Source organism: Salvelinus alpinus, chromosome 20 (genome assembly GCF_045679555.1).
Source record: "Salvelinus alpinus chromosome 20, SLU_Salpinus.1, whole genome shotgun sequence".
NCBI classification, from domain to species: Eukaryota; Metazoa; Chordata; class Actinopteri; order Salmoniformes; family Salmonidae; genus Salvelinus; species Salvelinus alpinus.
Window position 1 is genome coordinate 44,567,420 of NC_092105.1, and position 288,358 is coordinate 44,855,777.

Consider the following 288,358-nt stretch of genomic DNA (forward strand, 5'->3'; position numbering starts at 1 on the left):
ACACTTGCCTAATGTGTAACCTTCTTGAGACCTGAATACTTGCTGGTTTGTAGGAGACCCAGGTTTAAACCCCACTCTGTCACATTGGTGCTGTGACCTGGATGGGTCTCTGCATGAAATAGGTGGTTGAGTGGTTCACTTGTGTGATGGGTCACCTTCCTGAGACCTGAGGACTTGCATTAACTCCCCGAGTCGCATTAGCACAGGTCTTAGCTCCTTTGAATTAGTGTCTGATCAATGAAGTGCAAAGTTGACACTTTGGCCCCTGAGAACTGGAGCTGACGCCCCTGTTTTAAACCATCTCATGTGCCACTTAGGAATTAGACAATGGTCAGTCAAGATTTCCCATACATAGTCACTAGATAAATAGATAGGGCTTGAGCACACAGAGGATCAAATCCACACCAGTTACCAAAGAGCCAGAACAAAGTGTTTGTCCCTCTAATATGGCTGCCCAAAAGTCTCCTTCACACCTGAAATAGTAGTGATTAGCAATTGACGACAACTCAGCCATTAGACATTCCCCAATCAGAGAACACATGCGAAGACACGCAACACGTAAAGGTTTTGTCAAGTGCGACAGCTTCATCCTCCCTATCAACCTATGTACCTTCCAAGGGTGTCCTTCCGTCCCACAGAGGTGCCTGCCAGAGTGTTCCACAGATGTTTATTTTAGCAGATTCCGTATGTCTTGCATGTCTGCCGAAGGCTCCAGATGTTGGATTGTTCGTGGCCCTCTGCCCATCTGGGACTGGTAGGAGGTGGACCAGACGAAGGGGAATCCTGAGCTGTCTCCCTAGCCACCTTTGGTGTTCCCCCCACCTCCCTTCCTTCCACTTTTCTCACTGTCACTTCCTCACCTGTCAAGCACGGAATGTTGTTGACAGCATCACTTCTCTGTAAAAACTAGCAGTGACAGATGTAGGAATGATTAGTCAAAACTTTTCACGGCTGCTGTTCACCCCTGTTTGACACCGCTAATAATCACTAAAATGAAAGCTAGACAATCAGGGAGCATTAAAAAATCCTAAAACGATGGATAGAGAAAAAAAAACATTCTGATAGCGAGGAAATAAAAATGTTAAAATTAGTACGGCCCGCCGGACCTCGTTGAAGACCGAATGCAGCCCCCAGAGCAAAATGAGTTTGACACCCCTGATTAAGCAGCAGACCAGGAAAACAATCCAACACGTGCAGTATTATTGCTACCGCGACAGAGCAGTTGTGTAAAGTACTTGTAACGCCTGTCGTCGGAAGGAGTGGACCAAAGCGCAGCGTGAAAAGTGTTCATGATTATATTTATTATCAAAAAACACTCGAACAAAGTAACAAAACGAAAGCGACCAGTTCTGTCAGGTAACAGAGACTAAACAGAAAATAACTACCCACAAAAACCAGGTGGGGAAAAGGCTGCCTAAGTATGATTCCCAATCAGAGACAACGATAGACAGCTGCCTCTGATTGGGAACCACACTCGGCCAAAAACAAAGAAATAGAAAACATAGAAATAAAGAAACTAGAATGCCCACCCTAGTCACACCCTGGCCTAACCAAAATAGAGAATAAAAGCCTCTCTATGGCCAGGGCGTGACAGTACTTGGGAGTACTTAAGTAAAAATACTTTTAAAGTACTACTTAAGTTGTTTCTTGGGGTATGTGTACGTTACTTTTTATATTTTTGACAACTTTTACTTTTACTTCATGTACTTTTTCCTGAAACCCAAAAGTGTTACATTTCAATGTTTTTTTATTTTTTTTATTTAACTAGGTCAGTTAAGAACAAATTCCTATTTACGACGGCCTTACCCGGCCAAACACGGACGACGCTGGGACAATTGTGCGCCACCCTATGGGACTCCCAATCACGGCCGGTTCTGATACAGCCTGGAATCGAACCAGGGTCTGTAGTGAAGCCTCTAGCACTGAGATGCAATGCCTTAGACCGCTGCACCACTCGGGAGCCCCAAATGCTTAGCAGGATAGAAAAATGGTCCAATTCACACACATATCAAGAGAACATCCCTGGTCATCCCTATTGCCCGTGATCTGGCAACTCAAAAAACACAAATGCTTCGTTTGTAAATTGTGTCTGAGTGTTAGAGTGTGACCCTGGTTATCCGTAAATTTAAAAAAATAGAAAATCGTGGCGTCTGGTTTGCTTAATATAAGGAATGTGAAATGATTCAGACTTTTACTCAAGTAGTATTTTACTGGGTGACTTTTCACTTTTACTGGAGTCATTTTCTATTAAGTTATCTTTACTTTTACTCAAGTATGACAATTGAGTACTTTTTCCACCACTGCGACAGAGCAAAGCGTTTTTGGAGATTCTATAGAAGGGCGCTGTTTTGGACCTAAGCACGCCTACCTGATGATTACATTTATAATCCTAAAAACGTATAGAAGAGGTGTTCAATAAGTCCTCAAATATATCAATTTAATTAAGTAAAAATGCCATGGTTAATTGTATAAAGCATGAATAGTGCACACTTTACAATAGGACCCACAAAGTTTCTTAAGTAAGTAATGCATTATAGACTCTAAAAGGTGTGTGGGAGGGGGGGGGTCTAGTAAGCTAACATATGTAATTGTTTTAAGATGGTCATCCCATGGATCAATGAGCTATTTGATTTAGAATTTTAGCTGTAGAACTTTTTGAGGATCTGAGGTCCCATGCCAAATCTTTTCAGCCTTGTTGAGGGTCAGCGTGGTGGACGTGTTGTTGCCTACCCTCACCATCTGGGGGGCGGCCCATCAGGAAGTCCAGGATCCAGTTACAGGAGGTGGTGCTCAGTCCCAGGGTCCTTAGCTTAGTGAATGAACAACATTCTCACATAGGTGTTCCTTTTGTCCAGGTGGGAAAGGGCAGTGTGGAGTGCAATAGAGTTTGCGTCATCTGTGGATCTGTTGGGGCGGTATGCTAATTGGAGTGGGTCCAGGGTGTCTGGGATGGCGGTTTGATGTGAGCCATGACCAGCCTTTCAAAGCTACAGTTGTGAGTGCTACAGGGCGTTAGTCATTTAGGCAGTTACTCTTGGACACAGAGACTATGGTGGTCTGCTTGAAACATGTAGGTATTACAGACTCGGTCAGGGAGAGGTTGAAGATGTCAGTGAAGACACTTGCCAGCTGGTCAGCGCATGCTCAGAGTGGGCGTCCTGGTAATCCGTCTAGCCCTGCGGCCTCGTGAATGTTAACCTGTTTTAAGGTCTTACATCGGCTACGGAGAGCGTGATCACACAGTTATCCGGAACATGCATGGTTCAGTGTTGCTTGCCTCGAAGCTGCGGTGTAAAGTACTTAAGTAAAAATACTTTAAAGTACTACTTAAGTCGTTTTTGGGGTATCTGTACTTTAGTTTACTATTTATATTTTAGATCATGTTTACTTTTACTCCACTACATTCCTCAAAAAAATACTGTACTTTTTACTCCATACATTTTCCCTGACACCCAAAAGTACTTTTTTCAATTTGAATGCTTAGCAGTGCAGGAAAATTGACCAATTCACACAGAAAAAAAGTGTTTTTTTTTGTTGTAAAAAAACAAGAAAATCGTGCCATCTGGTTTGCTTAATATAAGGAATTTTAAATGATTTTTACTTTTGGTACTTAAGTATATTTTAGCAAATACATTTACTTTCAATACTTAAGTATATTTAAAACCAAATACTTATAGACTTTTACTCAAATGGGATTTTACTGGGTGACTCACTTTTACATTTTTCATTTGCTATGAAGAGTCTTTGTTTTTACTCAAGTATGGCAATTGGATACTTTTTACACTGCTGCCTCGAAGCGAGTATAGAAGGCATTTAGCTTGTCTGGGAGGCTCGCGTCACTGGGCAGCTCACGTCTGGGTTTCCCTTTGTATATCCGTAATAGTTTGCAAGCCCTGCCAATCCATCAGAGCCGGTGTAATTGGATTCGATCTTAGTCCTGTATTGATGCTTTGCCTGTTTGATGGAGGGCGTAGCGGGATTTCTTATAAGCAGCAGCTCTAGCCTTTAGCCTGTAATCCATGGCTTCTGGTTGGGATATGTACGTACGGTCACTGCGGGATGACGTCTTCGATGCACTTTTTAATGAATTCCCGGAACATATTCCAGTCTGTGCTAGCGAAACAGTCCTGTAGCTTAGCATCCGCTTCATCGGACCACTTCCGTATTGACTGTCAATGGTACTTCCGTTTGAGTTTTTGCTTGTAAGCAGGGATCAGGAAGATATAATTATTTGCCAAATGAAGGGCGAGCTTTGTACATGTCTCTGTGTGTGGAGTAAAGGTGATCTAGAGTTTTTATCCCTCTAGTTGCACATGTGACATGCTAGTAGATATTAGGTAAAACGGTTTCAGTTTTCCTGCATTAAAGTCCCCGGCCACTGGGAGCACCGCCCCTGGAACCAACATTGGTTTGTGGTGATAAATAGACAGCTCCGAAGAATCTAGATGAAAAATCTCTTGATAAATAGTGTGGTCTACAGCTTATCATGAGGTACTCTAACTCAGGCTAGCAAAATCTCAAGACTTCCTTAATAATAGAGATGTGCACCAGCTGTTGTTGACAAAGATACACACATCCCCCCCTGATCTTACCGGAGGCTGCGGTTCTGTCTTGCCGATGAATGTAAAACCAAGTAAACTTAATATTATCCATGTCCTTGTTCAGCCACGCTATTACAGTTTTTAATGTCCTGTTGACAGGATAGTCTCGAACAGAGCTCATCTAGTTAATTCTCCAGTGATTGACACGTTCGCCAGTAGATTGGAGAGTAGAGGCAGATTTTCCACTCAGATTATCATTTTTTTTGTTATTATGTTACGTAGAATTACGCACGGGGCCGTCAATAGACTCTTAGGGAATAAACAATAATAAGCCGTAAGTAAAGGGAGAAAAGTTACAAGTTTAGTATAGGGCCCGCAAAATGAGGCTACGTTTTGCGATTAGGTATTAGATCAACATTGAACTAGATTTCTTTTTTTAACCTTTATTTAACCAGGTAAACCCATTGAGGTTTACCTCTTTTGCGAGGGCGACCTGGCAAGAATGCAAAACAGGGAAATAGCAGCGTATCCATAAAATATTACAGAAAAATACAAAATACACACAAAAGACAAAGTGTCACAAGTTAGACACAATTGAAGATTAGAAACAACTGCAGTGATCACAAACAGTGTTGTCAATCCGAGTTTTAAAAAAACAGAAGGACACTAACTCCCCTGACTTTAAAACCTTTTGAAGCATGTCCAGGATGAAGGGGCATTATGCGACTGTGAACGAAGACTGTATTGAAGACTGTTCTTTACTGTATCTGGTCAGTAAAGAACAGAGATACAAAGGGAGTTGTACCATCAATGCTTTGTACACAAAAGTGTACCAGTGCTTTAACCTCCTGGTGGAGAGAGAGGTCCAATGCACCATGGCATACAAATCACAGTGATGGGTCAGTGATCTAGCATTTGTAATGAATCTTAAAGCACCATGATACATTGTGTCCAGAGTTTTCAAGTTACTTGCCGAGACCTGCATATAAACATATATCACCATAATCCAGCACTGATAAAAAAGTGCTTTGAACAAGATCTTTTCTGACTAACATTGAAAAGCAAGATTTGTTCCTGTAATAGAAACCCAATTTCAACTTCAAATTCTTGGTCAATGTGCTGTTTAAAATTCAGCTTTTCATCTAACCAAATCCCAAGATACTTATAGGAGGTGACCCTGTCAATTTGCTGGCCTTTTATAGTTAAAATCTGCACGTGACTCCATCGGTTTACTTTCAGGGCAGAGAAAACCATAAACTTTGTTTTCCTTGCAATAAGCACAAGTTTCAATTGGAAAAGCTGCTTCTGAATAACATCAAAAACCAACTGTAAGTCCTGAAAAGCCTTCTCAATATTAGATGCACTAGAATAAATAATTGTGTCATCAGCATACAGATGGAGATTTGCAGAATCAACAATCTTCCCAATATCATTTATATAGAGTGTAAAAAGGATCGGACCTAAAATTGAGCCCTGGGGAACTCCTTTTGAAAGCCTTTGAAACTCAGATTTCATACCCTCCTGAGCTACACACTGTGTTCTGTCAGAAAGGTAGTTTTGAAACCAATCCAATGCATCTACACTTAAACCAACCTTTTTTAGTCTATACAACAGCAGGGCATGGTCAACATTGTCGAAGGCCTTCGATAAGTCAATAAAAAGTGAAACGGTGATTTTTCTCGTCCTGAGTATCTAGAATATCACCTACAACCTTACTTACAGCAGTAACTGTACTATGCTTGGCTCTAAAACTGAGATAACGCTGAGTTATTATAAAGAAAGTATTTAAACTGTGAGTTCACCAGGTTTTCCAAAACGTTTGCCAGTGCAGACAGTTTAGATAAGGGACAGTAGTTATCCATCTGGGACGGATCTCCACCCTTATGTAAAGGTGTGACATAGGCTGTTTTCCAGACTTTTGGAATGGTATTACTCGCCAATGAAAGATTTAATATATGAGTGAGAGGGGCAGCAATGATCGCTGCACCAATTTTTATTTTAAATAAGGCTTTAATTAATCCGGGCCAGCCGCTTTCTTAATATCAATAGATTTGAGTTCCTTTACAAATTCTGAAAGCTCAATCTCGGTAAAATGAAATAGATGAACCTGGTGGAAAATATGTGATGTTGGCATAAAGAATACTCAATGCTTTGTAACATAATTACTAATGTATTTGTGCTAACTACTGCATTCATTAGTGTTCATGAATCTGTTAGTCTATATTGTAAAGTGTTACATCAGGTATTACATTGAACTACAGATGTCATTTTTCAACATTCGTAAACATTTAGGAAAATTGCCATATGTAATGTCGACATTTTATTCATAACGTTCAATGTGGTGTTATTTGTGTGAATGTCATTTTATTACATGTTTTAATTGAATTGATCACATCTACCTCTGAGAATGATTTGGATGTGGCATGATTTCTTAAATATTCTACCTTCCTACTACTATTTGTGGTCTTTTCTAGAACTTCCTTCCATTGCTATGTAGCCTATATGCACACTATTACAGTATAGGGCCCATGTAATGTGTAGAACTTGCTTCTTTAGATCTTTCCTTCCTGAAAATGCACCTGTTACGTGTCCGTTGCGGTGGGCAAGGGAAAGCTTTTGAAAAACAGGTTGACTCTCAAGGAAAGCTGTTCTCTGAATCCACTGCACCCTTCTGTTAGAGTCCCACCTGACTGTCGTGGCAGGCCTCCAACTCACAGCAGGAAAGGAAGTCACTCTGGGCCATTGCTCAGTTCGCCCTCTGCTGGGCGGAAGTGAAGCCTCCATGAAGCCATCAGTCCAATAAGTCATGCTGACAGAATGCAAGAGTTCACATCCTCTCATTAGACCGCAATGCCTTCTGACCACAAACTCAAGAACACACAAACTCACACACCTCCTGTTGCTTATCCATCAATAGAAGACATCTGTTGAAAGAATAAGGGTGGATAAACTCAAGTGAATGAGACATCCAGTGGGGTCTGAAATGATTGACACGCTTGATAGAATTAACAAACATTTCTGTATAAAATAAATTATTCAAATACTGAGCTATATTTTATGCTAAACATTGGAGAAATTATATTTTATTCTAATACAATTGTTCAGAAAAATTGTAAAAATATCAAGTAATAATTCTTCTTCAAAATTATTGACACCGTTTTCAATACCTCACCTTGCGAGAATAACGGTTTCAAATGTTTTATGAGATTGGAGAACACGTTGGGAGGGATCTTAGACCATTCCTCCAAACAGAATACTTCCAGATCCTTGATATCCTTTGTCTTCGCTTCTGGACTTCCCCCTTCAATTCAAACCACGTTTTCAATGTGTTTCAAATCCAGAGACTGAGATGGCCATCACAAAATGTTGATTTTGTGGTCAATTAAGCATTTATTTGTGGATTTTGGTGTGTGCTTGTGGTTATTGTGCTGGAAGATCCACCTGAGACCAAGTTTCTAGTATTAAATTGTACTAGTATAAAATATTTTTGGGGAGCCTACAATATAGCTCAATCTTTTAACTACTTATTTTATATGGTAATTTTTGCTCATCTTTATCAAGGCTGTCAATAATTTCGGATCCCACTGTACGTTATCCAGACTACTCAGGTTATTTTATGTTGTTTTGATGATGAAACGAAATGGTAACACCAGGTGTGGCTGGGTCTGTGTGATCGGTCAGCTGAAAGGCACCATGTTGTTCCAATCATTTGAAAGGGTATGGTAAGAGCCATGCTGTTCCTTAGCCTGGGCACACTCATTGGGACCATGGATGGGATGGTTTTGGGGCTTGTGCTCTTTGACTAAATTGTCTGTGTAGTGGATGAGAAACTTGCCGGTAGCATGTTGGCCAGAGCGTATCGGTGATGTCTCCATCCATGAGATCTAAAGCCAATTGTCACTCCTGGAATGACAGACCTGTCTCTTGTTCTGATGGCTAAGACAGTTGGCTATAAGTTGTGCTGTGCAGAACATTGTAAGTTCGAGCCCTATTTGGGGCAGAAAATAATGAACTATGTTGCCGTCTATAATGTACCATGTTTATTGTATGTGAATTGGAAGCGTATGGATAAATTAGTCTTCATGTATTTATCACGAGAACCTTCATCTTATGATTAGATTTACTTGACTGAGGCTTGTGACCAAATGCACATGAACAGGAATGTTATAAATGACCTCTATATGATTCCACATGTCACTTGTGTCAGTCAGAACACATTGCTGAAAGACACCATTGTTTAGAATGCATTCACACCCCTAGTATTCCTTGTGCATTGAAACACCATTACCAAGCTATTGTATGAAATAACTGAACTTAACATATAAGCAAGCACCTTTATTTGTTTAACAGGTATACAGTCGCTATTGTAAAGTTTTCTTGCTAGTTTGGGGTCTTATACATTTACTAACAGTGGTTTAGAAAGGCAACTGCTAATGGAAACAATGGCATATACAATACAAATTAGCAAACGTATCAAAATCAGTTTTTACAACTTTTGTAGCAACCAATTCTTTCTATTGGTTTGCCATAGTGCAAACTGTGTTATTTGTAAGACAGAGTTTAAACGTGGTTTTAACATTCAAAATATATTTCTCTGTCTTAAACACATCTCAATGTGTAGACTGCATTCATTGTGCTTCCGGTTCAAGTCCTCCTGTCCAGTATTGTTGATTTACAATAAGAATAATTCAAGTGAGTAGGGCAGTACAGGCAGTTGAATGGTGGTAAAGCTATGATTAAAAGTTGAATAAGAATGCACTGTTGCTGTGTGTGTACATGGTGTTTATGGCATTATGCATGAAGGCCAGTTCAGACTGAGTCCTCAGCTATAGTTTTCCAAGCCCTTTCAAAAGTCCTTGAGGATTCCCGGTTTCACTCTCAAACATTGCTTATATGATTATCACACCGATAGTTAAGCGTACGCTGTAAAAACTTGGGGGGGGGGGGTTAATCTATGTGTGTCAGACCTGGGTTTAAAAATGATTTGTTTTATTTCCAATACATAAGCTGCACTTGATTGAGCTTGCCTGGTTCAATGGAACCAATGGATTATTCCCCAAAGTGCAAACCCCACCCTTCTCCATTAAACGTTAAAGTATTTGAAGAAAAAAAACAAATACTATTTGAACCTAGGTCTGGTGTGTGTCCATGTCAAGTCCAACAGGCATTCTGTTCCTACATCCTTGTGACTTTAGGCCATTGTGGCGCGAACATGTGATTGGAGGAGAAGAAAATTAAAATGAAAACTAACGAGACATGTCCGTGGTTGAAGCCTGCTCAGCGAATGGACAGGCTTTTCTTTAGCCGCTATTGTGGCTCTATTGCACTGTGTTCTGCAGAAAGCACTGGTAGTGACGGATGGATCTGTCCCAAAGTCCAGGGTGGAGACCCTGGCTAAGCCCCTCCCCTTCCCCAGCAGAACTCTCGCTCACGAGCAGCCGCAGCGGTCCACCACCATGGAGGGGATCTTGCCGTAGATTATCTGCTCTTTGCGGTTGAAGTAGAGCATGTTGATGGGGGACATCTTGGTGGGGGTGCAGCAGGGCCCGGCGGTGCCCCGGGGGTTAGCCTTGTTCACCAGGTGGGTGTGGGGGTACTTCTGCAGGTGCATGTACTCGCACTCACCAGAGCAGTAGTTGGCCTTGTAGCGCTTGGGGGCAATAATCCAGTCCCAGCCAAAGTCTTCAAAGTCCACCGTGAGGGGGTACCGGCAGCAGCGGGACTCGGGGGAGTTCTCATCACAGTCCGGGCCCGAATCTCTCCTGGAGCGCTTCGGGCCCTCCGAAATCTTCACCTCCATGAAGGGTTGCTGTGAGGGCACAATACAGAAACATGACACATTGGGAAACATATTGGAGTTTGTTACTCCAATCTAATATTGCTGATCCTTTACATCAAGGTTTCAAACTTGGGTGTTGTGATACTTTGTGCCACTGAAATGATTGCGTTTTTAAACACTACTTAAATGCTTGGTTTGGAAAAAAGTATTCTAATTGCACCAGAAGAGAGAGAGAGAGTGTGTGTGTGTGTGTGTGTGTGTGTGTGTGTGTGTGTGTGTGTGTGTGTGTGTGTGTGTGTGTGTGTGTGTGTGTGTGTGTGTGTGTGTGTGTGTGTGTGTGTGTGTGTGTGTGTGTGTGTGTGTGTTATACATGTGTGCATGTGTTTAACTATACTTGTGGGGTCCAGAAGTCCCCACAAGAATAGTAAATAAACAAATATTTGACCAACTGGGGACATTTTGTTGGTTCCCACAAGGTCAAATGCTATTTGTAGGGGGTTTAGGGTTAACATTAGAATTAATGTTAGGGTTAGAATTAGGGTTAGGGGCTAGGGTTAGTTTTAGGGTTAGGAGCTAGGTTTAGGGTTATGCTTAAGGTTTGGTTTTCAGGTTAAGGTCAGGGTTAGGCTTAAGGTTAGGGTTAGGTTTAAGGTTAGGGAAAATAGGATTTTTAATGGGACTGAATTGTGTCCCCACACGGTTAGTTGTAGAAGACTGTGTGTGTGTGTGTGTGTGTGTGTGTGATAACAGAGGCTGTAGGCAATTACTCTGATTAGCACAGTCACACAGAAGACTTCTGGAAGTTCTGGCCATGTGACCAATGTGAATTTTTATGTAATCAGGTGATAGGACATGAGATTATTGGTGGCAAGGGCAAATATTCTGTCACAGATGAACTCCTTAAATTAGGTATGTGTGTTTATATTAAAGCTTCTAAGATATTTTTAAATATGACCACATGAGAGCAAATCCACAGAGTGCCAAAACCCCTCTGATCAGCAGGTATCGATAAACAACTGGTATTTGAAGATCCGGTTCTAAATTAGTCTGTTTACACAATTTGACACAAACATGAATTTACCCTCTCTTTCCAATGGTGTTAAATGTTGATATCGCATTATTATGCATTAATAAATTGGTTATGGATTACTTCCCATAGATCCCACGAGGATAAACTACAAACATATTTGTAAATTGCTTCGATGGGAGATAAATCTAAACTCACCAATCCTTCTCCGGCTTCAGTTGAGGTAACGGCCAGATCATTTCCCTTTGCGTCCAACGCATTAATCTCGATCCCCCAATTCGTGTCCGGTTGCCGCAGCCACACCGACAACACTTGTTTCACGTCGATACTCTGCCAAGAGCTGACTCCTGCATTCACGTCGATCTTTAGAGACCGGATCTGTATGTTCCTGCCCCCGTCCGTGACAGGGATCAGGCGGGAGATTTGCAGGAACACGGTGGTGACTTCGTCAGCTGGCTGAAGGTGCACCCATAGCTGTGCCCGAACTATGCGGTTCGCCTGAATCTTCGAATTGAAGGAGAAAAAGCAACACTTGGGTTTCCCATCGATTTGGACGATGGATTCGGCTGAAGGAGAGAAGTTAGAACTTGAATTATAATATGCAAATGTCTGATCTATTTTCTCAATTAAACTACATTTCTAAAAGAAATTAAATGACACTCAGCAATGTGTCATCTCCAGGGTATCCTCCAATATAGCCTATATAGTTTTAGAACCGCCGCACTCAACACCAGAGCCACTAGCACCTTGTAAGATGGAACTCGGCTCGTACGTAAAGTAATATATTTGTTTCAAGTCAACATGAAAGGACAGATAAACGAATCATTAATAATTCCTACAAAGTGTCAACCTATTTCCAACATAGTGGTGCAAGTAGCCTAATACGGGATCAGACATGAAGGTGCGCTCTGTGCCCCATGCGTAAAAAACGGCCGAGCTCTGGTGCCTTTTCAAAGTTATTATATTGAGACATATAGTGTTGCATTGAATAATAGCATATACAACTTACGTTCAGTGGCCATTGTCATGATCGTTTCTGTGGTGGCATGTTCATCATCTTCTTCCATAACTCCATCCTTATTGTCATCTCCAAGTACATCATACTGGTCAAGAAGTTTCTGCAAAGGTGGTGCCTTAGGCAAGAGCTGCTTGACAACATCTCGGCTAATATTGGGCGCGTGCTTGAGTCGCAGTTTGCTAAGAATTTGTGACTTGATGGCGTGTAATCTCATGTTTTTGATCTGCTGTCGGATCTCGCATGTTGAGCACTGCTCACCGTCATCCGTGGCCGGGGATTGGTGGTGCGCCGTTTGATCACCAAGACCCAATGGACCGAAAGCAACCATAAAACTCAGATAAATTAGAACCTGCATCAGATGCATTATCTAAGGTGCGGAGTTTGCTATAAAAAAATAAATCCCAAAGTGAATATGTATTTGCGTGAAGGCGGACTACAGAGTTGCCTGTGTTTAAAAGCAGGCTCTACACTGATAGGTGGCATACTTTAATTCGTCAGCCCTTTTTATACTGCAACTTTGGCCTCTCTTTTGTGTCGTCAAAATCGATGATTGGTTGGGCTGGCAACAATGAATTCAACGGACAGACATGGACTGTATTTTTCTGTCAAACCTTAAAAGAGGTATGGCAAGGTTCGGAATAGTTTTGAGACAACTACACTATCAATCAAAGTCAAGACGGTTCTGCAAATGGTCAAATAAAATGACCGATGCGGTTATATTGATTAATTGCATTAAATCCGCAGCCTGTCACCATAGGAACGCCACTGAGAAAAAGCGTTTATTCCGCTCTTCCCATCAACGCGACAGGGTTCAAATGAATCGGTGTTATGACTTCCCTTCATTACCATCAGTTAGTTATATGACCAGTTTGCCTAACTCTCTAAATCTGTTTCTCTCGAAAATGTAAGGTCTATTAATTTACAACTATGACCGGAACCACTCTTTAGCCTATATTGATATAGGCTACATGGAGTAGACCTACTTCTTTCTAAACTTGTTTCCAAATGCTAAATTATTTTATCAATAGGCTATAGGATAGATACTATTGCATTGAACATTTATGGCGAAATGGGCTCTTCTGTAGGCCTACGATAGTGTATTAAACTATAGGCTACTGGATATTGTTGTAGTGAGGTGTTTGCGCTTACTATTTACGAGAGCTTTTTAGTCCAGACATTTAGTGCCATCGTGCGGTTTATCAACAACAGTTGCAAAATTCCGCACAAGTTATGAGATATTACTTTCCTTCACAAATAAACAGTAACATATGGATTCTAATTTAGATCAACGCAACCGACATTTAGAAGATGTGTATGGCTCACAAGAGTCAATCAAATTGCCCACGTTATGCACATTTTACGCAGCAATATGAATGGCATGGCACTATGTTAGGTCAATGAATGGTTTAATTATAGCCTATTATCGTTATCGAATTTGAGACTGGAACCCTTATGTGAAAGAAAATATACCATACTGTATTTACAAAAACATAAACGAATTTAACTAATGTACATTATACCGTTTTACGCACACTCGTCCAATGAGTTTTACAGTTTTACGAATTCGTCATATATATATATTTTTAAATGACACCAATTGGTTTTGAACATATCCGATAATTCATAACTGAAAATCTGAAAGTGCGACTGCAGTGGCTATTGGGAAAGCTCGCTAATATACCTCGTGCCATAATGATCCAGACCTCTCGGCAGACGCATTAGTAGCCTTAGAAAACTTTGATACAAGGAAGCTAAACGTGGGTACACTTCCGTCAAAGGCAAGAGACAGGAATATAATCTATAGATAGATAGCATTATAGAAACAACCGACTATATTCCTTACTTTAAACATTTCAATAGTCACTGAGGAGTGACGCATGGAGCCACCATGCGCCACAAGAGGGTGATGTTCTACAAGTAACAGTAGCCTGTGTGAACGCGCACAATTTATCTCCACAACCCGTTCTGCAGTTTACTAACTGCTGTTAAATACATATAAAAAAAATATGTCCTACAACTGCCTTCAGAACGTTGAGTCAAACAGGCAACACTTTCAACGATGATTTATGTAAAATCTCCAGTAGAACAATGGCAAGAAGAAGGTATAGTCCTCCATGTCCGACTATTCCAGGATTTGAGAGTTTAATTAAATCGATGTTTGTATTTAGTGGGATTACTGCACAATGTGGTATGGTGGAACATTGAATGCCCAGTTTGGTAACTTCGTGGACATTTCGTGCTGAGAGAGATACCTGACCAATGTGTTCGCTGCCTTCCAAGTTTCATGTTCAAACCTTGGACGCATATTCGGCGGTTTGAGAAGGAGACGGAGTAGACTCAGTCCGAGAGGCGGCACGTTTGGTGATTTCGGTTCACAAATCGTGTGGATGTATGAGACTTCTTTATTGAAACGTGTCGTTCAAGAGAAAACTATGTGTTTTCCTACTGGATGAATTTGATATTCATGGACGGAAACACATCCAGTCCTACTTTTCCAAGAGTCTTCTTGAAGGTAGGCTACCTATCCCACGCTTCAGCAATATTCTATTTACCTATTTTTCCGGTAACTGTGTATGAAATGGACTAGACGCTACCTCTAAACATATGGTATATTGAACAGAAATACGCTCATGTAGGAATTCTCAGAAGCCTATTTCCAACGCTTGACAACCATTTCGCCCTTCCTCCACCCGGGCTAGTATTTCTCCTGGACCTTTTATGTTCACATTTGAATAGTGACATTCTTCCATATATGCCTTTATTAATTCAACAAAGGTGGGTTATAGTTAAAGGTGGGTGGGGGGGTTTCAAGGGTCGCTTCCCATGATATCAGGGCTAGAGTGACATGCTTGAGATATATGTAACCGACAATATCCTATTTTCCCACAATGTGAAATGATGTGTATATGTAACAAAAATCTGGTTGACGTTTGATGGCTCAGCACTGTAGTTATATCTAACAGTAGCCTCTGTCAAAAAGCACAAGCTACAATGGCATCATTTTGCAGCTTCAGTAACAAGCTCCTATGTGAGAGATGAACAGGATGATATAATAGTGTGCTGCTCTGTCTAGTATAAATAATCACACGCCCGCCGCTGTGAGTCTGGATCAGGCAGGGACTGAGGCAACACACACCAGGACAGATGGAGACTACACCAAATAACATCAGTGCTTTGTGCTGTTCAACCTAGAGTCACATGGTCTATTTATGAAGACTGAAAAGACTGAGGATACAAACAACAAGGTCATGGGTAATACATACAAATGATGTTCAAAATAACTACTGTAAGCCCAAATAGCAGCTGTCATAGACTCACCTTTTCCCCAAAGGTCACTACAACTGCTTAGTCTAGGCTTTGTGTGCTAGTAGATACAGGTGACTGCCATGGAAACACTTAAGTCAATTAGGGATACAAAGTGCATTGAAAGCAAGTGCTGCCACACAGGTGTGGTTCCTGAGTTAATTAAGACATTCACATCCCATAATGCTTAGGGTCATGTATACCAATTCTAGGCAGGCCATTATTTTGGCTACTGTGGTTATGCCCCCATAGGATGACAATGTCCCCATCCACAGGGCACGAGTGGTCACTGAATGGTTTGATGAGCATAAAATCTATGTTAGCCAAGGTGCATTAAAGCCACCACGAGTCAGAGCAACTTTATGTTAGTGTTTTCCTTTATTTTGGCAGTTACCTGTAGCTACTGCTGCTGTGTGGTAACAGGGGTAATGATGCTAAGTCACGGTCTAAATAGTAGGCCTCTCAATTCTTTCCTCTGCCATTTGGTCATTTTAGGCAGATTCTGATGGAAAATAAATCACTGAAATCCTTTCCCTCTTCTCTCTCCCTACAGCACAGGGGAAGATATAAGTAGGGCAGCATAAGAGCATGGCTGACTGTCTGGACTATTTCAGCGCAGCTCAGTTCAGACAAGAATCGGCTTCCTAGCCGTCGCTTCTTAACCAGGGGCCAAGCCCCCCTCCGACACATTCCTCCTTCACCACCTTCTCTCTCCCCTCCTCTCTGAGATCAATGCTCCATTATTTATATAATGGGATGCGTCAAATCCAAGAAGAGCGATCCGATCCAGTACGCCAACTCGGGGAAGACGGACGGCAATCCTGGGAAGTGGCAGGGCGAGAACGCGCTGTTGGTACACTATGAGACGGGGTCCGCGGACGACTCTGCCCGGGTGGACCCCATTCTGCTGGAGTATGCACAGAGGCTGTCGGAGGAGATAGTGGCCCGGGCCGTGCAGCAGTGGTTGGAGGTGGACAGCCGCTACATTGACATCCCCTACATTGAGTGTGATGTGCCATGAGGGGGAGAGGGGGGGCGGCATCGGCCAACTGGAGAGGCATTGCCAGAGAGTGCTATTTCTGTTATGTGATTCACCTTGAACCTCTGGGGGAAAAAGGACTACTGGATGCCCAACAGACAGACAGACAAGACAGACATCACTCTCATTCAGGTTGAAACACTACACTACGAAGATCTACTAGCTGATGCAAGATGTTGATGCCATTCTATGGTCCAACGCCATTTTTCTGTTTATTTCATACTTGGACAAAGACCTTGGTTAATCCTCTCATTTTCAATCCAGACCATGTGCTTGTCTCCATCGTTAGCTAGATGATGAGAGTTCCGAGCTGGTGTGTGTGATATCTTTGTGTTGGGAGCGGATAAAGCAGAAGAGTATCATTGAATCCTGCTTTGAAAATGACCGGTTCTGCCTTTCGGTGAATATCTATCGTTTCCGCTTGACGCATGCCATCCTGCGGCCAAATAGCAGGTCCGATGTAGGAAGTTATTCATTAGCATCTCAAATGGCCAATGTTTTTCACTTGAGATTTTTTGCTGGAGTCAGCAGGTACATGCCTCCCTCTCCATCTGTCTGCCCAGACATAAGCTCCCAGTTCAGGGTTCTTGGATAATGGCATCCCAGGGGGCCTGTGGTCGACCAACAAAGGAGAGCTCATTATTCATCCTGCCCACCTACCCATTAAGCATGTCCGATGTTCGACGACGAGCTGCAGCAACCAAGGAGCTGACAACGGTCACTTTGACGAAATGATGCTCTACGAACATGGCCGTGGGAAGATGTTTTGGGTTGGAGGTGCTGATGAGTATTTTTCTCCACTCATACAGGAGTAATAAAGGCAAAGTTCAAAGTTCTCGATTTATCAGGGGGTGCTGCAGCACCCTTAGCACCCCTACTTCCTGCGGCTATGTTTAGGAATGTTTTACAGAGGTTCAGCATCCTCCCATTCTATGAATTTGAATGCCATTGACAATAGGACATCCCTGAGGGCTGGCTAAGTCCCCCATGCCTTGAGGAAATCAGGACACTAGGATGGATTGACACACTTTTACTGGGACTTGGCTTTTGTACACAAAACGAGTTCTGGGTTCACAAATACATTTTGCTTTTGCCAAAATGTCTTGGGCCAAGCACCCTGGTTTTAAACATACTGTATTCTACATAATGAGGAACTACTGCCATCCGCCCCATAGAATTTACAGCACAAATATGCAACTCTCAAAGGCCATGGTGTTTTTATTGAGAGCAAATGGCTTCTTAAAATAGTATGATGCTATTTTAACAGGCCATAGACACACATACGCATAATGGAGAGTTGAGTTGTTTGGAAAAGGAGAACAACTGTGAAAGTCCTTAATGAATGGTAATACAAGCACAATACGTTTTATGGCCTTTCTTATGGCGTTTATAAGATAGGTCATATCAGTGGGTTTTAGTCAGTCATGGCAGGTCAGTTCCTACCATACCACAACTGATGTTCAAGAAGCTGGCGGATTAGTCAAGGCTGGGCAACATGTACATTTCACAGAGCATTAAATCAGGGTGCTATTGTGTATACACCACAAAGAACAAGTAGACATTATTTCACTGGAAAAGGAGGTTTGACGTGTGTATCTCGAGTAAGATTCGGCTGCTAAGCCATTAGGTATGCTCAGTAAAGAAAATGGTAGTGGTGTGCTTCAAATGCTACACCCGAAAATCCGTTACAGTTAAAAGCAACAAATGTATTACGACATTTGCACTAATCTGGTTTGAAAGATGAATCTCTTGAACCCATTCAATTATGTAAACAAATTGAAAAGCTTAGCGGTGACAATTTTCTTTCCCATACTGTATTCCTAAATCTAAGAACTGGACGGTGGAGAGTTTAGACCTGGGGTGTCAAACTCATTCCATGGAGGGCCGAGTGTCTGCTGGTTGTAGTTTTTTTCCCTTTCAGTTAAGACCCAGACAACCAGGTGACGGGAGTTCTTTACTAATTAGTGAAATGAATTCATCAATCAAGTACAAGGGAGGAGCGAAAACCTGCAGGGAATGAGTTTGACACGTGGCTTAGAAACAGAACACTGTTATCACTGCTTCAGCTAATGTTTTACACAATTTACAGGTAACGCTGCAAAAAACATCATGAATTTAAAAGAAATCCTTTAAGCTTGATTTTCACTCGGATCAATTGGTTGATACAAGTTATGTTCTACTATGCAGGAGACAGCTAGCAATGCATGCCATATATCAAGCCCTCATCATCGTAATAAAACTGTGATAGCCTTCTATGGTAGAGGCGTTATCTCTGCCTTTGAAGCTATGTCGAACACAGATTTCAAATGCTTTGTACAATACGGTCAATGTTGCAGTTCACAATGCTTACAGCTTGAAAGAAACACAAGGTATACCAACGCATGTACAAACTAGTTGGACCTGGATTCCTTCCTTCTAAATATTTCAATATCGGGAACAGTAACATCTTGTAACATCAGTCTTCCAGTCAAGCCTTTAGTTTGACTGGGGAAAAAGTATGTTGGGAGATCCTAATGCTTCTTTTTCCCCAGCATCTAAGGTCTCATCTATATTTATATCATATACATTTAACCTGCAGCACTGTACAGGTCTGTAAATAAATCAATGACAAATGTGACGACAATAAAGCTGAAATCTATGCCTTCTACCATTATTAAAGTGACTTCATCTCTTTTTTGAGAAAGGGCATTGGCGAAGGGGGGGGGGGGTCATTTCTGGGTAACAATTTAAGCACCTTACTGTAATAGATTTCCATAAAAATGACATTTCTCAAGCACCATGCATCCCACTGTTGGCTTGCCTCTGAAGCTAAGCAAAGTCTGTCCTTGGATGGGAGACCAGATGCTGCTGGAAATGGCGTAGGAGGGCCAGTAGGAGGTACTCTTTCCTCTGGTGTAAGGAGATCCCAATGCCCCAGGGCAGTGATAGGGGACATTGCCCTGTGTAGGGTGCCGTCTTTTGGATGAGAGTTATCGTAAGAGTAGGTGTGTTAACCCCGGTGTCCTTGCTGAATTTCCAATCTGGCCCTCATACCATCATCGCCTACTAATCATCCCCAGCTTCCTATTGGCTCATTCTTTCCCAATCATCCCCCGTGTAACAATTCTCCAGGTCGTTGCTGTAAATGAGCATGTGTTCAGTCAACTTACCTGATAAAATAAAAGCGAGAATGTTACTAGGACTGTCTGGGAGTGGTCTGAGTGGGGAGGGGAAACTGATAACTAGCTGTTATGGGCAGAGAGGTTTGGACCAATTTATTAACCAATTTACCGCATGGTGATGTCACCATGGAAAGCCGAAACTCCCACCCATGCAAATCTGCTGATTTAGAAGGTCCTGTGTAGATTATATTTTCAACTAGCAACTATCAGGAAATAACACTGATGAAAAAAGAATCACACTTTTACAACATTAGCTTCATTAGCTGTTGTACAATATGATATAAAACACAGGAAAACCTCATTTTGATTGCACTGTGCCTTTAATATATTATACAGTGCCTTCAGAAAGTATTCACCACACCCCTTGACTTTTTCAACATTTTTGTGTTACAGCTTGAATTTAAAATTGATTAAATTGAGATTTTGTGTTACTGGCCTACACACAGTACCCCATAATATCAAAGTGGAATCATGTTTAGCTAAATTAACGAAAATGTCTTGTCAATAAGTATTCAACCCCTTTGTTATGGCAAACCTAAATACGTTTAGGAGTAAAAATGTGCTGAACAAGTTCCATAATAAGTTGCGTATACTCACTGTGTGCAATAATAGTGTTTAACATGATTTTTGAATGACTACCTCATCTCTGTACCCCACACATACAGATAATTGTAAGGTCTCTCAGTCGAGCAGTGAATTTCAAACACAGATTCAACCACAAAGACCAGGGAGGTTTAAAAAAAAAAAAAACTGACTTTAAATATCCCTTTGAGCAAGTTATTAATTACACTTTGGATGGTGTATCAATACACCCAGTCACTACAAAGATCCAGACGTCCTTAATTGAGTTGCCGGAGAGGAAGAAAACCACTCAGGGATTTCACCATGAGGCCAATGGTGACTGATACACCCAGTCACTACAAAGATACAGACGTCCTTAATTCAGTTGCCGGAGAGGAAGGAAACCACTCAGGGATTTCACAATGAGGCCAATGGTGACTTTAAAACAGTTAGAGTTTAATGGCTGTGATAGGAAAAAACTGAGGAAGGATCAACAACACTATAGTTACTGCACAATACAAACCTAATTGACAGAGTGAAAAGAAGGAAGCGTGTACAGAATACAAATATTCCATAACATGCATCATGTTTGCAACAAGGCACTATAGTAAAACTGCAAAAAATGTGGCAAAGCAATTAACTTTTTTGTCCTGAATACAAAGTGTTATGTTTGGGGCAAATCCAATACAACACATTACTGAGTACCACTCTCCATATATTCAAGCATAGTGGTAGCTGCATCATGTTATGGTTATGCTTGTAATCAATAAGGACTGGGGAGGTTTTCAGGATAAAACAGAAACGGAATGGATCTAAGCACAGGCAAAATCCTAGAGGAAAACCTGGTTCAGTCTGTGTTCCGCCAGACAGTGGGAGATGAATTCACCTTTCAGCAGGACAATAACCTAAAACCTGGAGTTGCTTACCAAGAAGACAGTTAATGAGGGGCTAAGTTACAGTTTTGACTTAAATCTGCTAAAAAATATATGGCAAGACTTGAAAATTTGACAGAGTTAGAATTTTTTTGAAAATAATGGGCAAATATTGTACAATACATGTGTGCAAAGCTCTTAGAGACTTACCCAGAAAGACTCACAGCTGTAATCGCCGCCAATGCTAATTCTAACATGTATTGACTCAGGGTTGAGAATACTTATGCAAATTAGATATTTCTGTATTTCATTTTCCAAAAAAAATCAAAAATGTCTAAACACAATTTCACTGTCATTATGGGGTATTATGTGTAGATGGGTGAGAGAAACAATTATATTTAATCCAATCAATTCATCCCGACTACTTCCGAAATGGTCGGGAAGTTCTGATCACAATCAGTTATTTTAATCGTCTACACCTTTTTAAAGATGTGGGCACAATCAGAATGTGGACAAGATCAGGACACAGGATGCCAGCTAGCACCCTGTATAAATGGGGCCATTGATCCTGAGCATCAGGATATATCCAATAATGATCCTAACCCTTACCCTAGTCTCGTTTTATCAGATCTCTACACTGAGGAGGCAGTGGGAGGAGCTATAGGAGGATGGGCTCATTCCATTACAAATGAGCTCGTCCTCTTTTAGCTTCTCCCACCAGCCTACTCTGCAACACTGTATTCGCATTTGAGAATGGCTTGACACACTTAGGACGGCTGGAATCAAGGCTACCTTTACACCAACTTCAATTTCCATATAGCTATTGGCTAACCTTAACCTTTGGATCTGCTGTCTGAATATCCACTACTTACGGTTTAAACTGAGATTTCATCATGTGGTCAACCCTTGCCTATCCAGATCCAACAGCTCCCTCTGTACCTGTATTATGTCCCTGTAACATTTATTTAATCATTAGATTAGCTGATAGACGGTCAGGTCCAGGAGATGTCTAAATTACTTAATGGAATTAATGGATCACGCCAACTAGCTTTGATATTGTGGCTCAGAAGCTTTAGGACAGGGTTCGTCAACTAGGTTTGGCCTCGGGACAAATTTTTCCTGAGCTAATAGTCGGCAAGCCAGAACATAATTAACATATAATATTAGCACAATTAATAGGCTTACACTACCAATTGAAAAGAACAACATTAACACGTTGGATTAGTACATAATTAATTCAGTGACAATAACAATAATTTAGATCTGATTAAGCTCATAAAATCACCAATGTCTCTATTAAATTATTATTTTTAGTCCATTTCTCTGTGCGTTGATTGGTGGGGAAAAACAGGTCTACTGTACATAGCCTAATGTAGTCCACTACTTTTTTTTATGTCAACATTTTTAACCTCATTGAGCATTCTGCGCTGGACAGCCACTCTAGCAACAGTGCTGAACTTTATCCATTTACTATTTGTTTTACCATGGACTGATGAACATCAAGGCTTTTAGAGATACTTTTGTAACCTTTTCCAGCTTTATGCAAGTCAACAATTCTTAATATTAGGTATTCTGAGATCACATCAGGCAATGCTTCTTGTGAATAGCAAACTCACATTTCGTGAGTGTTTTTTTATAGGGCAAGGCATCTCTAACCAACATCTCCAATCTCGTCACAATGATTGTACTCCAGGTTAGCTGACTCCTGACCCCAATTAGCATTTGGAGAAGTCACTAGCCTAGAGGTTCACAAACTTTTTCCAACCTACACTGTGAATGTTTAAATTATGTATTCAATATAGACAAGAAAAATACAATGTGTTATTAGTTTAAGCACACGGTCTATTGTTGTGACTTAAATGAAGACCAGATCAAATTTGATGACCCATTTACACATAAATCCAGGTAATTCCAAAGGGTTCACATACTTTTTCTTGCCACTGTATGTCTGTTATTTTCTTGGAAATAACTTCAAAGAAGAGCTACTGGCACTGATTCCCCTCGACGGACACACCACCAGGGACATCCCATTCACAAAGCTGGAAGAATTGTTTACGCAGCATGGCCTGTCATTTCGAAAAACAGTCAACTTTGTGTTCACTGATGGGGCTCCTGCTATGGTGGTCAGACACAGGGGCCTGGTCAGCAGGTTGAAGGAAATCGCCCCAAAAATGAATGGCTTGCATTGTCTCATCCATCAGAGTGTGCTGTGTGCCAGACTAAATGCTGAGCTAAAATATGTGATGGATAAAGTCATACGCATAATCAACTTTATCAGGGGGACATCAAGCACCTAACACTGTCTTTTCCACAAGCTTGTGACAGAATCTAACTTTATTTGCCACATGCGCCTAATACAAGTGGAGACTTTACCGTGAAATGCTTACTTACAAGCCTTTAACCAACAGTGCAGTTCAAGAAGAAGAAAATATTTACCAAGTAGACTAAAATAAAAAGTAATTATAAAAAGTAACACAATAAGAATAACGAGGCTATATACAGAGGGCATCGGTACCGAGTCAGTGTGCGGGGTACAGGCTAGTTGAGGTAATCTGTACATGTAGGTGGGGGCGAAGTGACTATGCATCTCCTGCTTTACAACGACGTGTGCTGGCTGAGTAAAGGAAAATCTCTAGAACAATTCTGTGAGCTGCATGACCAGGTTGTGGATTTTCTCAGAAAAAGCTAAATGAGGGCCGTGACCACCTTCGTATTCTGGAAATTAAAGGAATCCCTCTCTAATGTTGCTTTTTTTTGGCTGACATATTCTGTCACTTAAACGGGTTAAATCTGCAATTACAAGGAAGAGGGACAACAGCCGTGGACATGGTGGAAAAACTTGAGGCCTTTACTAGGAAGCTCGACAACTTCTCCACCAGATGAATTACAACAGCATGCTCAAAGATATCATTGCGTTTGTATGTATGTGTATCCTTTCACAGTTCGCCCAGGTGGAGTATTCTCCTCCCTTGCTAAGAAAACGATACCCTCGCTGGATGAGGCCGCAATCCAAACTGAGTTGATTGAATTCCAGACGTCGAGACAAATCGGATGCGCTCGGAGTGCCGAGTCCTTGTGTGTGTTTTGGGTAGCATGCTCAGAAGAAAACAGTAAGTAACTTAGTACTTAATAGTCATATAGGCTACTAACATTATTGTGATTATTATTATTGTTAGTGCTTATCCATGGCTATTTTAGGTCTCATGCTGACAGTATTTTCTAGGCCCACCCATTGGGGAGCCAGGCCCAGCCAATCAGAAAGTGTTTTTCCCCACAAACGGGCTTAATTACAGACAGAAATACTCATCATCCAGCTCTCCCCCCTTTGATGATCCCACGGGTGAAGTAGCCGGATGTGGAGGTCCTGGGCTGGATTGGTTACAAGTGGTCGGTGGGTGAGGCCGGTTGGATGCATTGCCAAATTCTCTAAAACGATTAAATTCTCTGGAAACAGCTCCGGTGAACATTCCTGTTAATACTTTTTTTGGGTACTTTTTACACCTTTTTCGTGATATCCAAATTGGTAGTTACAGTCTTCTCCCATCGCTTCAACTCCCATACGGACTCGGGAGAGGCGAAGGTCGAGAGCCATGCGTTCTCCGAAAAAACGTATAGCTGGTGACCGAAGTCAGTGTGCATGCGCCCGGCCCGCCACAAGGAGTCACTAGAGCACGATGGGACAAGGACATCTTGGCCGGCCAAACCCTCCCCTAACCCGGATGACGCTGGGCCAATTGTGCGCCGCCTCATGGGTCTCCCGGTCGTGGCCGGCTGCGACACAGCCTGGGATCGAACACTGGTCTGTAGTGACGCCTCTAGCACCTCGATGCAGTGCCTTAGACCGCTGCGCCACTTGGGAGGCCCTTCCGTTGGACATTCCTGCAGTCAGCATGCCAATTGCATGTTCCCTCAAAACTTGAGACACCTGTGGCATTGTGTTGCATGACAAAAGCGCACATTTTAGAGTGGCCTTTTATTGTCCACGGCACAAGGTGCATCTGTGTAATGATCAGCTTCTTGATATGCCACACCTGTCAGGTAGATGGATTATCTTGACAAAGGACACAATGCTCACTAACATGGATGTAAACAAATTTGTACACAACATTTTAGAGAAATAAGCTTTTTGTGCACATGGAACATTTGTGATCTTTTATTTCAGCTCACGAAACATAGGACCAGCATTTTACGTTTATATTTTTGTTCAGTGTAGTTACATAGGCAGGCACAACGTAATTATGCTTTTATTAACGATGACTTAAAACAATTAAATCAAATGACAATTTTTACAATCAGGTTTTCATACACATCTTTATAGACATATTTCGTATACAAGAGATTTTTACAGCTATTAGTTGGGAAATTGTATCCATTGAATTGGACACTGAAGAGCGCACAATGAATTGAGAACTTCTGGCCTTTGCCATATAGTAATGCAATGAAAAATGCAACGCCGAGTGATCACTCCAGCTACATGACAAAGCTAAAAGGCATTAAGAATGACACCTGGCTGGTGACTTTTGAAGGGCAAATCCTAAACCATAAAAGCTTATCTCTGAAGCCAAGATAATTACTGAGCCTGTGTTCTCCAGGAGAGTGTTCATTGTTTACTTAGCAAACTTTGTGGTGGGTCTTTTAGCTACTGACCTAATTTCGCTCTGGGAGCCTGTAAGAGATCTTAACTGTGTGCTGAGGGTTTGAGAGCTGCAAATGGGATTTCATATAATCAATGATTTGAGCTGGGTAGAGAAACGCAAAAGGCCAGATTCAGTCGAAGACACTGCAGAAAAATGACTAAGCACTGCAAAATCCCCCCTTTCATAAAAATCCAAATTAGGTAGAAATTAGTCTGTACATTTTAACATGGTGATTTCCCAGTCCAGGCTTCCAGCAATGTGTATTTGATTGAATCCCTAGGAAATGTATTGGAGAGACAGACTGACTGAAAGACAGTCATAAACAGGACATTATGACACTCAACAAGGGCCATAACAACCACCTGACAGTACTCTCCCAAGTTATATGACACTTCAAACAGGACAGAACCTCTTCCTTACCCAGCTACTCACCGAAACAAACATTTGTTTCTTGGCACCAACTGTACCGAGGAATATTGGTCTTTGCAAATAATACTGCACATCAGCACAGCGGAGATACTGTACATATTGTCTGACTCAATGTCTATATAACTGGTCTGGTATCCATCCAACTTTAGCCTTTTAGCCTGATGCTAGCTTTTGAGAAATCATACTTGAAGAGTCCATTCAATTTGTATAAAAATGCATTGCAAAATGGGCGCAGCACTGGGGTGTGATCTTGCCAAAGTCCTGCTGTTGTGATAGGCCACAGTGACTGGCGTACCATGTCTGATGGCTGTGACCGACTACTCTAGAGTAGCTTCCTTTCTTTGTCTCCTCTCCAACTGTATGACCACTGATGGGTGAAAGTGGTGGCTTATTTCAACGATAAAGCTCTCAGTGAGAACATGGATTCTGATGAGTGGCCATGAAGGAAAGGATACAAGGGAAGGAAACAAATTTAGGCAACTAGGAAGCTTCCTATGAGAAGGCCTCACGAGCGGGAAGTGGTGTCCCTTGGCCCCTTGTTCTATTCTATGGAGGTGTCCTTACAGCTTGAGGTCATGGTCCCCCAGAGACGAGAAGCAGTCCTCCACACTCTGTTCGGAGACCTCCTTCAGTGTGGATGGACTCCACTTGGGGCTGTGGTCCTTGTCAACCAGCACTAGGCACACAAAGCAAAAAAACGAATTGCATACTGACAGAAACGTCCTAATAACACAGAAATTCAAAAGGGACGTGGAGCAGTTTTTGCCAATTAGTACTCAATATCATTGTACAGAAATAAGAGGTCAATCTGTAAAATCTCAAAAGGGATTTATTTATGTGTTTTGCAAGAGTCAAACACCTTACCTGCCCTCACACCCTCGTAGAAGTCACTGCCCTTCTGCAAAACAACAAGAATCAAAAATCCTGACACACATACATGCTTTAAACTAATAATACCAGGAGACGGGTACATAGCTGTTGAGGGTCTATCCTATTCAAAATCCAGTAAATTAGTCAATTGCATTACCTTCAGATGGAAAAACGTTTAAGCTGTAAGATAAAGTAAATCAAATGTGACGGGGAAGAGGAGGTAGTATTAAAGGCCTGGGGCCTTTCGGTACGTACCACCATACAGGCCTGACTGAGTCTGTACTCCATCACCAGAACCTCCTGCAAACTCATGGTGCGTCCCGCCTGAAGCTGCTTGAAGGTTATCTTCAGCGATGTGGGAGACATCTTGGCGAGGGTCTGTGAAATTCACAAATACAAAAAAAAAAAAAATCTTAGCTGTAGCCCAGGTGATTATTAGCCAGCAGAACCTAATGTTCAATACACTAGCAATTCTTTCATGTGATATTGTGAGTAGCCTATATCATCACCCACAATTACTGCCATTGCATTGATTAGTGTAACTCTCGTACCATAATTGGCAGTGACGAAATAAGGGCATTTCAGGTTTTCCCTCCAAAGCCTGCATAGATACTTGAACAATTTCTCTCTTATTAGTGCCCTTGAACCAACAGGGAAACATTTGTGCTTATGGACAGGACTACACCAATTGCTGCACTTTCCACTCAGCAGTTACAACATCCAGCTTCATAAGAAGAGTTGCTTCATTATCATCGCTCTCTTTCAAGAAGAGCGGGCCCATTTCCTGTTTTACATAACCAGTGTCTTCCTCCCAACTCATACACCAGCTGGATTCAGGCATGTTTACGATCAAGCACATCCCATCTCATTAACGACACCATCTGTGATAAAAACGTGTGTAGACACTCTGCGCATTATGAGGCAATCGTATCAGTTTTCTCCACACTGAATCTGCACTTATGATCACACGGCAACAGGGATGGCAACACCGCACAACGTCATTCCAGGCAACATGGAAATGCGTCGCAATCCTTGTGCACATCTCTCTCACATGGCATCCAGGTTTACAGAGCATTAGCTTCCAATCAAACAAGGACAGCTTGGCTTTTGGCACTATTAAAAGGAGGTATTTATCATTCAGGATAAGGTTGTGCCACGGCAAGTGTTTGCCCAACACGGGACTTTGGACAGTTGGGAGAGATCGGGCATTTCTGACCCAATGTCACACTGCCGATGGGACTGTTCGGTTAAGTGATCATCCTTATTAAGGGTGTTTTTTTTTAGAGCCTTTCATTGAGCCACTGTGATAAGCTTAACCATATTAAGGGCTTACAGAGTGGCAATTACTACTGTTAGCAGAGCCCTGAATGCTGAACTAACGGCCTTATGTTCTCATACTCTCAGATGACGTCAGACTGGCTGGGTTTCATTCACATTGAGAAGATGAGAGGAAGTCATTTAGGAAAGGGAGATCCCTAGTCAGTCGTACAACTCAATGCCTTTAACTGAAATGCGTCTTCCGCATTTAACCCAACCCCTCTGAATCAGAGAGGTGTGGGGGGCTGCCTTAAATCGACATCCACGTCTTCGGCGCACAGGGAACAGGGGGTTAACTGCCTTGCTCAGGGACACAACGACAGATCGGGGATTCGATCCAGCAACCTTTCGGTTACTGGCCCAACGCTCTAAATTTAGAACCTAGTCCAAAGACATTTCTACATAGCGACAGATTTAGTTCCTCTATAGCCCCTCTCTCTGCTAGCCAAAGCTCCTACCTTACCTCCAGTTAGCGTATGTGTGGGAGATGGGGATGGAGGTCGCGGTGAGTCTAACTAGCTTGAGGCTGGACCCACCTCAGCTTGTTTCTGGGCGAATGGAGAGCCGTCTGTCTTTAGGTTGTGTACAATCCCCTCCACGCTGTTGGACTGGAATAACCTAAGGGCCGCAGGAATACAGGGATGAGACATGGTCAGTTGAAGTACATATGGCTGAATACACACATGCACACCCAGATAGACGCACACACAAGCACACACAATGCAGCACTCACTCATTTGGTGTTGTGAGGGGCTGCACATGGAATTCACAGCCCTACCCCTCTATCTACAGCTCCCAAATGCCCTTTCCCTAACTTCACTCACTCCACCATCTGAACTCATCACCTAGTGCCGTGTTTGTGACTCCAGTCCTCGAGTATCCCCAACCATCATATAAGATGGCGCTGCAGTGGATAGCAGCAGTCTTACAGGCTCCTGACCAATTCTGCTATTTTGTGTGTTCTTTTACGCTGATCTAAACTTTTTTGTACATAATGTCTCCGCCATAATTTCCTATAACCGAAAACAGATTATCAACACGGGGGCCCGTCGGAGGTGGTGTGTGTAGTCCCCTCCTGTACACGACGGTGGTAGGACTGACGACGATGAGGCAGCCTATAAGGAGGTCAGAGACCTTGCAGTGTGGTGCCAGGACAACAACCTCTCCCTCAACGTCAGCAAGACAAAGGAGCTGATCGTGGACTACAGGAAACGGAGGGATGAGCACGCCCCCATCCACGTCGATGGTGCTGTAGTGCAGTGAGTCGAAAGCTTCAAGTTCCTGGGTGTCCGCATCACTAAGGAACTAACATGGTCCACACACAGCCACACAGGTTGTGTAGAGGGAATGACAGCATCCCTCAGGAGGCTGAACAGATTTGGCATGGGCCCTCAGATCCTCAAAACGTTGTATTTATTATATTTGTTTTTTTTTTACCTTTATTTAACTAGGCAAGTCAGTTAACACATTCTTATTCGCAATGACGGCCTACACCGGCCGAACCCGGACGACGCTGGGCCAATTGTGCACCGCCCTATGGGACTCCCAATCACGGCCGGTTGTGATACAGCCTGGATTCTAACCAGGGTGTCTGTAGTGACACTTCAAGCACTGAGATGCAGTGCCTTAGACCGCTGCGCCACTCGGGAGCCCAAGTCGAGTTCTACAGCTGCACCATTGAGAGCATCTTGACTGTCTGCATCCAGGATCTCTATACCAGGTGGTGTCAGAAGAAGTCCCCCAAAATTGTCAAAGACTCCAGCAAACCAAGCTGGACTGTACTCTATGCTACCACACAGCAAGCAGTACCAGTGAACCTGGAACCAACAGGACCCTGGCCTGAACAGCTTCTATCCACAAGCCATAAGACTGCTAAACAAGACTGCTAAATAGCTAATCAAATGGCTACACGGATTACCTGCATTGACCCTTTTCTGCTCTAACACTTGCACACATACTGGACTGTACCCAAACACACACACACACACACACACACACACACACACACACACACACACACACACACACTGCTGCTACTGTCGATTATCTATCCTGTTACCTAGTCACTTTACCCCTACCTACACTATATATACAAAAGTATATGGACACCCCTTGAAATTAGTGGATTCGGCCATTTCAGCAACACCCGTTGCTGACAGGTGTATAAAATCAAGCACACAGCCATGCAATCTCCATCGACAAACATTGGCAGTATAACGGCTTTACTGAAGAGCTCAGTGACTTTCAACGTGGCACTGTCATAGGATGCCACCTTTCCAACAAGTCAGTTTGTCAATTGTCTGCCCCGCTAGAGCTTCCCCGGTCAACTGTTAGTGCTGAAATTGTGAAGTGGAAAAGTCTAGGAGCAAGAACGGCTCAGCCAGGAAGTAAAAATCGTCTGTCCTCGGTTGCAACACTCATTACCGGGTTCCAAACGGCCTCTGGAAGCAACGTCGTTACAAACCCTTTTTGTCGGGAGCTTGATGAAATGGGTTTCCATGGCTGAGCACCCGCACACAAGCCTAAGATCACCATGCGCAATGCCAAGCATCGGCTGGAGTGGTGTAAAGCTCTCCGCCATTGAACTCTGGAGCAACAGTTCTCTGGAGTGATGAATCACGTTTCACCATCTGGCAGTCCGACAGACGAATATGGGTTTGGCGGATGCCAGGAGAACGCTACCTGCCTCAATGCATAGCGCCAACTGTAAAGTTTGGTGGAACAGGAATAAGGGTCTGGGGCTGTTTTTCATGGTTTGTGCTAGGCCCCTTCGTTCCAGTGAAGGGAAATCTTAACGCTACAGCATACAATGATATTCTAGACGATTCTGTGCTTCCAACTTTGTGGAAACAGTTTGGGGAAGGCCCTTTTCTGTTTCAGCATGACAATGCCCCCATGCACAAAGCAAGGTCCATACAGAAATGTGACTGACTGGATCAAACCGGTCTTATGTAGCAACATTTGAAATTGTGTTTTTTTTAAATGTTTTACATTGGATAAAAGTAGAGACTCAGAGCTACAAAAGGCATATCATACACTACAGTTGAGGAACAATGGGAAAGTAATTTTGCTTTGAAATTTGATAAACTTGTAAACCTACTTTTGAGAAAATGGCCTTTGAATGTTTTGGTACCACTACTGGAGAGCCCTCCTGCACCCATTCAGCATCGTTCACACCCTCTTAAGCTTTAGCCCCACCCATCTCTTTAAGGGTTGATCTGAGCGTTCTGTACTAACAGCAGCAGTCAAGCACCCAAGCTAACATGCTAGCTACTTCCAGACACAAATGAGAGAATAGCTCACTGAACATTACTTGCCCTAGCAGAGCTGGTTAGGCTGTTTTCATGTTTTCCAGAGCGTTAGGGACTGCAACTGTACTGTCAGATTGTCCATTCGTAAATTCAGAGCGTTTCGCTCTCGGAGCGTGCAGAGCGCTCTGGCCGATGAGTAGGGTTGATCCGAACGGTCTGACCTCACAACGGCAGTCAAGCACCCAAGCTAACTGGCTAACATTGGCTAGCTTGCTAGCTACTTCCAGACACAATGAGAGAACACCCCACTCTGACCATTTGACTCACCCTACCAGAGCTGGTTAGGCTGTTTTCATGTTATCCAGATCATTGGTGACTAACTGTACTGCTGGCAACAATTTAATTACACTTTTTTTGATGACGTTTACTGACACCGATTATATTTAACGGGTGTTGAGCGTTCGTAAATGTATCAGTTATTCTGTGGTCTGGTACACTCAGACGAGAGTGCTCTGAAATTTGAGTAGATTGCCAGACTGAAATTACGAACGCACCCAAAATGGTTACTTGCATAGTGGAGTCTTTTGTTAAGACATGTAGCTAGCTAGCTAGGTAAATAATGAACCAGAATCCCAACTCATTACGTTACTATCCTGCATGAATCTGCAGTTAGCTAACCAACCAGGTTCAATGTTAGCTAGCTAACATTAGGCTTTAGCTAGCCAAGCAAATGGCTCCGAGATATGAATAATAAGATCATACACGTAACATTAGCTATCTAGCTAGGTAAACAATGAATCATAATCCCAACTCATTACGTTACTACCCTGCATGAATCTGCAGGCAGCTAACCAACCAGGTTCTATGTTAGCTAGCTAACATTAGGCTATAGCTAGCCAAGTAAATGGCTCTGAGATACATATAAAAAGATCATACACGTAACGTTAGCTAGCGAGCCAGCCAGCTAAAGTTAGCTAGCTAGCTAACAGTACACTAACTTGAAATGAAACCACTTTGTCAAAATTAGAAATGTGTAATATCTGAAAATGTACCCGTATACATTATTCATGGATGGACGCGTCTCCTGTCGGATGCCATGTTTGCCTCCCATCTACTTAGCGATCATACTCGAATTCCACTGATTTCAAAATTCGGTCCTCCAGAAAGTGGAGAGAAACACTTCTGCAGTTTTACTACAGAATAAAAAATAATAATGTAAACCCGCATTAGACAGGATTACCTACACATACTGACCAGCTCAAATGGACAGAAGCTTGTTATACGGCAGACGAATCCAAACTCATCTCTCGGCATGTCCAGCCCACTCATTATCGCAGCTAATCATGGCTAGTGGGAAGGTTGCAGACTTTTTCTGTGGCTAAACCAACTAGGCTTGTAATTTAACAATTGTATTCGTATTTACAGATGGCATACAAGTTTGTTATTAAGGCACATGAAAGTTCACATGTTTGAGAAGGCACTTCTGCAAAAAAAATCATTTTGATAAAAAATAAAAAAGTTCACCTGCAAACGGCTCTCCTGTGAGGTAGTGACCCGCGACATACGCCTAGTTTCCTGAAACGGGTCACAAATGGTTTATCGAGATTGGTGCGGAAGAACTTGACTGGACAGCACAGAGCCCTGACCTCAACCCTATCAAACACCTTTGGGATGAATTATAACGCTGACTGCGAGCCAAGCCTAAATCGGCCAACATCAGTACCCGACATCACTAATAATCGTGGCTGAATGGAAGCAAGTCCCCGCAGCAATGTTCCAGCATCTAGTTTAATGCCAATGATTTTGTAATGAGACGTTCGACGAGCAGGTGTCCACATACTTTTGGTCATGTAGTGTACATGTACATGGCTACCTCAATTACCTCGTATCCCTGCACATAGACTCAGTACTGGTACTACTTGTATATAGCCATGTTATTTTACTTGTTTTTGTTATTCACTGTGTATTTATTCCTCGTGTCACTACTTATATTTTATCTTCAACTCTGCATTGTTGGAAAAGGACCTGTATGTAATAATTTCACTGTTAGTCCACGCCTGTTGTTTACAAAGCTTGTGACAAATACAATTTGATAGATTTTTGTTGTTGCCCTTGACAAACTCACCTGATTAGATGACAAGTTTGTAATAATATTTGGAAGATAAATACACAACGCAGGGGATGAGAGGACTAGGATAAACGATCAATGGGATACTTGTTATTTGACCATTGGCCAAGTTGTCCTGCAAGGACTTCTGATTTGTTAAACCCAGGCTATGGTGGGGGGGGGGTTATAAGTGACATCCTGTCCTTTGTTCTGTGGAGAAAAAACTGAAGGACAGGGAAGACCGAACGTCTAATTTTCAGCATAGCACCTATGATTTGTCCTGCTCAAATAAATCTATTTTCTCCCCCTGATTTGCTTTGGGGTCTGTGTTATTAAAGAATAACCTCAATTGCTAACAAGTTAAATCAGGTGTGTGTTGTCCAGGGCTATAACTAAAAGGTTTGCTGTTGGGGGTACTCGAGGACTAAAGTTGGGAAAACACTAACCTAGCGTATGTCGGGCACCTGAATGTGTTGGGGTCACTCTTTAATTTCATTATGTGCAAAATGTTTAAAGCAATGCAACTACTCACTGAAAAAACTCTTTTAATGAAATATGCACTTTCTTGGCACGAGACCAATGTTATAATACCTAGTGTGCAGGTGGGATTGACATCCACCAGGGCCTTAATTGTCTACAGTTACACATCACATCAATCATCCTCTGAGAGACAGAAGGAGTATGTGTGTCAGTAAAACAGCAAACAGCCAAGGACAAGTGTCAAAAATAGCCTACATTACACAACAGCGTTTCATAACAAACACATACGGTAGACAGGGCCAGTGATGATGATAAGTGAAAATGAAGGGTGTACTCGATAAGAGGGCATATAAATAGCGACTAGGGGCGATCTCTTTCTCAGCTCAAAAGGAAGCACTCTCTCTCTCTCTGTGCTGCAGGCGCCCAACTGTTAGCAGTGCACCAATCAATGATGTTATAAACCCTGGATTGCTGATGCTATGTATTGGCCAATATGTATTGAGAGGCTTTGAAGCCACCGGTCAGCTATACTGGCACTCCTCAGATGAAACAGTCCTCCATAGGAATGAATGGAATTCTACAGTATTTAAGCATTTGTTGATGATGTGGGGAAAGTAACATTAGTACTTAAAAAAAATATATGCTTTAAGAAAATGTTATATTGTTTCATTTTATATTTTGACGTTTAGCTCACAATTTAAAAGCATGCATTAAGGGGTCTGTAATAGAATACATTTGGTTTTTAAAAAATTACATCTATAAATGCATTTCTCTAGCTTCCGAAATATATATATTTTTTTACAACGGTGGAGGAGTGCCAAGATGGAGGTGCTGTGGCTTCAAAACAGCCCCCCCCCCCATCAGTCATCTAGTGTATATATAAATCATTGGCACCAATGCTCAATGTAACAGAACAGTTTGTTTTGCAGTGTGCTTCAATGCTGTTCCTGGAAACACACATGGTGTGCTGGTTTTTGTTCTAGCCCAGTACTAAAACATCTGACACCAGTAATTATCGAGCCCTTGATTAGATGAATCATGTGTGACATCATTTAGAGCTGGGCTGGAACAAAAGCCTGCACACCCTGCGGGTACCTAGAACCAGGATTAAAGAACACTGGCGTCAAGCTACCACAGGACAACTAACAGAGAGAAGCGTTTAATGCTAATAACAGTTGGCCTACTATGACTCAGGCTTATGTACTGCTCCAAGGGCTGTGGTTACACCACGGCCCAACGTCCTCTAGGCCAGAGTGTGCCTCTGTCACACATGGACACATATCGCAAACCACAGAGAAAAGTAATTCGTGCGAAGGAAATGTTCTGTATCTGTTTGGTATGGGAGGGAACGCAACCTGGCTTGCCAGTGTGTTATTATAATAAATATGGCTACGCTCTGTAACGGAGCCATGCTTTCGAAGAGCTGGGTTTCATCTCGGGGTGTATGTGTGTGTGTGTGAGCACACAAGCAGAGGTGCATAAGCCAGCGGTAAAACAAGGACAGCGTTGGCAGGAATCATTAATCAGCGTGAAGACACTAGAGACACCGCACTCGTTTTTTAATACAATCTGTTCCTGGAGTCTGCTCACAAAGGTTTACAAAGGGACTTTGTTCTCCAATATACTGTATTATAGCTAGCAAGTTAAAAGCTGTATACACTTCTCTGACCCTCACCCAACTAGTTTCTAAATTGTGTGGCTCATGGCTTCATCAGTTAGACCACCTAGGGAAAAATAAATGGAGGCTGTGGTATTCAGAGGACTTACTTATCAATCAAGTCTATGTGCTGCTCAAGGACAAATGGCTTCTCTGCATCCAGACTGCTCTGTGGACAGAATTCACGGATACTAGTTAAAACACATACATACACTTTCTCGTTTCCACATTCTTCCTCTTGGGAGTGTACTACAATGTTAAGGACTGGCAATGCAGATATTGTTGGCGTTTGCAATTAATTCCATTTACACTTTGGGAAATCTCAGGCCAGTTGGCACAACACTACGCCACACATATTGTTGTGTTCAACTCCACCAGCTTAATGCAGGTCCAAGTTTATAATACACACACACACACACACAGTAGATCCTACATAGATATGACTAACAACCCAATTAGTATGAAGCAGAACATTTACACAAAAACGGAAAAAAGCAATCAAATCAAATGTAATGGTCGCAAAATGCTTGTGTGCTTGGCTCCAACAGTGCAGTAATATCTAACAATAAACACGAATCGAAAGAAGTAAAAGGACAAGCAATGTCAGAGTGAGTGCGTATGTATGTATTCAGTATATATGGAATGTATAGAAATTATGGACGGTATACAGATGTAGAATATGTAGTATATCTGAAGAATACGTAGGATAGAATAGTATATGTACAGCATTAGTTAAGTAGGATAGGCTATGACTAGAATACATATGAAGTGGGTAAAACAGTATGTAAACATTATTAAAGTGACCAGTGTTCCAGTGGAGTGCGGTGCGATTGCTGACGGTGCAGTTGCCGTACCAGGCGGTGATACAGCCCGACAGGATGCTCTCAATGGTGCATCTGTAAAAATTTGTGAGGGTCACATTTTCTTTAGCCGCCTGAGGTTGAAGAGGTGCTGTTGCGCCTTCTTCACCACACGGTCTGTGTGGGTGGACCATTTCAGATTGTCAGTGATGGGTACGCAGAGGAACTTGAAGCTTTTCATCTTGTCCACTGTGGCACCATTAATGTGGATGGGTGCGTGCTCCCTCTAATGTCTCCCGAAGACCACAATCAGCTCCTTCGTTTTGTTGATGTTGAGGGAGAGGTTATTTTCCTGGCACCACTCCGACATTGCCCTCATCTCCTCCCTGTAAGCTGTCTCATTGTTGGTAATCAGGCTTACCACTGTTGCGTCGTCTTGATGATTGAGTTGGAGACGTGCATGGCCACGCAGTCATGGGTGAACAGGGAGTACAGGAGGGGGCTGATCACGAACCTTTGTGGGGCCCCTGTGTTGAGGATCAGCGATGTGGAGGTGTTGTTGCCTGACGGGGCCCTGGGGTCGGCCCGTCAGGAAGTCCAGGACCCAGTTGCACAGGGCGGGTTTCAGACCCAGGACCCTGAGCTTAATGATGAGCTTGGAGGTTACTATACATTTACATTTACATTTAAGTCATTTAGCAGACGCTCTTATCCAGAGCGACTTACAAATTGGTGCATTCACCTTATGATATCCAGTGGAACAACCACTTTACAATAGTGCATCTAACTCTTTTAAGGGGGGGGGGTTAGAAGGATTACTTTATCCTATCCTAGGTATTCCTTAAAGAGGTGGGGTTTCAGGTGTCTCCGGAAGGTGGTGATTGACTCCGCTGACCTGGCGTCGTGAGGGAGTTTGTTCCACCATTGGGGTGCCAGAGCAGCGAACAGTTTTGACTGGGCTGAGCGGGAACTGTACTTCCTCAGAGGTAGGGAGGCGAGCAGGCCAGAGGTGGATGAACGCAGTGCCCTTGTTTGGGTGTAGGGCCTGATCAGAGCCTGAAGGTACGGAGGTGCCGTTCCCCTCACAGCTCCGTAGGCAAGCACCATGGTCTTGTAGCGGATGCGAGCTTCAACTGGAAGCCAGTGGAGAGAGCGGAGGAGCGGGGTGACGTGAGAGAACTTGGGAAAGTTGAACACCAGACGGGCTGCGGCGTTCTGGATGAGTTGTAGGGGTTTAATGGCACAGGCAGGGAGCCCAGCCAACAGCGAGTTGCAGTAATCCAGACGGGAGATGACAAGTGCCTGGATTAGGACCTGCGCCGCTTCCTGCGTGAGGCAGGGTCGTACTCTGCGAATGTTGTAGAGCATGAACCTACAGGAACGGGTCACCGCCTTGATGTTAGTTGAGAACGACAGGGTGTTGTCCAGGATCACGCCAAGGTTCTTAGCACTCTGGGAGGAGGACACAATGGAGTTGTCTATGTTGTCTATTCAACTATGGTGTTGAAGTCTGAGCTGTGGTCTATGAACAGCATTCTTGCATAGGTATTCCTCTTGTTCAGATGGGATAGGGCAGTGTGCAGTGTGATAGTGATTGCGTCATCCATGGCTCTATAGGGGTGGTATGCAAATTGCAGTGGGTATAGGGTGGAGGTGATATGATCCTTAACTAGCCTCTCAAAGCACTTCATGATGACAGACATGAGTGCTACGGCGCAATAGTCATTTACCTTCGCTTTCTTGGGTACAGGAACAATGGTGTACATCTTGAAACAAGTGGGGACAGCAGACTGGGATAGGGAGAGATTGAATATGTCCGTAAACACTCCAGCCAGCTGGTCTGCGCATGCTCCGTCGACCCTGCCACATACGTCTCGTGTCTGAGCCGTTGAATTGCGACTCCACTTTGTCTCTGTACTAACGTTTTGTTTAATGTTACGGATGAAATAACTGGACTGTTTGTACTAAACCGTATTCCCAGTCACCGTGGGACCAGTTGCCGTGGTTAAATGCAGTGGTTTACACTTTCAGTTTGTGCGAATGCTGCAATCTATCCACGGTTTTTGGTTTGGATAGGTTTTAAATCGTCAAGGTGGAAACAACATCTCCTATACACTTCCTGATGAACTCCGTCACCGTGTCAGTGTATACGTCAATGTTATTCTCAGAGGCAACTCGGAACATATCCCAGTCTACGTAGTCAAAAAATCTTGAAGCATGGATTCCGATTGGTCAGACCAGCGTTGAACAGACCTTACCACGGGTACTTCCTGTTTGAGTTTCTGCCTTTAGGAAGGGAGGAGCAGAATGGAGATGTGATCTGATTTGCTGAAGGGAGGGCCTTGTAGTTGTCCCGGAAAGGAGAGTAGAAATGTTTGAGAGTTTTTGATGCAGGCAATGTGTTGGTAAACTTTGGTAGTGTTTTCCTTAGATTTGCTCTATTATAGTCCCCAGCTAAAATAAATGCAGCCTCAGGATAAACAATATACTACAAAGTTGGTTAGGAGCCAGGAACCAGGCAACCTACCCATTTCTGATAGGAGTCCAACACTCTGGAGACATCTTCAATGGAGGGAGTTTTCAGGTCCACCAGCTCCTTCTCAAGGGCTGCAATCTGGGGAAAAAGAGGGAAGAGAATGATCCATCTTGATCTTGACCACACCACAAGACTTTACTTTGACTCATGATTCAAGACTTTCACCTCTCCAAAATGGAACCCTCTCAGGTCAAGATGATTTTCCCAGTGTGGGCTACAGCTATTTGTATTACACACAGGTAAAATGTTGTTTTTATATTCAGGAAATCTGACCCCTGCTGCTCTCCTGCATCCGTTCAAGGTTGTAGTCCTACATGAACTCTAGTCCCTACTGATAATAGCCTCACACCAACAGTGTCATGGCAGCTATAAAAAGGAGCAGCCATTTTGTGCCAGGAGTTTGTTGGCACCTGCAGACGTTGGCCACGGACCCACTGACTCAGCACCCGGTTCCCCACTAAAGCCCTGACCTCCCGCCCTCCTCCCAGCCCCAGCCCTTAGCCCAGCAGTACCTTTTGAGACTCCACAAAGTGACTGGCAACTCCTGCTCTCTGGACATCGCGTCCTTTGAGGCGGAATCCCGTCAGGGCCAGGAAGAGGCCCAGCTGGCCCTGTAGCCTTGGCAGGAAGTAGCCGCCGCCCACATCAGGGAACAGTCCTGGCAAATCAAGACAAATCAAGTCACGGTGCTGTAAATTAGATTTTAAAAAAACAACAAAGCAGTGAAACATATCTAGTTGGGAGAGTGGTTGGAAACATGTTTCAGTCAATTATTGATTAACCCAGTACAAATAGCAGGTGCAAATATGTTGCAATAAAAATTAAATGTCATTGGTACACAACATTGGAAGCTCTGTCCCAATTTCTGGTAAATACAATAAGTTGAAAGGGCAGTGTGGAACCTGTCAATCTAGTCACAGATCCTACACCCACAAGTGACAAAAGGGCCAGAGATTCTTCTCAGCGAGGTCCTGGGTCGTTGCTGTGAGGCCCAGAAAGACAACCGCCCAGTAATGAAAACGCTAGCAGACAAACCTCCCTTGATACAGATGGTGTCTACAATAGCGTCTCTCAGTTGAGCCACTTCAATACATGGACAGGCACCTGAAATCAAGCTGGTGCTAGTTAGCCACCAGAACAAGAGACTCAAACAGGCCCTTTATTAGACTGCTTTCCAGAAACCTCTAATGGAGGCTCAATTGTGGTGAGGGGTAAAGCGGGTGATGGGGAACCGTCACTGTTCAGATCCTTGCCGTAATCTGCATGTTATTTAGGAAACATTTCAAGGACGTCTCAAATTGTAAAGGATTTGAGTATTCCCGTCTTAAATTATGCAACGCGGCAATCGTGTTCGACAGCAGAGCAGATATAAAGCGAGCTTGATTTCTCCATGGCATGATGACACTAGTGGGAGAGGAAGAGAGCGAGAGAAAGAGAGTAGGGTCAGGGATTAGAATCTCTGACCTGATTCTGGACTGAACATGTAATATCATAAATGCCAGATTATAAATCCTGTTGAAGCCTAAGGCAGGGAGGGTTAAAGACAAACACAATCTCTTAATCCTATAGCGGAGGGGGTTAAGGTACTGGCGGTGGATGATGGGAGAGGGGACGTCCAAATGAAATCCCAGATCGACGGCACAAAGTGATGAGATTTTAATTGAGCTGGGCAAGTGTAGACCCGTGTTAAAAATTGGCTTCCGTTTCGCTCTTAGTTCTGGTCAAAATGGATTAAGACTGTTCCATTATAAATGTTTCTCACAGGTTAAAACAAAATCACTGATTCATTTGTGCTTCTCAATTTCTGGTCAACGTGCAGAAAGACTAGTGAGACTACTTGCTCTATAGCACCCACTCTGCATGACGCATTCAGAGAAGCACTAGTGGACATTGGATCTGAACTTTTCTACTGAACGTCTCAGATGGAGGATAAATTAAGTTTGAAATGCTTCAAGATGCGCCATTTCGTCAAGTCCCGATCACACTTAAACCATGTTTGAAAGACACTTTCTTTGTGGGTGCAAGCATTGTGTGAGGGGGTGTTGGAGGGTGTCTGAGATAAATCGTTAGTCTTTCCTTGTCACTGCTTTCGGGATAATTGGACAAGTGATTACGAAGACACCAGCCAAGTGGACTGCAATGGTGGGATAAGGGCCTGGGCGTGGTTGCCTAAAACATCTTAAGTGACACTTTCCCCCTCATCCGTTCGCTTAAAGTCTCCTTAACTTTTAGCTAAGTAGCTAGATAGCTATAGATCTAGCTACCTGGTTGATGTTTACCTTTTGCAACCAGGGCAGAGTGATTACGAAGACACCAGCCACCCTTTCAATCAATGACTCAGTTGAGATGATTGGCCTAGTAATATCCTCTTCTCTCACCACCACCACCACCACCCCCTGCCCCTTATCCCACCATTGCAGTCCAAAAGTTTCCTTAAAGTTTCCTTAACTTTAGGTCAGTTGCACAAAAAATGAAGGTGATTTTACCCCCTTAAATTAAGCTAAAAAGTTAAGGGTGCCCATGAGGTCCCTTATTAAGTGCTTCATTCAGTATTGATATGAATGTAAACAGCATTTTAGGAGGTGAATGTTGCTTTCCTCTGCCCTGGTTGCAAAAGGAAAACATCAACCAGCTAGCTAGATCTATAGCTGTCTAGCTAATTCGCTAAATGATGGAAGGTGCACAATCCATGGCTACCAAGCTAGCTGGCTAATTACGCTGTAAGTTAGCTTGACGTGCTCGAAAGCAGTGTTGTAGTACTCCAGTCCCGCACTCAAACTAGAGTCCCGATTTTCATGACTTGGACTCGACCATTGGTGACCGGGACTCACCTTTCTGTGACTTGTATTTGCATTTGGACTGAATAGGCTACTATGATAAGTCGAATATTAGCAGCATTGGGTGCACAGAGCGGCGAGGGTTCTGTTCTACAGCAGTGAGAAGGACGCGCTCCACCGGCACACAGCCTACATTAGCTGGTGAGCTGCGGCGAAGCAAGTGATGAGTGTGGAAAGACAGGCTCCACGCCGAACACATACAGTGGCAAGAAAAAGTATGTGAACCCTTTGGAATTACCTGGACTTCTGCATAAATTGGTCATCATCACAACAATAGACAAACACAGTCTGCTTAAACTAGTAACACACAAACAATTATACGTTTTCATGTCTTTATTGAACACACCATGTAAACATTCACAGTGCAGGGTGGGAAAAGTATGTGAACCCTTGGATTTAGTAACTGGTTGACCCTCCTTTGGCAGCATTAATCTCAACCAAACGTTTTCTGTAGTTGCGGATCAGACCTGCACAACGGTCAGGAGGAATTTTGGACCATTCCTCTTTACAAAACTGTTTCAATTCAGCAATATTTTTGGGATGTCTGGTGTGAACCGCTCGAGGTCATGCCACAGCATCTCAATCAGGTTGAGGTCAGGACTCTGACTGGGCCACTCCAGAAGGCGTATTTTCTTCTGTTGAAGCCATTCTGTTGTTAATTTACTTCTGTGTTTTTGGGTCGTTGTTCTGTTGCATCACCCAACTTCTGTTGAGCTTCAATTGGTGGACAGATAGCCTTACATTCTCCTGCAAAATGTCTTGATAAACTTGGGAATTCAAGCTGTCTATCTTGCTGAGGCAGCAAAGCAGCTCCAAACCATGAGGCTACACATTGCACAAGCAACTCTCTTCCTTCCCCGTAATCACTAGTCACCAGCCAACTATTTTTGCTTTGCCCGGTAAAGAAACAAACTGCTTTTCAAAATTTAAAACAATAGTATTGAGTTAAAAAGTAAAATAACAGTCTAGCTATTGGTCTCTCTCTCCCATTTAGTGTAGAAAAGTAGCATGTCTGAATTTGTCATCTCGCTCCAGCCTCCCATTTCCCCCCTCCATCCCATTCCCAGGTTCTGACAAGTGTCCATTTAGTTTTCAATCTGCAATAAAAAACCTACACAAATAGGGCCTCCCAAGTGGCGCAGCGGTCTAAGGCAGACCCGGGTACAATCCCGGGCTGTGTCGCAGCCGACCGCAACCAGGAGAACCATGAGGCGGCACACAATTGGCCAAGCATCGTCCGGGTTAGGCAAGGGTTTGGCCGGCCGAGATGTCCTTGTCCCATCGCGCTCTAGCGAGCCGGGCGCATGCACGCTGACTTCGGTTGGCAGTTGTACAGTCTTTCCTCCGACACATTGGTGCGGCTGCCTTCCGGATTAAGCGAGCAGTTTGTCAAGAAGCAGTGCGGCTTGGCAGGGTCGTGTTTTGGGGGATGCATGGTTCTCGACCTTCACCTCTCCCGAGTCAATAGTTGGAGCGATGCGAGTTGCAGCGATGGGACAAGAATGTAACTACCAATTGGGGAGAAAAAGGGGTTAAAACTACACAAATATCAGTGGGTGATCACAAAAAGTAATTGAGAGCCTGTTACAATTATGCAAGCAATCATCTGGTCAATCCGACCATTGGGCAACAGGAAGTTACTTCAATGCTCACATGAAAATCTTCCTGCAAGCCCGCCACTAGTTGTTGCTAGGCAGATTTCTTAGACAAAATCCGGACAAAAAAATGCGCCGATGTAGCAACAGACGAGCCTCAAACAAGCAGTACGAACAAGCAAAAAAACAGCAGAAACCAAAATACCAACACCCCAAATCATTTGTTTTGCGTTCCAACGTTTTTCAGCAGATGCTGCAGAGTGTGGCACAAAATAGGAAACACCGGAACGTTCCAAGAAGTCTCACAACGTTGCGTCTCTGGGTTTAGAAACTCTGTGCCTTTACCTAAGGAAAACGTTTGAGGGGCTCTATGCAACGCCCTTAGGTAAGGGGAAATTATTCCTTCAGGGAAATCCCTGAAGGCCCTGTTCTTAAAGTTCCTTTCACTATAACATCAAAGAAAAACTTTCCATGCGGATGGCAGCAGTGTTGGCCTACCATTGGCTTTAGCATTCAAATGAAAGAGAAAGTGTCCAAAAAAACTGAATTCAGTTCTGAGAATTTAAACTTGAGCTGTAGCTTTAAACTTTGGCCCTTCCACTGTAGAGGTAGAGGCTGAAGTGAAGAGAAATGCATTGCAGCTTGTGGATCTGAACCAGAGAAGTGTGACCAAGCAGCAGGGTAGAAAGCCAGGCAGCCCAAAAGAGGATTAGTCCCTCGGTTCTAGATAAAGTCTAACGCCGCCCGAGAAGCTGTCTCTGCTAATAGCTGGTCTGTACTGTCCAGTCACGCACGCACAGGTCTCAGTCTGTGCAATTTAATGATTATCCTGATTGTAATTTTTCCTCTGCGGCCTTGCCAGTCCCAGGGCACATGCCATGTGTTCAAAAACGACAAAATATGTAGTGTTTTTCGTCTATGAAAAACTTAAGGCTTTACTTCAGGGGTAGCCTATCCAGAAAACAATGAGACCCTTGGAAACACTCCATTACTTTGAGAGTCGTAACTGACAATGACTGCTCCATCTCTCAGAAAAAGATAGACGAACTGATCGACCTTGATGCACACACAGCGAGAGATCAGAGAACTTCCAGAGACAGTCCCATCTCCAGTGGGAGACAGCCTCTCTGCAGTGAAGGACACCACACCGCTCAGGTGGAGCAGTCAGGAAAGTAATCATTGAGACAGCTCAACCAGCACACGGACGTGTCCTTTTGTGTGTGTTCGCAAGAGAGAGACCGTTAACTGTGTGAGAGTGCGAGTGTGAGAGAGAGAGACTATATGTGCATCTCAGGATGTGTATTTGTATGCAAGTGTCCTTGAAAAAGAGGATGTGTTTGGGTGTAGTAGGGTTGGGCAATGTCAACCTTTGTCCTCCGCTAAAACGACAGTTGGGCTATAAAACTAAATTGAATGCAACTGAATGAATCATGACAAAAGATAATGTTGTTGAAAGCCTGGGCAGAGGCTAAGTGCAGGCAATGGCAAATCTTTTCTAATATTCCTTTCTGGAGCAGTGACTGATGAGTAACGGGCTGTGTTACCATAGTGAGCTAGATGATAGGCCTGCATTATGGGTTGGACAGTCTTCTAATCTCTCGTGGACTGATTCTCATGGACAGATGAAACGTTGAGAATCTGTCAAGGCTCAAGTAGAATTATGTGATTACGAATCACTGAGCTATAATAGGTTACGAGCAGCAGTAGTTCCTGGTTTTGGGTTTTCGTCGTTGATTATTTGGAGGAATCGGGATTGGGTGAAGGCAATGCTTAAAATGGTGCAGTGATTTTGAAGCTTGTATGTGAAGGATAAGCAGTTTCCACTACATTCCACAGCCACAAAACAGTCTAAACAGTCTGTATCTAAAATTCCAGATTTTTTTGTTGTTGCTTTTTGGCCATGATAAACATAGGTGAAGGAGGAGACCTCGCTTCCTTCCTTTGCACAAAAAGTAATCACAAAGGTTATTGGCCATTTGGTTTCAACCTTGCATGGAGGGATTTTCCCGGCGCGCATGGATCATTTGTTGATTAAAAACGTGTCATTTGATTTTTCTATAGGCTATTGACATCGTCTGTTCTTTCTCATTAATTAGTCCTCTGGCTACCTTACGTTTCTAGGCTACTCAAATAAAAAATGACATTCATTGTTTGATCTGGAGAAAGCCATCAATAAAGTGTATCCTTAAGTCATATTCATACTGTAGCCTATCGCATGGAGAGAAGGGAATAAGTGCAGTCAAAAACACGATTTCCCGATGTTTTATATATTTTTATACACTATGAGGTTGGAATAATACTATGACAATTTGAAAATGATAATGACCCTTTAGGGCACAGGTGTCAAACTCATTCCACGGGGGGCCGAGTGTCTGCGGGTTTTCGCTCCTCCCTTGTACTTGATTGATGAATTAACATCACTAATTAGTTAGGAACTCCCCACACCTGGTTGTCTAGGGCTTTATTGAAAGGAAAAACCAAAAACCTGCAGACACTAGGCCCTCCGTGGAATGAGTTTGACACCCCTGCTTTAGGGTAACAGCGGTTTGAAAATAATTAATAGAACAATAAGAAAGTAAACCTCTGGCAATAAACGACACATTGACATCACGTATAGATGCATGCGACTCTTGGCGGCAGTAAGAAATCCATTGCCATCTGAAGCCCATTCAACATGTACGTTTTTATTACATTAAACTAAATCACTTTTTTTGGGGTCCTCATACACTTACAATGATGTTCTGATTCTTGCTTCAACAGTCGCTGAGATATATTGGTTGTGATCTTAGCAAAAAAAATTTTTTTTGCTTCAGGCAAAAGCTAGCCAAAGAGCCATTTTACTGGTGTAAGGGGCTCTAAGTATAACACAGTTGATTTTAGATAATGACACAAACATTATATGATCCAAAAGTAATGTGATATGCACTCCTAAGCAAAATGTAAATCAAGGCATTTTTTGCTGCCGTTCTTTAAAGAACTCCACCTTGTTCTGCAACCAACTTGCACGCATCGTCGGTTGTAAACACAAAAAGGGGTCTATAATAGCTAATTTTCCATTTTCCCCTCCCCACTCAGACAGTCCAAGCAAAGTTCTTGCTTGAGAAATTGCTCTTTTAGACAATTTTAATTGAAAACAATCACATTAAGGTACTTAACTGTTACCCAGAAATGATTTGATATTGAGATAAAAACGGCTGCATTGGTGTCCATTATATATATATATAAATTTAGACTATAGCCAAATGCCCATGCACTGACAGAAAGAGAAAAACAATATTTTCTGACTGGACATTTTGCGCTGCTTTGGTAGAATTCTCCACTCGGTCTGGCCTACATTCCCCTCTTGCGCTCTGTAGGCTATATGACATATTTATTGAAATAGGCTCTAGTAAATAGGAATAGGCAAATTACTCGGAATGTCACTTGTGTGCTGTTCTGCCGTGCGCTGCGAGACTCGAGTTCAAATAGGCTAAGCCATCGTCTTGCAACATCAAGATGTTGTCACCATCGACGATGGCTGTCAATCATCGTCAACAGACAATGCTATTGTAATATCGCCCGACCTTTGAGGTGATTGATAAAGACCTAGCACACACCATCCTTCAGAATAATTGACAATATACAAAACGGTCACAGTCCAAAACAAAGACATTTCAATTTGATTCAGGAACATGCGCTGGGTTCAATATATGGCCCTCAAAAAGTTTGAGAAGATTATTTAGAGATTTTGGGACAAATGCCCTATAGCATGTGTACAGACGGTGAGGGTTACAAAAAGAAACAAATTCCAACTTGCTTGCATGGAGTGGACAACCACCAGAACTGAAACCCTGAGATAAGACGAGCAAACGTAAGAGGGGAGGCTCATTAACCATAGAAGAAGAGTACCATTTCAGACATTAAGCATCTCTATGGCCCATTACTACTGCGTCGATATACAAGATGACCCCTTTCACGGCAAACCACACCGATAATTACAGGCTAGTACAAAACCTGCCACACAGCAAAGCATCTGGATCGATTCAGAACGTCCTCCGTCGATGACTGTGCTATTCATCTTTGTACAGTATAAGAGAGCCACTATGGCATCAGTATGGTGCGATAAAATCATCAAAACATAACAGAGAAGAAATTAAACTCCCGAAATGATCTGGGACACATTATCACGTGGTGCCATGAAAGCTTTCTATTGTGCATTTACAATCGATCGTCTCAGGAAAAGTGGCCCATCTTCGACAATCGAGACGGTAAGGTAGAGTGTAAGGTGTCCATTATGCCTAGTGGAACAGTTTCTGGGCAACCTCACACCTGGCAACATGGCACAAAGTGCAAGCGGGTATGAGTGACTGTCCGAGACCAATGATCGACACTGAGGCTCTGTGTGAGACTGGCCTCAAGCATTTTAACGACCGTTTGATTTGCGGTTGGCCACGTGGCGAGCATTCCTTCCTTCCATCGCAAGTAGTACCCACTAGGTGATAATCTGCATACACTCTATCACACGGCATAACTTTATATTGTCAGTTTCCACATAAAACAGTATTTTCCTATAGTTCCCAAGATCCCCATAAACACTTAAAATAATAAGACTGATATAGCCAAATCAATTTGTGCACTTAGATTTATATTCAGACTTTAGATACGGATACTTACTGTAGTTTGAGAAAATAAGACAGATTTTGACCTCAGAGTTAAACAGGTAAGAAGCTATTGCATAATTTGCTAGGTGTTAAGATTTTTTTGCTACCAATTACTTTGTCACTTGAAAAAGAAAAGCCGCACACACTAGGAGCTCAGATGCAATAATTGTATAACTTAATAACCAACTAATTACTTTGTCACCTGAAGTGTGACCATATAACTGAGGAAATATGCTGCTTGGTGGTATGAGATGGTCAAATCATTTTCTCATGTTTACATAACTGCAGAGAAACAGCTACAGAACAGCCTGTTGGCCTGTTCATATCTGGCTGATGATGATGATGATGATGATGATGCTCAAGTCCGCACGGCCCATTTATTATTAATGCACTGGAGCGACCGTGCAAAGCAAGGCAACACACTCGCAACAACATGAGCCAAACACGGACCTCGGGGGAAGAACGGGGCGGATGCCAGTGCATCGTCTTACCGATTGCCGTCTCTGGCATGGCGAACATCGTCTTCTCAGTGGCCACCCGAAACCGCCCATGGACCGAGAGGCCCACACCCTGAAAAGCAGAGAGAGTGTTAGAGTGTGAGAAAGAGAGGGGAAGATAATGAGAGAGGGCAAATGAATTAGAGGACTAGAGTGAGGCAAGAAAGAGGGAAAGCGAATAGATGAGAGACAAAGAGAGAAGATGAGAGCAAGAGAAAGAAAGGTTAAGTGAGGGACATCCAACAATCCATCAATGGATATGAGTGATGTGATTGATGGAGAGGTAGGTAACAGATTGGAAATGTAGAATGAGGTAGAGGCCAGGCTATGCCCTTTGACCTTCTGTGTGTGTGTAATGAGCCTCCTAGGGCACCAATGAATAGAATGGCGCTGGAGGGGATGGCTACAGTTTAACGGGCTCCAAACCAACTGTGCTATTTTTTGTGTTTGTAACTTATTTTGTACATATTGTTGCTCGAACTGGACAACGATGTTTTTCTTTAATGAGTTTGACGCGAAGGATATACTGCTTCTCTGAGACCAGGCCCAAATCCCCGTCATTCGCGTTAAGAAGAAAATACAGGGGGGGCGGAGATTGGGATGCCTTGTGAGAACTCGTTGGCGAATGGGTAACCCGCCCCTACCATCAGTTCTATTGGCCAATGTGCAATCACTGGAGAATAAACTGGATGATCTCCATTCGAGACTATCCTACCAACGGAACATTAAACTGTAATATCTTATGTTTCACCGAGTCATGGCTGAACGACGACACGGAAAATATACAGTTGGCTGGGTTTTCCGTGCATCGGCAGAACAGAACAGCTACGTCTGGTAAGACGAGGGGTGGGGGCGTGTGTCTATTTGTCAATAAGAGCTGGTGCGCAAGCTCTAATATTAAGGAAGTCTCAAGGTATTGCTCATCTGAGGTAGAGTAACTCATGATACGCTGTAGACCACACTATCTATATTTTTAGTAAGCCGCCTATTTACCTCCACAAACGATGCTGGCACTAAGACCGCACTCAACGAGCAGTATTAGGCCATAAGCAAACAAGAAAATGATCATCCAGAAGTGGTGCTCCTAGTGGCCGGGGAATTTAATGCAGGCAAAATGTAGGCAAACTTTGGCGGATGCTATGCCAAAGGACTGTTTTGCTAGCACAGACTGGAATATGTTCCGGGATTCATCCAATGGCATTGAGGAGTATACCATCTCAGTCATCGACTTCATCAATAAGTGCATCGACGACGTCGTCCCCACAGTGACCGTACGTTCATATCCCAACCAGAAGCCATGGATTACAGGCATAGCTAAAGGCTAGAGCTGCCGCTTTCAAGGAGCAGGACACTAACAGAAAAGCTTATAAGAAATCCTGCTATGTCCTCAGACGAACCATCAAACAGGCAAAAAAAAACAGGACTAATATTGAATTCTACTACACCGGCTCTGATGCTTGTCAGATGTGGCAGGGCTTGCAAACTATTACAGATTACAAAGGGAAACCATGACGCGAGCTGCCCAGTGAGCCTACCAGTCGAGCTAAATGCCTTTAATGCTCGCTTCGAGGCAAGCAACACTGAAGCATGTATGAGAGCACCAGCTGTTCCGGACGACTGTGTGATCACGCTCTCCATAGCCGATGTGAGCAAGACCTTTAACCAGGTCAACAATTACAAGGCCGCAGGGCCAGACGGATTACCAGGACGTGTACTCAGAGCATGCACGGACCAAATGGCAAGAGTCTTCACTGACATTTCCAACCTCTCCCTGACCGAGTCTGTAATACACACATTTCAAGTAGACCATCCTAGTCCCTGTGCCCAAGAAAGGTAACCTGCCTAAATGACTACCGCCCCGTAGCACTCACGTCGGTAGCCATAAAGTTGTTTGAAAGGCTGGTCATGGCTCAGATCAACACCTTCATCCTGGAAACCCTAGACCCACTCCAATTCGCATACTGCCCCAACAAATCCACAGATGACGCAATCTCAATCGCACTCCACACTGCCCTTTCCCACCTGGACAAAAGGAACACCTCATCACTAAGCTAAGGACCCTGGGACCAAACACCTCCCTCTGCAACTGGATCCTGGACTTCCTGACGGGCCGCCCCCAGGTGGTAAGGTTAGACAACAACACATCTGCCACATTGATCCTCAACACGGGGGCTCATCAGGGGTGCCTGCTTAGTCCCCTCCTGTACTCCCTGTTCACCCATGACTGCGTGGCCAAGCACAACTCCAACACCATCATTAAGTTTGCTGATGACGCAACAGTGGTAGGCATGATCACCGACAACGATGAGACAGCCTTTTGGGAGGAGGTCAGAGAACTGGCAGTGTGGTGCCAGGACAACAACCTCTCCCTCAACGTGAGCAAGACAAAGGAGATGATCGTGGACTACAGGAAAAGGAGGGCTGAACACGCACCCCATTCACATCGACGTGGTGGCAGTGGAGCGGGCGGAGAGTTTCAAGTTCCTTGGTGTCCACATCACCAACAAACTATCATGGTCCAAACACACCAAGACAGTCATGAAGAGGGCACAACACCTTTTCCCCCTCAGGAGACTGAAAAGATTTGGCATGGGTCCTCAAAAAGTTCTACAGCTGCACAATCGAGAGCATCACCGCCTGGTATGACAACTGCTCGGCGCTACTTATGGTAGTGCGTACGGCCCAGTACATCACTGGGGCCAAGCTTCCAGCCATCCAGGACTTATAAGAATAATAGCGAAGACATCAAAACTATGAAATAATACATATGGACTCATTTAGGAACTAAAAAAAAAAAGTGTTAAACTGCGTTTGAGCCAATCAGTTGTGTCATGACAAGGTAGGGGTGGTATACAGAAGATAAGCCTATTTGGTAAAAGACCAAGTCTTGGCAAATGGCAAAACAGCTCAAATAAGCAAAGAGAAATGACAGTTTATCATTACTTCAAGACATGAAGGTCAGTCAATCCGAAACATTTCAATTACTTTGAAAGTTTCTTCAAGTGCAGTCACAAAATCCAAACGCTATGATGAAACTGGCTCTCATGAGGACCGCCACAGGAAAGGAAGACCTCTGCTGCAGAGGATAAGTTCATTAGAGCTACCAGCCTCAGAAATTGCAGCCCAAATAAATGCTTCACAGAGTTCAAGTAACAGACACATCTCAACATCAACAGTTCAGAGGAGACTAAATGAATCAGGGTTTCATGGTCTTATTGCTGCAAAGAAACCACTACTAAAAGGACACCAATAAGAAAAGACTTGCTTGGATCAAGAAACACGAGCAATGGGCATTAGACCGGGTTAAATGCCAAAATGTGAAATTTTTGGCTCTAACCGCTGTGTCTTTGTGAGACGCAGAGTAGGTGAACGGATGATCTCTGCATGTGTGGTTCCCACCATGAAGCATAGAGGTGGTGGTGTGATGGTGCTTGGTTGGTGACACTGTCTGTGATATATTTAGAATTCAAGGCACACTTAACCAGCATGGCTACTGTTACGCACGCCTCTAGGAAGAGGGAACGCAACACCCTGCTACAACTCAACTCCCCGTGCTGTGAAAGAGGTATGGGACTGTAGGTGTGAGAAAGGACGACAAAAGGCAGAATAGACCGTTTACTAGGATTTTATTCCTACACGGTAATATGGGGAAAAGGGGCTGGACGGAACCAAAGCAAAGAAAGTAAATGTCAAAGTCCCCCCCCTCTCCTATCTAACCTGCCTACCCACTACTTACCTAACTTAGCACCACCTGGTGCCCTAACCAAAATACAGGGGGTGGTCCGCCCAGGTCTTACCTAGTGTGCCTAGACAGTGAATATACTACGGGTATATGTATGCCCGCGGGCCTCTTGCCTAAGCACTCCCTAGGTGCCTTCCCCTTCGGGAACAAATGAAACAGAATATCGAACAATCTCTCAAACAAACTAAGAAACAAAGGACATCAAATAAGCTCTAACTGAGCAACAATCTCACACAGAACATACCAACTGCTCCCAGCAACAACTAATACAGTACATACCAACGACCAACATGCTATAACCCTCAGCCATCAACCTCCTCTCTCAGCAATGATCTATATCACATTCAATCTTTCTGCAATCTCTCAGCAAAAATCTCTCTCTTCTGAACAACAGAACACTGGATTTTATAGCTTCAGAAGGCATTGGTAATTAGAGACAGCTGTGTCTTGACGAGGGGGCGGGGTCAGCTCTCCAATCATCAATTGGGGCCGACCAATCAGCTGCTTGGGGAGAATTTCAGGAAGCCATCATCCTGAAACACACACTCAAATACAAACTAAAACAGAAACTGGGGAACGTAACAGCTACCACAGCATTCTACAGCGATACACCATCCCATCTGGTTTGCGCTTAGTGGGGCTAATTGTTTTTAAGCAGGACAATGACCCAACACACCTCCAGGCTGTGTAAAAGGCTATTTGACCAAGAAGGAGAGTGATATAGTGCCACATTAGATGACTTGGCCTTTACAATCACCTGACCTCAACCCAATTGAGATGGTTTGGGATGAGTTGGAATGCAAAGTGAAGGAAAAGCAGCCAACAAGTGCTCAGCATATGTGGGAACTCCAAGACTGTTAGAAAAGCATTCCAGGTGAAGCTGGTTGAGAAAATGCTAAGAGTGTGCAAAGCTGTCATCAAGGCAAAGGGTGGATACTTTGAAGAATCTAATATATTTAGATTTGTTTAACACTTTTTTGGTTCCTACATGATTCCATGTGTTATTTTATAGTTTGATGTCTTCTCTATTATTCTACAATGTAGAAAATAGTAAAAATAAATAAAAACCTTTGAATGAGTAGGTGTGTCCAAACTTTTGACTGGTACTATATGGTAAGAGAGACTGCCGTCAGCCCAAGCTCATTTTATATAAGGTTCCTCTCAGTAAAAGATCAGTGTAAAAGAGCAGCACATTGTTCACAATACATGGCCATTGGTTAAGACCAGCTGCACAGCTCCCTTAATCTTAACATGATGTGGATAGCCTTATCTAATCTTTAGTTGTTCTATTTGGCGATATAGGTGATTTAAAACTTTGGTACATGTGCACAGAGCACATCAGCACCTGCTCTGCATTGAATGTGAAGGAGCACGTAGCGTCTAGTCTGCAGTGAGTCCGTGACTACAGACAGGCAGGCAGCTGGCTAACAGTAACAATAAACAGTGAGCCAAAACAAACACATAGATGACCCCGACCACTCCGGGTAAATCTAGGGGTTGTGTGACAAATGGCCGTGCAGATTAAACAACATCTTATGAACAGAAACTGAACAGACGCCTCTCTGGTGTTGACCGGGAGATATGTAGCTCTGACGTGACGTGAGAGCCCCCAATTGACAGGCATGACCTACAACAGACAACGACCCTTGAGCTGAGTCAACTCTGCTTGGGGGACACGAGTGGGCAGCAGTATAGGAGACCTTAAAAGGAAATAAAAGCATAGAATGGCATTGAGGAAATGACGAGATGATGGGAGGAGACCTTGGTAAGGAAAACAAAACTTTACTAGTTGATTGAACTGCCCTGACAGAGTCAATGGTCCCCGGAGGATGGACATCTTTTACCGTAGGTCTGTAGAGCAGTCAGTGGTGATAAGTGTCCCGGTTAGTGCATCAATACCTCCGTTTGCAGCAATTCAAATCAATCACATTTTGCTGAAGGCCTAAAGCGTCAAGTGATTTCTGTCGCACTGAAGGATGATTTATATGCAAGGCCCAAATTAGCTTGTAGTTAGGGACTTCTACAACATATTTGACCTCTCTAACTAGCATGAAATTGTGTATGAATCTATATTTCATGAAATGCTGATTACATTTGTTATAGAATGTGCAGGGTAAGGCTTGTTCATGAAGTGTTGTGCGTGTAAATGGCCGTTGAAGGACATTCTCTTCTTGTTTGGTTCTCTGAGTCATTCCCATCGAATCAGGACACCAGAGATAGAGAAGCCAGTAACAAATGGATGGAATATGAGTTGTCTGTCTAGCCAGCTCTAACCAGGCTTTCCTCCGAAGTGGAAAATACCACCCATTGACATGGCTGTGCAGACTCTGGAGACGGGAGTGGAAAAGCAGATTTCCCCCCACCAAGGTTCAAGGAGAATCCTTAACAGGATGGAATCTGAGGCTGTATATCTCTCGCCTTTTTATAACGATGGGAACTGCTGGTCGGAATGAAGAAGCATGAAAGGGAAGCGCCTCATTTAACATTCCATAAAATGAAAATCATACCCATAAAAGTAAAAGGAACAACATGATCTATAAAAGGAACAACACTATCAAATTACACGTCCAGGGTACTCGGATTCCTGGGAACATAGGACTTGTCAAGTATACAGTGTAGCCCAGGCCTAGCACATTTCGTTCTTCACATTCTATGTCTTCATCAGGAGTCACTTGGGTATTCTCATCTACAGTATATAGCTATTAATACTCTGCAGAAGATTTTTTTTCCACAAAAAACTTCTCCATAAAACAATGAAATATCCATGTGGGTAATAGTGATTTTGGGGGGGGGCTTCTGACTCTTTATTCCACTTTCACTCAACTTTGCATCTTTACTTTAGTAGTTAAGTTGTAGTAGGCTACTGCTCACTAGAATGGCATCAGAGGCAAAGACAATGGCTAAGTATTCCTTTTGAAGTCAACAAAGAGCTGCAGGATTTGACAATAGTTCATTACAATCCTCCGGTCTTTGTGTGGAATAACATCCCCATTATCTGATGAATGCAGGAGAGAGGGGCAGGCTAATCTAACTATGACTGAAACAAGGTTAAGGGATTTCCTTGTCTTTTCAACAGGAGTCTAAATGAAAATGAAAGGATATACACTGAGGAGAAACTAAGGGTCTCTGTTAGAGCCGACTCTCATTAATTGAAACACACAGATAGTATTACAGAGACATTAACGAACAAGAAGGCTTTTCTCCGGGAGGTAGGTAAAGATTGCATACACACAACTAACCAGGGCCAAATCTCAATCAATGAGCAGCCATTACTCCCAAGCCTTTGCCACAGAACAGTCCTCTCTGGTCTTCCCACAATATTAGAGCCTTTCAATAAATATGGAAATGTACCGCACTCTTGAGAAGGAGCTGAGTGCACTCTACCAGCCATTATTGTGGTGTAAGCACTTCTCACACAACCACTGTCTTGCTGTTTCAATGTAAGGCATAGATTTAATAGTGGCTTTCATAGTGTGACCGGTTTTGGATTCAGAGTTTGTGTGTGGGGTGTGAGCGTGTTCTCGTCTGACCTATCAGGATGATTCAATCCCCCATTTCACCCTTCAGACTATAAAGTCATGCTTGGCAGAGGTTTGTTGATAAGATTATCAAAAGATCAGCGCCTGATTGTGCAGAGCATTTCAAATCGTTAGTGAAGCATCGTATTGCATCAGTATTTACCTGTAATATTCTATTCAAGGTAGGCATTTGAGTACCGTTACGTGATGCGTCATCATGACATCAGCTTTTTTCTTACTAGCTCAGACTTTGCTGATATCTACTTTGAGGAAAATGTACTTACTATGACGTGATTTTCCCACCTAGCCGTCTTAAGATGAACGCACTAAGTCGCTCTGGATAAGAGTGTCTGCTAAATGACTAAAATGTCAACCTGACGTCGTCTTTCCTGTAGCTGTACATCCTGTTTACATAATAGATAGGAGACACAGGATAAGGAACTGGGATGATCTAGCTAGAACATCAGTTAGCATGGATCAGGGGGTCAGTTAGCATGGAGCTTTATTTAGTCCCAATGGAAGGGCTGAGGTGTAGTCCTCATTCTGCAGCCTCACCCTAATCAGACACAGACATGTCACTACAAGTGGGTGGCATTCATTATGAAACACGGAGGGACTACATGGACTTGTCCAATAAGAACTTCTCATTTACAGTTGAAGTCGGAAGTTTACATACACCTTAGCCAAATACATTTAAACTCAGTTTTTCACAATTCTTGACATTTAATCCCAGTAAAAATTCCCTGTTTAAGGTCAGTTAGGATCACCACTTTATTTTAAGAATGTGAAATGACAGAATAAGAGAGAATGATTTATTTCAGCTTTTATTTCTTTCATCACATTCCCAGTGGGTCAGAAGTTTACATACAGTCAATTAGTATTTGGTAGCATTGCCTTTAAATTGTTTAACTTGGGTCAAACGTTTCGGGTAGCCTTCCACAAGCCTCCCACAATAAGTTGGGTGAATTTTGGCCCATTCCTCCAGACAGAGCTGGTGTAACTGTGTCAAGTTTGTAGGCCTCCATGCTCACACACGCTTTTTCAGTTCTGCCCACACATTTTCTATAGGATTGAGGTCAGGGCTTGTGATGGCCACTCCCAATACCTTGACTTTGTTGTCCTTAAGCCATTTTGCCACAACTTTGGAAGTACGCTTGGGGACATTGTCCATTTGGAAGACCCATTTGGAACCAAGCTTTAACTTCCTGACTGATGTCTTGAGATGTTGCTTCAATATATCCACATCATTTTCCTCCCTCATGATGCCATCTATTTTGTGAAGTGCACCAGTCCCTCCTGCAGCAAAGCACCCCCACAACATGATGCTGCCACCCCCGTGCTTCACGGTTGGGATGGTGTTCTTCGGCTTGCAAGCCTCCCCCCCTTTGTCCTCCAAACATAACGATGGTCAGTATGGCCAAACAGTTCTATTTTTGTTCCATCAGACCAGAGGACATTTCTCCAAAAAGTACGATCTTTGTCCCCATGTGCAGTTGCAAACCGTAGTCTGGCTTTTTTATGGCGGGTTTGGAGCAGTGGCTTCTTCGTAGCTGAGCGGCCTTTCAGGTTATGTCAATATAGGACTCGTTTTACTGTGGATATAGATACTTTTGTACCGGTTTCCTCCACCATCTTCACAAGGTTCTTTGCTGTTGTTCTGGGATTGATTTGCACTTTTCGCACCAAAGTACGTTCATCTCTAGGAGACAGAATGCGTCTCCTTCCTGAGCGGTATGACGGCTGCGTGGTCCCATGGTGTTTATACTTGCATACTATTGTTTGTACAGATGAACGTGGTACCTTCAGGCATTTGGAAATTGCTCACAAGGATGAACCAGACTTGTGGAGGTCCACTATTTTTTCCCCCTGAGGTCTTGGCTGATTTTCCCATGATGTCAAGCAAAGAGACACGGAGTTTGAAGGTAGGCCTTGAAATACAGGTAAACCGCCAATTGACTCAAATGACATCAATTAGCCTATCAGAAGCTTCTAAAGCCATGACATCAGTTTCTGGAATTTTTCAAGCTGTTTAAAGGCACAGTCAACTTAGTGTATGTACATTTTTGACCCACTGGAATTGTGATAGTGAATTATAAGTGAAATAATCTGTCTGTAAACAATTGTTAGAAAAATGACTTGTGTCATGCACAAAGTAGATGTCCTAACCGACTTGCCAAAACTATAGTTTGTTAAACAAGACATTTGGGTAGTGGTTGAAAAACGAGTTTTAATGACTCCAACATAAGTGTATGTAAACTTCCGACTTCAACTGTACATTTTCAGTTGCGTGCCCTAATGACTATGACCCAGTATTGGGAACTGTTTTTGACCTCACTAACAGATTAATCAAACATCCGGATGCGAACCTTTCCAGAAAAAGCATCTGGAGGTTTGGGAAGAACACCGTCTATGATGCCTGATTTGAAAGACTACAACGTCTGGCAGCCACCAGCAGCCCCTCCACATCCTAATAAAAATTTGAACGAACAAATGTCCAGAGAACTACTGAAAAATCATGCAGACTTAGTAAAACAAGCAGTTCAAAGCCAAAAATATCACGCTTTATCGATCCAATACAGAGCGTCAGCTAAGATCAGTTGTCACATGCAGTAGAGAATCAACCTGACACTACATCAGTACATTATCATCATCAACAGAAGACAATGCATGTTGCTGCAACAAAGGCTCAATCCCATTTAAATATTTTGATTCCTCTACTGTTTTGCCTATATGGCCTTTTCATTTGGGCAAAAGTCTGTCCTCCAGCCCCTCTCTCCTCTGTGACCCGGAAACAGATAGGTGGTTGAGGAGATGTAAATGCAAATGGAAGTGCGTCCTCCTCTCCTTGACAGCCACCTTTTGTCAAGGGTAGTAATGTGTATCCTTACCGGAGTCCTTTGCAGAAGAGTTTTGAAATCTGCCACACACCCCCTTTGAATCAGATTTTGTTTTGTCGGAGAAGAAAACCATGCACGTTTTTTTTTTTTTTTTTTAATGCTACTTATCATTTTATCTATAAAGTGTCTTGAACAACAAACTCAATTTATTTTTGGGATACGCCCCTGTAAATGTAATTTGCCTGATGACAAGCGAGTGGAGAAGGAGAATCTAATTTCATACTCATTTCAAGCGCATTTTTCCCATCCACGTCCCTCTCTGCCTCTTCTCGATAACCTTTGAAAAGTAGGCGAGAGAGGCCACAGGAGTTGAACAAATCCAAATGAGAAAAAAACCTATGTAGATATTGCTGGGTGAACATTGAAGGCAAGCACATCAAACAAGGGGTAAAAGCAAGGGTTAAGGGCATGAAATGTAACAATAAGAATACACCTACAGAGTGATTCCTCACAAAACCAGGACAGAAGACGACCATGATTTTGGAGATGGATTGTTGACATGTATTTGACATTTGTATGTAAAAGCATCATTGAGAAATAATTGATCAAAGTTGGCATTCAGTGCCTTCAGAAAGTATTAAAGTATTCATACCCCTTGACTTATTCCCCTCAAAATTGTAACAGCCTGAATTCAAAATGGATTCACACCATTTTTTCCCTCACCCATGTATATACAATACCCCATCATGACTGTGAAAACATGTTTTTAGAAGTTCTTGCAAATGTATTGAAAATACATTAATAATTTGAATATTCATTAATATTCAAACCCACCAGTCAATACGTTAGAATCACCTTTGTCAGCTGAGTCTTTCTGGGTAAGTCTAAGAGCTTTGCACACCTGGATTGTACAATATTTGCACATTATTCTATTTTAAATTCTTCAAGCTCTGTCAAGTTGGTTGTTGATCATTGCTAGACAGCCATTTTCAAGCCTTGCTATAGATTTTCAAGCCAATTTAAGTCAAAACTATAACTAGGCCACTCAGGAACATTCAATGTTGTCTTGGTAAACAACTTGAGTGTATATTTGGGCGTGTGTTTCGGGTTATTGTCCTACAGAAAGGTGAATTCATCTCACAGTGTCTGGTGGAAAGCAGAACAAACCAGGTTTTCCTCTACGATTTTACCTGTGCTTAGCTCCATTCCGTTTCTTTTCATCCTGAAAAACTCCCCAGGCCTTAACGATCGCAAGCATGCATACCCTTAACATGATGCAGCCACCAAAATGCTTGAAAATATGCAGAGTGGTACTCTGTGTTATTGGATTTACCCCAAACATAACTTTTTGTCCTGAATACAAAGAGTTAATTACTTTGCAACATTTTTTGCAGTATTACTTTAGTGCCCTGTTGCAAACAGGATACATGTTTTGGAATACTTTTATTATGTACAGGCGTCCTTTTTTCCACTCTGTCAATTAGGTTAGTATTGTGGAGTAGGCCTACAATGTTGTTTATGCATCCTCAGTTTTTCCCCCCCATCACAGCCATTAAACTTACTTTCTGGCTTCATGGTGAAATCCCTGAGCGGTTTTCTTCCTCTCCAGCAACTGAGTTAGGAAGGACCCCTGTAAATTTGTAGTGACTGGGTGTATTGATACACCACCCAAAGTGTACTTAATAACTTCACCATGCTCAATGGGATCTTAATGTCTGCTTTAAAAAACAATTGTCTGCCAATAGGTGCCCTTCTTTGCGAGGCATTGGAAAACCTCCTGGTCTTTGTGGTTGAATCCATGCTTGAAATTCACTGCTCAACTGAGGGACCTTTCATATAATTGTTTGTGTGGGGGTACAGAGATGAGGTAGTGACTCAAAAATCATGTTAAACACTATTATTGCACACAGAGTGCAACTTGCACATTTGTACTCCTGAACTTATTTAGGCTTGCCATAACAAAGGGGTTGAATATTTATTGACTCAAGACATTTCAGCTTTGCATTTTTTATTGATTTGTAAACAATTCTAAAAACATAATTCCACTCACATTATGGGGTATTGTGTGTAGGCCAGTGACAAAATACCCTTTTAAATTCAAGCTGTGAAGTTGGTGTTACCCAGGCCTTCTTTAAAAGGTGCAATATGCAGAAATCGCTCCGTCATTTCCCGGTTGCAAAAATTCGAATAGTTCGCCTAATTCCAGTTTAAGTGTCAAAACAAGCAAGTATAGTGTAGAGAATCATTGTACCATCTAAACCACTGAGAAATATTTTCAAAAACATGTATTTTCAGCTGGTGTACAAAATAAGTAAAAGACGCAAAAACCAAACATAAGAACCGGAAGCATAGAAATAGCGCACATAGAACAGATCTACATGTTCTTAAACTTGCTTTCAATGAGAAATCTATAAGTCCATTTATATGTCAATTTGGTCAGCTCACCCAAAAAGTTAAATATTTTTTATGTTTTTATTTAACCAGGCAAGAACAAACTCTTATTTACAATGACGGCCTACCCCGGCCAAACCCTAAACCAGGACGATGTTGGGCCAATTGTGCGCCGCCCAATTGTGCGGACTCCCAATCATGGCCGGTTGTGATACAGCCTGGAATCAAACCAGGGTCTGTAGTGCCGCCTATAGCACTGAGATGCAGTGCCTTGCGCCACTCGGGAGCCCCAAAATAATAGTGCAGCTTTAAGACTCCATAATGTTTCATCTGTTAGTGCTACAAAGCAGACATTGGTGTCACATGAAGCTTATCCGCTTGCTCTGTAATATGAGTAGTGTTTTGATTCCATTACCTTTTTTTTGTATTTTTTATTTTTTTTACATTGATTCATAAACATTGAAAAAAATTACATTTTTGATTTGGCTAATGTTTCAATATATTGTTGAACATAAAATACTGTACGGGCATATCAAAGTTCTAGAGTGGGATTTCTGTTACTTTTACAGTTATGATCCAATTTGTAAGCATTGCCAACAGAGTGAATGTGAAAATGTATTTAAAAAATGGTCACCCTCTGCTGGTGATTTAAAGAATTTGCAATGATACAAGTAAAAAGGAGGGCTGCTTACTATTCCAATTTTTATGTATACAATGGGCCATAACTTTAAAACTAACACTCTGGAACTTTGATACGCCCGTAGAGTATATTATGTTCAATAATATATAGAATAATTTGTCAAAACAGTCTGTTTTTCCAATATTCATGTTTATATTTTTCTATATTCATAAATTAACGTAAAACAAACGGAAAAAAATACTACTCATATTGAAGAGCAAGCAGTTAAGCTTCATACGACACCAATTTCTACTTCATAGCACTTACAGATGAAACATTATGGCGTCTTAAAGGAGGCCTGGGTAAGGCCAAAATGTCACAAATATACTAACTTTTATGAATTATTTTTCAATTATGCTTTTAGATACAAATATATGTCAACAATCCTTTCTCCAAAAAGACCATTCAATGGATTGCATTTTGTGGAAAAGTGAGGAATCACTCTACAATGTAAGACCGATACTGTCTTTCAAATGCAGGGATCGGGTGAAATTGTGAAAACACTATTTGAAAGTGTGTTTTGTGATAGGCAGGCAATGTTTAGTGAAAAGAGGTGTGAGGATGGAGTGTCATCGGATAACAGTGCTAATAAATTGTGTCAGTATAGCCTAGCCCAGTGGCTCTGTTGTGTTTGATTAGGCCAACAGGTAGTCCTTGTTTGCTGCGTTAGACCGGGATGTGGGAACACCGTTAAAAAACTGAAAGGGCAATAAATCAAGCCCTCATTCAGGACAGATGGTTCTGATCGGACAGGGCTAAAAACTTCCATTAAACTACTGCTTTCCACCATCCAACCACTGAATTTATGCCTTTTCCTAGTCGTCTATCGCTAGACATCCACACCTTCACCCCCATGGAAATATGCAGAGAACAAAAGTAAAGCCCTAAAGTATAAACAATAGTGATAAAGATGTTGAGGGTAAAACATACTTTAGAGGACTTCTCAATCCACAGGAGATTCCAAGGAGCGCCCCTTACAGGTGAGTAAGTCAGACTGTTCTCTCTGCTACCGCACGGCAAGCGGTACCGGAGCGCCAAGTCTAGGACCAAAAGACTCAACAGCTTCTACCTCCCAAGCCATAAGACTGCTGAACAATTCATCAAAATGGCCACCGGATTATTTACATTGACCACCCCCCTCCATTTGTTTTTTACACTGCTGCTACTCGCTGTGTATCTATGCATAGTCACTTCACCACTACCTACATGTACAAATGACCTTGACTAACCTTACCCACGACATTGACTCGGGAACCGGTACCCCCCTGTATATAGCCTCATTATTGTCATTTTATTGTGTTACTTTTTATATATTTTTCTACTTTCGTTTATTTGGTAAATATTTTCTAAACTCTTTCTTGAACTGCACTGTTGGTAAGTAAGCATTTCACAGTAAGGTCTACACATGTTGTATTCGGCGCATGTGACAAATAGTTTGATTTGATTTATGTCTGTCCCTGCACAAGGAGAGTTATCTGAATGTAGCCTGCCTGAGTCCAACCCTTTCATATTCCACAAGAACATTGACATATCCGTGTGTGTGTGTGAGAGAGATTTCTCACAGCTTTCTGTGACTCCACCCTGCCAGAGGGATACCGAGAACAAACACGACGCCATTGAACCCGATGGACACACGCATCTCGTCTGTGCTCAGAGACCTTGGTGGGCAGCCGTGAATATGCAGGACACAGAGGATGGGCAGGGACCAGGGAGGAAGAGGAAGCGACACACAGCTGACAGTCTGACAGCCGGGTGGGACTATTGTCACAGTGTCTCGTCCATCATACATCACTTCTAGTGACAGGCTGGGCAAATTAATGCAGTACTACTGTAGAATTACAGACGTGACTTCACAAGGAGCTGTGTGGATCGAAATGTGTTGTTAACAACAAGGTACGTATAAGTGAGACATTCTACAGTCCTATATTCCAAAACGATCTACTCATATTAAAAAAAAGACGGGGTGGCTTGTACTCTAATATCAGAAAGACCGATAACGGTATGCTTTCATGTCTGTATTGACTGCCTTAGGCATCAACTCAGGATATGACTACCATCTGTGTAATTCTAGCTAGTGTCTCTCCTCCTCTAGCAAACTGCAGGACAACAAGGTATTCATTCCCATTCCAAGCGAGTCTAACAGGAGGATGAAAGAAAAAAAACAAGTGGCAGCAATATGCTCTGGTCTACGCCACTTCTCATCCTAACCAATGAGAGCCCAGCTAGGTATCAATTCACAATAAAAGGAGCTGGTCAGGACTACAGGATGTAAAGCATATGACTGACACCTGCAGGGTGGTCGGTGTATTACCACTCGCAATGAAAGATTAATCTTCGGCCATAGGCCCCTTTTCAGTCCAGACACACTGACCTCAGGCACTGATGCTCTCAATTTTTGGATGCTGAAAGACCCCCATCGCTATCTGTGCCCATTCAACATAGCCTAGATTTACGTAGGTATTACTTCTCATACGCTTACTGCTTGAACAGTCGCTAAGATTATATTTGGTTGTGATCATTGCAAAATACCTATTTTGCATGCAGCAGCAGTTAGCTAGAATGCTGACGCTCATTGACCTAGGCTGTAGCAAAGCTAGCCAAAGAGCCATTTTACTGGTTGAACTTAAAGTATAATGCAGTTCATTTGCGATGATGACACAAAGCTTATATTAAGTACAACATTCATACGAGCCTTAATATTCAATTATAATCCCAAAGTAGTGTGAAATGCACTCATAAGCTACATGTAAAGAGAGGCTTTTTTGTTGCCCGTCTATGAGAACTCCCCCACGTTCTGCAACCAATATGGCTCACGTCGCCCTCGTGCAGCAATGTTTGCAAACACACAAGGGTGATGTAAATTTATAGGGACTTCATTTGGCCTCCCAAGTTTTCTGAGCAAAAAGATTTATACAAAAAAAATGTATACAATGTTATACAGTATACAATATACAAATGTATACAAAGGATACAAAATCTATTATTTTGGGGGGAAATAAAATACTGTACAAACACCAGCAAACCAGCTCAAAGTGAAAATCGGTTCTAAATTATTCCCACGCATAATAGAGAGACGTATGTGATAATATACAAACGTAAGCAAGGTTTGAAATTATTATGTTTTAGTCAAATATTATATTGGTTTGGTCTTCTTGCGGTCAATTTGCAGTCTGATTTGTAATTGTGCGCTAAAAAGAAAATCGTCCCGCGGCTGAATCTAGTTTATGATCCCTGCTCTAGAGGGCTTCATGTAAATGAGCTGTATATGGTTTAGCTATGATCAAACCTGAGAGTACATTTGAAGTGAATGAAATACAAGCACTTGTGAAATACACGAGTAGTCCCTTGACAGATTGAGGACCGCTGAATCAACACAACAAAAATCCATCCCTATTTCTTCCACCTCAGTCCCATAACTTAGCAAATTAAAGCAATTTAATACTGCTGTGGACGGTAGTCTAACGCATGCACAGTACAAGTGTTTTCCACCAAAGGAAAAATCTGTCCTTGTTTGTGGTACATTGTCATTTCAAATAAACCTGAAACTGGGTCACTGGCGATGGCTCAAAGGCTTAGCATTCTCACTTTATTTCTGCACAGATAAAAGGGACATGATATTCACGAAATGACAACATATTCAAATACTCATTCTAGTTTGGGAACCAACCGGTTACCCATTTGCCATTTTGTTGGGTTCTCAACCCAACCACGTTTGGGTTGAGAGGCCCTCCCCTCCTACCCCTATGTTTTTATTTTGTTCCATCATTTTCTCCCTCCAAGAGAGATTACAGAGACAAGCTGCCTTGACAGAATGACCACCAGGACCACAATACATCCCTGCCCCTCTGATCCCAAGAAATCATGTTAATCATGCCCTCATGTCGCCATCTTGTGGTGAAAACGTGCACCACAGTGTCATGACGTTGGCCTGTGGGTAAGTTTTATGACCCCCCCCCCCCCCCCCCCGACCCCCCCCATAAATACCTTTCTCCCTTCCCTCTCTCTCTCTCTCTCTGACTCTACAGAGGGACTCTTGAATAGCCTTTGTTAAACATAGAGAGTCTGGGAACATCAAACAAGTGGAGGGAAAGGAACCATATTTCGGTAATAGAACCAGTTGAAAATATGCGTTGGTACTTAATGAATATGATGTCAGTTCGGTTGTCATCTGAGACATTATGACTGATGACAGGACGACCTAAACTGTATCTGGGAAAGTCTACACATTATAGTTATCAGATTCACATGGAATTGTTGTGCAATACAAATGTATAAAAATTTAATTATTTGTGAAAATAATAAATGTAATTTTAGCTTCCAAATGAGAGATTTGGGTTTTCATAAGGTTAGGGCTCTGCTCAATCAGTGGCCCGCCCCTGTGAAGAGACATGGGTTATAAACTATGAAACACACCCTTCTCCCTCCACTATATAAGCCCTTGACGAAAATGTAACCTCCTGTTCCGGGTACATTAGGACGACGGTCCGATGTCAGAAGGATTCAGATAATAACTACAGAACGAAGCCAACCTCAGCGTGAGCTTTGGTTGCTAATGGTATGAACTTTGAACTCTTATTCACTACAGAAGTGATACCTCCTAGCCGTTGAGTTAGCAGCGGCCGCTGTAAACCTGGGCTAGGAAAGGACGGACAGAGTATCCCGTCTACCACACAACGACAACACTACAACGTTTCCAGTTCACCACCAGAGACACTCTTCAAAGGACAAAGGACTCTGTTGGGCAACACGGCCTTCCATCTACCACCAACCTATTGAAGCGCAGCTCAGAGTAAATATTTATTGCATTTTCCTTTTTCAAATGTGCGGTAATTTAGAATGCATAAGATTCTGTATTTACGATAGAGTAGCTGCCTACGGCCCGATAGAAACATTGCTTCTCCCTTTGTTCTTCAGTCTTCCCGCTCTTTCACTCAAACCCAGCCCCCTTTTCTTTGTGTAACCAGCTGTCATATCTGTTCCGTCCGCTAGGGACATTTTCCTTTATGACATAATTTATAATCAAGGTATGATTCATTCTGTGTATATGTATAGGTCCCGTGTGGCTCAGTTGGTAGAGCATGGCGCTTGCAACGCCAGGGTTGTGGGTTCATTCCCCACGGGGGGACCAGGATGAATATGTATGAACTTTCCAAATTGTAAGTCGCTCTGGATAAGAGCGTCAGCTAAATGACTTAAATGTAAAAATGTAAATGTAATTCTGTGTGATTAGTTAGGTATTTAGTAAATAAATAATTAAATCCAATTTTGTATTGCTGATTCAACTTGTTAGCCAGGGTTCGTGAAGATAACCAAGAATTTACAACTGATATACAAATATGAGACTGAAATAAGGTGACGATTAATATTGACTGCTTTTGATGTAAAATATTACTAGGTCTTTAACTTCTTAGCGCTAGGGGTCAGATTTTTTTTATTATTTTTTAAATAACGTGCCTAACGTAAACTGACATTTTCTCTGGCCCAGATCGTAGAATATGCATATAATTTACAGATTAGGATAGAAAACACTCCAAAGTTTCCAAAACTGTCAAAATATTGTCTGTGAGTATAACAATACTTATTCTGCAAGCGAAACCCTGAGAAAATGTAACCCGGAAGGGATATGTTTTTTTAAAACTGTGTTTCCTGGCCCGTCTAACCTCCATTTAAAGGGGTATCAACCAGATTCCTTTTCCAATGGCTTCCTCAGGCTGTGACCAGGCTTTAGACATCGTTTAAGGGTTTTATTTTGAAAAATTAGCAACATTTTTCAAAAGTAGTCAAAGAATATTTCCTGCCCGCGACAGAGGGGCTCACCATTTTCCTTTTGTCTCTTAATGAATAGGTTATGGTCCAGGTGAAATATTATCGATTATGTTTGTTAAAAACAACCTGAGGGTTGATTATAAAAAACATTTGACATGTTTCTATGACCATTACGGATACTTTTTGGAATTTGTCGAACGGAATACGGCTTTGGTTCTCAACATAATGCACAACCCAAATCGCGTTTTTTTGTGATAAAAGTAATATTTATCGAACAGAAATAACATTTGTTGTGTAACTGGGAGTCTCGTGAGTGGAAACATCCGAAGATTATCAAAGGTTAAGCGATTAATTTCATTGCTTTTCTGACTTTCGTGACCATGCTAATTTGGGGCTAGCTGTTGTAGAATTGAAAGCTACACTCACAAAAGCTTGGATTTCTTTCGCTGTAAAATATATTTTCAAAATCTGACACGATAGGTGGATTAACAACAAGCTAAGCTGTGTTTTGGTATATTTCACTTGTGATTGCATGATTATAAATATTTTTTGTAATATTTTTTGCATTTGGCGCCCTGCAATTCTAGCGGTTGTTTAGGAAAGTGATCCCATAAAAGGGATCCGTAGCTGAGAGAAGTTAAGAGTTTATTCGGAAGATAACTGCTCTATAAATATTATTTTGTGGTACCCCGACTTTCTAGTTAATTACATTTACATGATTAGCTCAATCAGGTAATATTAATTACAGAGAAAGGATTATATAGAATAGCATGTCATATCACTTAATCCGGCATAGCCAAAAACACGACAACAGCAATAACATGCAATGTCATCTATCTGTATGCTTGGTGATCTGGGTCAAAAATTTTAACGAATTTTCTTTTTTAAAGATACTCACCCCTCCCATTGTTATCCCATCAATAAGGGCCACATATGGTTTCTGATATGTTCCTTAAAAGATCAAATAAAATATAAGTCAAAACAGAACAGAGAGCCAAAGGAGGGAAACTGGTGCTCCCAAGATACTAAACATAACTGGTCTCATCAGAGAATGGTCTGTCCTTGTAGATTCATAATGAAAATCAAACGTTTTGTAATACACAGGCATATTGTTTGTCCTAAAAATGTTTCCCCTCTAGCAGAATCATGGAAGAGGCCAGATTGGGACACATACCAATAGCATTGTTCAGGATGTATTCTTCACGGAAGAAGTTTTTAGCAAGGGCATCTCCTATCTTCCCTGCTTCAGTCACAGCTAGGAGGAAATGTGATTACAAAATGCACTCAGTAAAGCACAGAGATAAAACGAAGATGATGACATTTTCAGTACAAATCAAGATACTGTGTGAGTATGCGTGTGCGTGTGTACTCTCGACAGTCTTATTTACCTCTGATGTCTCCACCAGCACAGAAGGCTTTCCCACCGGCTCCTTTGACAATAACAATATCAGTCTCCTTGTCCGTCTCCCATTTCTACAATGGAACGTGCAATAGATTCAAAACAGTTTGAGTACATTAGGTGGATCAAGTCAATTCTGACTGCTATCCAAGTTTACACATTACAAGATATTACATTGCCCATTGCAATGCCCATGTAACCCTGATCGCATTCAAGCTATGTATTTGTGTTTAGACATTGAAGCACTTCCAAGTTCCACTTTCCATTGCCATTAGCAACCCGTATACGGGTTAGAATTGGCAGATTTGGGTACTGAAAAACACCTACATTAATTTGGAACGTAGCGGCGGTACAGTAACATGCTATACATGACGTCAAAGCTCTGGGTTTTGACTGACAGCCGATCTGACCTTGAGCACCCATCCCTTCCGGGAATCGGGCAACTTTTGCAATTTTTTTGTTTCCTAAGTGAGGAAAACGCTGTAAATTCAGATGACTATTTAATTTTCAAATATGAAACATTGAGGATTATAATAAATACCATTGCACCTACCCCACATTTTTCAGGAATAGTCTTATCATGTTACTGAATGTATTATCATGTTACTGAATGTATTATCATGTTACTGAATGTATCCAGAGTATTTTCAGATTTCGTTATCAACAAATGCAGCGAAAAGTACAGTAAATGTAAAATGCACATAAAATCAACAGTGTAATGTTTGGATTCAGTCTTGTGAACTGTTGTGTATGCACCGTTGGCCTAATAATTTTCGCATTATCTACAAACTGTTCCCTTTCAATTGCTACCATGGTTATGCATATGCTTTTCATATTTCTTCTGTAAGAAACTCTTCAATGTATCCGTATCCATATAGGCCAATTCCCACAAGTGTAAGGGGTTAAAAACAGGGTTTTGAAACATTTGAATTTGCTGAATGCAACCTTAACTCTCCCATTTACCTTCTGTGGCTAGAGGCCTTAACAGTAAGCCACATTTAACAATTTGCCACATTTAATGAACTACTCCTACAGATTGCTGCTGTTGTTTGCAGCAGGACTGATATGTCTGCCTGTCCTTGCCCCCTGTCCCAGTGACAGGTAGCCTAGTCAGTGTTAACTAACTAAATCGCTCACCTTGAGCTGGGGGTACATGAGTCGTATCATGTTCATGTTGAGGGCGTTCAGGGCTTTGGGGCGGTTCAGGGTGATCACCCCAGCATTTCCCACTTTCTCCACCAGTATCTCGGCTCCCGCCTGGCTCGTCATCTGCCACCAAACACACACAGAGAAAAAAGGCAATGTAACACGAGCAAACACATGTAGGTATAGCAGTAGGACGAGCATGACAGGTTTGACTTAAACTCCTGAACGAAAGGAAGAGGATTTCTATTCTATACAATAAAGTGGTGCTGTTACCTACCGTAGCTATAGCTTAACGTGTGTGTCCATCTCTCTCCCCTTCACTTCTGTGGAGGGAGTATTACCACACATATAGCTGCATTGCTAGCTAACTGTCTTACAGAAGAATTTTAAGTGCTTACCATTTGCCCTCGAATTCGTTGCAATCTGCAGAGGGACCTAAATCTAAAGACAATACAAGAAAGATGTGAAAATGGTGACAAGAGAATAAACGTGATTAAACCCTATGAACACTAAACTTGGACATACTGACCTCTTATTAGGCAGTGCAAACCTGATTTGGTGATTTCTGGTACATCGTCAAAATAAATCAATTGCAACACGTTTTTTGGACTCATTCAGCAGTTTTTACCTGAGTAAGTACAATCCCATTGGAAAGTTATGTTGAAGGTAGAATGCAGCCATCATTACTTGTATTATTATTTTTTTTTTTTAAAGCATCTTATAAAACTGTACAAGCACCAAAAGCCCTATTGTTTTGACAAGTGGCAATGAATCACGAATTGATTAGGTGGAAATCTGGTTGTATATGCTGTTGAAACTAACACAACAAAAAAAAAACATGGAAACAGGAGATGTTTTCTCTTCTCACAGGTGAGAGGACAACCGGCAGAAGACAGTCAGCTATATTTCAGAGTGTTAGATTTTGATACGGCGTCGCCAAAACAGAAAGGGAAACACAGCGCTGTTTTGTCAATTACTCATATCAATTTCACATTGATATCAATAGAGAGAGAAGGCGGAAAATCACGATGGACATCCTGTTAAAACTAGCACAGCTCAAAAACCACACGGAATCTGGGAATTTTATATCACTGGCAGTGGACAACTTGTAGAAGACAACCAGCCACACTTTGAAGTGTTGCATTTTGATTGAGGTGGGTCGCCAACGCGGTAAGAGTAACGCAACACTTGTGTGTTAATCACTCATATCTTTACATATTGAAATCAATAGAACGAGGGCAACATTTGTTGGTTGTATGTTCTGTTTAAACGTACATTATACAAAGGTCACATGGAAATGTGGAATAACCTATATGTTACCCTTCCAATGAGCTTATCATATAAACTACAAAAAAGTACGGTTTACTTCACTTTTAATCATGTCAGCACAGGTAACAGCCATTTAGTCTTTCTTTAGTTTTCATTCTTACTCTTCCCAATTCACTTAAACTATATTTCCCATGGGCTTCACCAGAGTACCCCCTAGTGGCTGGAATACAACTGTATTAAGCCCCTTACATATACATTGGGTTTATCTAACAGGTTTTACAATGACGGCCTACAGACCCATAGTCCACTTGTCAAACTTGTTCCACAGAGGGCTAAGTATTTGCGGGTTTTCGCTCCTCCCTTGTACTTGATGAATTAAGGTCACTAATTAGTAAGGAACTCCCCTCACCTGGTTGTCTAGGTCTTAATTGAAAGGGAAACAGAAAACCCAGCAGACACTAGGCCCTCTATGGAATGAGTTTGACAACCCAGCCATAGAAGATGTTATCGCCCCTAGCAGCCATCCAAAATAAAGATTATTTTTCATTTTTTTTACACACTACAGACGGCAATATTGGTCACTAATACAGGACTAGTAAAGCCCCAATGCAGTACTTGTAAGAAAAAATAAAAAATAAACTTTTTTATTAATAATTTTTCAGAGGGATTTTTCAGAGGGTGCTGCAGCACCCACAGCACCCCTATTTCCCGCGGCTATGCCTATCTGGCTACCTGTGTGTGCAGAAGCACGCAGATGGAGCCAGTGACATAGTCAAAAGAGCCTCGCTGGCTGTGCATCTTGTGATGGGCTGTAAATCATCATGGGCTGCAGAGCAACTCTGCTGTCCTCAGAGCTGGATAATTATAAACTGATTCACATCTTTCCCTCATCCTCCTCTCATATTAGGCCTAGGCTACTATATGCGTTGTAGGTAGGTTGCACATTGCTAAAATAATATGGAAATTGGCCTATCCTAACTATGCATTTCTTTCATAAGCATTCCTCAGCTGTAACCTAAGTTCTTTTGACTCCTCATTTGATTTTTCCATCTTGGCATTGTTTTCTCAATTTCACTTCTTGTGGCCTAAAATATTTGTAATTCAAAATAAATATGTGAATGAGAATAGCATATACTTCGACTAATTATTCCCTTCAAAAGCTTCAACTTTAGGTAATTAAACACTATTAGTATAGTTTGGAAATTCCTCTTCATAACTTTCATTTCTCTTAATGCTTTAATGATATTTCAGTTAGTAGGATTAGGCTTTTGGTCATTTGGTTTGCAATTTTTATTTTTTTATTTTACCGTTATTTTACCAGGTAAGTTGACTGAGAACACGTTCTCATTTGCAGCAACGAGCTGGGGAATAGTTACAGGGGAGAGGAGGGGGATGAATGAGCCAATTGTAAATTGGGACAGATTTATTTTCTGGCCACGCATGCATAATTTTAGTCTTAAGGTTTTCTGAAATTTCTCATTCGATTTTTATATCTTGCTATAGTTTTTTTTGTCTCTCGTTATTACCTTAGGCCTCCCATGTTTTGGGGTTATTAAAAAAGCACTTAAAACTTTGAGATAGAACTAGGACTCTGTTTGATTAATTCATTGTTTGATCATGAAACAGCATGGCAGGAGAAATCTAGCATGCAATTAAACTGAAAGAGTTTCTTAATAGGCTAAGTCATATTCATTTCAAATTGAGAGAATATAGAACATTTGGGCTTTTACAAAAATAAGACACCGGAGTGTCTGCTATAAAAATAGACTTTGGCTATTGGCCCAGATCATCCAACATTCGAGAGGGGGAAGAAAAAAATAACAATTCTCAACCGGATATTTGTATTTATTTTTTTACCCCCTTTTTCTCCCCAATTTCGTGGTATCCAATTGTTAATAATTACTATCTTGTCTCATCGCTACAACTCCCGTACGGGCTCGGGAGAGACGAAGGTCGAAAGCCATGCGTCCTCCGAAACACAACCCAACCAAGCCGCACTGCTTCTTAACAGAGCGCGCCTCCAACCCGGAAGCCAGCCGCACCAATGTGTCGGAGGAAACACCGTGCACCTAGCTACCTTGGTTAGCGCGCACTGCGCCCGGCCCGCCACAGGAGTCGCTGGTGCGTGATGAGACAAGGATATCCCTACCGGACAAACCGTACCTAACCCGGACGATGCTAGGCCAATTGTGCGTCGCCCCACGGACCTCCCGGTCGCGGCCGGCTGCGACAGAGCCTGGGCGCGAACCCAGAGTCTCTGGTGCCCTAGACCACTGCGCCACCCGGGAAGCCACTCACCGGATATTTTGCGCTCTTAGCTCTGTCTTTGTTCTCTTGCTTTGTATAAATATAAAATGTTTATTGAAATGGGTTATAGCAAATAGGAATATAGGCAATTTACTCAGAATGTCAACCATGCACTGCGGCAGCACAGCTGCCTGATCAGAGTAATTGTTTCATATTGTGTTTTTATTTTATTTTATTTTTTTACTTGTCCTTTCGGACAACTGAAATCCACATTCTAGTTGTCCGACTTTTTTGACTTGCTCCGGACCAGCCTTAATGTCGAGCCCTGGCTGGCATCCAAAGTTGGTGCACCGACTGTGCTGGAGTATGAGCCAGAGAGCGACAGCAGCCTCAATGGTAGTGGGCGCAGCATAGTAGGTGTAGCATCTAGTAACCGCAGTCAGCAGATATACATTATTGGTCCAAACAGCAAGTTACTTTTGACCAAATAGGATGTGTGTGTGTGTGTGTGTTCAAACAGCAGTCATTTGCTGGCATGTCTACGCTAGTTGTCATAGTAACAACGAGTGTGCGTGCAGTGGTGTACACTGATTGGTGGTGGTGCTCATCCTATCACTCACAAGTTATGTAGCAAGCCAAGGTGACAACAATGCCTCCCATGAACATTTCCCAGTTGCTTTGAATGTTAAAAATCATAGTGTAAGACCACTTTTAAAGCCTCAAAGGATAAGATTATTGAACTTTCAAAACAAGTCATTTTTTGGCTAGCCACAGCAGTCAATTAGCTAGCTAGGTAGCAGTTTAGCCCATTCACTAATGTGTCTGTAAACAATTAAGCTAGTTAGCTACCACATGTTTTTTTCAAAACTGTCAGAGTAGCTAGCAAGTAACAAGATATGCCAAATAACAGTCTAAAAACCACTTGTGGGCTAAATAAAATCTGATTTTCGCACGGCCAGGAATCAGATTTGTATCGGATTTCAAACCTATGAAGGTGGTTTGAAATGTGGCTTGAAATATGATTCCACGTGCTTTTTGGCTGTTAACACAGCAGGAAAAATAACAGATTCAAATCAGATAAGCAAAAAATGTAATTTGAGTCACTCCAATGTGAACAAGGCTTAATGGGTTGACGAATGCAATGTCAAGATATTAGCTACTCTATTCATGCATGGAGAGTTGAAGCACCATTGGGCAGCAACACAACACAGTCTACTCAAAAAAATAAAAATAATAATAATAGTTTGTCTAAGTACCCCTTTTTCTCCCCAATTTCATGGTATCCAATTGGCATTACAATCTTGTCTCGTCGCTGCAACTCCCGTACGGACTCGGGAGAGGCGAAGGTCGAGAGCCGTGCGTCCTCCGAAACACAACCCAACCACAGTGCTTCTTGACACAATGCCCACTTAACCCGGAAGCCAGCCGCACCAATGGGTCGGAGGAAACACCGTACACCTGGTGACCGTGTCAGCTTGCACTGCGCCCGGCCCGTCACAGGTGTCGCTAGTGTGCGATGGGACAAGGACATCCCTGTCGGCCAAACCCTCCCCTAACCCGGACAACACTGGGCCAATTGTGCGCCGCCCCATGTTATGTTTGTTTACACTGAGCTGCACTGGGGTCGGAACGCAATCATGGTTACATCTCACGCCGGCTCCACGGCAATGATGTATCTAAACCCTGGATTGCGGATGCTATGTATTGGCCATTGAGAGGCGTTGTGGCCACCGGTCGACCATTTTTATTTTTATTTATCCGTTATTTTACCAGGTAAGTTGACTGAGAACACGTTCTCATTTGCAGCAACGACCTGGGGAATAGTTACAGGGGAGAGGAGGGGGATGAATGAGCCAATTGTAAACTGGGGATTATTAGGTGACCGTGATGGTTGAGAGCCAGATTGGGAATTTAGCCAGGACACCGGGATTAACACCCCTACTCATACGATAAGTGCCATGGGATCTTTAATGACCTCAGAGAGTCAGGACACCCGTTTAACGTCCCATCCGAAAGACGGCACCCTACACAGAGCAGTGTCCCCAATCACTGCCCTAGGGCATTGGGATCTTTGTTTAGACCAGAGGAAAGAGTGCCTCCTACTGGCCCTCCAACACCACTTCCAGCAGCATCTGGTCTCCCATCCAGGGACTGACCAGGACCAACCCTGCTTAGCTTCAGAAGCAAGCCAGCAGTGGTATGCAGGGTGGTATGCTGCTGGCATACCATATTGGCACTCCCAAATAGAAACAGTCCTCCATTAGAATAAATGGAATTCTACAGCAATTAAATGTTTCAGGGACAGAAATACATGTATTTGAGTATTTTCTGTTGCAGTGGGGCCATAACATTTGTACTTAAAAAAATAGATACTTTAAGGAAATGTTTTATATATACACTGCTCAAAAAAATAAAGGGAACACTTAAACAACACAATGTAACTCCAAGTCAATCACACTTCTGTGAAATCAAACTGTCCACTTAGGAAGCAACACTGATTGACAAATTTCACATGCTGTTGTGCAAATGGAATAGACAACAGGTGGAAATTATAGGCAATTATCAACACACCCCCAATAAAAGGAGTGGTTCTGCAAGTGGTGACCACAGACCACTTCTCAGTTCCTATGCTTCCTGGCTGATGTTTTGGTCACTTTTGAATGCTGGCGGTGCTTTCACTCTAGTGGTAGCATGAGACGTGCAGGTAGTGCAGCTCATCCAGGATGGCACATCAATGCGAGCTGTGGCAAGAAGGTTTGCTGTGTCTGTCAGCGTAGTGTCCAGAGCATGGAGGCGCTACCAGGAGACAGGCCAGTACATCAGGAGACGTGGAGGAGGCCGTAGGAGGGCAACAACCCAGCAGCAGGACCGCTACCTCCGCCTTTGTGCAAGGAGGAGCACTGCCAGAGCCCTGCAAAATGACCTCCAGCAGGTCACAAATGTGCATGTGTCTGCTCAAACGGTCAGAAACAGACTCCATGAGGGTGGTATGAGGGCCCGACGTCCACAGGTGGGAGTTTTTGTGCCTTGGTTTGTGCTGTGGTGGAGATCTTTGTGGGCTATACTCGGCCTTGTCTCAGGATTGTAAGTTGGTGGTTGAAGATATCCCTCTAGTGGTGTGGGGGCTGTGCTTTGGCAAAGTGGGTGGGGTTATATCCTTCCTGTTTGGCCCTGTCCGGGGGTATCATCGGGGCCACAGTGTCTCCTGACCCCTCCTGTCTCAGCCTCCAGTATTTATGCTGCAGTAGTTTGTGTCGGGGGGCTAGGGCCAGTTGGTTATATCTGGAGTACTTCTCCTGTCTTATCCAGTGTCCTGTGTGAATTTAAGTATGCTCTCTCTAATTCTCTCCTTCTCTCTTTCTTTTTTCTCTCTCGGAGGACCTGAGCCCTAGGACCATACGTCAGGACTACCGGGCATGATGACTCCTTGCTGTCCCCAGTCCACCTGGCCTTGCTGCTGTCCCAGTTTCAACTGTTCTGCCTGCGGTTATGGAACCCCTACCTGTCCCAGACCTGCTGTTTTCAACTCTTAATTATCGGCTATGAAAAGCCAACTGACATTTATTCCTGATTATTATTTGACCATGCTTGTCATTTATGAACATTTTGAACATCTTGGCCATGTTCTGTTATAATCTCCACCCGGCACAGCCAGAAGAGGACTGGCCACCCCTCATAGCCTGGTTCCTCTCTAGGTTTCTTCCTAGGTTTTGGCCTTTCTAGGGAGTTTTTCCTAGCCACCGTGCTTCTACACCTGCATTGCTTGCTGTTTGGGGTTTTAGGCTGGGTTTCTGTACAGCACTTCGAGATATTAGCTGATGTACGAAGGGCTATATAAAATAAACTTGATTGATTGAGTTGTGCTTACAGCCCAACACCGTGCAGGACGTTTGGCATTTGCCAGAGAACACCAAGATTGGCAAATTCGCCACTGGAGCCCTGTGCTCTTCACAGATGAAAGCAGGTTCACACTGAGCACATGAGCACATGTGACAGACGTGACAGAGACTGGAGACGCCGTGGAGAACGTTCTGCTGCCTGCAACATCCTCCAGCATGACCGGTTTGGCGGTGGGTCAGTCATGGTGTGGGGTGGCATTTCTTTGGGGGGCCGCACAGCCCTCCACGTGCTCGCCAGAGGTAGCCTGACTGCCATTAGGTACCGAGATGAGATCCTCAGACCCCTTGTGAGACCATATGCTGGTGCGGTTGGCCCTGGGTTCCTCCTAATGCAAGACAATGCTACACCTCATGTGGCTGGAGTGTGTCAGCAGTTCCTGCAAGAGGAAGGCATTGATGCTATGGACTGGCCCGCCCGTTCCCCAGACCTGAATCCAATTGAGCACATCTGGGACATCATGTCTCGCTCCATCCACCAACGCCACGTTGCAACACAGACTGTCCAGGAGTTGGCGGATGCTTTAGTCCAGGTCTGGGAGGAGATCCCTCAGGAGACCATCCGCCACCTCATCAGGAGCATGCCCAGGCGTTGTAGGGAGGTCATACAGGCACGTGGAGGCCACACACACTACTGAGCCTCATTTTGACTTGTTTTAAGGACATTACATCAAAGTTGGATCAGCCTGTAGTGTGGTTTTCCACTTTAATTTTGAGTGTGACTCCAAATCCAGACCTCCATGGGTTGATACAGTGGGGAGAACAAGTATTTGATACACTGCCGATTTTGCAGGTTTTCCTACTTACAAAGCATGTAGAGGTCTGTCATTTATATCATAGGTACACTTCAACTGTGAGAGACGGAATCTAAAATAAAAATCCAGAAAATCACATTGTATGATTTTTAAGTAATTAATTTGCATTTTATTGCATGACATAAGTATTTGATCACCTACCAACCAGTAAGAATTCCGGCTCTCACAGACCTGTTAGTTTTTCTTTAAGAAGCCCTCCTGTTCTCCACTCATTACCTGTATTAACTGCACCTGTTTGAACTCGTTACCTGTATAAAAGACACCTGTCCACACACTCAATCAAACAGACTCCAACCTCTCCACAATGGCCAAGACCAGAGAGCTGTGTAAGGACATCAGGGATAAATTGTAGACCTGTACAAGGCTGGGATGGGCTACAGGACAATAGGCAAGCAGCTTGGTGAGAAGGCAACAACTGTTGGCACAATTATTAGAAAATGGAAGAAGTTCAAGATGACGGTCAATCACCCTCGGTCTGGGGCTCCATGCAAGATCTCACCTCGTGGGGCATCAATGATCATGAGGAATGTGAGGGATCAGCCCAGAACTACACGGCAGGACCTGGTCAATGACCTGAAGAGAGCTGGGACCACAGTCTCAAAGAAAACCATTAGTAACACACTACGCCGTCATGGATTAAAATCCTGCAGCGCACGCAAGGTCCCCCTGCTCAAGCCAGCGCATGTCCAGGCCCGTCTGAAGTTTGCCAATGACCATCTGGATGATCCAGAGGAGGAATGGGAGAAGGTCATGTGGTCTGATGAGACAAAAATAGAGCTTTTTGCTCTAAACTCCACTCGCCGTGTTTGGAGGAATAGAAGGATGAGTACAACCCCAAGAACACCATCCCAACCGTGAAGCATGGAGGTGGAAACATCATTCTTTGGGGATGCTTTTCTGCAAAGGGGACAGGACGACTGCACCGTATTGAGGGGAGGATGGATGGGGCCATGTATCGCGAGATCTTGACCAACAACCTCCTTCCCTCAGTAAGAGCATTGAAGATGGGTCGTGGCTGGGTCTTCCAGCATGACAACGACCCGAAACACACAGCCAGGGCAACTAAGGAGTGGCTCCGTAAGAAGCATCTCAAGGTCCTGGAGTGGCCTAGCCAGTCTCCAGACCTGAACCCAATAGAAAATCTTTGGAGGGAGCCGAAAGTCCGTATTGCCCAGCGACAGCCCCGAAACCTGAAGGATCTGGAGAAGGTCTGTATGGAGGAGTGGGCCAAAATCCCTGCTGCAGTGTGTGCAAACCTGGTCAAGAACTACAGGAAACGTATGATCTCTGTAATTGCAAACTAAGGTTTCTGTACCAAATATTCAGTTCTGCTTTTCTGATGTATCAAATACTTATGTCATGCAATAAAATGCAAATTAATTACTTAAAAATCATACAATGTGATTTTCTGGATTTTTGTTTTAGATTCCTTCTCTCACAGTTGAAGTGTACCTATGATAAAAATTACAGACCTCTACATGCTTTGTAAGTAGGAAAACCTGCAAAATCGTCAGTGTATCAAATACTTGTTCTCCCCACTGTACATTTGATTTCCATTGATAATTTGTGTGATTTTGTTGTCAGCACATTCAACTATGTAAAGAAAAAAGTATTTAATAAGAATATTTAATTCATTCAGATCTAGGATGTGTTATTTTAGTGTTCCCTTTATTTTTTTGAGCAGTGTATATATAAATATATAAAACAATTATATATAAAAATATAAATTATTATGTAAACCTAACAAAATATATACATATTTTTAAATTATATAATAATTTAATTGTATGCATTAAGGTATATAATAGAAAATGAATGTAGACATTAAATGCATTTCTATGACATCCAAAAATATTTTTTTACAATTGAGGAGGAGTACCAAGATGGCTGTGTGGTAGCTTCAATACAGAGCCCCCTGTCAGTCATCCAGGGTTTATACACATAATTGTTATATGGTGTCTCAATGTAACCATGATTGCGTTCAGACCCCAGTGCAGCTCAGTGTTAACAAGCGTAACGGTATTGTCAGTATCTTCCGAAAACCCCTCACAAAGCTAGCCAGCTAACGTTAATCTCTAGCTACATGCACGGAGTCCTCGTCGACTAAGCATACATTTAAATAAACTTTTGCAGACGTAGGCCTACCTGTGCGTAGAATTCAAAATAGTTATTGACATTGTGTAGTTTTTCCTTCTCTGATTAGCTTGAAAAGCACACAGCTTTCTTCAAGAAATGGGTCAAGTTTACGAACAGTTCTTCCTGGATAGCAGGCAACAGGCTATTCCTGATTGGTTATTTTTGTAAGCGTCATTGGGGGCGTATGCACCATCAAATAAACGCTCGATGCGTTTAACAGTTGAGTTTGACTACACTGCCATCTACTGGGACAATATATACATACAGGCACCAAATTGTATTTTAGGTTACTACAAATCACTGTTTAGGCATGCTTGACTTTGAGGAAACTAGGCAGGGCTCAAATTATAAACCGGCTTGGATAAACAAATACTCATAAACAAATTAGCATTCCCCCAGGCCCACAATAACTGAAATATCAAAAACATAATTGGACAGCTATTTTAATAATTTTGGCATACAACAATAAATGAGATGTTCTCCTATGGGAATCATTTAATTATTATACATAAAACAAACCAGATACAATATTTGAATCAGACAATATTCACTATTCGCTGACATTACTATGATAGAAAAAAAATCATATGAGCAAGGAGGGACATGGTTTTGTAGAGCACATACAATGCCTTCGGGAAGTACTCAGACCCCTTGACTTTTTCCACATTTTGTTACATTTCGTTATTAAAAAATGGATTTAAAAAATCCTCAGCAATCTCCATCGATCATCCTTGAGATGTTTCTACAACTTGATTGGAGTCCACCTGTGGTCAATTCAATTGATTGGACATGATTTGAAAAGGCACACACCGGTTTATATAAGGTCCCAGAGTTGACAGTGCATGTCAGAGCAAAAACCAAGCCATGAGGTCAAAGGGATTGTCCGTAGAGCTCCGAGACAGGATTGTGTTGAGGCACAGATCTGGGGAAGGGTACCAGAACCTTTCTGCAGCATTGAAGGTCCCCAAGAACACAGTGGCCTCCATCATTCTTAAAGGAAGAAGTTTGGAAACACAAAGACTCTTCCTAGAGCTGGCCACCGCGCCAAACTGAGCAATCTGGGGAAAAGGGCCATTGTCAGGGAGGTGACCAAGAACCCGATGGTCACTATGACAGTGCTCTAGAGTTCCTCTGTGGAGATGGTTGTCCTTCTGGAAGGTTCTCCCATCTCTGCAGCACTCCACCAATTAGGCTTTTATGGTTGAGTGGCCAGATGGAAGCCACTCCTCAGTAAAAGGCATATGACAGCCTGTTTGGAGTTTGCCAAAATGCACTTAAAGACTCTTAGACCATGATAAACAATATTCTCTGGTCTGATGAAACCAAGATTAAACTTTTTGGCCTGAATGGCAAGCGTCACGTCTGGAGGAAACCTGGCACCAGAGGATGTTTTTCATCAGAAGGGACTGGGAGACTAGTCCTTTATGAAAACCTGCTCAGGACCTCAGACCGGTGCGAAGGTTCACCTTCCAACAGGACAACGACCCTAAGCACACAGCCAAGACAACGCAGGGGTGGTTTCGTGACAAGTCTCTGAATGTCCTTGAGTGGCGCAGACAGAGCCCTGACATGTACCTGATCGAACATCTCTGGAGAGACCTGAAAATAGCTGTGCAGCATCGCTCCCACATCCAACCTGACAGAGCTTGAGAGGATCTGCAGAGGAAAATGGGAGAAACTCCCCAAATACAGGTGTGCCAAGATTGTAGCGTCCAACCCAAGAAGACTTGATGCTGTATTCGCTGCCAAAGGTGGTTCAACAAAGTACAGAGTAAAGGTCTGAATACTTATGTAAATTTGATATTTTTATGATATTAGCAAACAATTCTAAAAACCTGTTCTTGCTTTGTCATTTATGGGATATTGTGTGTAGATGAGGAAAAAAAACAATTTAATCAATTTTAGAATTAAGACTGTAACAAAATAGTCAAGGGGTCAGAATACTTTCAGAATACATTGTATGAGACAATTTGAACAAACACAATATTTTAAATTCACTCTTTTTGCCTGCGTTTTCCTTGGGCCAATAATACTTTTTTAAAGTCCGGTAACACTTTGTAAACAAAAGTACTCAACGTGATACATGTTAAACTACATAAATCAGGTCTTAACAGATCTCTTTTAAAACATGGTATTTTCAAATTGAAGTTTCAAAATGAGGCATAGCATTTAGAAGTAGCGTAGTTCCAGGAAGCGTTGTCTGCTTGGCTTCCCAGAGGAATCCTTCTAATTTACTGTGCCATCAAAGTATTCATACCCCTTGACCGATCCCATATTTTCTTGTGATACAGCCTGAATTCAAAATGGATTCAATTTTTTTCTCACCCATCTAAACACAATCTATAATGACACGGTGAAAAGGCATGTATCTGGGGAAGGGTATGAAACAATTTCTAGAGTGTTGAAAGTTTCCAAGAGCACGGTGCTCTCCATCATTGGGAAATTGAATATTGAATATTGAATATTGATCTACCCAGACTGTGCCTAGAGCTGGCCGTCCGACCAAACTGAGCAACGGGGCAAGGAGGAACTTGGTCAAAGATGTGACCAAGAAACCAATGGCCACTCTGACAGAACTACACAGAAGGACAACAGTCTCTACAGCACTTCACTAATCTGGGCTTTACAGGAGAGCGGCTAGACAGAAGCCACTCCTGAGAAAAAGGCACATGACAGCACATGGAGTTTGCAACAAGGCATGTGAAAGACAGACCATAAAGCAAAAAAATGATGTGGTCTGATGTGACAAAAATATAACACTTTGGCTTGAATGCAAAGCACCATGTCTGGAGAAAACCAGTCACAGCTCATCATCCGTCTAACACCATCCCTAAATCACATCAAATGTTCAAATCAAATTTGAGTGGTCACAAACACATTTAGCAGACTTTATTGCAGGTCTAGCGAAATAGTTGTGTTCGTATCTCCAACAGTGCAGTAGTATCTAACAATTCACACAAATCTAAAAGAAAGGAATTAAGAAATATATAAATATTAGGAGTGGCATTGACTAAAATACAGTAGAATATAATACAGTATATACATATGAAATGAGTAAAGCAGTATGTAAACATTATTAAAGTAACCAGTAATTCCATGTATATGGGGCAGCAGCCTTTAAGGTGCAGGGTTTAGTAATCGGGTGGTAGCCGGCTAGTGATGGCCTTGAGATGTTTTTCAGTCTTTCGGTCCCAGCTTTGATGCACCTGTACTGATGTAACGATTTCGTAACTACAGACGCTGGGAGAAGGGAAGCAAGTACAGCAAGTAAATTGACATGAAACTTAACAAGAACAGCATCTGGACAAGAGCTACAAAACAACATCAATGCAGACAAGGAAATGAAACTGAGGAAGTGACAGATATAGGGGAGGCAATCAATGACGTGATGGAGTCCAGGTCCGATAAAGCGCTGGTGCGCGTAACGATGGGTACAGGTGTGCGTAATGATGAGCAGTCTGGTGACCTCGAGCGCCAGGACGGGGAGCGGGAGCAGACGTGACAACTGACATAAGTACAGGTGAATGGTGGTGGCAGCATCATGCTATGGAGGATGTTTTTCAGCAGCAGGGACTGGGAGACTGGTAAGGAAAGAGGGAACAATGAATGGAGCCAAATACAGGCAAAGCCTTGATGAGAACCTGCTTCATAGTGCAAACAACATTACACTGGGGTGAAGATTTACGTTCCAACAGGACAAAGACCCCAAGCATACAACCAAAGCAACGCTGAAATTGCTTCAGAACAAGAATGTGAGTGGCAGTCATTTCTATTTTATGCAATTTGATTAACTAATTTAAAAAACGGCCAATATTTATTGATCTTTTATTTGACAAAGAATTAATTTGGAATTAAATAGTTCATATGATCCATTTTGGGGTTTGGTATTTTATTAGGATCCCCATTAGCTGTTGTAAAAGCAGCAGCTACTTTTCCTGGGGTCCACACAAAACATGAAACATGACATAATACAGAACATTAATAGACAAGAACAACCTCAAGGACAAACCTACATACATTATTTTTTAGGCACATGTAGCCTACATATCAATACATACACACAAACTATCTAGGTCAAATAGGGGAGAGGCGTTGTGCCATGAGGTGTTGCTTTTTTTAAACCAGGTTCCCTGTTTATTTGAGAAATATGAGATGGAACAGAGTTCCATGCAATAATGGCTCTATATAATACCGTATGCTTTCTTGAATTTGTTTTGGATTTGGGCACTGTGAAAGACCCATGGTGGCATGTTAAGTGGAGTAAGTGTGCGTGTCAGAGCTGTGTGTAAGTTAATTATGCAAACAATTTGGGATTTTCAACATATTGTTTCTTATAAAAAGAAGAAGTGATGCAGTCGGTCTCTCCTCAACTCATAGCCAAGAGAGACCAGTGCAGAATGCATAGTAATTATATCAGCCCTCTGATTACAATGAAGAGCAAGACATACTGCTCTGTTCTGGCTCAGCTGCAGCTTAACTAGGTCTTTCCTTGCAGCACTCGATCATACGACTGGACAAAAATCAAGATAAGACAAAACTAGAGCCTGCAGAACTTGCTTTTTGGAGTTTTTAGTCAAAAAAGCAGAGCATCTCTTTATTACTGACAGACCTCTCCCCATCTTTACAACCATTGAATCTACATGTTTTGACCATGACAGTTTACAATCTAAGGTCACCCCAAGTAATTTAGTCTCCTCAACTTGTTCAACAGCCACACCATTCATTACCAGATTCAGCTGAGGTCTAGAGCTTAGGGATTGATTTGTAGCAAATACAATGCTCTTAGTTTTAGAGATGTTCAGGACTAGTTTATTACTGGCCACCCATTCCAAAACAGACAGCAACTCTTTGTTAAGGGTTTCAGTGACTTCATTAGCTGTGGTTGCTGATGCGTATATGGTTGAATCATCAGCATACATGGACACACATGCAGTGGCAGGTCATTGGTAAAAATAGAAAAGAGTAGAGGGCCTAGTGAGCTGCCCTGCGATACACCACACTTTACATGTTTGACATTAGAGAAGCTTCCAAGAAAACCCTTTGAGTTCTATTAGATAGATAGCTCTGAATCCAAGTATCCACAGTGTGATTCCATGCAAATTATTATGTGACTTGTTAAGCAAATGTTTATTCTTGAACTTATTTAGGCTTGCCATAACAAAGGGCTTGAATAATAATTGACTCAAGACATTTCAGTTTTTATTCATTTGTAAAAATGTCCACTTTGACATTATGGGGTATTGTGTGTATGCCAGTGACAACACATCTCAATTTAACCCATTTTAAATATAACTCAATTTTATTTATTTTTAAGTTAAGGGGTGTGAATACTTTCTGAAGGCACTATGTACTGTATGTGCAATATATGTAATTCAGCAAATCTGTATATTCTCTTAGGTATTAATAATTTAGAACGCAGTATGTGAAATACAAGCAATAAGTATGATAATTAAAGACAGATGATAGGATATGAGTCATCTAACCAACCATCAAATGACTCACACTACACACCTTTCTAAAAAAAAGTATGAGAAATTGGAAAATTAAGAGCATTGGGAAAGTTATGAGCATTGGGTAATACTGAGCACATTTGAAAGAGTTTCTTCTTATCAGTAGTCATGCTTCAGGAGCAAAATAAATATGATGTCACATGGGGAGGTAAAAACAGAACTATACCTATCAAGTACACCTTTCTTTTGAAGGACTATTGGGCAACACTTCTACTGTGTGTTATCCCCTTACTATTGCTGTGATTGACAGTGCCAGATACCTTTTCGTACAGATACAGCTGGACCCCCACCCCATCACACACACAGTTGGAAGTTGCAAACATTCTCCAAAACAGCACCTTGAATTCCATTAGATACTTTGATTTGGCAACTTCTGTGAGAGATGCGTATGTCAAATCAAATTTCATTTGTCACATGCGCCGAATACAACAGGTGTAGACCTTACCATGAAATGCTTACTTACAAGCCCTAAACCAACAATGCAGTTCAAGAAAGAGTTTACCAAATAATATTTACTAAATAAACTAAAGTAAAAAATAAAATAAAAAGTAACACAAAATAATAACGAGGCTAAAAACAGGAGGTACATGTTAGTCGAGGTCATTTGTGCATGTAGGTAGGGGTAAAGTGACTATGCGTAGAAAATAAACAGCGAGTAGCAGCAGTGTAAAAACAATTAATTGTTCAGCAGTCTTATGGCTTGGGGGTAGAAGCTATTAAGGAGCCTTTTGGACCTAGACTTGGCACTCCGGTACCGCTTGCCGTGCCGTAGCAGAGAAAACAGTCTATGACTTGGGTGACTGGAGTCTTTGGCAATTTTCTGGGCCTTCCTCTGACACCGCCTAGTATATAGGTCCTAGATGGCAGAAAGCTTGGCCCCAGTGATGTAATGGGCTGTATGCACTACCCTTTGTAGCCCCTTACGGTCAGGTGCTGAACAGTTGCCACACCAGGTGGTGCAGCTGTAGAACTTTTGGAGGACCCATGCCAAATCTTTTCAGTCTCCTGAGGAGGAAAAGGCATGTCACATGGGGAGGTGAATTGTGTGTGGGATTGATGTACTTATGAGAGGCAGGACAGGTCAGGGGCTACTGGTTGGTAGGTTTGACTCACATTATTCTCCCACTCAAACATCAGCTGTTGCAAGAAAGAAATAGTGAAACCATACAGAGTTACTTTATTCTGCATTTGAAAATATGATCTAATTACAAACCAATTACATCAATACCAGTGGAGGCTCCTCAGAGGAGGAAGGGGAGGACCATACTCCTCAGTGAATCACCCAATCAAACGATCAGAGAATGAGTCTAGTACTGATAGCATAAGCTACAGATAGCTAGCACTGAATTGTATAAAATGTGGTGAATAGTTGATTCAAAGAGAGAAAGACAATAGTTGAACAGTTTTGAACAAATTAATTTCTTCCAAAATGAAGGAGAAGCGAGAGAGAGAGAGAGAGAGTCATTTTTGTTCAATTTCAGTTTCACTTAGCCAAAACGGGGATAAACATACCTGATTTTGTCCAAAAGAAACTCTTGGACTAATGATTACACCCTACAGTACCAATCAAAAGTTTGGACACACCTACTCATTCAAGGGTTTTTCTTTATTTTGTCTATTTTCTACATTGTAGAACAATGGGAAAATTTGAGTATCATGTAGTAGCCTAAACCTATCGCTGTTACATTGAACTGGGTGAATGGAATATGAATGAGAGTCATCCAATATACTGTAATAGAAATAAGGCCATGTTCATGAAAAACAAATTGTCCTCATCTTAAACGGCACTGGCCGCCACTGATCAATACATTCTCAGAGACTAAGGTTAATATTAATAGGGAACTATTTCAGCACTATTTACAGACTGATTTAAGGGTATCGATTTAATGTCATAATACAGGCGCCAAAATGACACTATTTCTCACAATTCCTCAGCTAAAAGGTTGTTTCAACGAGTTCAGTAAACGTAAGGCAAAAGGAACGTTAAATAGCAGGCGTGGTCAAGTAATCCCAGGGTTGAGGTCATTTCAGGACTCCTGTTTCAGCACCTTCTATTCATTAGCATCCCACTTTTACGACTGTTCTTTATGTAAAGATTTCAGAAATGACACTGAGCACACCCCTGCTGACTCCTGACCTCACAGCTTGACCTTCACAGCCAGAGGGCTGGAGGGGTAAAGGTTGGAGAAGGCGGCACAGCGTCCACACTGTGAATACGTTCCTGTAGGAGGTGTAGCTGATGGCATAGCTCTTATTGAACATCCACGAGATGCTCTCCTGAGGACAAAATAGATTTTTTGGGTCATCTATAAAGCTTCAGGTTATTTATTGCAGTATGTATCTCTACTAGAATTTCTCCCCACAGCGTTCTGGTTTTCAAAAAACAAACACAGAAACCATTTGCCTCAATACAGATGTACGAGACAGACAGAGGGCAATATATTATTCTGAGCAATGTGGCAACTTCATACTAAAGTAAGCATTTCACCGTAAAGTCTACACTTGTTGAATTTGATTTAAAGCTCGGGTGGAGCAAAGCACTGAGCACAGTGTGACAGGACGCGACTCACCTGTGGTTAGTCTCCATTGGGCAGCTGCTTGTCAATCAACAGCTGTATTCCTCACTCAATCACCTTGGAATCTGGATATCTCCCAAAGAACAGGAGAGGTGGTGGGTTTACTCCTGACATGTCTAAATGTTATGGTGTATTTACATAGTTACATAGACGAGTTAGCTGACAACGTCACGAAAACCACGTGCATGCTTCAATGGGGCAGAAGTCTGTGTGTTGTTGTGATTCTTGATGACAAGAAGCTGCCATTTGGGGAATCGTAGGTGGGTCTTTTCAGCTATTTGCATCTTGTTCTTGATACCATGTCTTGTTTTGAGGTGTTTTGACTGATATGCTAATATGGCAAAAATTCGTTAGCTATCTAACCTACAAAATGTAACGATGTAGTTGAGACAAGTGCTCATTGTACACATTTATTTATGTTCTCAATAAACATTGGAAACAACATTTAGTATACATGTTGTTCACAATCTAAGCCAACCCTGTCTCTTTTGCCCCATAGTTGAGCCAGCGTTAGTTTTGTTGCTAAACAACCAACCCGTCTATAGGAGGTTTAGAGGGAGTCACATAGGTAGTTACAAGGTGGTTACAATGCAGTCACATAGGTCGTTACAAGGCAGTTACATAGGCTGTTACCTGGCAGCCATGAGGCCAAGCAGGTGTTGAGGATCTGGGAGTTAGCGCTCTGGACGTAACGACGTTGCTCACAGGACTCGGAGTCCTCACCCCCAGCCCCCTGTCCTTCATCTGGAGGGCCACTAGGCCCTCTGTACCTCCCCACACACCACCCTGAGCCGCAAGAGAGAGAGTCAGAAAGGGTGCAGGGGATTATATACACTAGATGATTGATAGGGGGCACTGTGTTGAAGCCACTGTGCCTCCATCTTGGCACTCCCCCCACCATTGTAGAGAATTCATTTATTAATGTCTACATTTGTTTTTGCCACATTTATTCTATTACAGACACCTTAATGCATACTTTTAAATTAGATTATGTGAACTAAACATTTAAAAAAATGAAAGTATATTTAAAAACATTTTCCTTAAAGTCTAATTTTTTGGAGCTTACTAATGTTATTGTCACAATACTATGGAGGTATGCTCCTACTGGGGAGTGCCAATATTGCCAACCGGTGGCTTCAAAGCCTCTCAATGGCCCAATCTTAGGTCATCAATTTTATTTTCCAATGATTGCATGTTAGCAACGAGAACGGATGGCAGTGGGAGTTTACTCATTCGCCTACGGATTCTCAGAAGGTAGCCCTATAGCGCCCTCTTTTCCTCCGTCTTTTCTTCACGCAAATCTTTTTATTTATTTATTATTTAACCTTTTATTTAACTAGGCAAGTCAGTTAAGAACAAATTCTTATTTACAATGACGGCCTAGGAAAAGTGGGTTAACTGCCTTGTTCAGGGGCAGAATGACAGATTCTTACCTTGTCAGCTCGGGGATTCGATCTAGTAACCTTTCAGTTACTGGTCCAACGCTCTAACCACTAGGCTACTTGCCGCCCCCGCAAATGATGGGGATTTGGGCCTGTTCCCGGGAAGGCAGTATATCCTTCTCGTTGGACTCGTTAAAGGAAAAAGCTTCTTCCAGTGCGTGGTGAGTAATCGCTGTTCTGATGTCCAGAAGTTATTTTCGGTCATAAGAGACGGTAGCAGCCACATTATGTACAAACAACGCAAAAAAAACTAACAAAATAGCACAGTTGGTTAGGTGAATGTAAAACGTCAGCCATCCCCTTTGACGCCATCTTAACATTGTACCTGTGCAGCAGCAGTACCGATGGGGGCCATGCAGTTAGTCATGGAGAGTTAGCCACTTCTAGCCAGCGCTGCAGCTGCTCCTCACACCCCTGGCTGTGGGCCCTCTCATCCTGGAGACTGTGGAGGACCTTCTGGGGAAGCAGGTCTCGGGGCGGGGGGGGTGTGTGATGTCCAAGGTGAGGCAGGGTGAGGGAGAGCTGCAAGTCTTTCTGAACTGGCTCTGACGTGGGGAGAGGGGAGGGAGGAACAGGGGAGGGGGAGGAAATTATCTATTTTTGTTGATCAATTCACAGAAGGGTGTATGATCCAACAGAAACAGGAGTAGATTTTAGAGTGAGAGATACAGAGAGAAATACAGAGAGACAGAGAGCGAGGGATAGAGATGTGAGATACAGAGAAAGAGGAAAGAGCAGTCAACCAGTTTCCTCCTTACCTCTGCGTCTCCGTCCACTCTGCAGGGGGCTGGAAGTTGTTCAGTCCCTCCGTGGGGAAGTAGACCAGGACCTCTCCATCCTCCGTAATGGCATCTGGTACAGCAGCACTGGAGGCTTGGGATTAGGTTTAGCTCTTTACAAATTCCAAAGCAATAAAGGATTTTTAACTCATGTCCTTGCTTTCCTCATACAATAGTTTCTTCTCTCAAATCCAGCTGAAAGCTCAGTTTATTCTGTCTAGCATAAGGAGCTGAATTTGTCTGTGGTGTGGAAAATGTCAACCAAAAAGCTAGTGTAGACATACCGTAGACAGAGTAGATAAACAAATGGTCATCTCATTGTCACAAACTGGGATATACGGAGGCTGCCAGTCCTTCAGCTTGTGGTTTATGCAGATGGCCACTACCTCATCCCAGGGGACCTGCTGGAGGGACGGGCCCTCTTTCTCTTCCCAGTGGTTCTGGGCTGCAGCTGTGGAGCAGCGCACCCTCTCTAGGAGGTTCTCCAGGCGGGACATGAGATGGGGTTGGCTGTGGCACGACGTTGGGATCTGGTCGGATTACTGGAAGATGGAGGAGCAGCGGCCAGGAGGCTGGGGGTGGTGGTGAGGGGACGATGTAAACAGATGTCATTTTAGCAGTTTTAGTGCATAAAAATCACAAGTCAACAGAATCACACACGCACAACCACATGCGCGCACAACCTTTGTCACACATCCAAAGCAAACAACCTGTGTCAGTGGGCAGGGGCCCCAGCTGGGTATCTGCAGGCTGACGACTGTCTTCCGGAACCAGGCCAGGTGAGGCACTGTGTTCCGGGTCTCTGGAAGGGCGAACTCCCGGAGTCCGGGAGAAGCTGGAGAGCTCCTGGGAGGACACCAGGTCGGCCAGGAAGGCCAGCGCGGCGTTGTAGAGTGTGAGGACAGGCGCCGAGTGTTGGCACGCCAGCCCTGCCCCCGCTCGGTCCTGCCGGTGGCGGTAGAGGCAGGCGCTGATCTCGCGGCACAGGCCGGCCTCCACGAAGTGCACCAGGGTCTGAGAGGAGAGGAGGGAGGGTGCCGGGGTATGTGCAAAGAGCCAGCGCACTGCCCCTCTCACCTCAGAAGCAATTTAAAGTGTTTTCTTTTGATTCAAGAGAGTTCTCCCCACCTGCTCCGAGCACTCTATGTCCACTGGTGGTCTCTGTGATGTGGAAGAACGTGTGTGCTGATATCAGAGCGTCTTCAACCAACATCTTGAGCATCAGGTCTAACCAGAAGAGAAGAAAAGACAGGCAGAGTGTAGAGAGTTACAGATTTGATCATTAGACTTAATTCACAATATGCCATTGTGTCAGCGATCCCTGTAAGAGAATGCTGGTGATGTCCAGCCATGTGTGTGTGTGTGTGGTTGGGGTACCCCTAACCTTCCTCCAGTTTCTGTGTGTCGTGCGAGCCGGGCACCAATATGGCGAGGGGCAGCGGGCAGTCCCAGATATTTGCCTGCTGGAGTTGTTTGAGCTGGAGCAGAGCAGAGAGCAGGGGCACATCCTGGTCCTCGCTCCCTGGGCTGGGGGCAGGCAGCAGCAGCATCAGCAGGGCCCCCGTGCCCTGGAGCTCCTGGGTCTTCTCCATATTGGACAGGCTATCTTCACTCTAAAATGGGCTTACATGGGATTGGTGTATGCATCAGGATATAATCCGTCAGTGTAGAAATTAGTTATTCAACTAGTCACTAGTCATTGGGGGAAATGTTTTGGCAATGCTGTTTTTGCTCCCAACTTAATGCTGACGTGTACTTTGAGTCTTGTTTCCTGCATCCCTGAATCCATTAGTGATGCAGAGAATCCTTAGTGTCCCCTTCTGCTCCTTCTCTTTTTCTGTGACTATGAACTTTCACCTCCGCCAAGCTCTCTCCAGCCAGTCTGTCAAGATCCTGCAATAAGAACATAGAGAACACACATCATCAACACGCAAATCAAAGAGGTAAGAAGCTCTGGAAAGCATGAGAAACCAGCTGGTGAAAAATATGCAAAAGGCTTCCTCATTTGAACACACAGTACATGCTCTGCAAGATGGACTTTGTTGCCCCCCTGTGGTCATTGGCAGTATTCCATCTAAAATAGATTTTAGTATTCATCTGTAATTAATGATACAAGCAATTATAACAAGACAAATAAGTAGTCTATTTGGTTGTGGGGTTTTATTGTTATTAATGTAAATATTAATTTGCATTATTGTCGTTATTAAATAAATCATTGTTGCTAAGGGTTTTACATGTTTTTCATGGGAAAGCTTGGTGGAGCGATGGGTAACGATGCTTCGTGGGTGTCAGTTGTCTCATTCACATATATATTTTTCAAATTCTATTTTCATAAATTGTTACAAACTCTGTTTTGCATAATGCATGTAGATTTGTTTATAATATGACCACACTGGCTTAAATTACTCTAAATATATATTCTGTACTGTAACTTCACCATGCACAAAGTTACAGGTAGTCATTCCTGAACTTATTTAGGCTTGCCGTAACAAAGGGATTGAATACTTATTGACTCAAGACATTTCAGCTTTTCATTTTCTATTAATTTGTAAAAAAAAATTAAAAAAACATAATTCCACTTTCACATTATGTGTAGGCAGGCCAGTGACACATTAATACTTCTTAAATTCAGACTGTAACACAGCAAAATGTGGAAAAAGTCAAGGGGTGTGAATACTTTCTGAAGTCACTGTTACCTGCCTAAAAGTTACTAATTGGTAAATAGTAACACTGCTTTTTGGTCATTATTATGTAATCCCAATTATATGTACTATGTTACCACCCCTGGTGTGTGTGTGCACAAATGTGCGGCACCTTACTCATCAGTATATGTTAACAATATGACCACATTAATTTAAATAAATGGGTTTAAAATGGTTTATTTTTTACATTCTATACAGACTAATTGGCATATGAAGTATCTCATTCACATATATTTTTTTCAAATTCTATTTTCATAAATTGTTACAAACTCTGTTTTGCATAATGCATGTAGATTTGTTTATAATATGACCACACTGGCTTAATTTACTCTAAATATCTATTCTGTACTGCCTAATTTGCATATTACTTTTGAATGTAGTAAATTGTACTTTAATTTGAATAAACTCTGTGTTGTACTTCAGCCCTGAAAACAAAGCTGTCATCAAGGCACTTGTTGGCTGCTTTTCCTTCACTCTGCGGTCCAACTCATCCCAATTGGATGAGATCAGGTGATTGTGGAGGCCAGGTCATCTGATGCAGCACACTATGACTCTATACAGTCTCCTCTGAACAGATGATGTTGAGATGTGTCTGTTACTTGAATTCTGTGAAGCATTTATTTGGGCTCCAATCTGAGGTGCAGTGTGTGAGCAAGGAGGCCTACAAACCTGACTCAGTGACACCAGCTCTGTCAGGAGGAATGGGCCAATATTCACCCAACTTATTGTGGGAAGCTTGTGGAAGGCTACCCGAAACGTTTGACCCAAGTTAAACAATTGAAAGGCAATGTTAAAAAATACTAATTGCGTGTATGTGAACTTCTGACCCACTGGGAATGTGATGAAAGAAAGAAAATAGGAAATAAATCATTCTCTCTACTATTATTCTGACATTTCACATTTTTTAAATAAAGTAGTGATCCTAACTGACCTAAGACAGGGAATTTTTACCAGGATTAAATGTCAGGAATTGTGAAAAACTGTGTTTAACTGTATTTGGCTACGGTGTATGTAAACTTCCTACTTCAGCTGTATAAACTACCGGTTCTTTATTGGGAGGCATTAGGGCCGGGTATTTCAAACTTTTCTTGCCCAGGGACCAGCAACCCAGAGACCACCCCATCATGTTAGCCAAAAAAGTAACATCTTATCAGTTGAATGATAATGGCAAGTAGAAGTAATCAAATTTTTTTTTTTAAATGTTGAGATTTGGTAAACATTTATTATTTTGACCTAAACACAGTTCATTGGAAGAGGAAGTGTAAACTCTAGTATATTAGCTAGAAAATGTAGTGTACCTTGGCGGCATTGAGAAAATGTTGCTGCTGTAAAGCAAATTTTCAGCAATTCTATACATTTTTACATTGAGCTGAGAAAGCTTTGCTGTTTTGATGCAAATTTCCAGAAATGCTAGTTTGGCATTGAGCGGAGACAATTTTGCAGTTTTAAAGCCAATTGTCTGTAATTCTATGGCTAATGCTGTGTTCCTTTGCTCAATTTTTTTTTGAAAAGCTTCTTTTCACTTTTATTTGATTGTTAGTTCCCAAAAGATAGCATTCTAAAAAATAGAGTTCAATATCTTTTCTGCATGCTTTCAATCTGGTTTTGTTTGTTTAGAAACAATTTTTTTGCTTCTCCATCCCGAAAATTATCACTTAAGATGGACCGCCTAAGAATTGCTCTATACAGAAAAAACCCTGTAATTAGCTCCAATTACTAATTTCCTCCAGGGATAGTTTGAGATTTTGGCATGAGGCCATTTGTCTACATTCCCCAGAGTTGGCTGAACAGCGACAGCTATTTTTGTAGACGTCGTAATTTCGCTAACGCTAGATAGCGTTGGCTCATGAAACTACCTCCAATTTCCTTCATACTAGACGCAGACATAAAAATGGTATCCACTATGATATTCTGTTGCAGCCAGCGATATTCTTAAAATATTCACCCCCCCCCCCCCAAAATCAAAATATTGTTCCTCCCCCAAAAAAATATACAAAATGTGCAGACCCCAGTTTGAAAACCCCTACACTAGGAAACCCCTAGGATTGTAAGCTTATAAAAGACAAGCGACTTTGTTTAGCTTGTTAAGATTTATAAAACATGAAAACAGCAAAAAAGTAAATCATTGAAAGAAATTGGAAACTTCCTTTATCACACCCAACTCAAATGAACAGACTTGAAACAAATACAAGCAGAATTGGCAAATCCATGCCACAAAATAAATAAATATTGCACCACGTTTCGCAGCATACAGTGCATTCGGAAAGTATTCAGATCTCTTCCCCTTTTCCACATTTTGTTACAGCCTTATTCTAAAATGGATGAAAAATACAAATCCTCAATCGACACAATACCCCATAATGACAAAGCAAAAACAGGTTTAGAATTTTTCGCTAATTAAATACCCTATTTTCCATAAGCATTTTGCTATGAGACCCAAAATTGAGCTCAGGTACATCCTGTTTTCACTGATCATCCTTGATGTTTATACCAGTTGGAGTCCACCTACGGTAAATTCAATTGATTGGACATGATTTGGAAAGTCACACATGTCTATATAAGGTCCCACAGTTGACAGTGCATATCAGAGCAAAAACCAAGCCATGAGGTTGAAGGATTGTGTCGAGACACAGATCTGGGGAAGTGTACCAAAACATTTCTGCAGCATTCAAGGTCCCCACCAACCACCAAGATTCTTCCTAGAGCTGGCCACCCAGCCAAACTGAGCAATTGCGGGAGAAGGGCCTTGGTCAGAGAGGTGATCAAGAACCCGATGGTCACTCTGACAGAGCTCTAGAGTTCCTCTGTGGATGGGAGAACCTTCCAGAAGAACAACCATCTCTGCAGCATACCAATCAGGCCTTTATGATAAGAGTGGCCAGACGGAAGCCACTCCTCAGTAAAAAAGCATATGACAGCCCGCTTGGAGTTTGCCAAAGGGCATCTAAAGGACTCTCAGACCATGAGAAACAAGATTCTCTGGTCCGATGAAACCAAGATTGAACTCTTTGGCCTAAATGCCAAGCTTCACATCTGGAGGAAACTTGGAACAATCCCTACAGTGAAGCATGGTGGTGGCGGCATCATGCTGTGGGGATATTTTTCAGCTGCAGGGACTGTGAGACTAGTCAGGATCGAGGGAAAGATGAACGGCGCAAAGTACAGAGATCCTTGATGAAAACCTGCTCCAGAGCTCTCAGGACCTCAGACGAAGGTTCACCTTCCAACAAGAAAACGACCCTAAGCACACAGCCAAGACAACGCAAGAGTGGCTTTGGGGAAAGTCTCTGAATGTCCTTGACCACTCAAGGACATTCAGAGACTTTCCCCAAAGCCACTCTTGCGAAAAGCCACCATGCTTCCCAGCCAGAGCCCGGACGTGAACCCGATTTTACATTTCTAAAATCCTGATTTTGCTGGTCATTATGGGTTATTGTGTGTTTAGATTGATGAGGGAAAAAGACAATTGAATTCATTTTAGAATAAGGCTGTAACAAAATGTGGAAAAGTCAAGGTGTCAATACTTTCCAAATGCACTGTATAGAACAAAAAAGTACACCCTCCTTACCCTCAACTATATTTTAGAATACATTTTAAATTATATTGGAAATAAAAAGTAAAAACCATACAATCAAAGGAGCACCAGCATCAAGCATCTGACACTTACTATTTAATTTCTTAAATGCATGACAGTTAATATCATGTGTGCCAAGAAAAACTGTATTACAACAACAAATTCAACAAATCATAGAAAATTAAATAAAGAAGTCTGAAAAGTTCAGGGCTAATATCTCTCAGGGTTTAATAAACAAAGAACAGTCAGCTCTTTTCTTTCTTTTGAGAGCGCTGTCTCTCATTTCTGACCAGACCTGGAGAGAAGGACGTTGGCTGTGTGTGCTGACATCTGAGCCTGCCTTCACGACAGAAGCTACCATGGTCTGTTGTTTTGTTTTAAAAAAGGACAAATCGCCTCAAGACAAAAATGTGGACGGTGATCAGTAGTACTGTAGAAAGGTTCTCCTTCATCCCAAACCCGACCCATCTGTTGGGGAGAGCTCAGTGCGTGTTGGTTGGTGTGTGACTGATGACAGACTGGTGGCTCAGAGGGGCTGCAGGACAGTCCTCCCTGCCTCAGAGGCTCCTCCACTGGCCCCTGTCCTTTCCAACTCAGACAGCTCCTCAAACACATCCCTGAGGAGAGGGTACACACACAGCAGTCAGTCAAGGCACGGCTCACTGAAACAAATCCACACCCCTTACAGTGGGTTCCAGTGCATAATATGATACACACATAACATTAAGTTCCCTACAATCTCTCCCACCATAGGTGAATGTACAACTTTAGTTTTATTAATGTCCTGATATTAAAACCCCACAGCAAACTTCTAGTTACCAGAGTTTCACTTTGCTACTTTCTTTTTTTCTGACAAAATAGAAAGAAATTTCAACAAATAATATTTTCTTATAGCATGAAAGAGGGGAGATTGTGTTCCAGCTTCTGCTCAGAGTTGCCAATCATATGGACAACCCTGCTTACTAGAGCTGGGTCTCTCTCAGCCTCCACTGCATTATACTCAGTCACTCACAGACTGGTATAGGGCATATAGCGGGAGGCGGGTGGTTTTTCCCTTACCATAAAAGAACAGGGTTGAGATCAGTAGGGGACACTGTAGAAAAACGTTTTGCAACTGAAAATGAAAATCTGCTTTCTTATTGGACAAATTTCACATTGTTTCCCTGAACATAACCCAGCACACAACTGAAGCTGTTAGAGGGAGACTAACTTGTGCATGTAGAAAAAGATGTATCCGCTGCAGTCGCGGTCTCTCTGCACCGAGGCCTCTTGCGTGCGCGACACATCCAGGTCGTTGTAGGTCAGCCACGACTGCTTCTTCATGTCGTACACGTCGCTGATGTAATGGCCTGAGGGTCCAGAGATAGAATTACAGGTTAATATTAGACAACAAATATACAGTGTCTTGGCTTCTCGTGGTATCGTCCTCATTTTACATTTATGCGTTACATTTAATTTTTTTAACAGATTGATAATCTGTGGCTCCTGCTACACAGTAGTGTGTTATGAGATGTACAGATATCAGTCGTTACCAAAAACAAATCATAACATTCACATCTCTTGCACTCATTTCTGGTAACCACAAATAACGGTGTATCTCGTAGCATGGCAATATACTGTATCTTAGCAGACTGTGGTCTATAGGCAGGGCAGTGCTTACCAGAGGAGGAGCTGCTCCCGATGTGACTGACTACACTGATCAGCCGAAACGAGTTGGCCAAGTCTCCGCTCTGGGAACAAGAAAGGAAGGTGTTCAGCTGGGCCGTTTCTCCCTACTTAATCTTAGACACCCAGAATTAAAAATGGTGCGTAGTTGTGCCAGATGCTTTATTGAGTTATTGGGGGACATATTAGAAAAGACACTAACAAGACTAGAAAAGACACTAACAACACTAGAAAAGCATCCACTAATCTTGGGCGATATACCGTATACCTGGGTATTTTGAAACACCGACGGTATGATTTTAAATACCTTCACAAAAATGTTTTACACTAATAACAATGATATTATTCACAAAAATTAAATTGAGCCAGTCACATGGTATCTTTATTTACAAAGAGCACATGGAGCAAACGTGAGATCCACTGTTGACCATCACAAGAGTTGTTTTTGCCAGCTAAATAACCTTATTACTAACTAACTATACATTCAAAAACACTTTCTTCAGCTCAGGGCTCCAGCTTTACATTTGGTTCGCTAGCTATAGGTGGCTAGCTTGCAAGATCAAGCTGCTTGGTGACAGCAGACACAATCCCCTCCTGGTTCAAGTGTGAGTAGCCTTTTGATATAGTTGTATAACTTTATGAGCTGGGTTCTCTGTCCTTGCATTTAATTTGTTTGCGTGTGCTTGTTAGCATTTAGCTTGTGTCAATTATTTGCTATGGAATTTGCTATGCTTTTGTTAGCAAAAAAAATTACAAAATATTTGGAAATAAATATCGGCCCTTGCATGCCGTAATACCACATACCCTGGTATGGTACAGGAACGGTATTAAGGTATGAAAATCTGGATACGACCCAACCCCATTCTCCAGACCCTTAAAACGGAAACTCAGCCAGTTTCAGGCAAGTCTATGGGCTAAATGTCCCCTCTCCTTCCGAAATTCAAAAAAAGTGGTGCACCTGCGAAATTGTGATTTGTTCAAAAGATCAGTGACGAAAAATCTGGTACAAGAACATCCACAGAAAAGGTGTCATTCTACATATACAGCTGAAGTTGGAAGTTTACATACACCGTATTCAAATACATTTAAACTCAGTTTCACAATTCCTGACATTTAATCCTAGTAAAAATTCCCCGTCTTGCGTCAGTTAGGACCACCACTTTATTTTAAGAATGTGAAACGTCAGAATAATAGTAGAGAGAATGATTTCTTTCTGCTTTTATTTCATTCATCAGATTCCCAGTGGGTCAGAAGTACACATACACTCAATTAGTATTTGGTAGCATTGCCTTTAAATTGTTTAACTTGGGTCAAACGTTTCGGGTAGCCTTCCACAAGCTTCCCACAATAAGTTGGGTGAATTTTGCCCCATTCCTCCTGACAGAGCTGGTGTAACTGAGTCAGGTTTGTAGGCCTCCATGCACACACACACTTTTTCAGTTCTGCCCACAAATATTCGATAGGAATGAGGTCAGGGTTTGTGATGGCCACTCCAATACCTTGACTTTGTTGTCCTTAAGCCATTTTGCCACAACTTTGGAAGTATGCTTGGGGTCATTGTCCATTTGGAAGACCCATTTGCGACCAAGCTTTAACTTCCTTACTGATGTCTTGAGATGTTGCTTCCACATAATTCTCCTCCCTCATGATGCTATCTATTTTGTGAAATGCACCAGTCCCCCCTGCAGCAAAGCATCCCAACATAATGCTGCCACCCCAGTGCTTCACGGTTGGGATGGTGTTCTTCAGCTTGCAAGCTTCCCCCAAACATAACGATGGTCATTATGGCAAAACAGTTCTATTTTTGTTTCATCAGACATTTCTCCAAAAAGTACGAACTTTGTCCCCATGCAAACCGTAGTCTGGCTTTTTTATGGCGATTTTGGAGCAGTGGCTTCTTCCTTGCTGAGCGGCCTTTCAGGTCATGTCGATATAGGACTATATCAATAGATGCTTTTGTACCCGTTTCCTCCAGCATCTTCACAAGGTCCTTGGCTGTTGTTCTGGGATTGATTTGCACTTTTACGCACCAAAGTACGTTCATCTCTAGGAGACAGAACGCGTCTTCTTCCTGAGCGGTATGACGACTGCGTGGTCCCATGGTGTTTATACTTGTGTACTATTGTTTGTACAGATGAATGTGGTACCTTCAGCCGTTTGGAAATTGCTCCCAAGGATGAAACAGACTTGTGAAGGTCTTGGCTGATTTCTTTCGATTTTCCCGTGATGTCAAGCAAAGAGGCACTGAGTTTGAAGGTAGGCCTTGAAATACATCCACAGGTACACCGCCATTTGACTCAAATGATGTCAATTAGCCTATCAGAAGCTTCAAAAGCAATGACATCAGTTTCTGGTATTTTCCAAGCTGTTTAAAGGCACAGTCAACTTAGTGTATGTCAACTTCTGACCCACTGGAATTGTGAAATTTAGTGAAATTTATGCAGTTGATAAATGACACTAACCTGGTGAAGGTTAGTGTGAGGGAGAAAAGTAGGAGGGAGACTTCGTACCTCAGCATTTCTCTTCAGATCCTCGGTCTCTGCTTCGCTGTACTCCATATCCAGCACCTCCTCGTTCCCAGAGTCCTCGTCTGAACACAGCAGCTCCGGCAACAAATTGTTGAACTCTGGGAGGGCGGAGAAAAACGAGGCAGGATCAAGACATGTAAAAATGTGCAAACAGACACACACACTTCTTTACTTTAGTGAAGCTGCGTATTGGCATTAAAAGGGGAAGCAGTGTCTATGCTGTACCTTGCAGGCTGAGCTCTGTGGCTTTCTTCAGGTCGTCGTCCTCCCTCATCTCTTGGGCTTCCTGTAGGAGAAACCACATGTTGCAAAGGTCAGGTTTTCATCGTGGTGATGCAATAACCAGCTGTCCTGTCCGGCTCTATCAAACGTTCACATAGGTAACATTGGCCCTATATATATATATATATATTTTTTTTTTAAACCAGGTAGGCTAGTTGAGAACAAGTTCTCATTTACAACTGCGACCTGGCCAAGATAAAGCAAAGCAGTGCGACAGAGTTACACATGCAATAAACAAGCGTACAGTCAATATCTCAATATAAAAAAAGAAAGTCTATATACAGTGTGTGCAAATGGCGTGAGGTGGTAAGACAATAAATAAGCCATAGCAGCGAGGTAATTACAATTTAGCAGATTAACACTGGAGTGATAAATGAACAGATGATGATTTGCAAATAGAAATACTGGTGTGCAAAAGAGCAGAAAAGTAAATAAAAACAATATGGGGATGAGGTAGGTAGATTGGGCTGGCTATTTATAGATGGACTATGTACAGCTGCAGCAATCAGTTAGCTGCTCAGATAGCTGATGTTTAAAGTTGGTGAGGGAAATATAAGTCTCCAGCTTTAGCGATTTTTGCAATTCGTTCCCGTCACTGGCAGCAGAGAACTGGAAGGACAGGCTTTGGGGATGACCAGTGAGATATACCTGCTGGAGCACGTGCTAGTGACGGTGGGTCTGAGCTCAAGACAGATTTCTGTTTTCTTGTGGAGCTCAAAAACATTACAGAAGCGGAAGGAGGATTAGCCTACATTACAAAAACTGTGAACCACCAACATCAGGTTTCTCCTACAGCAAAATGTCCAATGGTAGAGCTGTATAGGGGGTCTCTCTCTAATGTCCTAGTGTGTGTGGAGTCTTACATGCTCCTGCAGGCTCTGGGCCAGGGCTAGCTGCAGCTCCTGCTCCTCCCTCTCCTGCTCCAGGCCATACTGCTGCACCCAGTCCAGATCCCCCTGCACCCCCTCGGGGGTCTGGTTCTCCTTGTTTTCGTCCATGGTCAGGTCCAGGGAGTCCAGCACGTCTACACACACACACACACACACACAGATACACACTCCGTTTAGCATGGGTTGGTAAAACACATTTAAAAACCAGAGGCTTCTGCATGCGTTTTGTATAATTCAAGTCTATCGTCTTAAAATAGCATAGTTCAATGAAATGAATGGGCATCTAGTAAGGTACTACAGGGAGCTGTTTTGGTGTGTAGTCTCAAAAAATAATTTTAGTGAACCATTTAAGCCTACTCCTCCCTGTCCCTCCTGGCTGGTGTGTCTGTGTTTCTGAGATTGGTGGTTACCTGCAGACGGCTTAGTGTCCGTCTCCAGCAGGTCTGGGCGGTAGTTCATCTCCTGGGCGTCGGCGTCGCCGAAGCCCGTGTCAGGGCTGCTGGTTGGCTCGTCCTCAGGGGCATGGCAGGAGAACCCAGCGTCGTGGCGACTCATCTCCAGCACCGCCGCCAGCATTTCCTCATCGCTGATGCTGTTGAAGTCTGACGCATCTGGGTGGTGGACAGCTCGCTGGACCTAAACACACAGCCAGAGCTCATCATGTCACACACTAAACACAGTGTTCTTTCAACCTGGCCCCGCATGTGTCAGCGGTTAGGGTGTAGTAATGTATATCCCCCCCGATCCCTCTGGTGCCCTAACCTCATCTGCTCTGTCATCGGGCAGACAGTCGCTGAGGCGGCGCTTACGGCTCACCACCTTCCGGCTCAGCTCCTCCTCGCTGTCAGAGTCCACCAGCATAGTGCTGGAGCTGCCCCCTGCCTTCAGAGACACTTTCCTGGTGGAAGGAAATGAAAACAGTAGTTAGAAGAACCAAAACATCCACACTTTTGTGCCACATCATGGAAACACTGGACACGATTGGCCTTCCTGGGTTGGAGGTAAAAAGTGTGTGTTAGTGATTCCATGTTGTTAGAGACTGGCTTACCGAAGTAGTGAGGAGGAGTTCACCGACTGGGAGGCCTTCAGTGTTCGTGGCCTGTACAACAAAACCAAAGAGCGTGGTAGGTAAAAAAAAAAATATATAATATTCACCTGCTGTGATCAACGTTATTTGGACATTTAAGACCCGTCTGTGTGGTGACATCCAAAGAAAATGTCAAATAGTTGGGACAATGATCACTGTCTCCAAGTGTGCTTGTGGGAGGGGTGTTTCTTACATGGCGGCGTTTGCGCTCCAGCCGAGACTGAGGGGGGGGCGCGTGGCGTCCGTGCAGTGGGACAGCAGCGTGAGGTAGCGGGGGATCATCACCTGCTGGCCTAGCTTACTGTTCAGTGACAGCTGGGCGTTGAAGCTGTAGCGCTTCAGGTGCAGAATCAGAACTCTGCGTGAGGGAAAGGATAGAAAGCGATGTAGGGTTATCTGAAGAAGCCCATACCTCTTCCTTATTCACTTTGGTCATGGCAATGGCCCAAATGGCACCCGATTCCCGTGCACTATATAGGGAATAGGCTGCAATGTCAATTAAGACACAACCCAGGTGAATGATCAGCTTAGTATGGAGTTGGTGTTCTTAACACCAGGGCTAAAGATCCCCGCTGTCGACAAATGGGAGTATGTTACGAATCCCTTTGGCCCGACAGTCTAGGGGGGATGGTAACGAGACCTGTAACATAACTCATGCAAAGTATAATAGTGAAAACGTAACAGTGAGAACGAAAAACCACAGACAACTAAATTACCGTCAAACACTCATGGTTTATTTGCTAAACACATGGTAAAAGGGGGGGCAGGAAAAGGTGCTGAGCTGGACCCAAGGAAAGAAACAAATATCCAAAAACACCCCTGAACTAGACTAGCCTACTTCAATAAAGCTAACTAACTAACCAAAAATACAGGGGGTGGTCCGCCCAGTTCTAACTAGTGTTCTTAGACAAAGTATTCCTATGGGTAGTGTATGCCCATGGGCGACTTATCTTGGTACCCCCTTCTCCCACCATCAAACAAAGAGTCAAACACCATAACAAAAACAATACTCACAGGGTAACGGACAAAGTGACATGTAGTTGCAAAAACAAGAGATCTACAGAGAGATTGCGCTCCAGAGAGAACAACTGAATGGGTTTTTAAACCAAGGGAAAGGGGTTGTGATTGGGTAATGGAAACAGTAGGTGTGACTGATTGGGGAATGATTATTTCCACCTGTGAGGGGAGAAGGAGAGAAAAGAAATACACACACAGGATACACACACATACAGGATACACACACACACAGGATACCTGTATCCGTAACAGAGTACCTGGGGAGTCGGCTGAATTTATGAGTCACTGTCGCCACTTTCCCCTTGCACTTCTCACAGGAATACTCGATTTCCTCGATCTGGAATACACAGACAGACAATTTAACTCATCTACTTCATATTAGGATTTGAATACTATGTGGACTGTTTCATTGCCTTTAGTGGATATATAGATATATATATTTGGACAGGTGGTGGTTTGTGGGGACAGTGGGCACACACCCTGAAGAAGAGGTCCAGAGAGTCCTGGATGGACCGGAGAGGGATGGTCTTCTTCCTGCGAGGCAGGTCAATGGACAGGTCGTTGAACTGCTCCCGCTTGTTCACCACCTCGCCACAGCTGAAACCACACATAACAGCACAACCTTTGTTATGATTTGCCATTAATAACATGACATCCAGTGAGTCTTTAGGACAATTTCATATGCTTTGTAGAGGTAATATCACAAAAACTAAAAGGAATGGACTCAAGAAAATCTCTTGACGTATTTTTGTGTAACGGAGATCCATAATTTTATTTACTATCAGGGAAGAGACTTACCACCCAGGAATCCACAGTCTGAAAAGGGGGCAACTCACTTACTCTTTGCAGGTGATGGTGTGCTGCACCTCGAACTCCATGTTAACCACCACAGGGCAGGTGTAGATGCGCGAGGTGTCCACTTCCTCCCCGGGCCGGGCTGCGGCCGCCTGCTGGGGAGGCTCATCCCACGCGGCTGCTGGCGACTCGCTTTTCCAGCTCTTGTTCACTTTCTCCACGTCCTCCTTCAGCTGGTCCAGGCACTGGCTCAGAAACTCATGGGCATCCTATAGATAAGAGAGAGCGAGAGAATGAGGAAGCCACCATGTGAGCGAGTATACAGAGCCGCTTAAGAGTCTAAATGGTGGTGGTTGTGTTAATATTGTAGGTCTTACGTTCTGCATGTATCCGGAGAAGCGCTCGGCGGTGGAGGAGATGGCACTCTTCACTCTCCTCAGCAGGTCTTTTTTCACCTCGGGGCACGAGATGTCCTTCTTGGCCAGCAAGTGGGCAAAGCGTCTGTATGCACAGGGAGGAAGGGAGGGGGGGTTAGGGGTCCATAAGGGCGCAGGGCAGTTGCACAAGTCAGCTAAGCAGTTCATTTGGTAAATGACATGACTAAGCCACCAAAGCAGATTTTAAAAAGGTGCATCCCTTGGAAAAGTAGAAATACTTTGTGTTTAAGAAGAAACAAGGTGAGGACATTTGAAGAACTGATCAAACTAATGACAGTTTTCTGTATTCAGTTATGGGGTTAGCTGAAGAGGCTGACTGCTGAAGCACTAACAGCAGCCTACCTGAGCAGGGCGTTGGCTGGGATCTTCTTCCATGGGATTCCCTGCTTCAGCAAATCATTGGAGAATGATGGCAGGCTGAAAAGAGACTGGAGGATGGCGTTCATGTAACACGTGTTGCCCAGGTTGGAGAACCTGCAGCAAAGATGTTAAGAGGACATTTGAGTTCTACTCTATATCTGTACCACCACTAAAACCACTGGTGGTAAGAATACATGTTGTGACATGAAAGTGTCTGTACTGGCATACTCATAACAAGCATGAACAGTTACTATAAACTACTAACTTCTGGTAGTTAGGCAGCACTAAAACAGCCCCTCATTGACTATGGAGGTTAACTTCAGAATCACCACTATAACCCTGGGATATCTCCTTACCCTTGCAGTGGAGGCTGGGGCTGGGCCAGAGTGGACGGTCTCGGCTTGTTCCAGCCACCGTAGTCCAGAGTGGAGCGCACTTTCTTTAAGGGGGTTGAGTGATTGGGTAACATGAGACTTCTCTTAGCCGAGGGGGTCTGGGATGTAGTGGATGGCCTGTGGGGGGGGACAACAAATGTTGAGGAACTGAAGGTGTGGCAGCATCTTAAGAATACATTCTAATGAATCATGAACACCAATGGAACAACCTGGTTAAATAAAAGGTTAAAAAAAAAACGTTAAAAAACTTACCTGTCTAGAAAGGAGTGACTCGTGTAGTCTTTGGTCGCCGATCGGCTGCCGTAGAATGACGTGGGCTGAAATGGCGACTGGACCAGTGAAACTGTTGGCAAAGCCAGACAGTTATCAGACGTGTACATGACACTGCAACAAAATGTTCATACGGGGACAATAAAGTCAGTAAAGTCAAGTAAAGACAGGGCGTCTAGAGACGCCACTGTTCTAGTCTGGAGAAGGACATCCCACTTTGTATGTGTACCAGACTGACTGAGGGTCTTCACCTGAGCTACGGTTCTCCTCCGCCTGTTTCAGCTTGTCTTTGCAGCTCAGCAGAAATTTCCTGGAGGGGTCCGACGTGGACTTGTTGTTGCTGATATAAAGAAAGATTAAAGAAACAGTTTAAATTAAGTGGAGCACAATGTTTTCACTACCATTGCCCCTAATTTATTTCCCATGGTATAATAGTGTTCATATCCCAGTAAAGGTAGCAGTGTTCAGTGCATTCCTGGTCAATAACGGTCAGTGGACTACAGACATGACATTTAGGACAGCATGTCAATTCCTAAATTGACAGGAAGGGATGTGAAATCAACCCAAAACTTTGCTTGGTAGAGTAACATACTGCCTTTGTCATACCTGGATGAGTCATTCTCCTTGGGGTAGTCCTCAGTCAGGTCACAGTCAAAGATGTGGAGTCTCTTCCTCTTCTCATTCCTGAGGGGGAAAACACAGCATTAAGAGTGGTTACGAGACCAATAAATACAAAAAGACTAATGCCACTGTCAAGTGAAGAAATGTTCTCTCAGGGGAAAGGCTAGTGAGAGGGGAGGAGATTTGGGACAGAGGTTGTGTTGCAAAGTGGTCCTGTGACTCATGTGGTAGAGCATTGCGATTACAACGCCAAGAGTTGTGGGTTCGATTCCCGTTGGGGCCACACATGTAAAATGTATGCACGCATTACTAAGTCGCATTGGATAAAAGCGTCTGCTAAATGACATGCAGTGAGGTCCAACAGTGATTTTCTGGGGGGCTTGTTTTAGCTCTGTACTCCAGCACTTTGGATTTGAAATGTTGCAATGACTATGGAGGTTAAAGTTTAGACTGTCAGCTTTAATTTGAGGGTATTTTCATCAAGGGTTGGACCCGGTTCAGTGAGCTGAACAGACAACCGGAAAATAACATTTGTTAAGGAACAGAATAAGAACGAAAGTGATCTATACTTATCTATACGTTATTTTAAAAGCATGGGAACCAGTTAATAACATTCTGTTACATCATTTTCCCCCCAGTCCCACAAAAAAACACAACAAAGCCCTCCCTCTGTTAATCAGAAACTTCTTCCATTGTCTGCCAGCCAGCTGACAATCTGTAGCCTACCGATATTACAAGCGTGATTCAGAAGATAAATCTCTCTCCCTTTCATGAGAAGAATGGATAAACTTTTTTTTAATGCTAGTTAGGGATACTATAGTTATCACCTTTCACGTTGGATTCATTAAACTACAAAAAAGTTAAATGCGTTTTTAATTCTGGTGCCACTCTGCACACACAAGCTTGTCAGCTAGCTAGCTTCTCTGGTCCAACGCTAAGCCAACTCTGAAGTTCAAAAACATTCAAAGTGCCTCCATAGAAGCCACTCCTCCGTAGGAATAATTCTGTGGGCCTAATTTAAACAATGTATATGTCATCACAAGATGCCCAGTGCTTCAAGCCAAACCTCCTCCACCCTCTCTCCCACCGGCAAAATTTTCGTTGCCCTACACTTTCCATCACGTATGTAAACAACTCACTGAGCTATAGCTTGCCCACTCCATAGCACGCTGCTCTGTCCACACCGCATGATTGGTGAAGTAATTTAATGTGGAGCTAAAAAAATGATATGATTTAATAGGTTTGAAAAGGAACAGAAAGAACTATATAAACCAGTACTTTTTTTGGTTCAAACCGGTTCGGAACAACCAGAACAAACTGTAAATGCATCCGACATATTTGTAGAGTATTATGTACAAAAACTGCTGTATTTTCTAAACGGCTCACCCGATATGGATGAACATACCCTCAAATTAAAGCTGACAGTCTGCACTTTAACCTCGGTCATTGTATCATTTCAGTTCTGGAGTACAAAACCAAAACAACAAAAAAGGTGTCGCTGTCCAAATACTTTTGGTCCTCACTCTGTGTGTATATACCATATTCATTAGACCAGTCCCTCCATTTTAAATCTGTGAGGGGGGAGAACGCGAGAGCACACGTCGGGAGAAGTCTGGAGAATCAGGACGGAGCCCGAGTGCTTTATCTACCTGGGTGGTGGGGGGGCGTGTGTCTGTAGGAGGGAATGACTACCTGTTCTCAGACAGCCCACTGCGGGCAGGTGTGGAGGTTACTCTGCTGGGGCTACCCAGGTGCTTGCGGGTCGTCGTCTCCTCCCGGTTGTCCACAATGGGTCGCCTGGGTGTTGTCTTGATACAGAGGCAGAGTTTAAGTAGATGAGCTTGTCAGAGGTACTTAGTGTGGTTTTAAATGACAGGTGTATACTAAACGCAATTATTTACCTGTCGTTCTCCAGGCGGACTAGTCTCATTCTTCACGGATCGATTCCCGAGCACACCAAAGCTGGCACTTCCCTGGGAGGTCTTTAGAACTACCAGAAAACAACACTTACTTTCCAGCAGAGGGACTGGTCCACAGTAAATCATGCTGCAACTTAAACAGCTTAAAAAAAAAATGTTTTAAAGACTTAATGATCTACAATTTCCAATAGAATGTTACCGGTTGATTTTCCATGTTTCAGCTTTTCAATGTATTCTTTCATTTTCTCAGCCACAACCGGGGGAACTCTCTCAAGGGTGACTATGCTGTCATCCTTCAGAGTCACCACAATTCGTCTCATAGTGTGTATGGGCTGCATCACGACATTATTCACATTATGGTTGAGCTGAAAGCATAGACATATATAATGAACATATACATTCAGACTGCCATAACAGACACAATTTCTCAGCTATTCAAGTCCAATGTAAGCATGCAATTTTGTTACGTGAAATGAGCACGTATGGGGGAAAACACTATTATACAATACCTGGAAACTTTTGGCTCCACCCCCGGCACTAAACTTCAACCACAGGTTGACTTTGTTATCCTTCTCAAGAACCTCAAAAGTCCCCTCTTTCCATCGAGTGGTGCCCACATCTATGCTGTTGTAGCGGATTTTGACAACAGCACCGCTGGAGAGTTTGGGCACTGCGACTGCCATTGGTGACTGTCAGGGTGGTGCTCTCCAAAATAACCTTAACGGAGGGGAAAAGTAGAAGGACATTCTTTAAATATATACAGTGGCAAGAAAAAGTATGTGAACCTTCTGGAATTACCTGGATTTCGGTATAAAATTGGTCATAATATTTGATCTGTTCTTCATCACAACAATAGGAAAAGTGTTTAACACAAATTGTATTTTTGTCTATATTGAATATATTTAAACATTCACAGAGTAGGCTGTAAAAAGTATGGGAACCCGTAGGCTAATGACTTCTCCAAAAGCAAATTGTCCAATCAATGAGACAAGATTGGAGATGTTGGTTAGAGCTGCCTTGCTCTATAAAAAACACGCACAAAATTTGAGTTTGCTATTCACAAGAAGCATTGCCTGATGTGAACCATGCCTCGAACAAAAGAGATCTGAAGACCTAATGTTACGAATTGTTGACTTGCATAAAGCTGGAAAGGGTTACAAAAGTATCTAAAAGCCTTGATGTTCATCATTCCATAAATGGTGAAAGTTCAGCACTGTCGCTACTCTCCCTAGGAGTGGCTGTCCTGCAAAGGTGACTGCAAGAGCACAGAGCAGAATGCTCAATGAGGTTAAGAAGAATCCTAGAGTGTCAGCTAAAGACTAACAAAAATCTCGGGAACATGCTAACATCTCTGTTGCCGAGTCTACGATACGTAAAACACTAAACAAGAATGGTGTTCATGGGAGGACACCACGGAAGAAGCCACCGCTGTCCAAAAAAAACATTGCTGCAAAAGAGCACCTGGATGTTCTGGATGGCAAAATATTCTGTGGACAGATGAAACTACAGTTGGGTTGTTTGGAAGGAAAACACAAGTTAAACATATCACCGACCATTTCGAATCCCACCATACCTTCTCCACTATGCAATCTGGTTTCCGAGCTGGTCATGGGTGCACCTCAGCCACGCTCAAAGTCCTAAACGATATCATAACCGCCATCGATAAAAGACAATACTGTGCAGCCGTCTTCATCGACCTGGCCAAGGCTTTCGACTCTGTCAATCACCGCATTCTTATCGGCAGACTCAATAGCCTTGGTTTCTCAAATGACTGCCTCGCCTGGTTCACCAACTACTTCTCCGATAGAGTTCATGTGTTTTTTTTGGTCATCTAAAATAACCCTAATTTATAAGACAGTTCTTATTTGATTAATGGTGGTCGGACCCATCTATGTGAATCTAGCCACAATAAGGATTAGCCACAATATTGGACTTTGCGGTTAGCCTTCAAAATAAAATGGTCATTGACAGTGATGCAAATTAATACAAATAGTAGAATTATGCCATAATTAAATAGATCATGCTAATCGAGGTTGGAATGTTATATAAATTCAACAAAAAGTGTTAATTTGACAAATGTTGAAATCACACTGGACGTATTAGACTTTCGAATAGCATTGAGGCACACTTATTTCATTGTACAGCCTTACCTGTGGATCAATGACATGGGGTATCAGTCTACTCAATGACACCCAGAGAACATTAGCGTCGTAGCTCTTATTGCGGGACTTTGAACCAACTGAATTGAGACACATTTATTGTCAACCTATGTATATTGAACACTATTCCAGAGGAAAAACAATACTGCACGGATGTTTCGAGTCTGATAACTCTGAGGAGGACGTTGGGAAAAAATATCTTGGGTATTGAGTAGACTGATACCCAATTTCATTGATCCCCAATCCTTAGGTAAAGATGTACAGTGCAATATGAATGTCAATACACACAATAGGCTGACTGGGGAGGTGATTTCACCGAGTAGACCCCATTTCATTGCTTCACATTCCAACCTTGTTTAACACTTTCTAAATATGGCATGATTCCACCAATTGTAATCTTCTGCATCACTTTCAAATAGGTACTTTTATTTTGAAGGAAAACTGCAAAATCCACTACTGTGCCTAATCCTTATTGTGGCTAGCTTCACAACACATAACCAGGTCCGGTCGAGCCTCACTAGCCAGATGAAGCTAGCTGGCTGCTTATAACATTAGCTTTGTGCAACAGGGTTAAATAGCTGGCTATTGATCTGAAGTTCAATAGGTGAACAACAAGTGGCTACCTAGCTAATACTTACAAGGATTCCTAAATCATTGCTAAAAATAATTTAAATGACTGCAGTTTCTATTGGTCATTGTTTTCAGGCTAGCTATGTACCAAGCTAAAGCTAGCTAGCTACCCCAGAAGTTGCGGTCAAACAAATAAATGTTTTATTACCAACGCAGTATTGTAAACACATCGTTCGTGGCCGGTGATTGCTTGTTCGCAGACTTTTTTGTACAGCTTTGACAGTGCTACAGATAGTGGTGGTGGCGCTTGGCTTGCACGTGCAAATTCACAACACACAACATTCTATAATACAACTGTTATTTGAAGTGTATCTTTTTTGACACGCAAAGACCCAAACTGCGTTCCATAGTAAAAGTTGAAGTCGGAAGGTTACACCTTAGTCAAATACATTTAAACTCAGTTTTTCCCAATTCCTGACATTTAATCCTAGTAAGAATTCCCTGTCTTAGGTCAGATAGGATCACCACTTTATTATAAGAATGTGAAAGTCAGAATAATAGAAGAGAGAATGATTTATTTCAGCGTTAATTTCTTTCATCATATTCCAAGTGGTTCAGAAGTTTACATACACTCAATTAGTATTTGGTAGCATTGCCTTTAAATTGTTTAACCTCTCTGGGGTAGGGGGCAGTATTTTGACATCTGGATGAAAAGCGTGCCCAAAGTAAACTGCCTGTTACTCAGTTTCTAAAACTGTTATCAGTAATGTTATACTCAAACATTATTTTATGGCAGGCGACACCCAGGGAACCTGAGGTTTGATTATAAATGTTGTTTGACTTGTTTGGAGAAGTTTATTGGTAACATTTGGGATTCATTTTGTATGCGTTTTAAAGGAGGGAAACCGGTCGATTATTGAATGAAGCGCACCAGCTAAACAGAGTTTATCGAACAAAAAGGACCATTTGTGATGTAGCTGGTACCTTTGAGTGCCAACAGAAAAAGAACTTCAAAAAGGTAAGGCATTTATTATATCGCTATTTATGACTTTCGTGGCGCACCTGCCTGGTTGAAAAATGTTTCATGCTTTTGTATGCGGGGCGCTGTCCTCAAATAATCGCATGGTGTGCTTTCGCCGTAAAGCCTATTCGAAATCTGACAGCGGCTGGATTAACAATGTAAGCTTTATTTTGATGTATGACACTTGTATTTTCATGAATGTTAAATATGAATTTCGCGCTCTGCAATTTCACAGGAAGTTGTTGAGATGGAACGCTACCGTCCCACCTGCCCGTAAGTTAATTAACTTTGGTCAAACGTTTCGTTTAGCCTTCCACAAGCTTCCCACAATAAGTTGGGTGAATTTTGGCCCAATCCCCCTGACAGAGCTGGTGTAACTGAGTCAGGTTTGTAGGCCTCCTTGCTCGCACACGCTTTTTCACATCTGCCCACACATTTTCTATAGGTTTGAGGTCACGGTTTTGTGATGGCCACTCCAATACCTTGACTTTGTTGTCCTGAAGCCATTTTGCCAGAACTTTGGAAGTATGCTTGGGGTCATTGTCCATTTGGAAGACCCATTTGGGACCAAGCTTTAACTTCCTGACTGATGTCTTAACATGTTGCTTCAATATATCCACATAATTGTCTTTCTTCATGATGCCATCTATTTTGTGAAGTGCACCAGCCCCTCCTACAGCAAAGCACCCCCACAACATGATGCTGCCACCTCGTGCTTCATGGTTGGGAAGGTGTTCTTCGGCTTGCAAGCATCCCCCCTTTTCCTCCAAACATAACGATGGTCATTATGGCCAAACAGTTCTATTTTTGTTTCATCAGACCAGAGGATATTTCTCCAAAAGTATGATCTTTGTCCCCATTTGCACTTTTCGCACCAAAGTACGATCATCTCTAGGAGACAGAACACGTCTCCTTCCTGAGCGATATGACGGCTGCGTGGTCCCATGGTGTTTATACTTGTGTACTATTGTTTGTACATATGAACGTGGTACCTTCAGGCGTTTGGAAATTGCTCCCAAGGATGTGGAAGTCTCCAATTTTATTTCTGGGGTCTTGGCTGATTTCTTTCGATTTTCCAATGATGTCAAGCAAAGAGGCACTGAGTTTGAAGGTAGGCCTTGAAATAATTGGAGGTGTACCTGTGGATGTGACTCAAATGATGTCAATTAGCCTATCAGAAGCTTCAAAAGCCATGACATCAGTTTCTGGAATTTCCCAAGCTGTTTAAAAAGGCACAGTCAACTTAGTGTATGTAAACTTCTGACCCACGGAAATTGTGATAGTGAATTATAATTGAAATATTCTGTCTGTAAACAATTGTTGGAATAATTACTTGTGTAATGCACAAAGTAGATGTCCTAACCGACTTGCCAAAACTATAATTTGTTAATAAGAAATTTGTGGAGTGGTTGAAAAACTAGTTTTAATGACTCCAACCTAAGTGTATGTAAACTTCCGACTTCAGGAAGCTAATAGCAGTGTAACTCCGGTAGGGCAGCATCTGAAAAATAGCGCACTTGGTAGTGTACCAGTGCTCAACCAGTCAGCGAAAGACAACATCATCCACGGCAGAGAACGGTTGATTGTCGGTTGATTGTCACGGGCAATGAATCCCATTATCGTGGTGTTAATGGATTTCGCCTTTGAGTTGTCTCGCCGAAATTCTTAGAGAATAGAAGGTGCGTCAGAGAACAGAGGGGGGTCTGTGTGTGTGTTACGGCTGGGCAATGTGTATCAAATTAATTCAATTCATTTTAATGTATGTTTCAGCGCTAACAGAATGGTTCATATGGACGCTGAAAAACAGACATTTTACTGTAATAAAGGAGAACACTTTAAAAATGTAGAACACTGCAGACCCTACTAAAACAGGAGTATCAAAAGAGATGATTATAGAAAATGGATGCTCAGTTTGTCACATGCGGCATTGGGGTACCCAGTGGTGTAAAGTACTTTAGTAAAAATTCTTTAAAGTACTACTTAAGTTATTTTTGGGGGTATCTGTAATTTTACTATTTATATGGTTGACAACATTTATGTTTACTTCACTACACTCCTAAAGAAAAATATGTACTTTTTACTCCATACATTTTCCCGGACACCCCAAAAGTACTCGTTACATTTTGAATGCTTAGCAGGACAGAAAATGGCCCAATTTACACACTTATCAAGTCATACTTTGACTTTTGATACTTATGTATATTTTAGCAATTACATTTACTGTTGATACTTAAGTATATTTAAAACCAAATACTTTTAGACATTTACTCAAGTAGTATTTTGCTGGGTGACTCACTTTTACTTGAGTCATTTTCTATAAAAAAGGTATCTTTACTTTTACTCAAGTATGACAATTGGGTACTTTTTCCACCACTGGCAGTACCACTTATCGCTAGCAGCATTTTAGCCATGGACTGTAGCTGTTTTTATAAATGTGCAATGAGCATAAAAAGATGCATTCATATAAGGAATTGGCAACTCATTCTCATTCTGAGAACATGTTCTTACCCAGGTAAGCCACTTGATTTCAACATCTTAAAGGGAACAGGCTATGTTGTTCAAACGGTTCAAACAGTTGGAGACAGAAAGGAGGGTGTATTCATAACAGTTCAACTGTTCTACCTTGTTAGCAAGCGAATAGATCCAAGTTGGCTAGACTTTAAATATACATATTAGCTGGCTACTCAATAGCACATGGGCTTATGCTTGAGAGATTATGAGACCTGTGTTAATGTTATATAATGCCTGCTACCAGAAGTTGGTTATTATTAGTGGACGTGCATGGTTCTGGCTAAATGTGCTACAAAAACCAGATTTTCCATAGACTTGAAAGCCATTTATTATTGCAAAAAAAGCAGGTTAAACTATTTTGATAAAATACAATTATTAGTGGGTCTTATGATTGTGGAAGATAGGGCTTGTAAAAGTATACCTAGGCTGAAATCATTAGATAATTCCTGGCTGTTTGAAATGCAGTGTTGACCTTTAATTGTGCAACAAATTAAAAATGTGTGTGTGTGTACCACCTTTTCATATTCATTAGTGAGTCGTGTGAAAGGCAGTCTATATAATGTGCAACAATCTTGGGGACTTTGTACGCATGCCTTCTGACATTACCATAAATGTTCTGATAGAGCTTCTTTTGTTATTCATTTAGTGATTAAATCAGCAAAGCCGAGACAATGGGAAGCTCAATGGCCTCTCAGACTCCCTCACCGCCTCACTCCATCTGATTGAGTCATGTTGTCATCGACTCGCCAGGTGTTGTACGCATGGGATTTACTGTCACCTCTTATCTTACAACTTTCCCAAAGACACCATTCTTAGTTTTGCAGCACACACACCAAAAGGCGATATGACATTTATTTGTGCTATTCTCAGAGTTCTCGATGCATTATGGATTAGGGATAGGATGGCTTCAAAATGACTAGTGGCAGGGGATTGGGACAAATATTTATAGAGAAAAGACAAGCTGTATACTAAAAAGGAAAACGAATTCCGTAAATGGTAAATCCGCATGGCAACAGTAACTGCCTTTCCATAAACAAACACAACCGTCATACCTGACCTTGTAACCAGCGCAGCACCACACACCTAAAGCAGGGTTGAAAACCTTGCTATAGGTATCATTGTCAACACTCCCAGACATCATTGTGCTTAGATTGCCCCCTAAAACATGGCAATATACTCTGGCATATATTTGTTTGAGACCCCATGAGAATATTAATCCTGTAAATGTGGTTCCTGTATCCTGGATGTGACATGAATAAGGCAATGTTTCAAGAGCTAAAAATAGTAAAGTAATAAACAATTTGGTAGACCTAGTCGTGAATTTGGACAAATATTAACTCTATCGTTGCCCTCCGGTCAAAATAACTCCGGGTTATCATGTGACATTCCACCTATAGCACTTTATAAAAGCAGCCGTGTATTTTCTTTAATCAATCAAACTATGTGTATTGTGTGAAATGAGAAGACAAATTTAACTCAAATGATATATAAACTTAATTAACCTCTACGGACCCCCCATCCCGGATCCAGGATCATCCTCATCAAAAAAGCTGACTAGCATAGCCTAGCCTAGCGCCACAGGGATATACCATGCTTTCTCACAACAAAATATAAATGGAATATAATTCGTCCAAGCGGTTTTAAGTGAACGGGCTTACAGTTTCCTAGTTCCTAGGGCTCACTGCCTACTTGAATTATGCAGAAACGGGCAGCGTTTAGGTCATGTAATTGATAATGTTGGAAAGGGGAGAAATTGTGCTTTCCAATGGTATTGACATTACAGTTGATCTGGAAGTATTACGTTTTTGGGGCGCTAAAATAAGGGCAATTGTACGGACCAAGGCGATGTACGAGTTTACGTTAGCTAACTTAACGTTCTCAGTTCTGGGGACATAGGGTAGGACCCAACCATTACACGCGGGTCAGTTAACTAGCTAACGTTAACTGGTGTGATGCACCAGCGACTGTACAGCTAACGTTGGCTTGCTAACAAAACGGGGCCAACTGAATTTTATAAAATGAGATTGTCGCCCCCTATCAATTCAGCAAAACACAACTGGATAGTTGCACATTGAACCTAGAGTCTAGCCATTTTCCCCGGCACGATACCTGGCTACTAAAAAGGCCGAGGATATAACGTTTGCTAGCTAGTTAGCTAACTGGCTAATTTGCTTGTTTGCCATTTGATGGAGATGAAAACATCGTCTAAACTTAATTACGAGACAAGAAACACTTACCTGAATGAAATATCCCGTAACCGAAACCTTTACAATATAAAATAAAAAAATACACAATATATATAAGTCCTAAGGGAGTAGTAAATTGTTTTTTGCCGGCATTCGGTGGCCCCAATTGTATATTGTTGACAGTGTGGTCCACACACGACGCTTTCCTACGGTACTCGATGATGGCGGAAGTGTGAAAATGTACAGCGGAAATGACATAGAGGAACCAAAGAGAACGATAGAGGCCTCTACTGGGCAAAAAGGTCGTATTAGCATGAGCATCGCCATTGCTGGCTTCTTCTACTTTGAGGAATTATGGCAGACTACAGCCTACTGGTGTATTGCCGCCACCTACTGTAAATGGTAGTGAAACAAATATTCCATCACGGGAAAGGGGGGATCCTGACATCATACAAAATACATAAAAATAAAAATAAAAAACCCTTCTACTCTTTCAGTTACAATTCAAATAACTTCCCTACACAGGCTCAGGGGCCTGTGAAGACCAAGCATTGTAATGCCTCTGCTGTAAAATCCCAATATCAGAAAAAACCCTCAGCCGCACTCACAACGATGTCTATTTCCTCAGCTTTTCCACCTTCTTTACATGCAACATTTCAGATTTCCTCTGTTGACCAAGGAATCGTCTCCGGTGTCTCTAATCCTACTGTCATTAGTTCTTCAACATCACTCCTTTCTTCCACTCTTCTCAATGCCTCCGGATAGGAGACATGCTGGACAGCCCTTATTCTTGCCACCTGTCTCCTTCACCCTAACAGGACACTTCAGAAACTTGGCTGCATGTTAGCTACCACAATTGCAGAATTTAGGCTCAGCTGGCATACGATACTCCTCCCTTCTACATACACTTGACAAATTGCCATATAATTTGCATTTATAGACACAAAGAAAACGTATCATTATTCTCACCAACGCCAATTTACCCAATGCATCCACATTTTTTATAGAGACTTCAAACAGATCTCTCAGGTAACATTGATCCAAAACCCTTACTTGGCTTGGATTCCACTACCACTTTTTTTCTCTTATATCCTTTTGTATTTGCCATTGTAATCCAATAATGTTTTCCTCTCATCTCCATTAGACACGCCATCTGATTCAAACAAAACATCCGCTTCCTCCATTTCACAACCTTGACCTTCAGGTACAGCTACCTCAGCCAAGTCCCCATTGCAGGCTTCCACCATTTTAATGTAGTCAACTGGGTGGGACTTCCAACTTCATTGGCTGATCCCACCTGGTGACCCTGTTGGAGTCATGTCCAGGAAGGATCAGCAAATTGTGAAGAAGAAAATTGACTACTTCAAAATGGAGATTGCCTCAATAGCGCTGCCCATGCTGTCGCAGACGCAAAACAGAGATACTTTTGAGTAGATGGGAATCTCAATGGGTCGTGCGGTGCATTCTGGGAAAACTCAGACAAGGAGATCTCTTCTTCAAGGAATGGGAGTCAATTGGATGCTAGCACAAAAGCCAACATGAGCATGAATTATGTAAACAAGAAGCTCAATATTACAAATCTTTTCCAGGATAATTAACTTTGAAATCGTAAAATTACATACTTTTGAGGAAAATAGGCAGATTTCTCTACTCATTCCCTGACTTTTAGACGGGATTGCGTGACGATTAGCTTAGCGACCGCTTGGTGCAGCACGACAACATGAATGCAATTGGTCGACAGGCTGGGCGGGGGGCGTTATATGATTCTCTATTAATTACCAGTTGTGATTCTTATCTCCTCTTTTTCTAATTTATCTGGCTATAATGGCACATATACAAAATTGAGTCCTCTATCTATTGCTATAACAAGAACACCTATCACAAGACCCTTTGCAAACACAAGCTCAGTGAAATCAGCATCTTTTAGCTGCATTAAGCGCAAAAAGCTTCACAATAAAAGTAGTTTGTTTACTTGAACACAACACATTTTTTAGTAAATGTTGGCTGAGTAGCTGGCAGCAGGTCACATGAACATACCACATGGCCATACATCCCCCCTGATTTAAAAAAAACTTTGTTACAGGAGTTGTCTGATTTAAAAATCACAAAAATATAGTTTAAAGTTACTTAAACATACATTTATTGAGAAAGAAAACCTATATATTATTATGCTGGGAACTTGCTGTGTGTGGCCCCCCTCTTCTTGTATTCTCTGGCCAGTGAAGGGAGGTCTTTGCATATTCTGCCATTAGACACACACAACTGTGATTAATGATGCACTGTCCCTGTAAAAATAAAAACTACTCAAACTGCAATCAACTTTTATGACCTGACATTGTTCCACGTAATGGAATCAGATTACAATGTTAGAATACAGTTCTTCCTGCTCAAATTCACTGGTGTTAACTAAACAATCAAACCAAGAATCAATAACCATCAGAATACATTATCACAATGTTTCCTTACTCACACCTGAATCACTTTCAGCTTAACATATCCTATTTTTCTTTCTTTCCAGTGGGCAAAAATATAACCCCTCTCCAACAAAGTTTTGTCTTACCTCTTATCGTAAGATTAAAATCAAACTTCACAACTTTCTCTTCTCTTTCCTCTTCCCACTTACAGTGAGGGAAAAAAGTATTTGATCCCCTGCTGATTTTGTACGTTTGCCCACTGACAAAGAAATGATCAGTCTATAATTTAAATGGCAGGTTTATTTGAACAGTGAGAGATAGAATAACAACAAAATAATCCAGAAAAACGCATGTCAAAAATGTTATAAATTGATTTGCATTTTAATGAGGGAAATAAGTATTTGACCCCTCTGCAAAACATGACTTAGTACTTGGTGGCAAAACCCTTGTTGGCAATCACAGACGTCAGACGTTTCTTGAAGTTGGCCACCAGGTTTGCACACATCTCAGGAGGGATTTTGTCCCACTCCTCTTTGCAGATCTTCTCCAAGTCATTAAAGTTGAGGCTGACGTTTGGCAACTCGAACCTTCAGCCCCCTCCACAGATTTTCTATGGGATTAAGGTCTGGAGACTGGCTAGGCCACTCCAGGACCTTAATGTGCTTCTTCTTGAGCCACTCATTTGTTGCCTTGGCCGTGTGTTTTGGGTCATTGTCATGCTGGAATACCCATCCACAACCCATTTTGAATGCCCTGGCTGAGGGAAGGAGGTTCTCACCCAAGATTTGACGGTACATGGCCCTGTCCATCGTCCCTTTGATGTGGTGAAGTTGTCCTGTCCCCTTAGCAGAAAAGCACCCCCAAAGCATAATGTTTCCACCTCCATGTTTGACGGTGGGGATGGTGTTCTTGGGGTCATAGGCAGCATTCCTCCTCCTCCAAACACGGCGAGTTGAGTTGATGCCAAAGAGCTCCATTTTGGTCTCATCTGACCACAACACTTCCACCCAGTTGTCCTCTGAATCATTCAGATGTTCATCGGCAAACTTCAGACGGGCATGTATGTGCTTTCTTGAGCAGGGGGACCTTGCGGGCGCTGCAGGATTTCAATCCTTCACGGCGTAGTGTGTTACCAATTGTTTTCTTGGTGACTATGGTCCCAGCTGCCTTGAGATCATTGACAAGATCCTCCCGTGTAGTTCTGGGCTGATTCCTCACCGTTCTCATGATCATTGCAACTCCACGAGGTGAGATCTTGGATGGAGCCCCAGGCCGAGGGAGATTGACAGTTCTTTTGTGTTTCTTCCATTTGCGAATAATCGCACCAACTGTTGTCACTTTCTCACCAAGCTGCTTGGCGATGGTCTTATAGCCCATTCCAGCCTTGTGTAGGTCTACAATCTTGTCCCTGACATCCTTGGAGAGCTCTTTGGTCTTGGCCATGGTGGAGAGTTTGGAACCTGATTGATTGATTGATTGCTTCTGTGGACAGGTGTCTTTTATACAGGTAACAAGCTGAGATTAGGAGCACTCCCTTTAAGAGTGTGCTCCTAATCTCAGCTCATTACCTGTATAAAAGACACCTGGGAGCCAGAAATCTTTCTGATTGAGAGGGGGTCAAATACATATTTCCCTCATTAAAATGCAAATCAATTTAAAACATTTTTGACATTTTTTTGTTGTTATTCTATCTCTCACTGTTCAAATACACCTACCATTAAAATGATACACTGATCATTTCTTCGTCAGTGGGCAAATGTACAAAATCAGCAGGGGATCAAATATTTTTTTCCCTCACTGTATGAAATGTCCAAGACTTTAAAAATAACACGCACCGCCGAATTTATAACATATCAGTCAATCCATAAGAATGAAAAACATTTCGGTGGGCACTACTCTATCGCCATTATCTCTCCGCTATTATTTAGAATTTCTTTAAATTTAGGTAACTGTCTCCTCTATGATACAGTAATTTAAATACGACTCAATTCTCAATACATTATTCCAGCAGATCATTTAGGCAACAGACACCGTCTGGCATTGAAATTCGCGTCGCTATTATTTTGAATGAATTAGTCTCTCAATTTAACCTAAACAATCTATTAAAAAGTTCAATTTACCCCTTCTTTCAAATTGAACCAAACAAGCTATTAAAACGTTCAGTTTATATCTTATACAAACACTAGCGACCGTATCTTTCCAGGCAAAACATAGTTGAATTACAATCAAAAACTCAGATTTTAGTGAGTGCATTTGCCGGGAACCGAACTCAGGCCTCCAGCTTGGAAGGCAGCTATTTAACCACTGAACCACCAATGCTATTTGAATGACTAAGACTCTCCGCAAATAAACCCACTTTACAATTTTCTGTATTCGTAACTATCAAGACACTTCCCAGAAAAATAGCCCTAATTTAAAGGTCCAAGCGTTACTCCGGCTATGATTCTCACAAGCCAAATGAATAGATTAGCAGTCAAAGAATAAAATCGACATTTATAGACTAGGAAACAGATCTTGCGCCTTTTAATAAAAGTAGATTATGTTTACTCATGCAACGTATTTCAATTACTTTACTACATCACATTAATCACGCAATGATAATTAGTTTGATGGAAACCTTATGCTTGTATGACATTATAAATTACGTCTAGATTCCCGCTTAATTCTCTCTAACTTATGGAAAACCGTTTATTCAATAAATCCCGCAACTCCTCTCATACTGAAAAAAAATAAATAATAATTCTGACTTTAAGGGCAGTTTTATTTCAAATGTTGTACCCAGACGGAGATAATCCAATAAGCGTTTTATAGTTCCATCGTTAGGGTAAGATATCCAAAAGTGGACACTAATCAGTTTCTAGAGCTCAATTTCCCAGATTTTGAAGACTAGTTTAAGTGCTTAAAACCTCATCTTTATCAAATTATCCATTAAAGATACCAACTCAAAACCTACGTACGTCTACGAATGGGTGGTTTAAATTGTATCTAATTTTATTCTCAGCATTACTTTATCAAATCTCTAGTAATCGATTATACACACATACAATTTATCATGTTTTCATATATTCACAGAATCCATATAAAACGTAAGAAATGGTTAGGTACTCACACAGAACTTTAAGGATCCCCCACACAGGATTGGTCAGATGTTCACACAGAACATCAGAACATAATTCAAAGGTTACCCACACAGAGTCAACCTACCCCGCTCACACAGATGCTCCTAAAACTATTACCTAGTGATCCCATAACAAAATACTCACACAAAGTAACCCAGGGCACATTTAAAATAATTGGAATTCACCACCTCTGAGGGTCACTTAGACAGTCACTTTCAGAATGAGGTCCTTCTTCCAATAGGGACTATTGGGATCCCAAGTTTGAGGGATCCCTTGTGCACGATTTACCTAGGTCGTCAGGAGCGGTCACCGAGTGAAGATTCACATCCCATCCCCAAATGTCGTGGTAATTTCCTGTATTACTAAATGAGGAGAGTTTACAAACCACACACAAGTCAGAGTTATATTTAAACTTCTTCTTTAATTAAATGAGCTTCACCATAGCCCTTTGACTCTCAGATCAATTCAGTGTCTATAAATGAATTCTCTGAGAGTCCTTACAAAACAATTCTAGTATATTTTATAGCCAAGATACACCCCTCTCAACTCACATGACGAACCACAGATCTCAGAAACTTCACAAAGGGCCTTTTACTTGAGAGAGGAGTATCCCATAGCCAGATAGCATTAGCTATACATTATCGTTCAGTTTGGTCTTTAAGGCGATGTTCTAACCTCGTTCTTGGTACTTCATAGTACCAAAACATTACCTCATCCAATGGCATATATCAATTGTGAATTCTAGATACTCCCATCTCAAATACACCCCCTCTTCTCCCCCCTCCTGGACAAGCTCACTGAGGGGAGTGACTTCTAGGTCATATACTATCTCAAGATTAGTGCAACATCAGAGGGGTAATACAATGGTTCCAGACACTGCCATTCTCCTCCCCCCAATGAGAAAAGGAGGGTGACTGGCATACAGACATTGTGGAGCCCTTCACATAGTTTAACAGATACATTCTCATATGAAGACAATGTTCAATTCTGACTTCTCCCTTTCTGATATTCTGCATATTACCAGACATGTAAAAGACAAGCTTGACCTCTCCCCTCTCTGGGCCCCAAGTGACTTTTCCCTAGAGAAGAAAGGAAAATGCAACTGCCGACAGTATAGTCCAAAAAGAGACATTCTAATGACAAGTATCTCACAAAAGCATATTATGAAAGTAAATAAAACATCATATTTATCTATGTTCCCTAACTAATTCTGATTCAGCTACGACACATGGCATTCTCGCTGAGACGTTGTCACAGTGCTCCCTAAATGCTTATGGAAGTGCTTGCATTAGATTTCAGTAGACACGCATAATATGAGGTTTAATATTGAGATTATCAAAAAGCACATCAACGTTGATGTCACAAATTGGCCTTGTTTTAGACTAGCTAAAAAGCATGTTGCTCCCGCAATTTTTTTGTACTCACAGGTCCAGCACTTGTCTCACTTTCGCATCGTGTTCTTCTTTTGTGGACCCCCAGACGATGATGTCATCCATCATAGTCTCCACTCCTGGAATGTGCTCGAAGATCATGTGGATTGTCTTGTGGTAGACCTCTGGCGCTGAGAGAATCCCATATGGTAGAAAAAGAAATCTGTACCTGCCCTCAGGTGTGTTGAATGTGCATAGCCTTGAGATTGCATCACCTAGCTTCATTTGCCAGAATCCTGATGAGGCATCAAGCTTACTGAACCACTTTGCTCCAGCAAACTGCGACATTATCTCTTCTCTGGTTGGCAACTTGAAATGCGCTCTCTTGATTGCTTTGTTGAGATCTCTCGGGTCTAGACATATCCTGAGATCACCGTTCTTTTTCACCACAATAACCAGTGAGCTTACCCAGTCTGTAGGTTCATCCATTTCTGTGATGACGTCCATCTTTTACATGCGTCCAAGTTCCTCTTTGAGCTTTTTTCTCAGTGCAAATGGAACTTTTCTGCATGTATGCACAACTGGAGTAATTTTGTCATCAGTACATATTGTGTTCTCCTGGTAAACATCCAATACCCTCAAACACATCCTCATACTCAGCCAGTAGCGATTCTTGGTCATTTTCAGTCTGATGTCACTATGCACATGATTCCTAGAATAGGCTGTACACTCTTTTCCACAATCAGCAGCTGTGCTCTGAACTGTTTTCCTTTATGCTGTGAAGTTACTATGCAGCTACCTTTGACTGGTACGTTCTCCCCAGTATAACCAGTAACCTTAATTTTCACCGGGTGTATTTTGCTCTTCACCTTCAGTGTTTTGTAGTCATCCAGCAACAACAGGTTTACCTGTGCTCCAGTATCAAGCTTGAATGGTAATATAGTTTCATTCACAGTCAATGGCACAAACCATTCAGCATTTACTGCATTGCATATTTCCACAGAATCAACAAAGAATTCTTCCATCTCCTCGACTGTGTGAACCTTTTTCTTTGTAGCCTCAGCTTTGCAGCATTTTGAGAAATTATTTTTCCCACAGTTGTTACATGATTTGCCATATGCAGGGCATTTTTTTGGCTTGTGGATGAATCCACATTTTCCACATGTAGTGTTTTGATTTCTTTCTTTTGCTTGTTATTGTTTTGTAAGGCGTTGTGTGTGGTGCTCCTCTCTTTTTATTGCATACACTGACGTCTCATCCCTGCACAGCTCTTTAGCTTGTGCTCTGGTGGATTCAGCTGCTCGACACATATTCACTGCTTTATCCAAAGTTAAATCTTGCTCACGCAGCAATCTCTCCTTGAGTCCATTATCAAGTATGCCACAGACTATCCTGTCTTTCACTAGTGAGTCTTTCAGATTTTCAAATTCACACGTTTTGTTCAGTGTGTTCAGCTCAGCCAAATACTGGTAAAAACTGACTCCCTGTTTCTGATCATGAGAGAAAAACTTGTATCTCTCAAACGTGACGTTCTGGCTTGGTACAAAGTACTCCTCGAATTTAGCCATTAGCACAGTCAATGTCAAGTTTGCCTCGTCTTGCTGAAAGCTATTGTAAATGTCCAATGCATCCTCTCCAATAACATGCAGAAAAATGGAAGCTTTCAATTTGTCATCATCTCCCCCTGCACCACTGGCTGCTATGTAGATATTGAATCTCTGCTTGAAACGTTTCCAATTGTCAGCTAAATTTCCTGTTAACTGCATAGGAGTAGGAGGACTAAGCCTATCCATGACAGAGAACAGGAACAGTGTCAATTTCTCTTACTTCAGTTGTTGCTCATCAACTTGCTCATCAACACATTCCAATGCAGCCTCGCTCTCGCTGCTGTCACTCTCGCTGCTGCGGCTAGTTGCTCTCGCTCTTGCAAGCTAGCGTCTTCGACTACTCACGTCACCAGACTTGTGGGGTAGAATGTTCCATTTTCGTCGCGGAAATTTGCAGTTACTCCTTTCTTTCCTCTGTCTCGTCATAGCGACTACCAATCTGACACCATGTTATGTTTGTTCCTTATATAATGACAAACCGGGGCGTAGGTTTAACTATTTTTAATGAACATATACTTCAGCTAGAAAACTCTATGTTTAGCCATGCAAGGCATTCTTTAAACATCCGTCCTGCCCGCATAGCCTGCTGGGTAACGTAGTCTAAATGTTATTAACACATAACAACACACTCTCCTGAACAGAACAAGCAACTACAGGCTCTTTCTGGAAATGTTTTTCTTAATATTTTCTCTTAATCCATTTACTTGTTTTCTTGAGGACAGGCATCAACAGAAAGCTAGCTTTTTTCTTAGGAGCTATTCTTTTAACAAATCTACTGTTACGCATTCCAAAACAAAGCCCCACTCTCAGTTGTTCAGGAAAATTTTTTACCTCCTTGAAATGTTGAAGGAATAACTGATATATTCTCTTGTATTGGAAATTGAGATTTCAAACTTAATTTACGAGTTATCGTGAAATGATCTGGGAGCAGTTTCTTGAAGTGCAACGTCATTATTGAATAAAAAAAAGGTTTCCACTACCCCACTTGTATATTTGCTTCAATAGTTTTTAGCCTACCATTTCCTCCATAGGTGCCATTAACAATACAAGGGATTTTCATTTTGTTTATTGTGAGATTCACACCATTTGTAAATAAATTGGATCCCTAGAGGATCTCTGCTAAAATGTGTGTAATGTTTTCAAGTGCCAACTAAACAAATGTTCTATCCACCTATCTGGAACGCTCAATGTTATGTTATTCTGAGTGTGCATTAGGAAAACTAGCATGACATTTGTAGATATTGAAAATGGATTATGATCGAAAGCAGTTCTGTAAGAAAAAAATGATTTTGATTGTAAAATAGTTATTGAAATGTTTCTAGTACAAGTAGGTTGCATTCTAGTTGCAAAGAGGCCATTAAACCTAACCATAAACCTCCAACCTCCAGGATTTTCCATTATATTGTTTTCAATATACATGTATACCAGAGCAAGGTTTGGTCCACAGAGGGGTGGAATGACGCTTACATAAAGTAGATACCAATATAGTGTAAAATAATATATTTAAGCAATAAGGCATGGGGGGGGGGGGGGGTATATGGCCAATATACCACGGCTAAGGGCTGTTCTTATGCTCGACGCATTGCGGAGTGCCTGGACACAGCCCTTAGCTGTGGTATATTGGCCATATACCACAAACCCCCGAGGTGCCTTAATTGCGATTATAAACTGGTGACCAATGTAATTAGAGCAGTAAAAATAAATGTTTTGTCATACCGGTGGTATACGGTCTGATATACCACGGCTGTCAACCAATCAGCATTCAGAGCTCAAACCACCCAGTTTATAATAGACAATAAACGCAGCAAACCATGGCTGCATGTGCAATAGACGTTAACTCATTGATGGGATAAATACAGTAGGTATGGAAAGGATTGTCTGGGTATGTGAGAACTGGACTACTGTATGCCACTCTCTACATGCGTTTTGATCTTGCACAGACAACCTCTCCTAGACTGAGTTATCTGTAATCTGTCTGTGCTGAGGTAACACGAGTACTGTCTGGATTGCTGTCCTTAAAACAATGGAGAGGGGTGAATCGAATCTGCAGTCGGCTCATGGATAAGGTAGAGAGAGAGTGTGTGTATGGAGACGGAGAGAGCAAGACATTTAAAGTGAGCAGCAGCATACTGTGGCAGCCTACAGGAAAACAGCAAAGGATTAAAAAAAAGCAGCCTTGGAAAATTTGAACAGCCCTCATCAGATGCTAGGGTGTAGGAAAATAGGAAAAGAGAGGGTGTGGCAGGGAATGAAGGAGAGGGGGGTAGGTCGAGGGGGGAGGAGTGTACCAGAAGGCGGCAGTGTTGACTAGGGAGAGGTTTTCCCAGATGAAGCAGGCAAAGTAGAGCATAGAGGACATATACACTGAGCCAGCTTTCCTCTGAACACTCCCCATCTCCTGAGCCCAGTGCTTGGCTAGTGGTCTCGGGACACTCCCTAAGCGTCCATAGTTCTGGAGCTTTCTACTGGGCCTGCTACCCCCACCAGACCCCTATCTCTTTTGGGTGGCCAGCTATCTTTGACACTTCCTAATTCTGGTCTGGAGCCCTTTCCTGGACTGGCTCTCACCAAACATCCCAATCTATTCTGGAGCTCTTCACAGCAGTGGCAGCCCCAGCGGAGCCAGGGCAAAGACCCGAGGGAGAGGTCTACAATTTGGTAAGTGTCATTTCTTCTCCTTTGACTCATTATATTTGTCCTTATCTTGATAGTAAAAGGCATAGCCTACACTACATTATGTGTTCAGCGCAGGTTGTGGTTCAGTGTTGCGGTTGTTGGTTTGATTATAATCTTACCCCCTGGTTGCTGTTTTGATTCTGTCTCATATTACAGCATCTGGTTCTACTTTGTTGTCCTTCAGCCAGCCTCCCTACATGGCACAAGCACATTTTACATGTGTGCTAAAAGACTGGTGGACCTGAATGTGTTTACAGGATTCTTCACACAGCTCATCCTGAAGTGTAGCAACAGCCCATTGAGGATTGAGTACAGAGCTTTCATGAAAGGGGAAATTGAACATTCCTGTGGATATATATATATATATATATATATATATATATATATATATATATATATATATATATATATATATATATATATATATATATATATATATATTATTTTGGATTTTTTTAAATTTAATTAGGCAAGTCAGTTAAGAACAAATTCTTATTTACAATGACGGCCTAATTTACAATGACGGTCATATATCACAGATGGTTATAATAAGGGGTGCTTGTAATTAAATGTAGAGTGAAGACATATGGGCATATGATGAGGCTGCCACTTCACTTGATAAACAGTATTTCTTTAATACTCTGAGTAGTTTTTAGTGTGAGTAGCCCATTTAAAGTATGACGCCAACTTGCCAGTGAGTCAGGATTCTCTCCCTGTGTTTGCGGTCAGGTGGACACCCTCAGGCACGTGGCTGGGTATTAGTCATATACCCTGAGAGAGTTCTCTTTCCAAAACACTAGCAACGGCCCACCAAATAACATAACATAGAGGTTTATTCATTGGTTAGAATCGTATGACTATGTGTGTACACGTGAGCGTGTACTGTATGTGTAGAATATACTGTAGTTATAGGAGGGGTCCATGAAAATGACTGCTTTGTGAGAGCTCTTCCTATTCTTTCACATCTTTTCACAAACACCACATATCAAAAACATCACTGGTGTTGTTAAAAAATATTCAACGGATAGTTTCTTTGCAGTACTTCAGGGACAATGCTTTAGTTACACTTGTATTGCTGAAGAAGGAGTGGATATTTCGCTCACAAACTAACAGTGGGGCTGGGAGGAAAAGCCTCTGTGGTATTTAGAACTACGGAACAATTTACCTTGCTGTAAACTGTAAAAAAAGAGAGAAAATATACTATCAAAATTAGCCATTGTTCTACAAAGGTTGTAAAATGACAATGTGAGGAAAGGGAGACATTCTACAGCCCAAAAAAGAAGGAAGAGAAGCCATTTGAACTCTCCCTTTATGGAACATTTGACTGTTTGGAGTGTACAATACAATAAGTTCTTGTGAGTTTCCTCTCTGTGAGGAGTTGAGCACCTCTTCCCTAGGGGACTAGACAGCTGATTGGAGCTAAATATATTTTCTTCCAAAGGCTAATACACTTGTATTTGATAGCAGCACCAAAAGTAGTTGTCATTCTAACACAGGGACATAGAGAATAGGGTTGGGGTCAATTCAGTTATGGCATATGACTTGAGAATTCGCATATGAATTGGAGAGTTAGCTGTTACTTTTGGTGCGATTTTTTAGATTCATGAATGAGATACCTGGTTCATTCTCTGTATTGTCCTGGTTAAACTGCATTCACCCCTACACTGCTTGAGAATTCTGCAGTGGAAACTACAGTCCAGGGAGACTTAATTGAATCCATGCAGCACACCGACTGTAAGAACTGCCAAGCTTTGGGTTGTCAATCTTCTACACCTCTCCCTCTTAGTCAATCAGTAGAAAGAAAGAGAAAGCATAAGTCTGATTGGATTTCCGAGCTCTGCATGCAACCCAGCTAAAATGTTGATGACACAGTTAGATCGATTATTCAGCCATGGATGTCCACACTGATCAGGAAGTAGGGAGGGAATAATTTTACTTGTGTCACTATTACAGCATAATATGTATCACAGCAATTCTTTTTGTCTTCTTTTTTGCAGGAAATTCCCACGGGCATGTGTCAAGGCTAGCAATGGAATCTCCCCAAAGCTTGTGTAAGTTGACAGATACTAAAAGGTTGCATGAGGTTGCATCAATAATGCAATAATACAATTTAAAACCTCTACAGGATCGGTGGGTCCCCCTCGGGACGGTTGAGCTAATGTAGGCTAATGTGATTAGCATGAGGTTGTAAGTAACAAGAACATTTCCCAGGACATAGACATATCTGTTATTGGCAGAAAGCTTAAATTATTGTTAATCTAACTGCACTGTCCAATTTACAGTAGCTATTACAGTGAAAGAATACCATGCAATTGTTTGAGGAGAGTGCACAGTTATGAACTTTCAAATGTATTAATAAACCAATTAGGCACATTTGGGCAGTCTTGATTAAAAAAAATTGAACAGAAATACAATGGTTCATTGGATCAGTCTAAAACTTTGCACATACACTGCTGCCATCTAGTGGCCAAAATCTAAATTGTGCCTGAGTTGGCATAATACATTATGGCCTTTATCTTGCATTTCAAAGATGATTGTAGAAAAAATATTTTAAATAATTAATAAATATTTTTATTATAAATAATAATAATACAAATATATTATCTTTTACCAGATCTAATGTGTTATAATCTCCGACATTGATTTAACATTTCCACAAACTTCAAAGTGTTTCCTTTAAAATGATATCAAGAATATGCATATCCTTGCTTCAAGTCCTGAGCTACAGGCAGGATTTGGGTAAGTCATTTAGGCAAAAAAAACAAAAAACGTGTGGATCTTTAAGAGAATTTCCTCTGATCAAAATCTTAAAAATTAACTTTGGAGTACAGATACTGTACTCCATTAACCAGAATAGAGAAACAACACGAGGTCTAAATTGATTAAGACAATATTTGTAAGGATGGTCAAGATGACCTTTGACCCCAACCTTGACCACTAACCCCTGATCCTGCACAGTTGCCCATGGTGACGAGGACCTCCAGGTGATGAAGGCGGGGGCAATGTTGAGGAAGGTCAAGTCTCGCTCTTGGAAGAAGCAGCGGCACTTCCGCCTGCAGGAGGATGGCCAGACCATCTGGTATAAGTCCAGGTGGGCAGGGACAGGCCACTCCACCTGTGAGTACTGCACGTGTGTGGGTGTGGGTGGGTGGAGGAAACAGGGAGGAGACAGCATAAGAATTGACCAGACTGCAGATAAAAAGTTGAATTAACGGCCATAGTATGTCTCTCTTGATAAAAGGATGAGGCATACAATCATCTATTGAGAAATCACTTTAGCATAGAAAAAGCCTGAGTATGTCTTCACATGATGCCTAATGTTCTCTCTTAGTCTCTGTGGCTGACGTGGATGTGGTGCGCGAGGGTCACCAGTCGGAGATCCTGCTGAGTATCGCTGATGAGTTCCCCGCTGACCTCTGTTTCACCCTGGTGTTCCGTGGTCGCCGCAGCAACTTGGACCTGGTGGCGGAGTCGCCGTCCGAAGCGCAGGTCTGGATCCGGGGCATCCGCAAACTGATCCAGAACACTGAGAGCATGAATGACAAGGAGAGGCTCGACCAGTATCCTTGTTCCAAGCTCAGCATTAAATACAATATACGGATTGATTAACCATACAAACCAATGAGGGTCTATAACGTTGCTCCATTCTATCTTATCTCTTACTAATTGTTGCCCTTAGCCAGCGCCTTCCTTTTCTCAGGTGGATCTGGGACTGGTTTCAAAAGGCGGATAAAAACAAAGATGGACGGATGAACTTCAAGGAGGTGCGCACACTGCTGAAGATGATGAACGTGGGCATGAATGAAGAGTACGCTCTTCGCCTTTTCACGGTGAGGTTACCGTCATCATCTACTGTTCACTTTTGAATTGAGTCCATCTTCCATGCTAACTCTTGTAGAGATCCAGCTATTTGTCTCTCAATCCCAAACGAATGGGATGGTGCTTATCTTTCCCATTCATTTGGAATTTAGGCATATGCACATATACTCACATGCAAATCCATGGATTTTGACATGTAATCAACTTTAAAGTATTGTGAGCAGTAGTTAAATGTGGATGATGTAAGTGGTGGAATTGTTCCCAACATTGGTTGCTTTTCTATGATGTCATCGTAAGCGACTACACTGTCAGTGGTCTACCGTCATAAAGTGGTAGAACTCTAATTGAAAATAAAATGTAATGGGAACACCTTTTCTCTGAAGTAGACAAGTATTCTGCTCTTTGCTTTTACCCCCAGATGGCTGATAAGTCAGAGTCAGGTTGTCTGGAGAACGAGGAGTTTGTCCAATTCTATAAGATGCTGACGGAGAGGGAGGACGTGTGGCGGGTGTTCCAGGACTATTCTCGGGACGGACAGATATTAACCCTCGCTGAGCTGGAGGACTTCCTGAAGCAGGAGCAGCAGGAGGGGGAGAGGAGTCTGGTGCACGCCCAAGAGCTGATTGACCGCTATGAACCCTCAGAGAACGGTAAGGACCACTGTGCAACTGTGGTCGACCACAATCAACTATATGATTGAGACCAATAATAGCCTCATTAAGCCAATGTCAATCATAATGAATGACAACCACAATGATCATTACCTAGTCTACCTGAGTGAACCACAAGAGCCCACAATGGCCGGTCAACAAGTCGCCATGTTTCATAAAAAATATGTTGTATGTTTTTTAGTGCCCTTTTATTTTTTTTACTTTGTAGTTTGTTGGGGGGATTCTGTCATGGAAATTCTTACACAGGGACACTCAAAGTCAATCTTAAATTAATCATTGTTTATTGTCAGCGCGCTGGAGAGGTTCCAACCAACTAAATGCACCATAGTACACATGTCAATCAAGAGTTCTGCCTGGGCAGTCCAAGCAATTGTCTTATATACGGCTATACACAGACAAGTTATATTTGCATGATTTAGCATAATTAATTCATCATTACCGTTTGGTTTTATTCATGTGACTGACCAATACTGTTTCATAACATGGGACAGACCAACACCTTACGAGGCTTCTTTCTCTCCAAGCTGAAACCTTTAAACTGAGATATCTTTTGTTTGTTCTCAAAACAAGGTCTAGTCATACTGCCAAATTGCAGCTACTGATAAGTGAGGATTTGTACAGTCAGCCACTTGCATGAACACAGAAATTGATTTATAGAACAGCACATGAATAGAACACAGAAATGAGTTATAAGAAAAGCACAAACATTAATATTTCCATTACAGTTCCAATAAGATATATATACAGTGGGGAGAACAAGTATTTGATACACTGCCGATTTTGCAGGTTTTCCTACTTACAAAGCATGTAGAGGTCTGTAATTTTTATCATAGGTACACTTCAACTGTGAGAGACGGAATCTAAAACAAAAATCCAGAAAATCACATTGTATGATTTTTAAGTAATTAATTTGCATTTTATTGCATGACATAAGTATTTGATACATCAGAAAAGCAGAACTTAATATTTGGTACAGAAACCTTTGTTTGCAATTACAGAGATCATACGTTTCCTGTAGTTCTTGACCAGGTTTGCACACACTGCAGCAGGAATTTTGGCCCACTCCTCCATACAGACCTTCTCCAGATCCTTCAGGTTTCGGGGCTGTCGCTGGGCAATACGGACTTTCAGCTCCCTCCAAAGATTTTCTATTGGGTTCAGGTCTGGAGACTGGCTAGGCCACTCCAGGACCTTGAGATGCTTCTTACGGAGCCACTCCTTAGTTGCCCTGGCTGTGTGTTTCGGGTCGTTGTCATGCTGGAAGACCCAGCCACGACCCATCTTCAATGCTCTTACTGAGGGAAGGAGGTTGTTGGCCAAGATCTCGCGATCCATGGCCCCATCCATCTTCCCCTCAATACGGTGCAGTCGTCCTGTCCCCTTTGCTGAAAAGCATCCCCAAAGAATGATGTTTCCACCTCCATGCTTCACGGTTGGGATGGTGTTCTTGGGGTTGTACTCATCCTTCTTCTTCCTCCAAACACGGCGAGTGGAGTTTAGACCAAAAAGCTCTATTTTTGTCTCATCAGACCACATGACCTTCTCCCATTCCTCCTCTGGATCATCCAAATGGTCATTGGCAAACTTCAGACGGGCCTGGACATGCGCTGGCTTGAGCAGGGGGACCTTGCGTGTGCTGCAGGATTTTAATCCATGACGGCGTAGTGTGGTACTAATGGTTTTCTTTGAGACTGTGGTCCCAGCTCTCTTCAGGTCATTGACCAGGTCCTGCCGTGTAGTTCTGGGCTGATCCCTCACCTTCCCCATGATCATTGATGCCCCACGAGGTGAGATCTTGCATGGAGCCCCAGACCGAGGGTGATTGACCGTCATCTTCAACTTCTTCCATTTTCTAATAATTGCGCCAACAGTTGTTGCCTTCTCACCAAGCTGCTTGCCTATTGTCCTGTAGCCCATCCCAGCCTTGTGCAGGTCTACAATTTTATCCCTGATGTCCTTACACAGCTCTCTGGTCTTGGCCATTGTGGAGAGGTTGGAGTCTGTTTGATTGAGTGTGTGGACAGGTGTCTTTTATACAGGTAACGAGTTCAAACAGGTGCAGTTAATACAGGTAATGAGTGGAGAACAGGAGGGCTTCTTAAAGAAAAACTAACAGGTCTGTGAGAGCTGGAATTCTTACTGGTTGGTAGGTGATCAAATACTTATGTCATGCAATAAAATGCAAATTAATTACTTAAAAATCATACAATGTGATTTTCTGGATTTTTGTTTTAGATTCCGTCTCTCACAGTTGAAGTGTACCTATGATAAAAAGTACAGACCTCTACATGCTTTGTAAGTAGGAAAACCTGCAAAATCGGCAGTGTATCAAATACTTGTTCTCCCCACTGTATATATATATATATATATATTTGTCCTTATATTAAGTATTGTATATTGTATGTCCATATATATAGATTTTTCAACAAGTAACCATGATTGACCACAATTATACTGACCATAGTCAATTGTAATCAACTGCCATTGTCAACCACAATCAACAGAGAGATGTAGTTACTGAGCATTTTCTAATTGGGTTGACTTATATAAGACAGAACTTCCCATGTCTTCTCACAGCCAAGAAACACGGGGCCATGTCTATAGACGGCTTCCAAATGTACCTGGTCTCTCAAGAGAGTGCGATCTTGGATCCCCAGCTGCTGGCCCTGCACCAGGACATGAGCCAGCCCCTCAGCCACTACTTCATCTGCTCCTCCCACAACACCTACCTGATGGATGACCAGCTCCGAGGACAGAGCAGCCAGGAGGCCTACATCCAGTGAGGAACAAAACACTCAGCATTGCAACCCATTATAGCTTACATGGCAGTAAGGCAGTATTCAAACAGCTTTTGATATACACCGCTGTTTAACTCAGTATGTCTGTGTGCAGGGCTCTGAAGCGTGGCTGTCGTTGCGTCGAGGTGGACTGTTGGGATGGGCCAAATGGAGAGCCGGTTGTTTATCACGGCCACACCTTCACGTCCAAGATACTTTTCAGAGACGTCATCACCACACTGGCGGAGTACGCCTTCAAGGTGGGCACTTCAATACCTGAATTAACTGTAGCCTTCATGACCACGGCAGCTCTATCCCCAACTCTAAGTCCAATCCAGTCTCTTAGTGGTTCTGGTCATTTGTCTTCTGTATTGGTTTTTGCTTCAACCAAGTATTCAGCATCATAAAACATCCTGTCTTCAGCCTTCACCTCTTCTCAGAAGAACTACTGTAAAAAAATGACTGTCAAAGTTCAACACATTTTTTTAGGCATTCCGTCCGTCCCCTCTCCCTGTGTCCCAGGTGTCTGAGTTTCCTGTCATCCTGTCCCTGGAGAACCACTGCAGCATGGAGCAGCAGAGGGTCATGGCCCAGCTCCTGGACACCATCCTGGGGGACACACTGCTCAGGGCCCCCCTCGACACACTGGTTCCCCAAGAGCTGCCCTCTCCTCAGGTAAGACCAACACTGGACCCCTTCAATTCACCGCTCAGGGTCCAGGGTGGTACTGCAGTGGCTCCGCAAATAATTTTTTTGGAGGGGGGAGTAATTTGTTGGGGATTTTGTGGTGAAGGATACATATTTTATTATCTCTAGCTGCAAAAGAGTACCATTGTGGATACCATTTTTATGTCTCTGCGTCCAGCATAAAGGAAGTTAGATGTACTTTCACAAGCCAATGCTAACTAGCGTTAGCGCAATGATTGGAAGACTATAGGAACAGTTAGCATGCTAGCTGATGCTGAAGTAGATAAATGGCTTCATTGCCAAAATCTCAAACTATCCCTTTAATATGGAGGAAATTACAGTCATTGGTGCTAATTACAGGCTTTTTTCTGTATACAAAATACAATTATATTCAAACATGGCACAGTATTTCCTTTTGCGTCATCTACGTATAATACATTACATCATCTATTCATTGGCATCAGTTATTATACATTGTCATCTATACACATGTGTGTATGTATGTGCGTGTATGTTTGTGTGTGTGTGTGTGTGCCCCCGCACCCGCATGTGTCCTTGGATTCGTGCATACTCATATAAGGATCTGAAGGGAAAGGTCCTGCTGAAAGCGAAGAAGATTGGCGGCCTAGAAGAAAGTGAAATGCTGACCGATGAGGTCACTGATGAGGTCAGCGACGAAGAAGAGGCTGACCCTAAGAGCCCGTCTGCAGAAAACCTGTCTGCAGAGGACCTTCATCTCAATGATAAGGTATGTGGCTGGGCGGATGTATCTGGAAGGATGAACGGACGGATGATGGACAGATGGATGGATGGATCTGTTAGGATGGACGGAAGGATGGATGGATGGTTGGAGGTGAACGACTGGCAACCTCTTGCCGTCATCTGCACCAACTATTACACTTATACATTACTATATTATTACTGACAATACATTCTGCCATTTGCAAACAATATCACACACTAAGCAAGCAATAAACACTGTGCCTTGACCTGCCAGCTAATCATGATATGCCGTGGTTTAATTAATAGCCACAAAGCAGGTGATATCTGTTCACTTACATGTAACGTCCTGTCTCTTCAGAAATCCAAGTTCTCCAGGGAACTCTCGGATCTGGTGGTGTATTGCAAGAGTGTTCATTTCCACAGCTTTGAGTACTCTCGCCTGCACTCCAAGTGCTACGAGATGTCCTCCTTCTCTGAGTCCAAGGCCAGGAAACTTGCAAAGGAAACAGGTGCGCCCGGAACTATTTTAGCAATACCTACATAGCAAACAATGTATCGATATTGCCAAGGATCATTGGTTAGGAATTTACAACCATTCACTGTTGTAGGTCCCCTGGGTTACGGGATAGAAAAAAGCATTACTGTATGGCTGTGTATTTCTCAGGGGCAGAGTTTGTGCGCCACAACAGCAGACAGCTGAGCAGGGTCTACCCCAGTGGCATGAGGACCGACTCCTCCAACTACAACCCACAGGAGCTGTGGAACGTAGGCTGTCAGATAGGTGAGAGCCTCTTCACTTAAACCATTTTGTACTGAGGTCAATGTTGTAGTGTAAATCTGTTTTTAAACAAGCTAGCAGTTTTGGTTTCCCATTGATTCTGGGAATGAAGTCATACGTTAACTGACCTGTAAAACTTAATGTTTTTTAAATGTTCTGAGAACGGATGTAAAAATGTTGTCTGTTCTGGGAATGTTTATTTTTAGGTTGCAGGGAGGTTCTGAGAACATTTACTCTGGATCCTTGAACGTTTTCCTGGGAGGTTTTATTAACGCTTTGAGAACTAAAATTCTAGGTTATTTTGAGGCTGCCTTAAAACTTTAATTGAATGTTTCAATAACATTTTTAATAACACTGTTAGCTTATTTTGGGTGAACTTTTTTGAACTCCAAGCACAGATAGGTCACATAGAAATGCGGTAGCGCTATAGGTTCAGGGTGAATATTTTGCTATTTTCACAACCAATAATAATGATTGTGGTGGTGCGAAATGGTTGGGTTTTGATGAATAAATAAGTGTGTGTGTCGAGGCTTGACCCCTCACTGGCCAATCAGAACATGCTCCGTGGCTAAATATGTGTTTGGTTCAAGTTGTGTATTTACGGTCTTTTATGTATTGCCTTGGAATCAACTCCAATTCCAATGTTAGTCCGTTATAGTTTGTTAAATAGCTTGCAGAAACGAAATGACAAAATGTAGACCTATCCCATCTTTGCTAAATACATGAACTTGAACCTGTTTGCAGTCCACACTGTTCTAAGTAATTGCATGGCTTCAATATGGAAATATATACAGTACCATTCAAAATTCTGGACACACCTACTCATTCAAAGGTTTGAGTATAACAATAGTGAAGACATCAAAACTATGAAATAACACATGGAATCATGTAGTAACTAAAAAAGTGTAAAACAAATCAAAATATATTTTAGATTATTTTAAGTAGCCACCATTTGGCTTGACTACAGGTTTGCACACTACTCCCTTCACAGAACAGCACAAACGGGCTCTAACCAGAATAGAAAGAGGAGTGGGAGGCCCCAGTGCACAACTGAGCAAGAAGACAAGTACATTAGAGTGTCTAGTATGAGAAACAGATGCCTCACAAGTCCTCAACTTGCAGCTTCATTAAATAGTACCCGCAAAACACCAGTCTCAACGTCAACAGTGAAGAGGTGCTGGCCTTCTAGGCAGAGTTGCAAAGAAAAAAGAAAAGATTAAGATGCGCAAAAGAACACAGACACTGGACAGAGGAAGATTGGAAAAAAGTGTTATGGACAGACAAATCTAAGTTTGAGGTGTTCGGATCACAAAGAAGAACATTCGTGAGACACAGAAAAAATGAAAGATGCTGGAGGAGGGCTTGGCGCCATCTGTCAAGCATGGTGTAGGCAACTACTTCCGGGTTGGAGCGAGCGGTCGCATTTCGCACTTCGCACCGCAGGTAGTATAACTTTTCATTACATTTCATTATAGTACAACGGTTTGATTTGTCTGATCTTAGCAATTTCTTCTTAGCTAGCTACATAGCCGTCTTGTATCAAAGATAATTGCGTAATTATCGTAATTCGTCGTCCTAACGTAGTCAACACTGCTATCTGGCCAGCAGCTAGCCAGCTAGCCAAAGTCCACCGTCTACCGAATAGCAGCACTGTAGAAACTATTACACTCAACGGAACGACTTGATTAGTGTAGTGTTAGCTAGCTACATAGTTGTCTTTGCTGTCTTCGTATCCAAGATAATTGTGTAGTTTAGAGTGTGTAGTTTTAGAGTGATTATCTTAATTTACCGAGGTTAGCTAGCCAGCTATTTGTCGTCCTTCTTAACGTAGGAAACACTGCTAGCTAGCCAACAGCTAGCCAACGTCTACCGAATAGCAGCACTGTAGAAACTATTACATTCAACGGAACGACTTGATTAGCGTAGTGTTAGCTAGCTACATAGTTGTCTTTGCTGTCTTCGTATCCAAGATAATTGTGTAGATTACAGTAATTATCGTAATTTACCGAGGTTAGCTAGCCAGCTATTTGTCGTCCCTCTTAACGTAGGAAACACTGCTAGCTAGCCAGCAGCTAGCCAGCTAGCCAACGTCTACCGTCTACCGAATAGCAGCACTGTAGAGACTATTACATTACAACGGAACGACTTGGTTAGTGTAGTGTTAGCTAGCTACATAGTTGTCTTTGCTGTCAAGATAATTGTGTAGTTTTGAGTAATTGTCGAGGTTACCTAGCCAGTTACCGAGGCTACCTAGCCAGCTACACTTTCAAACTAAGTCAACAACGCAGCCACTGCTAGCTAGCCTACTTCAGCAGCACTGTATCATTTTTAGTCAATAAGATTTCTTGCAACGTAAGTTTAACTTTCTGAACATTCGAGACGTGTAGTCCACTTGTCATTCCAATCTCCTTTGCATTAGCGTAGCCTCTTCTGTAGCCTGTCAACTATGTGTCTGTCTATCCCTCTTCTCTCCTCTCTGCACAGACCATACAAACGCTTCACACCGCGTGGCCGCTGCCTGGTGGTCCCAGCGCACACGACCCACGTGGAGTTCCAGGTCTCCGGCAGCCTCTGGAACTGCCGATCTGCGGCCAACAAGGCAGAGTTCATCTCAGCCTATGCTTCCCTCCAGTCCCTCGACTTCTTGGCACTGACGGAAACATGGATTACCACAGATAACACTGCTACTCCTACTGCTCTCTCCTCGTCTGCCCACGTGTTCTCGCACACCCCGAGAGCTTCTGGTCAGCGGGGTGGTGGCACTGGGATCCTCATCTCTCCCAAGTGGACATTCTCTCTTTCTCCCCTGACCCATCTGTCTATCGCCTCCTTTGAATTCCATGCTGTCACAGTTACCAGCCCTTTCAAGCTTAACATCCTTATCATTTATCGCCCCCCAGGTTCCCTTGGAGAGTTCATCAATGAGCTTGACGCCTTGATAAGCTCCTTTCCTGAGGATGGCTCACCTCTCACAGTTCTGGGTGACTTTAACCTCCCCACGTCTACCTTTGACTCATTCCTCTCTGCCTCCTTCTTTCCACTCCTCTCCTCTTTTGACCTCACTCTCTCACCTTCCCCCCCTACTCACAAGGCAGGCAATATGCTTGACCTCATCTTTACTAGATGCTGTTCTTCCACTAATCTCATTGCAACTCCCCTCCAAGTCTCCGACCACTACCTTGTATCCTTTTCCCTCTCGCTCTCATCCAACACTTCCCACACTGCCCCTACTCGGATGGTATCGCGCCGTCCCAACCTTCGCTCTCTCTCCCCCGCTACTCTCTCCTCTTCCATCCTATCATCTCTTCCCTCTGCTCAAACCTTCTCCAACCTATCTCCTGATTCTGCTTCCTCAACCCTCCTCTCCTCCCTTTCTACATCCTTTGACTCTCTATGTCCCCTATCCTCCAGGCCGGCTCGGTCCTCCCCTCCTGCTCCGTGGCTCGACGACTCATTGCGAGCTCACAGAACAGGGCTCCGGGCAGCCGAGCGGAAATGGAGGAAAACTCGCCTCCCTGCGGACCTGGCATCCTTTCACTCCCTCCTCTCTACATTCTCCTCTTCTGTCTCTGCTGCTAAAGCCACTTTCTACCACTCTAAATTCCAAGCATCTGCCTCTAACCCTAGGAAGCTCTTTGCCACCTTCTCCTCCCTCCTGAATCCTCCTCCCTCTCTGCGGAAGACTTCGTCAACCATTTTGAAAAGAAGGTCGACGACATCCGATCCTCGTTTGCTAAGTCAAACGACACCGCTGGTTCTGCTCACACTGTCCTACCCTGTGCTTTGACCTCTTTCTCCCCTCTCTCTCCAGATGAAATCTCGCGTCTTGTGACGGCCGGCCGCCCAACAACCTGCCCGCTTGACCCTATCCCCTCCTCTCTTCTCCAGACCATTTCCGGAGACCTTCTCCCTTACCTCACCTCGCTCATCAACTCATCCTTGACCGCTGGCTACGTCCCTTCCGCCTTCAAGAGAGCGAGAGTTGCACCCCTTCTGAAAAAACCTACACTCGATCCCTCTGATGTCAACAACTACAGACCAGTATCCCTTCTTTCTTTTCTCTCCAAAACTCTTGAACGTGCCGTCCTTGGCCAGCTCTCCTGCTATCTCTCTCAGAATGACCTTCTTGATCCAAATCAGTCAGGTTTCAGGACTAGTCATTCAACTGAGACTGCTCTTCTCTGTGTCACGGAGGCGCTCCGCACTGCTAAAGCTAACTCTCTCTCCTCTGCTCTCATCCTTCTAGACCTATCGGCTGCCTTTGATACTGTGAACCATCAGATCCTCCTCTCCACCCTCTCCGAGTTGGGCATCTCCGGCGCGGCCCACGCTTGGATTGCGTCCTACCTGACAGGTCGCTCCTACCAGGTGGCGTGGCGAGAATCTGTCTCCGCACCACGTGCTCTCACCACTGGTGTCCCCCAGGGCTCTGTTCTAGGCCCTCTCCTATTCTCGCTATACACCAAGTCACTTGGCTCTGTCATATCCTCACATGGTCTCTCCTATCATTGCTATGCAGACGACACACAATTAATCTTCTCCTTTCCCCCTTCTGATAACCAGGTGGCGAATCGCATCTCTGCATGTCTGGCAGACATATCAGTGTGGATGACGGATCACCACCTCAAGCTGAACCTCGGCAAGACGGAGCTGCTCTTCCTCCCGGGGAAGGACTGCCCGTTCCATGATCTCGCCATCACGGTTGACAACTCCATTGTGTCCTCCTCCCAGAGCGCTAAGAACCTTGGCGTGATCCTGGACAACACCCTGTCGTTCTCAACCAACATCAAGGCGGTGACCCGTTCCTGTAGGTTCATGCTCTACAACATTCGCAGAGTACGACCCTGCCTCACACAGGAAGCGGCGCAGGTCCTAATCCAGGCACTTGTCATCTCCCGTCTGGATTACTGCAACTCGCTGTTGGCTGGGCTCCCTGCCTGTGCGATTAAACCCCTACAACTCATCCAGAACGCCGCAGCCCGTCTGGTGTTCAACCTTCCCAAGTTCTCTCACGTCACCCCGCTCCTCCGCTCTCTCCACTGGCTTCCAGTTGAAGCTCGCATCCGCTACAAGACCATGGTGCTTGCCTACGGAGCTGTGAGGGGAACGGCACCTCCGTACCTTCAGGCTCTGATCAGGCCCTACACCCAAACAAGGGCACTGCGTTCATCCACCTCTGGCCTGCTCGCCTCCCTACCTCTGAGGAAGTACAGCTCCCGCTCAGCCCAGTCAAAACTGTTCGCTGCTCTGGCACCCCAATGGTGGAACAAACTCCCCCACGACGCCAGGTCAGCGGAATCAATCACCACCTTCCGGAGACACCTGAAACCCCACCTCTTTAAGGAATACCTAGGATAGGATAAAGTAATCCTTCTAACCCCCCCCCCCTTAGAGTTAGATGCACTATTGTAAAGTGGTTGTTCCACTGGACATCATAAGGTGAATGCACCAACTTGTAAGTCGCTCTGGATAAGAGCGTCTGCTAAATGACTTAAATGTAAATGTAAATTGTCTGGTGGTGCTTGGTGGTGGTAAAGTTGGAGATTTGTACAGGGTAAAAGGGATCTAGAAGAAGGAAAGCCATCGCTCCATTTTGCAACGCCCTGTGGACGGCACTTAATTGGTGCCAATTTCCTCCTACAACAGTACAATGACCCAAAGCACAGCTCCAAACTATGCAAGAACTATTTAGGGAGAAGCAGTCAGCTGGTATTCTGTCTTTAATGGAGTGGCCAGCACAGTCACCGGATCTCAACCCTATTGAGCTGTTGTGGGAGCAGCTTGACCATATGGTATGTAAGAAGTTCCCATCAAGCCAATCCAACTTGTGGGAGGTGCTTCAGGAAGCATGGGGTGAAATCTCTTCAGATTACCTCAACAAATTGACAACTAGAATGCCAAAGGTCTGCAGGGCTGTAATTGCTGCAAATGGAGGATTCTTTAACAAAAGCAAAGTTTGAAGGACACAATTATTATTTCAATTAAAAATCATTATTCACAACCTTGTCAACATCTTGACTATATTTCCTATTCATTTTGCAACTCATTTCATGTATGTTTTCATGGAAAACAAGGACATTTCTAAGTGACACCAAACTTTTGAACGGGAGTGTACATGGTTAGCAGATGCTATTGCGAGTGTAGCGAAATGCTTGTGCTTCTAGTTCCGACAGTGCAGCAAAATCTAACATGTAATCTAAAAATTCCACAACAACTACCTAATACACACAAATCTAAGTAAAAGAATGGAATAAGATTATATACATATGGATGAGCAATGACAGAGCGGCATAGGCAAGATGCAATAGATGGTACAAAATACAGCATACACATGAGATGAGTAATGCAAGATATGTAAACATTATTAAAGTGGCATTATTAAAGTGACTAGGGATCCATTTATTAAAGTGGCCAATTATTTCAAGTCTGTATGTAGGCAGCAACCTGTCTGTGTAAGTGATGGCTGTTTAACAGTCTGATGGCCTTGAGATAGAAGCTATTTTTCAGTATCTCGGTCCCAGCTTTGATGCACCTGTACTGACCTCGCCTTCTGGATGGTAACGGGGTGAACAGACAGTGGCTCGGGTGGTTGTTGTCCTTGATGACCTTTTTGGCCTTCCTGTGACATCGGGTGCTGTAGGTGTCCTGGAGGGCAGGTAGTTTGCCCCCGGTGATGCGTTGTGCAGACCGCACCACCCTCTGGAGAGCCTTGTGGTTGTGTACGGTGCAGTTGCCATACCAGGCGATGATACAGCCCGACAGGATGCTCTCAATTGTGTGTCTGTAAAAGTTTGAGGGTTTTAGGTGACAAGCCAAATTTCTTCAGCCTCCTGGGGATGAAGAGGCACTGTTGCGCCTTCTTCATCACACTGTCTCTGTGGGTGGACCATTTCAGTTTGTCAGTGATGTGTACACCGGGGAACTTCAAACTTTCCACCTTCTCCACTGTTGCCATGTCGATGTGGATAGGGGCGTGCTCCCTCTGCTGTTTCTTGAAGTCCACGATCATCTCATTTTGTTTTGTTGATGTTGAGTGAGAGGTTGTTTACCTGACACCACACTCTGAGTGCCCTCACCGCTTCCCTGTAGGCTGTCTTGTTGTTGTTGGTAATCAAACCTACTACTGTTGTGTCGTCTGCAAACTTGATGATTGAGTTGGAGGCTCAGTGAAGTGGAGATGTTGTTTCCTACCTTCACCAACTGGGGGCAGCCCGTCAGGAAGTCCAGGACCCAGTTGCACAGGGCGGGGTTGAGACCCAGGGCCTCAAGCTTAATGATGAGCTTGGAGGGTACTATGGCGTTGAATGCTGCGCTATAGTCAATGAACAGCATTCTTACATCGGTATTCCTCTTGTCAAGATGGGATAGGGCAGTGTGCAGTGTGATGGCAATTGCATCGTCTGTGGACCTATTGGGGCGGTAAACAAATTTAAGTGTGTCTAGGGTGACAGGTAAGGTGGAGGTGATATGATCCTTGAATAGTCTCTCAAAGCACTTCATGATGACAGAAGTGAGTGCTACGGAGAGATAGTCATTTAGTTCAGTTACCTTTACCTTCTTGGGTACAGGAACAATGGTGGCCATCTTGAAGCATGTAGGGACAGCAGACTGGGATAGGGAGAGATTGAATATGTCCGTAAACACACCAGCCAGCTGGTCTGCGCATGCTCTGAGGACGCGGCTAGGGATGCCATCTGGGCCGGCAGCCTTGCGAGCGCTAACACGTTTAAATGTCTTACTCACTTCGGCCACGGAGAAAGAGAGCCCACAGTCTTTGTTAGCGGGCAGCGTCGGTGGCACTGTATTATCCTCAAAGTGTGCAAAGAAGGTGTTTAGTTTGTCTGGAAGCAAGACGTCGGTGTCCGTGATGTGGTTGGTTTTCCTTTTGTAGTCCGTGATTGTCTGTAGACCCTGCCACATACGTCTCGTGTCTGAGCCGTTGAATTGCGACTCCACTTTGTCTCTATACTGACATGTCGCTTGTTTGATTGCCTTGCGGAGGGAATAACTACACTGTTTGTATTCATCCATATTCCCAGTCACCTTTCCATGGTTAAATGCGGTGATTCGCGCTTTCAGTTTTGCGTAAATGCTGCCATCTATACACGGTTTCTGGTTAGGGTAGGTTTTAATAGTCACAGTAGGTACAACATCTCCTATACACTTCCTTATAAACTAACCGAATCAGCGTATACGTTGACATTATTCTCTGAGGCTACCTGGAACATGTCCTAGTCCACGTGATCAAAACAATCTCGAAGCGTGGATTCCGATTGGTCAGACCAGCGTTGAATAGTCCTTAGCACGGGTACATCCTGTTTGAATTTCTGCCTGTAGGAAGGGAGGAGCAAAATAGTGTCGTGTTCAGATTTGCCAAAAGGAGGGCGGGGGAGGGTCTTGTATGCATCGTTGAAGTTAGAGTAGCAGTGATCCAGTGTTTTTCCAGTGCGAGATCTACAGTCAATATGCTGATAGAATTTAGGTAGCCTTGTTCTCAAATTTGCTTTGTTAAAATTCCCAGCTATAATAAATGCAGCCTCAGGATATATGGTTTCCAGTTTGCATAAAGTAAAGTCCAGTGAAGTTCCTTGAGGGCCGTCGTGGTATCGGCTTGAGGGGGGATATACACGAGTGTGACAATAATCGAGGATAATTCCCTTTGGAGATAATACAGTCGGCATTTGATTGTGAGGAATTCTAGGTCAGGTGAACAAAAGGACTTGAGTTCCTGTATGTTGTTACAATTACACCATGATTCGTTAATCATAAAACATACACCCCCGCCCTTCTTCTTCCTGGAGAGATGTTTATTCCTGTCGGCGCGATGCACAAAGAATCCAGGTGGCTGTACTATCTCCGACAGCATATTCCGAGAGATTTTCCATGAAACAGAGTATGTGTCACGATCGTGTGGAAGAGATTCGGACCAAAACGCAGCATGAGGAAAATAAGCCATCTTCTTTTAATTAAACGAACGAAGATGAACATGAAACGAAAACACTATTACAAACAAACAAAACAACAAATGATCGTGAAGCTAAATAACGCAAGTGCCCAGACAAGCAACAAACGTTAAACAAGACAACTACCCACAAAAGCCTACTGCCTATGGCTACCTTAAATATGGCTCCCAATCAGAGACAAATGAATGACAGCTGTCTCTGATTGAGACCCAATCTAGGCAGCCATAGACATAACTAGACAACCTCACAATTATCTATCCCATACACAATACAACACCCATAGACTAAACAAAACACACACAACATATAATGCCCACCCCAACTCACGCCCTGACCAACTAAACATAATCAAAATAACATAAAAATAGGTCAGGAACGTGACAGTATGTTACAATCCCTGATGTCTCTCTGGAAAGCAACCCTTGCCCTAATTTTGTCTATCTTGTTATCTAGAGACTGGACATTAGCGAGTAACATACTCGGAAGCGGTGGGGGGGTGCGCGCCTCCTAAGTCTGACCAGAGGACCGCTCCATCTACCTCTTCTCCGGCAGCGTTGTTTTGGGTCAGCCTCTGGAATCAATTCAAATGCCCTGGCTGGTACGTAGAAAGGAGCCGCTTCGGGAAAGTCGTATTCCTGGTCGTAGTGATGGTAAGTTGACGTCGCTCTGATATCCAATAGTTCTTCCCGGCTGTATGTAATAACACTTGAGATTTTCTGAGCTAACAATGTAAGAAATAATACATAAAAAACGAAATACTGCAAAGTTTCCTAAGGACTAGAAGCGAGGCAGCCCTCTCTGTCGGTGCCATCTTTACAGTAATGTTGGACTGTTGTTTCTCTTTGCTTATTTGAGCTGTTCTTGCCATAATATGGACTTGGGTCTTTTACCAAATAGGGCTATCTTCTGTATACCATCCCTACCTTGTCACAACACAACTGATTGGCTCAAACACATTAAGAAGGAAAGAAATTCCACAAATTAACTTTTAACAATGCACACCTGTTAATTGAAATGCCTTCCTGGTGACTTCCTCATGAAGCTGGTTGAGAGAATGCCAAGAGTGTGCAAAGCTGTCATCAAGGCAAAGGGTGGCTACTTTGAAGAATATCAAATATAAATTCATCCCAAACCATCTCAATAGGGAGGGAGGCCTGCTCGCCTCCCTACCACTGAGGAAGTACAGTTCCCGCTCAGCCCAGTCAAAACTGTTCGCTGCTCTGGCCCCCCAATGGTGGAACAAACTCCCTCACAACGCCAGGACAGCGGAGTCAATCACCACCTTCCGGAGACACCTGAAACCCCACCTCTTTAAGGAATACCTAGGATAGGATAAAGTAATCCTTCTCACTCCCCCCCCCCTTAAAAGATTTAGATGCACTATTGTAAAGTGGCCGTTCCACTGGATGTCATAAGGTGAATGCACCAATTTGTAAGTCGCTCTGGATAAGAGCGTCTGCTAAATGACTTAAATGTAAATGTAAATGTAATAGGGTTGAAGTCGGGGGATTGTGGAGGCCAGGTCATCCGATGCAGTAACATCACTCTCTTCTTTGCTGGTGATGCTGTGCAAAAATAAGTGTTTATACAAGGGTGGCTACTTTGAAGAATCTAAAATATGTTTTGATTTGTTTAACACTTCTTAGGATACTACATGATTCCATATGTGTTATTTCATAGTTTTAATGCCTTCAATATTATTCTACAATGTAGAAAATATAAATAATAATACTAATAATAAATAAATAATTAATAATAATAAATAATGCCATGTTTTTTATATGCATACAAAGCTTTTCATTTTAGTCTATTCAAACAAACCAAATTCCAAAAGAAAACAAGCACTCATTAAGATCAGGTGTGGCCAATTAGTGGGCGAGGCCAACACTCCTGAACACACTTCACAAGATAGAGGATAGAGAGAGTTCTGTTGATGCTGAGAACGGGATGTATATGTTTTTAAATAACTTTCCTAGAACGTTCTCTGAACGTTACGAAGGTTTTCTTGTGTTTTTTATGGAACGTTTCCTTTATGTTCTGAGAACAGAATGTATGTTCTTAGAACATTATGTGCTAGCTGGGCTAGTTCAGGCATAGCCCAGCTAGCACATAACGTAAAACTTTGCTTGTTTTTTTTTATACACTCTCTGTCCCAGACGATTTACCTTAAACAGGCCTAGAACCTGTTGTTTCTATTATATGTTACATTAGGCCTGGTGAAACACACCGTACACATCCATACACGCATTGCTTGCTTCCTGGCTGGAAGAAAGAGAAGGTTTACTGCCAGAAATGGCAAGGTAACACATACTGTAGATGGGTCTGGAGAGAAACAGGGTGCAAGCCAAGGAGAGTTAGACTACAAACACATTGTCTCCTCCCTCTTCTTCACTTTGTGACAAATTTGTGAAAAGGGCTATATACATTGATTTGATGTTCTCTTAGTGGCTCTGAACTTCCAGACGGCTGGGCTAGAGATGGATCTGAACGATGGGCTCTTCAGTCAGAACGGCTGCTGCGGCTACGTCCTCAAACCTGACTTCATGAGGAATGATGACTCTTTTGATCCAGAGAGACCCCAGGACCGGAACGGTTACACATCACTCCGCCTGTCAATCCAGGTCCAGAAACAACTGTGTGCCCGTGCACGTACAGTCAGTGTGTTTTGCCGGTTTCATTTGCAATGTTTCTGAGTGTGTATCCTTGTCTAAGTTTTGATTTTATGTGCATGTGTTTGTCCATAAGGTGATCAGTGGGCAGCAGCTACCAAAGGTGAACCAGAAGGAGGGCTCTATCGTTGACCCTCTGGTTAGAGTGGAGATCTACGGAGTATTTCAGGACCTAGCCAAGCAAGAAACTAGTTACATTGACAACAACGGTGAGGGACCAGCTTTCAAGGACTGGCAAAACACATTCATTGGGGTCTTTGTACAGACCCAGCCTACTCCTGGACTAAAATGCATGCATTGTGGCCTAAGGTGGTCTAGGCCGCTTCCTCCAGTGCACATGAACCGCAGCAGCATGGGTTCCAATTCGGCCCAATGCTATTTCATCACACTCTCCTCTATCTTCTATCCAATAAACTAAGACTTAAAAAATATACAGTACCAGTCAAAAGTTTGGACACATTTACTCATTCAAGAGTTTTTCTTTAATTGTTTTTGTTTAACACTTTTTTGGTTACTACATGATTCCATATGTGTTATTTCATAGTTTTCATGTCTTCACTATTATTCGACAATGTAGAAAATAGTCAAAATAAAGAAAAACCCTTGAATGAGTAGGTGTGTCCAAACTTTTGACTGTTACTGAATATATATATTTTTTTAAATGCATTACCATTATTATTTCATGTAAGTATTATACACCATGCCATGTTTTAGTGAATTAGATAGAACACGACATAGAACCTCTGTACTTCTCTTGGCTGTCTAAAACCTGGACTCTGCTGCCCCCCCTGCCTACAGGTTTTAACCCTCTGTGGAATGAGACCCTCAATTTTATCGTCCATGTCCCTGAGTTGGCCCTGGTGCGTTTTGTGGTGGAGGACTATGACAAGGCCTCCAGGAACGACTTCATGGGCCAGTTCACTGTGCCCTTCACCTGTATTCAGCCAGGTAAGATTGACCTTATGATATTACACCTGAGGGTGAAGTCTGGACAACTGGGCAAATCCTAATTGCAGTTTTCTTTAAATGATTGTACAAAATAATTTGATCCTATTGACTCGATAACGGTTAAATCAATTGATGAAACTTGTCAGAATTTTAGAGTGTTTTAATTTAAGCCTGTTGTGTACAAATGTACATATTTTACTGTATGAGTAATGGTTTCCAAGTGGTTCTTCATGACAACAAGCTGAATTTCTTCTGGCTCCTCTCCCCACACTTCACAGGATATCGCCATATCCACCTTCTGTCCAAAGATGGGACGGCAATCCCTCTATCTTCTCTGTTTGTCAACATCAAGATCTCAGAGCTAACAACAGAAGTTTGATGGCCCAATGATTGGCTGAATAACATGCCGCAAACACCAACCACATGGGAGGGTTACAATAATACTGTTATCAGTTTTTAAAGCTAAATCTATATGCCAAATGAACTGCTTTAGATAATTTCTGCTTAAATAACCGTTTCTGTTCAAGCTACGTCAGCGGGGCCACTGATGAAAGATGAAAAACCACTTGTCTCATGGTCTAGACAGCCTTACCTGGGAATTCTCATTCTCAGATTTTTTTGCTATTTCCCCAATATATAATCTTTTAAAATAATCCGAGTTTTTTTAAAACTTGAATGTCATGGGAGTGCGTCAAATCATATAGCGGTCCACGTTTGACGCCCACGCAGATAACTGAGATGAAATCAATGAAGAAATGCTTGAGCCCAATGTTAGCTTCTTTGACATGGCACGTTCAATAGCACTTGGCTGATCAAACTGATGCAAGGACTGACATATTGCAGGGTTCACAAGTCCTTTTAGAGTAACAGACTATGCAATGGCCTCTTTTTTTTATCCCTGTTTTATAACCATCCAAGTATTGAACGGTTGCACTGTATGCTGGTAGAGTAACTTAATTGTATAAACAATTAGTCCTCCATCTAAACATTTCAATTGATTTTTTTTTAAAGTTCCTCAAAGTTTGGCATGGAACTATATCAGTATCTAAAGAATCATGTTGTAAAAGTATTAAACTGTAAAGTATTTATGTGCATAGAGCTCTGTAAATAAAGAGACAAATGAAAAACCTGTCATTAAAAAAAATATTATAAAAAGCTGTCACGTTTCCTGACCTGTTTTCTGTTATGTTTGTATTATTTAGTTGGTCAGGGCGTGAGTTGGGGTGGGTTGTCTGTGTCATTTTCTATGTGGGGATGTTTGTGCGTTAGGTGTTGTGATGATTACGTGTGTGTTTATGATTATTTCCATTTGTGGAACTTTTGCCTATATTTTGAGTAAAACACTGTGGTTTCACTCAACACCTGTGTCCTGCGCTTGACTCCGATACTTCTCCGCACACAACCCTGACAAAAGCTATATTCCTATTGGTTAAACATATTTTTCAACAGCACATTTCTTGCCATTAATTTTATGTCAGTTTTCAATTTTGTTTTACACACCATTAATTGGCTGTTTTAAATAATGTCTCATCAGACCACAGATCTTTTGCTTTATTCTTTTTTGCAAACTCCAGGCGTGCTGCCATGTGCCTTTTTCTCAGGAGTAGCTTCCGTCCGCTCACTCTCCCTTAAAGCCCAGATTGGTGAAGTGCTGTAGAGACTGTTGTCCTTCTGGTAGGTTCTCCCATCTCAGCCAAGGAACTCTGTAGTTCTGTCACAGGGGTCACTGGGTTCTTGGTCACATCTTTGACCAAGGTCCTTCTTGCCCAGTTGCTCAGTTTGGTCGAACAGCCAGCTCTAGGCAGAGTCTGGGTAGTTCCATATTTTTTCAATTTCCCAATGATGGAGAGCACTGTGCTCTTGGAAGATTTTAACACCCTATAAATAGTTTTATACCCTTCCCCAGATACGGTATATGCCTCATCACAATTATATTTCGGAGATCTACGGCTAGTTCCTTGGACTTCATGTTATAGTATCTGGGGCTCCCGAATGGCGCAACAGTCTAAGGCATTGCATCTCAGTGCTAGAGGTGTCACTACAGACCCTGATTCGATTCCAGGCTATATCACAATTGGCCGTGATTGGGAGTCCCTTATGGTGGCGCACAACTGGCCCAGCGTCGTCAGGGTTAGGGTTTGGCCGGGGTAGTCCGTCATTGTAAATAAGAATTTGTTCTTAACTGACTTGCCTACTTTCTGCTCTGACATGGACTGTCAACTGTGGGACCTTATATAGAAAGCTTTGTTTCTATCTAAATCATGTCCAAACAATTTAATTGGCTACAGGTGGATGATCAAAGGAAATTGGATGCACCAGAGCTCAATTTGGAGTGGCATAGCAAAGGGGTGAAAATTATGAATTCTTATTTCGTTTTGGATATATTTGCAAAAAAATCTTAACATGATTTCACTTTGTCATAATGAGGTATTTTTTTGTAAATGGGTCAGAAAAATATCTATTTAATCGATTTTGAATTCAGGCGGTAATACCACAAAATGTATAATAAGTCAAGGGGTATGAATACTTTCTGAAGGCACTGTACCTCTGCAGCACTGGCATGGTCAGTCTGTTTGTTACTTTAAAGTTGAAGCTCTGATCTAGTACATTTTTTTACATTTTACATTTTAGTCATTTAGCAGACGCTCTTATCCAGAGCGACTTACAGTAGAGTGCATACATTTTATTACATTTTTACATACTGAGACAAGGATATCCCTACCGGCCAAGAGCAGACGCTCTTATCCAGAGCGACTTACAGTAGAGTGCATACATTTTATTACATTTTTACATACTGAGACAAGGATATCCCTACCGGCCAAGAGCAGACGCTCTTATCCAGAGCGACTTACAGTAGAGTGCATACATTTTATTACATTTTTACATACTGAGACAAGGATATCCCTACCGGCCAAACCCTCCCTAACCCGGACGACGCTATGCCAATTGTGCGTCGCCCCACGGATCTCCCGGTTGCGGCCGGCTGCGACAGAGCCTGGGCGCGAACCCAGAGACTCTGGTGGCGCAGCTAGCACTGCGATGCAGTGCCCTAGACCACTGCGCCACCCGGGAGACCCGGGTGGTGTTAAGATGCGCCGGAGGGGATGGCTGCTGTTTTATGGGCTCTTAACCAACCATGCTATTTTGTTAGTTTTTTCACATTGTTTGTAACTTATTTTGCACATAATGTTGCTGCTACCGTCTCTTATGACCGAAAATAGATTCTGGACATCAGAAGAGCGATAACTCAACTTGAACTGAACAAATCATTTTTCTTTAATGAGTCGGACGAGAGGGATTTACTCCAGACACGCGAACAGGCCCTCGTCCCCGTCATTCGCAGAAGAAACGGAGGTTTCACGGAAGGAGATCAGGATGTCTTGTGAGTATCCGGTGACGAGTGGCTAATCTGCCTTTGCCATTGGTACTACTGGCCAATGTACAATCGCTCGGTAATAAAGTGGACGAACTACAAGCACGTATATCCTACCAACGGATATTAAAAACTGTAATACCTTATGTTTCACCGAGTTGTGGCTGAACGACGACATGAATAACATACAGCTGGCAGGTTATACACGGTCTATGTATGTATGTGTGTGCAAACCTGGTCAAGAACTACAGGAAACGTATGATCTCTGTAATTGCAAACAAAGGTTTCTGTACCAAATATTAAGTTCTGCTTTTCTGATGTATCAAATACTTATGTCATGCAATAAAATGCAAATTAATTACTTAAAAATCATACAATGTGATTTTCTGGATTTTTTAAGTGTACCTATGATAAAAATTACAGACCTCTACATGCTTTGTAAGTAGGAAAACCTGCAAAATCGGCAGTGTATCAAATACTTGTTCTCCCCACTGTATACTGAGATCATGTGACAGATCATATGACACTTAGATTGCACACAGGTAGACTTTATTTAACAAATTATGTGACTTCTGAAGGTAATTGGTTGCACCAGATCTTATTTATGGGCTTCGTAGCAAAGGGGTGAATACATATGCATACACCACCTTTCTGTTTTTTAATTTTTTGGAATTTATTGAAACAATAGATTTTTTAAATTTCACTTCACACATTTGGACTATTTTGTGTATGTCCATTACATGAAATCCAAATAAAAATCCATTTAAATTACAGGTTGTAATGCAACTGTCACGCCCTGGCCATAGAGAGGTTTTCATTCTCTATTTTGGTTAGGCCAGGGTGTGATTATGGTGGTCATTCTATGTTTGTATTTCTTTGTGTTTGGCCGAGTGTGGTTCCCAATCAGAGGCAGCTGTCTATCGTTGTCTCTGATTGGGAATCATACTTAGGTAGCTTTTTTCCCACCTGTGTTTTGTGGGTAGTTGTTTTCTGTTTTGTGTCTGCACCTGACAGAACTGTTTCGTTTTGTTCTACTTTGTTATTTTGTTTCAGTGTTCAGTTTGATTAAATATCATGAACGCTTACCACGCTGCACCTTGGTCTCCTTCTACTTCATACGACGAGCGTTACAGCAACAAAATAGGAAAAATGCCAAGGGGGATGAATACTTTTGCAAGGCACTTTAGATCCCTTTTGTAGGTTTCTTCTTTCACTGAGCCAAAATTGGTTCCATATAGAACCCCTTTAAGGGTGCCATTTATTAAGCAAGCACAGAACCCTTTTTCTCTAAGAGGCTACACAATGTGGTTTGAGGAGGCTGCAGTATTTTCAGTGATTAGGGTGAATGTGTGGGAAGGGGGGGGTATGTGGTAAACGGATGTGAGCATGTAAGCAGCACTAGATGTCAAGTGCTAGATTATAGTCAATACCACAGGCGGTTCTGCAGCTGTAGCCAGGTATGATATGACCTATGCTCACATCTGACGACAAACAACAGAGAGAACCATTGAACAGAGGTAGGATCAGTTCAGATCCCGTCACCCACAGCCTCCCTGACTCACATGGTTAAGAAGGACAGTCTATAGGCCTTATGATTTATCACCTTATGATAGTGATGTAATGTATCCCACCACTGTGCTTCTAATTCCATTGCAGAAACAAAATTGTATATTTCAGAGCTGAAAAATGTATATATGGTATACAATATTGATCAGAAAATATTAAAATATTATACATTGTTATTTGTTTTTCTCTACATTCCCTTCAGATAATCTTTGCAGTGGCGTCATTAGGCCTGGGCTTCCAGTGTGTGTGTGTGTGTGTGTGTGTGTGTGAGAGAGAGAGAGAGAGAGGGTACGGTAAGAGTGTTTGGGTACTGTGGGATTCTTTAATCAGTTTGGCTCATTGGACAGGTCAGAGTCTAAACTGTGAAGGGATTGGCATGAATTTGACAGCATATTACAGACAGCTTTGTGGCGAGTAAAATTCAGTATTTCATATTACAGTACAGTACACCTACTGTAATATAAAAACAGTATTAAAGCAAGTACTGTGTAATGACACACTGTACAATACCCTAAAATTGACTGTATTGTACTGTAAAAAGGTAAATGCTACCGTAATCGGAATTAATGAAATTCATTGAGGGGAGGGGTTTGTATTTCACAGTATTTAACTGTAATTACAAGGGATTGGTACAAGCAGGTTGGCTGCTAGTTAAAGTGTTTACACATTACAGAATATTAATGGATTTGGTGTTTAAAATCACTTGCACTTCAAGAGGCCTCTTTACAAGGCATGCCTCAAAATATGTTAATGAACTAGAAACAACATTTAACCCAATCCTGCGGGGTGCGGTGGGCTGCCTTAATTGACATTCACGTCACCGGCGCCTGGGGAACAGTGGGTTAATTGCCTTGCTCAGTGGCAGAACAACATATTTTTACCTTGTCAGCTTGAGGATTCTATCCATCAACTTTTCGGTTACTGGCCCAACGCTCCTACCCGCCAGGCTACCTGCCGCCATTGAGGTTTTTGGCAATTCACTGTAGATGTATCCTACATGACCAAAAGAATGTGGACACCTGCTCGTTGAACATCTCATTCCAAAATCATGGGCATTAATATGGAGTAGGTCTCCCCTTTGCTGCTATAACAGCCTCCACTCTTCTGGGAAGAATAAGACTGTGACGTAACAACATTTGGAAAAAGTTATGGGGTCTGAATACTTTCTGAATGCACTGTAAGCTACTAGCGCTTTGTTATGTACTATGTGATAACACAAATCAATTATAAATTTATGTCCCATTAAATGTTTTATGTGAAACGTATTATTGCATAATGCATAGAGAAACGTATACATAAAATAATTTGTTTTCAGTCAGCTGCACATTCTGCTAAGCAGCTGCTTGAATTGCTCAACGGTACTACTTTATTTTAATATTGTTTCATTTGTAGCCAACATTACTTTTTTTCTGAATTACACCTTCATTGAAAAAAAGTACAAAAATCCAAATGCTATGAAAAAAATTAGGACCTTAATTGATTGAATTATATATTTTTTATTTATAATTCATTTACATTTTTTATATAATAATTTATATGCATACTTGCTTTCGAGTTTTCTATTTGAACAAGCAAATACAACTCACTCAAGAACATGACTGGTCAATATTCCTTATAAAACAAAAGTTTTACACTGTTTAAATTTGATTCACTAGACTACAATAGTGTGTTTCAGAGAAGACACTACTCATTTTAATCTAACATTCATTTTTATTAACCTCCTTATTAGATCAGTTTGATGTGAGACTTTAAATGTTTCAACACGTTCTCCATTTCAGCATTTACTGTTATTTATTATTCTCGGAAATCCCAGACGTGCTGGAACATTGGTACAGTACATCTGACCAGAGAGACTAGTTATTTCTATGTGTTCCAAGTAAACATTCTTCCAGTAGGTGCAGCTCTTCAAGAGAGCCTTATTTCCTGTTCTTTAGTGTTGAAGCTGAAGGGTTAACCTCCCCAGGCTCCCAAAGACATGGCCACTCCCCAGTCTCACTGGTGAAATAGGAGCCCTGTGTTTTTAGACAATTCCTCTTACTGCTCCCATCATGGCCGTGCATCTGGCCCAGAGTGCGATGCAGAGGAGCGGCCGCTGGCTCCTGCTGTGCCCCACAGCCCCAGCTCTGGTCTGCACCAGGTGGGTAGGAGGCACCCGTTCTCCCTCCAACACCCTACCATCCACCTCCCAGGGTAAGATTCGGACCGCAGATGACCTCCCCAGGATCAAAACCCGGGATATGTTTTACAGAATGTTTGTCAAAGGCTACTACAACCGCCTACATGAGCTACAGGTACAGTAAAAAGGCTATGCCCTCTATGGAAATGTGTGTTTTTTAAGTGTGCTCTCTGTTTTTTATGGTGGCTGCTGATATTTACCCCTCTCTATGTTTTGGGTACAGTAAGTTTCCGATACCTTACTGTGTGTTTCTCTGTTACTGCTCACTAACTAGAGTTGAAACATGAGATCTGTGTGAGGCGTTTGTGTTTAGTCAAAGCTGACCCACAGAGACGGTTATGGTGCATAGAGGAGAGTACAATGGATTTAACCCAGTGGGCTAACAGGTATTCTCTTACATGCAGTGTTTACCTTCTCCAAGAGCTGCCTTTTCTTTGGAAATACTATCCCAAGTGCCATCTCCATTGACACAGCTAGGATTACAAAAGGGCAGAGGTTTAGATTTATTTTGCCAGAATGCATGTTGAGGGGTTTGTTGACCCCATTTCCAAATATCAAATCAAAATAAAATAAAATCAAACTTTATTTGTCACACTCGCCGAATACAACAAGTGTAGACTTTACCGTGAAATGCTTACTTACAAGGCCTTAACCAACAGCGCAGTTCAAGAAGAGTTAAGAAAATATTTACAAAGTAGACTAAAATAAAAAGTAACACAATAAGAATAACAATAACGAGGCTATATACAGGGGGCACCGGTATCGAGTCAGTGTGCAGGGGTACAGGCTAGTTGAGGTAATCTGTACATGTAGGTGGGGGCGAAGTGACTATGCATAGATAACAAACAAACAGCGAGTAGCAGCCTACTACAAAGGGGGGGGGGGGGGGGGGGGGTCAATGTAAATTGTCCGGTGGCGATTTTATGAATTGTTCAGCAGTCTTATGGCTTGGGGGTAGAAGCTGTTGAGGAGCCTTTTGGTCATGGACTTGACGCACCGGAACTGCTTGTCATGCGGTAGCAGAGAAAACAGTCTATAACTTGGGTGACTGGAGTCCCTGACAATTTTATGGGCTTTCCTCTGTCACTGCCTATTATATAGGTCCTGGATGGCAGGAAGCTTGGCCCCAGTGATGTACTGGGCCGTTCACACTACCCTCTGTAGTATGGTCAGATGCCGAGCAGTTGCCATACCAGGCGGTGATGCAACCGGTCAGGATGCACTCGATGGTGCAGCTGTAGAACCTTTTGAGGATCTGAGGACCCATGCCAAATCTTTTCAGTCTCCTGAGGGGGAAAAGGTTTTGTCGTGCCCTCTTCACGACTGTCTTGGAATGTTTGGACCATGATAGTTCGTTGGTGGTGTGGACACCAAGGAACTTGAAACTCTCGACCCGCTCCACTCCAGCCCCCGTCGTTGTTAATGGGGGCCTGTTCGGCCCACCTTTTCCTGTAGTCCACAATCAGCTCCTTTGTCTTGCTCACATTGAGGGAGAGGTTGTTGTCCTGGTACCACACTGCCAGTTCTCTGACCTCCTCCCTATAGGCCATCTCATCGTTGTCGGTGATCAGGCCTACCACTGTTGTGTTGTCAGCAAACTTAATGATGGTGTTGGAGTTGTGTTTGGCCACGCAGTCGTGGGTGAACAGGGAATACAGGAGGGGACTAAGTACACACCCCTGAGGGGCCCCAGTGTTAAGGATCAGCGTGGCAGACATGTTGTTGCCTACTCTTACCACCTGGGGGCGGCCTGTCAGGAAGTCCAGGATCCAGTTGCAGAGGGAGGTGTTTAGTCCTAGAGTCCTTAGCTTAGTGATGAGCTTTGTGGGCGCTATGGTGTTGAACGCTGAGCTTTAGTCAATGAACAGCATTCTCACATAGGTGTTCCGTTTGTCCAGGTGAGAAAGGGCAGTGTGGAGTGCGATTGAGATTGCGTCATCTCTGGATCTGTTGGGGTGGTATGCGAATTGGAGTAGTTCTAGGCTGTCCGGGAGGATGCTGTTGATGTGAGCCATGACCAACCTTTCAAAGCACTTCATGGCTACCGACGTGAGTGCCACGGGGCGGTAATCATTTAGGCAGGTTACCTTCGCTTCCTTGGGCACAGGGACTATGGTGTCCTGCTTGAAACATGTAGGTATCACAGACTCGGTCAGGGAGAGGTTGAAAATGTCAGTGAAGACACTTGACAGTTGGTCCGCACATGCTTTGAGTACACGTCCTGGTAATCCATCTGGCCCAGTGGCTTTGTGAATGTTGACCTGTTTAAAGGTTATGTTCACATCGGCTACCGAGAGCGTTATCACACAGTCATCCAGAACAGCTGGTGCTCTCTTGCATGCCTCAGTGTTGCTTGCCTCGAAGTGAGCATAAAATGGCATTTAGCTCATCTGGTAGGCTTGCATCACTGGGCAGCTCACGTCTGAGTTTCCTTTTGTAGTCTGTAATAGCTTACAAGCCCTGCCACATCCGTGGAGCGTCAGAGCCGGTGTAGTAGGATTCAATCTTAATCTTGTATTAACGCTTTGCTTGTTTGATTGTTCGTCTGAGGGCATAGCGGGATTTCTTATAGTCCGGATTAGTGTCCCGCTCCTTGAAAGCGGCAGCTTTAGCATTAAGCTCGATGCAGATGTTGTGTGTAATCCAAGGCTTGTGGTTGGGATATGTACGTACAGTCACTGTGGGGACGTCGTCATCGGTGCACTTATTGATGAAGCCGATGACTGAGGTGCTTTACTCCTCAATGCCATTGGATGAATCCCGGAAAATATTCACAGTCTGTGCCAGCAAAACAGTCCTGTAGTGTAGCATCTGCGTCATCTGACCACTTCTGTATTGAGCGAGTCACTGGTACCTCCTGCTTTAGTTTTTGCTTGTAAGCAGGAATCAGGAAGATAGAATTATGGTCAGATTTGCCAAACGGATGGTGGGGGAGAGCTTTGTATGCATCTCTGTTTGTGGAGTAAAGGTGGTTAGGATTTTCCCCCCCTGGTTGCACATGTGACATGCTGGTAAAATTTTGGTAAAACTTATTTAAGTTTTCCTGCATTAAAGTCCCCGGCCACTAGGAGCGCCGCTTCTGGGTGAGCATTTTCTTCTTTACTTATGGCCTTATAGAGTTGGTTGAGAGCGGTCTTACTGCCAGCTTTGTTCTGTGGTGGTAAATAGATGGCTACGAATAATACAGATGAGAACTCTCTTGGTAGATACTGTGGTCTACAGCTTATCATAAGGTACTTCAGGAGAGCAATACCTCGAGACTTCTTTAATATTAGACATCGCACACCAGCTGTTATTGACAAATAGACACACACCCCCACCCCTCGTCTTACCAGAGGTAATCCCGCTAGCTCTATATTGTCCGTATCTTCGTTCAACCACGTCTCGGTGAAACATAACATGTTACAGTTTTGAATGTCCCGTTGGGGGGATAATCTTAATTGTAGGTCATCAATTTTATTTTTCAATGATTGCACGTTAGCAAGAAGAACGGATGGCAGTGGGAGTTTACTTGCTCGCCTCTGGTATTCTCAGAAGGCTGCCCGATCTGTGGTCCCTTTTCCGGCGTCTTTTCTTCATGCAAAAGGTATGGATCTGGTTCTGTTCCAGTGAAAGCAGGATATCCTTCTCGTCGGACTCGTCAAAGGAAAAAGTTTCTTCCAGTCCGCGGTGAGTAATCGCTTTTCTGATGTCCAGAAGTTATTTTCGGTCATAAGAGACAGCAGCAACAACATTATTTACACAATAAGTAAAAAAGCAAGTTACACAAAATGCAAAAATAAAAAAATAGCACAATTGGTTGGGAGAATGTAAAACGTCAGCCATGTTCCTCGGCGCCATCTTAATCCATAAAAGTGATATTTTCAAAAAGTGATATTTTCAGTTACATAACAATGTGGAACATCCTGAATGATAGAGATGTTTAGAAATGTGTGTACTATAAAGTATACTGTATGTAACACCCTGAGTTTTTCTTCCTCCGCAAATGCTAGTCTCTCTCTCTCTCTCTCTCTCTCTCTCTCTCTCTCTCTCTCTCTCTCTCTCTCTCTCTCTCTCTCTCTCTCTCTCTCTCTCTCTCTCTCTCTCTCTCTCTCTCTCTCTCTCTCTCTCTCTCTCTCTCTCTCTCTCTCTCTCTCTCTCTCTCTCTCTCTCTCTCTCTCTCTCTCTCTCTCTCTCTCTCTCTCTCTCTCTCTCTCTCTCTCTACTAGGTGTATGAGAAACAGCTGTACGGCCCCATGTACAAAGTGGGCATGGGCAGGTTTAACTCCATTGCCCTCAACAGTGTGGAGCTCCTGGAGGAGCTACTTAGGAAGGATGAGAAGTTCCCCAGCCGAGGAGATATGTCCCTCTGGACAGAATACCGGGACCTGAGGGGCATCGGCTACGGCCCCTTTACTGAGTAAGGCTCAGGGATGGCCACTGTCTCCTGACAGGTGGTGACAATGACATCCCTGTACATTGCTGGTCTTTTGCCTCAACCAATTGATAGCTTCGCCATCTGATGGCAGGCAGTGATGAGATCACATAAGAGAGGGACATAGCAGTGGGAAATGGAAAACAGTTCTATTAGAGTGTTGTACATACACAGTACATGTCTTATAATCACACCCAGGGACATAATTGATACACTAGTGCTCTGTCACGAAAGAGATTGCCACAGATAGTGATCAATAGTGATCCAGAAAGGCTGTGTCATTAACCATTTCCATAGGCCATGCAAGTGTGCAAGGCAGGAAACATGACCTAAGACTTACACAGCACAGTTTGCACTGGGAGTTTCCTTTTGGAACCATCAAACTGTATAAGCCTACAGCCATCTTACTTGGCCTAAGCAGCCATCTATCTTAGTGAGATTTGATATGCATATCAACATAGATGTTTCAAACAGATAAGCACGGCAGACATTCTGACTACATTTCCCCAGTTGTGTTCTCCAAATGCTGCAAGACCTGTTAGACCCTTTGTAGGTCAAAGTCCAGTCATGTGAATCAAACGGATGCTGAAAGAGTAAAGCCATATAAATGAGCAGTAATGCGCTATATTCCAATATGTGCCAAACGAATCTAAATGTATTATCCTGCCATATCATTGCTTTTGCTGTGAATGTGCTGTGAGTGTGTCATGCAGTGCCTGATATATTATGTTTTCTGACAGGGAAGGGGAAAAGTGGTACAAGCTGCGGACTGTGCTGAACAAGCGCATGATGCACCCCAAAGACTCGGTGCAGTACGGAGACGTGGTCAACGAGGTGGTCAGTGACCTGATCAAGAGGATCTACCACCTGCGCCGGATAAGCCCGTCGGGAGACCTTGTGACCAACCTGTCCAATGAGCTCTACCGATTCTCTCTGGAGGGTACGTGGAAATCCTGCCTGTGTGTGAGGGGACGATTCTTTCACCCTTATTTCTAGTTCATTTTAAGTTAAATGATAAAGAATCAGGTATAATGCTATATAACTAATGGTAAGCATGTGTGAGGCTCATGTAGGCTATCGCCATGCATAACATTTTCAACTGTCTCAAACTGGCTGTTATTTCGTCCAACTCATTGAGATGATTATAAGACACATCCTGGTCTCAGAGCACTTCTTATTATTCTGTACGTAAATCCGAGACACTACATTTCGTATAATATGTTATGTTTCGTATGGTATGTATTAATTTGTGAATGTCCATCATCCATTTCATATGATAGTTACGAGTTACAATTAATATGATATGTTACGAATTACAATTTGTACAATATGTCACGAATTGCAATTTGAACAACATTTTACGATTTTGCAAAACGTATGATATGTTACAAATTCGAATGTGTTGTTGCTAATGTTAGCTAGATGGCTAACGCTAATGTTAGCTAGCTGGCCAACATTAGCTAGGCATGGGTTTAGGGTTAAGGTTAGTGTTAAGGTTAGGGGAAGGGTTAGCTAAAATAGTTAAGGTTAGGGTTAGGGAAAGGGTTAGCTAACATGGTAAGTAGCTGCAAAGTTGCTAAAACATAATAAGTAGTTGAAAAGTTGGTAATTATCTAAAATTCTAAAGTGTACCTCCTTTCGTTTTCGTCTTAAGTAACCTTCTGTCTTATGTAACCATGCTTAAAGTAACATATCATATTAATTTGAGTGTACCAGATTTACATTTACTATTTTACGTCTAGTCTATGAGACCAGGCTGCATGATAATCTTACAATGCATTACAACTGCATGATAATGCATTACACTTGAATGCTAGAAGTAAAGTGTTGTTTTATAATAATACGTAAAATGATGCTTTACGTAGTGTCTGACATCTTAGTATATCAGATGTACAGATAATGCTAATCACTACCTCTGGCGTACTGTAGGTAGAGGCTAAGAGCAAGTGAGAATACATTCAGTAAAAAAAAAAATCTAATCTGTAACCTACCTCTCAAAGTGTCTAATTATGGAAAGTGTCTAGTAAACGATATATAACAAGACAAAGAGAAGATGCACACAAATACAACACAGCTAGCAGACAAAGCAGTGGAAGAACTGAAGGTCTTCATTCCACCAGACAAGCAATCCCACCAATGTGTTATTCCATTGAATAGAGGAGCATTCTGATGATCTCATTGGATAAATTGACTGGATCAAACAGCATTCAACTGGACCAAAGAAAATTGCGATTGAAATGGATTCCCTTGGACAAACTACAGAACGAGCATCCACTCGAGCTTGAGCGTTAGACAATGTTGAATCCGGAGCTACAGACATTGTCGGAATCTTCGGGAAAGGGAAAACGTGTTTGTGGTCTCTAGCAACAGCTTTGCTGGACTGTGGTCGAAATGGATGATAGTTCTGATGGTATGGGTGTGGATGATGAAAGTCAAGGACGTGGATGGTCTGTGGTGAAGAGTAAAAGTAAAAATAATGGCCCTGCTATAAGCGCTGCTGACAACAGTGGCACATCTAGTGTTGCGAGCGTGAAGAGTGTGAAGGTAGTGAAAAACTAAAGTAATGATGTGTCGGAGAGGAAAGTTGTAATCGCGTTTGATGCAACCATAGGGTCTCATCTACACCTTGTGTCACGGATCCCTCATTGCTCATTCCGTGCACCAGTTTCGGAGGTCTACGTCACCGGCCTCTAGGAACTGAACTGTGTCATTACGCACACCTGGTCCACATATTCTCCCCTGATTAGTAATTGTATAAGTGTGCCCTTTGTTCACCATTGTCTTGTCGATTATTGTTCCAATGTCCGTTGTTCGTGTGAGTACCTGTGCTGTGTTGTTTTGGCTTTCGTGCCGCTTGTATTGCACAGATGATTACGGATCTCGTCCCGTGTATTTATTCGAGGTACTCCTCGCTCTTTTGTTTGGGTCTCAACCCTGTGTTTGTTTGGTCTTCGTTCCCTTGCCTTTTACATGGCACGCTGTAATTTGGGTAGGTATAAAAAAAACTATTACTCATTTCCGCGCCTGTCTCCCGATCCTTATACCAACGTGACACCTTGTTCGATTAACCATTACCACTAAGAAAGAGATAGGTGAAGTCACATTAGCCCGGTTCATTGGTAATGGTAGACTGTTAATATTTTGTGCAGACCATGTTCTGCAAGGGAATATTCAGAAAATGAAAACTCTCAACGGGAAGAAAATCACAGATCAGGCCCCTGGAGCTTCGGCTAAGCTGAGGGGGGTCATTTCTGGAGTTCCACTATCTATAGATTTTATAAAATAAAATGTCGAGGCGGTTCAGTAAGAAAGAAGGGCAGAGAAGTGAAAGCCTGTCAGTACTCAATGTTTGATAAGGTTTTGCCTAAGAAAGTACAGATGGGCTTCCTGGCTTTCACTGTTAGAGAGTTTGTCCCACCTCCATTAAGGTGTTTTCTAATGCCAACGAATGGGATATGTAGCATCTCTGTGCAAATGAAAAAAAAGATGTGCCAAGTGTGGAGGGGAACATGATTATGGTGAATGTGGGAACAATGTCAACGTTAACTGTTATAATTCTGGGGGGGAACTCAGCAGAGCATTTAGTGGATACCAGGTGCAGAAAGAGGTTAGAGGGCCCCAAAGATATAAAATCACTCATAATGTCTCTTATTCAGAGGCTGCAAGGCAGATTGGTGGAACTATTAGGCAGAATGATGGAGATAACAGGGTTACTCCTGGAATAAGTGGACCTGCTGTAGGAAATCTTGCTCTCACAAATGTGTCATGTCAAAGCACACCTTGTTTGTTAATCAGATTGACTTTATAGCCTTCATTGGAAAGCTTACCATTCTGACTGCGTTTGTCGAAAGACGAACTGCCAAGTTGAAGACCATTGTGGAAGCAGCAACAGATTATCATTAAGTCTGTCAAGAGAACTGCACAGAGACAGTTCTGCTCTACAATAGGCAAGGGTACTGAGCTGGGATAAGTATGGTCTATGTTGAAGAAGATGACTGGAAGAAGCAAGTCCACTCGAATTCCAGTTTTGGTTGTGGGTCAAAAAATGTCCGTAACTGATAAATGAAAAGCTGACCTGTTGGGGAAGACATTTGCTAGGCTACATAGTGGGGTTACTTTGGACGAAGTATATAAGTAACGCAGGTGTGAGTTTTTAAATTCTCATGTTAATGTGTGTAAGAAAAGGGATACTGTTGACTCTTTTTTTGGATGCTGATTTTACCATACATGAGATGCGTTCAGCCTTCATAGGCTGTGTCACAAGTGTAGAGAGGAGTAGGCAGGAGGCAGACGCAAGTTTAGAACTACTGAGTTTATTAAAGCACTATATATATATATATATATATATATATATATATATATATGAAAGCGGGATGAAACCCAAAGTGTAAAATAATAAAGTACTCAGGAAATAGTAGGAGAAATTCCTCTCAGGAAAACAAGCAACATTTACAATGACCGACAAAGGCAAATGACAGAGGGAGTATACATACAGTGATAGAGTGGGAATTTGGAACCAGGTGTGTGTAATGATGACGAGACAAGTCCGGGGTTGATGAGTGAAGGGCGTTTGCCAGCAGCAGGTTCGGCAGCAGCTAGAAGGTCGGCGATGCCGACCGCCTGAGCTGGACAGGAGGGGGAGCCAAAGCGAAGGCCCCCGCACATTGACTCGGTACCGGTACCCCTGTATATAGTCTCTTTAATAACATTTTATTGTGTTACTTTTTCTTGCTTCGTTTATTTTAAGAATTGCAAACATTTTCTTCCTTTAAAAAATAAATAAAACCCTGCATGGTTGGTTAAAGGCTTGTAAGTAAGCATTTCACAGTGAGGTCTACCTACACCTGTTGTATTCGGCGCATGTGACAAATACAATGTGATTTGATATGACCAGTGTCTCCACTTCACAAGAAAGATGAGGCTACACTGTGTTCAGTTGAGACAATTAGCAGTTTGCATCATTGGATCCTGGGGTTGGTTGAGTAATCAATGTGTCTTTTATGATAAGTCTGTCCGGACCTGGGATATCTTTCACCCAATGGATTGTCGTTACAACTGCCTATCTGCCATTTGCTGGGATGTACAGAATGTGACCTCAAACTCAACCTATCCATCGTCCTGTCTCACTACCAGACTCTCTGTATCCAGATCAGGAATGCATATGTGATGTAGCCTGGCGCTCTCTCTTGACTCCGCATTCTTGAGATCCTTAATGTCAAAGGCTGTCTGCCCCCGATTTCTCCCTGGCACCTTCAAGGGGCTGTCCAGTGTGAAGGCACTTTCTCTTTTCTGTGAGCTAGTGTTACAATTCATCCCTTCCGTCCAACACATTCAGTGACCTGGCTAATATGGAGGAACTGTCCATTCAGAACTACGGGCTTTCTGTGATGTTAATGGACGTAATGGGGGAGTCCCTGTTTTGAAGAAAATCACAGTCAACAGCTGTACACAGGAGCTTTCTGATTTGCTATGCAGGATAGTCGATATATCACGGTCATTGACGACCCTGGACTTTGAGTCAAAGGGGATTATCATTTTGTGACGCCAAAATTGCTCAGACACAAAAGGAGCCATTCTTGAACTTTCTATCATCTGGAGAAAAAAAATGTTTTCATTCCCTATTGCACATAATTTATCGAAAGGAGCATTCAGAAGCTTTGAAAACATTTCATCTCTCGATTTGCCCGACATTGGTGAGCTACAGACAGCTTCTGCAGTCTAGAATCAGCAGAATAGATACTTTTTACTTTGACGAGGAAAACATTTCCTTTCAATCAATTTGTGAAACGCAAATTTTCAATGACACCAATGTTGTTACTTAATCCTAAATGCAGGAACAACTACGCAACATCTGAGAACAGTTTACTTGGCCTGCACAGCTTGGAAACCCTACTGCTGTATGATAACCCACATATACATATTGAAGCATCTGCATTCATCCACCTTACTTTGCTGAAGGAAGTACATTTGGATTTTCGCCCTCCAACCAGTGAGTTAGAGACAAGTGTGAATCCGACACACATATTTGGTGTCTTCCCTCAAGGTCTGACTCACATGAACATTACCTCCTGGTGTCCTCTTACCATCATTGTCAGCAACAGAGCCCCAAAACCAGGCTTTGCCTTAAAACTCAGCTCTCCGTCGACTGTGATCTTCCAGGACTGCTGGAGGTCATGCTTTCGGGTCAGTTGTCTACCTCAATGTCAAGACAGGACAACTCCTGTGTGGGTCTGACTTCTTTGACCTGTACTTCACCTCCCTACAGGAGTTTGAATTTCAGTTGGTTTCCTCGACAGAGTTTGGACATGACTGACCTAAACAGACTAGTGCAGCTGAGTGATCTGAAGCTAATGAACGTGGACCTCATCGCTCAGCCAGCACTGGGCGTCATGTTACGATGACCTGACCAGGCTGGAGAGCTTGAGTCTCATCTACTGTAGAATCCTTCCTCTGGGGGAGGAGTTGAGCAGAGACCTGCACTTCCTCAGGCTCCTATATGTGGATGTGACAGAGGAGTTTAGTGTGATGGAGAACTTCCCAGAACCTGACCAGCCATAGGTATGTGGAGTTCAACTATCCTCGCCTGCACTGCAGCTGTGAGAACGCCTGGCTGGAGAACTGGGGCCAGGGGACAGAGACAAATCCAGGTCATCATATGGCATGCTGGGGAGCTGGCAATACGTGTAAAAATTAAGATTGCATCCAGAGTTTCACCAAGAGGCCAACTCTTCCCTGGACATGGGATTTATCCTCTTCATATGCACTTCCATGAGCCTGCTCCTCTTGAAACTTGTGGTACTGCTCAATCAGCTGGCTGGAGACTACCTGCTGGCCCTCTGCCACATCGTTTGCGGCTGGATGGAGGAGGCCGTGCGGAGGCCCAACCCCAGGGAGCGATACCGCTACAATGCCTTTGTGTCATGTAGCGGCAGAGACGAACACGGGGTGGTGTAGCATCTGCTGCCAGGCCTCAAGCAGAGAAGTTCTCCGTTCCTGCGTCTCAGTCTGCACAACAGCGACTTGTTGTGAAGGTCATTGTGGAAAACATCACAGACAGCCTCTATGGCAGTGGCGTCTGGTGAGTCATCACTACTCACCGGCGCAGTAACTGGTGGTCCTTGGAGCTGTGACTGGCCACGCTCCATCTGCTGGTGGGGCACAGGGACATCCTCATCCTGGCCTTCTTGGAGGACATCCCTCCTTGTCAGCTCTCTACCCACCACAGGCTGGCCAGGCTGGTCAAGACTAGGACCTACCTGGACTAGCCCCAGGACCCGACCCTGCAGCCTGCCTCCTGAACCAGCCAATGGACAGCAACAGTTTCTATTTCTAATTTTAAGACCAGCTTTAATATTGCAGATAGATTGTAGGTTCTATCAATGTAAGCATTGGCATAATTTGTAATCCCTTTATTTAACGGACAACAATATTTCTACTGCTACTTACTGCTATACGGTTATCTTAATGGTTATTTAATATTTACACAAATGTGAAAATGTGAAGATGTTTGTTTCTCTTCCTTCCTCCTCCATACCTACTTATCACAACAGGGGTATTCAACATTTACAGACCTGTCTTTTTACATTTTAACATGTGCTACCCGTTTTTGCTAAATACTTTTACTTTATTTTTTGTTATCTTGTTTGATATTTTGTGTTTTTTTGATTTGCCTCCCTATAAGAGGAAAGCCTGATGTCTTTCAGAATATGTGGGTCTTTACAGCATTTAAAGCAAAATACTTTTGTGAGGGTTGGTTTTAGTAAAAGTAAGTTACTACGTACAGCTCTGGTCCATCAAGTGAGAATTGCCTGCATCCGTTTCAGTGATAAATATCTCATCTCTGTTCTTCAGGAATCTCTTCCATCCTGTTTGAGACACGGATCGGCTGTCTGGAGGAAGAGATCCCGGTAGAGACGCAGGACTTCATCGACTCCATCGCTCAGATGTTCTCCTACAGCATGCCGGTGGCCATGCTGCCTAAGTGGAGCCGCAACATCCTGCCAATCTACAGGCGCTACATCGCTGGCTGGGAGGGCATCTTCAAATTCTGTGAGTTATTTAGGACAAGACATTCCGTTCATACCTTCTCAAGAATTTAAAAAGCATTGGATTGGAGAGTGCATTGTGATATTGGACCTATTAGGTCACGTAGATCAGTGGTTCCCAAACTGAGGGGTCGGCATGCCCCCCCCCAAAAAGTATATTATTATTATATAAAAACAACATTTTAAGCAACTCAGTCCAGCTTTAAACGTCCTCTTCCTCTAGCAGAATGCATAAGGTGCAATTTCAAAATTGGGTAGTGCATCATCAGTTCCTCTTGTCATGTCAGTCATTGCGTACCTTAGAGAGATATTTATAACTTGTCAGAAGTGTCCAGATCAACTAGCCCATTTTTTAAATTTTGTTTTTAAGCACTTAGATTTTGTTGTCATTTTTTTGTCACTGAAATATCACAGGAATACACATTAGACATGGCAAAATGTATAGAAATGCAAGAAAATTTGCTTTAAAACTGCAAAATTATCTCCACCAACAAGAGGGGTGTGAACCGTTTGTGTCATGAACAGTGCTTGTGCCCTTAGAAATAGACCCGCAGGGGTTGGCGCGGGATGTTCTCGAATGCTGGACGTGAAAAAGTTTGGGAACCCCTGAGGTAGATAATGCTGGACTTTTTCAGCTGGGAAGTTGATTGACATGAAGATGGAGGCAATTCAGAAGCGAGTGGATACAGACCAGGAAGTCGAGGGAGAATATTTAACGTACCTCCTCTCCAACACCAAGATGACCAACAAAGAGGTGTACGGCAGCGTCGCTGAGCTGCTATTGGCTGGAGTGGACACGGTTAGCAAATCCATGGAGCTTCACTACAATTTCGATGTGTTGTACCGTAAGGGCTTGTATTCACTAACACTGTTGTTGTTGTTGTTGTCATACTTGAAGACATCCAATACCATGATGTGGGCCATGCACCTGCTGTCCAGGGACCCCAATGCGCAGGACACCCTTTATCAGGAGGTGTCCCACTGCATACCAGGAGACAAGATCCCATCTGCCCAAGACGTTAACCGTATGCCGTACCTCAAGGCCGTCATCAAGGAAGCACTAAGGTAAGAACAGTGGAAGTGGTTGGGTACATCAGGGTTTCCCAAACTTGGTCCCCCCCAGGATCAAGCGTTTTGGTTTTTAACTTAACACTACAGCTGTGTAGTCATAGGGCAAAAAACAAAACGTGCACGGGGGGTTGGTGGGGTGGGGGGTATACATCATGAGTATGTTTGCCTAATTTTGCTCTTGTATGTCAGCATTGATATTTTCTTTGGAAAGGATTGAGTTCTTGAAAGTTCCATTACCTTTCTCTAACACAATGTTTGGTGTATGTCCTGTTTACCAGAATGTACCCTGTGGTCCCGATGAATGCACGCATCATGGTAGAGAATGATATCATAATTGGAGGACATTTCTTTGCCAAGAAGGTTAGTCTAGCTTTAGGGGAACAATCAACATATTCACTTTAATGGCCTAAAAATGGCCCAACCATTGAAACAAAACACCATTTGAATTCATGTAAATTATGCCTTTGTCGAAGTAGTGCTGTAGCAATTAATTCCCTCCCTGATGTCTTGTGTCTGTAGACTTCGTTTACAATGTGTCACTATGCCATCAGCCAGGATGAAAAGACATTCCCAGAACCATCGAAGTTCAAGCCCGAACGATGGTTGAGGGATGGCCGAGTTCGACCAAACCCATTTGGCTCTATACCATTTGGGTTTGGGGTTCGGGGCTGTGTTGGTCGTCGTATAGCTGAACTGGAGATGTACTTGGCTCTGTCACGGGTAAGAGCCAGAGATTTTATACCTGAGTGTCATAGGGAAAAGTATAGAATGTGGATAGCAGCACCGCGGATAGCAGAGTTGATCAACAGTCCTAGCAGGCTAGGCTACTTCAATCACTAGGCTACATGCGATTGTAGCCTACTAGACTTATTCTACTGTTAACAAACTATTGGAACAACTCATAGCCTACCTTATTATCCTCCGTAGCCAATGTCCACAGAGGAGCTGTCATATTTTCAATCAACTGCAGCCTGAATGTGATCCCGACAGGTGAACCAAATGCTTTTATATACACTGCTGTAGATGCTTGACCAAGCTGCGCAGTAACAGGCTACTTGTCTTGCGCGGCAAGTTGGCACCTTTGAACTCACCATCATCAGGCTACTTATTAAAAGTATTGAAGAAACGTGTATTGCACATTGGGTAGTCCCACAATGAAAAGTTTGCCTTGGCTTCCATTGCTTTTCAGTTACAAATTGCTTCCCTCCCATTTGCTTTTCAGTTACAAATACAATGAAGGCCTAGGTGGACATTATAATCACACTTTGTCGTGAATTACATTAAAATACAAAAACAGAACATACTGTACATGTTTAAGCTACTGCAGCCAATTCCAATCGTGTGTATACCCTATGGTGTATCGTTTCATACATTTTGTGGTAGGTGGTGGAGGCATGAACTTGGTGTGGTCAATGAGCCTATCAGACATGGATGTTAAGTGAACATGGCTACCCCTGAAGAGACCCAGACAATGACAAAAATATATATTTTCTCTCCCCCAGATAATCAAGCTGTTTGAAATCAGACCGGACCCCAGCATAGGAGAGGTGAAAGCCCTCAATCGCACCGTCTTAGTAGCAGACAGACAAGTCAATCTGCACTTCATGGAGAGGACAAACAAAGCTACGCTTTGATTTGTTAAAGCTGTGGGTGATCGCCGTGTACCCAAGTAGCAATGCTATGAAGGCCTTCAATATATCTATTGTTGAATTTAAATAAACATACATAAATAGGTTGACATTGTATTGAACGCAGGGGCAAGCTGGACTGAAACGGCAACTTGTTACACTCCAACCTAATACTGTTGTATTGAAGGTTTGTTTTCGTAGTTTCTGGGGTTCAGCTTTACTTCCCTACTTATGTTGGTAATTCTGAAAAGGCTTTACAATGGCTTGTTATTATGTACAATATGAATTGCTATATCTAGACCAAACTATTCTCTATTTTGTTGATGAAAATGTATTTTCTTACTATGGAAAGTATTTTCTATTTCTGTCAATAAATTCACTACAGTGATGTTGTATTTCTTGATATCTGCGTCCCCCTTTGTGTGTGTGAGTGAGTAGGCCTGCTTAATTTTTTTTTATAGTACTATGTATACTTCAATCCCTCCATCTGTGAAGTTGTTCAATTTCTTATGTGGATGTTTAACTTCATACAGGTGCACCAAAACCACATATTGTGGTTGATCAGTCACAAAATCAGTCATTGGTACCTGTCAGGGATGCTGCAATAATGTCCAGCAGATGGCAGTAGCATACCAGTCACCAGGAAGTACAATTATTGATGGTGTCAAACAACTGCAGTAGCTACACATGTAGGACTTGTCATACTGAGGTCTGGATATTCACGATGCATGACTGCAGTGCACGAATTGAGTACCACAGTATGAGTCATATTACCCATAAAACCTAGCGGTAAAACCTGGAAATGGTTCCAATCGTTTTTTCACCATTCATTTTTGCGTTGGGGATTTCAGAACTACTTCATACACCACATGACCAAAAGTATGTGGACACCTGCTCGTCGAACAACTCATTCCAAAATCATGGAAATCAATATGGAGTTGGTCCCCCATTTGCTGCTATAACAGCCTTCACTCTTCTGGGAAGGCTTTCCAGTAGAAGTTGGAACATTGCTGCGGGGACTGACTGATGCCACAAGAGCATCAGTGAGGTTGGGCACTCATGTTGGGCAATTAGGCCTGGCTCGTAGTTGGTGTTCCAATTCATCCCAAAGGTGTTCAATGGCATTGAGGTCTGGGCTCTGTGCAGGCCAGTCAAGTTCTTCCACACCGATCTCAACAAACCATTTCTGCATGGACCTTGCTTTGTGCACAGGGGCATTGTCATGCTAAAACAGGAAAGGGCATTCCCCAAACTGTTGCCACAAAGTTGGAAGCACAGAATTGTCTAGAATGTCATTGCATACTGTAGCATTAAGATTTCCCTTCACTGGAACATTCTGGAATTTTCAACCTGTCCCTGACTGAGACTGCAATACCAACATGTTTTAAGCCGACCACCATAATCCCTGTGCCCAAGAACACTAAGGTAACCTGCCTAAATGACTACCGACCCGTAGCACTCACGTCTGTAGCCATGAAGTGCTTCCAACATTTTGTTACGTTACAGCCTTATTCTAAAATTGATTAATACATGTTTTCCCCTATTCAATCTACACACAATACCCCATAATGACAAACCAAAAACCAAAAACAGGTTTTTATACATTTTTGCAACTGAAATATTACATTTTCATAAGTATTCAGACCCTTTACTCAGTACTTTGTTGAGGCACCTTTGTCAGCGATTACATCCTTGAGTCTTCTTGGGTATGACACTACAAGCTTGGCACACCTGTATTTGGGGAGTTTCTCCTATTCTTCTCTGCAGATCCTCTCAAGCTCTGTCAGGTTGGATGGGGAGCGTTGCTGCACAGCTATTTTCAGGTCTCTCCAGAGATGTTCGATCGGGTTCAAGTCTGGGCTCTGGCTTGGCCACTCAAGGACATTCAGAGACTTGTCCCGAAGCCACTCCTGCGTTGTCTTGGCTGTGTGCTTAGGGTCATTGTCCTGTTGGAAGGTGAAGGTCCGCCCCAGTCTGAGGTCCTGAATGCTCTGGAGCAGGTTTTCATCAAGGATCTCTCTGTACTTTGCTCCGTTCATCTTTCCCTTGATCCTGACTTGTCTCCTAGTCCCTGCCGCTGATAAACATCCCCACAGCATGATGCTGCCACCACCATGCTTCACCGTTGGGATGGTGCCAGGTTTCCTCCAGATGTGACACTTGGCATTCAGGCCAAAGAGTTACATTTTGGTTTCATCAGACCAGGTGCCTTTTGGCAAACTCCAAGCAGGCTGTCATGTGCCTTTTACTGAGGAGGTGCTTCCATCTGTGGTAAATTCAATTGTTGGACACGATTTGGAAAAGCACACACCTGTCTATATAAGGTCCCACAGCTGACAGTGCATGTCAGAGCAAAAACCAAGCCATTTTAAATTCAGGCTGTAACACAACAAAATGTGGAAAAAGTCAAGGGGTATGAATTCTTTTTAAAGGCACTGCATATTTCCCTTGACGGAGTGATGCTGAATGTAAAAAATGCTAATACAGTCATGCAACTTTTGGAAAATCATAGAATAGCCTCTAAATATGGAAAACATGGATACAGTTTGGGCTAAACTGTTGAGCAACTGGAATTGCCTATTATTGTAACACAGTTGCAGAAGTACAGCATGCAATAGTAAAGTGTTGTTTGGTACGTGTGCCCAAGCAATTCTATGGTGACAGGGCAAAAACGGTACCTTACCCTTCCCACCTACTTCCCCCAGGAGACAGCTTACTGCAGAATGAGTGAGCACAGTTCTGGTGGTTGTTGGTGCTGGTGAAGCAGGCATCCACCCTGGTCAAAGCAGGCTTTCAGCAGGTCCAAGTCCTGGAGGCCTCATCCACACCACCAAATCCTTTGGCCAGAATATCATTGAGCTGGGGGCCAACTGGATCCAGGAGGGCAATCCACTCTTCCAGGGGAGGCTGATGGGAGGAGCTATGGGAGGACAGGCTCATTGTAATGCCTGGAATGGAATCAATGGCACGGCGTCATGTGGGTTCCATTTGTTTGATGTTTGATACCGTTCCATTTATTCTATTCCAGCAATTACAATGAGCATATCCTCCTATATCGCCTCCAACCACCACCACTGCTCTCTTCTTGCTAGCCCAGGTAGCGGGGCTCAGCTAGCATCATGTGGCTGCAGGTCTCCGTCACCCATAGGGACTTGTTCTTCGAGGAGAGCGGGAGGCAGCTGCTGTTGGGTGAGGTGGAGCAGGTATGTGCCCTCTTCAGTAGGTTCTCACCTCCAGCGCTTTTGTTTCGGAGATGAGGCATACCACCCAGAGCTTGAGGGGCTACTTGGACGAGGAGGTCACCCAGCTGCCCTCCTGCGGCCTTAGAGGACTGCCCAGGGGTGTTTGAGTGGTGCAAGAGGAGCAAATGCACGGATGAGGCCAGGTCCTCCCTGTACGAGGTGTATGCCTTGCAGCTGGGTCACTACATGGCCTTGGAAAGGGGACTTTTTTTTAACTCTCTGGGTCCTGGCAGGCACTCTCCTGGACAGCCTTACCCCTGGAGCCATGCTGTGTGACAGACCAGTACACAGTATCCACTGAGCTCTGGAGAAGGAGAGCCACACCCATCCAGCCAGAGTGCTGTGCTAAGGGGGCCAGTGCTTTACCGCAGACCACGTCATCGTGACCATCCCTTTAGGCTTCCAGAAAGAGAATGTGGCGGCCATGTTCAAGCAAGCCCTTTCACCCTGTCGTTAAGGTGGTGTCTGTAGATATTTTCCAACGGTTTCGCACCATAGATTATATAAATGGATAAATCCATCGATCACGTGATGCAAATTCATCCCTATGTCAAGACTTAACAGGAAGGCGACAACAGACATGGTAGCTCTGCTTCTAGTTCCTAAGCAACATTGCAGTATTTAGTTTTTCTGTGTGTTATTTCCCACATTATTAGCCCAGAACGTTATTTTGTGCTATTACATACAGCCGGAAAGAACTTTTGTATATCAGAGCGGCGGTAACTCACCAGCATTACGATCAGGATCCAATTCGGGAAAGTCGTATTCCTGGTAGTAATGCTGGTGAGTTACGGTCGCTCTGATATCCAAAAGTTATTTCCGGCTGTATGTAATAACACAAAAAGAGCGGGAAATTTAACTTATCCCAGAGGCTGCTCCAAGACGCCTTTGGCGGAGAAAAGGTATTCGGAGTGGACTTTTAGTCCGACTGAGGAGGCGTGCACACCATCCGCCACTACCGAGTATATTACTCACTGATGTTCAGTCTCTGGACAATAAAGTAGACGAGCTAAGTGCGAGGGTCTCCTTCCAGAGAGAAATTAGGGACAGTAACACTGCCCTATCCCCTCTGGACAAGAGGAATACCTATGTAAGAATGCTGTTCATTGACTATAGTTCAGCCTTCAACACCATAGTACCCTCCAAGCTCATCATTAAGATCGGGGCCCTGGGTCTGAATCCCGCCCTGTGTAACTGGGTCCTGGACTTTCTGACGCCCCCCCCCCCCCCCCCTCCCAGGTGCTGAAGGTAGGAACCAACACCTCCACTTCGCTGATCCTCAACACAGGGGCCCCACAAGGGTGAGTGCTCAACCCCCTCCTGTACTCCCTGTTCACCCATGTTCACTCGCCTCAATCATCAAGTTCGCAGACGATTACCAACAATGACGAGACAGGGCCCTCACCTCTCCCTCAACGTCAACAAAACGAAGAAGCAGATCGTGGACTTCAGGAAACAGCAGAGGGAGCACGCCCCATCCACATTGACGGGACCGCAGTGGAGAAGGTGGAAAGCTTCAAGTTCCTTGGCGTACACATCACTGACAATCTGAAATGGTCCACCCACACAGACAGTGTGGTGAAGAAGGCGCAACAGCGCCTCTTCAACCTCAGGAGGATGGAGAAATTTGTCTTTGCCCTTAAGACCCTCACAAAATGTTACAGTTTCAATAGTAAGCCTACCTTAGCCTACTTGCACAGTACAGGGGTTGGCCTGACTGTGAAAGACCGATATGCGATTCATCATTCAGGTCATTCAGAGTGTATGTCAGCTAACCACGTTTCCATCCACAGCTTTTATACAAGTAAAGGCAGGAGTTTGAACCGGTTCAGGGAACAGAACAGAGAAATTATTAGAGGAACAGAATCTGAACTGGAAACGAAAGTGATTTATACTGTTACGGAACAGAACTGTTTTTTAAAAGCAAGGGAACCGGTTAATAACTGTATTTTACCACACTTTGCTATTTCATTTCACATCCAATTTTAGTTATTATGATTTGCTGAAGGTATTGAACTTACACAAAGTGGGGAATATTATCTTTATTGACTGCCATTCAGCATGGCATCTGAAGGGTCTTCATATAAAGACATATTAATCTGTGTTTATCCAACATAGCACAAACTAAATACCGCAGTAGTTATCCCCATTTGACAATCTTGAATTTCATCGATACATTAGATCTAAACATTTATATTATAAAGCATATGAAGTAACTAATCTTTATATTTCTACATTACAACATATAACTAAGCCTTTGCGGTCCTCTGAATATTGGCATTACAAAGATACATTTTAGATACATTTTCAATGTTAAGGCTCATTGTGAAAATAAAGTATAGAACCAATATCATCTCCTGCTTAGTCTTAAATGCTTGACATCTACATTACATATTCAGGTAGAATTCGGTGACACAAGTAGCAATTCAGGGGAAAAGTGCTGCTTATTGTGCCTATGATAAATCTCAGATAACAAAACGTATATAATTATTCCTATCACCTACACTTTATCTCTTCATAACTTGATTGTTTAAATTACAACAGCAACATTTCAGAAACAAACAAAAAAAAGCCTAAGGCACATTAATTTGATAACCAACCTACTGTTAGCCAATCTGAGAATGTGTGACAAAACATAAGGGGCCTAATTTTGACACCGCAAAAAAGCAGTGCTAGTGTTAACCATGTCTGATATTCTCCCTATACTTTTGTTTTAGTGGATCTAATTTGGAATGATGCAAAGTCCACGCAGGGGCAATATTTTTTGAGTTTAAGGATGCACGAATAACGGTGCAAATTCAAGATACAGAATTAAGATGTATAGTTCTTGCATTCCAAACTCCCTATGAAATAGATTCCCAGGAGAGTATTTGAGGAGATACAGTGTGATTTGACGACATCACGCTGCTATTTTACACTGTCAAAATGAGACCTGAGGTGTCGATATTCTTCTCCTAGAACAGACCCTTCTCTTTCTTCAGATGCTGCTGCTTCCAGGTGGGCATGGAGTAGAACTCTACCCGGGACACACCCAGGATCAGAGCAAAGTCATCATTGGACAGATACTCCTGGAAAAGATCGAGGTATGGTATAGTCCATGTTAAAATAGATGAGTGACTGACTACAATAATCAGGAATTTAGCTGACAGCTACACTGAAGTACAGACTGGCGAGAGACCAATCATGGAGATCCATTGTTATTTTACCTCCTTCTTGGTGGGGTCAACCCCATCGGGCAGGTCCTCTGTCTGGCGGTTCAACAGCTTGTCTGCGGGGAAGGTGGCCCCAACGGTGGGGGACAGCAGTGGTTCTCCAATGCTCTTGGATGTGGTTCTGTCCTGTAGCCATAAACAGACAACAGACCATTAATTTAACCAGAACAGAACATAATATCTGACTGTGGTTTCTATGATGACACAATAATTGTTTGGATTTGACTTGCCTAGGTTAGAACACCTGGTCAAATGGTAGCTAGACCTTTGGGAACTTCATTGGTGGACATGTTTTCTAATGCATATTAACATTAACACGTAAATACTGTACATTTCCTTTGGATTGCATACTGTACGTGGCACTGTGCATTTGTAAAGAATGTTTACATGAGAACTGTTTCGTAAATCAGGTGACGTCAGTGGGCTTGAGAGAGATTAGAGACTCACCACGGTGATCTGGATGATGTCGGTGGCGTCCCCAAGCTCAGCCTTCAACTCCTGGTAGGATTTCCCTCCCTGTAGATATACAAAGCAAAGCAGCTTGTTTAATTCAATCTTTTGTGCCCTGAGTAAAGAGACTTTGGTAACACTACCTGAAGCCAAGCGGTGAAATGCATCATTATGCAGTTAGAATGCATTGTTAGGCATGTCATACGTATTTGACCCTCTTACAATATGTATTAACATCTCATAATTATCCTGACTACAAAGCATGCTACATACACTCCACATGTGTGGGTCCCAGGCGTGGAACCAGCCTGTGAAGGTGGGAGGCTCAAAGCCCTGTTTGACCAGCACGATGGGGGTGTCAACATTTCGACCACCTGGGTGGGTCCTCAGGTACTCATGTGCCGTGGGGACCACATTCTCCTTCTCTATTTGATTAGCTCCCTTGCCCAACCACAGGAACACCTGAGGAGAAAGAGGACCTCCTATGTTTTAAAAGAACCAAACCTCCAGATCGTAGATTGATGGTAGTGCTGAGCGATTAACTGAAATGTCTTTTATTTTTCGTTTTTTAAAACAACCAATTGACTGACAGCGGTTCAATTATTTTAATTCCATTTTGTTAGTTTTTTTATTCTTCTGTGAGCTCAATGCGCACATTGCACAGTTTCTCTAGAGATAAATCAGATCTAGCCTCAACTGTGCGATGTAGTAGGGAGTTGAAGTTTCCAACAGTCCAATAATCTACGTTTAGTGCACAAAGCGTGATAATTAACTACAATGACCATAATCTTTTCCGGTCTGTGTTTCTTTTAGCCTGATACGGAAGGGACAAGAATGCGCAATCGTGAGGGCATATAGAGAGCAGCTGTTGCTTCGCGAGGCATCTCTACCTGAAAAAACATTATCAAAGTGATTTATAGTTGGTATTCAGCAGTCATAAATGTATGCCTTATTTACATTGAAGATCTACAAAATAGTGATTTTGTCAGACAGCATAGGCAATAGAGATGAGATGATGAATTGGAATGACATAATAAAGTCATCAAATAAAACATATGTAATATACACTTCAACTGAAATATTTTATGAAGTAATGTGAATAAATGATGGTTAATAAGGGAATAAGCAGTATTGAGCAGTCACTATCATCACGGAACTTTTATTCATTGTTTTGCTCTGTGTTACAGCATTCAACCCAAATAATCGAAAAACGAAATGGAAAACCGTGATTATTTCTTAATAATCTAACTGAAACCAAACCAACCCCAAAAAGCACTAATCGCTCAGCACTAATTGATAGAGACGACCAAAGGACAGTACAGTAGTATCCTGCCTGAAGACCAAACTGAAACAACGGGGAAACACAGCACATCAGCTTGGATTCCAGGGTTAAAAAGACAGGTATTCACCATATCCCAGATGTCCAGCAGCATGATGTCATCTTCGTCCAGATCGTCCTGGTTAAAGTTGGTGACCTCCATGGCCAGGAAGCGGCCTGTCTGATTGGAGCACTCGAAGAGACGTGGGGTGATGTTGTTGTGCTCTTCCTGAAACCTTGGTAGAGACCACAGACGACCCAGGCAGAAGGCATCAGAAGGGGATGTCATTTTCAGTTACATTGTACTAGACAGTGTTTTGTTGTCTTGTACAATGGGTTTATGAATACATTTAATTTAAACCCGCTAACTGAGTTCAGTTGAATAGGGCCCTTAGGGAACTATAAAACCAAGGGATCAAGTGTGGTACCTCTTGCTGTTGGCATACTGGGTCTTGCCTCCCAGATTTACCCAGAAGTTAGCCGTCTCCTGGCCCTCTGCGATTACATGTTTTTCCCTCCTGGAGATGATGTCTGCCAGGGATTTGCCCATCTCTCGCTCATCACCACTACAGCCCTGCAAGGGATAAGAGTCATACCTGTCGCATAACTAGGTACAGCCCTTGTACTCTCCTCATCAGTGCTTAACTGGAGAACTGTTACATTGTCAAACCTGGATTACAAGTTTATGGCATTTCTCTGAAATGGTGCCTACCTTTCCGTACCACAGATAGCAGCAAGTGTCAGTGCTGAGCACAAAGACGTCGTTGGAGTTGAGGGACGAAGAGCGTGCTGGCACTTCGATGGCGCGGGTGTTGAACTCGTTGGTGCCGTGGATGTGGAAGAGACGAACTGCCGGCTGGACATGTGTAGAGTTGGCCCTGGAGCTCCCCTCCTGCAAACCATGATTACAATCTTGATGATGAGATAGGACAACATTCAGGATGAGATTCCAATCACCAAGATGGAACCAGATGATGTCAAACGTAATTTGGACTTTTTAATTTGTCTCGTAATTGAATAAGATCTATGTGGTCTCATATTTCAGTCACCTCTTTTAAGATGAATTACTTGAAATCCCTTTTGACAAAGGAATACCATGAAGCGCCTACCTCGTAGACCACCATCTTGCCCTTGAATATGGCCATGAGGTGGAGTGGTTCTTTCCCCATGGGCACTCGGACCTGAACTGGCTCACCGTTGTACTGCTGGTCGATGTTCACGGCTTGGAAAGCAGAGGCAGCCAGCTCTCCGGTGCTCGCATGGCGACCCTACATTGTACACATCAAACACACCGTAGTTACTGTACCTTTCTGCATAAGGTTGCATGGAAATCAAGCAAGACAGAGACTAAGTAATGGAATTAAGCTCTGCTCATATAAAACATTTCTGGTATTATCAAAGCATGATTGCCAGGCAGACAGAGAGCTATGCCGATAATGTCAAAGAGGGAATGTTGGATAGGAGGGTGTACTGACCTGCCATATGTATAGTATGTAGTGACTCCTGTTGCTGACTTCATATTTGTAGAGGATGAGATAGCAGTCGCCTCCGTAGAAGTGGCCCAACCACTTCCTGTCCACAGGCACCAATTCACTGTCCTCTAACCTCCACACCTGATTGGAAGAAAATGGGAAGTGTTGATTTCCGTTGGATATACAGTTTAAAGGGGAGGATTATGAATAATTATTTTGTCAAAGCTAGTTATTACAGGTTGTTACCAACCTCTGCTTCGCCTGTTCCGTCATCGACCATTTTCTGCTGGGCAGCCACGTCAGGCCTTGCATGCATGGAAGTAGCATCAAACTTGATCTGCTCAACCTTGGCTGCATTGTCAAGAAAAATCATTTAGAGATACCAATGTTGGCTCATTCAATGTTTTATTTTGTGTGACTTGCTCACCAATTTTGCCTGGACTGTTTGTGGTCCCCATCCCTACAGTCTGACCCTTCACGCTCCACCTCTGGAACAGCTGCTTGAACACGGCAGACTCAGCACCATCGTTCACCGTCTCGACGTAGGTGGAGATAGGGTAGCCCTTCGCCTTCTTGTATGCCTAGAATTACAAGATGCTTTTTAGTTGAATACAGAGGGGTCCTAAAATATCACTCCCCTCCCTTTAAAAAATAATTATATATATTTTTTTACCCCCTTTTTCTCCCCATTTTCGTGGTATCCAATTGTTAGTAGTTACTGTCTTGTCTCATCGCTACAACTCCCGTACGGGCTCAGGAGAGACGAAGGTCGAGAGCCATGCGTCCTCCGAAACACAACCCAACCAAGCCGCACTGCTTCTTAACACAGCGCGCATCCAACCCGGAAGCCAGCCGCACCAATGTGTCAGAGGAAACACCGTACACCTAGCGACCTGGTCAGCGTGCACTGCGCCCGGCCCGCCACAGGAGTCGCTAGTGCGCGATGAGACAAGAATATCCCTACCGGCCAAACCCTCCCTAACCCGGACGACACTAGGTCAATTGTGCGTCGCCCCATGGACCTCCCGGTCGCGGCCGGCTGCGACAGAGCCTGGGCTCGAACCCAGAGTCTCTGGTGGCACAGCTAGCACTGCGATGCAGTGCCCCTCCCTTTAAAAAAAAAAAAGTATTCTTAAATTAGGTTGGTAAAGAGATATGGGTGTCAGAGAGAGTTGAATTGGTAAGTGATTGTGTGTATCTGTGATCCAGGACCGGAAGACGTGTTTCAGGTATCCAGGTGATTTTTAGGGTTAACTTGTTTAATTATCTGGTATCTGGGTTGTACAAAAAGGGGGGAGGAGGTGATATTTTAGGGCCCCCCTGTATTCAACTAAAAAGCATCCAGGGGACAGCAAAGGGATATCAAAAGCATTGTGAAATTAAAACGTGTCAAGAGGTGCAGCTCACTTCTGCTTTATCCAAAGACTCGGACCGTTCTGTCTTGGAAGCCTTCTTTCCTTTCCAGATAAAGATCCGTATACCACCTTGATCCAACAGATAGCAATCCTGTGAAATTAGTACATTTAGATTAGATGATGTTTCACTTAATACAATTTAATTTATCGATGCCTCTACTGCCAACTAAAGAGGTTTAATGTTTGCCTAAATGAGTGTCAGCACTGCATTATTCATTGCTGCACAATTCTTGTGTGGCATAGTCAGAATGTCTGCAACCATTCTAACAGATTCAGCCCACTGGGCACACTACGACGTTTCAAGGTGGACATTTTGGTCAAATTCACCCACTCAAAAAGACAGCCATCGAAAAGCACAACCAAATTCCAATTGAAAAACAATGTCAGATCATTTGTATTTATACAACAACTTAATGTGCTATCACTGTGCTTCCTATAATAGCACAACCTAACCACCTGGATTGCATTTTAATATTACATTGAACGCAGTGGTGGCTGGTGGCACTTTAAATGGGGAGGAGGGGCTCATAGTAATGGCTGGAACTTAATCAATGGAATGGTATCAAACACATCAAACACCTAGTTTCCATTTGTTTGATACCATTCCATTCACTGCATGCCCTTGCCACTGTTTCGGTAAAAAGCTGAAGGATGGGACTGGAGAAATGTAACCAGTCTCAAATTCATAGACAGAGCTATGGATACTAAAATTATAGTTTTACGCATGTTTTGTGGCTATACAGGACAGTGTTTGTTTACATTTACTTTGTTTACAAACATTGGAGTAAAACAAGCTTATATTCGAGGTTCTGATTGGGTATGACAGTTGAACGAAGCTAAAAGTTGTATTCTTCAAGAATGAATGGGTACATACAGTTGAAGTCGGAAGTTCACATACACTTAGGTTGGAGTCATTAAAACCTGTTTTTCAACCACTCCACAAATTTCTTCATAACAAACTATAGTTTTGGCAAGTCGGTTAGGACATCTACTTTGTGCATGACAAGTAATTTTTCAAACAATTGTTTACAGCAGATTATTTCACTTATAATTAACTCTATCACAATTCTAGTGGGTCAGAAGTTTACATACACTAAGTTGACTGTGCCTTTAAACAGCTTGGAAAATTCCAGAATATTATGTCATGGCTTTAGAAGCTTCTGATAGGCTTATTGACATCATTTGAGTCAATTGGAGGTGTACCTGTGGATGTATTTTAAGGCCTACCTTCAAACTCAGTGCCTCTTTGCTTGACATCATGGGAAAATCAAAAGAAATCAGCCAAGACCTCAGAAAAAAAGTGTAGACCTCCACAAGTCTGGTACATCCTTGGGAGCAATTTCCAAACTCCTGAAGATACCACGTTCAATAGTACGCAAGTTTAAACACCATGGGCCCACGCAGCCGTCATACCACTCAGGAATGAGACGCGTTCTGTCTCCTAGAGATGAACGTACTTTGGTGCGAAAGGTGCACATCAATCCCAGAAAAACAGCAAAGGACCGTGTGCTGGAGGAAACAGGTGGAAAAGTATCTATATCCACCGTAAAACGGCCGCTGAACAGGAAAGAAGCCACTGCTCCAAAACACAAAGATCGTACTTTTTGGAGAAATGTCCTCTGGTCTGATGAAACAAAAATAGAACTGCTTGGTCATAAGGACCATCGTTATGTTTGGAGGACAAAGGGGGAGGCTTGCAAGCCGAAGAACACCATCCCAACCGTGAAGCACGGGGGTGGCAGCATCATGTTGTGGGGGTGCTTTGCTGCTGGAGGGACTGGTGCACTTCACAAAATAGATGGCATCATGAGGAAGGAAATGAGGAAAGAAAATTATGTGGATACATTGAAGCAACATCTCAAGACATCAGACATCAATCAGGAAGTTAAAGCTTGGTCCCAAATGGGTCTTCCAAATGGACAATACTCCAACCATACTTCCAAAGTTGTGGCAAAATGGCTTAAGGACAACAAAGTCAAGGTATTGGAGTGGCCATCCCAAAGCCCTGACCTCAATCCTATAGAAAATCTGTGGGCAGAACTGAAAAAGTGTGTGCGAGCAAGGGGGCCTACAAACCTGACTCAGTTACACCAGCTCTGTCAGGAGGAATGGTTGTTTTTGTGGGAAGCTTGTGGAACTCTACCCGAAACGTTTGACCCAAATGAAACAAATTAAAGGCAATGCTACCAAATACTAATTGAGTGTATGTAAACTTCTGACCCACTGGGAATGTGATGAAAGAAATAAACGCTGAAGTAAATAATTCTCTCTACTATAATTCTGACATTTCACACTCTTAAATTAAAGTGGTGATCCTAACTGACCTAAGACAGGGAATTTTTACTAGGATTAAATGTCAGGAATTGTGAAAAACTGAGTTTAAATGTATTTGGCTAAGGTGTATGTCAACTTCCGACTTCAACTTTATCATGAATTTATAAGTCCAGAAATGTATGTAGCAACCGCTGATTGCCGCTTAACTTTAAGCTATTTACTGTATTATGTACAAAAGTAATAGTGAATTGTGTTTGGTTGACAACACAACCAAATATCAACATTTAAAGGAGCTGTATCTAATGCTTGGATGGTTTCATCTGAGCCACAATTTTTTCACTTACATTTTTGATTTAATTGGAGACGTGATTCCAACATATAATTTGTTCATCTGTCGGAAAGTGAATAGGCTATTTACTGTATTGCAAAAGTAATATTGAAGGAGATGTACACTGAGTGAACAAAACATTAGGAACACCTTCTCTTTCCATTACATAGACTGACCATGGGAACCCGGGGAGTGCAACTCAATATTAGGAAGGTGTTCCTAATGTTTGTTATAAACTCGGTGGTTCAAGCCCTGAATGCTGATTGGCTGACAGCCGTTGTATATCAGACCGCATACCACAGGTTTGACGAAACACTTATTTTTACTGCTCTAATTACGTTGGTAACAAGTTTATAATAGCAATAAGGCACCTCGGGGGTTTGTGATATGGCCAATACACCACGGCTAAGAGTATATCCTTATCATTTTCTCATTCTTTTATGAGCCTGATCATTTTATTATGCTTAAGCTCAGTCAATATGATTTCATGGCGTACGCCCACATACTTTAAATTGTGGATAAAAGTGCTGAAATAACAGGGTAATATCCGGAAACTAACAGGAAACAACAGGGAAATAAGACGGCAACAACCAGATACGAATGTGGTATACAGAAAATAGCCCTATTTGGTAAAAGACCAAGTCCATATTATGGCAAGAACAGCTCAAATAAGCCACTAGAAACAAGTCTATCATTACTTTAAGACATGAAGGTCAGTGAATTCAGAACATTTCAAGAACTTTGAAAGTTTCTTCAAGTGCAGTCGCAAAAACCATCAAGCGCTATGATGAAACTGGCTCTCATAAGGAGCACCACAGGAAAGGAAGACCCAGAGTTACCTCTGCTGCAGAGGAGAAGTTCATTAACTTTAACATGCTTCCTCCCCTTTCCATGATTCCATGATTGACAAGGAGTCTGACCTCGTGATTCAACAGGTCCTGAGACAGAGGCTTCACTGCTACCTCCTGCACCACAAGGTTCCCCTGGGCATCTGAGATACTGCACAGAACAAACATGTTATTTTTCAGAATAATTCTATAATAATGAGAAGCGTGCCAACCGGGTAACATACTGCATGATGGCTAACTCTCACTAGCTAGTTCACATCTGCTACAGTATATGTCTATGACGGGTCATACGAGGTTATAATGTCTATGACAGGTCATACAAGTTTATAATGTCTATGAAATGTCAGTCATAAGAGTTTATAATGTCTATGACAGGTCACAAAGGGGCTATAATGTCTATGACAGGTCCTAAGGAGGTTATAAACATCCCTGAAGTGGTCAGCACTCACTGGAAGAGCTTGACGCTGGACCTCAGCTTCTGGTCGACCACGTCATCAGACGCGATGCTGTCCCTGATGTCTCGTCTCGTCTCTCCCAGGTGCTGCTTCATCAGCTTCATGGCCTCCTCGGAAGACTTCTCATCGTCACCTTCCACCACGCTAACCTGCGCCCGTCCCCCTCTTTCCCTGTCACGGATGTCCTTGGCTAGAGTCATCCCCTGCAAAGAACAACAACCGCTACAACATCAACCTTACAGAACGGTCAACTTTCACGATTTTTCTACCCCACTGAGCCATTGGAACCACAATCCAGTCTTCATTTTATGCTTTTCCATTCTGTAAGCGCTAGGTTTATTGGCAGAGGTCTTTCTACTTAGTGGTCTTGTTTGAATACTTAAAAAATATACCCTTTCTCACTTCTCTTCCTCGTGGTTATCACTGATCTTGTAAAGGAGTGCGTAACTGGCTGCAGGGAAGTCAGGCGCAGGAGAGCAGAAATGGTTAGCAAACGGAGCCCTTTATTGAGGCGAACAAAACACGGCACTCAGAAAACTAAACACACACGGGTTACAATAACCCGGCGCAAACCAGCCTGGAGTACACATACATTTACACATTACAATTCCACACAGACATGGGGGGGAAACAGAGGGTTATATGCAAGACGAGTAATGAGGGAATGCAAACCAGGTGTGTGGGAAAACAAGACAAAACAAATGGAAAATTAAAGGTGGATCGGCGATGGCTAGAAGACCGGTGACGTCGACCACCGAACGCCGCCCGAACAAGGAGAGGGACCGACCTCGGCGGAAGTCGTGACAGATCTGATATGCCTGGAGGTGTGAAGGCAATGTAGTTTGACCCATGTAGTTTCACCTATCACACATTCATTATGTACCAAAGTAAAGAAAAAACTAAAAATGCCAACTTGGGGCGGTAAAATCCTGATGCACAGATGGGAACTAAACTTTCCCGAGATCTGTCCATTTCGCTCACAGCATTTAGATGAAGAAATTGTCACCCATAAAGTTATGTTCAACTAGTACTGTATTTCTCTATAGCTGTGGTGTAAAATGTCTCCTTACCTTGAGTCTTTCCATACGGTTGCTCTTAGGTCCGTTCCACTGGATGATGAGGTTGCCCAGGTCAAGCAGGAACACATCCCCCTTGTTGAAGCTGCTCCAGCTCATGTCCACCTGGATGGTTGGATGGATGGTGATGGAAACGGTGATGGATGGAAAGGACACACAGATTAATTTCATTATAACATTCCCTGAATTTTATTAACAATATGATACAAACAGCAACAGGAGAGCAGTTGTCGAATTGAGGCTTTTACTCGATGCTGGCATGGTTATATCAAGTAACATAGGGGGTACAAAGGCACATTCCTCCTCATATTTGTCCTGTTTTTAAATTTTCAGATGTTAAATTCATGACTAAACGGAATTTCTAAGCCCACGTTTTATCATTATTATTTACTTAACGATCGGTCAGAGGTATTTGGCAGAGGGGGCACACTAACTGGATCAGGAAAAGAGTACCCCCCTCTATTCTCCCTAGTAAGTGGTTCCTTCCAAGGTGCACGGAGCAAAGAGATGCTTAGTCAGGTCACTAGATACTTTAGTGACTAGTGAGTGCCCGTATCGTCAGTGGAGGAGGAGAGAGACAGACACACAGCGTTTTACTTGATTTTAGCTGACGGAGGTATGCTTGTAAATTAATTTTCTCAATCTATGTAGCCTATTGATTCCTTCTTGATGAATAAATAAAATGTAAATGTTGTTTCTCTTTAATACTAGCCACCTAGCAATTTTATGAAGTTGGCTTCAGCTAACCAGCTAAATAGCTTCCCAGTCTCCCAACCTCATAACTATGCAAACTCCTAAGGCATAAAACTTCTTAAACAATCAATGTGCATCATTCATTAAAATGACAATTGAACAGATAAAGAGGTAAGCTTAGATACGTTATCAAGACAGGAAATATATACAGTGCATTCAGAAAGTATTCAGACCCCCTACACAATACCCTGTAATGGCAAAGCAAAAACAGGTTTTTCGAAATAAAAAATCTGAAATACCTTATTTGCATAAGTAATTCTGATTTTGAAAGGAACACACCTGTCTATATAAGGTCCCACAGCTGACTGTGCACGTTAGAGCAAAAACAAAGCCATGAGGTCGAAGGAATTGTCCGTAGAGTTCTGAGACAGGATTGTGTCGAGGCACAGATCTGGGGAAGGGTACCAAAAATTGTCCGTCTCATTGAAGATCCTCAAGAACACAGTGGCCTTCACCATTCTTAAAAGTAAGAAGTTTGGAACCACCTAGACTCTTCCTAGAGCTGGCCGCCCGGCCAAACTGAGCAATTTGGGGAGAAGGGCCTTGGTCAGGGAGGTGACGAAAAACCCGATGGACACTCTGACTGAGCTCCAGAGTTCCTCTGTGGAGACGGGAGAACCTTCCAGGAGGACAACCATCTTTGCAGCACTCAATCAGACCTTTATGGTAGAGTGGCCAGACGGAAGCCACTCTACAGTAAAAGGCACATGACAGCCCGCTTGGAGCAAAAATGCACCTCAAGATTCTCTGGTCTGATGAATGCCAAGTGCCACGTCAGGAGGAAACCTGACACCATCCCAATGGTAAAGCATGGTGGTGACAGCATCATGCTGTGGGGATGTTTTTCAGCGACAGGGACTGGGAGACTTGTCAGGATCGAGGGAAAGATGAATGGAGCAAAGTATAGAGAGATCCTTGATGAAAACCTGCTCCAGAGAACTCAGGACCTCAGACTGGGGTGAAGATTCTTCTTCAAACAGGACAACGACCCTAAGCACACAACCAAGATAACGCAGGAGTGGCTTCGGGACAAGTCTCTGAATATCCTTGAGTGGCCCAGCCAGAACCTGGACTTTAACCCCATCGAACATCTCTGGAGGGACATGAAAATAGCTGTGCTATCGACACACCCCATCCAACCTAACAGAGCTTGAGAGGATCTGCAGAGAAGAATGGGAGAAACTCCCCAAATACAGGTGTGCCAAGCTTGGAGCGTCATACCCAAGAAGACCCAAGGCTGTAATCGCTGCCAAAGGTGCTTCAACATAGTACAGAGTAAAGGGTCTGAATACTTATGTAAATGTTATATTTCCGTTCTAAACACCTGTTTTTGCTTTGTCATCATGGGGTATTGTGTGTAGATTGCTGAAGGGAATTTTTTTTTTTTCCATTTTAGAATAAGGCTGTAATATATTAAAATGTGGAAAAGTCAAGGGAATACTTTCCGAATGCACTGTATATATACACATTTCTTTTACATAAAATTAGGCATAACGATTATGGCTCTAGATTTCAGGAAAAAGCTGTTTCAGGTGTTTGAAAAATGCTAAATTATTCAACCCCCCTCCTCAATCCTTACGTACCTTGTGTCGCTTCTAAAATAATAGGTGTATGACGCACCTGATTGATACTGTAGGTTTCTAACAGTAAATTGCACTGATGTGTCGACCAACAATCTCTTTAAGGGTTAGATATCTCTACGAGTTAACGATTTTTCCGTTATAAGACATTGTACTCAGCTTTCACAAATAGTAGTACATTTACCTTGGGATGATCATAAAGACACATCAGTGTGATTTCTTGACAGTCTTTAAGTGTGATTATGCCAGTTGTAGAGGAGCTACACAGAGCCAGTCAGTGGCACAGCAAATGTGACTAATCATTTATGCACTTGAACCCAAGTGTTCTGCCTCTCTTCTGAGGTGAGGTGTGGAGAGCTGTTTCTAGTCCAGTAGAATTGAAGAAGGCAATATAGTAATTGAAGAAGACATTAGTCGAGGGCAGAGCCGAGGCTGTGTGAAGGTAATATATTCCACTGGGGATATATTGGCTTGAGTTGGGGCTAGGGCTGTGAGCTTTCTCACCTCTCCAGCCACCACATTCTTCCTTCCCTTGACATGGAGCAGGCGGCGGATGTTGTAGGTGTTGGTCTCCACCTGCTTCATCCCAGACGCCACGCCGCCACTCTTGTAGCTGTGGAAAAACACGCACAAGGAGTACTGTCAGATAACGGCCATCAACGATGGTTTGAAACCCTTTTTGATGTTATATGGAATTAATACCAGGATTGTGGTCAATTTGAATTGATGTCAGTAAATTCTGGAAGTAAACTGAAATTCTAAATCAATAATTGAAAAATAGGCATATGTTTTCAATGACTTCTCAATTAAATGGATAAACTATTTCATAATTTTTTTTAAATGTAAAATTCAACTCAATTCCTGAATTGACTGGCTTCAATTGAAATTGAACCCTGCTGAATACCATTACATGTTAGGTACGTCGGCTTGCGTTGTGCGTCACTGTTTGGTTCTGAAGTTATTTCTGTTGTGCTGTACCACTCTGACTCCACTCCACCCTACATACTCTTCTGCCTGACCACTATGATTTTTTTCAGAAGCCAGAATGCAGAAGTGATGGTTGTGTTAACTTCCTCAGTGTTTATTTTTTCTCCTGCCTGCTGTAGTAACATCCCCCTCTGACATTCAGTCGCGATGCAATTTAAGATTCGATAAAGAAACACTACAAGAGGAAACGGCCTTTGCTGTAGAGGGGAGGGGGCTATATAATATCACTACAATCTACAGTAACTGCCAAGAACGCCAACATAAAGTTTCTTAATAGGGTGTTTGGCCACCCACCACGAGCCGCCAGAACAGCTTTAATGCGCCTTGGCATAAATTCTACAAGTGTCTGGAACTCTATTGGAGAGATGCGACACCATTCTGCCACGAGAAACGCTGTCTCAGGTGCTGCTCCAGAATCTCCCATAAGGGTTCACTTGGGTTGCGATCCGGTGACTGAGACACACACACCCTTTAAACCCCCTATGCTCATTTGAGACCCCTCTTTCAAAGGCGATCTGGTACTGCTTGCCGTGCGGCAGCAGAGAGAACAGTAATACCTACATTAGCTCGTCTGGTAGGCTTGTGCAATTGGGCAGCTCGCGGCTGGGCATCCTTTTGTAGTCTGTAATAGTTTGCAAGCACTGACATATCCGACGAGTGTGGGAGCTGGTGTAGTAGGATTCAATCTTAGTCTTGACGCTTTGCCTCTTTGATGATTCGTCTGAGGGCATAGCAGGATTTCTTATAAGCGTCCGGGTTAGAGTACTGCTTCTTGAAAGCTCTACCCTTTAGCTTAGTGTGGATGTTACCTGTAATCCATGGCTTCTGGTTGGGGTATGTACGTACGGTCACTGTGGGGACAATGTCATCGATGCACTTCACGATGAAGCCGGTGACTGCTGTGGTATACTCCTCAATGCCATCCCGGAACAAAAAACAGTGCTGTAGCTTAGCATCTGCATCAGCTGACCACTTCCGTATTGAGCAAGTCACTGGTGCTTCCTGCTTTAGTTTTTGCTTGTAAGCAGGAATCAGGAGGATAGAATTATGGTCAGATTTGTCAAATGGAGGGCGAGAGAAAGCGTTGTAAGCGTCTCTGTGTGTGGAGTAAAGGTGGTCTAGAGGTTTTTTCCCACCTGGTTGCACATGTAACATGCTGGTAGAAAATAGGCAAAACGGATTTCAGTTTTCCTGCATTAAAGTCCCCGACATCTAGGAGTGCCGCTTCTGGAGGAGCATTTTCTTGTTTGCTCATGGCTTTATACAGCTCGTTGAGTGCGGTCTTAGTGCCAGCATCGGTTTGTGGTGGTAAATAGACAGCTACAAAAAATATAGATGAAAACTCTCTTGGTAAATAATGTGATCTACAACTTATCATGAGATACTCCACCTCAGGTAAGTAAAACCTTAAGACTTCCTTAATATTTGATTTCGTGCACCAGCTGTTATTGACAAATAGACACAGACTGCCACCCCTTGTATTACCGGAGGCAGCTGTTCTGTCTTGCTGATGCGCAGAAAAAAACAGCCAACTGTATATTATCCATGTAAGATATTGCAGTTATTAATGTCCTGTTGGTAGGATAGTCTTGACCAGAGCTCATCCAGTTTATTCTCCAATGATTGGAAGTTGGCCAATAGGACTGATGGTCCCCCGTATTGGCATCTTTTCTTCATGAGAATGAAGGGGATTTGGGCCTGGTCCGGTATCTGGAGTAAATCCTTTGCGTCCGACTCGTTAAAGAAAAAAATCTTTGTCAATTTCGAGGTGAGTAATCGCTGTTCTGATACCCAGAAGCTATTTTTTGTCATAAGAGACGGTTGCAGAAACAACGCGAAAAAACACACAAAATAGCACAATTGGTTAGGAGCCCGTAAAACGGCAGCCATTCTTTACGCACTAGTGATGAAGTCAATCTGTCACGACTTCCCCCGAAGGTGGCTCCCCTGCCTGTTCGGGCGGTGCTCGGTGGTCGTCATCGCCGGTCTACTAACCGCCACCGATCCCTTTTTCCATTTCTGTTAGTTTAGTCTTATTAGTTGCACCTGTTCCTTTTTGTGTTTCTTGATTTTGGTCTATTTAAGCCTGTTAGGCCCGCTTAGGTTTGTGCGGGATTATTTTGTGTTCTCTGTCGATTGTGGATGTGTTTTGTTCTCTGGATCGTTTGCCCTGTGTTCTGGGTTGGTCAGTGTGTATGCGCCCTGTGTCGCCCCGTGACACAATCTCTCCTCCACTTTGAGCCATGAGAGATTGACATGCATATCATTAATGTTAGTTCTTCGTGTACATTTAAGGGCCAGCCATGTTGACCTGTTCTGATCCAATTGTAATGTTCCTAAGTCCCTCTTTGTGGCACCTGATTACACGACTGAACAGTAGTCCAGGTGCAACAAAACTAGGGCCTGTAGGACCTGCCCTGTTGATAGTGTTGTTTAGAATGAGGAGTAGTGCTTTATTATGGACAGACTTCTACCCATCTTAGCTACTGTTGTATGAACATGTTTGACCATGACATTTTACAATCCAGGGTTACTCCAAGCAGTTTAGTCACCTCAACTTGCTCAATTTCCACATTATTCATTACAAGATTTAGTTGAGGTTTAGGGTTTAATGACTGATTTGTCCCAAATACAATGCTTTTAGTTTTTGAAATATTTAGGACTAACTTATTCCTAGCCACCAATTCTAAAACTAACTGCAGCTCTTTTGTTAAATGTTGCAGTCAGTTCAGTCGCTGTAGTAACTGACGTGTAAAGTGTTAAGTCATCTGCATACATAGACTCACTGGCTTTACTCAAAGCCAGCTGTATGTCGTAAGTAAAGATTGAAAAAGGTAAGGGGCCTAGATAGTTGCCCTGGGGAATTCCTGATTCTACCTGGATTATGTTATAAATCCCAAAATCTGAAATGTGTCCTCCTTAAGATTTGCTCACAGCAGTGAGGACGAAAGCAGTATCTTTGCACATACTGTTGGTAGCAGCATCGCTGATGTTGGTAGCTATACAATGTAGATCCAGCCAGGTCAGGTTGCAGGGGAAAAGCAGCAGGGAATACAGCAACAATAACCGTGGGACAAGGGCTAACTGTGTCGCGTACTGTGTTCAAGCTGTTTGTGGAAAACCCTGCTAGTTTGACACTGATAGCTCCCAGCTAGGCTAGTAGCTAGCTTTGGCAATCCCGGGACAGATGGTAGTGGTCACAAAATCAAAAAGTATATAAATTAAACTTTGCAAGGAAACACTGTCACAATTTTACACAAACAATAAACCGAGGTCTCTCGTTCAGTGTTCAATATACGTCGCACTCTGATGACGTGTGAATAATGAGTTGAAGGAACTGGAGTTGTTTGTCTATAAATAGTTTGACATGACATATTATCCATGCAGTAGGCAGGTGTTGTTTGTTGTACATCACTCACATTATGCCCTTTTTGAAGTATCCACGAAAGGTGTCGCTCTCATAGCCCTGCGCCTCACGGTGCTGCACAGCCATGCCTCCCAGGTGCTCGTCCATCATGGTGGTGTAGATGGCCGCCGCCCCCTGCTCGTCATGGGAGGTGGCCTTTCCCAGCCAATAGTGGAGGTCGTAGGTGAACGAGCTGCGCATCTTATTGGTCTACGGGATCAGACAGAAATATGTTACTGGGATGTCACTGTGTATTTTGTACTTTTTTGGAGTAGTTTTGAATACGCATACATAATGCTACATTGATTACTTACGTATAGAACGACATAGCTGTCACCTTCATAGAATTGTCCATATGCTTTAGAAGGGAAGGGTACCATCTCCATGTCCTGACCAATAAGGAAATATGAACAAGTTCAATAACACTTAATGTCCTTGTGTGAAAAAGTTTAGATTAAGAGCCTAACTTGGAATGGCATTTACATGTTAGACGTTTGTTCTGCTATCATATTCATTTCACACTCTTAGAAAAAAAGGGTTCCAAAAGGGTTCTTCGGCCCTCCCCATAGGAGAACCCTTTTTGGTTCCAGGTATAACCCTTTTGGGTTTCATGTAGAATCCTCTGTGGAAAGGGTTCTACATGGAACCCATAAGGGTTCTTCCTGGAACCAAAAGGGTTATACATGGAACCAAAAAAGGGTTCTCTTATGGGGACAGCCAAATATTTATTTTAGGTTCTAGGTAGCACCTTTTTTTTCTAAGAGTGTAGTGATGACAAAATATATATGTTCTGGTGTCTCACCTCTATCCTCCATATCTGCAGCCCTGGCGTGGTTCTATTCAGGACTTTGGCAACTTGGGTTTTGACCTGCATCTGTGGCATGGTGCCAGATTCAGCTTAGAAAATATACCTAGAAGGAAAGGGAGGGAGGGGGGGGGGGGGGGGTGTGTGAGTCATTGCTGGGTTCACTGTGTCTGAATGGAACTAGCTAACCTTAATACACTGCTCAAAAAAATAAAGGGAACACCTAAACAACACAATGTAACTCCAAGTCAATCACACTTCTGTGAAATCAAACTGTCCACTTAGGAAGCAACACTGATTGACAATAAATTTCACATGCTGTTGTGCAAATGGAATAGACAAAAGGTGGAAATTATAGGCAATTAGCAAGACACCCCCAATAAAGGAGTGCTTCTGCAGGTGGTGATCACAGACCACTTCTCAGTTCCTAAGCTTCCTGGCTGATGTTTTGGTCACTTTTGAATGCTGGCGGTGCTTTCACTCTAGTGGTAGCATGAGACGGAGTGAGATGAGATCCTCAGACCCCTTGTGAGACCATATGCTGACACATGCACATTTGTGGCCTGCTGGAGGTCATTTTGCAGGGCTCTGGCAGTGCTCCTCCTTGCACAAAGGCGGAGGTAGCGGTCCTGCTGCTGGGTTGTTGCCCTCCTACGGCCTCCTCCACGTCTCCTGATGTACTGGCCTGTCTCCTGGTAGCGCCTCCATGCTCTGGAGACTACGCTGACAGACACAGTAAACCTTCTTGCCACAGCTCGCATTGATGTGCCATCCTGGATGAGCTGCACTACCTGAGCCACTTGTGTGGGTTGTAGACTCCGTCTCATGCTACCACTAGAGTGAAAGCACCGCCAGCATTCAAAAGTGACCAAAACATCAGCCAGGAAGCATAGGAACTGAGAAGTGGTCTGTGGTCGCCACCTGCAGAACCACTCCTTTATTGGGGGTGTCTTGCTAATTGCCTATAATTTCCACCTTTTGTCTATTCCATTTGCACAACAGCATGTGAAATTTATTGTCAATCAGTGTTGCTTCCTCAGTGGACCGTTTGATTTCACAGAAGTGTGATTGACTTGGAGTTATATTGTGTTGTTTAAGTGTTCCCTTTATTTTTTTGAGCAGTGTATATTCTGTTGTATACACATTCAATAGTATTCCATACCATGACGCAGAGAACTTAGAATACTGAAAATCTCGTAAAACCTCATCAACAAAACAGACACAAACTCTATAAACTCTACTGTTTCTTAGTGTTACCTGGCTCCGCTACCTTGTATGACTTACTAATGGGAGGAGTTGACCCATATATCTTTGAGTTGATAATTTTCTGAGTCAATGATGTCACCTCAGTAGATTATTTCATTTTCTGTCTCAGGTCACAGAATGGTACTGGGAGTATACTGCTCAAGAGTATCTCACTATGTGCTCATTGTACTGTCAAAAGCAGGGTGGGAACCTACTCGAATGAACCATTTATTTTGAAGAAACCATTGCAGGAGAATTGTAAACAGTTGGCCACAATGAAGGAAGTGAAAGCCTCAGTACCGCCCAAATGTTACCACATCCTTGAACACATAGAGCAGTCTCCAATTTCCTGAGTGCCAAAACACATGGTGCCTTACTACAGTGTCTATAATGGTTATACTGCTATGGTCTCATGGCTTATTTGACTAATTATAATCTATGTCAAAACTGAAAATGCATCTAAAGTGTGTTTCATGTAATAGTCTATTCCATTGCACAGCATAAATTAAGGGAATGACACATTTATGTTTAGTCATTTAGTTGGTACATTTTGCTGCGAGCCAAGGCCAAGTTCTTATGATAGCCAAGTTCTTCTCTATGAATCTAAGAGAGAGATGGAGAACAATGACCTTATCAAGGCTTTAAACCTTTAGGACCGGTATCTCAGACACAGAATAGGCTAAACCGAATCTCTGTTAACCATGAAGTAAACTCTTGCGTAATTTGGTCATCTGCACACAATCTGATCACGGGACATTAGGCTAAGCCTAGTCCTGAACAAATAAAATATTTCAATAGAAATTCGGCACAGAGCATGTATTTTTGTCCTGGACTAGCCTTTGTTTAATCTGTATTTAAATGTCCACTGTGAACTTTCGAAATGTGAAGCTTGTAGACAAGGGTTTGGACATCTGATTCTACAGTGAGACTCTGAGAGCTCGATGATTTACACCTCCAGCAACTCATTCGTGTATGAGTCCATGCTAGTGGGTGTATGTCTTTACTGTTTACATTTATACCACTGCTTAATCTACGTCCTCAAAAACATTATTACTATTATATTTAGTCTATTTTCGCAATATTAGCATTTCCAACTGAGAATTTGTCTTCCTACGTATGAACTAACCACAGTATAGATGTGTGTATGCTTATCATAAAACAATAACTTTATGAGGAAAATAATTATCCTCTAACTGCTATTCAGAGGTCTGTTGATAGAGTAATACAATAGTGACTCATTGCAACCACACTTATATTCTCTGTGCCCTGATTGGATAATACTCTATGATAAAGGAGGGGCCTAACGTTGGTTGAGTGACAGGTTGACAGAGAACACTCCTCCTCCCACATCCGTTCCCAGGCCAACCAACCATGATATGAATCCCACTGATTTCCTCAACCCAGTTCAAAGGTGGAGATGGTTCATGATTGGGGAACTTTTATTGCACTGTGATAATCATCCTGCCTGTGACCTCAAGGTCCCATAGCTTTACAGTTACTACCAACCCCTGAGGCCGACCAAGCAGGGCAGCACCCTGTGGTATAATATTTGCTGATATGGTTCCATCGGGTGAGGACCTGGCATAGTGCCAAATGGCATCTCTCCTCTTACTAAGGTGATGTAGAGTAGTAGTGTTGTAGATCCCTCCCCATACTATAACATCTACACTAACGTTCAAATACTTGGGGTCACTTAGAAATGTCCTTGTTTTTGAAAGAAAAGCTAATTTTTGGTCCATTGAAATAACATCAACTTCATCAGAAATACAGTGTAGACATTGTTAATGTTGTAAATGACTATTGTTGGTCATTTTTTATGAAATATCTACATACGCGTACAGAGGCCAATTATCAGCAACCATCACTCCTGTGTTCCAATGGCACGCTATGTTAGCTAATCCAAGTTTATAGTTTTAAATGGCTAATTGATCATTAGAAAACCCTTTTGCAATTATGTTAGCACAGCTGAAAACTGTTGTCCTGATTAAAGAGGCAATAAAACTGGCCTTCTTTAGACTAGTTGAGTATCTGGAGCATCAGCATTTGTGGGTTCGAATAGACTGACGAGTTTCAGAAGAAAGTACTTTGTTTCTGGCCATTTTGAGCCTGTAATCGAACCCACAAATGCTGATGCTCCAGATACTCAACTAGTCTAAAGAAGGCCAGTTTTATTGCCTCTTTAATCAGGACAACAGTTTTCAGCTGTGCTTACATAATTGCAGAAGGGTTTTCTAATGATCAATTAGCCATTTAAAACTATAAACTTGGATTAGCTAACACAACGTGCCATTGGAACACAGGAGTGATACAACCTTAAGACACTGTTTCACCTGGTTGATCAGTAAAGTCCCCATTTCAGAAAGCTGCACAAGTTTAATACCAAGTTTAATGGTCTGGACATTGTGTGTGTGTAGACACAATACGTCCTAGTTGTTTAGCCCACGCTTTAACTAATTTCTAAGGGACTGTGCCTGTGATCATGCCCTAGTTGTCCTTGGTTTTGGTTCATCAGGCTGCTTTCTCCACCCTTCTCATGCCATCTACTAACATGTAAAAAACACAAAGGAAAATATGCACACAAACGCTAGCTGTGAAATGGACCACAAAAGCTAAGAAGTAGCCTACGTGTATCTAATACAGCAACAACCATGTCACGGCATGAAGACTTTTCCATCGGTGCCCAAAATCTAAAGTGATCCATCCTTTTTCAATCCGTCAAGCTGAAGTGTTGTACAGTCATTTAAATGTCTATGTCTTCTATGACCAATATCAATACATTTGCAGGTTGACACTTTCACTACTTTAGCCGATACCAGCATCTAACACAGGTCAGCTTTCCTTAGCCTACCTCTCCAAGGCTCCACAGTAACCAAGCCAACATTTCACCTTAATTGTCTACATCAAGACAGAGCCTGTTCAACATAAACCCTATTTTGCTACATCATATCTTCGCGGAAACAAACAGAAACCGACCAATAGCTTGGTACGTTGTACAAAGGACTCACCTAATGTGGTGGAACCAGGAGTGGAGAGGAAAGGGTGAGATATGTCAGGATCTAGCAGGATCTTACCACCCCATTTACAGCACCTGAATTTTGCCCTCTCTCTCTCTCTCTCTCTCTCTCTCTCTCGCTCTCTCTCTCTCTCACACACACACACACACACACACACACACACACACACACACACACACACACACACACACACACACACACACACACACACACACACACACACACACACACACACACACACACACACACACACACACACACACACACACACACACACACACACACACACACACACACACACACACACACACACACACACACACACACACACACACGATTGTCCATAACCTCAGTGACCATATATGGCAAGCAGGGGTGATATGCATACAGGTGTGTGTACCTTCTCTCATCTAGTGCCGAGCGACCTTGTTCCTAGGAACAAGTGTTTAGTCCATAGCTGTCTCATTGTGTTTGTCCTCCTCATCAGTAGTGAGTCATATTTACTTGTGGTCATCCCTCCCCTCCCTGCCCTTGCTGTTTGTTTGCTGTTGAATATACATTTAGAGGAACACTTTATTTTAGGCTAAAGAAAATGACCAGGTATTTCTATGGAAATTATTGTTAATTGCACAGTAATGGCTTGTGTGTTACATGTTTTTTTTTTTCTCAAACAATTGTGTTAAATTCTTTGAAGAAAGTACTGGAATGTACAGAACACAATTTCCCAATGAAAACCATGAAAGCTAGATGTATTGTGTTTGAGTTGGCTTTGGTCATCAATTAGTTTCAAACTGAATGTGTTGTTTCAGTGAAGTTCCCATTCAATAATAATGGAGTTGCATGGGGATTTTCAGTTTGTTGTGAGTATGGGTTGTTTCTGTGTATTATTGGTCTGTCTGTGGGTTTGGTCAGTAAAGGGAAGCACAATTAATCAATACGGCCCGAGGGGGTGTGGTATATGGTCAATATACCACGGCTAAGGGCTGTTCTTACGTACAACGTAACGCGGAGTGCCTGGATACGGCCCTTAGCCGTGGTATATTGGCCATATACCACAAACCCCCAAGGTGCTATATTGCTATTATAAACAGGTTACTAATGTAATTAGAACAGTAAAAATAAATGTATTGTCATACCCGTGGTATATGGTCTGATTTACCACGGCTGTCAACCCATCAGTATTCAGGGCTCGAACCACCCAGTTTATGATGCAGATAATACAGTGTGTGTTATTTGTTCTTCGTTGGTTGTATTATGGTTTTCTGTAGGTTATACACTCTTAGAAAAAAGGGTTCTTTGGGGTTCTATATAGAACCTTTTTGTTTTTTGGATGAGATTAAGGAACCCTTTACTAAAAAAGGTTATTTGTATATATATATATATATATATATATATATATATATATATATATACAGTGGGGAGAACAAGTATTTGATACACTGACGATTTTGCAGGTTTTCCTACTTACAAAGCATGTAGAGGTCTGTAATTTTTATCATAGGTACACTTCAACTGTGAGAGAAGGAATCTAAAACAAAAATCCAGAAAATCACATTGTATGATTTTTAAGTAATTAATTTGCATTTTATTGCATGACATAAGTATTTGATACATCAGAAAAGCAGAACTGAATATTTGGTACAGAAACCTTAGTTTGCAATTACAGAGATCATACGTTTCCTGTAGTTCTTGACCAGGTTTGCACACACTGCAGCAGGGATTTTGGCCCACTCCTCCATACAGACCTTCTCCAGATCCTTCAGGTTTCGGGGCTGTCGCTGGGCAATACGGACTTTCGGCTCCCTCCAAAGATTTTCTATTGGGTTCAGGTCTGGAGACTGGCTAGGCCACTCCAGGACCTTGAGATGCTTCTTACGGAGCCACTCCTTAGTTGCCCTGGCTGTGTGTTTCGGGTCGTTGTCATGCTGGAAGACCCAGCCACGACCCATCTTCAATGCTCTTACTGAGGGAAGGAGGTTGTTGGTCAAGATCTCGCGATACATGGTCCCATCCATCTTCCCCTCAATACGGTGCAGTCGTCCTGTCCCCTTTGCAGAAAAGCATCCCCAAAGAATGATGTTTCCACCTCCATGCTTCACGGTTGGGATGGTGTTCTTGGGGTTGTACTCATCCTTCTATTCCTCCAAACACGGCGAGTGGAGTTTAGAGCAAAAAGCTCTATTTTTGTCTCATCAGACCACATGACCTTCTCCCATTCCTCCTCTGGATCATCCAGATGGTCATTGGCAAACTTCAGACGGGCCTGGACATGCGCTGGCTTGAGCAGGGGGACCTTGCGTGCGCTGCAGGATTTTAATCCATGACGGCGTAGTGTGTAACTAATGGTTTTCTTTGAGACTGTGGTCCCAGCTCTCTTCAGGTCATTGACCAGGTCCTGCCGTGTAGTTCTGGGCTGATCCCTCACATTCCTCATGATCATTGATGCCCCACGAGGTGAGATCTTGCATGGAGCCCCAGACCGAGGGTGATTGACCGTCATCTTGAACTTCTTCCATTTTCTAATAATTGTGCCAACAGTTGTTGCCTTCTCACCAAGCTGCTTGCCTATTGTCCTGTAGCCCATCCCAGCCTTGTACAGGTCTACAATTTATCCCTGATGTCCTTACACAGCTCTCTGGTCTTGGCCATTGTGGAGAGGTTGGAGTCTGTTTGATTGAGTGTGTGGACAGGTGTCTTTTATACAGGTAACGAGTTCAAACAGGTGCAGTTAATACAGGTAATGAGTGGAGAACAGGAGGGCTTCTTAAAGAAAAACTAACAGGTCTGTGAGAGCCGGAATTCTTACTGGTTGGTAGGTGATCAAATACTTATGTCATGCAATAAAATGCAAATTAATTACTTAAAAATCATACAATGTGATTTTCTGGATTTTTGTTTTAGATTCCGTCTCTCACAGTTGAAGTGTACCTATGATAAAAATTACAGACCTCTACATGCTTTGTAAGTAGGAAAACCTGCAAAATCGGCAGTGTATCAAATACTTGTTCTCCCCACTGTATATATATACTGAACAAAAATATAAACGCAACATGCAACAATTTCAAAGATTTTACTGGGTTACAGTTCATAGAAGAAAATCAGTCAATTGAAATGAATTCATTAGGCCCTAATCTATGGATTTTATATGACTGGGAAGAGGAGCAGCCATGTGTGGGCCTGGGAGGACATAGGGCCACCCACTTGGGAGCCAGGCCCAGCCAATCAGAATGACTTTTTCCCCTCAAACAGAAATCACGGTTATGAGGCCGGTTGGATGTACTGACAAATTCTCTAAAATGACAGTGGCTTATGGTAGAGAAATTGACTTTCAATTCTCTGGCAACAGCTCTGTTGGACATTCCTGCAGTCAGCATGCCAATTGCACGCTCCCTCAAAACTTGAGACATCTGTGGCATTGTGTTGTGTGACAAAACTGCACATTTTAGAGTGGCCTTTTATTGCCCCCAACACAAGGTGCACCTGTGTTATGATCATGCTGTTTAATCAGTATTTAGATATGCTGCATCTGTCAGATGGAAGGATTATCTTGGCAAAGGAGAAATGCTCACTAACAGGGATGTAAACAAATTTGTGCCCAACATTTTTTAGAAATACGCTTTTTGTGCATATGGAAATTTTCTGGGAACTCAAAGGGGTTCTGTATAGAACCTTTTGGTCAATTAAAAATGTAACTGCCATTCCGATTCAAAAACCAACTGCCATTCCAACATGAACATGCAAGAGGACAGTGGCTGAACCAACACGCAAGTAGCCTACCAATAAACACATTATTTCCCCATGTATTAAGGTAAGCAAAGTTGATTATTTAATTAAAATATATGAAGTTAAACGTTATTACAATTTGAGCCTATTTGTAAGCTAGCTAGCTAATTTAGCTATATAAACCAAAAATCTAGGCTACTTTAATTAGCTAGTCTTTCAAATAAGCATCATTTTTTAAAATGGGATATGACAAATAGAGCTACAGACCCAGCCTGACATTGGCAATTAGCTAATTGCTAATTTATTTCAGTATTTCAGTGTGGAGCCAGTTGAGGGGACTATGTTTAATGAAGCCATTAGAAGACTGTTGCTGACTGAGAGGAGGTATGTATAAATTATTTCTAATACATTATGTAAAATAAGTATCAGTGATTCAATAGCCCAGTTAATCATTACATGACCTTTAACACACACTTTTTTTTTGCTGTCTTGCAGTAGCCCAGAACTACCAATGGCAGAAGATCTCTCTTTTGGCTGCTGCTGACAACAACTGCATGTACACTGAACAAAAATCTAAATGCAACATGTAAAGTGTTGGTCCCATGTTTCATGAGCTGAAATAAAAGATCCCAGAAATGTTCCATATGCACAAAAAGTTTATTTCTCGCAAATGTTGTACACAAATTTGTTTACATCCTTGTTAGTGAGCATTTCTTCTTTGCCAATATAATCCATCCACCTGACAGGTGTGGCATGTAAGGAAGCTGATTAAACAGCATGATCAGTGGTCATGATCATGATCATGGTAAGCTGATGGTTGAAGTTATCCCTCTAGTGGTGTGGGGGCTGTGCTTTGGCAAAGTGGGTGGGCTTATATCCTGCCTGTTTGGCCCTGTCCGGGGGTATCGTCGGATGGGGCCACAGTGTCTCCCAACCCCTCCTGTCTCAGCCTCCAGTATTTATGCTGCAGTAGTTTATGTGTCTGGCTAGGGTCAGTCTGTTATATCTGGAGTATTTCTCCTGTCTTATCCGGTGTCCTGTGTGAATTTAAGTATGCTCTCTCTAATTCTCTCTTTCTTTCCCTCTTTCTTTCTTTCTCTCTCTCGGAGGACCTGAGCCCTAGGACCATGCCTCAGGACTACCTGGCCTGATGACTCCTTGCTGTCCCCAGTCCACCTGGCCGTGCTGCTGCTCCAGTTTCCACTGTTCTGCCTGCGGCTATGGAACCCTCGACAACCACTGTGATTATTATTATTTGACCCTGCTGGTCATCTATGAACATTTGAACATCTTGGCCATGCTCTGTTATAATCTCCACCCGGCACAGCCAGAAGAAGACTGGCCACCCCTCATAGCCTGGTTCCTCTCTAGGTTTCTTCCTAGGTTCTGTCCTTTCTAGGGAGTTTTTCCTAGCCAACGTGCTTCTACACCTGCATTGCTTGCTGTTTGGGGTTTTAGGCTGGGTTTCTGTACAGCACTTTGAGATATCAGCTGATGTAAGAAGGGCTTTATAAATACATTTGATTTGATCAGTGCACAGGTGCACCTTGTGCTGGGGGCAATAAAAGGCTGCTCTAAAATGTGCAGTTCTATCAACTCTCCGGGTCTCCTGACCATAATCCAAAATCTGGTCTGAAATGCACAAATGATTAACCCTTGTAGTTCCCTCAGCTTTATGATGACCTGTAAATGTATACACACACGTCACACACACATGCACACACCACAACAAATTACAAACCCTAACCACCTACAGGCTAAGCATGACCGCTGAACCAAATATTGAATGATGGCTATTATTCAAGCCTTCTTGTTATTATGGAGGCCCCTTCCCTCAGCCAACCACTCTCTTCTCTCCCTCCTTGTCCTTTACTGGCCTCTCTGTCTGACCACTGTCCAGAAGATCGGACCACTATGGTCTGACTCTGTGTCATTTGGACCGGGTTGCCTCCGTTTCCCCGGGCCAAATGGATCTTCAAAGAACTTCACAAAGTTAAACGGACCATTCAAATTTGGCGAATGCTAAGTGGGAGGTGCACTGCTACAGTAGGGAGCTGTTTGGTCCTCTAATGGGCCGGACTTTTGTTCCCCTGAAGTCATGCAACAACTCAACGCAGGAGCCCCTCAGAAACGCTGCTGATTAGAGAAGAGGGACTGCATGGGGAAATTCAGAGCAAGACAGGTTACCAAAAGGTATCTATGGACTGGCCAACACTCAGAGACACAGGCTACACGTGATGTACAGACATGCATGTACACATGCATACACAGACAAACACTAGGCTTTATACAGAGACACAGAAACATTGCAGGCAGTGCACTTCCCCTCAGCTTTGCAATGACCTGTGATTGCATACACACATCAGATAGACACACACACACAGTAGGCGCATACAGAGACACAACATACAAACAATGCCAGTAGGGTCACGCGAACAGTGCACACATGTAAGCAAGCTCACAGAAACAGATACACTTATACATTCATACAGACGGACACACTAACACATTACACACAAACACATGCTGACAGCTCTGAAGCCCTTAGGTGGAAAGTCAGCCCTAAGGGTTTGACTCCAGATCTTGTTTACTCACTAAACAACCTTCTCACTTTCCCATTGTTATCCAATCCACACTAAATCAAAGCCTGTTCCCACCGGCGTCGCGCACCACAACCCTCCTAGAGTCACGAGGAAACAAACAAGGAGCATTCACCCGTCAAACACTGCTTCACCTACCTCAGTCAGGTGGAGGGTGTGTGTGTCTCCTTGACAGCGTCAGTGCGTCAGGCTCTCACAATCTCTCTCTCTCTGTCCCTCCACCTGCTGCTTGTGTCTCGGTGAACTTCAGCCCCTTGTGTACAGCCACTCCCTCTGCCTCCTCCAACTCATTAACCAACCCCTTGGTGCTGTGGTAGTGGTGCCTGGAAGGAGATAAAGAGAGCACCTCGGAGCTGCCTGTATCCCCCGTTGAGTGGCTGCCACTGGGTGCTCCTCTCCTGGGGCTGGGCTGGCGGACCCTCACCCCACTTCCGTGGCTCTGGGTGAATGGTTAGTGCAGCTCCATGGCTCTCCCTTTGTGAAAGTGCCACGGAGTGTCAAAGGCCCTCAGAGGAGGGGGTAAGACCCAACCTCAACACTCACGCGTAGCTTAGCTCCCCCCTGCCTCTCCCCCTAGTTCCCTCTCCTGTTCCCCCCCGTCTCTAACACAATGGGCCGATCAGCTGGTAAGGCAAGGTTGCACAGGATTTTGAGCGCTTGGGAAGCTGCAGGTTGCAGAACTTTCTCTCTTGTGTGGATTTGAAAGTCAGGTATTTTCCTGACATCAAGCTTTGCATAATAGGAAGATGAGATAGTAGATTTGTTGATAATATGAATTTGAATATTATTAAAATGTAGGGGGGAAAAAAGAAGGGAAGCGCTGCTAGTGTACACAATAGTAGATCTCTGTAGATGCTCTGTCGTTGTGATGACTGCAGAGTGCATCACTTTCTCTGAATCATGAGCTGGAGTCCATCAAATCAAGAAAGAGTTTTATTTGTAATGAAAAATATCAGTGATCATTTGCTGCTTTACACAATATTTCCCCATAGGATATGTAGAGTCACGGTACATTGTAGATAAGTAAATACAAGCTACACAAATACTTGCCGTAAGTAATATCATTGAGTTACACAATACATTTTTTGAAACTTTAGGATGATTTGGATATAAAGCGTGAATTATCCTAATATAGGTACCATTAACTTGCATTGGATTTGTGACACAAATTCGAAAAAGTTAGCATTTGAAACAGTGGCAAGGTAAACAAAACCAAAGAATGGGTTGCTGTCATACTTGGTCCATAGACTGCTTACAGGGTAAGAAAATCATTAATACATTATCCCCAAATAGCAGGAACAGCACCATTTAGTGGTCAGGATGTAGTACCCAAGAACTTCAATGACTAATTTCTCTGAACAGGGGAAAAAAAAACATCACTCAATTCATTGAGAATACATTACATTGGATGAAGAAACAATACTAATAGCCACATGTCCATACTACTTGTCGAACATAGAGAACTGACACTATATACTCGTTGTTGGGGTGGGGTGTGGGGGGTCCGTGAATGGCTTTTGACCACTTCTTTTGATTCCTCATGTCTTACCCATTGTTAGAAAAAGTTTGGTCCAAATCGGATGTTAGGTACTATAATTATTGAATATTATATGAATCCTATAAATTAAAATGGCCAATTTAGTGCAATAAATTAGCATCATTTCTCAGAGATCAAATATTGTTCCAACAAAATAATGTTGCAGGAATGCTAATGTTAACAGAAACAATTTCAGAACAATCTGAGACGGTGGGTGTCAAAATCCTCTTTCTTGGTCTTTTTTAGGTGGAAGGGCCCTGTAGCAACATTGCAGCAGTTTTTTCCAATCAGTGCATGATCATTTCTGAGTTCAGTCTTGGAACACATAAAAAAATACTATTTGTACACCAACGTATAAATGGAGGAAGAATATTTTTTTTTAAACAGAAACAATAAATGTACATGCATTTGAATCCGACTTGATTGTCTGGGCCGGCTGATGTCACCGATCTTATTCTCCAGTGAAGGTAGGGTTAGCCACGGTGGTGGTCGCGTTCATGAATAGTGGATTGTCTCCCTATTGAGAGGGATAGTAAATTACATATGATGAAAAATCAGTACTGTATGGAACTCAGATATCTGGAGTGATAAATGTGGTGTCTTGTTTTAAATAGCTTCTGTCTTTGCCAGCCATACATTTATAGCAAATCACAACATTGGCATGGATTTCGACTTACGCACAGTTACTGATCCAATCTTGCAAAAGCGCTTTATAAACAAGTCTCCACGGGTTCTGGAGACCACTGCTGTGCAGCTCTATCTATTCTCAAAGGGCCCGATCCCAATTAAGAATTTATGCCTTTCCTACGCATACCTTTCCTAGGCACTTCTCAGTATTTGGTATTCAGATTTACCTTATTTAGTCGAGTAACACGCTCAGCAGGTGTGGCTACTTTGCTCACTCTGAATACATTTAATTCAACCACTGTAAACCATCCCGCTTGCGGCCAACATATTTCCTCTTGGAGTTTTCATTCAATGGGGTTTTCAGTACTTTTGTCTTAAGCCATTCCTTTAAATATGATGCACCTTTAATTAAAATTTTGTCGACAGACTCAATAGAATATATTGCGAGAACGGGTTCAGAATATAAGGGTCAATGAAAGAAAGCCATCTATGCATATTCGTCTCCGTTTCAGCACCAACTGGTAGATTTAAAAAAAGACTCTGGTCTTGTAGATTATTTAGGCACATTTTTGGGTTAGGAAAGTATGTATGAATCCTTAAAAAAAACTTGGAAAGCATTTACGCACAAAATACTGTACAGAAAATACAGTGGTTTGATTCCTTCTGAAAGTTACCATATTCAAGTTCAATCCAATAAATATTGGAATGTGGAAAAAAGTACAAAAAGGGATGAACAATAATCCTATAAATCTACCCTAATTCTCACTAATCATGGAACTGTATGACAACGGTCCAGTTGTTGAGAAATATGCGCCAGGCTCCAGGTTTAACCTGCTACAGTACCTGTGGTCTGAGTTCCATAATGATTCAAATAGGCTAAATGTCCTAAATTATTACACAACGTTGGCCTAAGATGATCCACTAATGCTAGCGACCCTCAAGAACAATTTACAAGGACATGAGAGGGGAAAGGAAGGTAAACGGAATGGAATGATGCAAAAATACATGTATGTGGGTATTACTGACAGTGGCTACCGATAGTGGCTAATATTTAACATGATACAAATTGTAAAATAAAAAATGGAGAAAAGCCTGGGCATGCATACATCAGCGTTTCCCAAACTCGGTCCTCTGGACTCCAAAGGGTGCACATTTAGTTTTTTTGTCATAGCACTACACAGCTGATTCAAATAATCAAGTAATCATCAAGCATTGCACCCTTTGGGGTCCCCACTACCGAGTTGGGAAACAGGGGCATACATCAATTCGGCAGGTTCGACCCTACATAAGCCTATAGCTTGGGTCTCCAAATGTCATGCACACATATTATAAGGGTACACAATCAGAATTCTGATCGGCACTGCTATTTATATCCCATTTCACTGTGCAGTACATGTCATGTTGATATGATTTTCAGTTTGCTTCCATATGGCTGGTTTCACATTAGTGTCCAGGGATCATAAGGAAAAATCATCTAAAACAATTGCTATGCGTATTTACAATCCCCTTCTCCAAATGGATTACTAATTTACATCGCTCTTATCAATAGACCTTACAAAGTTGTACATTACAGTGCATGGAAAATGGTGCTATTTCAACTGGTAGGTTCGCTAGATCTTATTCATGGTTTCCTCGCGCGTAAAGGTGGTAGAATTATTAGGGAATTAATTCAAGGTCACATATTCATTTATTCAAGCTCCACTTCAAACTAATAGTGGGTGAATAGTATGTTATTCTCATGCTTAAGTTCTTTGTCAGAATACACATAGAGAGAAAAGCGCATAAAAAGGGAATAATAAATCTGGGCCAAAGTGATGATTTCTATGAAGTAGCAAATGTCACTCACCGGCATCCACTTTCCTTTCTTCTGCTCATTCTCAAACCTGCGGAACTCCTTCAAGTCATTCAAGTAGAAGAGGGCTTTGATGATGAGCAGGATCACTAAGCCGATCAGGGCCACGGCCGCAATGGAGCCTCCAATGATGGCGTAGATGTTTGGCAACTCCGGACACTCTAAAACATTTATGACAGACATTAACAACCATACATTTTTAGGCAGTCCTGGAGGCTATAGCATGTTACGTTTACTGTGAAAACATTTGGTAGCAAACATCTCTCGGACACTGTGATTCAGATGCTTTCAGTATGACTTGGAGGCTTTATCTTGATGCCCATCAAACAACGTGGTCAGTCAATTAAAACCCCAGCAGACATTTCTGTTTTCTGTGGGCAATGAAGGTAACATGGGGATACTTTTTAGTTGAACAAGACATACGTCTCTTACCTCTGGTCTTTAGTATCTGGGCGGTGTATTTGTCCTCTCCATCCAACTGTTTAATGGTAAAGAACACCCGACAGTTCTCCACATCCCTCACGTCACAAGGCTTACCAGGTGGCAATGTCTCCACCATCTCAAATTCATTAATACTCTTACAGGTCTGGGAGCAGTTCTTACTGAACGGGCCTGTCTGAAAGCCCAGACACTCGATGCACTTCCTGAAAATAGAAGAACGAGGTAGAGAGTGGAAAAATTCCTTGCTCAACATTTTGTCTTCTCCCTTAAGGACTTCAACACATGCTTTGGTTCAAAAAACCCTCGTTTTGAGTAAGATGACAACACGCAGAAATTATATTTTTAAGTGCTACATTCTATTCTACCAGTCATTCTTTACGGTCAATGGTAACCATCTTTGTTTGTCTTATGGTTGTGATGCAATTTAACATGTACACGATGGATCCAACAACATTACCTAAAGGGGCCAGTGAAGACAGTGGTTGAGTGAGTGAAAAAGGTGGGCCCAGGCCGTCTTACCCCTTGGTTATACAGGGAGTCTGGCAGGCGGGACAAGTCAGACAGAAGGGCCGCTGGTAGCCCTCGATACACTTGCACTGGTTACACTGGCATGTGCCCCTGCCGCTGCACACACTCCCGCTTGGTGTGCGACACTGCTCGTCCGACTTCTTGCATTGGCAGGCGGTGCCCTCGTACCCGGGGTTGCATTCGCAATTTTTACAACGGCATTTCCCGTTCCCTTCAACACAGAGACGTGATTTTACGTCAGAATTCCTCTTTGTATTGTTTTAGTACTTCACATGTGTACCCACAGTCATAATGAGACTGTCATTAACAGATGACAGGTGTTCTTTCTATTGTTATACCTCCACACAGTTTGTTCTGAAACTTCTCGCAGCTCTCGTTTTCACACTCGCAGTGCGTGCCGTAGTAGGTGCTGCTGCCTTTTAGGGCATAGCACTGGCAAATGCCACACACACAGTCCCCTCGTCCTTCGCACTCCGTGCCGTTGTCCTTCCGGCATGCCGCCCTCAGAGAGCTCTCGTCCTTCTCCCCAATGGAGCACTCGCACCTCTGACCCACGAAGCCGGCTTTGCAACTGCACAGAGTTGGGAGGAAATAGCCTACTGTACTGATTGCTTGTGAAGACTTTACATTTAAAATAGATGGATCATATCAATCCATGTTTCTCAGAAGTCCCTTAGTTTTACAGGTGACTCAATGCACTTCTAGGAGGATGAAGGGGAAATCATGCATCATATATTGGATTCAATATGGACTATATCAACAAAATTGGAAAATATTGTAAAACAAAAACACATGCTATTTGTTTTATATCCCAGCCAATGCCTGCCTTACCTGCACATGCCACAGTTGACTTTGCCCTTCCTGTTGCAGTCCTTGTGTTCCTCCTCCTTGGGGTCATCACATTCACACTCGCAGCGAGTCGACAAGCTCACCTTCAGCTTGTCTTTTATGCCCAATGGGCCAATCAGAAAAGACATCTCCCTGTCTATACATTCATCTGCCGTCACTGTTACGTTGAAAGACACCTGAGAGGAATTCAGGAGACGCAATGAGTAAATTTGTGGTATGTGTTTGGATAATGTTTTTTTGCTATTTATTATCATTTAACTTGTTATGGCTGTATTGAAAAACTGGAAAAAGGTGCCCATTTTCAAACGGCCTCTTACTCAATTCTTGCTCGTACAATATGCATATTATTATTACTATTGGATAGAAAACAGTCTCTAGTTTCTAAAACCGTTTGAATTATTTCTCTAAGTGGAACAGAACTCTTTTTACAGCCCATTTCCTATCCGGAAGTGAGATTTCCAAAATCGATGTCTCTCTTCAAGAGCTTGTCTATAAAAGGGCATGTCACTTAGGACTGTAGAAACACGTCATACGCCTTCCCCTGGGTGTCATGCGGAAGTGAGAGCAGAAATGACTTGATTATCTCGTCCTGGTATTGAACACAACCTCTTGGAGTGAGATGTGCGCACTTTATTTTTTTTCCTGGGCGCGAAGTTGGACCTGGACTCGGCTCCTGGAAAACCCTCGTTAAAGGTGAATATGATCTCTGGCTTCGATTTTATTTGATACATGTCACAATATCATCCTAAAGTATGTTTTTTTCAATATAGTTTAATTATATTATTGAAATTTATTCTGGACTTTAGACGTGATGCGACGCAAGAATTTTGTCAAGAAGGAGAGGTTAGCGCCGCACGGCCAGTGTGCTTGCTAATTCAAGAGGGAAATCGTTCGTTCTGGATCCAAATAAAGACGGTTCTGAACAAAGGACCCCTTGGAGAACATTCTGATGGAAGATCAACAAAGATAAGGACCCAATTTGGGATGCTTTTTCATATATCTGTCGAACTGTGCTATCGCTACCGTTTGACTAGAATCAATGCTGCTGTGTGCTAGCTATTGTAGTAAGCTAATATAACGATATATTGTGTTTTCGCTGTAAAACACTTCAAAAATCGGAAATATTGGCTGTATTCACAAGATCTTTCTCTTTCATTAGCTATCCACCATATATTTTTCTGAAATGTTTTATGATGTGTAATTAGTAGTTGACGTTGGTGTCTGTATTTTCTCTGGCTACTCCCGTGCGATTTCTGACTGTAGCTATGATGGTAGCAGTAATGTAAAACTGATTTATAGCTAAAATATGCACATTTTTTGAACAAAACATAGATTTATTGTGTAACATGTTATAGGACTGTCATCTGAGGTAGTTTTTTCTAGGTTATTTAGGTTGGTTCTAGGTTAGTTAGGTTGGCTTGTGCATGCTACTTGCATCCTACTTGTGCTATGAAAAATGTCTGTCCTCTTTTTTATTTGGTGGTGAGCTAACATAAATATATGTGGTGTTTTCTCTGTAAAAAAAATCGGACATGTTGGCTGGATTCACAAGATGTTTATCTTTCAAATGCTGTATTGGACTTGTTAATGTGTGAAAGTTAAATATTTAAAAAAAATAGATTTTGAATTTTGCGCCCTGCACTTGAGCTGGATGTTGTCATAGGTGTACCGGTGTCGGGCTGCAGTTAACTAAATGGGCCTAAAATAGTGTGTAAGAGTGTAAAAAAATATTGTATAAGATCATACAAAATATTTTACTGTGACTCTTATGTGGATGATGTTAAAAATATGTGTTGGTCTGATGTGATTTATGAGGAGCATCCAGATGCTGCAACTGATGAATTTATGAAATTGCTTCTTCCAATTATTCATAAACATGCACCTGTTAAGAAACTGACTGTTGGAACTGTTAAGGCTCCATGGATTGATGAGGAATTGAAAAACTGTGTGGTTGAAAGAGATGGGGCAAAAGGAGTGGCTAATAAGTCTGGCTGCACATCTGACTGGCTGACTTACTGCAAATTGAGAAATGATGTGACTAAACAAAAAAAATAAGAAAAAGAAACTGTATTATAAAACCAAGATCAATGATATAAAGAATGATGGAAAAAAACATTGAAGTACTTTAAATGAAATTATGGGCAGTAAAACAAATTCAATTCCATCTTTCATCGAATCAGATGGCTTACTCACCAATTATTTTAATGATTACTTCATTACATGTAGTAACGTGTGCAAACTTAGGCAGGAAATGCCAACAACGAACAGTGAGCCATTGTATTCATGCATAAAAAAAACTATGAAAGAAAAGCATTGCAAGTTTGAATTTTGTAAAGTTAGTGTGGGAGAGGTGAAAAATGATTGTTATCGATCAACAATGACAAACCTCCTGGCATTGATAACTTAGCTGGAAAGCTACTGAGGATGGTAGCTGACTCTATAGCCACTCATATCTGTCATGTCTTTCATCTGAGCCTACAGGAAAGTCTTTGTCCTCAGGCCTGGAGGGAAGCCAATGTAATTTCGCTACCCAAGAGTGGTAAAGCGGCCTTTACTGGTTGAAACAGCAGACCTATCAGTTTGCTGCCAGCTCTGAGCAAACAATTTGAAAGAATTGTGTTTGACCAAATACAATGCTATTTCTCTGTAAACAAATAAACAACAAACTTTCAGCATGCTTATAGAGAAGGGCATTCAACATGTACTGCACTGACACAAATGACTGATGATTGGTTGAAAGAAATTGATAATAAGAAGATTCTGGGAGCTGTACTGTTAGATTTCAGTGCAGCCTTTGATAATATTGACCATAACCTGTTGTTGAAAAAACATACAGTACCAGTCAAAAGTTCGGACACACCTATTCATTCAAGGGTTTTTCTTTATTTTGACTATTTTTTACATTGTAGAATAATAATGAAGGCATCAAAACTATGAAATAACACACACGGAATCATGTAGTAACCAAAAATGTTAAATAAATCAAAATATATTTTATATATGAGATTCTTCAAAGTAGTGTCACGATCGTCTACTGAAGAGAGTGAGGACCAAGGCGCAGCGCGTGAAAAGAACATCTTCTTTTATTCAGAAGAGAGAAAACATGAAACGAACACTATACATAAACTAAACAAACGACCGTGAAGCTATAAACGTTGTGCACACACACACAGGCTACAAACGTTCAAACATAGACAATTACCCACAAACACCTAAAGCCTATGGCTACCTTAAATATGGCTCCCAATCAGAGACAACAATAACCAGCTGTCTCTGATTGAGAACCAAATCAGGTAACCATAGACTTTCCTAAACACCTACACTCAACCATAGACAATCCTAGACACATACACTCAACACAAACCCATACACTAAAACCAACACCCCCTTTACCATAATAAACACCCAAAACACAAACATACCCCATGTCACACCCTGACCTAACTAAAATAATAAAGAAAACAAAGAATACTAAGGCCAGGGCGTGACAAGTAGCCAACCTTGGCCTTGATGACAGCTTTGCACACTCTTGGCATTCTCTCAACCAGCTTCATGAGGTAGTCACCTGGAATGAATTTCAAATAACAGGTGTGCCTTGATAAATGTTAATTTCTTTCCTTCTTAATGCATTTGAGCCAAACTATTGTGGTGTGACAAGGTAGTTGTGGTATATAGAATATCGCCCTATTTGATAAAAGACCAAGTCCATATTATGGCAAGAACAGCTCAAATAAGCAAAGAGAAACAACAGTCCATCACTACTTCAGTCAATCCGTAAAATTTCAGGAACTTTGAAAGTTTCTTCAAGTGCAGTCGCAAAAACCATCCAGCGCTATGATGAAACTGGCTCTCATGAGAACCGCCACAGGAAAGGAAGACTCAGAATTACCTCTGCTGCAGAGGATAAGTTCATTAGAGTTAGAAATTGGAGCCCAAATAAATCCTTCACAGAGTTCAAGTAACAGACACATCTCAACATCAACTATTCACAGGAGACTGTGTGAATCAGATCTTCATGGTCGAATTGCTGCAAAGAAACCACTACTAAAGGACAGCAATAATAAGAAGAGACTTCCTTGGGCCAAGAAACACGAGCAGTGGACATTAGACTGGTGGAAATCTGTCCTTTGTTCTGATGAGTCCAAATGTGAGATTTTTGGTTCCAACTGCCATGTCTTTGTGAGACACAGAGTAGGTGAACGGATGATCTCCCCATGTGTGGTTCCCACCATGAAGCATGGAGGAGGAGGTGTGATGGTGCTATGCTGGTGACACTGTCTGTGATTTATTTAGTATTCAAGGCACACTTAACCAGCATGGCTTCCACAGAATTCTGCAGCTATACGCCATCCCATCTGGTTTGCGCTGAGTGGGACTACTATATCATTTGTTTTTCAACACGACAATGACCCAACACACCTCCAGGCTGTGTAAGAGCTATTTGATTAAGAAGGAGAGTGATGGAGTGCTGCATCAGATGACCTGGCCTCCACAATCACCCGACGTTAACCCAATTGAGATAGTTTGGGATGAGTTGGACCGCACCGCAGAGTGAAGTAAAAGCAGCCAACAAGTGCTCAGCATATGTGGGAACTCCTTCAAGACTGTTGGAAAAGCATTCCAGGTGAAGCTGGTTAAGAGAATGCCAAGAGTGTGTAAAGCTGAATCAAGTCAAAGGGTGGCTACTTTGAAGAATCGAAAATCTAAAATATATTTGGTTTGTTTAACCCTTTTTTGGTTACTACATGATTCCATATGTGTTATTTCATAGTTTTGATGTCTTCATTATTATTCTACAATGTATAAAATAGTAAAAATAAAGAAAAACCCTTCAATGAGTAGCTGTGTCTAAACTTTTGACTGGTACTGTATGTGTTATGGCTTTTTAACCTCTGCCATATTGTGGATTCAGAGCTATCTATCTAATAGAACTCAACGGGTTTTCTTTAATGGAAGCTTCTCTAATGTCAAACATGTAAAGTGTGGTGTACCACAGGGCAGCTCTCTAGGCCCTCTACTCTATTATATTTTTACCAATGAACTGCCACATGCATTAAACAAAGCATGTGTGTCCATGTATGCTGAGGATTCAACCATATACGCATCAGCAACCACAGCTAATGAAGTCACTGAAACCCTTAACAAAGAGTTGCAGTCTGTTTTGGAATGGGGGGGGGGGGGGGGGGGGGGTACAGTAATAAACTGATCCTGAACATCTCTTAAACTAAGAGAATTGTTTTTGGTACAAATCATTCCCTAAGTTCTAAACCTCACCTGAAACTGGTAATGAATGGGGTGGCTGTTGAACCAGTTGAGGAGACTAAATTACTTAGTGTTACCTTAGATTGTAATCTGTCATGGTAAAACATAAAGATTCAATGGTTGTAAAGATGGGGAGAGGTCTGTCAGTAATAAAGAGATGTGCAGCTTTTTTTTACACCACACTCCAAAAAGCAAGTCCTGCAGTCTCTAGTTTTGTCTTATCTTGATTATTGTCCAGTCGTGTGGTCGAGTGCTGCAAGGAAAGACGTAGTTAAGCTGCAGCTGGCCCAGAACAGAGCGGCACGTCTTGCTTTTCATTGTAATCAGAGAGCTGATATAAATACTATGCATACTGTACCAGTCTCTCTTGGCTGTGAGTTGAGGAGAGACTGACTGCATCACTTCCTCTTTTTAGAAGAAACATTAATATGTTGAAAATCTATGTTTTGTTGCATAGTCAACTTACACACAGCTCTGAAACACACACTTACCCCACCAAACATGCCACCAGGGGTCTTTTCACAGTCCCCAAATCCAGAACAACAGAGTACAGAGTTGTATAGAGCCATTATTGCATGGAACTCCGTTCCATCTCATATTGCTCAAATGAACAGCAAACCTGGTTTCAAAAACCATATAAAGCAACACTTCACGGCACAACGCCTCTCCCCTATATGACCTCGATAGTTTGTGTGTATGCATTGATATGTAGGCTACGTGTGCTTTTTTTTAAATTGATGTAGTTCTGTACTTGATCTGTTCTTGTCTATTAATGTTCTGTATTATGTCATGTTTCATGTTTTGTGTGGACCCCAGGAAGAGTAGCTGCTGATTTTGCAACAGCTAATGGGGATCCTAATAAAATTCCAAATACCAAAGTATAACACTTTATAATAAATGTCACTAATTAGCCATTCTGTTTATTATATTGCTTATAATTACTAGAAATGTACATAAGTGTTTACAAAAAATGAAATACATTTTACTGTTTTGTCAATAGTTGATTAATACTTCAGTTATTATCAAGTGTTACCATATCATTTTTTGGTATGTGATAGTCTTTTACTTCTGAGCTCTTACCAAATCTCGTACTTTGACGTTATCACAGACCCCCTGGTCCCCTGCGGGTCCCCCTCCAGGACAGAGTGGAGTGTAAGTGACTCTCACATTGTCAGGGAGAGCATCATGAGTCACCGTCACTTTGGAGGAGAGCCTCTGTGTCAGACACAAAACCGTCTCAGAGTTGACACCAATGCTAAATCACCAGAAATAAAACATCCCAAGCAAATCCAAACTGACACTTTATTACTAGAGATACTAGAGGTTTATGATAGAAATCAAGTAAGGTTCTACACATTAAACACATAGTTATTGGAGTACCATCTTTTTTTTAAAGAAATTTGTTAAATGAATAAGAAAAAATTATAAATATCTGAATAAGAATTAAACAAATATTGTAAATGTCTTACATTGTAGGCAGCTTGGATCAATTCAACAACATTTTTGGAGTCCTCTGACAATACTCCCACCTCAGACTTGGGGATCATTCTACTGAGTTCCTGGAAGATAGTTAGGCGAGACAACAACACATCACAATCGAATCAAGTACATTTTCCCTCAACAGAGTATTTTTTTGTTGGGGGGGGGGGGGGGGGTCATGCGTACTGTGAGAGTTGGCAGTATTAATAAGTTACTGCATTACATATGTTGGCGTTTATAACAATAGAAAAACTGAGGAAGAAAAAAAGATCGAAAGATAGAACGAAAGAGTCCACATACCCTGTATACATTCTCCATGTTCTTCGTCACAGCAAAGATTGGCTGAATGTTGTTCTTCTCTAACTGTGTAGCCACTTGACCAACAGATGGGTAGTCCTACATACAGAGACACTTAACTTGTACAACCTCAACAATGTAATTGTTTAGTACCAAAAGGGTTGGAATATACAGGTTTTAGTTCAGTCCAGTGATGCTGTTGCATTCATTACGTATTTTTTATATTCTCTTATGGTATTTTTCATATCCAGTACAGTATATCAAAGTCTTGGTTGAGGACCAATCATATTGATCTGAATGTGTCCCATGTCACCATCACATACCATGTCATTGCTCTTAGTGTACAACTTGTTGTCCATGTAACATCGCTCGTCGTTGGGCTCCAGTATGCCAGCCAGCTTGCCATCCCCTGCCATGTGGAAGCCATCATCGGTGGTCAGGACGATTAGCCGAGTGCTACTATTCCTCCAGCCAATCCTGTCCTGTGGAAAACAATTGGAGGCTTCATGTAAAATGGATGGAAAAGATGCGAAAAAGTCTACATCCCACATTGGAGTTTTTTGGTGTCACACTCACAGAGGAAGTGTGAGTCACTTTATCTACTGTTCCCGCATGCAAGCCTCATGCAGTGCTATGTTCAGCCTATCATGTGTGAGGGAGTGTTGTGTCTGAAGACAGCAAAAAGAGATTGGTGTTACAGAAGTGGACTACCTCCCCATCTATCTACAGTATGTACTTATCTATGATACACTATGCTGCTTTGACAATAGGCTAAGCAAACATTATATTGATGTTCAATGTCAGTATGTTGGTTCAACCAATTTTTGCCCTGTGGGATTAGACTACTCTTACCCCACATACTGCAGCCTGCATGATGGCGTCCAGCGTCCCTTCAGGGGAGTCCAAGTTCCCAGAGATGCGCTGCTTGTCTACCTCCTTATTAAAGTCAGCTTCGTTCTCTGTCATGCTAAGAACATGCCTGTAGCCAAAGGCAGGTTGACAGAACTTCTCCTTTTCGGCGCATGGCTTCTTCAGCTTCTCTGGGTTGGTGTTAGTGAAAGGCAGGACAGTCTTGTCTACGAAAGAGCCGAAGCCTGCAGCAAAAGATAAAGGTTCTAAAAATAAGATTCATGGACACTCATAGATAGACTAGGAATTGAGGCTGAGACAGACCTTGGTTCAAATACTATTTCAAATCATTTGAAATACTTTAGCTCTGCTGTTGGAATGGAATTAATAGAAACGTCCCAAAAGGGTAAATCTCACCAACCTGGCACCCAAGGTATGCTAAACCAAATGCAAATAAAAGAGTCAAATAATATTTGATGATATCACCTATTCGCCCTTGTTTTGTGATGCCTTGCAGAGCTTTAAAGAGCTCGTTTCCCAGAGTCTTGATGCTCCTCAGATCGTCCTCCATGGAGTAGGAGAGATCCATCAGGTAGTAGAGATCAACAGGATAGCCCTCCACTCTTCGAAAGTCCAGCTTGAACGTCCGAGGCAGCCCTGAACAAAGCAAAATCAAGGTGAAAACTGAAATCTCAAGCACATAAAACTGTGTAAAGTCAAAGCACATGATGATAATGTGATATGATGAAATGTAGGTTATTTATTTGCTATTTTAAGATGATTTCATTCTGTTTGATTACTTAGGGCTACTTTTAATATGTTCCAGCCATAGAATTGGACAGAGGGCATAAAGCCAAGGTTAGGTATTTACTGCCACATGGAGTTATGGAATGATTGCTGAGGAGTGTAATTAATTGGCAGATCCCTGGTGGTGACCTGGATGTAATTCTGTGATCCTTCCTTAACCCATAGGAAGTACCCACCCAGTTGACTACTTCAAAATGCTGAAAGTCTATAATGGCGCTGCCCATGCTAAAACAGGCTTTTAGTCCTTCATCCAACTACATGATTTTATCCATTTTCAAAACATGGCAGTCATCTTAGAACCCAGTTTGGGCAGTAATGCACCGGTAACATTGGAAGCCATCCACCGTTAAACTCCACTGAAGAAGAAGAAAAACCCAATTTGGCCATTTTGAGAACACCCACCTGGTCTGAGCTTCAGACTGACCTCCTGAGGACGCAGCTGGATGGGTTCGTCCTTGACAAATGCATCGGTGGACAGGGCGGTGTTCTTAGTCACAGTAAGGGTATTCTGGGGGGATATGATGTCTTTTTCCTTGCAGCCCCTCTCTTCTAGCTGAGCCCGGGTGTCACAGCGAGCTGCTTCTTGCTCACCTGGCTTGGTGAAGTTCTGGGAATGGGACAAACATAAACTCTGGATTTAAAATAAGTGTGTTTGGATTCATTTTGAATGGTTAGGGCCCTTAGATATGTCAACCATGTCTGTAGACGCTCTATCAGACTATCAACAAACTATCCTGTAACTCACAATTGTACTTGTTCTTCAGTTGCCCATTCTCTGTAAACGTTGTTGCAGTTGACTGTCCTTGTGCACAGTTACACATTTAGATGTAAATGACTATTATTCAAATGATGGAAATTAAATGTGCTCTTCACATGCATATGCTAGCACACCAACCCACATACTGTGGCTTAACACCTTCATGCATATTCTCAGTTCTGTTTGCATACACCGCTTTACATAGACAGCCAAATGCATAATGCTAGCACCTAGCAGCGGTGTAAAGTAATTAAGTACAAATAATTTCAAGTAATACATAAGTCATTATTTGGTGGCTTCTGTACTTAACTATTCATATTTTGGACAACTTTTGCTTTTATTCACTACATTCCTAAAGAAAATATTGTACTTTTTACTCCATACATTTTCCCTGACACCCAAAAGTACTCATTACATTTTAAATGCTTAGAAGGATGAGAAAATGGTCCAATTCACACACTTATCAAGAGAACATCCCGAGTCACCCTTACTGCCTCCTATCTGGCGGACTCACTAAAAACAAATTTGTCAATGATGTCTGAGTGCCATCTGGTATGCTTAACATAAGGAATTTGAAATAATTTATACTTTTACTTTTGATACTTAAGTATATTTGACCAATTACATGTACTTTTTATACTTAAGTATATTTGACCAATTACATGTACTTTTTATACTTAAGTATATTTTAAACCAAATTCCTTTAGACTTTTACTCAAGTAATATTTTACTGGGTGACTTTCACTTTTACTTCAGTCATTTTCTATTAAGGTAATGTATCTTTACTTTTACTCAAGTATGACAATTGGGTACTTTTTCCACCACTGACACCTAGTGTACCCACACAGCTTTTATACATACGTGGGAACTCACAAAGGTGTCAGCATTTGGGCCCACACCTTACTCTCGTAATTTACGTCTCTAGTTTTAGCACTACTATCACACATATTTGTGCTCCTCACCAGTTGTTTGCACCACGTGCAGTACGCTCCTGATCTAATGCAGTCGCTGCAGGAGTTGATCACCGTTTTGGAACATACTTCCACTTCCTGGGAGAGAACTAGGGTAAACACACACACACACACACACAGGATGACTCTCATTTTGTCATTGTGAGACTTTTCAATATCAAGAGGGGATTTGATGACTGTAAAAACTTACCACCTCTGCCCATCAGCAGGAGCAGGAGAGACACACACTTATACATTTCCTGGTGACAGAAAGAGGGAACAGCCGTCAGTCCATCAACCTTGACCATGTCGAAGACTATTACAGGCACACCTATTAGATCCAGTGATATATCTTTGACCATTCAAGGACCAGTAAAAGATGCATGCGCTGTAGATAAACATACACTTTAAGAGCTCCAACACCATTACAATCTGATGCACATTATATGGCCAATGCTCTGTCTGAGCAAAAACAATCTGGGTGGATGTGATCAACAGTCTCACTTTTTTAGGGCAGTTGAACTTAATAAAACTGAGATGGATCCATTAGAAGTTCAGAGTTAAAGAAATGAAGAAAAAAAGAGAACGTCAACAATAGCCACCACAGTATCGCCAGGCCTGGAAACTTTCACAAACATTCACACCGACAGTGCTTGTTGTTAATCTACAGTATCTTCAATCAAAACTCCTTGCAGTCAAGATCATAATAAATTGTTCCAAGTAAGTGTTTGCTGTGCAAATTCCAAAAAGAGGAAATGTAAAATACATCCACAGGGAAAAGCACACGCAGGATATCAAAGTTATATGCTTCATATTTTCATTTCTGTAGAGCTAGCACAAAAACGGGTGTCTAGAATTAAAGCAATATTTCAAACTCTAAAAGTTGGACTTAAGTAACTCTTTAAATATATGGCTCTGGTATTTATTAGCACTGGTTATAATGATTATGTGCTCGTTCTGTTTGTGGCAATGGAGACTACTATTTCCATAGTTACTTGTTTTTGTGGACTCACGGCATCACACCATTACAGCGTTGAAGTTGGTGCATGGTTATACACTGTGTTTTGTGAATTCATTACTTTAAATATCAATTTTGCTTAAATGACACTTAATCTTTTCTCATAGAGGAATCTATAGTTCCACTTTCTGTCATTGGGCTGCTATAATGGAAATTAGTGAGCAACACAGATAGTGTAACGGCAGTCGTAAGTCGAGAAGGATCGGACCAATACGCAGAGTGGTTAGTTTCCATAGTGATTTAATAATTAACATAAACAATATGCGATACAAAATAACTACCGTGACAGTCCTGTGTGGCGAAACACTGACACAAGAACAAACACCCACGTGAACCCCGGCTGCCTAAGTATGATTCTCAATCAGGGACAACGATTGACAGCTGCCTCTGATTGAGAATCATACCAGGCCGAACACAAAACCCCAACATAGAAAATAACACATAGACAACCCACCCCAACTCACGCCCTGACCAACTAAATAAATACAAGAAAAAGGAAAAACAGGTCAGGAACGTGACAGATAGAGGGTTTGTATACGGAACTAATATACATAGACAAATCCACTAATATGAATGGAGAGACTAAAGGAGATAAAACGATCGTTCCAAAGCATAGCTGCTGTTACAGCCTGAATGTACAATGGATTAAACTTTGGACTCACTCTGTTTGCAATAGTGTTTAACATGATTTTAGAATAACTACCTCATCTCTGTAACCCACACGTACAATTACATGTAAGGTCTCAGTCGAACAGTGAATTTCAAAAACAAATTCAACCACGACGACCAGGGAGGTTTTCCAATGCCTCGCAAAGAAAGGCAACTATTGGTAGATGGGTAAAAAAACAAACAGACATTGAATATCCGTTTGAGTATGGTGAAGTTATTAATTACGCTTTGGATGGTGTATCAACACCCTTAGCCACTACAAATATGCAGGTGTCCTTCCTAACTCAGTGGCCAGAGAGGAAGGAAACCACTCAGGGATTTCAACATGAGGCAAATGGCGACATTAAAACAGTTACAGAGTTAAATGGCTATGATAGGAGAAAACTGAGGATGGATCAACAACATTGAAGTTACTCCAAAATACTAACCTAATTGACAGAGTGAAAAGAAGGAAGCATGCACAGAATACAAATATTCCAAAACATGCAACAAGGCACTAAAGTAATACTGCCAAAAATGTGGCAAAGCAATTAACATTTTGTATTCAGGAAAAAAAAAGTTATGTTTGAGGCAAATCCAATAGAACACATTACTGAGTACCACGCTCCATATTTTCAAGCATAGTGGTGGCTGCATCATGTTATGGGTATGTGTGTAATAATTAAGGACTGGGGAATATGTCAGGGAAAATACATTATGGAATGGAGCTAAGCACAGGCAAAATCCTAGAGGAAAACCGGGTTCAGTCTGCTTTCCACCAGACACTGGGAGATGAATTCTTTCAGAAGGACAATGACCTAAAACACAAAGCCAAATCTACACTGGAATTGTTTACCAAGAAAACAGTGAATCTTCCTGAAAGCCGAGTTACAGTTTTGACTTAAATGTACTTGAAAATCTATGGTAAGACCTGAAAATGGTTGTCTAGCAATGGTCAACAACCAATTCGACAGAGCTTGAAGAATTTTAAAAGGAATAATGAGCAAATGTTGCACAAATCCAGGTATGGGAAGCTCTTATAGACTTAACCAGAAAGACTCCCAGCTGTAATCACTGTCAAAGGTGCTTCTACAAAGTATTGACTCAGGGGTGTGAATACTTATGTAAATTAGCATTTTTGTATTCCATTTTCAATACATTTACAAACATTTCTAGAAACATGTTTTCACTTTGTCATTATAAAGGTATTGTGTGTAGATGGGTGGGAAAAAATACATTTAATCCATTTTGAATTCAGGCTGTAACACAACAAAATCTGGACTAAGTCAATGGGATGAACACTTTCTGAAGGCACTGTAAATGATGAATTACTATTATTTATCCAGGTGGGTACCTAAGAACAAAGAAACTATAAAAATAAAACACCCAGTGAGGTATAGCTAGCTTGTTGGTTATTGGAGGACAATCATACAATACATATGAATCTACATAGACATATAGTGGCTTGCGAAAGTATTCTTCCCCCTTGGCATTTTTCCTATTTTGTTACCTTACAACCTGGAATTAAAATAGATTTTTGGGGGGTTTGTATCATTTGATTTACACATGCCTACCACTTTGAAGATGCAAGATTCTTGTGAAACAAACAAGAAATAAGACAAGAATACTGAAAGCTGGAGCGTGCATAACTATTCACCCCCCCAAGTCAATACTTTGTAGAGCCACCTTTTGCAGCAAATACAGCTGCAAGTCTCTTGGTGTATGTCACTATAAGCTTGGCACATCTAGCCACTGGGATTTTTGCCCATTCTTCAAGGCAAAACTGCTCCAGCTCCTTCAAGTTGGATGGGTTCCTGCTGGTGTGCAGCAATCTTTAAGTCATACCACAGATTCTCAATTGGATTGCGGTCTGGGCTTTGACTAGGCCATTCCAAGACATTTAAATGTTTCCCCTTAAACCACCCGAGTGTTGCTTTAGCAGTATGCTTAGGGTCATTGTCCTGCTGGAAGGTGGACCTTTTTTTATATATTTTTCACCTTTATTTAACCAGGTAGGCCAGTTGAGAACAAGTTCTCATTTACAACTGCGACCTGTCCAAGATAAAGCAAAGCAGTGCGACACAAACAACAACACAGAGTTAACAAATATACAGTCAATAACACAATAGAAAAGTCTATATACAGTGTGTGCAAATTAGGTAAGATAAGGGAGGTAAGGCAATAAACAGGCCATAGTGGCAAAATAATTACAATTCAGCAAATGAATCACTGGAGTAATAGATGTAAAGAAGATGAACGTGCAAGTAGAGATACTGGAGTGCAAAGGAGCAAAAATAAATAAATAGGTAGTTGGATGGGCTATTTACAGATATTGGTTCCGAACCTCCCTAAAAAGTTACATATCACGGGGGCTATTTGATGCTAATGCAGTACGCCACAGGATGTTTTTGTGCTGGTCAAGGGCAGTCAGGTCTGGAGTGAACCAAGGGCTATATCTGTTCCTGGTAAAAAAAAAATTGAATGTGGCATGCTTATTTAAGATGACGAGGAAAGCACTTTTAAAGAATAACCAGGCATCCTCTACTGATGGAATGAGGTCAATATCCTTCCAGGATACCCAGGCCAGGTCGATTAGAAAGGCCTGCTCGCTGAAGTGTTTTAGGGAGCATTTGACAGTGATGAGGGGTGGTCGTTTGACCGCTGACCCATTACGGACGCAGGCAATGAGGCAGTGATCGCTGAGTTCCTGGTTGAAGACAGCAGAGGTGTATTTGGAGGGCAGGTTGGTTACGATGATATCTATGAGGGTGCCTGTGTTTACGGATTTGGGGGTGTACCTGGTAGGTTCATTGATAATTTGTGTGAAACTGAGGGCATCTAGCTTAGATTGTAGGATGGCCAGGGTGTTAAGCATGTCCCAGTTTAGGTCACCTAACAGCACAAGCTCTGACGATAGATGGGGGGCAATCAATTCACATATGGTATCCAGGGCACAGCTGGGGGCAGAAGGTGGTCTATAGCAAGCGGCAACGGTGGGAGACTTGTTTCTGGAAAGGTGGATTTTTAAAAGTAGAAACTCAAATTGTTTGGGCACAGACCTGGATAGTATGACAGAACTCTGCAGGCTATCTCTGCAGTAGATTGCAACTCCATCCCAGTCTCAAATCTCTGGAAGACTCAAACAGGTTCCCCTCAAGAATTTCCCAGTATTTAGTGCCATCCATCATTCCTTAAATTCTGACCAGTTTCCCAGTCCCTGCCGATGAAAAATATCCCCACAGCATGATGCTGCCACCACCATGCTTCACTGTGGGGATGGTGTTCTCGGGGTGATGAGAGGTGTTGGGTGTTGGGTTTGCACCAGACATAGCGTTTTCCTTGATGGCCAAAAAGCTCAATTTTAGTCTCATCTGACCAGAGTACCTTCTTCCATATGTTTGGGGAGTCTCCCACACATCTTTTGGCAAACACCAAACATGTTTGCTTATTTTTTTCTTTAAGCAATGGCTTTTTTTCTGCCTACTCTTTCATAAGCCCAGCTCTGTGGAGTGTACGGCTTAAAGTGGTCCTATGGACAGATACTCCAATCTCCGCTGTGAAGCTTTGCAGCTCCTTCAGGGTTATCTTTGGTCTCTTTCTTGCCTCTCTGATTAATGACCTCCTTGCCTGGTCCGTGAGTTTTGGTCGGCAGCCCGCTCATGGGAGGTTTGTTGTGGTGCCATATTTTTCCAATTTTTTAATAATGGATTTAATGGTGCTCTGTGGCATGTTCAAAGTTTCAGATATTATTTTATAACCAAACCCTGATCTGTATTTCTCCACAACTTTGTCCTTGACCTGTTTGGAGAGCTCCTTGGTCTTCATGGTGACGCTTGCTTAGTGGTGTTGCAGACTCTGGGGCCTTTCAGAACAGGTGTATATATACTGAGATCATGTGACACTTAGATTGCACACAGGTGGACTTTATTTAACTAATTATGTGACTTCTGAAGGTAATTGGTTGCACCAGATCTTATTTCGGGGCTTCATTGCAAAGGGGTGAATACATATGCATGCATCACTTTTCAGTTCTAATTCTTTTGAATTTTTTTAAACAAGTAATGTATTTCATGTTACTTCACCAATTTGGACTATTTTGTGTATGTCCATGACATGAAATCCAAATAAAAATCTACTTCAATTACAGGTTGTAATGCAACAAAATAGGAAAACGCCAAAGGGGATTAATTATTTTGCAAGGCACTGTATGGGGCTGAAAACTATGCTCAATGTAGAATCTCCACTGAGAGTACTCTTAATACAGGAATAGGTTTGATCTGGTTCTGGGAAATTGGCCCATACGAGTCATTCTAGCATTACATTAATCCATGACATCCACCATCTCAGATTGATCTGTAATTGTTTCTTTACTTAGAAACAGGTAAGATTGGCATTCCTGAAACATTACGTTGTTGAAATATTATTTTATCTCTGAGAAATTAAGCTAATTAATTGCACCCAAATTGGTCATGTTACAGGATTCAGATAATATTCAATAAATATATGTCAAATTAAGAGTCAACATCCACAGGCACTGCATATGTACTTCTATGGTAAATCCTTCAGAAGAGGACAAGATAAGCTCACAATATAGATGTTCCGCCTATAGAACTATAATGCCAGATGGCAGCTTGATTGACCCATGAAAAGTATGTGATCATCAGCAAATGAAACATTCATCCAAACATGGCAAAAGATTCAACTCCTTATATTACAAGGCCTAAATTCCAAAGGTATTAGATTACATTTTTATTTTATTTAACTAGGCAAGTCAGTTAAGAACATTAAGAACAAATTCTTATTTTCAATGACAGCCTAGGAACAGTGGGTTAACTGCCTTGTTCAGGGGCAGAATGACAGATTATTACCTTGTCAGCTTGGGGATTTGATCTTGCAACCTTTTGTTTACTAGTCCAACACTCTAACCACTAGGCTATTGTCATGACGTTGGCCCGGGGGTAGGTTTATGACAGTCATAAATACCTCTTTCCCCCCTTTTCCCTCTCCCTACTATAACTGATGTGACATAAGAAAACCCATTGGTTAACATAGAGATTCTGAGAACATCAGAAGTTGGGGGGGAAATGAACTATATTCTGGTAATCCGACCAACTGAACATATGTGGTGGTACTTAAGGTATATTATGTCAGTTCGGTTGCCCTCTGACACATTCTCATCAATGATAGAATGACAAAAACTCTACTGTGGAAAGTCTAAACGTCAGAGGTATCGGATTCACATGGAATTGTTGTTTAATTCAAATGTTTGAATATGAAATTATTTGTGAAAGAGATTAAATGTAATTTTAGCTTCCAAATGAGAGATTTGTGTTTTCATAAGCTTGGCTTCTGCTCAACCAGGGGCCCGCCCCTGTGAAGAGACATGGGTTATAAACTTTTCAGACACACCCCTCTCCCTCCACTATAAAAGCCATTGACAAAAATATAACTTCCTGTTCCGGGGACACTAGGATGACGATCCGGTGTCAGAATGGTTCAGATAATAACTATAGAACTAAGCCAACAGCAGCATGGACTTTGGTTGTGAATGGTATGAACTTTGAACTCGTATTCACTACAGAAGGGATACCTCCTAGCCGTTGAGTTAGCAACAGCTGCTACAAACGTAGGTTAGGAAGGACAGTCAGAGTATCCCGTCTACTACACACGACGTTACTCCAACGTATCCAGTGATCACCAGAGACATTCTTCAAAGGACAGAGGACTCGGGTTGGCGATACGGTCTTCCATCTAGCACCAACCTACTGAAGCTTAGCTCAGAGTAAATATTTATTGCATTTTCCTTTTTCAAATGGGCGGTAATTTAGAATGAATAAGATACTGTATTTACGATAACACAGCTTCGCCTATGTTCCAGTCTCCCGCTCTTTCACTAAAACCCAGCCCCCCCCTTTCCTTTGTGTAACAAGCTGTCATATCTATTCCGCCCGCAAGGGACGTTTTTCTGTATGACGTAATTTGTGATCAAGTTATGATTTAATTGTGTATGTGTGTTTCTGTGTGATTAGTTAGGTATTTAGTAAATAAATAATTAAACCCAATTTTGTATTGCTGATTCAACTTGTTAGCCAGGATTCTTGCAGATAACAAAGGATTTACCACTTTCAGATGAGACTGAATAAAATGACGATTAATGTGACTGCTATTTAGTAAAATATTACTAAATCTTTAAGAGTTTATTCGGAAAATAACAGCTCTATAAATATTATTTTGTGGTGTCCCTCTCTAGTTAATGAATATTTACATGATTAGTTCAATCAGGTAATATTAATTACGGAGAAATTATTTTATAGAATAGCATGTCATAGCAATTAATCTGGCATAGTCAAAGACACGACACTATGCTGCCACCCCAGATACAGTACACTAGAGAACAAAACTGATTTGCTTTCATGTAGGACTGGCTTGAATTGTGAGGATGATCACACAATACATTTTCATAATGAGCCAAATCTACTGGTTTTCTACCCAAAATTGTAAAGTAAATGTTGTGCTCTATTTAATAAACACAAGAGACCAGCAAAATGGATAACAGTGTGGTGGTATAACAGGAACAGCGTCATCTAGTGCTCAGAACCTGGTATGTTATGGTAAATAATGGAAGTGACATCAATGACTAATTTCTCTGATCAGGGGAAAAAACATCACCAGATTCACAGGGAGTACATTACATAGTATGGATAAGCAATACTCCAAGCCACAGCTTCATACTACTTGTCAGACATAGAGAATGATACTGTATAATTGTTGTTGGGGTGTGAGGGGGTCCGTGTGTGGCTTTTGACCATTTGTTTTTGATTCCTCATGTTTTACTTATACTTAAATGTAGGAAGATCCAAATTGGATGTTGGGTACTACATGTATTGAATATTATCTGAATCCTATAAATGAAAATTGATCATTTGGCTTATTTTCTCATTTGGCTTCTGGGCTATATTTGCTTAAATTAGCTTTATTTCTCAGAGATCAAATAATATTTAAACAAAATAATGTTTCAGGAATGCTAATCATATATGTTACTAACTACAGAAATTATTTTAGAACAATGTGAGACGGTGGGTGTTGAAATCCTCTTTCCTTTGATTTTTAAGTTGGAACGACCCATACTCTTGTGAAATGTCTCACTTCTCAAATGGTTAACTAGCAGTACTTAAGCAAGTCACTCCTCTCCTTATAAGGCATGAGCAATCATGATCTTCTCTTGCCTCACTATCATTTCGTAAGTGGTGAGTAATCCGCCACAAATATGTGTCAACTAAATGGGTTAATATTAGAAACATTAAATGCTCAACTTTAGGCTATAGAGAAACTAATAATATCCAGATAAAACAGGCTGTGAGCTTTCATTTGTGATACTATTGGATGGCTACTGTCATTTTATGATATTCTACATCATTTATAGTTCATCGAGAGTCTTTTTATCATTGCTTAGTAGTTTTTTCTGTTCCTCCAAAGACATGGCATTAGAGTCACAATGTTAGTTCCTCTTGCAAATGTTTATTTGTATATGTATTGATAAATCAACGAAATGATCTCATATGACAGTTAAACATTGGGTCAACGTCAGCTGTAAATAGGTCTTTCTAAAAAAAAAGAATGGGCCAAAGTGTGACATTGGGATAAACATTTCAAAATGGGTTGAAACGAAAATATTCAAATTATTACCTCATTCTAAAATATGTGAGAATAATGTGGACATTGCCTGACAAAATATTATGTTTGTTGCATGTATGGCGATTTTTCTGTCGCCTATGTGGCCGACACAGGCACACAATACAGCCATGAATTGCGCTAGCTTTAATCTCACCATTTGAATCTCACCATTGCTGTTTTTATAATGAGAAATTGACCATAAACCAGGCTCCCTTTTCAATAGAAGGATTTGTATGGAGAGCCAAGTTGAAGCCAGCATTACCTGTTGTCGTCCTCATAATAACCGCACGACACCCTTCAATTGAAGTGACGGGAAACAAATGAAAGTGGCCATCTCTCACAAAAACGGATCAAAAATGAAATATTGGCTAATTATAAGGGAGCAGGAGCTTATAAATTGGCTACAACTGTTCAAGCACCAAGTTGAGGAAATGTCTGGTTTACAAGGTAGGCCTATTCCAGTACTTACATTTTTTAGCTCCAAATTCAAGTTAAAGTAGGCTTCTTCAAGCCCCTTGTATTGTTTAAAATTAATTGCAGGTGCAACATGGAAAAATAAATATATTTGTCATGTTATTTCATTACCAGATCATATTGTGAATTAGCCCTCTAGGCTATGTATTTTGTTGTCATTATATCCAGAATAATTAATAGGAATAGCGTTGGGTGTCGCACAATAGTTTATCCTACACAATTGCGTACAGTTGACTCACTGTCCAATCAGAGGAATAAGAAACGTATGAAAACAACAGCTGTTCGTCACTTGACTGTCATTCGGGAAATTCCTTCATAGATTAGATGATGATATGTGAAAATATCAAGGCGTAACAAATCAGCTGGACACCAAATGCGCATTCAATAAGTATTATGCATAATTATTGAAGAACCACGTTAATGACAGTATCGATGCACGTTTTAGTATCTTTCATTTAGAGGCATTTGATTTTGCAATTGCATTTATTATTTTGAATTAGTGTGCCTATGAAAACTGTTTTCACCCCGTAATATAAGAAGACACCAAATGTTACATAGTTACACTGCATTTCTGAGATCTCTATACAAAAAACACCTAGATCCAGGATTATTACAGGCTTCAAGTTCAATGTCTAATTTAACTGATTAATGCTTAATATATGATATAAGGACAACTTACAATGCAAGGACAGAAAAGTAATACAAAAGGAAGGAAGAGAAGCCCTGCCAAGGTACACAATAGTAGACTTTGGTAGACAGAAGGTGCTCTATGACAAAGGCCATGCCGCTGAAACACGTCAGAGTTTTAACATTTTGTTTCCTTTGAACGTGCCATACAAATAAAGGCATTTTAATTATATAATTAATTATATGAAGAGTGGCCTTGGTCCTCCTTTCTTTTTGATGACAGAAAAGTGATGTTTATGTCACACGATTTTGGACCAATCCATCACGACATCAACCACGATAAAGGATTAAACATAGGTTTTAAATCAACTCGTGAATTGTATTGAATATAGCTATGATTCCCCCTTATATCTCAATGTAATGACATTTAAAAAATTGGCAGATTTTATAGAAAGAACCAAATATGTGCTGTAGTATATAGAATAATCATACAGTATATGGCTCAAGTGTAATGATTATCTCTTTTACACCCCACAGAGCTTGGTTCCTCTCTAGATTTCTTCCTATAGTAGGTTCCTGTCTTTCTAGGGAGTTTTTTCTAGCCACAGTATTTCTACATCTGCATTGCTTGCTGTTTGGGGTTTTAGGCTGGGTTTCTATACAGCACTTTGTAACATCTGCTGAGGTCAAAAGGACTTTAAAAATACATTTGATTGATATATTTTATATAAATCCTTATAGTCGGGTAATTGTAAATCCTGAACCTAAATCGTTGATCTGATATGCCACAAAATCACATTATTTTTTACTTTGATCAACTCTAGTTTAACACATGAAAAACTAGTATCTGTATGCTTTTCCTAAAGATAGAATGTCCCATTTGATACATTTAGTAATCAGTTATAAAGTAGGCTCAATAAAAAGGTTATTGTGCCCAGTGACCTTACACGAATCAACAAACATACATCTTATATACAGCAGTAAGGATGCTACTCACGAAAGTCAAGGTGCTGCAGCTCCTACGTAACCCTCAACTCACTGTCATGGGTGTGTTCTCTATGCGGCTTACTGACTGAGGTGAATGTCAGTTAGCTTGTGAAACACAACCACCCACATGACAGGAAGGCTATGGAGGGAAATGGTATGAACATAGAGGAAGTGTACAAAACACTATTAAAGAACCCCTGCTCTTTCCATAGACTGACTAGGTGAACCCAGGTGAAAGCTATAATCCCTTACTGATGCCACTTGTTAAATCCACTGCAACTCAATCTTAGAAAGGTGTTCTAAATATTTTGTACACACAGTGTATAATATAATTAAGCAATAAGGCCCGAGGGGGTGTGGTATATGGCCAATATACCACGGCTATGGGCTGTTCTATGACACAACCCTTAGCCGTGCAGTAAAAATACATGTTTTGTCATACCCCTGGTGTATGGTCTGATTTCCCACGGCTTTCAGCCAATCAGCTTTCGGTGCTCGAACCACCCATTTTTTAATATTCATAATAATAGATCATCTTTGGTATGAACCATCTCAGGCATGTGTGTAATAGGGATGTAGAATTATGACCTTATGACCTTCCTCTTTGAGTGAGCTATAGAACAACTGGAAGGCGTGTTTGTTTAGTAGTCCTTGTGCATAGAGTTGTATGGTTTGTTTAACTTTGCGATCAATGGTTTGTTTGGCATACATTTGTAAGTGAAAAAATGAGTCTCAGCATAATTTAGCACATGTGGAATTTCCTGATACTTTCCATCATAACAAGAGAAGCTGAACATGCCATAACTTCTGTCAAAGTATATTTACATTTGACATTTTGTCATTTAGCAGATTCTCTTATCCAAAGTCCAGTTAGTGCATTCATTTTAAGGTAGCGAGGTAAGACAACCACATATCCCAGTCATAGTAAATGTAAACTGAAATGCTACAGTACATGATTCTGAAAGAGGAAGTTAAAATGTGGCAACAAGGCTATCTGGATGTTATTGTGTCAGACTATGGGTAGAACTGACTATTGTGACATTAGTTTATAAATACATTCATTTTAGTTCAGTGATTAATTTACCATTATCATAAGATAACCTGGAGGTTGAGGCCTAGAGAAGACATTCTCAAACTGCAATACACCAGAATATTATGAGAAGTAAGTTAAAAGGGGGCATTCTGGGATTCAAACAACAACAAAGCAGACACCCGCAACATTTTGGTGAACAGCTGAGGGGTGAGGCTCATTAAATGTTACCACTCTCAAATTCATAGACAGAGCTACGGATGCAAGGACTGACCATCCAAGAGATCAAAATGACCGTTTCAACCATGTTTTGAAGTTATACAGTCTTTGTTTACAATTGGATGGTTTACAAACAGTGGAGTAAAACAAGCTTATATTTATGGTTGTGATGAAGTAAGACAGTTGAACTATGCTCATGATGCATTTGTAAGTTACGTTCTTAAACAATCAATGGCTATATATCATTAATTAAAAGTCCAAAATGAATGTATCAATCCCAGATTGCCCCTTTAAAATGAACTGTGGCGCTGAAATATTGACTAAAAAGTGCTATTGATACACAATTTTATACCGTTCGTTATCCTGCACATGAGAGTAGATGTAAAAATATAGACACCACAAAACAAAATGTCACTGGTGATATATCGCCATCTTTTGGAAAAGTTGACCATGAAACAGAGACAATACACATATAATACCTATTTTGAGTGTCAGAAAAATCGGTATGGCAAACGGTTTAAAACCTAAACATTCAATCCCTCAGGATGACTAGTCACAATATATAATTTTCAATTTTGACATGTTGCAATTCCAAGGGGCCAACTGCAACCACTAATGGCCACTAGACTTTCGCCAGCTGATTTCTCATTCAACCATGCTCTAAAATCACCAGCACAGCTGATCTTAATTGCAATCATCGTTCACCACCGATTTACCGCTCATAACTAGCAGATTAGGGGTTATCTTTTAGTCCCGATTGCAACATTTTTCAAGACGATTTCACCCTCTGGTGGGTATTACCGTCGGAACATTTTAATCTTGCTTCTTGAGCAGACTAAGGGTGATTTATATATTTGACAATCATTCCGTACAACTAAAATAAAGTATTTAATTTCCTCATTTCCCATGGCAAATCAACATGGCAATGAGCCATACCATACACATTTTATGAATGGAAGAAATCATGGTGTAGGATCCATTTTTCGTTTCCAATTGATGTAACCATTAATCATTTTACTTGTCCTAATAAAACATGGTAATTTCTTATCAAATGCAATATTCCTGTAGGCTACACATTTGCACTGAAAGAGTATTAGGGCCAAGCATAAAAAAAATAAAAAAAATTGATGTATTTTTTTCTCTGCATGGATAGTACTTCAAAATCTCAATTTCTATTATTATTTGGGGAATAAAGTCGGAATTAAACTTTGAGAATAAACTCCGAATATTTTGAGAACAAAGTCAAAATTGTATGAATTTATACCGACCCACCCTCCCGGATCCGGGATCCTCCTCATCAGAAACGCTGACTAGCATAGCCTAGCATAGCGCCACAAGTAAATAATAGCATATAAATATAATGAAATCACAAGTCCAATACAGCAAATTAAAGATAAACATCTTGTGAATCCAGCCAACATGTCCGATTTTTAAAATGTTTTACAGCGAAAACACAACATATATTTATGTTAGCTCACCACAATAGCCCAAAACACAACGCCATTTTTTCACCGCAAAGATAGCTTTCACAAAACCCACAAATAGAGATAAAATGAATCACTAACCTTTGAACAACTTCATCAGATGACAGTCTTATAACATCATGTTATACAATACATTTATGTTTTGTTCGAAAATGTGCATATTTATAGCTACAAATCCTGATTTTACATTGTGAACATTGGCGCCAAAATGCTCCAAATTGTCCGGAGAAATTTTAGAGAGTCACGTCATCTAACAGAAAAACTCATCATAAACTTTGCTGAAAAATACATGTTGGACATATAATTAAAGATACACTGGTTCTTAATGCAACCGCTGTGTTAGATTTAAAAAAATAACTTTAGTAAAAAGCACAGCATACAATAATCTGAGACAGCGCTCAGCCATTCTCCGCCATGTTGGAGTCAACTTATTCAACAAAAATACGAAATAACATTATAAATATTCTCTTACCTTTGATGAACTTTCATCAGAATGCAGTGCCAGGAATCCTTGTTCCACAATAAATCGTTGTTTTGTTTTAGAATGTCCATTTCTTCTGTCGAATTAGGAACTTTGGCTAGCATGTGTAGCTCACGTGTCCATGAAAGTTTGACGCATGGAATGAAAAATTAAAAAAGTGATAATGAAAGTCGAATAAACTGGTCAAACTCAGTTGAGAATCCATCTTTAGGATGTTTTTCTCGTATGTATCCAATAACGTCCCAGACGGAGCATTTCTTCGTGTCTACCTAAGGCATTGCAGACAACGATATGGTGCACCCAGGTGCGCAGCAAAATACTGCCAATATGGCTGACCTGTCACTCCAAAAGCTCTCATTCGGTCCCACATCAGGCTAGACACCTCATTCAACGTTCTACTGCCTGTTGACATCTAGTGGAAGGCGTATGAAGTGCATACATATCCATAAATACAAGGCAATTGAATAGGCGAAGCCTTTCACAGAGACCCATTTCAGAATTTTCACTTCCTGTTTGGAAGTTTGCCTGCCAAATGAGTTCTGTTTTACTCACATATATAATTCAAACAGTTTTAGAAACTTCAGAGTGTTTTCTATCCAATAGTAATAATAATATGCATATCATATGATCTAGAACAGAGTACGAGGCCGTTTAATTTGGGCACTATTTTTTCCCAAAGTGAAAATGGCGCCCCCTATTAAGAAGATTATACTGTAGTAGGGGATTTGCTTAATTAAATCCAATTGAGGACAGACGTCAGTTCAACATCTAGTTTTGATTTACATTTGGTTAAGTTGTCAACTAACGTGAATTGAATGTGAAATAAAACAAAAATCTAACCCTGTCATTGGATTTAGGATTAAAAGTTAGGTGATAAAAACAAGACATTCTCATGTTGACTTTTTGCAAATCCTATCAGTTTTCTACATTGATTCATTGTCATCACATTACATTTTTAGGTTGAAATTAAGTGGAAACAACATTGAAGTCAGGCACAGGACAGCAGAATGAGTTAGCAACGTACTTTACCCAAAATAAAGGCACAAGGTAAACATACACTTGACCAACAATAAACGGTAATCAATTACGCACGGGTGAAAACAGCACCCGTCGAAAACCAGCCATAACGTACCGAATGAACATAGAAACAATCACGCACAAAAACATGGGGGAAACAGAGGGTTAAATATTGGGGATTTAAACCAGGTGTGTAGAAAACAAAGACAAAACAAATGGAAAATGAAAGGTAGATCGGTGATGGCTAGAAGACCGGTGACATCGACCGCCGAACGCCGCACGAACAAGGAGAGGGACTGACTTCAGTGGAAGTCGTGACAGTACCCCCCCATTCACGCGCGGCACCGGCCTCGGCGACGACCCGGAGGGCGAGGCGCAGGGCGATCCGGATGGAGACAGTGGAACTCCCGCAGCATCGACGGGTCTAACACGTCCTCCACCGGCACCCAGCATCTCTCCTCCGGACCGTACCCCTCCCACTCCACGAGATACTGAAGGCCCCTCACCCGACGCCTCGAATCCAGTATGGATCGAACTGCATACGCCGTCGATGTCCAGAGGGGGCGGAGAAACCTCCCGCACCTCAGACTCCTGGAGTGGACCAGCCACCACCGGCCTGAGGAGAGACACATGGAACGAGGGGTTAATACGGTAATCTGGGGGAAGCTGTAACCTGTAACAAACCTCGTTCAGTCTCCTCAGGAATTTGAATGGCACCACAAACCGCGGGCCCAGCTTCCGGCAGGGCAGGCGGAGGGGCAGGTTTCGAGTCGAGAGCCAGACCCGGTCCCCCGGTGTAAACACCGGGGCCTCACTGCGGTGGCGATCTGCGCTGGTTTTCTGTCGCCTCACGGCCCGCTGAAGGTTTACATGGGCGGCGTCCCATGTCTCCTCAGCGCGCCTAAACCAGTCGTACACCGCAGCAGCCTCGATCTGGCTCTGATGCCAAGGCGCCAGAACCAGCTGGTACCCCAGTACGCACTGGAAGGGGGAGAGGTTAGTGGAGGAGTGGCGGAACGAGTTCTGGGCCATCTCTGCTCAGGGCACGAACGCCGCCCACTCCCCGGCCTGGTCCTGGCAATAAGACCGCAGAAACCTACCTACATCCTGGTTCACTCTCTCCACCTGCCTGTTACTCTCGGATTGAAAACCCGAGGTAAGGCTGACAGAGACCCCCAGACGTTCCATGAACGCCCTCCAGACCCTTGACGTGAACTGGGGACCTCGATCAAATACTATGTCCTCAGGCACCCCGCAGTGCCAGAAGACGTGTGTAAACAGGGCCTCCGCAGTCTGTAGGGCCGTAGGGAGACCGGGCAAAGGGAGGAGACGGCAGGACTTAGAAAACCGATCCACAACAACCAGGATCGTGGTGTTACTCTGTGAGGGAGGGAGATCCGTTAGGAAATCCACCGACAGGTACGACCACGGCCGTTGTGGAACGGGTAAGGGTTGTAACTTCCCTCTGGGCAAGTGCCTAGGGCCTTGCACTGGGCACACACTGAGCAGGAGGAAACATAAACCCTCACGTCCTTAGTCAAAGTGGACCACCAGTACTTCCCACTAAGACAGCGCACTGTCCGACTGATGCCCGGATGACCAGAGGAGGGTGACGTGTGGGCCCAATAGATCAAACGGTCGCGGACAGCAGACGGAACGTACAGACGCCCAGCTGGACATTAGAGGGAAGTGAGCTCTGTACGTAACGCCCGCTCGATGTCCGCGTCCAGCTCCCACACTACCGGTGCAACCAGGCAAGAGGCCGGGAGTATGGCGGTGTGATCCATGGGCCGCTCCTCTATGTCATACATCCGGGACAGTGCGTCTTTCTTCGCGTTCTGGGAACCTGGTCTGTAGGATAGGGTGAAAACAAAACGGGTAAAAAACATGGCCCACCTTGCCTGGCGAGGGTTCAGTCTCCTCGCCGCCCGGATGTACTCTAGATTGCGGTGGTCAGTCCAGATGAGAAATGGGTGTTTAGCCCCCTCAAGCCAATGTTTCCACGCCTTCAAAGCCTTGACAACAGCCAACAGCTCCCGGTACCCCACGTCATAGTTTCGCTCCGCCGGACTGAGCTTCTTCGAAAAGAAGGCACAAGGGCAGCGCTTTGTTGGCGTACCCGAGCGCTGAGAGAGCACGGCTCCTATCCCAGCCTCGGACGCGTCCACCTCCACTTGGAACGCCAAAGAGGGATCCGGATGAGCCAGCACGGGAGCCGAGGTAAACAGAGCCCTCAGCTGACCATAAGCCCTGTCCGACTCAGCCGACCACTGCAAACGCACCGGTCCTCTCTTCAGTGAGGTAATGGGAGCCGCTACCTGACCAAAACCCCGGATAAACCTCCGGTAGTATTTGACCAACCCTAGAAACCGCTGCACCTCCTTAACCGTGGTGGGAGTCGGCCAATTACGCACGGCTGAAATGCGGTCACTCTTCATCTCCACCCCTGAGGTGGAAATGCGGTATCCTAGGAAGGAGACGGACTGTTGGAAGAACAGGCAATTCTCAGCCTTAACATACAGGTCATGCTCCAACAGTCAACCAAGCACCTTGCGCACCAAGGACACATGCTCGGCACGTGCAGCAGAGTATATCAGAATGTCATCGATATACACCACTACACCCTGCCCGTGCAGGTCCCTGGAAATCTCGTCCACAAAGGCTTGGAAGACTGATGGAGCATTCATCAACCCGTACGGCATGACGAGGTGGTGCCCTGAGGTGGTACTGAACGCTGTCTTCCACTCGTCTCCCTCCCGGATACGCACCAGATTGTAAGCGCTCCTGAGATCTAGTTTCGTGAAGAAGCGCACCCCGTGCATTGACTCAATCGCTGTGGCTATGACAGTGAATTGGTTTAGGGCTCGATAGTCAATACACGGGCACAGACCTCCCTCCTTCTTCTTCACAAAAAAGAAACTCGAGGAGGCGGGTGAAGTGGAGGACCGAATGTACCCCTGACGCAGAGATTCGGAGACATATGTGTCCATAGCCACCGTCTCCGCCTGTGACAGGGGATACACGTGACTCCTAGGAAGTGCGGCGTCTACCTGGAGGTTTATCGCACAATCCTCCCGACGATGGGGTGGTAATTGAGTCAGAGCCAAATCGGAATATTCGGGGGGAATGCGTACAATGGAGACCTGGTTAGGACTTTCAACCGTAGTAGCACCAACGGAAACACCTAAACACCCCCCCGAGCACTCTCGCGGCCACCCCGTGAGAGCCCTCCGTTGCCAAGAAACAGTGAAGTCATGACAGGCTAACCAGGGTAGGCCTAGCACCACGGGAATCTTAGGAGAGTCAATGAGGAAGAGACTGATTCTCTCCTTGTGACCCCCCTGCGTCACCATGCCCAGGAGAGCGGTGGTCTCCCTAATTAACCCTGACCCTATAAGTCGACTGTCTAAGGCGTGAACTGGGAAGGGCATAGCCACTGGAACAATGGGGATCCCTAAACTATGGGCGAATGATCTGTCTATGAAATTCCCAGTCGCGCCTGAATCGACGAGCGCCTTATGCTGGGAATGAGAGGAAAACTCACTCTGGGTGAGAATGGTGCCGGCACCACCTAGCTTTAGCTTGGTACCTAGCTAGCACCAATACAACCAGCCTGAAAACAATGACCAGTAGAAACTATAGTCATTCTCATTATTCTTAGCAATGATTAAGGAATCCTTGGGAGTAAGTATTAGGTACGTAGCCACTTGTTGTTTACCTATTGAAATTTAACTTCAATTCATGAAAATAAATAGCTAGCCAGCAACTTAACCATGTTGCCCAAAGCTAACGCTATAAGCAGCCAGCTAGCTTTATCTGGCTAGTGATGCTCGACCGGACCTGGTTATGTGTTGTGAAGCTAGCCACAATAAGGATTAGCCACAATAGTGGAATTTGCGGTTTGCCTTCAAAATAGAGGTATGTCATTGACAATGATGCAAATGAATACAAATAGTAGAATTATGCCATACTTTTATTATGAAGGCTAACCGCAAAGTCCACTATTGTGGATAATCCTTATTGTGGCTAGCTTCAAATAGATGGTTCCGACCACCAATAATCAAATACAAACTGTTTTATAAATTAGGGTTGTTTTAGATGATGACACCTAGATTATGTCGTTTTGCTATGTTTTTGGGGAAGAACATTGTTTGCATCCATGAGCTAGCTAGCTTTTTTTTTTAGACAAGACAACTTTACCAGCATCATAGCATACATATCGATTAATTGTTGTGACATGAAATACGAGTGATAGTAATCAATGTGTAATAACTACGTAACAAATTAATGAACGCGTTAAATTATTATGTGACGTGCAGTCATATTCAGGTCCTGATTGGTCAACAAGCTTTGTAGAAAGGCCCATGGAGTTAGTGGAATCGTCCTTTAATTCATGGCCACTTGCTCAGCTGGGCCAGGGGTGGTTTAATTAGGTCAGGTGGAAATGTCAGACAGATCTCAACTCATTAAAGGAGGAGATCGCCATCGCCTGACCTCGCTGCTTTCTCTTCCTCAACTCCGTCTTCTCCAGACATTCTGCGCGTCCATGAATCAACATAAATCCGCCGAATCTGTGACCTTTCATCTGAACTGTGTTGCGATTGGGATAACGGGCCATCAGTTATTGTTTATAGTTATTACCGCACACGTTTCAAACCTATTGTGTTAGAAATGTTTAATATAATGCTAGAAATGTTTAATATCGGTATCGGATTTTTTGGCAAGGAAAATATTGGATATCGGTGAGGCCTCTTGCACTGACCGCTGCGCCACTCGGGAGCCCAAAATGGATGTATCCAAATAAATGCAACTAGAAAACAGGTTAAACAAACACAAATGCAGCTAATTTGCTGTTATTCTGGGTGCACTGTTCGACTTGACTGTAAGTTAGCCAGAGTTGGCTAGCTAGCAAGCAAGGGGTAAGAACGTTGCCAGCCAGTATGGCAATGGAACATTTAGAACAAACGACTGGGTCACATCCATAGATACAGAACAAAAAAACTTAGCGACTGGGTCGCGTCTCTGGCAATCGAGCCGATCGAACGAACATCCAGCCTTAGATTTGTGTCGGGACTATATCTCTTGGAAGGTTGAAATAGTATGAATAAATTCATCAAAATAACTTTTTTTAATGAAAATATGTCAATAATGATTTGAATATGTTGGTAACCCGTTGTATAAAAGTGATAATGCCCTCGAAGCTGGTGTTGTCCATTATATCCTCCAAACACCGGCCTCTCGGGCATTATCACTTAAAGATCTTCTACCAGAGTAGAATGACCTCTAATTCTAAGGGTTAAGCAACAAAACCGAGGCATGTGCAACTATGGGGCAAAACAGTGGGGTTGGCTTAGATTGTTCACAAAATGTAAGCTATATTTCATTTACAATGTTTATTGAAACCTGAATACATTTGCACAATGAGCACTTGTCTCTCAAATACAATGTTACAGTTGTTGGTTAGCTAGCTAGCAAATTTTTGTCATATAAGCATTGATATGAAATCAGTCAAAACACCTCGAAACAAGAAACGGTATCAATAACAAGATGAAATGAGCTGAAACGATCCACTTACAATTTCCCACATGGCAGTTTCTTGTCATTCTTGCTAGCAGTCTGGCCATCCAGAGTCACAACAACACGCTGACTTCTGCTCCATGGAAGCATGGACATTGTTTTCGTGATCTCCGCTAACCCATCTATTGAGAGCATTGTTTTTCTGTGTGGTACGGACGTGTCCCAGCACCACTAGGTTGCAGAACTAGCAAAAAATAAGGTTGTGATCACAGCTACAAAAACAGAGCAAATAGTAAAATATGAATATCAAAATATTGATGTGTTCTCTGTTCTTCATTCCATTTGTCAAAATATGTCTGTTGTAGTCATAAAATTGCCACGAGGTGACATCTGTTGACTGAGTCCATCTGTGGACTGAGTAAAGGACCAATGTGTCTGGTCACTTATACTGATACTGTGTTTACTGATACTACGTTTACTTTGGGTATAAATTATAATGGAACAATCCAGAGCACACCTTAGAGAGTGAAATACCTCAGGTAAGAAAACATATCACTGGCTCAAAGAGAGGGACACACACACCCAGGGACGTTTTGGGTTCGTTTTTCCTGTCTGTTTGTGAGTCTTGGGGTAGAGATGGAGTGTGTGCACTGTGTGCTTTTCATTATCTTCATTTTTGGATAAGATGGTTGGATGGCAATCCTCACTCACTTTGAAGGAAATTACAGTGATAACCAGTGATAAGTGTCTACAAATACTATCACAAAGGGATTTCTGTTTTCAAAATCTCTGCTCTCCCTTTCCATACTCTCCTGCTGTTTGGAGTAATATAGCAGCCTTGCTGCCCCTCTCTCTCGCTCACTTTCTCTCGCTCTCTCTCGCTCTCTCCCCCTTCATCTCTCTGCTCTAGAGGCACTGAAACCCCCTGCATTGAGCACACACACTGCATTGCCATTCATCCTGTTTCCGCCATGGTGTACCAGTGCAGCACTGCCAGCCCGATGTACTGCAGCTCTATGCTGCAGAGGAGATGTGGGGTGCCAGCCATGCACCGGATGATGGATCTATTTATAGTGGCAGAAGGATATAAATAGCCTATGCGTAAAGGTATAGGGACCCAAAGTCCGTGGATGAGGATGGGATGAGGAGGACTGGGTGGGAGTAAGGACGGTTCAGAATAGGCAGAGGGTACGGTATTTATTTCATGGGGTAGTGATGGAGAATGCAGACGAAGGAGAGTTTGTTGGCTGTATTTCGTTCAGGCTTAATGGTTAGGGGGAATACAAAACTGTTGCGTATGTGTGTGTATGTATTTATCTGTGTGTGTTTGCGTATCTGTGAGTGCATTGGACCTAAATCTCAGTCCCTTTTTACTTGCGCTGCACACAGATTGTATACCAGCAAGACCTTCATTGCTGCAACTAACACAACTACAGCACTGGGTCAGAGAAAAGCTAGAGCTTTAAACTGGAATAATAGACCTCTTGTCCATTGAGTGTGTGTGTCCTGGCTGACTCCTATCCCCCTTTCACTCAACTCCATGGCCCACTCTGCCGCAGATAGTGGCTGCTCCCCGTGGTGATGAGGACAGATAAAAATAGCAGCGACAATTTCTGCTTCATCCCTCAGCCACTGTCTCTCTGTACATCGGCAGCACACTTACCTCACACATGGTGGTTTGTATACGCACGCACCCCCCCACACACACACACACACACACACACACACACACACACACACACACACACACACACACACACACACACACACACACACACACACACACACTGGCAGATATTCTATATACAAGCCCCCCTCTTTCCTATCTACTTGCCACACCCCTCCCTCATCACACACACACACACACCAGTTCCTCCCCCACTGCAGCTGATTTCATTAACTCAGGGTTTTAGGTAGCCCTGGAGCTCTTGCACTCGTGGGTGTTTTCCTCCTCCTCTCTCAGCTCACCTCTCTCTCCTCACATTTGAGATCAGAATCCTGCCAAAGATCGTATAGAATGCTACTGAGCAAAAAGGTGTCTCTTCCTCCTTCTGTTGTTTCAGATGTGCAATTGATTTCAGAAATGCATCTCATTCTATTACATTTCAAACCAATCAATAACACTGAAATGAACATCAAACTCTCAATGGACTCGGTTCAATAATCCCATTATTGGACTCTACTGCACAGAGCGCTTTGATCTTCAGTTTATTTCACTTAGAGACCATGCCAATAATTCTCATACTTTCCCCCCATTTTTTTTCAACAAAGTGTTCTGTTGCCATGGTGAAAATTGGCTTTGTGCTCCAAGGTTTCAGCATATTGCTGGCGCTATTGTGTGAATACTTTTCCGCACGGGCTGTTTATTTTTAGCTGTAAATATTAGTGTTCACTTCAGCGAACGCACCGTCAACACCTGATGACTGAGAGAAAAGATAAGGAGAGAATCAAGGTTGTTTTTAGTATCTGAAACCGCTCTAAAATGGACAAACAGTACAAATGGTTTTGATTGTCCAAGGTGACATTTTTGAAAGAGCACATGGATACTAGCTTTCTAGATAAACATAGGGGCCTATTGCAACAAAGGTTGGCCACTAGTTTATCGCCAGCTGATCTCTTGTTAAGCCAATATTTACAAATAAAAATAAACAGCCCGTGCTCACTGTCCACACCAGATGAATGAGAAAAAAGTTGAGAGAATTTACTTACCGGACTACAAGGCCCGTAGGCCTACTGTGGTATATTGTACTTCATTGAAGAAACAATGACTGAAGTGGAAAGAAATATGGTAGAGAGTTTCAATAACTTCATTTTCACAGAAGAGTATCCTAGATGTACAGTTGAAGTCTGAAGTTTACATACACATTAGGCAAATGCATTTAAACTCAGTTTTTCACAATTCCTGACATTTAATCCTAGTACAAATTCCCTGTCTTAGGTCAGTTAGGATCACCACTTTATTTTAAGAATGTGAAATGTCAGAATAATAGTGGAGATAATGATTCATTTCAGCTTTTATTTCTTTCTACACATTCCCAGTGGGTCAGAAGTTTACATACACTCAATTAGTATTTGGTAGCATTGCCTTTAAATTGTTTAACTTTGGTCAAACGTTTCAGGTGGCCTTCCACAAGCTTCCCACAATAAGTTGGGTGAATTTTGGCCCATTCCTCCTGACAGAGCTGGTGTAACTGAGTCAGGTTTGTAGGCCTCCTTGCTCGCACATGCTTTTTCAGTTCTGCCCACACATTTTCGATAGGGTTGAGGTCAGGGCTTTGTGATGGCCACTTCAATACCTTGACTTTGTTGTCCTTAAGCCATTTTGCCACAACATTGGAAGAATGCTTGGGGTCATTGTCCATCATCCACTGTTTCACAAGACGTCAACCTGGTTTGCTGGTTTTCTCAGGAGTCCCTAAAACATTAAACAACACGAATTACAAATTCATACTCATCTCATAACACTAGCTAGCTAGCTGGCTATTGTTAGCTAGTCAGCTAACTTGCTAAATAGCGATTTTCGTAAATTAACTTTGTGACCCAAAAAAATATGTACAAACGTTTGCCTCTACATTAACTAACATATTCCTCTCAATTGTATTTTTTTTCTTGACTCCTTATGACATAAGAACTACTTACATTTGCTTCCACCGTAATGTTTTGTCAGACATCTTTGCTGAAGAAAGTCACCAGGGACGGGTGGCTTGCATCAAATTCGTCATTGGAACCACTCGATATGATTGGTCATATATAAACCTTGGGACCCAAATGCATAATGAGTGCTCTAACTCCCCCTTGTGGTGGTCTGGAGCAATGAAGCCGTGCCGCTGGGTACCTCTAAGTCCTGCGGTGTAAGCTCGCAACTTTTAAAGGAGGAACCACTGTGCGTAAGCCTATGAATTCTGCAATTCAGTTGCAAGTGTGTACCTTTCAAAATAAACCTTAAATAAATCAACCTTAAATATACAGTATCTCTTTTGGAACACAATTGTCTTAAAGGGGCATCGTCCTATTTTGAGACATGAAAAATATATTCTCAAAATGAATTAATACAATGCAATTCTGAAGAATAGAGTAATGAATTACGTTGCTAAATTATTTTAAACAGCTTTTTAATACATATCATAACCAAATACAGCCGAGTAATAGCTATATATAGAGAGAAAGCATGCCAACCTATAGGCTCTGTCATAGCCTACGAATAGGATCCAGAGTTTTTCCTGACCAGGTCCTGAGATAAGGAAAAACTCCAGGCCCTAGAAAATTAATGTACGAATGAATGGAGTAAAAAGTACATTATTTTCTTTAGGAATGTAGTGAAGTAAAAGTTGTAAAAAATATAAATTGTCAAGTAAAGTACAGATACCCCAAAAAACGACTTAAGTAATACCTAAAGTATTTTTTACTTAGGCCTAAATAGCATAATTTATAATATTAGTGATAAAGTATGGTCACATTTAATTTGCTCTGTTAAACCTAACCTTTGAAATGACTTCGATAGCAGCAGTGAATCTATTTAGTTAAGTGGAGATTTCTCAACAATCATTGGTAATAGCACATTGGTAATAGTGAGAAATATCATAGCTAAGCAGGGCTGGGTTTGGTTAACTCTTAGATGTAAAGTCCCCTGTTTTGGGGACCTGCGTGCTTCTGGTACCGGTTCTGACCAACACCTTTGCTTATAAATCGATATGTGGACACCATAGATCGAAATGGCTTGCATTGAGCAGTAGCCCTGATTCGCACAGACACAGGAGTACGTCTCTTCTGCCTGTGTGAAGTTGGATGTAAAATCTGACACCACTTAACGCTGGGAGAGCCCTCCTACCATTTCATTCGCTCTTCCGACTGTCCATCAACTCCTGGCTGAATTCTCCGTCACAGCCACTAACAACACATATGCCTGGTATCCTTACATCATAACGCAGCTTTCAGAGACCGATTTATAGCCAGTAATCTAAAATAATTCATAGATTTTAAACAGAACACGTGCTGTTTGTTATAGACTGACAAGATTAATATGAGATGAAAGGCGAGTTCAGGAAGGCAAGCTTAAGCTCTGTGAGACGTTAACAGTGATGGGGCCAGATGGTTTGATCGAGGCCTTTAGAAAATATGCACATTTTTTATTTTGTATTTTACAGTTATATGGAAGTTTAAATCTTTTAGTTAGTCGTTTTATAAATTGATTGTACTATATTTAGAAAACAATTAATTTCAAGCCTTATTCATACAGATTTGTTGAAATAGGAAAATAGGCAACATATAAAATTTAATTTTTATCATATGTGACTAGTTTCAGGAAACAAGGCATATGTCGCATGTCACTACTTCACAGGAAAGGCATTTGAACTAAAACTTTTCTTTAATCAAAATGCATTTTGGAATAGAAATCCATTCTGGAACATTTGAACTTTCATGTGCCTTAATAACAAACTTGAATGCTATCTATAAATACGAATACAATTGTTAAATTACGAGCCTAGTTGGTTTAGCCAGAGAAAAAGCTAGGAACCTTCCCGCTAGCCATGATTGGCTGAGCTAATGTGATGGACTAGACATGCCAAGAGATGCGTTTGGATTGGTCTGACATGTAGCGTGCTTCTGTCTATAACGTGAGCTGGTCCGCATGTGTAGGTAATAATGTCTACCGTGGCTTTTTTGAAAGATGTTATGAAGAACTGCAAAAGTGTTGCTCCTGATCTCCACTTTCTGGAGGATGATCGTGCCATGCTGACTCTCTGACTGAAAATGAATCAGACCGTGTTGTTGTCACAGAAGAAGTTGACCGAGTTTTGAAATCAGTGGAATGCTTGTTGGGAGCAGAGTATAATAGCTAAGGAGATGGAGAAAATTCTGGCGTTTGATTGCAAATATGCAGAGGGAGTACACAGAAGGCTGTTGTATAAAACACCGGTCTCCGGATTACACCTTCAAACTAAGAGCAACCGTGGCATCCGTGACAGAGAGGGAGAAGCATTCATCCATGTATACGGGTAAGAGAGTCTATCTAAGTGGAATTTTCAGATATTATACATTTCTAATTTTGTCAAAGTTGTTTTCACTGCAACATAAAGCAAACTTTTAGCTAGCTAACGTTAGCTTGCTGGCTCACTAGCTAGCGTTACGTATATGATCCGTTTAGTAATGTTATTCATATCTCAAAGCAATTTGCAATGCTAGCTATAGCCTAATGTTAATAAGCTAGCTAACATTGAACCTAGTTGGTTAGCTTTAGCTACCTGCAGATTCATGCATGGTTGTTAGCTATGACAATCAGTTTGTATTGCCAGTAGTATCGGTTGGGATTATTTCCACGTTCAAAACAACTATGAACTCAGAACTGGGAACTCGTAAATCTCTGACTTCAGTGGGTTCAAGACAACTGGGAACTTGAAAAAACTAGCTCCGACTCTGAAAATGTGTTTTGAATGTCATCCAACTCAGAATTCCAATTTGGGAACACGGGCCTCTTACTAGAGCCCCGACTTTCTGACCTGAAGATCACTGACATCATGATTTCACCTCCCAGTTCTCTTGAAAGCATCATTAGGTTAATTGTTTAGCTAACAAAAGACCACTTCGCCAGATGATTACATGACCCATCAAGTTAGCCAGGTGTGTCTGGGGGTCATTACTGTCATCTATTGTATTTCATGAACATGTGTACCAATGGCAGTCAGTGCCATTTATGATGAGGGAGGACGATTTATTTTTCATGAACATGGCCTTATTTCTATTACAGCATATTGGATGACTGTCATTCATATTCCATTCACCAGTTCAATGTAACTGTCACGTTCTGACCATAGTTCTTTTGTATTTTCTTTGTTTTAGTGTGGTCAGGGCGTGAGTTGGGTGGGTAATCTATGTTTTGTGTTTCTGTGTTGTATTTCTGTGTTTGGCCTGATATGGTTCTCAATCAGAGGCAGCTGTCAATCGTTGTCCCTGATTGGGAACCACATTTAGGTAGCCTGTTTTCTGTTGGGTTTTGTGTGTGGTTGTCTTCAGTTTTTGTGTGTCTGCACCAGATAGAACTGTTTTGGTTTTCACGTTTGTTGTTTTGTATTTGAAGTGTTCAGTTTTTGGTTTATTATTAAATTTAAGATGAACACTAACTACGCTGCGCTTTGGTCCTCTCCTTCCACCGACGAAAGCCGTTACAGTAACAGCATAACAGCTACTACATGATACTCACATTTTCCATATACCCATCATGAGATTGCTACAACCTATCCTATGATTGAAAGTTTACAACGTAGGTGCACACAGGTCGACAGTGACATTCAATACCAACTTGCACACTCTTGCCTGCATCTAGCTGATATAGGGTGTAGTCATTAGTCCAACAGTTGCAAACAACGTTTTTATTGGAGAAATTCAGGTATGTTTATCCCCATTGTTTTCCATTTGCTTCCGTTTAAGAAACATTTTTCAACAGAATCGGCGGAATGAATACATCCCTGATCACGCGTAAACACAGTTCACTTTCATAGCAGCCAAGCTGTATTTCTTTCACCCATCAATTTAGACAGGTGAGTCTGGGTAAGAATATTTGTACAACATTTATCTGGACACTTTTAGCCGAGACGGCAATGTGAAGAACAGCATGACCTGCACCACAGTCAGATTATGATATAGGCCAATGTATTTTTGCTTCTACTTTCACCACTTTTAGTCTTGAAATGTTTTTTTTTTACTACCCTACCTTACTCACTCTGTTTTAGCGCATGGCTTCACATGTGAATCCTTAAAGAAATGGGTGGGGCTAAGGCTTAAGAGGGTGTTAACAATGCTGAATGGGTGTAGACAGAATATCTCTCAGTAGGGGTATCAAAACATACAAGGGCCATTTTCTCGAAAGTGGGGTTACAAGTTTATCAACTTCAAAGCATAATTACTTTCCTACTGTTCCTCAACTGCAGTGTATGATATACACTGTTGTAGCTCTGAGTCTCTACTTTTATTCAATATAAAAAAACACAATTTCAAATGTTGCTACATAGGACCGAATCAAGCCAGTCGGTCACAGATTTGTATAGTATACTAGAGCTTGTCCTCAATAGTGACCTCAGCAATTTTTTTAAATAGAATTGTGAGATTTGTATCTGTTTTGGAGTATGCAGCATTACTAGATATTGTTTATGGTCCTCTCATGACAAATAATAACTTTTGGGGGATTACGTAGTGTGAGAGTTCAGTGACCAGCCGGAGGAAGACGACACGACAGCACCCTCCTCAGGGGATAGGTACTCAGTATAAAGCCAATTAGTACACAGCTGGGCCCACTACTTGTTTTGTGTCTTCCTCTATATAGGTGTGCTAGGAGAGGAGCTGGTGGAAGAGTAGAGACGGGGACCTGTGAGGACGTCGGCTTTTCCTACCTCAGAGAAAGTTTATGTGACTGGGCACCTTGTCTCTCTGTTAATTAAGGCAGGCTTTAGGTAGAGAGAACTGTTCCTCCTGTAATTGTTATGTGTAGACGATAGTCTAAGATGGCCGATTGTTGTTTTGCTTTCCCTTTTTGGCCACGGCCTTCTGGTCATCGGCTTAGTTTATGTTTATTTGTATTTTTACGTTGTTCTGTGTTGGACGTTCCCTGTACTGGAGTTATTTTGTCGGGCGAAAGAAGACCCATTTAATAAACGATAACAAAGAAAAGGAACCACAACCACTTCCTCTGGTCTGTTCATTTTATGCCTCCCGCCTATGTTAGGGTGCTTTGGATTACATTTTAAAATCCTGGATGGGAGACAAGAAGAGAATGTAGATACATTCTCTATTAGGAGGTGCTGCCCAGCCTATAGTTATTTTTCTGATAGTGGATATAACGAAGATCTGACGTTGTTTTAAAGGTAGAAATTCAACATTTTATAGAAGTTTTGTCTATGTTGAAATTGTGTTACCATGATGTTGATTTCAATCAGTTTGTGCCAGTGGCATGTTTGTGGCTGTTACTAAGCACTCAAAGGGTTAATGCCTGCTTGAGTCAGGAAGAGGGGTAGAGCGGAATATGCTGCTATTATGACACAAGGCGAGACCCAGATGCAGACACAGGAGGCAGATGGTTGGAGTCTTACAATATTTATTAATCCAATAGGGGAAGGCAAGAGAATGGTCGTGGACAGGCAAAAGGGTCAAAACCAGTTCAGACTCCAAAAGGTACCCGAAGGGCAGGCAGAATCAAGGTCAGGGCAGGCAGGATGATCAGGCAGGCGGGAAAGGAGTCCAGAGTCAGGCAAGGGTCAAAACGGGGAGGACTATCAAAAAGAGAATAGTAAAAGGAGTACGGGAAAAACACGCTAGTTGACTTGACTAACATACAAGATGAACTGGCACAGGGAAAATAAGCGACACCTGGAGGGGGTGGAGATAATAACAGGAACAGGTGAAGCAGATCAGGGTGTGACAGCTGCATGTCTTGCTACCCCACCCTGCAAAGCTGTTGCAATCTTTCCCAAATGTGAATGAGAGGAAACAGTATGCAATGGTTTCTCGCTGAATCACGCAGTCTGGAAGAGAATAAATCTGCGAGTGTATGTGTGTGCCCTGCATTAAAAACCTCTGCTATGATGACCTAGCAGCTCCCCATACTTCCCTGGGCAGAATATTATCTGCGAAAGCCATGCTTTTAAATTTAATCAGATCTAGGGAAGCACTCAGACACATACTGTATCCTTGATTGCCCAGCCTGGTCTCATAGGCTAAATGTAAATCCAGGACACTCAAATTAGTATGATATGGATTTGGTATGGTTACATAAGACAGATTGTTACATAAAGGTGGATGTATAATGTGAATGTCTAGGAACCCAAAGGTTGCATGTTCGAATCTCATCACAGACAACTTTAGCATTTTATCTTATGAGCAACTTTTCAACTATATACTACTATACTTATTAGCCACTTTGCAACTACTTAGCATGTTAACTAACCCTTCCCCTAACCTTAACCTTCCAGTTCTCCTAGATTTAACCCTAACCCATAGCCTAGATAATGTTAGCCAACTAGCTAACGTTAACCACCTATCTAAAATTCGAAACATATCATAGGTTTTGCAAATTTGTGACATATGAAACAAATTGTAATTCCTAACATATCATACAAAATGGGTGATGGAAATCCACAAATGAATACATACCATATGAAACATAACATATACTAAATGGAGTGTCTTGGATTTATGTTCAGAATAATACGAAATGCTCAGAGACCAGGTTGGATTGCCAGCTTCCGATGAGGTATTCATGTCTCCTTATCTTCAAAATGACATTTTATTTTCAGTAATTACAAACGGGTAACCCAAACCATATTATCTGAGGTTTGACTGTGAGGGGTGTGTGTTTATCTAACAGTGTATGGGTGTAAAGATAAGACAATCTTCTGCCCTTGATGGTAGGCTCTGAGTCATCAAAAGAGCACAGTGAATCACACATGCTAAATAATTGTTGTTATTTTTCATTTGAGCATCTGCGTTTGGAGGGTTACACAAGGTTCGTCCTGTTAGCGGGCAGGCTAATGCTTTGTGACAGATGACATTTTGTGGGTGAATAGGTGGGCCCGTTTCTCTCATTATGTTTCCAACAGAAAACCAGATGATGCACAATGTGAACATAATCCCCATCAACGCCAACCCAGATTTTCCTCGGTCTGTTTCACATAACTTGATGTTGTGGAAAACTGTAAAAAGATGAACATTACTAAAAAGGTAAAAGGAGGACAGCACAACTTCATGTATTATTTCCCAATGATGTTGGCTGTAAGGCCCCACATAATTAACACCTTCATAGCTGTTGCATAACAACTGTGCTTTTTCATTCTTCTGGGCTACAGCACCTAAACACGTTTTTACATCTCTTTGCATGGGTTTAGCACACCAGAAGATCCAGAGCACTAACTGCCCTTCAATATCAGCTATTGTTAAGCTATGTTCCCTTCCCCCTAGTTAATCCTCCATTTATCCTTAAAACCATCATCTCAGCCACTTGGAAAAATAAAAGGGAGGTGATGATCTGAAATAGATGGACGGGAGAGAGTCGGGGACAACCAGGCTGATTGAAGAGGGGGTTATCAGCTTCGCCTGCAGTGCTGCCCAGAATGGTGGCCACTCCGGGGGTCCTGAAGGCAAATTGACAGATGATCAGGTTTCCAGCTGGGCCATGATTGGAGGTCAAGCTACTGTAGCGCTCACTGCCAGATGCCTATCTGTTCTAGCTGTTCTCCTGGGCCGCAGCAGGACAGAGTGTTGTTTTCTGTAACACTGGAGGCTGATAAGGAGCTAGCCTGACTGGCCTATGGGGTTGGTCTGTTTCTCAGAGCTCTGTGAAGGCTCCCTCAGGGCTCAGGTGGAACTCAACCAGCTCAGTCTTCAACAAAAACTCAGCCTTCATTAAGGGCTTTATTCATGTCACACCCTGATCTGTTTCACCTGTCTTTGTGCTTGTCTCCACCCCCTCCAGGTGTCGCCCAGCTTCCATATTATCCCCAGTGTATTTATACTTGTGTTCTCTGGAGAGGCTGTTGCCTATATAGACTCGAAATCATTGGCCACTTTAATAAATGGATCACTAGTCACTTTAATAATGCCACTTTAATAATGTTTACATATCTTACATCACTCATCTCATATTTATATACTCTATTTTATACCATTTATTGTATCTTGCCTATGCCGTCATTGCTCATCCATATATTTATTTGTACATATTCTTATTCCATCCCTTTAGATTTGTGTGTATTAGGTAGTTGTTAGAATACTTGTTAGATATTACTACACTGTCGGAACTAGAAGCACAAGCATTTAGCTACACTCGCATTAACATCTGCTAACCATGTGTATGTGACCAATACAATTTGATTTGTTTGTCTGTTGCCAGTTCGTTTTGTTGGTCAAGCCTACCAGTGTTTTCCCCTTGTTCCTGTCCTTTTCTAGTTCCTGTTTTCTAGTTTTTCCAGTTTTGACCACTCTGCCTGCACTGACCCTGAGCCTGCCTGCCGTTCTGTACCTTGTCACGCCACCCTGGATTATTGACCTCTGCCTGCCATGACCCCTAAACTGCCTACAGTTCTGTACCTTATGGACTCTGATCTGGATTACTGAAACATGATGACTCAAGGCTCACTTGAAGCTCAGTTGGAGCTTACATAGAACTCAACCCTCCAAAAGAGCTTGAGTCCTCATTAAGAATTTCACTCATGACTGCTCAAATGCCTTCATTACCCTGTTATGCAAGCATTGGTAAGAGAAAACACACACCCCTGCTGAAAACCCCCCAGCATAGACCAGCATAATTTTCAAGCTGGTCCATGCTGAGCCGGGTTCAACAAGCAATGTATTTGTTTCAAAACGTTTGTTGCAAGTTTTTTTTAACACAAACATTCCATTCTGTTAGTTTTAGCTACTCTTGAAATCAAATCAAATTGTATTTGTCACATGTGCCGAATACAACAGGTGTAGTAGACCTTGCAGTGAAATGCTTACTTACAAGCCCTTAACCATCAGTGCAGTTTTAAGAAAAATACAACAAAAAAAGAAATAAAGTAACAAATAATTAAAGAGCAGCAGTAAAATAACAATAGCGAGGCTATATACAGGGGGTACCGGTACAGAGTCAATGTGCAGGGGCACCGGTTAGTCGAGTGTAACGGCTCTCTTCCTGGGATGAAGGAGAGGACCAAAACGCAGCGCGGCTAGTGTTAAACATAATTTAATAAAGAATGTGAGAACACTACAAACAACAAAACAATAAATGTGAAAACCGAAAACAGTCCTATCTGGTGCAGAACACAAAGACAGAAGACAACCACCCACAATCCCCAACACAAAACAAGCCACCTATATATGATTCTCAATCAGGGACAACGATTGACAGCTGCCTCTGATTGAGAACCATATTAGGCTGAACACAGAAACAGACAAACTAGACACACAACATAGAATGCCCACCCAGCTCACGTCCTGACCAACACTAAAACAAGCACAACACATAAGAACTCTGGTCAGGACGTGACAGTACCCCCCTCCTGAGGTGCGGACTCCGAACGCACCCCTAATGGCAGCTCCGGGCTGAGTGGCAGCTCATGACTGGAGGGCAGCTCATGACTGGAAGGCAGCTCATGACTGGAATGCAGCTCATGACTGGAGGGCAGCTCATGACTGAGGTATATAAGGTATATAACTCATATACCTACTCATGACTGTGTACCTATGATAAAAATTACAGACCTCTACATGCTTTGTAAGTAGGAAAACCTGCAAAATCGGCAGTGTATCAAATACTTGTTCTCCCCACTGTATATTGCCTCAATTACCTCGATGTCACGTCCTGACCAGAGTTCTTATGTGTTGTGCTTGTTTTAGTGTTGGTCAGGACGTGAGCTGGGTGGGCATTCTATGTTGTGTGTCTAGTTTGTCTGTTTCTGTGTTCAGCCTAATATGGTTCTCAATCAGAGGCAGCTGTCAATCGTTGTCCCTGATTGAGAATCATATATAGGTGGCTTGTTTTGTGTTGGGGATTGTGGGTGGTTGTCTTCTGTCTTTGTGTTCTATTAAGTTCTGCTTTTCTGATGTATCAAATACTTATGTCATGCAATAAAATGCAAATTAATTATTTAAAAATCATACAATGTGATTTTCTGGATTTTTGTTTTAGATTCCGTCTCTCACAGTTGAAGTGTACCTATGATAAAAATTACAGACCTCTACATGCTTTGTAAGTAGGAAAACCTGCAAAATCGGCAGTGTATCAAATACTTGTTCTCCCCACTGTATACATGTGGGTAGAGTTATTAACTTTTACTTGGTACTCATCCCGGATCCGGGAGCACCCCCCACAGTAAAAAAGCTGACTAGCATAGCCTAGCATAGCGTCACAAGTAAATACAAGCATCTAAATATCATTAAATCACAAGTCCAAGACACCAGATGAAAGATACAGATCTTGTGAATCCAGCCATCATTTCTGATTTTTAAAATGTTTTACAGGGAAGACACAATATGTAAATCTATTAGCTAACCACGATAGCAAAAGACACCACTTTTTTTACTCCACCAGTTTTTTACTCCATCAGTAGCTATCACTAATTTGACTAAATAAAGATATATATAGCCACTAACCAAGAAACAACTTCATAAGATGACAGTCTGATAACATATTTATGGTATAGGATATGTTTTTTTAGAAAAATGTGCATATTTCAGGTATAAATCACAGTTCTACATTGCAGCTGCAATCTGAAATAGCGTTGGAAGCAGCCGGAATAATTACAGAGACCGACGTCAATTACCAAAATACTCATCCTAAAACATTTCTGAAAAATACACAGCCTACAGCAATCGAAAGACACAGATCTTGTGAATCCAGACAATATTTCAGATTTTCTAAGTGTTTTACAGCGAAAACACAATATATCGTTATATTAGCATACCACATGAGCTAACATCACACCAGCATTAAATCAAGCAAAAGGGGCGATAACGTTATCGCCACCAAAATATATTAATTTTTTCACTAACCTTCTCAGAATTCTTCAGATGACAGTCCTGTAACATCATATTACACAATGCATATAGAGTTTGTTCGAAAATGTGCATATTTAGCATCACAAATCGTGGTAATGCAATGTAATCTGTCAAAACATGGCATGCATTCTGGCCGGCGCCATCTTGGAAAGGCACCTAAGTTTACGATTATTTATCGATTAGATTGACTAAAAAAATACAGGTTGGACAGCTAATGAAAGATGCATTGGTTATTAATGCAACCGCTGATTTAGATTTTTAAAATTTACGTTACTAGACATACATTGTGAGTTACAGCCAGACTAGTGCCGCAAAAAATGGCTGACAACTGCGTTTACATTTTTCCACATAAATACGGAATAAAATCATAAATAACTCTTACTTTTGGACGAGCTTCCATCAGTATCTTGGGCAATGTGTCCTTTGTCCAAAAGAATCGTTGCTTTGTTGTAAAACGACCTCCTCAACTTCGGAACTAGCAGCTAACGATAGCTACACGGCACACACATGCCCAAATCCTCAAACGCAATACTAAGGAAATTCAGAAAAATAGCAATATACTCGCATAAACTGATATAAATCTGTTTCAAATAACTTCGTTATGATGTTTCTAACACCTATATCGAATTAAATCACAGACGGATATATCTTTGATCAATAACGAGAGCTTTTGAGCATGCGATTCTGATGTCCTCCCTTGCGTCCTGGCGAGCGTCGAAAAGAAGGGACATCTCACTCCATTCCCTTTTAAAAACTCTGAGAAACACGTAGAGACACCATTCCACTTCTCATTGGTTACTGACATCCAGGGGAAGGCGGGTGCAGTTCATGTCAAGCCATAGGGCACACACAGAGTTTTAAACTGATCCGAGATCAGAGACTATTTTTCAGAGCTTCGCATGTCCTGTCATGAGTTTCGCTGTAGAAAGAGTTCTGGTTCACCCACAGACATAATTCAAACGGTTTTAGAAACTAGAGATTGTTTTCTATCCAATAGTAATAATAATATGCATATTGTACGAGCAAGAATTGAGTACGAGGCAGTTTAATTTGGAAATGTAAAAAAAAAAATAATGCTAACAGCTCCCCCTATTGACAAAAGGTTGACTTATGCATAGATAATAACAGAGAGTAGCAGTAGCTTAAAAGGGGTGGTGGTGGGGTGGGGGGGGGCAATGCAAGTAGTCTGGGTAGCCATTTGATTAGATGTTCAGCAGTCTTATGGCTTGGGGGTAGAAGCTGTTTAGAAGCCTCTTGTACCTAGACTTGGCGCTCTGGTACCGCTTGCCGTGGGTAGCAGAGAGACCAGTCTATGACTAGGGTCACTGGAGTCTTTGACAATTTTTATGGCCTTCCTCTAACACCGCCTGGTATAGAGGTCCTGGATGGCAGGAAGCTTGGCCCCAATGATGTACTGGGCCGTACGCACTACCCTCTGTAGTGCCTTGCGGTCGGAGGCCGAGCAGTTGCCATACCAGGCAGTGATGCAACCAGTCAGGATGCTCTCGATGGTGCAGCTCTTGGTGATAACACAATGGATATAATACGTACATTTTGGTTTTAGCTGTGGCTTCCGCCATAATAGATTTATTTTTAGATCCTGGTCCCGATTGTCACTGAGTGGCTACAGATTATAGTGGGTGTATCGACACAAAGTGAGCAGCTGATTGGCAGCGTCGAGGATTATGTGGAGGAAGTCATCCCATGGTACGATGACGTCGCCTTTCAGTCTCATTTTCGGATGGGCCGAGAAACCTTTTATTATTTATTTAGTAATTTTCATGTCTAGATAGCCTCTGTGTTTTGATTAAGTAGCCTTAATGAAGTATCACAAATCCCTATGATATAGCTAGCTAGCTATCTATCTATAAGGAAGCAAGAATGCACTCCCAGCTGCCTAGTTAGTTGGGGTGTACAGTCAATCAACCAGACATAATAGTCCTTTATAATCAAATTGTTATTTATGTATGTTCTAAGTATATTTATGAGGCCCTTTATCTATCAACAGTTGCGCAAAGGGCAAATAATTCAAATGTAGAAATGTAAAAGTACAATGTAGCCTACATTGTGAACAGTAAGCCTATAATGAACAATGCATTAGTGTATTGTTGCTAATTGCCTCTGTATTACAGTGGTGAAGGACAGAACACTAAGATGACAGAATCCAATTTTGCTGTGTTAGTAGCACTTGAATAACTCCACATAATAAATCATTGATAACGGATTAGTAAATAGTGTATTCATAATTTATTTATCATTACTCCCACATTTGTAAATGTTAGTTATTTACACATAAATAGCTTTTAAAATATTGATGATTCACAAGATGATTCAGAAGATGTTAATATAGGTCCATATAAAACATTTACTAATCAATAGTTAAGTCATTTTGCATGGCCTCGTCTAAAGTGTGGGCTATTTATACACCGAACAAAAATATAAACGCAACATGTAAAGTGTTGGTCCCATGTTTCATGAGCCAAAATAAAACCTCCTAGAAATGTTCCAATCTTATTGCTCTCAAATGAGGGCCTAATGTTTTTATTTCAATTGACTGATTTCCTTATATGAACTGTAACTCAGCAAAATCTTTTGAAATTGTTGCATGTTAGATTTATATGTAATTTTTAGCATACTTTATAAATAATTTATTTTAAAAAAATGTGACCAAGGTTATTTCTCACAAAAATTCATTCCAGTAGTACCTGATGCTCCTTAAGGTCTCAAAATGGTCCCAAGAACACATCAACAGTTAAACAATAAGCACACAAATACAAAGGATGTTTAAGAAAATATACAGTCACACTGTTGTAATAGTCTAGGCACACTCTAGGCTGAGTAAAATAAATTGTCCGAAAATTATAACATAAGGGTTTCTTTGATGTGACTTTTCTACCAAAACCAAAAGTGTGGATTGCAGTCACGTCACTCCTTAGAGCAGTCTAATCTTGGTTAACCCAAAACTAAAATCTAGCATAATTTGGTCAGCTGCATGAATACATTCTGGGTCCATACATGTTAGAAATTGGGAGTTCCGGTTTGCAAAATCTCCACCCTCAAAAAAGGAAACTCAGTCCTCCTCCGTACACAAAGCAGTCAAAGTTTGGGAAATGGGAAATCTGAGGTTGGTCGATTTTCAACTCAGCTCCTATTGAAGATACAGTGGGATATTGGTTATGTTGCACTTCCTAAGGCTTCCACTAGATGTCAACAGTCTTTAGAACCTTGTCTGATGCTTCTACTGTAAAGTGGGGACGAAGTAGAGGGGATTGAGTAAGGGAACTCCCCCCTCAATTGTACAAAATAACATGGCAACTTACTGGCAGAGAGCGAACCATACACACGATGGAATTGTGTGGGATTTCACATTACATCTGGCGGTGTTTCGTCCAAAGTTGATGGCAAATGCCATATTGTAAATGAGCTGTGTAACACCCCAAAAATCCTATAGTGGGCGAGTGAGTTCCATCTTAATTTTTCATAGGCTTACTGTAACGCAAGTCAAGACCCAAGAGTCAAATTTTGAAATTTTGAAAGTTTTGGCAAAAACTTATCACCCCCTTAAAAAAGTGTTTCTGGACCGTTTTTCGAAATTCTTTCAATTTTTATGTCAATTACACATGTGTAAGAACTGTATGAAAATACTTTTGTCAAATTTTATTAACATAATTTTTTTGACATTTTTATTTGGACTTAAGGAATATGTTTTGTGCATTTGGAATGTGATTTCATAGGAAGTCAAAAGTCAAAAGTCAAAAATGTCAAAAATTTGGAAAAAACGTATCACCCCCTTTAAAAAAGTGCATTCTGGACCGTTTTTCGAAATTCTTTCGATTTTTATGTCAATTACACATGTATAAGAACTGTATGAAAAGACTTTTGTCAAATTTTATTAACATAATTTTTTGGACATTTTTATTTGGACTTAAGGAATATGTTTTGTCCATTTGGAATGTGATTTCATAGGAAGTCAAAAGTCAAAAGTCAAAAATGTCAAAAATTTGGAAAAAGCGTATCACCCCCTTTAAAAAGTGCTTTCTGGACCGTTTTTCGAAATTCTTTCGATTTTTATGTCAATTACACATGTATAAGAACTGTATGAAAATACTTTAGTCACATTTTACTATCATCATTTTTTATAAATGTTTACTTGTACTTAAGGAATATGTTTTGTGCATTTGGAATGTGATTTCATAGGAAGTCAAAAGTCAAAAGTTAAAAGTCAAAAATGTTAAAAATGTGGAAAAAACATATATTCCATTTAAAAAAGTGCTTTCTGGACCGTTTTTTGAAATTCTTTCGGTTTTTACGTCAATTACACATGTATAAGAACTGTATGAAAATACTTTAGTCACATTTTACTATCATCATTTTTTATAAATGTTTACTTGTACTTATCACCCCCCAAACCTCCATAAATGACTCAGGCCAGCACCCATTGATTTGGGGCCGTAGTATAGTGCTCCCATGGACGTCTGGATGACACCTAAAAGCATTTAAAACCGTTTTGAAAAATGACATGAAAACATGAAAAATATTTTTTTTTTACTTTTTTTGGAAACCTCCTTAAATCACTCAGGCCAGACCCCATTGACTCGAGAATAAAAAACATAAAATATTTTTCCGAAAAAAAACCAGAATATTTTCTGACTTTTTTGGAAAACCTCCATAAATCACTCAGGCCAACACCCATTGATTTTTGTCCGTAGAATAGTGCTCCCAGAGCGGGTCTGGAAGTCTGGATGCCCCCTAAAAGCAATTTCAACCGTCTTGAAACAGGGCACCTGGTAACCTAAAAAAAATACCAGGTGCACGAAAAGTTTGGACTTGTGTGTGTGTGTGAGAGCTTTTCTTTGACATCTGTTTAGAGAAATGACTGATTTACAGTTCATGAAGGTTGCCTAATCACACACTTAAAGTTTTGGAAAGATCTGACTTTTTTAACCCTTCGAAACAGCACCTATGACCCCATTTTAAGGCACAGGAAGCTATAAGTAAAGACATATCCTGATCGGGGTATGCTGTTACAGAATCCTGAGTTTTAAGTCTATACGTTAAGAACTGACTGATTTACACAGGGTTGAATGCACTATAAATCACAAACTGCTGGTTGGGTATGGCAAAACACTTTTAGGGTGATTTTATCACTTCCGGTTGCTCCAGGAAGCTTAGAATCAACACAGGTAGACCTCATAGTGGCTTGGTGGATTGTTATCAAAGACAGGTTCATAAGACATTCATAACCCACATAGGCTTCAGGTTGAATTTGGAGGTGCAGTCAATGTATTCCTATGGGGCGAAATGTCATTGCTGTTTGATGTAAACACCTTCTTTTAACTGTTAAGGGTTAATGCCACACAGTCAAGGTTAGGCTTGCACAGATCGGGAGGACCTTAGGAGTGTTCCTGAGGTAAAATTGTGCTTCTAACCTTAACGGTTCTCTCTCTGTCTCCCAAAAGCAAATCAAATTGACATTGAGGTCAAAGGGTCATTTGTGTCCGTCTTCTTGTAACTGTCGCTGCGCTCAGACAGAGCGAGCTACGGTTAAGCGGGGCATCTCGTTGAACTCGGCACGGCCTGGAGATAATAGTAATGCCATTGCAGGCTTTGTGTGTCTTTAAGCACCGTACTTTATCACTCCATCCTTGCTTTTTGTGTGTGTGTGTTTGTGTGAGAGAGCTTTTCTTTGACATCTGTTGGGAGAAATGACTGATTACAGTTCATGAGGGTTGTCTAATCACATATATGAAGTTTTGAAAAGTTCTGACCTTTTAACCCTTCAAAACAGCATCTATGACACCATCTTAAGGCCCTTCTGGTTGTCACAGGAAGCTATAAGTAAAGAGATAACCTGATCGGGGTATGCTTTTAGAGAATCCTGAGTTTTAAGTCTATACGTTAAGAACTGACTGATTTACACAGGGTTGCATGCACTATATATCACAAACTGCTGGTTGGGTATGGCAAAACACTTTTAGGGTGATTTAACCACTTCCGGTTGCTCCAGGAAGCTTAGAATCAACACAGGTAGACCTCATAGTGGCTTGGTGGATTGTTATCAAAGACAGGTTCATAAGACATTCATAACCCACATAGGGTTTATTTAAAGAATGCACGTTAAATTTGCAATATGATTCAACACATCATATTGCAAAAGTAACACACACTGTTACGTTTGCAATTTGATTCAACACATCATATTGCAAAAGTAACACACACTGTTACGTTTGCAATATGATGTGTTGAATCATATTGCAAACATAACACACACTGTTACTTTTGCAATATGATGTGTTGAATCATATTGCAAATTTAACGTGCATTCTTTAAATACTTTAAATACTTTAGAAATACAAAATCGAACAGGCTTGTTGGGGTCTGTCTCTATGGGCCGAGCCGGTTTCAATGCACCTAGTCTTGAGACTCTGGGACTTTTCTAAATGTCGCCAGTTTCGTTGAGGTCAAAATGAATTGAAAACATGGCAAATACACAAGGCTTTTTATCGATCCGAGAACCTTCTAGAGCCGCATAATTCACCGTGCACAATCGACCTGAGGTCTAGAACAGGTTTGTACATTTTCAGAACTCTAGGTCTGACGGTTCTTTAAAAGTTGGAACAAAAGTAACTAACACAGGCACTGTCTGCCTCTTAGCCCCTCAGTGTGTCCCTCCATCATTTCTGTTTGGGTGTGTAAATTTTTCTTTGAAATCTGATGGGACTAATGACTGATTTACAGTTCAGGAGGGTTGCCTAATCACAAATATGAAGTTTTGGAAAGATTTGACTTTTTTAACCCTTCGAAACAGCTCTTTTGACACCAATTATGGCACTTCCGGTTTGCACAGGAAGCTGAATGTTAACACATATCCTCATTGGAGTAGGCGTTTACAGAATCCTGAGTTTTAAGTCTATACGTTAAGAACTCAGTGATTTACATAGGGCTGAATGCACTATTTCTCTCAAACTGCAGGTTGGGTATTGCAAACACTTTTAGGGTGATTTTAACCACTTCCGGTTGCTCCAGGAAGCTTAGAATCGACACAGGTAGACCTTATGATGGCCTGATGGCTTGACATCAAAGACAGGTTCCTAAGACCTTCATAACCCACATAGGCTTCAGGTTGAATTTGGAGGTGCAGTCAATGTATTCCTATGGAGAGAGATGTCAATGTAAACTGTGAGATGTAAAAACCTGTTTTCACTGTTAAGGGTTAATGCCACAAGGTCAAGGTTAGGCTTGCACAGATCGGGAGGACCTTAAGAACATTCCTAAGGTGAAATTGTGTTTCTAACCTTAACGGTTCTCTCTCTGTCTCCCAAAAGCAAATAAAATTGACATTGAGGTCAAAAGGTCATTTTGCTCTGTCTTCTTGTCACTGTCGCTGTGGCCAGACCGAGTGAGCTACGGTCAAGCGGGGCATCTCGTTGAACTCGGCTCGGCCTGGAGTCTATGGTGATGTCATTTTAGTGGTGATTCCAGAATGCTATTTTGGTGCATTCATGGAAGGCGCTGTGAATGCTGTGAATTTTGGGCCTGCTCTGAAATATGTGATAGTTGGCTTCTAAAGGAGTTGGAAAAAGTGAGTTTGGAGTCAGATGGTATCAGTTTGGTGTCTGAAAATATCTAATTCACTGATGGACACTTGCTAGTTGACTTTTGTTGACACTTGCTAGTTGACTTGCTAGTTGACTTTTGTACATTTGGAATATGTTTCAACAGGGAGGTACCATGAGGAAAAAGCGACATGATGAAATTTAACACAACGAGCGATGGAGAGGAACCACTATCACTGCCCGGCCATCCTGAGGTCATCAGGACGTTGACTTTTGTATTTCTAAAGTATTTAAAGAATGCACGTTACATTTGCAATATGATTCAACATCACATCATATTGCAAATGTAACGGGCATTTGCAATATGATGTGATGTTGAATCATATTGCAAATCTAACGGGCATTCTTTAAATACTTTAGAAATGCAAAAGTCAACGGTCTGATGACCTCAGGATGGCCGGGCAGTGATAGTGGTTCCTCTCCATCGCTCGTTTCGTGAAATTTCATCATGTCGCTTTTTCCTCATGGTACCTCCCCGTTGAAACATATTGCAAATGTACAAAAGTCAACGAGCAAGTCAGTGACCATCAGTCAAATAGATATTTTCAGACACCAAACTGATACCATCTGACTCCAAACTCACTTTTTCCAACTCCTTTAGATGCCAACTATAACATATTTCAGAGCAGGCCCAAAATTCACAGCGCCTTCTATTTAAACCATAATAAAACAAATAATACGTAGTTATGTTCTAGCTGCGGGTCCAGTTCACACATTATGTTTAGCCCTATGTGAAGCGACCTCGAATCCCAAGTTTCGGCTCGATAGGTCATTCGGTGCCCGAGCAAAACCCTAATTGGTGCTGAAATTCCACTTTTTTCATTGCCTTGCTACGGGGTCCTTGAATGAGCAATCAAACAGGCTTGTTGGGGTCTGTCTCTATGGGCCGAGCCGGTTTCAACGCACCTAGTCTTGAGACTCTGGGACTTTTCTAAAGGTCGTCCGTTTCGTTGAGGTCAAAATGAATTGAAAACATGGCAAATACACCAAGGCTTTTTATCGATCCGAGAACCGTCTAGAGCCACATAATTCACTGTGCACAATCGACCTGAGGTCTAGAACAGGTTTGTAAATTTTCAGAACTCTAGGTCTGACGGTTCTTTAAAAGTTGGAACAAAAGTAACTACTACAGGCACTGTCTGCCTCTTAGCCCCTCAATGTGTCCCTCCATCATTTCTGTGTCGGTGTGTTATTTTTTTTTGTTGAAATCTGATGGGATGAAGGACTGATTTACAGTTCATGAGGGTTGTCTATTCACATATATGAAGTTTTGGAAAGATTTGACATTTTTAACCCTTCGAAACAGCCCATTTGACACCAGTTATGGCACTTCCGGTTGTCACAGGAAGCTATAAATAAACACATACACTCACTGGAGTATGCTGTTACAGAATCCTGAGTTTTAAGTCTGTATGTAAAAAATTGACTGATTTACATAGGGCTGAATGCACTATTTCTCTCAAACTGCAGGTTGGGTATGGCAAACACTTTTAGGGTGATTTAACCACTTCCGGTTGCTCCAGGAAGCTTAGAATCGACACAGGTAGACCTCATGGTGGCCTGATGGACTGACATCAAAGACAGGTTCATAAGACATTCATAACCCACATAGGCTTCAGGTTGAATTGAGAGGTGCAGTCAATGTATTCCTATGGGACAACATGTCATTGTAAATTGTTTGATGTAAACACCTTCTTTTAACTGGTAAGGGTTAATCCCACAAGGTCAAGGTTAGGCTTGCACAGATCGGGAGGACCTTAAGAACATTCCTGAGGTGAAATTGTGCTTCTAACCTTAACGGTTCTCTCTCTGTCTCCCAAAAGCAAATACAATTGACATTGAGGTCAAAAGGTAATTTGTGTCCGTCTTCTTGTAACGGTCGCTGCGCTCAGACCGAACGAGCAACGGTCAAGCGGGGCATCTCGTTGAACTCGGCACGGCCTGGAGATAATAGTAATACCGTTGCAGGCTTTGTGTGTCTTTAAGCACCGTACTTTTTCACTCCATCCCTGCTGTGTGTGTGTGTGAGAGCTTTTCTTTGACATCTGTTTAAAGAAATGACTGATTTACACTTCATTAGGGTTGTCTAATCACATATATGAAGTTTTGAAAAGTTCTGACCTTTTAACCCTTCAATACTGCATCTATGACACCATCTTAAGGCACTTCCGGTGGTCACAGGAAGCTATAATTAAACACATATCTTGAATGGAGTATGCTTTTACAGAATCCTGAATTTTAAGTCTGTATGTTAACAATTGACTGATCTACACTGGTTTGAATGCAGTGATTTTCACAATTGCAGGCTATGTAAATCAAAACACTTTTAGGGTGAATTTAATCACTTCCGGTTGCTCCAGGAAGCTTAGAATCGACACAGGTAGACCTCATGGTGGCCTGATGGACTGACATCAAAGACAGGTTCATAAGACATTCATAACCCACATAGGCTTCAGGTTGAATTTAGAGGCGCAGTCAATGTATTCCAATAGGGAGACATGTCATTGTAAAGTGTTTGATGTAAACACCTTCTTTTAACTGTTAAGGGTTAATGCCACAAGGTCAAGGTTAGGCTTGCACAGATCGGGAGGACCTAAAGAACATTCCTGAGGTCAAATTGTGCTTCTAACCTTAACGGTTCTCTCTCTGTCTCCCAAAAGCAAATAAAATTGACATTGAGGTCAAAGGGTCATTTTGCTCTGTCTTCTTGTCACTGTCGCTGTGGCCAGACCGAGTGAGCTACGGTCAAGCGGGGCATCTCGTTGAACTCGGCACGGCCTGGAGATAATAGTCATGCCATTGCAGGCTTTGTGTGTCTTTAAGCACCGTACTTTTTCACTCCATCCTTCCTTTTTGTGTGTGTGTGTTTGTGTGAGAGAGCTTTTCTTTGACATCTGTTGGTAAAAATGACTGATTACAGTTCATGAGGGTTGTCTAATCACACAAGTGAAGTTTTGAAAAGATCTGACCTTTATTACCCTTCAAACCTGACCCTATGCACCATTTTAAGGTACTTCCAGTTGACATAGGAAGCTGAACGTGAACACATACCCTCCTTGGGGTAGGCTCTTATATAATATTGAGCTTTAAGTCTTTATGTTAAGAACTGACTTATTAACAGAGGGTTAAATGAGTGTGTGTTACTTCATAAAATCACATAAAATCACAGAACTCTCGCAGAGCTTCGAGACCCACTTTAAAAATGTACGTCTGAACACACTGCAACTGGATCTGTGATTTTTTGGAGAAAAAGAATTCCTCTTCGTGAACATCACCAAATGGACAATGTACTAATTCTCTTAAATTACGATAGATAAACGTCAGTTTTTTTTTTCCTGACACCGTATGCTTATGTACTTTGACGTGAAGCGGTCGAATTGCACCCTACTTTTCGTTTTTGACCTTTGATCCCAGCAAAATGGCCATAACTCAAAAAGCGCCGAGGCCTCGACGCCATCCCGTTCGGGGCCAACTGCCCTTTACTCCAAACCTACGCTCGCCGAGTTTCGTCTTCGAAATATTTTCAGTTTAGGAGAAAAGTCCGCGCTCGTTTGCCCCGTGTTCGTGCGCCTGCAATATGATTTATTTTCCCCCTTGTGGGAATTTTCGAGAATGCGGAGTCCAAGTCAAAAATTTGTTATTTTTATAAAACGGCGACCGAACGTCCGAAACGATTTCTCAGATGACTTCCCGAAAGAGCTCCCCCCCGCCCTCGGCCCGACGCCGTCCGCGATTTTCCGAGACGACGTCGGACGTCTAGTAAGGGACCGTACATTCCCAATGGGAGAATCTTCACCGATCATACGGCTCCCGTACTAGATGTCCCTTATGTATGTAAGGTCTATCATGAGCTGACCATGCACGTTCATGTGAGAGCGAGCTCTGTTCCATCGCACTACTGAAGACAAAGGAATTCTCTGATTGGAACATTATTGAAGAATTATGTTAAAAACATCCTAAAGATTGATTCAATACCTCGTTTGTCATGTTTTTACGGACTGTAATATAACTTTTTAAACTTTCCGTCCGTACTTTCCTCTGGACTTGCCCGCGCGTCGTGAGTTTGGAAAGTGTACTGAACGCTAGAACAACAAGGAGGAATTTGGACATGAATGATGGACATTATCGAACAAAACAAACATTTATTGTGGAACTGGGATTCCTGGGAGTGCATTCTGATGAAGATCATCAAAGGTAAGTGAATGTTTATAATGTTATTTCTGACTTATGTTGACTGCACAATATGGCGGATATATTTGTGTCTTGATTGGGCTCTGAGCGCCGATTATTGCATGGTTTGCTTTTTCCATAAAGCTTTTTTGAAATCTGACACAGCGGTTGCATTAAGGAGAAGTGCATGTAAAATTCCATGCATAACAGTTGTATCTTTTAGCAATGTTTATTATGAGTATTCCTGTAAATTGATGTGGCTCTCTGCAAATCAAAGGATGTTTTGGAACTTCTGAACGTAAGGCGCCAATGTAAACTCAGATGTTTGGATATAAATATGAACTTTACCGAACAAAACATACATGTATTGTGTAACATGAAGTCCTATGAGTGTCATCTGATGAAGATCATCAAAGGTTAGTGATTAATTTTATCTATATTTCTGCTTTTTGTGAATCCTCTCTTTGGCTGGAAAAATGGCTGTGTTATTCTGTGAATAGACACTCACCTAACATAATCGTTTGGTTTGCTTTTGTCGTAAAGCCTTTTTTAAATCGGACACTGTGGCTGGATTTACAACAAGTGTATCTTTAAAATGGTGTAAAATAAATGTATGTTGAAGAATTTTAATTATGGGATTTCTGTTGTTTTGAATTTGGCGCCCTGCAGTTTCACTGGCTGTTGAAGAGGTGGGACGCTACCGTCTCACGTACCCTAGAGAGGTTAAGGAGGCTATAAAGAAGGGAGAACTACCTGCCTCTCTGAAGCAAGGGATTATTACTCTTATACCTAAACCACACAAGGATCTATTCAATATTTATAATTGGTGTCCAATCACACTCCTAAATAACGACTACAAAACTATAGCCTTAATCTTTGCGAAAAGGTTAATAACCTCTTGGAAATAGGGGGCGCTATTTTCACTTCTGGATAAAATCTTTCCCAATTTAAACGGCCTCGTACTCTGTCCTAGATCATATGATATGCATATTATTATTACTATTGGATAGAAAACACTCTGAAGTTTCTAAAACTGTTATATCTGTGAGTAAAACAGAACTCATTTGGCAGCAAACTTCCAAACAGGAAGTGAAAATTCTGAAAATGGGTCTCTGTGTAAGGCCTTGCCTATTCAATTGCCTTGTATTTATGGATCTGTATGCACTTCATACGCCTTCCACTAGATGTCAACAGGCAGTAGAACGTTGAATGAAGTCTCTAGCCTTTTCTGGGACCGGATGGGACTCGTTGGAGTGAGAGGTCAGCCGTATTGGTAGTACTTGGTAACGCACAAGGATTTGTCATATGGTTGGTTGCAATTCGTTTGGTAGACACAAAGAAATGCTCCGTCTGGGACGTTATTGGATGTATTTCTTAAAAACATCCTAAAGATGGATTCTCAACTGAGTTTGACCAGTTTATTCGACTTTTATTTTGACTTTTTGAATTTTTCGTTCATGCGTAAATTCTTCATGGAAACGTGAGCTGCACCATGCTAGCCAAAGTTGCTAATTCGACAGAAGAAATGGACATTCTAAAACCAAACAACGATTTATTGTCGAACTAGGATTCCTGGCACTGCATTCTGATGAAAGTTCATCAAAGGTAAGGGAATTACTAATTGTAAAGGTTGGTGGAGGAGGAATAATGGTCTGTTTTTTTATAGTTTGGGCTAGGCCGCTTAGTTCCAGGAAGGGAAATCTTAAGGCTACAGCACATAATGACATTCTAGACTATTTTGTGCTTCCAACTTTGTGGCAACAATTTTGGGAAGGCCCTTTCCTGTTTCAGCATGACAATGCCCCCATGCACAATGCGAGGTCCATACAGAAATGGTTTGTCGAGATCGGTGTGTTAGAATTTGACTGGCCTGCCTTGAGCCCTGACCTCAACCACATTGAACACCTTTGGGATGAATTGGAACGCAGTCTGCGAGCCAAGCCTAATCGCCCAGCATCAGTACCTCACTAATGCTCTTGTGTCTGAATCGAAGAAAGTCCCCGTAGCAATGTTCAAACATCTAGTGGAAAGCCTTCCCAGAAGAGTGGAGGCTATTTTAGCAGCAAAGGGGGACCAACTCCATTTTGGAATGAGATGTTTGACGAGCAGGTACTTTTGGCCATGTAGTTTATAGATATTTTCTATCAATCTTCAAAATGTGTCTGGCCTTACAGATTCACATAAGATATTTACATAAGCTGTACTGCGTTCTGTAGCATCAAACAGATGCTAGACATTCAGATATCCAAATAATGTTTGTTAATTTGTCCATCTAAAATACGGGAGTGTACACTATTTAATGCGAACTCCAGAGAACTGGGTATTCAACAACAATGTTACGGTAAAAAAATAAATAATAATAATTATATCAACAGTGTGTCTCCGGTGTAGAGACACACAAGTGCAGAGAACTGTAGATACAGATTGTTACACCAGATCATGTGATTTACCCAAAGACATTTGCCGACATCTTGTCTATTTCAAGTCTTCACTCATTGATCGAGACAGGTGATCGAGACAAGTGCTGCATGTCATGATGACAGAGACCTGTCTCAATCAATGAGTGAAGACTTGAAATGGACACGATGGTGGTGCACATATAGTGCGTTCTGAAAGTATTCAGACTCCTTGACTTTTTCCACACTTTATGTCACAGCCTTATTCTAAAATGAATTGAATATCTATTTTTTCTCATCAATATCCCATAATGACAAAACAAAAAAAGGTTTTTAGAAATTTTAGCAAATATATTAAATATAAAAAACAGATATTTAGATGAGTATTTAGACCCTTTGTTATGAGTCTGTTTGTTATGAGACCGGGATTGTGTCGAGGCACAGATCTGGGGAAGTACCAAAACATTTATGCAGCATTGAAGGTGGTCAAATTCTCTTTGCACAAAAAGTACATATCCTGTAATTCCCAGTAATGGATTTCTTAAATCACATTATCTGGTTTAACAATATGTAGCTAAGATAACTGGTGATCAGCAGATGATGGTTGTGATGAAATTGCAATTCCAAAGAAACATACAGTAAATTCAGAGAATACTTGTAAAATTGTGGGATTACTGCCATTCAGCTCCTCACGAGTCATCTGCTTGAAATCCAGCATAGTGTCTAATCCCTCGAGAGGGATACAGTTCTGCTACAATGACACACACAGGCAAATGAATTCTGCTTGTGTATCTACAATCCACTCCAGGAAGAAGCCCAGGCACTACACGGTATTGTCTGTAAGAAAAATATATATATAATTATACTCTATTGTACAGTTTGAAAAACAGTTGAATCGTGCAAGCATTACATCAACATTAGGGTAGACTAGTTGAACATGCATACATGTGCAAAGGCCAGTGGTGATTTTAGCATGTGAAGCTTGGTGGGGCAAAAAAAAGAAAAAAGGGGAATGTGTAACAGCAAAGCCACTACACAAAAGCCACTACACAACACTAAACAATACATTAATTGCACTATAACGGTGACGAACGGTTCCAACAAACTGTTAGGGCCTACATAAAGCTGTCTCTACAGCAGTCCCAACATCTTACCACTGCTACGTCTGGCAATCAGCGGAGCCTTGTCTGGCAGTGAAACAGTTCATTCAGCCTCATTTACTGCCTTTTAAACAACATAGCTGATATGGCTGACTTGCTTAAACAAATGTAGTTCCTAATGACAATTGAGATGTACAAACTATGGCATAAGGAGACGACAAACGGATAAGAGGCAATCCGTAATTCTGATTAAGACAATAAGTGAGCTAGGACGGATGTAACGTTAGTCAATATAACTATCTGTTTAGCACTTTTGAAATGTATAGTGACAGAATTCAGAACATGGGCCGTTCTTACAGTGCTCTCCCTGTACACCAAGTTAGAACCGTATGATAAATAAAGGGGGCATATAAGCAGACAATGAAAGCTCTTACAATATTTGATGATCACATTTCTCTAAAACAGGTTATAGGCTACAATAGAACCGAGAGACTGAAAAACAGCTTCTATCTCAAGGCCACCACTGTTAAACAGCCATCACTAACATTGAGTGGCTGCTGCCAACACAATGACTCATCTCTAGCCACTTTAATAATGAAAAATTTATGTAATAAATGTATCACTAGCCACTTTAAACAATGCAACTTTATATAATGTTTACATACCCTACATGACTCATCTCATATGTATATACTGTACATGTATTGTCACGCCCTGACCTTAGAGAGCCTTTTTATGTCACTAGTTGGTTTGGTCAGGGTGTGATTTGGGGTGGGCATTCTATGTTTGTTTTCTATGTTTCTTTATTTCTATGTTTTGGCCGGGTATGGTTCTCAATCAGGGACAGTTGTCTATCGTTGTCTCTGATTGGGAATCATACTTAGGTAGCCCTTTTTCCCTCCTTTCAGTGTGGGTAGTTAACTTTGTTAGTGGCACTTAGCCCTGTAAGCTTCACGGTTGTTTTCTTCGTTTATTGTTTTGTTGGTGTAACGTCCTGACCAGAGTTATTATGTGTTTTGCTTGTTTAGTGTTGGTCAGGACGTGAGCTGGGTGGGAATTCTATGTTGTGTGTCTAGTTTGTCTGTTTCTATGTCCAGCCTAATATGGTTCTCAATCAGAGGCAGATGGTAATCGTTGTCCCTGATTGAGAATCATATATAGGAGGCTTGTTTTGTGTTGGGATTTTGTGGGTGTTTGTTTCCTGTCTCTGTGGTTGTCTGCACCAGATAGGTCTGTCTCGGTTTTTGCACATTTTGTTATTTTGTATGTTGTTTGTAGTGTTTCACTTGTTCTTTTATTAAACATGTTGAACACTAGCCGCGCTGCACTTTGGTCCTCTCCTTCACCTATGGAAGAAAGCCGTTACAGTTGGCGACATTTTCAAAAATAAAAGCAATATGTACGCTTACCACGCTGCACTTCGGTCCACTTCTTTCAGAGAAAGCTTATTTTACTGGGGCACCTTGGCTCTCTGTTAACTTCTTATGGCTGCAGGGGCAGTATTGAGTAGCTTGGATGAAAGGTGCACAGAGGTGCCCATAGTAAACTGCCTGCTCCTCTGTCCCAGTTGCTAATATATGCATATTATTATTCGTATTGGATAGAAAACACTCTGAAGTTTCTAAAACTGTTTGAATTATAATTATAATCTGCTCAGACCCCAACCAAGGAGCAGCAAAAGTCGTGCTATAAATTCTCAGACAACACAAAGATTCCTTGATGCCCTTCCAGACTCCCTCTGCCTACCCAAGGACGTCACAGCACAAAAATCAGTTAACCACCTAACTGAGGAACTCAATTTAACCTTGCGCAATACCCTAGATGCAGTTGCACCCCTAAAAACGAAAAACATTTGTCATAAGAAACTAGCTCCCTGGTATACAGAAAATACCCGAGCTCTGAAGCAAACTTCCAGAAAATTGGAACGGAAACGGCGCCACACCAAACAGGAAGTCTTCCGACTAGCTTGGAAGAACAGTACCGTGCAGTATCGAAGAGCCCTCACTGCTGCTCGATCATCCTATTTTTCCAACTTAATTGAGGAAAATAAGAACAATCCAAAAATTTATTTTTGATAGTGTCGCAAAGCTAACTAAAAAGCAGCATTCCCCAAGTGAGGATGGCTTTCACTTCAGCAGTAATAAATTCATGAACTTCTTTGAGGAAAAGATCATGATCATTAGAAAGCAAATTACAGACTCCTCTTTAAATCTGCGTATTCCTCCAAAACTCAGTTGTCCTGAGTCTGCACAACTATGCCAGGACCTAGGATCAAGAGAGACACTCAAGTGTTTTAGTACTATATCTCTTGACACAATGGTTGAAAATAATCATGGCCTCTCAACCTTCAAGCTGCATACTGGACCCTATTCCAACTAAACTACTGAAAGAGCTGCTTCCTGTGCTTGGCCCTCCTATGTTGAACATAATAAATGTCTCTATCCACCGGATGTGTACCAACCTCACTAAAAGTGGCAGTAATAAAGCCTCTCTTGAAAAAGCCAAACCTTGACCCAGAAAATATAAAAAACTATCGGCCTATATCGAATCTTCCATTCCTCTAAAAAAAAATGGAAAAAGCTTTTGCGCAGCAACTCACTGCCTTCCTGAAGACAAACAATGTATACGAAATGCTTCAGTCTGGTTTTAGACCCCATCATAGCACTGAGACTGCACTTGTGAAGGTGGTAAATTACCTTTTAATGGCGTCAGACCGAGGCTCTGCATCTGTCCTCGTGCTCCTAGACCTTAGTGCAGCCTTTGATACCATCGATCACCACATTCTTTTGGAGAGATTGGAAACCCAAATTGGTCTACACGGACAAGTTCTGGCCTGGTTTAGATCTTATCTGTCGGAAAGATATCAGTTTGTCTCTGTGAATGGTTTGTCCTCTGACAAATCAACTGCAAATTTCGGTGTTCCTCAAGGTTCCGTTTTAGGACCACTATTGTTTTCACTATATATTTTACCTCTTGGGGATGTCATTCAAAAACATAATGCGGATGACACACAGCTGTACATTTCAATGAAACATGGTGAAGCCCCAAAATTGCCCTCGCTAGAAGCCTGTGTTTCAGACATAAGGAGGTGGATGGCTGCAAACTTTCTACTTTTAAACTCGGACAAAACAGAGATGCTTGTTCTAGGTCCCAAGAAACAAAGAGATCTTCTGTTGAATCTGACAATTAATCTTGATGGTTGTAAAGTCATCTCAAATAAAACTGTGAATGACCTCAGCGTTACTCTGGACCCTGATCTCTCTTTTGACGAACATATCAAGACTGTTTCAAGGACAGCTTTTTTCCATCTACGTAACATTGCAAAAATCAGAAACTTTCTGTCCAAAAATTATGCAGAAAAATGAATCCATGCTTTTGTTACTTCTAGGTTAGACTACTGCAATGCTCTACTTTCCGGCTACCCGGATAAAGCACTAAATAAACTTCAGTTAGTGCTAAATACGGCTGCTAGAATCCTGACTAGAACCAGAAAATTTGATCATATTACTCCACTGCTAGCCTCCCTACACTGGCTTCCTGTTAAGGCAAGGGCTGATTTCAAGGTTTTACTGCTAACCTACAAAGCATTACATGGGCTTGCTCCTACCTATCTTTCCGATTTGGTCCTGCCATACATACCTACATGTACGCTACGGTCACAAGACACAGGCCTCCTAATTGTCCCTAGAATTTCTAAGCAAACAGCTGGAGGCAGGGCTTTCTCCTATAGAGCTCCATTTTTATGGAATGGTCTGCCTACCCATGTGAGAGACGCAGACTCGGTCTCAACCTTTAAGTCTTTACTGAAGACTCATCTCTTCAGTGGGTCATATGATTGAGTGTAGTCTGGCCCAGGAGTGTGAAGGTGAACGGAAAGGCTCTGGAGCAACGAACCGCCCTTGCTGTCTCTGCCTGGCCGGTTCCCCTCTCTCCACTGGGATTCTCTGCCTCTAACCCTATTACAGGGGCTGAGTCACTGGCTTACTGGTGCTCTTTCATGCCGTCCCTAGGAGGGGTGCGTCACTTGAGTGGGTTGAGTCACTGACGTGATCTTCCTGTCTGGGTTGGCGCCCCCCTTGTGTTGTGCCGTGGCGGAGATCTTTGTGGGCTATACTCGGCCTTGTCTCAGGATGGTAAGTTGGTGGTTGAAGGTATCCCTCTAGTGGTGTGGGGGCTGTGCTTTGGCAAAGTGGGTGGGGTTATATCCTTCCTGTTTGGCCCTGTCCGGGGGTATCATCGGATGGGGCCACAGTGTCTCCTGACCCCTACTGTCTCAGCCTCCAGTATTTATGCTGCAGTAGTTTGTGTCGGGGGGCTAGGGTCAGTTTGTTATATCTGGAGTACTTCTCCTGTCTTATCCGGTGTCCTGTGTGACTTTAATTGTGCTCTCTCTAATTCTCTCTTTCTTTCCTTCTCTCTCTCGGAGGACCTGAGGCCTAGGACCATGCCTCAGGACTACCTGGCATGATCACTCCTTGCTGTCCCCAGTCCACCTGGCCGTGCTGCTGCTCCAGTTTCAACTGTTCTGCCTGCGGCTATGGAACCTAGACCTGTTCACCGGACGTGCTGCCTGTCCCAGACCTGCTGTTTTCAACTCTCTAGAGAGAGCAGGAGCGGTAGAGATACTCTTAATGATCGGCTATGAAAAGCCAACTGACATTTACTCCTGAGGTGCTGACTTGCTGCACCCTCGACAACTACTGTGATTATTAGTATTTGACCATGCTGGTCATTTATGAACATTTGAACATCTTGGCCATGTTCTGTTATAATCTCCACCCGGCACAGCCAGAAGAGGACTGGCCACCCCTCATGGCCTGGTTCCTCTCTAGGTTTCTTCCTAGGTTTTGGCCTTTCTAGGGAGTTTTTCCTAGCCACCGTGCTTCTACACCTGCATTGCTTGCTGTTTGGGGTTTTAGGCTGGGTTTCCGTACAGCACTTTAAGATATCAGCTGATGTAAGAAGGGCTATATAAATACATTTTATTTGAATAGGCTGAGAGAGGCTGGACTGAGGGTTTGTAGGCCTGTTGAAAGGCAGGTCCTCACCAGACATCACCGGCAACAACGTCGCCTATGGGCACTAACCCACCGTCGTGGGGTAACATCTCACATCTCACAGCAAGAACTGCCAAATCTGGTGCAGTCCATGAGGAGGAGATGCACTGCAGTACTTAATGCAGCTGGTGGCCACACCAGATACTGACTGTTACTTTCGATTTTGACCCCCCCTTTGTTCAGGGACACATTATTCAATTTCTGTTAGTCACATGTCTGTAGAACTTGTTCAGTTTATGTCTCAGTTGTTGAATCTTGTTGTGTTCATACAAATATTTACACATGTTAAGTTTGCTGAAAATAAACGCAGTTGACAGTGAGAGGACGTTTCTTTTTTTGATGAGTTTAGATAGGGAATGTTGGGAATGACAATAGTTAGTATTAGACTTTCCATTTATAGAATTATATAAATATACATTATAAATCTTCAAATATAAGGAACTGGAACTCAAAAGTACTCAAACAACATGGTAGAGATAAAACACAGCAAACCGAGGACATCGAAGGCACAGTGTGTGGGTGGGGTGTATGTTTTTGTGTTTGGAAAAGTGTGGAGTAAAGTGAGTGAAAAAGGAAAACGGTTGCAAATCCCAGAGCCCATGTGTGTTTGTGAGCAGAGGTTGTGAGAGAGAGCTTTCAACTTTGTGTAGATATGGGATATACGTACATTTTAAAATAAATTATAAATCGTTTATTTATTTGTTGTCCTATCATGATGGAACAGTCCCCAACCCTATACACCCACCTGAGCAAGTCCTTATCTGTATTATGGGCCTACTGTAAGTAGACACAGCCAAATCAGAAAGATGAATCCGGTCAGAGACCTACTAAAGCAGCACTGATTCTGAGCCTGCCTGGCAGGGTTGGTCCTACAAAGCCAAAGCCCCCTGATGGGAGAGCATAATATAGGAGGACATTCTCAAAGCTGCTAATGAGAACCTTGACGACCTTGTATCTAGCTGGTGGGGATTCCGGTGGGGTGCCCCCACCCAGGTAATGGCAGTGCTAGCAAAACTTGCTGCATTAACCCATGGGGAGGGGGTCACTCTCAGACAATCAGAGAGGGGCATATTATTGAGGCCCTGGTGACAGAAAATTATCAAAGGTCTGACTGCACAGCAATGCTTGGGAAAGTGGTCACAACAGGGGACCAGCGTGTGTGTGTTTCAGGGGAAGGGGGTGTATCTGATCTCCATCACCTAGGACTTGACAATGTTTAAACAAATCTCCCAATTTTTGCTCAATTTTCCAAGCCTTCTCAAACAGCTGCAACTGTACATGCATTCGTAAATCAAGTCCTTTCTTGAGTTTGGCTCAGGGATGTATCAACTGCATCTGAGCTTATGGTTTGTGGGGGAAAGGGATTGAGTGTGTGTGTGTGTGTGTGTGTGTGTGTGTGTGTGTGTGTGTGTGTGTGTGTGTGTGTGTGTGTGTGTGTGTGTGTGTGTGCGTGTGTGTGTGTGTGTGTGTGTCGCAATCTCACACCTCGCAATCTCACATCTATTGCGAGGGGGTAATGATGTTAGGGACAATATAGGATGAATCACAACTGTTTGCTAAAATAGTAATTGCTTACTTAAAATGTAAACCTGGTTATAGGTAACAATCCTTTGTATGAACTGCCTACATTATTACACATATAATTTGTTAATTTTGGAAATTAAGATATGCAGGATTGGTGTATATATATATATACACACAGTATATTCTAACATTTTGAAGTTTATTTGGAAGTTTAATTAATACACTACGTGGCCAAAAGTATGACTCAAATCACCTCATATTTCAAACATCCAGCCTGACAAAAGATACATGTTTTATTATCATTGAAATTCTCATTCCAAAATCATTGGCATTAATATAGAGTTGGTCCCCCCTTTGCTGCTATAACAGCCTCCACTCTTCTGGCTTTCCACTAGATGTTGGAACAATGCTGCAGGGACTTGCTTGGATTCAGAGCATTAGTGAGGTCGGCACTGCTATTGGGCGATTAGGCCTTGCTCGCAGTCGGCTTTCCAATTCATCCCAAAGGTGTTTGATAGGGTTGAGGTCAGGGTTATGTGCAGGCCAGTCAAGTTCTTCCACATCGATCTCGACAAACCATTTCTGTATGGACCTTGCTTTGTACACAGGGGCATTGTCATGCTGAAACAGGAAAGGGCCTTTCTGATGTGGTCAAACTGTTGCAACAAAGTTGGAAGCACAGAATCATCTAGAAGGTCATTGTATGCTGTAGCGTTGACATTTCCCTTCACTGGAACTAAGGGGCCTAGCCCGAACCATGGAAAACAGCCCCAGACCATTATTCCTCCTCCACCAAACTTTACAGTTGGCACTATGCATTGGGGCAGGTAGAGTTCTCCTTGCATCCGCCAAACCCAGATTAGCCCGTTGGACTGCCAGATGGTGAAGCGTGACTCATCACTCCAGAGAACGCGTTTCCACTGCACCAGAGTCCAATGGCGGCGAGCTTTACACCACTCCAGCCGACGCTTGGTATTGTGCATTGTGATCTTAGGCTTGTGTGCAGCTGATCGGCCATGGAAATCCATTTCATAAAGCTCCTGACAAACAGTTATTGTGCTATCTTTGCTTCCAGAGGCAATTTGGAACTCTGTAGTGAGTGTTGCAACCGAGGACAGAGGATTTTTACGCATTACAATTTATAAAAACCATTAAAGACTGATGTAATGAGTCTAAAACACAATCTGGAGTGAATCTGATGTATGTTTCATGAGTAGAAAGATAATTGCAAATGATTTTGAGCATTAGCGGCAGATATGCAAAGAATGAGTTTATAGTTTCCTTGTTTCTTGAGATATCAACATCAAATTCAGTTTGGTTCATCATAGGAACGTCCATGATAGTGATGACAAATGTCAAGTTGATAGGCCCCTGTGGATTGGATTGACAATGGTTTAAGTCACGTAAAAATCAGATTTTTGATGTCAATAACTCAGCCATCTTTTGACCAATCCCTTATCTTTTCTTAACTTTTCTTAAACTAGATTCAACATTTGGTGTCATTTGGTCCTATGTCTCCTATGTCTCATGAGAAGAAGGTCTTTTAAGTGTTTTAAGTATATTTGGGAATATTAGCGTATATGCTAATATGCATCTACTGGTATAGTGTGGCCATCTTTGAATGCATCAATGTTGTTTTTTCAAACTCTTTAGAGACTATTGCGATGACTATTGCGATGAGTCCAAATACCACATCCTGAGTGAATCTGACATTTTGTCCACGAGAATAAGTGTTCTTTATGATTGTTAGCGTTACATAGTCAAAAAAGTGAATTGTTAATAAATGTTCTTTTTTAAAGGAAACTAAGTCAAACTTAACATGGTGCATCGTGGTAATGTCTTTGATGACCCTAAAACGTTTCAAGTTCTTAGGCTATTGTGGAGTAGATTTACAAACAATTTTAATTGGCACGTAAAATCAGATTTCCTGATTTATCAATTACTCAGCCATCACTTAACCAATCCCTTAGCTTTTCTCAAACTAAGTTAAGAGATGTACTATGGGCCTACATACCGGGTTAGTTTTTCAAAGGTTTTCCAAATGTCCAAGATGGAAGAAAATCTGCGGACCTTATTAGTCATTGCAACACATTTGCTCAGCATGAGGAAAGACACTTACATACTGAACAAAGTTTCAAGTCTCTAGGTCAAGCGGGGCTGTGAGGGTTTAAGTGAGACTGCTTATACTGTAACAGTGCCACCTATAGGCCAATCAGTGCCACACATCAGCTATGACCTTTGGACCCTCCTCTCCTCCCTTTCTGCATCCTTTGACTCTCTATGTCCCCTATCCTCCAGGCCGGCTCGGTCCTCCCCTCCTGCTCCGTGGCTCGACGACTCATTGCGAGCTCACAGAACAGGGCTCCGGGCAGCCGAGCGGAAATGGAGGAAAACTCGCCTCCCTGCGGACCTGGCATCCTTTCACTCCCTCCTCTCTACATTCTCCTCTTCTGTCTCTGCTGCTAAAGCCAATTTCTACCACTCTAAATTCCAAGCATCTGCCTCTAACCCTAGGAAGCTCTTTGCCACCTTCTCCTCCCTCCTGAATCCTCCTCCCCCTCCTCCCCCCTCCTCCCTCTCTGCGGATGACTTCGTCAACCATTTTGAAAAGAAGGTCGACGACATCCGATCCTCGTTTGCTAAGTCAAACGACACCGCTGGTTCTGCTCACACTGCCCTACCCTGTGCTTTGACCTCTTTCTCCCCTCTCTGGGCCGGCCGCCCAACAACCTGCCCGCTTGACCCTATCCCCTCCTCTCTTCTCCAGACCATTTCCGGAGACCTTCTCCCTTACCTCACCTCGCTCATCAACTCATCCTTGACCGCTGGCTACGTCCCTTCCGTCTTCAAGAGAGCGAGAGTTGCACCCCTTCTGAAAAAACCTACACTCGATCCCTCCGATGTCAATAACTACAGACCAGTATCCCTTCTTTCTTTTCTCTCCAAAACTCTTGAACGTGCCGTCCTTGGCCAGCTCTCCTGCTATCTCTCTCAGAATGACCTTCTTGATCCAAATCAGTCAGGTTTCAAGACTAGTCATTCAACTGAGACTGCTCTTCTCTGTGTCACGGAGGCGCTCCGCACTGCTAAAGCTAACTCTCTCTCCTCTGCTCTCATCCTTCTAGACCTATCGGCTGCCTTTGATACTGTGAACCATCAGATCCTCCTCTCCACCCTCTCCGAGCTGGGCATCTCCGGCGCGGCCCACGCTTGGATTGCGTCCTACCTGACAGGTCGCTCCTACCAGGTGGCGTGGCGAGAATCTGTCTCCGCACCACGTGCTCTCACCACTGGTGTCCCCCAGGGCTCTGTTCTAGGCCCTCTCCTATTCTCGCTATACACCAAGTCACTTGGCTCTGTCATATCCTCACATGGTCTCTCCTATCATTGCTATGCAGACGACACACAATTAATCTTCTCCTTTCCCCCCTCTGATAACCAGGTGGTGAATCGCATCTCTGCATGTCTGGCAGACATATCAGTGTGGATGACGGATCACCACCTCAAGCTGAACCTCGGCAAGACGGAGCTGCTCTTCCTCCCGGGGAAGGACTGCCCGTTCCATGATCTCGCCATCACGGTTGACAACTCCATTGTGTCCTCCTCCCAGAGTGCTAAGAACCTTGGCGTGATCCTGGACAACACCCTGTCGTTCTCAACTAACATCAAGGCGGTGACCCGTTCCTGTAGGTTCATGCTCTACAACATTCGCAGAGTACGACCCTGCCTCACGCAGGAAGCGGCGCAGGTCCTAATCCAGGCACTTGTCATCTCCCGTCTGGATTACTGCAACTCGCTGTTGGCTGGGCTCCCTGCCTGTGCCATTAAACCCCTACAACTCATCCAGAACGCCGCAGCCCGTCTGGTGTTCAACTTTCCCAAGTTCTCTCACGTCACCCCGCTCCTCCGCTCTCTCCACTGGCTTCCAGTTGAAGCTCGCATCCGCTACAAGACCATGGTGCTTGCCTACGGAGCTGTGAGGGGAACGGCACCTCCGTACCTTCAGGCTCTGATCAGGCCCTACACCCAAACAAGGGCACTGCGTTCATCCACCTCTGGCCTGCTCGCCTCCCTACCTCTGAGGAAGTACAGTTCCCGCTCAGCCCAGTCAAAACTGTTCGCTGCTCTGGCACCCCAATGGTGGAACAAACTCCCTCACGACGCCAGGTCAGCGGAGTCAATCACCACCTTCCGGAGACACCTGAAACCCCACCTCTTTAAGGAATACCTAGGATAGGATAAAGTAATCCTTCTAACCCCCCCCCCCCTTAAAAGAGTTAGATGCACTATTGTAAAGTGGTTGTTCCACTGGATATCATAAGGTGAATGCACCAATTTGTAAGTCGCTCTGGATAAGAGCGTCTGCTAAATGACTTAAATGTAAATGTAAATGACAGTGAATTATATCACTTTATAACTATATAATTGAGGTAAATAAGTGAATATAGCTTAGTATAATTGCAGGCTATCTTAGTGAAGGTGATGAGGGTGGTGTAGTGTACTGAGCCTATTCTCTCACTCTCTCCCTCTTCCTCTCCCCTCTCTCGTTCTCTCTCACAGTACCTCTCTCATTTCTCTCTCCGTCTAGCTCCTAAGAGTTGTCTCCCTCTATCTCACTGTACCTTCTATCTCATTTCTCTCACTCCTCTCTCCCTCCCTCTCAAACTCTATATCTCTCCCTCTCTCTCTCTAATCTCAGTGATGGACAGTTGTATCGATCCCAATGACCTCTGTGCCCGTCAACATCATTGGCTAATGACAGTCCCCTGTGTCACTGCCCTGCAGACAGTAGCAATTAAAATGCCGTCAATACGATTTCCATTAGAGCAGGGGTGGGCAACTCCAGTCCTCGGTGGCCTGATTGGTGTCACAATTTTTCTCCATCCCTAGCAAACACAGCTGATTAATCAAATTGCATTCTAAACTGGAGATCAGGATTAGGTGATTATTGGAGTCAGGTGTGTTAGCTGGGGCTGGGGCAAAACTGTGACACCCAACCAGGCCCTCGATGACTGGAATTGCCCACCCCTGCATTAGAGTGAAGAGGCTGGGCTGATCTGGGGGTAGCTTCTATTGGCCAGTCTGACAGTTTTTGCCATGATGCTCCTGTACTGCCCTCGTCTGAGTGATGGAAGAACAGGCTGTGGCTCAGCTGGCTGAGGTCCCTGATTATCTTCTTGGCCTCCCTGCGACACCTGGTGTTGTAGATGTCCTGGAGAGCAGGCAGTGTGCACCCAATGGTGCGTTCTGCTGAGCGTGCCAACCTCTCTAGAGCCTTGCAGTCAGCAGCGGTAGAGTTGTCATACCAGGCTGTGATGCAACCCGACAGTAAGCACTCGATGGTGCTCCTGTAGAACACTGTGAGGGCCCTCGGGGATGGGTCGAATTGCTTCAGCCTCCCGAGGTTCTTCACCATGGTGTCCTTGTGGTTTGACCATTTCAGCTCATCAGAGAGTTTGACCGTCTCCACGATGTCCAATTGATGATGATGGGGGCGTGCTGAGCCTGGTTCCTCCTGAAGTCCACAATAAGCTCCTTTGTTTTGCTTACGTTGAGGGAGAGGCTGTTTACCTGGCACCACACTGTAAGAGTCCCTACCTCCTCTCTGTAGGCTGTCTCGTCGTTGTTGGTAATGAGGCCTACTACTGTCATGTCGTCAGCGAACTTGATGATGAAGTTGGAACTGTGTGCAGTCATGGGTATACAGGGAGTACAGGAGGGGACTGAGGACGTACCCTTGTGGGGCCCCGTGTTGAGGATCAGTGTGGAGGAGGTGATGTTGCCTACCTTCACCACCTGGGGGCACCTGTCAGGAAGTCCAGGACCCAGTTGCATAGGGAAGAGTTTAGTCCCAGGGCCGTGAGCTTTGTTGTGATCTATGGTATTGAAGGCTGAGCTGTAGTTGAAGAACAGCATCCTCACATGTGGATTCCTTTTGTCCGGTTGGGTGAGGGCAGTGGCGATTGCATCATCTGTGAATCTATCGGGGAGTTAGGCGAATTGGATTGGGTGTGTCGGTTAGGGAGGAGGTGATGTCGTCTTTGACTTTTACCAAGCACTTCATGGTGACGGAAGTGAGTGCTATGGGTTGGTAGTCATTCAGTTCAGTTTGATCCCGAGTGGCGCAGCGGTCTAAGGCACTGCGTCTCAGTGCTAGAGGCGTCACTACAGACTCTGGTTCGATTCCAAGCTGTATCACAACTGGCCATGATTGGTAGTCCCATAGGGCAGTGCACAATTGGCCCAGCTTCGTTAGGGTTTGGCCGGGGTAGGCCGCCATTGTAAACAAGAATTTGTATTTGTTCTTAACTGACTTGCATAGTTAAATAAAGCTTAAATAAATTTTTTTTGTTACTTTCCCTTTCTTGGGCACCTGGATGATAGTGGACATCTTGAAGCAGGAGGGGATAATGGCCTGAGCTAGAGAGAGATTGAAAATGTCAGAAATGCATGGCTAGGTATGCGAAGGTTAGCACGTTTGAATGACTTACATACATCCTCTGTGGAGACCGTAAGCCCTCGTTGTCCTCAGGGGCTCTTCTTGGCAGCTCAGAGTCATTATACTTTAAGCGTAATAATAATGTGTTTAACTTATCCGGTAGGGCAGCGTCAGTGTCCACGACAAAACTAGCTTTCTTTCTATAATCCGTGATCGTTAGAAGCACCTCTGGGAGCTCTATTTCGTTAAGCCCAGTAATATAAAAAAAAGTGATTTTCCTGTGTTTTTATATAAAGTTGAAGTTGGAAGTTTACATACACCTTAGCCAAATACATTT

General features: G+C 42.4%; 9 protein-coding genes, 1 long non-coding RNA gene and 2 pseudogenes across 18 annotated transcripts; 5 read left to right on the top strand and 7 right to left on the bottom strand.

Annotated features, from left to right (window-relative positions):
* Positions 1-8,861: 8,861 nt before the first annotated feature.
* Positions 8,862-12,858, bottom strand: LOC139546976 (growth/differentiation factor 8-like). The gene is made up of 3 exons (XM_071355981.1): positions 12,357-12,858; positions 11,546-11,913; positions 8,862-10,350 (listed from the first exon to the last, which is right to left on the bottom strand). The coding sequence occupies exons 1-3, from the start codon at positions 12,727-12,729 to the stop codon at positions 9,970-9,972; spliced, it is 1,122 nt and encodes a 373-aa protein (XP_071212082.1). The 5' UTR covers positions 12,730-12,858; the 3' UTR covers positions 8,862-9,969.
* A 1,425-nt stretch (positions 12,859-14,283) lies between these two features.
* LOC139546977 (small membrane A-kinase anchor protein-like) lies at positions 14,284-19,365 on the top strand. The gene is made up of 2 exons (XM_071355982.1): positions 14,284-14,877; positions 16,222-19,365. The coding sequence occupies exon 2, from the start codon at positions 16,420-16,422 to the stop codon at positions 16,687-16,689; it is 270 nt and encodes an 89-aa protein (XP_071212083.1). The 5' UTR covers positions 14,284-14,877; positions 16,222-16,419; the 3' UTR covers positions 16,690-19,365.
* Positions 19,366-25,438: 6,073 nt separating this feature from the next.
* On the bottom strand, positions 25,439-80,940 carry hibch (3-hydroxyisobutyryl-CoA hydrolase). Of its 2 annotated transcripts, none has more exons than XM_071355983.1 (14): positions 80,805-80,940; positions 70,831-70,873; positions 70,424-70,555; positions 69,276-69,360; positions 69,062-69,142; positions 68,786-68,838; positions 48,949-49,027; positions 39,898-40,043; positions 39,377-39,463; positions 36,160-36,218; positions 29,091-29,172; positions 27,493-27,615; positions 27,232-27,265; positions 25,439-27,043 (listed from the first exon to the last, which is right to left on the bottom strand). In XM_071355983.1, exons 1-14 carry the CDS (start codon positions 80,834-80,836, stop codon positions 26,928-26,930), a joined length of 1,152 nt encoding a protein of 383 aa, XP_071212084.1. In that variant the 5' UTR covers positions 80,837-80,940; the 3' UTR covers positions 25,439-26,927. The 2 variants fall into 2 exon arrangements, with proteins under 2 accessions (XP_071212084.1, XP_071212085.1); XM_071355984.1 differs by having other exon boundaries at positions 26,784-27,043; positions 70,831-70,867.
* Positions 80,941-86,255: 5,315 nt separating this feature from the next.
* Positions 86,256-90,864, bottom strand: LOC139546980 (uncharacterized). Its single transcript, XR_011669299.1, has 3 exons — positions 89,515-90,864; positions 88,876-88,946; positions 86,256-88,582 (listed from the first exon to the last, which is right to left on the bottom strand). It is a non-coding gene; the product is annotated as an uncharacterized lncRNA (long non-coding RNA).
* A 223-nt stretch (positions 90,865-91,087) lies between these two features.
* LOC139546982 (germinal-center associated nuclear protein-like) lies at positions 91,088-95,748 on the bottom strand. Its single transcript, XM_071355989.1, has 2 exons — positions 92,487-95,748; positions 91,088-92,329 (listed from the first exon to the last, which is right to left on the bottom strand). The coding sequence occupies exons 1-2, from the start codon at positions 92,692-92,694 to the stop codon at positions 92,181-92,183; spliced, it is 357 nt and encodes a 118-aa protein (XP_071212090.1). The 5' UTR covers positions 92,695-95,748; the 3' UTR covers positions 91,088-92,180.
* Positions 95,749-95,875: 127 nt separating this feature from the next.
* On the bottom strand, positions 95,876-127,163 carry LOC139546981 (ubiquitin carboxyl-terminal hydrolase 37-like). Of its 3 annotated transcripts, none has more exons than XM_071355987.1 (24): positions 125,050-127,163; positions 110,154-110,361; positions 109,844-110,009; positions 109,627-109,715; positions 109,418-109,533; positions 107,711-107,788; positions 107,356-107,444; positions 107,087-107,177; positions 106,796-106,951; positions 106,422-106,553; positions 106,020-106,143; positions 105,688-105,911; positions 105,327-105,444; positions 105,105-105,184; positions 104,024-104,188; positions 103,792-103,842; positions 103,506-103,641; positions 103,154-103,379; positions 102,717-102,877; positions 101,797-101,857; positions 101,554-101,669; positions 99,039-99,108; positions 98,589-98,727; positions 95,876-97,995 (listed from the first exon to the last, which is right to left on the bottom strand). In XM_071355987.1, exons 2-24 carry the CDS (start codon positions 110,325-110,327, stop codon positions 97,905-97,907), a joined length of 2,853 nt encoding a protein of 950 aa, XP_071212088.1. In that variant the 5' UTR covers positions 110,328-110,361; positions 125,050-127,163; the 3' UTR covers positions 95,876-97,904. The 3 variants fall into 3 exon arrangements, with proteins under 3 accessions (XP_071212088.1, XP_071212089.1, XP_071212086.1); XM_071355988.1 differs by lacking the exon at positions 125,050-127,163 and adding an exon at positions 119,145-119,257; XM_071355985.1 differs by lacking the exon at positions 125,050-127,163 and adding an exon at positions 118,143-118,368.
* Positions 127,164-128,907: 1,744 nt separating this feature from the next.
* LOC139546983 (1-phosphatidylinositol 4,5-bisphosphate phosphodiesterase delta-4-like) lies at positions 128,908-154,389 on the top strand. Its single transcript, XM_071355990.1, has 16 exons — positions 128,908-129,259; positions 131,275-131,328; positions 132,236-132,394; positions 132,609-132,837; positions 132,978-133,107; positions 133,515-133,746; positions 136,345-136,546; positions 136,660-136,804; positions 137,067-137,219; positions 137,812-137,979; positions 138,313-138,463; positions 138,619-138,735; positions 150,141-150,316; positions 150,441-150,573; positions 151,163-151,312; positions 151,591-154,389. The coding sequence occupies exons 2-16, from the start codon at positions 131,307-131,309 to the stop codon at positions 151,689-151,691; spliced, it is 2,268 nt and encodes a 755-aa protein (XP_071212091.1). The 5' UTR covers positions 128,908-129,259; positions 131,275-131,306; the 3' UTR covers positions 151,692-154,389.
* A 3,878-nt stretch (positions 154,390-158,267) lies between these two features.
* Positions 158,268-173,988, top strand: LOC139546984 (sterol 26-hydroxylase, mitochondrial-like). The gene is made up of 9 exons (XM_071355991.1): positions 158,268-158,542; positions 162,636-162,826; positions 163,582-163,781; positions 170,693-170,890; positions 171,522-171,685; positions 171,785-171,951; positions 172,236-172,317; positions 172,477-172,677; positions 173,460-173,988. Exons 1-9 carry the CDS (start codon positions 158,300-158,302, stop codon positions 173,589-173,591), a joined length of 1,578 nt encoding a protein of 525 aa, XP_071212092.1. The 5' UTR covers positions 158,268-158,299; the 3' UTR covers positions 173,592-173,988.
* LOC139546985 (uncharacterized) lies at positions 167,757-168,456 on the top strand (annotated as a pseudogene).
* On the top strand, positions 168,650-170,139 carry LOC139547252 (toll-like receptor 13; annotated as a pseudogene).
* A 4,866-nt stretch (positions 173,989-178,854) lies between the features above and the next one.
* LOC139546986 (villin-1-like) lies at positions 178,855-208,589 on the bottom strand. 6 transcript variants are annotated; one of them, XM_071355993.1, is made up of 20 exons: positions 207,927-208,589; positions 197,204-197,312; positions 196,716-196,790; positions 196,415-196,611; positions 192,513-192,621; positions 189,670-189,780; positions 188,594-188,802; positions 188,217-188,295; positions 184,687-184,785; positions 183,707-183,860; positions 183,530-183,630; positions 183,283-183,420; positions 182,917-183,075; positions 182,520-182,699; positions 182,236-182,381; positions 181,899-182,043; positions 180,763-180,951; positions 180,487-180,555; positions 180,034-180,165; positions 178,855-179,895 (listed from the first exon to the last, which is right to left on the bottom strand). In XM_071355993.1, exons 2-20 carry the CDS (start codon positions 197,282-197,284, stop codon positions 179,782-179,784), a joined length of 2,487 nt encoding a protein of 828 aa, XP_071212094.1. In that variant the 5' UTR covers positions 197,285-197,312; positions 207,927-208,589; the 3' UTR covers positions 178,855-179,781. The 6 variants fall into 6 exon arrangements, with proteins under 6 accessions (XP_071212094.1, XP_071212093.1, XP_071212096.1 ...); XM_071355992.1 differs by having other exon boundaries at positions 188,136-188,295; XM_071355995.1 differs by lacking the exons at positions 196,415-196,611; positions 196,716-196,790; positions 197,204-197,312; positions 207,927-208,589 and adding an exon at positions 193,557-193,963 and having other exon boundaries at positions 188,136-188,295.
* Positions 208,590-208,705: 116 nt separating this feature from the next.
* On the bottom strand, positions 208,706-235,568 carry LOC139546987 (integrin beta-2-like). The gene is made up of 16 exons (XM_071355999.1): positions 235,462-235,568; positions 224,235-224,283; positions 224,036-224,133; positions 222,719-222,923; positions 221,996-222,166; positions 221,513-221,754; positions 220,984-221,142; positions 220,664-220,759; positions 220,354-220,443; positions 219,965-220,099; positions 213,605-213,798; positions 213,112-213,344; positions 212,765-212,984; positions 212,237-212,448; positions 211,799-211,965; positions 208,706-209,842 (listed from the first exon to the last, which is right to left on the bottom strand). The coding sequence occupies exons 2-16, from the start codon at positions 224,278-224,280 to the stop codon at positions 209,777-209,779; spliced, it is 2,334 nt and encodes a 777-aa protein (XP_071212100.1). The 5' UTR covers positions 224,281-224,283; positions 235,462-235,568; the 3' UTR covers positions 208,706-209,776.
* Positions 235,569-288,358: the final 52,790 nt, after the last annotated feature.

Coding starts and splice junctions, on each gene's coding strand:
- LOC139546976 (XM_071355981.1), bottom strand. CDS start 12,729: ATGCATCTGATGCAGGTTCTAATTTATCTGAGTTTTATGGTTGCTTTC. Junction 11,914..12,356: donor CATGACAATGGCCACTGAAC/GTAAGTTGTATA, acceptor TCTCTCCTTCAG/CCGAATCCATCGTCCAAATC. Junction 10,351..11,545: donor CTGAAGCCGGAGAAGGATTG/GTGAGTTTAGAT, acceptor GTGCCCTCACAG/CAACCCTTCATGGAGGTGAA.
- LOC139546977 (XM_071355982.1), top strand. CDS start 16,420: ATGGGATGCGTCAAATCCAAGAAGAGCGATCCGATCCAGTACGCCAAC.
- hibch (XM_071355983.1), bottom strand. CDS start 80,836: ATGTCAATAACTATTTTGAATTCTACGCACAG. Junction 70,874..80,804: donor ATTTTGAATTCTACGCACAG/GTAGGCCTACGT, acceptor TATTGTCTTTAG/ATTTAGGTCCCTCTGCAGAT. Junction 27,266..27,492: donor TCAGTCAGGCCTGTATGGTG/GTACGTACCGAA, acceptor GTTGTTTTGCAG/AAGGGCAGTGACTTCTACGA.
- LOC139546982 (XM_071355989.1), bottom strand. CDS start 92,694: ATGGAGAAGACCCAGGAGCTCCAGGGCACGGGGGCCCTGCTGATGCTG. Junction 92,330..92,486: donor CACACAGAAACTGGAGGAAG/GTTAGGGGTACC, acceptor TCTTCTGGTTAG/ACCTGATGCTCAAGATGTTG.
- LOC139546981 (XM_071355987.1), bottom strand. CDS start 110,327: ATGGCAGTCGCAGTGCCCAAACTCTCCAGCGGTGCTGTTGTCAAAATC. Junction 105,912..106,019: donor TCTCCGGATACATGCAGAAC/GTAAGACCTACA, acceptor TCTTATCTATAG/GATGCCCATGAGTTTCTGAG. Junction 97,996..98,588: donor ATCTTTTTCTACATGCACAA/GTTAGTCTCCCT, acceptor CCCTCTCCTCAG/GGATGTGTTTGAGGAGCTGT.
- LOC139546983 (XM_071355990.1), top strand. CDS start 131,307: ATGGAATCTCCCCAAAGCTTGT. Junction 138,464..138,618: donor GAAACTTGCAAAGGAAACAG/GTGCGCCCGGAA, acceptor TGTATTTCTCAG/GGGCAGAGTTTGTGCGCCAC. Junction 151,313..151,590: donor CTTCACCTGTATTCAGCCAG/GTAAGATTGACC, acceptor CACACTTCACAG/GATATCGCCATATCCACCTT.
- LOC139546984 (XM_071355991.1), top strand. CDS start 158,300: ATGGCCGTGCATCTGGCCCAGAGTGCGATGCAGAGGAGCGGCCGCTGG. Junction 171,686..171,784: donor TATTGGCTGGAGTGGACACG/GTTAGCAAATCC, acceptor TCATACTTGAAG/ACATCCAATACCATGATGTG. Junction 171,952..172,235: donor GTCATCAAGGAAGCACTAAG/GTAAGAACAGTG, acceptor CCTGTTTACCAG/AATGTACCCTGTGGTCCCGA.
- LOC139546986 (XM_071355992.1), bottom strand. CDS start 197,284: ATGCCACAGATGCAGGTCAAAACCCAAGTTGCCAAAGTCCTGAATAGA. Junction 192,622..196,414: donor TACTTCAAAAAGGGCATAAT/GTGAGTGATGTA, acceptor GTTTTTCCACAG/CTACAAGAGTGGCGGCGTGG. Junction 183,631..183,706: donor AAACAGTCCAGGCAAAATTG/GTGAGCAAGTCA, acceptor TTGACAATGCAG/CCAAGGTTGAGCAGATCAAG.
- LOC139546987 (XM_071355999.1), bottom strand. CDS start 224,280: ATGTATAAGTGTGTGTCTCTCCTGCTCCTGCTGATGGGCAGAGGTG. Junction 222,924..224,035: donor GCACGTGGTGCAAACAACTG/GTGAGGAGCACA, acceptor TCCCATTCCCAG/AACTTCACCAAGCCAGGTGA. Junction 221,143..221,512: donor TGCAGGCTGCAGTATGTGGG/GTAAGAGTAGTC, acceptor TGTTTTCCACAG/GACAGGATTGGCTGGAGGAA.